The 216,912-nt window shown below is 46.3% G+C and overlaps 3 protein-coding genes and 5 pseudogenes across 3 annotated transcripts; 5 read left to right on the top strand and 3 right to left on the bottom strand.

Moving 5' to 3' along the window:
• Positions 1–13,317: 13,317 nt before the first annotated feature.
• On the bottom strand, positions 13,318–14,372 carry LOC116860925 (annotated as a pseudogene).
• An 11,266-nt stretch (positions 14,373–25,638) lies between these two features.
• Positions 25,639–30,880, top strand: LOC116860927 (annotated as a pseudogene).
• Positions 30,881–37,615: 6,735 nt separating this feature from the next.
• Positions 37,616–44,385, bottom strand: LOC116860928 (patr class I histocompatibility antigen, alpha chain E-like). Its single transcript, XM_032847264.1, has 6 exons — positions 44,297–44,385; positions 42,547–42,584; positions 40,840–41,112; positions 40,602–40,715; positions 40,151–40,183; positions 37,616–37,851 (listed from the first exon to the last, which is right to left on the bottom strand). The coding sequence occupies exons 1-6, from the start codon at positions 44,383–44,385 to the stop codon at positions 37,616–37,618; spliced, it is 783 nt and encodes a 260-aa protein (XP_032703155.1).
• Positions 44,386–78,357: 33,972 nt separating this feature from the next.
• LOC116860929 lies at positions 78,358–206,457 on the bottom strand (annotated as a pseudogene).
• Positions 89,661–93,080, top strand: LOC116860957 (DLA class I histocompatibility antigen, A9/A9 alpha chain-like). Its single transcript, XM_032847332.1, has 8 exons — positions 89,661–89,756; positions 90,019–90,288; positions 90,502–90,777; positions 91,375–91,650; positions 91,767–91,871; positions 92,314–92,346; positions 92,483–92,530; positions 92,659–93,080. The coding sequence occupies exons 1-8, from the start codon at positions 89,684–89,686 to the stop codon at positions 92,661–92,663; spliced, it is 1,086 nt and encodes a 361-aa protein (XP_032703223.1). The 5' UTR covers positions 89,661–89,683; the 3' UTR covers positions 92,664–93,080.
• Positions 102,271–103,751, top strand: LOC116860959 (annotated as a pseudogene).
• Positions 121,587–125,159, top strand: LOC116860916 (annotated as a pseudogene).
• Positions 168,319–171,316, top strand: LOC116860955 (HLA class I histocompatibility antigen, alpha chain G-like). Its single transcript, XM_032847321.1, has 5 exons — positions 168,319–168,408; positions 168,662–169,402; positions 170,013–170,288; positions 170,405–170,509; positions 171,301–171,316. Exons 1-5 carry the CDS (start codon positions 168,336–168,338, stop codon positions 171,303–171,305), a joined length of 1,200 nt encoding a protein of 399 aa, XP_032703212.1. The 5' UTR covers positions 168,319–168,335; the 3' UTR covers positions 171,306–171,316.
• Positions 206,458–216,912: the final 10,455 nt, after the last annotated feature.

Raw genomic sequence — 216,912 nt, forward strand, 5'->3', positions numbered from 1 at the left:
TAGGCACAAGGCAAGATTTATTAAAGGCATCTCCAGCAAAGTTTCAGGGCTCAGGAGAAGGGGAGCCAGGAAAGTCACGCCGGGAGGAGGTGGGCACCCTTGGGCGAGGTTCCGTGACTCAGGAAACCAGAGTCGGGGAAGTCGCACTGGGAGGGAGCCAGCAGGGGTCTTTTATCCGGCCAAGGCAGGGCATGGGCTCACATGTACATGGTAGTATTTGGTGATCGGAGGGTATGGGGTGAGGGGGGTCCTGATACTCCTGTTTCAGTCATAGGTATTGGGTTACCTATGGAGACATGACCTGGGCATACATCCTTTTGGCGGGAGAGTCAAGGGTTGAGGAGGGGGTGAGGGGGCTGGAAGATGGCAGCCCGGCGGTCATTTCTATTGTTCTTCCTGCATTCCCAGAGCCGCCAACCCAACAATAAATAAATAAATAAAGCCATTATACCAACTCAGCTGGCCTTCTAAATTTTTTTTTTTTTAAAGATTGTATTTATTTGTTTGACAGACAGATCACAAGTAGACAGAGAGGCAGGCAGAGGGAAAGGGAGAAGCAGGCTCCCCACTGAGCGGAGAGCCCGATGCGGGGCTGGATCCCAGGACCCTGGGATCATGACCTGAGCCGAAGGCAGAGGCTTTAACCCACTGAGCCACCCAGGCGCCTCTGGCCTTCTAAATTTAATTAAAAGAACGGTGGACACGTTTTGTGTTACATTGTTATAATCACCTAGCTTCCATCTTTGTTCCCTCTTTAAGACTAGAGAATGTTGTTTGGTATGTAGAAGCTCTTACTAAGTGCATGATCAGCCCTAAATGACCCTCTCTACTCAATGCTATGGTAATACAAACGTGTAAAGCAGCTTTACAAAATCAAAGATATAGATGTTTTAACTGCTACATAAGCTGAAAGTTGTGTTATGACAAAAGCAAAACAGTACGCGTGTGTCCCAGATTATCACAAAATGTCTGGGTTTCTAACTGACACAAATACTCAAAATGGCTCTTTAAAAGATCTCTTTCCTTTAGTGATCACTTTAAATTCCTGGACTGGAAAAAAATATCAAAGGTTGACTATCGAAGCTCTTTTACTCAAACTTCTCTTTCTCGTTGCAATATTAACATTTTTTTTTGTCATTTCTGGTGTCTCCCTGCCTGATGCCAAGACTCCTTCACTGCCATGACTTCCAGTGAACAGATGATCCTTTCTCCTCAGGGAGGTTCACAAGTTGACAGCATTGGATTCCACTGCTCTGTCTTTCGTAACTCCCCTAAACTCCGCTACACATTCCCCAGCTGCCCAATATTGACCCGAGTAGGTAGGGACAACTCTACACCGCTATTCAGCAGGAAGAAGTTACAGAAAATGAGACCGTCCACCTTCAACAACCTTCAAGATTTAAGGGTCAAGAATTATTCAGTGGGGAATGATGAGGGAATGTTGTGGAACCTGAACTGGATCCTGGTGGAAGAACCAAGCGGCACTCAGAGACTTTGGAGGATCGCAGGTTTATTTAGCACTGTGGGCTCAGACAAGGTTGTTCTCCAAAGGTCTGGGCCTTGAGCACAAGCAGGGAGGGGGATTTATACCCTTCTACTTCCACATACTTGGTACTTTTGGTGAGAGTGGGAAACGGGGTAGGAAAGAAGAACCCGGAAGGGCTTTGAGACAGGGACTGGAATTCCCTTGCTGGTTTGGTCAGCCATCTAGGAGTACAGTTTTTCCCTATCAGGAACAGAGATAAGCTAAGGACAAAGCAGAAGCCGACACCCTGCAGCCTTCCCCTACCCCCTACTCCTGGGTGGGACATGGGGGACATTTTTGCAGGAATCACCCATCTTATGTTAATACCTTGCTCCTGAGTTCAGAACATTGGCTTATGTACATGTTACTATTGATGCTTACTCTAGTTTCCCTGTAGCTACTGCTTGTACTGGTGAAACAAGAAAAGATGTCACAGCTCATTGTCTTTCTTGTTTCCGGATCTCAGGCATTTGAAAAAGCTGATAAAGTACTTGCATATACTAATAAAGCCTTTCCTCACTTTTTGTGTTGCCTGTGGTATTTCTCACAGCACAGGTTTTTCCGTGTAATCTGCAGGGCCAAGGCACTGTGAAACACACAAATCAAACTTTAAAAACTCAATTACAAAAAACAAAAAGGGAGTTCCTAACCTCCCCACATTGTTGTCTTAATCAAGCTTTACATACTTTAAAATTTTTTACATCTTTCTGCTGATGGTACCTCCCCAGCTGATCGTTTGTGGTCTTCATCCGGGAAAGCATTATGCTGCAGTGCGATGCTAGGACCCTTTTACAAATCAGTGGTCTGGTCCTGGTCCTTTTTTAATTTGGGGACTAGGGTATGTGTGTTTTTCCTAGGAACGCTGATGGGCCCATCTGGCTCCCTGAGTGCGTCCCATGTACCTGCAGTGGATCACACTCCAGAGGAATTTCTGGATCTGTCCCAATGCCACTCTGGAGGCTGAGGATTACACCCCTGATGCCTGCCCCTCCACGATGGCCACCTCGTGGGAAAACAACCCGCCAAAAAAACGATTCCAACTTGCAGGCAACTGAAGACCCTCACAATGCAGGCACAGGAAAGGTTGGAGGGTCAGAAAGTTAAAAGTGAACCTGAAATGCTTTTTCTAGCCATGATAGCACTTGTTGCCTGAAAGGTGTCCACCGCATATGCTGATAGACTTACCGGACCCTTACTCAAGCCCTGTGAACTTGCCAAACAAGTGTTTGATAATACACAAAATTTATTGAACTCAAATGGTCTTACTTCCTTGCTTTATTCAACTGCTGTCACCCTAACTTTTGTTTGCATGTCTTTCACCAGTCTGCATCCGAGCGGGATTCCTATCCCTCCTGCAGCTCCAATCCAGCCTCCATGAACTTCATTTTAAAAATTAAAAAGGGGGAACTGTGGTGACCAGACAGTAAGCTGACAGGGTCCTTGGGGTCCTAGGGCCAGATCAGAGACCAGCTCCACCCTCCATGGTTCAACCCTGAAGAGCTGTCAGAACAGCAGCTTGCAGAAGCAGGGAAGCTACTCAGCTGGGAGCAGGTGCAGAAAAGCAGATTTGCCCTTAAGCTAGTTGATCTGATACAATGTAGTGTAACAGCACTGAATGAAAACTTACTGACTGTTATGCTGGTTGTTCTATTGAATTGTAAATGCAATAATCAAAGTGCCTCCCACATGACTGTATTGTGCTTGAATCCTATGAAACTGCTCTAAACAAACAAAGGTCCTCTTAGCAGCATTGGCTGTGACCCTCTGGATCCCATTCTTTCTGTCTCTTTCTTTCTCATTCCCACCCCCAACTCAGGCTTCTCCATTCAGTCAAGGCTGGTCCCTTGGCAAGCCCTACAAGGGCTCAGGTCATAGTGGGGTCCCTGTGGGTTAAACACTTCTTAGAAAAGAACAATCTTCAAAAAAAATAAAATGGATTCCGATTCGCTAAAACATAAAATGCACAATCCACTTTTAAAGGACACATTAGCAGGCATTCAAAGAAACAAATGTGTGACTCTAATGACAAAGTCAACAGAACCGTATTCCCAGAGCACCCAGATGTGGGGTCAGCACCGCAGGCTCCCAGGCAGCTTCAGGATCTATGTTCAAAGAACTGAATAAATACGTGTTGAAGGAATGTGAGAAAATCTTGTTATTAAATAGCGAGCAGAAAGGAAACCTGAAGAAAGAAGCAGAATGTACTAATAAATATATATATTATATTATATTATATTATATTATATTATATTATATTATAAACTTACTTTATATATATCTATATATAGTGAAGTTCAACAGATAAATGACATTGAATGCCTGGGAAGGCAGAATGAAGACTCAATGAGATTGAATAGAAATAGTAATTAATTAAAAAAAAAACAACTACCCAATCCAAAAGACACGGAAGAAAGATTAAAGAGAAACTAAGAAAACCTCAGAAAGCCACAGGAGAATAAAAAAAGACAAATAGAATCCAAAAATGAGAAGGAGAAAAAAAGAGCAGCTAAATCATGAAATCTTGTGTCAAAATTCCTCCAATTTGGTGTAAAACCCTTGAGCATACAGATCCTAGTCACTCACCCCAGAAGAGCAGCAAGAGCCCACACAGCAAGGCTCATCCGTGTCACCACGAGGAAAATCAAGGAGACAATCTTCCAGGAGAGTTCACGACACCTTCCGCACAGGGCGAGGTGGTTCGAAAATGTTCACGGATTCTCTGACTCTCCTCCCATGAAGCCATAGAACCAATTCTCCTCCTCTTGTGTGTGGACTGGGCTCAGGGACTCCCTTCTCATGCACAGAATAAGGGGGACGTGAGGTTGTGTGACATCAGAGATTAGGTCGCAAAGGGACGGTGGTGCTCGGCTCTCTCCTCCTCTCTTCCTCCCTCAGATCATGGGTTTGGGAGAAGCCAGGGCCCATGTAAGAAATGTGGAGGCCGAGAAAATTAAAGCCATCCCACCTCGAGTTTAGCATTAGCACAAGTACAGCCATCTTAGCTTCGGCAGTCATCTCAGGCCCCTATGACCAAGGGCTGAACTTTCCCCTACTTTACTTTAGTTCCAGAGACCCCCACCCTGCTTTAGTTCCAAGAAAGTACCCCACCCTGCAACACCCCAGCAACAGCTAATCAGCTTACTGAAGAAAAGTCTGAAACTTCTCCTCCCACCCACCCACCACCCCGCGCCTAAGCCCCTTGTAATGACCCATAAAAATCCCTGCCTTGGGGTCCAAGTCCCTACTCTGCTGCATCAGGTATACTTGAGCCCAAGCTTAAGCATGTCACCTCAGGGTCCAAGGCCCTACTCCGCTGTGTCGGGTATACTTGGGCCCAAGCTTAAGCTTGTCAGATAAACCCTCCTGTGATTATACCAGTGTTGGCTCCTTCATGGTCTCTCAGACTCGAAATCTCAGGCATAACTGTTGGGCCCATGGTCAAAGGAGCGAGACTGATACAAAGCAAAGGTCAAGCAAAGCTTTATTTCGCGCCAAGCATCGAGAATCAAACTGACCGGCCAGGGCCATCTCTTGCAAAGAGGCAACCCCTCCCAGCCTCACAGACTAACTTTTATAGAGCAAAGGCCATGTGGTCGAGCCTGGCCACACACAGGTGGCCAATTGAATTACAATTTACCCTATAGTAGTTATTTGAATTAGCCTATCACTCTGGTCAGAATTGGTGCCCAAAAGGCAGGGCCCACAATCTTGGGTGGTTAGGGAAGTGCTTTCCTGATTGGATGTCTCCACCTGGCTTGGCTCATCCTTGTATTCTGGGCTCTGTTACCTCCCCCTCACCTGACACATCCTGGTATATGGGCTCTGTTATCAGGGGCTGGTCAGTCATATTTTACTGGCTTCCCAGACTTGTTTCTAAGTAAGTTCCTCTGGGGGGGCAGGGTCAATCTAAGTTTACTGCGTAAACAACAAAATGGCTTTCTCTGGCTAAGTAGGCCCTTACAATAACAAGAAAGACCCTCACTGTGGAGAGCTCCACACAGGGAGGAGCTGAGGCTTCCCCCTGAGAGCCAACGAGGTACTGATGTTCCTGCCAACAGCCACATGTGGGAGCGGGAGTGCAGACCCTCCAGCCCGTGTCATGTTTCCACATCAGCAGGAGTCTAGTCCCATCCTGATGGCAACATAATGAGCAGCCTCGGCCGGAGCTGACCAGCAACCCTGTCCTCACACATCGGACCCTTGGGAATTTATTGCCATGATGATGTTACTTGGAGCTGCTGAATCGTGTTACACGTGGTTACTCCCCAACAGAAACTCTCACAGACACGGGAGCCCGGACCTGGGGTGCTGGCAGCACACGCACTGTGCACAAGGCAGGTGCTCTGGAGTGGGGCAGGGGTGCAGTCGGAAGGACTTTGAGGTCAGAGTTTAGGAGAAACAGATCAGCAGTATTGCTGGACTTTTTCCAGGAAAGAGGCAGAGACAGTAGGAAAGGAAAAGAGGACTCCAGAGCCCTACAATTCTCCTGGGGAGAAGCAGCTGAAGACTTAGTCACTGCAAACACAGCTCTGTGTCCTGGAAAGATGCGTCAGCGCCTGCGCAGAGAGGCTAAGAAATACGCTGACCAGGTGCTCTGTAGACCACGTTCGCTTTTAGTATGGAGACACAGGTGGATTGTGACCTGACAGAACAGTGGTGCCAGGCAAACTGTCACATGATGAGGCTGAGTGGCTCTATTAACACCAGAAGTAAAAGATTTGAGAATAGGATGCATTGTTGGAGATGAAGAGATCCCCTTTGTGATCAGTCTAACAGAATGAGCATGTCACAAGTACAGACGGGAAGGAGACCAGAGGTGGCCCAAGGCTGGGGACGGGGGAGAGGAGCCAATGCAATGGGTCAGCAGGAAACTCTAGGACCAGTGACCTATTCTGCATACTCATCGTCGGACTAGTTCCATGAGTCTTAACAATGGTTAACATTCATCTAACGGTACAACTAGGGTTGGGAAACTTTTCTCATATGAAAACCATAGGAATAAGACAGAAGTAGGGAGGAAAATGCAAAGTAAAGAGAAATACAAGCTAGGTAAATAGAAATTAGATCAATTTTAGATAAATATAATATTGATAAATATAAGCTAGGAGAATTCATTGTGAGCTCTCCTGCCCCGAACTAATTTTAAGGGAAATCCTGTGGACAAAGGGAAATGACACTGGATGGTCTCATGTACAGAATAATTAACAACAGAAATGGTACCTTGCTGTTTTTGTACACTTTCTTCTTAATTTCTTTTAAAGACATATGACTTCAAAACACTAAATAGTTCATGATTTTGTCTGGCTTATACTGTGTGTTGGTGACATGTGTGCCCATAGTAGCAGAGGGGGCTAAATGGAACTCTGTTTCAACATGTTTCTTCTCTTACTGGATGGAGTTCATTGTTTCCGTAAGTAGACTGTGAAAAGTTAAAGATGCAGGTTTCTTTCTTTTCTTCTTTTTTTCTTCTTTTCTTCTTTGCTTTGAGAGAGAACGCACACAGTGGGAGGGAGGGGCAGAGGGAGAGAGAGAATCTTAAGCAAGCTTCTTACTCAGCGTGGAACCCAAAGCAGGACTCACTCCCATGACCCCGAGATCATCTGAGCCAAAATCAACAATCTGCTTAATCAGCTGAGCCACCCAGGCACCCCAAAGATTCATATTTCAATTCCTACAACTTAAATAAAAATGAATGGAAATAAATATAGCTAAAGAGCCACTAGAAGAATCAGACCATAAACAAACAAACAAAAAATTGCTTGAAACCAACAAGGGTACAAAAAGAGGCAAGAGAATGGAAGATAGGAGGGAAAATTCAGAAACAAATAAAATGATAGATGCAGGGGCGCCTGAGTAGCTCAGTGGGTTAATCCTCTGCCTTCGTCTCAGGTCATGATCTCAGGGTCCTGGTATGAAACCTCACATTGGGCTCTCTGCTCAGCGGGGAGCCTGCTTACCCCTCTCTGCCTGCCTCTCTGCCTACCTGTGATTGTTAGGGTCCATGATCAAAGGAATGAGACTGACACAAAGCGAAAATCAAACAAAGCTTTATTTTGTGCAAAGCATCGAAAATCAAACTGACCGGTTGGGGCCATCTCTTACGAAGAGGCAACGACGACGAGGACGCCACTCCTGACGACGAAGAGACGATGACGATAACGCCACTCCAGCGAGGCCGCTCCCCTGCGAGGCTGCTCCCCTGCGAGGCCGCTCCCCGAATGAGGTTGCTCCTGATGACAAAGAGGCGACGAGGACGACAACCCCGACGACACAGACTCTGCTCCCCACGACACCACTCTGACAAGGCCGCTCCCTGGACGATGCCGCTCCGGAGGAGGCCGCTCGCCAACGAGGCTGCTTCCCGAGGAGGCCGCTCACAGCAGGACCGCAGTTCCAGTCGGTGAGGCCACTCACGGGGGTGCTGCTCCCAACGACTATATCCCCAGGACCACCCTAATGGCTCCCGATGACTACTCTAACTCCTCCTCCTACTCCCCCCACGCCAGCCTCACAGACTAACCTTTATAGAGGTGGTTGTGCCCCGCCCACACACAAGTGGTCAATGAGATTTCAACTCACCACAGTAAATATATGTGCGCCCCACTGATTGGATGTCTCCATCCAGCCTGGCCTGCCCCTATATACAGGGTTTGCAAGTAAGTTCCTCTGGGAGGGGTGGGGTCAATCTAAGTTCACAAGCAAACAGCTCCCTCTGGCTAACCAGGCCCCTACAGTGATCTCTCTCTGTGTCAAATAAATAAAATAAAATAAAATAAAAGATAGATAGATGCAAATCCAACCATGACAGGAAATCATATTAAATAAAAACCAACTAAAATTCCAAGAAAAAAGTTTGGATTATCAGGTTGGTAAAGGTAGACCAACGCAATGCAGAGCAGAAAACTTGAAATGAGAAACCAAAATAAGTCAGAAGTTAAAGGGTTAAAGAATATCCCATGGGAATAAAAAGCATAAGAAATCTAGAATGTTTCATTATTCTGAAGCAAAATAGGCTTTCACGCCAGGAGCATCACTAGAGACAAAGAAGGACTTTCTGTGAAGATAACAGGTCAGCATCACAGCAAGACCAAGGTAATGAATGGAGAAGAACCTAATTACAAATTTCTAGCAAATGTGACAAAATAGACAAATTATCATATTTAGACATCCATGCTCCTCTCTCATTAATGGAACAAGTAAGGATGAGAGGAATTAAAACCAAACCATGAGCCAAGATAGACCACAGACTGACCATAAAATAACTCTCCATAAATGGAAAGGCAGCGAAATTATAGACTATACTCTGTGACTATAAATAAAAATCCATAACATGAAGATCTCTGGAAAATCCCTAAATATGTGGAGATTCGTTGCACACTTCAAAAGTACGTGTCATCATGGCTTAGAGAAGCCATCACAAGGGATGTCAGAATTCTCTTCACCTGAGTAACCACGTACAGAAATGAGAATGTGGGATCTGCAGAAGCAACAAGAGCAGAGGTTGTCATTTCGCAGCTTGCAGGGGCAGGGAGCCAGGCCTGAGGGAGGCAGACAGCAGGTCCCTGTGTCCAAGGGCCAGCAAGGAGTAGAAGAGGCCACACACTGGGTCCTGGGCTCTCCAGGCTGGGGAATGGGGCCACCTACCAGGTTCCAAAAGGTGGGGTCTAACCCTGCACAGGAGCTTCCCCTCTTGGCCATTTTGGGCATGGTGTTCAGACGCCTGGGTCCTGCAGGCCTGGGGAGAAAGAAGGGGACACACCTGTACACTGGAGGAAATGTGAGACAGAAGCTTGGGCCCTGAGTCCTGGCTGATCTTCTTGTACCATGGCTGTGACCAGCCTCCATCCCATGTGCTGCCCCCAAGCTCCAAAATTGCATCTCCACGGCTCCAGCTGCTGACCCCTCCCAGTTGGAGGCCCTGGGGCTGCTCTTCCTGGAGCAGGGTTTCCACTGTCTTCACAAGCAGAGAATGTTCCCAGGTGGCAGAGACTGAGAAACAGGTGTGGATGGTAGGCATCTGTAAAACTGTAGTCTGGGGAGTGGGAATCTGGAAACTCCAGAATCTGAAACCAAGACTGGCCCTTCAGGGTGCACGGGCCTTGCTCTCTCCTCCTATCAGGGCCCTGATGTCCCCAGAGCCCCAGCCAGAAACTCCTGTGCCTCCTCTAGACAGAAGTCATCCTCCTCCCAAAACAGTCCCCTAAGATGAACTCTTCCCCTGACCCTCTCGTCCCTGGTTCCTCCTCCTGCAGTCTTATTGGCCTCCACCCTCTAATGTCACTACTTCCTCCCTCTGCTCAGTCCTCCAGAAGCATCCCCAGGATCCAGGCCATCACCCAGGGAGCTCATCCCCTCCTCCTCCCCTCCTTCTCCTGCTCTTAGTGACTGAGACTCCAGAGCTGTTCCCTTGGAGGACGACCCATTTTTGATGAAGCAGCAGCAGGAATAATTGACAGAGACTCTGGGGTCAAGGTCCCTGGAGGAGACTGAGGCACCCAGTATGTGTGTGGGCTCCTCTGCGGACCTGGGAGCCAGCTGTTACGGCCTGAAGATTGTTCCTCTCTGAGGCCAGAGTCCATGGTCATTCAATGAAGACAAAGTACCTATGCCAGCGTGTATTTTGGGAGACAATTCAGACTGAGGAATTGGCACTGTGTGGGCTATTCCCCTTGTGGGCACAGCCCTGTGCCCTGCTGGGAGCCCAAGGAGACCCTGGGGGGGGGGGGTCCCTGGAGAGATACCCAAAGGGTCCTCATGTCTTCTGCCCTCAGCCCTGTGGCCACACTGGGGTGCTGCCGTGCTCCCATCCTGTACCACCAAGGGGCCCACGATGCTGAGCTGAGTCAGGTCCAGAGAGAGGACAGGCAGGCTAGGTGTCAAGAAGGGAGGAGGTGCCTTCTGAGTAGCCCTGGGGCCGGGTACAGGGGTGGGGCGGGGTTCCGAGGAGAGGAGCGCTGGAAGTCCTGTCCCATGTCTGAGTTGACATCTGTCCTCCCCACAACCCTCTCTCCAGCCCCTGGATGACAAGCTCAGGAAAAATGAAAAGTGGATCCTTGTTCCTCCTGGACCAATTCCCTCTCTTACAGCTATTTTACAAAAGGCACTCTTTTATCTTAGAATAGTTGGGGATTTACAGAGAAGTGACAATGTTAGTGCAGAGTCCCTGTGGACTCCACAATCAGTTTTTCTGTCGTTAACCCCAATCTCACTGTCATGCATTTGTCACAGCTGATAATCACACATTACTACTGATCTCCACACGGGATTTGCTTTCATGGTTTTTTTTCTCTCCCAAGATCCCATCCAAGTTACCTCTTGAGTCCCATCATCGCTCCATCGGGCTCCTCTGGCTGTGACCATGTCTCAGACTGTCCATGATTTTCAAGACCGTGACATGTTTGAGGAGATGGTTTGGGTACTTTGTAGACTGTCTCTCATTGTGAATCAGGCTGACTGAGGCTGTGGGGTTTGGGAAGACCACACCTGGGCAGGCTGTTCTCCACACAACATAGCAAGAACATACAGTGATCACTCGCTCATCACGGATGAAATGCAACTTCACCCCCTGGCTAAGCTCGTCTAACCCAGATGCTCCCTGTGAAGTTCCTTCTTTGGCTTTGTCCCCTTCCATAAAGTAGTCTTTGGAAGGAAGTCAGGAGTGCAGCCCACAGGTGAGGGCTCTTCCGCTGGGACAATTTGCATGCAGGTTGTTGTGCAAACAGTAGTTCTCAAATGACTTGGGTAAGTACCTTACAGGGGGATCAGCAGCTTGTGTGCTTAGTCTGTGTCTGACTTTATAAGAACCTGCTGACCGTCTCCCACAGCAGCTGTCCTGTTCTGTCTTCCCGCCATTAGTGACTGAAGCTTTCTGTTGCTCCATGTCCTGGTCAGCAGGTGACACTATCAGTGTCTGGATTCCCACCATCTAACAGGTGTGCGATGGCAGATCACTGTTGTCATTTGCATTTCCCTGATGACACCTGCTGCTGATCATCTTTTCATGTGCTTATTACCATGAGTGTATCTTCATGAGTTGTCCAGATTTTGGCCCATTTTTAAATAATCATTCCTAATATTTTTATGGTGAAACCCACCAGTCTTTCAAATGAATTTGAAACTTTTTCAGTATTATTTAGTGAAAATTCTCATATTCTGATATATCAACACTTACTACTCATCTTTCATAAGTCATGAGAAACACCATTATTATGTGCTTGGAAAATCCTCAGACCTATTCTCTAATGAGTGTCCATCATAATTGAAAGGGTATTTTCTCCACTCAAATAAAAAAAAAAAATCTATGGTTGTAAGGCTCCCGTCATTATGTAGCAAAGCTATTCCTACATGTGTGCTTTACATAGTCCGGTAAGAAAATAACTCATTGTTCCTAATCCCTGAGACAAGGCACCCCAAGCACCCGCATCAAACACCCATGAACAGCGGTATGGCACGTGAGTGAGATAACATGGGCTGAATAACTTCGACGCAGCTTGACCAGGACTAAGGGAAACATAAAATCCATCAACGCCACAGCTAAATAATATGTTAAGATTCACAAGAATGTGTTTTTCATATTATATAGAAAAGAAGAGGCCATAAAATCTCTTAGAAAAAGAAAACCTCATCAATATTTTCATACTGAAAAACAGCATGTTCCCTGGGTATGTATGACGTCAGGATATTCAGAAGGGACCAGGAGTAGGTGTCGATGGCATTTCTGAACACACAGCCTTACTATCCCCCAGGCCTAGCAGTCTGGACACTTTGCAGCACCATGGAAAAGGCATTACACAATCACAAAGGTACGTTACTGCAAACTCACCTGTCACGAGGCTCACTTAGTCTATGGTAAGAGACAGCAATGACACAGACAAGATCTTGTCGATTACTGATTAGATGCACCCAGCAAGAAAAATTGTTACATTAATACATCTCATGTACATGAAGCACCAGTTTCCAGAAGACTATCAGACACCTCCTGCCTCTTGTTGCTCAGCCTGAGAGTTCATTCCTCACCACTTTCCACATTACACCCTGAAAGCCAAGGAAGATAAAAATAGAAGGGTGAGAGATCTGGTAAGAATAATCCAGTTCCTTCCCTATCAAATGTATGTCTCTCAAGTTAAATACAGAGGAAGTAACAAACTTCAGAAGGTCTACTCTATTCTCTGGAGCTTCCCATCCCAGCAGGACAACTTTTGCCTCTACTAGAGGATTAATGCCAGGGTGAGGGGCCAGAGCCAGGCCTCGGGGCCCCATCAGAGAAGGCCAGGCCAGCCTCGCTGCAGGGAGGCCACACTTCACATTTCTACCGTGCCTCTCCTCACACTCCCCATGGATGATGCAAAAAGTGTGAGTGTGAACACGACTCAGGGAGCCCATCCAACCCCGCTAAAAACCACTGAAAGAGACTCCACTGTGGGGTAACTTCATGTACAGAAAGGAACATGTTTGCCTCTTTACCGGTGACAATTATGATTAGCATGCCCTTCTTAGGCACAAAAGGAATAATGGTGTATCAGTGTTTATGCACAGTTCAAGATCAATTATAAATATTTGACCATTTCATTTTAAATTACAGATTAACCGTGACTCCCCAAAGAAGATCAATTTCTTCATAAAGGAAGTATAGTTTATAAAGCTGGAATGACAGTTAATTCAACTACAAAAGCTCATACATAAAAAGTCCTACTTTTTCCTTCCCAACTTGCTTGGTTCATACAAGTATGAACTCCACCACACAAGTATCCTATCATCCTAGCACAGAGTAAAATACTGACAAAATGCCTCGGTTAGCAAACCGAGGGCCGCTTCTTGACCGAGGGCCGCTTCTTGACGACTGCATTGACTACGGCATTTAGGTAGTGCTGAGAAGCACCCCTCTGAGACATGGTTTCCTTCTTCCTGTTTTTCGTCCCACAGTGATTATTAAAGGAAGGAATCTGGTCTGTAAACGACTGCGTCATCCATTCCCCTTTTGGAATGTCCCAGAAAGTTGATTCTCTGCTGTCAGTTAGCCCTGCGGAAGGGAAGCTGCCAGAGTCGTTGTCGCATGGATTTTCTGCAAAAGCACCACCATAGACTGCTTCATGACCTGGGTCATATTTTTCTTCCTTAACAGCCATCCTCTCTGCATCCTCTTGGGCTAGATTCACTGCCTGAACGTCAGTGTTTCATTCAGTGCCTTCCAACTGATCTCTCAAGTCTTCCAGCGTCATGTGCTTTGTGCTGGGCTCGAGGAAACTGAGCCCATCTCACACTGGATGATGGCATGACACAGCACGGACTTTCCTGTCTGTGATCTTCTGCAGCTGAAGTCCTAATTCTAAGTTTTTAACCTTAACTCCAAAAACTTCTTTACTAAAAATTTCATAAATACATTTTCCATTAACCACTGCTATTCGTGGCTGATATCACTGGGATTTCTGCACTAGAATACATCCTTCTTCATAAAATTCGTTACTGGAAACAGCCCTGCTGCCTGGTGGTGTCCTCCCCACCACAGGGGAAATCCAGTACCATTTTGCCTGGTAAAGCGGGATCATCAAGGCTTCAGCTGCTCCAGCCATCACTCGTGGACACCGGAATGTATAACAGCTTGAGCGGCTGAAGGGAAGAGCTGTGCGCGTTCTCCGCTTCCATTCCCCGCGGCCACTCCAGGGAGGGCTGCTCCTGCCCGGCCCGCGAGCGCTGGTCTCCGGGGTGGTGCAGGGAACCGCCGGCTGGACGACAATAACCAGAGCCCAGAGCTGGACATGGATGTTGGCAGAACCCAGCTAGGGACTGACGCTCAAGCTCCTCCCACAAGGTTCTAGGGCCCCTCCCACCTGCCAGCCCCGATCCCCATTTTTGCTCACTTTCTTAACAAGTGCTTTTTTTATTGGTCCCCTTTGTAAGGGTTTTATGAGTGGTCTACTGCAAGTCCTTCATCAGATATGTGATTTGCAAATATTTTCTCCCGGGCCGTGACTTGAGCTTGTTTCCTGATATATCAGTCCACATCAGGACACAGGTGTATTTTTCTGATAAGAGACATGACAAATGGCTGACTGTGCTGGGTTTGAGGCAAAGAACTTGGGTGAGAGGTAGACGAGGGGTTACTATGTGACTTCTTTACTTTTGTGTATCTGTGAGTATCTCTGGATTTCTCTTGTACGCGCGTGAATAAAGTTTTCAAAAATACACTTCTTTAAAATCCCTAACACCTGACAGATCATTCTCAGACCATGACTGAAGATCAGGTTCTGATCTTCTACTTTGGGACCAATCATCTTTTCACTGACTCTTTTGCCTTTGAACTTCTATTTGTGAAACAGGTGGGTTACATTGTATGGGCAAATCCTTCCACTGAAATAGCTTGAAATGCCATGTAAAGTAGAAAACCCATCAGCTTGAAAGCATTAAAACTGGCATGCTACTATTAAATAAAACAATGAGCAGACTCTAAAAAGAAGGGAAAGGTCCTGCCTGGCCCCCCACAGAGCAGGGTCCTGAGACTTGGAGTAAAGGCTCTGTGAGTCCCCTGCCCAGAGCACAGAGAGGCAGGCCCAGGCCTTCCAGCTCTGTGCCCTGAGAGGCTGACTTTCCTACTATCTCCTTCCCCTTTAAAGTGGAAATAAAGCCCTTACATTCTGGTTTTGATGTGGATGTATGATGTATGATATATATGATGTCATCTATATTCACTGCAAAAAACTATAAAATGGGAAAAGTGTTAAAAGTCAAAGTAAACATGATTTGATTCTCACTCCTGAGCTGTTTTGTTGCATTTGCTTCTGTTCTCTTACCTGCCCTCCTGCTGCTGGAAGTCTCTCTCTTTCTCTTTAAGGTGAAGAGCACAGAGCTCAGGGGCCCCAGCCCTGCTCTCTCCAGATGCCATTTCCCCACTCAGCTCCCTGTCACCCTCCTGAGGGGGCTGCCTCTCACTTCCTCCTGCACTCCCTTCCTGCTCCCCTCTCTGAGGTGATGAGCTCATTTTTCCCTTACTCATAAAAGAAGGACTCACAGAATACTGCACACTCCCTCCTACTCCCCATCCCAGGTCTGCACCTGTGTCCTCAGCTTCTAAGCAGTGATGGGGGAGGGGCCCTCCTGTCTCAGGCTGTCCCTCCATGTGGCCACACCTGGCCCCTCACTCGCTTGCATCATGCACTTCCCCCTCCCTCCTGGCTCAGCCATTCCTCCTATAAACATGCTGGGATGACTCCCATGCCACCACATAAAGCAAAACTAAATAAACCAAAGTAAAATCATCCCATAAAAACAACACTTGATCCCATGACTCCTCCCACTCCTGCCCCATCTCTATGGCCTCCGTGCAGAACTCGTCCTGACCCATCATCTCACCCCCGATGTTGTCTTTGTAACAAATGGATAGACACAGAGGTTTGTTTTTTTTTTTTTAAGATTTTATTTATTTATTTGACAGACAGAGATCACAAGTAGGCAGAGAGGTAGGCAGAGAGGCAGGCAGAGAGAGAGAGGAGGAAGCAGGCTCCCTGTAGAGCAGAGAGCCTGATGTGGGGCTCGATCCCAGGACACTGGGATCATGACCTGAGCCGAAGGCAGAGGCTTTAACCCACTGAGCCACCCAGGCACCCCTAGACACAGAGGTTTTTTTTTATATAATATTTTTTTTAATTTTTTAAATTTATTTTTAGTGTAACAGTATTCATTGTTTTTGCACCACACCCAGTGCTCCATGCAATCCGTGCCCTCTCCAATACCTACCACCTGGTTCTGCCAACCTCCCACCCCCCGCCCCTCCAAAACCCTCAGATTGTTTTTCAGAGTCCATAGTCTGTCATGGTTCACCTCCCCTTCCAATTTCCCTCAACTCCCTTCTCCTCTCCATCTCCCCTTGTCCTCCATGCTATTTGTTATGCTCCACAAATAAGTGAAACCATATGATAATTGACTCTCTCTGCTTGACTTATTTCACTCAGCATAATCTCTTCCAGTCCCGTCCACATTGCTACAAAAGTTGGGTATTCATCCTTTCTGATGGAGGCATAATACTCTATAGTGTATATGGACCACATCTTCCTTATCCATTCGTCCGTTGAAGGGCATCTTGGTTCTTTCCACAGTTTGGCAACCGTGGCCATTGCTGCTATAAACATTGGGGTACAGATGGCCCTTCTTTTCACTACATCTGTATCTTTGGGGTAAATACCCAGTAGTGCAATTGCAGGTAGACACAGAGTTTTAAAAGTCAAATCCTTCTGCAATAATTGATATCAAGGGAGATGTCCCCAAGCTTCCATGTCCCCATTTCTGTATCTCAGAGACCACCTGCCTTTAGTTCTTCTGGCTGATTCTCTGATTATTACTTTTGTGCCTCTAGGTTCCCTGCTTCTCAGACTCCTTCTCTGGTCTTCCAGTTTATGCAGCAACTTTACTGAACTGGCTCCTCTTTCAACTCTCCCATCTGCCGAATATAATTGATGATTTTGATGAGCTCAGTGTGCAGTGCTTGCATTATTAGGACACATCAGTCACAACTGAATATTTTGTAGACCATGATTGTGCCCTTTCCTGAATCAACTTTATTTTCCCTGGAGTAAATAAATGTCTTATCCCTTCATTTATTTTTTTCTGTTGCGTTCCTTTAAATCCTCCCCCAGACCCCCCAGGGTAAACCTTCATGAACATATTCAAGCCCACCCAATCTTCTCTCGTCTTCATATCTGTGCAGCCACCTTGCCTGCAGCCCTCAGTTGTGCCCCATGGGGACGGGATGCCTGTGCCCCTGGGGCAAGGCTGACATCCGGAACCCCTGCAGCTCTTCCTGGGGGCCCTTGGCCTCTCTCCTTTACCCTCCCTGTGGCCAGGAATCCCATGTGCTTGTTGGTTCTCTCCATCATTTGTCTCCCCCCGCCCCCGCCCCACTCTCCTGGTGTCCTGTGGAAGGTGTCATGGAAAGTAGAATAGAAACTCTCACATCTGAGGAGATTTTAGGCTGCCCTTGCCCTGAGGCATACAGTGACGTGACAGAGATTCTGTGCCAGACAGAGTTGTCCTTGGGATTTCGGGGCCTTGTATCATGTCTTCCAGTCTCCAGGCCTGTGTTATTGCCTCTTGGAGTCTTCACCGTATCTGCCCCCCCACCCTCTTTCTGACATTTCACGGTGATGTGTCCTGGTGTGGGTCTCCTCTCCTCTGCTCTAGGTGAGAATTTGGGTGGGTCTCTCAACATCTGTGCTTATCCCTATGAACTCAGAGAAATCTTCCTGAAATTTTTTCCATCTTTTCCTATTCACCCTCCTTTTTAAAACAATTATTATTAACTTTTGGGAATCACTTGATTAAGAAACAAACAGGTCTTCTCTCCTGCTGCCGTCACCCTCCTGAGTGTATGACTTTGGGGAAGGACAACTATAATCATCCAGTGTATCCACTCAATTATTCATTTCTGTTGTCATATTGTTAGTTTCCCAGAGCTCTATCCTGTTCTATGATTGTATAGCATTGTGTGGAGTTGTGTTTTTGTTTCACATCCATATGCCTGTTGCAACCTGTAGATATGACTGATCTTAGTGGTAGGGGCCCTGCTAGGTCTCCTGGTTTCTGCTTTTGTGATATCATGACATTTCTTTTTTTTTTTTTTCTAAAGATTTTATTCATTTATTTGACAGATAGAAATCACATGTAGGCAGAGAGGCAGGCAGAGAGAGAGGAGGAAGCAGGCTTCCTGCTGAGCAGAGAGCACGATGCGGGGCTTGATCCCAGGACCCTGGGATCATGACCCGAGCGGAAGGCAGAGGCCTTAATTAACCCACTGAGCCACCCAAGTGCCCCTATCATGACATTTTTCCACACAACACTCATCTCCGGAGTGACTTACGTTTTCCTCTGTCATTTCTGCTTCATGTTCATCTTCCAAATGACACTGCCTGTGTCCTGTCACTGGAGTGTCACCCTTGCTGTGTGCTGTAGCTCCAGAAGCCAGCTGATTCTGAGTCCCTGGAGGCTCCAATTGTCCACTGCATGATGGACTTTAGTGTGATTTGAGCAGGTGAGTTATACTGATCCTTAATGTTCTCCTGGGCTCTGAGCCCAGCAACATCCCATCACAGAACAGTCTGGAATATTGCAACAGCTCACTTGCATGGAGTGGACATCATACCCACCTGATGGACAGGAGACAATGAACAAGTCAACAAGGTCTCTGGGAGCAAACCTTCTGGGCTGAACCCTGAATCCACCACCTCCTTGTCTCTGAGTCTCCCTTTCCCTGTCTGTACAAAGGGATTCCCTGGGCAGTGCCTCCTGGGTTTGCTTTCATGGTGAACTTGACCCTCTGTGCAAATCACATGGTGAAAATCCCTGAAATGTTAATTGTTCCATTCTTTATACTTACCTTCATCATATTGATTATAGTGCTTAGATAAGTTCCCTTCTTTGTTTTTATAAACCACAAGTCAAGAAACATCCTTGAGAACATGCGTGATTTTCTACAAAGGACAAACTCCTCAAAGAATATATCAGTGTCACAATATAAGCACATAGCATTTATGGAGACATTTTTCTAAAGCACCTATAAAAAATTGTACCCCAGTGTTCACTCTCATCAACCTTTATGATGGTGTTTGTCCGACCTTCTGATGGACGCTCTCATCCCTTACTTTCATCTTTGCCAAATTCATCGATTTTAAGTTTTATTCACATTACTTATTCCACATTCTCATGTTTGTTTTTTATTTATTACAAATACATTTTGTTTTTATAAATTTGTTTACAAATTTGTACAAATTTGTTTGATATTTCACTTCCTCCTTTCCAAATTCTTTTCTAACACTTTCTATTTCTCTTTTTCCTTCTTTTTCTTTTTTTAATATTTGAGCACACTTGATACACAGTGTTCCATTCCTTTCATGTGTACAACATAGTGATTCACCATATAATCCAACAATTCCACTCTTGGGTGTATACCCAAAGAAAATGAAAACACTAATTCTATGATTATGTTTTGAATGGGGTGCAGCTATTTTAAAATATGGAATTTAACAGAGAAGAGCCAGTAGCCCCCAACATCGGGAGCTGGTCTGACACTGATAGTTGGGTTCAGTGTGGTCAGAAGCTGGCGAATGTCCACCATTTGGCCATATTCATCTCCTGTGAGACATGAGCCTCACAGAACATCAGCATCAGACAAGGACATTCAAACACGGAGAATTGTCTGAATTTGGGCAAAAGTATGGGGAGGAGCAGGAGGTAAAGGATGATAAGGTGGTGGAATCTAAAATGTCCATCTTCTGCTTTATGACGTTTACAAGTACGTTCAGAGCCTATGAGGTACATGTTGTAGTCACCTCTCACCTGGGCTCAGTGAAGACTTAATGAGCCTCCTTATGTTTACCAGGTGAACACAACCAAAACAAAGACATCCAAAGTAATAGAGATAACAATGAGCTCCAGGGATGGGCATCTTGAACACTTATGACCTAGAGGTGATACATCATGTTTTGGTTCATGTCTGTACACTTCAGCTGTCTCAATGCATGGTAATTACACTTTTATGTTGTATTTTAAGCATATGGTTCAGATCCACATAGACAAATCTACAACTTCCATTTAAAAGTAAATTTAATACACATACACCTATGAGTCACACAGTCTCTTCTTTGAGGAGGATCCTGACAACAAAGAGCGTTCTAGATATGTACTGTCTGAATAATAGTTATAAGCCACCTGTGGCTACTTAAATTCCTATTCATTTAAAACAATTAAAAATGCAACTGCTCAGCACACCAGCCCTATTTCAAGTGTCACCTGCATCTCAAGAGCCACATGCATCTCGTGGCCACCATACTGGACAGTGCAGTTATAGAACAATTCCTTCCACACAGACTGTTGTATTGGAAGGTGCTGTGCTTCATGCTTTGTGGGTCTCGAGTCGGATGCATGAGACACATGTAAAGTGAAAAGACCAACATGATTTCTCTTACGGACGACATCAGATTTCTGTCTGGGATGTGAATACATATGAAGCCGATGTGTCACAAAATCAAAGTCAGTTATGCATGGATCTTGTGCCTTCAGGGGCAAACTGTCCCCAATTACAAAAGGGAAATCCCTGTCCCTCCACCTCCTTTCCCAGACTGGGGACACTCTCTGCCACCCCATTTTCAGGAGGTGAGGTCTCTTCTAGATGGACTCAGGGGCTAGAGTCAGAGCTGAGTTTTCAGAGGCAGGAAGTGCAGCTCAGGGAAAGGGATTCTGCTGAGTGAGGAGGAGGCCAGGACAGGACCAGTGGGAGACTCTCCCAGGGTTATTCAGAGCAGCCGTTCTCAAAGTGTGGTCTGAGGAGCACCTGATGTCACTGAGCCCCTTGCACAGAATCCATGAAGTTAACACTATTTTCATAACATTACTTACACATTATTTGCCTTTTCACATCGTTGACATTAGCACTGAGGTAAAACTTAGCAAGAATGGAGGTGATGCATCCACAGGGCAATTGTTTTTCTTTACCACTGCTTAATTCCATAAAAAAACAAAAACACTCTTTCCACCATTTTTCCAAGCCACCATAATGGTCCCATGAATGTCCCAGCAGATGCTCTCAAGAGTATTAATGCCTTAATGCCTAGAAGAGAAGCAAAGGCAGATCTTATTAGGCCATGCTCCAAAGTCATCATCCCGTTTCTAACCGTGATGACAAAGCACGGTTACATTGGTAATTTGAAATCACTGCTAATCACAGAGCTGGGAATACTGCTGTGAACCTTATGCACAAGTTAAACCTGAGTGAAGTGAGCAGCCGCAGATTTGATGTACAACTCAAAGATCTAGAAAAATGGCAGAAGAATCCACACCCATCCCTCCAGGTTGGTTTCATTGTCCTGAGAACCTCAGCTGGCACCATGAAGAAGCAAGATGAAAACCCACACAAGGGGAAATCCTGGGATTCTTTCTCTAGGGAGGTAATGCCTATGAGCAAGGAAAATACCTCAAAACAAAAGTAAGACAAAACAAAACTAGAATCACATTAAAACACTCTCATTGAAGGATTAAAAATTATTATCTTTATTAATCATTCTCAAATCCACATTCAAACATGTCATATACGATGATGTGGGGTCTACAGCCCTTCTGCATGCATAAACCCCAAGGAAAATAATTTGTGTAAAATTAACTGGCTGCACCCCCCTTTTTTTTTTTTTTAACAGAATTCCTTTTTTACCTGAAGGAATGAGTGACACAGAAACTTGGATTATTTGGACTAGGACATTTGGCAAGACAGTTTCTGGAAGTTGCCATAGGTGGCTCATAGTTACTATTCAGACAGTACATATCCAGTTTCTGGAAAATGAACATGAACATAAGCTTTCATGAAAATCAACTCACATAGGACAGTTAAGAGTACTTGTTGCCTTGATCAAATGTAAGCTCTCAAGAGAAAATCAGAAACTTGTTATGTACCAATAAACTTGACATCCTCCCATTACTGACAAACTTTTCTTTTTTTTTTTTTTTTTAATAATTTTATTTTTTATAAACATATATATATATATATATATATTTTTCCCCCAGGGGTACAGGTCTGTGAATCTCCACGTTTACAAACTTCACAGCACTCACCATAGCACATACCCTACCCAATGTCCATAACCACCCCCCCAACCCCCCTCTGCCCAGCAACCCTCAGTTTGTTTTGTGAGATTAAGAGTCACTTATGGTTACTGACAAACTTTTCTATTGGGATCTGTGGTAATATTAAAACACATATGGGGTTGCTTGGGCGGCTCAGTCAGTTAAGCAACTTCCTTAGGCTCAGGTCATGATCCTAGTGTCCTGGGGTAGAGCCCCACATCAGGCTCCCTTCTCAACGGAGAGCCTGCTTCTCCCTCTCCCTCTGCCTGCTGCTATGCCTACTTGTGCTATCTCTCTGCCAAACACATAAATAAAATCTTTTAAAAATATGACTTTTTAAAAAGATTTTATTTATTTATTTGACAGGGAGAGAAGGATCTCAAGTAGGCAAATATGCAGGCAGAGTAGGGACAGGGGAAGCAGGATCCCTGCTGAGCAGAGAGCCTGATACAGGGCTTCATCCCAAGATCCTGAGATCATGAACTGAGCCTAAGGCAGAAGTTTGACCCACTAAGTCACCAGGAGCCCCACAAGTATGACTTTTTGATAATTCAATTTCAATCTCATCAACACTGGTACACGTATATAACTTAGTTAAACAACACATTACTTTTTAAAAACCTTTTTATTTATTTTTTAAATTTCTTTTCAGTGTTCCAGAATTCATTGTTTATGCACCACACCCAGTGCTCCACGCAGTACGTGTACTCCATAATACACACCTCCAGGCTCATCCAACCTCCCACCTCTCTCCCCTCCAAAACTCTGTTTCTCAGAGTCCACAGTCTCTCCCTCCAGTTTCCCGCAACTCACTTCTCCTCTACATCTCCCCGTGTCCTCCGTGTTTGTTACTCCTTATGCTCCACAAATAAGCGAAACCATATGATAATTGACTCTCTCTGCTTGATTTATTTCACTCAGGATAATCTTCCAGTCCCATCCATGTCGATACAAAACTTGGGTATTCATCTTTTCTGATGGAGGCATAATACCCCATTGTATATATGGATCACATCTTCTTTATCCATTCGTCCGTTGAAGGGCACTTTGGTTCTTTCCACAGCTTGGCGACTGTGGCCATTGCTGCTATGAACATTAGGGTACAGATGGCCCTTCTTTTCACGACATCTGTATCTTTGGGGTAAATACCCAGTAGTGCAATTGCAGGGTCATAGAGAAGCTCTATTTTTAATTTCTTAAGGAATCTCCACACTGTTTTCCAAAGTGGCTGCACCAACTTGCATTCCCACCAACAGTGTCAGAGGGTTCCCCTTTTTCCATATCCTCTCCAACACATGTTGTTTAGTGTCTTGTTAATTTTGGCCATTCAGCACATTATTTTTTTTTTAAATCATGCATTAGTACAAGATCTGTTTCCTGTGCCAGATGGGCCTGTGGTTTTTAATGCAACAGAGAAGGACATAGTCAATGATACTGTTTCAAGTTTCACTTTGCAAATAACCCTAGAGAAAGTACAACTTGTGTCCTTTGAATATAGTATCTAAGATGAATAGCCGTAATTATCTAAGAAGGTTATAAAACATACTAGTCTCCCATATCTGTGCAGGGTTGTAAATTTTCGTACACTTCAACCAAAACAACACAATAAAGGCAGAAGCAAATCTGAACATCCAGGGGTCTTCTAAGGAGACAGACAAGAAAGGGTCTTGCAAATATGTAAAAAGCAAGAACATCACTCTTCTCACTATGATTTTATTTGTAGAAATAGTTACTTTGCATAAAAACAACATTTTTATTTTCATGCCATAGATTATTAATATTATTCTAAATGAATTAATGAATTTTTAAACCTGTTTTATTCCTACTATGGTAAATACTGATAGAGAGAACCCACAGACACAAAATGATCCTTGGGATCCTCAGTCATCTGTGAGACTTTGTAGATACCCTGTGAACAGAATGTTTGAGAATCACTGACTCATGGAGCTCCGGGGCCAGGACTCAGGGGGACAGGGTGACAAAGAGCGCTCTGTGCAGGCGAGGGGTCCAGGCAAAGTCCCAGGTCCCTGGGTCGCCTCTCATGCCCCAGGGCGGTGTCTGCGGTGGGGAAGCCCAGTGTTGGGGAGTCTGGATCTCTCCAGGGTTCAGTTCTCCCTCTCCCAACCTGTGTGAGGTTCTCCTGCCTGGATACTCCAGACCAGATCCAGGTTCCCACTCCCCTTGGGGTCAGGTTTCTGGAGAAACCAATCACGGCACCCGGTTCCGGATTATAAAGTCTTCTCACCGTCCCTGAGTTTAGCTGCAGCTCACCGACTCAGCAGACACTGAACAATCAGGTTGTGATGACCCGAACCCTCCTCCTGCTGTTGTCGGGGGCCCTGGCCGTGACCAAGATCTGAGCGGGTGAGTGCGGGGCTGGAGGGAAACATGACTTTTTGTTTTTTAAAATATATATGGGAATTCAGTACATGAACAAAGAAACTTCAAAAAAGTTTTTTAATTTAAAACTTTTATTAATTTATTTAAATTAAAGTATAATTAACATAGAATGTTAAATTAATACCAGGTAAACAACATTCACCAATGCTATATATTTTAATTAATGCCTTGTCTCCTGAGCCATGGGAGAGGCAGTATCTCTATAACAAGTGTCCTTTTAATCCCCTTCATACCTTTCATCCCTCCCCCCAGCCACCTCCCCTCAACCACCAGTTTCTTCTCTGTATTTAAGAGTCTGTTTTCAGGGGCACCTGGGTGGTTCAATGGGTTAAGTCTCTGCCTTTGGCTCAGGTCATGGGATCGAGCCCCACTCAGGCTCTCTGCTCAGTGGGGAGCCTGCTTCCCCCTCTCTCTCTGCCTGCCTACTTGTGATCTCTCTCTCTGGCAAATAAATAAATAAATAATCTTTAAAAAAAAGAGTCTGTTTTTTTGGATGCTTCTTTTTCTTTTGTTCATCTGTTTTTTTTTTTTTTCTTAAATTTCAGATATGAGTGAAATCATATGGTATTTGTCTTTCTCTGACTTATTTTAGCATAACACCATCCAGCTCCATCCATGTTATTGCAAATGGCCAAATTTTATTCTTTTTGATGGCTAAATAATTATGCCACATCTTCTTTATGCATTCAGCTATCGGTGGACACTTGGGCTGGTTCCATATCCTGGCTATTGTAAATAATACTGCAGTAAACATAGGGGTGCATGTATCTTTTCAAATTAGTGTTTTCATTTTCTTTGGGTAAATACCAATAATAGGATTACTAGATCAGATGATAATTCTATTTTTAACTCTGTGAGAACCTCCACACTGTTTTCCGCAGCAGCTGCACCAATTTACATTCCCACCAACTGTGCATGAGAATTCCATTTTCTCCACATCCTCTCCACACTTGTTATTTCTTGCATTGTTGGTTTTGCCCATTGTGACAGGTGTAAGTGGTATCTCATTGTGGTTTTTATTTGTATTTCCCTGATGATGAGTGATATTGAGCATCTTTTCATGTGTCTGTTGGCCGTCTGTTTGTATTCTTTCGAAAAATGTCTTCTGTTGAAAGATGGCTGTTTTAATTGGGGGGCTCACTGTGGTCATCCCTGAAAAGGTGAGTTTTGAGAAAAGATTTGATGGAGTTATCCATGAGATTCTCTGGGACAAGATTTTCCAGACAGGGGAAATTCCAGTGTGAATTCATGAGGGCGGGTGTGTCTGTGTGTTCTGGGAGGAGAAAGGAGGCCAGTATGGCTAGAGTAGAGAGTAACCAAGATGAGATACAGGTACGGCCAAACCCTGTAAGTTTGGAGGATGTCAGGCTTTGCTTGAGTGTGCTTTGCTCTGAGTGTGATGGGAATTACCCTTTGCTCTGAGTGTCATGGGAATTACAACACAGTTTGAGCAAAAGAGGGACATGATACAACTCATCCTTTAAAAGGATCACATTGTCTGCGGTGCTGAGAACAGAATGGGAGGCAGGAGGCAGGTGAGGCACCAGGGAGAGCAGTAGGAAATAGGTTTAGTGTTCCAGGCTGGAGATGTCTGTTCCTTCTACTGGGATGTGAGCAGTGGAAAAAGTGGGAGGTGATGGGATTCTGGATGCAATCTATAGACGGACTTTTCAGCACAATCTTGGGTTTGAAAAATAGGAATAATGGAGGACCCCCCCCCCCAAATTCTGGACTATGCAAGTGGAAAGATGGAGCTGTTGTCAGCTGAGATGAGGAAGACTCTGGAGGGAGCATATTTGGGAGGGCATCACAAGCATTCCATGAAGATATGATGAGCTGAGATATCTATTAGAAATGTAAGTGAAGGAGTTGGCTTGGCCATCAGAGAAATGTGGATGAGGGTGGGATTTAGGAGAAAGGTCGGAGCTGGAGAAATAGATTTTAGAGTAACACCATGTAAATGATACTTAGTCTTTAGCATAGATGAAGTCACCAAGGGGGAAACGGCCATAGAAGAGAAAGGGACAAGGACCAAACTTTGGACTTCCCAGGGCTAAAAGATCTGATCAGACCACACACTCACAGCAGTCTGCACAGTCCTGGCCTCACATTTAAAGGCACATAGACCAGGGAGTCCCAAACTTCCCTATTCAGAGAACTCCCAGACATCTTATTAAGGCTCACAAAGTGTGGAGTAGAGTATGAGATTCCGTATTTTCGACAAGGTGTGGCTGCTGCTGGTCTTCCCATCACACTTTTAAATAGCAGGAATGTAGATTGGGATTCCCCCGTGGCTGTGCCTCAGCCTTCCCTATAGGGGTTGTTAAATAGGTGATTCCTTGACCTTGTGCCCAATACTCAGAGTTTGTGGGTGTGGGGAGAGACCTGTGCATTCTGTGAGAAGCTCCGTGAGCGAGCCTCATGTTCATCTGAATCTGGAGCTGCTGAGGTCGGAGAGGACAGAAGGCAGGGTGAGGTTGTTTTTTTTTTTGCTTTGTTTTGTTTTTTAGATTTTATTTATTTATTTATTTATTTGACGGATAGATCACAAGTAGGCAGAGAGGCAGGCAGAGAGAGAGAAGGGAGGAAGCAGGCTCCCTGCTAAGCAGAGAGCCCGATGCGGGGCTCGATCCCAGGACCCTGGGATCATGACCTGAGCAGAAGGCAGAGGCTTTAACCCACTGAGCCACCCAGGCGCCCCAGGGTGAGGTTTTAAATCACATGTAAGTGTGGGTTTTTTTTCCCCTTTGGAGAGAAAGGGGGATGCTTGTTGTCAATATGACATGTGATGTTGTGAGATACATGTCATTTTCTTACATTGAGGTGTATATAGTCAGGTGGGAGGAGTGGAAGTGGTTCACAGTTTAGCGTAAGGAACATCTCTGAATGCTTACTCCCTGGAACTATTCCCCTAATCAACTTTTTGGAGCAAACAATGGAATCTAACTTTCTTCTAATATGGTATTATGTTGGAAGGCCACAGAACAGGCTTGAGGCTACAGAGGCAGGAATGGGATATACCGTCCCACCCTAGGTTGAAACCACACAGGAACCACTACAACCAGAGCAAGGCCAATCCAGTGAGGCTGGGCAGACTGCAGGTCACACATCTCTCAGGGCTCTGATTTGGAGCTTCATCCGGAGGCCTCAGAACCCATCAGAAGTCTCTACCCAGGGGGACCCCACGGGAATTCGCTCCATTGTGCAACTGGAAACTGGCTGTGACCAGTCACCACCCACCAGTGTGGAGCGGAAGGGAGTGGGGAGGCTGTGTGGTTGGGGCTGCCTCCGGTGCAAGGCCAGGGTCTCACCTTCCAGTTGACCTACAGTTGCACTGTGGGGTCACAAGGGCCTCTCCTTGGTGGACACTGGCTGTTGGTTGACGACAGCAAAGATTATCTCACCCTGAAGAAGACCTGCGATCCTGGACCGCAGCAGACATGGCAGCACAGATCACCGGGCAGGTGCAGCAGAGCATGAGAGGAACTATGTGGAGGGCAGGCGCCTGGAGAACCGGAAGGAGACACTGCAGTGCGAAGTTAGGAGACACCTGAGCACTTCCCAGATCTCTGCACAGGCTGGGACTGCGCTCCCATAAGATGCAGAGGAAAATGGAATAGATTCCCGAATACCTGCTGACTCTTCCATGGCTCAGGAGACAGGGGATTAATTAAATCTTGGCTCTTCAGATCCTCTACAGGAAGAGTGACTGGTCTAGGGGACCAGCCCTTCTCTCAGAAACTATTAAGGGACCCATTCCACTAGGGATGGAAGGGGAGGCCATCTGTGCAATAACCAACTAACAATGCCTTTTGATTCTTGGTCAGTGGCTTTGAGAACTCTGAGGGACTTTCTCACTCAGTCCTTGAAAGGAAGGAGCATATGTGAGAAGGGGCACCACAGACTTTCAGTTTAAGAGATGTTTAAGCTGAGGGGTGCCTGGGTGACTTATTAAGCATGGAACTCTTGATTTCAACTCAGGTCATGATCTCAGGTTTGTGAGATTGAGCCCCTCATCCAACACCTCACTGAGCATGGAGTGTGCTTAAGATTCTCTGTCCCTTGGGTCTCCTGGGACAGAGACCATTTGGTCTGGTCCATTCAGGTCTGCCTGGCTCAGGTCATGATCCTGGGGCCCTGGATCCAGCCCTATTTCAGGCTCCTTGCTCAGTGGCGAGCCTGCTTGTGCTCTCTCTCCCTCTGTCAAATAAATAAATAAGATCTTAAAAAAAAAAAAAAGATACTCTCTCCCTCTCCGCTCCTCCCCCGCTGCTTGCACACACACATGGTGTCTATCTCAGAGAGAGAGAGAGAGAGGCTTAATCTGAGATGTCTATTAGAAATGCGGTTGAGGGGTGCCAGGGTGGCTGAGATGGTTAAGCATCTGCTTTTGGCTCAGGTCATGACCCTGGGGTCCTGGGATCAAATCCCACATCAGACCCCCTACCCACATCAGACTCCCTGCTTCTCCATCTGCCTCTGCCTCTCTCTCTCTGTCTCTCATGAATAAATAAAAATCTTAAAAAAAAAAAAAAGAAACACAATTGAGGTTGTCAGGTTGACAGTCGTGTTACCCACAACTGGGTTCACCTCTTGGTGGGTTCAAAGCAAAAGACTTAATCAAGCCAAAGAATAGGAAAAGGAAGGGTTTTACTGAAAAGTAAAGGAAAACACCAGGGAAATTTCCCCAAGCAGTGTCTCCCTGAACAGGAAACAGGGGAAGTTTTCAGCTGAGGGTGCCGATGTCATGACTCCTCTGACGCAGGACACCTGACCCTCGGCAGGAACTGCTGTCTCTGCTGCTCCTGGTACCTGGATGACACTCGTGCCACTCGGGCCAAAATGTCTCTGCACAGACTTAGCACCAGAGCTGGGAGCCAGTGGCTGCCACGTCTCATCAGACCTGCCTCCAAGCAAGTGAAGATGTTAAAGATACCTTTGTCAGAGGAGAAATGAAAAATATCGAGTTCTAAAAATATCGAAAATGAGACACTTGTGATTGGATCCTGTAGTCAGCCTTCCATTCCTGGGGTAAGGATTAGGATTCTTTGTTTACCCCTCCTGGAGGACAGAGAGCCGTGCTACATAGTGTTCCATTAGACTCTCAGAATGCCCAGGGATATGAGTGGATATTCACTGCCTGGTATCCAGATCATTCTCGTGATCATCAAAACATGTTGTATGTGGGAACAAGTGCAACTCTGAAAAGGGAGCTTAGAGGGGGCCACATTACAGATGAAATGTTTGGAGCAGTAAAGAAAGATTCCTCATTACATGGATATAAAAAACACTTGCTGTCACAATCTTCTCCTGCCCCACTGACCACAGCTGAGGAAGAATCACGGCGGATTAAAATTAATCAGATGTGCCTGCGGACATGAAGCCTCAAACACTACAAGGAGTAGCATTTCCTATTTCTTTTTTTTTTATTTTTTTTATTTATTTATTTTTTTTTTAAGATTTTATTTATTTATTTGACAGACAGAGATTACAAGTAGGCAGAGAGGCAGGCAGAGAGAGAGAGGAGGAAGCAGGCTCCCTGCTGAGCAGAGAGCTCGATGTGGGGCTCGATGTGGGGCTCGATCCCAGGACCCTGGGATCATGACCTGAGCCGAAGGCAGAGGCTTTAACCCACTGAGCCACCCAGGCGCCCCGCATTTCCTATTTCTTGAGAAACTTTTCAAGCTTTGGAAACATTAAGTAACAGCTCAACTATGTGCAGTTGGAAATAGATATAAGAGATGAAATTATAGTTTTGGCCAACACAACAAAGAACTGAAAGACTTGCCAAGGAGGATTCCCAAGGATTCAGCACACTACCGTTTCTTCCCGTGGAAACATTCCCATGGAGACGGTTTGAAGTTCATAGTTTTTATTTATTCAATGCCAGGATACACATGCAGTAAAGAGAACGGATGCTGTATTCTAACTGCAAGAGCCCTCTGCTAGAAATTGTTGAAAGACAACTACAAATGAATGTCATTAGAAAGATTGAGACAGGGTGTTTGGGTGGCTCAGTTAAGTTTCTGCCTCCAGCTCAGGTCATGATCTCAGGGTCCTGGGATCGAGCCCCACATCTTGCTCCCTGCTTGACAGGGAGCCTGCCTCTCCCTCACTCTCTGCCCTCCCCTCTGCTTGTGCATGGTCTCTCTCAAATAAATAAAATCATTAGAAAAAAAAAGGAAAGATCAAGAGAGAAAAGGGGGATGAGTTGACAGTGGACTTCCTTTTTGAAGAAGGACACCCAAAGCGGCAGACACATAGCAAAATTTTGCAAAACCGAGAGGTCCTGCAGCAAAAAGAAGAATTCAAAAACTTACTAGGGGCCCAGCTGAAAGTGAAGCCACTGACGATTAAAATCATTGTATTAAGGATTCCAATACTAGTTTTTTAAAAACATCTTTTAGTACAGAAGAACTGTTAGATCACTGCCCGCAGGTCAGCTCACTGAGCTTTCCCCTTCTGTGTTGTTAAAGTCAAGGTTATAGAAGACTTGTCGCGGCCGGCACGACAAATCGACCAGGAACGTGAGGGTAAGAGGATGGTGAAAAGAAATTAAGAGACAAAGAAAGAGATGGGGGCAGGAGGAGCACTGAGGAGGATGCCCAACAGTGCCAAGTTTATTCAAAGCATTAAGGCCATATATATATATATAGTGATATTACATCTGTGTCTAGTTAAACAACCATGAGTTCCTCGTGACGCCAAATGGCTGATGCAGTACAAATACAGCAAACCTGAAAGTAATTTGTGGGCTGTACTAGGGCAGCAAGGACCAGCAACAAACTTTTGACCCCAACCGAATTGTTCTCATTTGTTTAGCAAGCGTGTGGGAAGTCACGTAGGCGAGCGCACAGCACATAGCACAGACCCTTTCTCAGTGCTACTCAACTTTTCCCGTCCTAACCCTTTTGTTAGGTTATTCGGACTTTAAAGGAGGCACAAGTCAGGGCCCAGTTTTGTCCTCGTCTCAAGCCTTATTGCGGCCTCCCACATCTCCCCCTTCCTTTTTAAATAAGTCAAGCATATGAATTTGTGCTTGCACATGTAATCGTTGCTGTCCTAGTACGAATCTGTACAATGTACCATATTAAAACAAAAGCAGGTAATATAATGAGGAGTCCAGTAAACAACCAGAATGAGTGTTACTAGTGCTGCTATTCCTGCTATCAATAGACCCAGAAAACGTTTGACTCATTTGAGCTGCAACTGCATTTTAAGGGCAAACTGATAATCATAATTAGCATACCAATCATAATTAGCATACTTCCACAGGTAATAACATATATGGAGGTTGCATAGTTACAAACACTATCATGAGACCTGTGCCTGACGCAGGCAGGGACACAGGTAGACAATTTGTTAACACACAATGATCACAATGGATATTATACAATAGATGTCCCCCTTGGAAAGAGGTGAGAACTATTGATCCCGAGCCCACTACCAGTAAAAAAGGTCTAGGAACACAAGCCCGCAAAATCAGATTGAAGTCTTTTGTGGCAGTATAACCATTTCTGGCTATTTGCACTCCAGCTGGTCCCAGGGCAGCAACCAGTTTCCAGAGTTCTGCATGAAACATCCCTCCGGCTGTAAGGGGGGAGACATCTTCTTCTCCGTCTGTTCTGGCCTTTCAACGTGAGGTGAGCCATCCTCTGTTAGAGACGCAAGGATTCGGCACCATCTCTCTGGCATCCAGCATGGGGTGTCCTCATCCTGCGGAAAAACACAAACAAAACCTCGTCCTCTGCGGAGGACAGGGTCAGGACCCTTCCAAGTGCCCGTCAGGGGGGTTTTTCCACCTCGCATAAGTGTAAGGGCCTACTTAGCCAGAGCGAGCCATTTTGTTGTTTATGCAGCAAACTTAGATTGACTCTGCCCCCCACCCCCAGAGAAGCTTACTTGGAAACAAGTCTGGGAAACCAGAAAAATATGACTGACCAGCCCCTGATAATGGAGCCCAGATACAAGGACGTGTCCGGCCAGGTGGAAATGTCCATTCAGTGAAAGCGCACGTATTACCTCCCTACCCGCCAAGGATGAGCCAAGCCAGGTGGAGACATCCAATCAGGAAAGCACCTCTCTAACCACTCTAGAATGTGGGTCCTGCCTTTTGGGCGCCAATTCTGACCAGAGTAATAGGCTAGTTCAAATAACTACTATAGGACGAATTGTAATTCAATTGGCCACCTGTGTGTGGCCAGGCTCAACCACATGGCCTTTACTCTATAAAAGTTAGTCTGTGAGGCTGGGAGGGGGTCACCTCTTTGCAAGAGACGGCCCTGGCCGGTCAGTTTGATTCTCGATGCTTGGCGCGAAATAAAACCCTGCTTAACTTTCGCTTTGTATCAGTCTCGTCCTTTTGCCACGGACCCTTTCATAAGGAAGAGGAGGAAAGCCTGGATGCCAAAAGCATTCAGCTGCTGTGCGACCTATATCATCGACATTAAAAAAATTTAGAACATAAAGAGTTAAAATTAAATGCATATGAGAAGAGTATATCACCGTTCCCTGTAGTATCTCTTCCTCTTAATTTCTTGAGATATTTAAGGGTACCATTAGCTCTTTCGGCAATGGCTTGTCCTTGCGAATTATAGGGGATGTCCATTGAATGTTCTGATTTGTTTGCAAATAAGTATTTTTACATTTTTGTAAGTCAGAGATCTTAAGAAAAAAAATATCCCTAGTCTGGAAGAGCAAACAGAGAACCAGCAATGTTTAAAATAAGACAAAACACTAAGAGACACAACATTACAACTTCCTTCAGTTCATCTAGTCCCATGTTACTAATTCTGGTTTGCTCTGAATGCAGCTTTTACTTCTGGAAATTTTTACCCATTTCAGTTCCCAGGATTTAACTTATCATATACCTGTATTGTTCTGAAAGTTCTTTATATGAATCTCCTTTAAGACAAAACTTATTTTATATGAGAATAAAAACATAGAAACTGGGTTTTCTCCGGGCAGGCAAAGAGAAAACCATTTACATTTTCTTTTTAAGAGCAGATTAATTAATCCAGGAAAGCTTTGTACTTGAGTGGATCATCAATATAAATTTGCCATGACAAGGGCTTTAGTCTTTCTTAAATATTATGCCTCATTTGAACAGAAACATTTTACAGGAAAAGTTTCATTAGTCTTTTTTCTCTTCTTGTGAATAAATCCACCAAAATTGATCTAATTTTCTGGGTTTCCCTCCCATCGTGAATGATGTCACAGACAAAGGGAGGGGGATCTTTCAGATGCTGTCCTGCTCATGTCCCTCACGGGAACTTAGGAGCGTCTTAGCTAAGGTCTGTCCGTATAAACCCCGGACCAGGCTACTCCGTGGAGTAGATGACCGTTATGCCATATGACGCCCCGCGAGACTCAGGGTGCAGCCCACTCAGACTCCGTAGCCGAAGCGGTGGAGCCACACAGACACATTCACACAGTCAGGCACTCTTCAGATTCAAACATGTTGGATACCCTCCCCTTTGGGTATCCCTGGCTAATGGGAGGTGATCAGTCTCCCCTTCCATTCTTTACGAATGGGTCTAGCTCAGACAGTGGCCCCGGGGCTATTACAACAGAATTCAGTTAAGCACAAAAGATGTTTACCAACAGATTTCAAAAGCACAAACCTAGTTCCAGCAACCAGTGCTCCAGCATTTTATCCCATCTGTTTTAAAGTTTCAGGTTAGCAAAGACTTTGAAAGCTACTTTAACAATTACCCATTAAAACTTTGAAACAGACAATTAACCATCAGTTCAGTCATCTCTTTGCTAACAGATTTTAACCCAACAGATTTTAACATAGATTTTAACAGATTTTAACAAATAACACGAGCTTATTTGACTTTAAGTAAAAACTCCGAAGTTTCACATTTACTACTGTTAACTCAAAAGACATGTTTACCCTAATTAACCCAACAAACTTAACTTAGTTCAAATACTGATTTACGTTCCACCTAGCTCCACTCCATTTCGAATGTTTACCTGAGACCTGGGTGGGAAGATCTGGAGTGGGGGGTGTTGGGTCCAGGGGGCGCTCTTCTTGTTAGAATCATGAGAAGCTAGAATGTTGCGGATCTAAAGCCTCTCGAATATCTTCCCAAACTTTCATGGTTCCTTCAGGGCAAGCACATGGTCCTCTAATTCTCAATTCATTTTTAATTTCTTGCCTTACTTTCTGCCAAATTTGTAAATTTACCGTTCCTTCCTTACAGCATATTATTTTACTCCAGCTGTCGCCTGTCAACCTGGGCTCCTCTTACCTGACTGCCAGCAACTACTTGCCTGTATATGCGCGCTCCCTTGAAATGTGCTCACGGTCCCTGTTTGGGCGCCACTTGTCATGGCCGGCATGACAAATCGACCAGGAACGTGAGGGTAAGAGGATGGTGAAAAGAAATTAAGAGACAGAGAGATGGGGGCAGGAGGAACACTGAGGAGGATGTCCAACAGTACCAAGTTTATTCAAAGCATTAAGGCCATATATATAGTGATATTACATCTGTGTCTAGTTAAACAACCACGAGTTCCTCGTGACACCAAATGGCTGATGCCAGTACAAATACAGCAAACCTGAAAATAATTTATGGGCTGTACTAGGGCAGCACTAGGGCAGCAAGGACCAGCAACGAACTTTTGACCCCAACCAAATTGTTCTCATTTGTTTAGCAAGCGTGTGGGAAGTCACGTAGGTGAGCGCACAACACATAGCACAGACCCATTCTCAGTGCTACTCAACTTTTCCTGTCCTAAACCTTTTGTTAGGTTATTTGGACTTCAAAGGAGTCACAAGTCAGGACCCAGTTTGGTCCTCGTCTCAAGCCTTATTGTGGCCTCCCACAAAGACTATATAGGATGTGCTATTAATTATATCATACTGTTTCTTTAAATTAATTAATTTATTTAAAAGATAGAGATCACAAGTTGGCAGAGAGGCAGAGGGAGAGAGGAGGAAGTAGGCTCCCTGCTGAGCAGAGAGACTCATGCACGGCTCAATGCTAGGACCCTGAGATCATGACCTGAGCCAAAGGCAGAAGCTTAACCCACTGAGCCACCCAGGCACCATAATGTCATACTATTTTTTAAGAAGTGTGTATTTTTTAACTGCTAGCACTTTTTAATGGAATTCTTGCAGGCACTGTCCTCTCCATTAGAGTGTTTTTCCAACATTATCCAAAACCCCATGGCTGTATCAGACTCAGGATTATTTTGTCTTTTGGTCATAGGTAGTTTTAATGTTTATGTTGATGCATAGCAGCGAAAAAAATGGAACAATGAGAAAAGCCCCTGTGTTTGGACAGCTGACCACATGGTCAGGCAGAAGGACAATGGAAACATGGTCTTTTAAAGGAATAGCCACATGGAGTTGGGCCCTTGCTCATTATGGGAATCTGGGGCTTGCATCAAAGGAGGACATGTTGATGCCCATCACAAGAACCACCTTCTGAGTTTGGAAGTGGATTGGAACGCATGAGTGTGTTTCCTGGTGTCCTCTCTTGGGGGTAGCCACCTAGGTCAAGGAAATAAGGGGACAGAGGGGGCTGTGGCAATGCAGGGAAAGGCTGAAATTCTATAGTCCACTTGCATCCTCTGTAGCCCAAACAGAACTGTCCTGGTTGCCAACCAAACACCACAGACAGCTAGGAGGCCAACCACCCAGTAGGAAAGCCTTGAATGTAGCTGACAAGTCAGAACCATAATGGTAACACCAAAGGGTGACAAAAGGGCCTTGACAGGAATGCATATTCTGGATTGGACTTTGCTCATTCAGCAGTAGATGCAAATGGTCAGAGTGCTATTAAAACAAACAAGCAGAAAACAGAGCATAGCTACGCTTCAAGTAAAAGTTTAAAAACATAAAATGCACAGGGAGGACTGGTCCTGCGAGGACAGCTCAGGAGATTTTACACGTGCACACCTCCACACATACCCCCAGAGCAAGATGCAGAACACGCTGAGCTTCCTAGAGATTCCCAGTCAATACGTTACCACAAAAGGAAACCACTCTCCGACTTCTGACATTATAAATTAGTCCCGGTCTTCAACTTCACATACAAAGGGTCATACTCCTGTGTGGGGCTTCTTTCACTCGGCGCCATGTCCGTGAGATTCCCCCACGCTGTAGGGTGTAGCCACGGTCCAGTCTTCCTCGGGGCTGCACAGTATTCCGGTGTATGGATAAGCTACAACGTATGTATGCATTTTTCCTGTCATACACATCTATCCTGTTTCGCATTGGGGCCATCATACACAGTACTGCTGAGACATTCTCATACATGGCTCTTGGTGCACATATGGAAACAAAGCACTGAACCAACGAAGAATGCTCGGTCACATTTCCTCACACAACAAATCATAACATCCCACAATGGGCACACAGACATGCTGACAGAGTAACAGCTTCATGGAGAATGGGAACAGGCAACAGAAACATTGTGGAAAAGGGGTGTTGGGGCCATGGAGGCATGAAGTGCTGGTTTACAACCCTTCACAAGTGTGCACTCCCACCCACCATGAGTGGGGCTACAGGACAATCCCCACCACACACTTTTTCCTGGGGGATCTGAGGAGGAGGGAGAGGGGACAGGTGCCAACGTGACTCTACAGTCCTTCCCAAGGGAGAGCACCTCAGTATGACTGTGGTTCACCTCAACATTCTCTCACCCTACCCGATGCAGAGTCTCAGGACAGGGATGCAAGTGTGAGTGCCAGAAATGAGAAGGATCCTAAGACACTGTAAGTACTTTGTGAAACCCTGATGTGGGCATTCCAGAGGGCCTGAAGGGGAGGCTGTGCCTTCACCCCATCTGGCAAAGTTGTGGCTGACGTCGAGCACAGCTACATCCCCTGGTTGTCCCCTACCCACCAGTTCTGTCCCTGTGTTTCCCTCCCCTCTATGACCAAGAGTGGACAGGGGTGGGGAGGCTTGTCAGACTTGTGTTGCTGCCCGCAGTCTAGACCAGCATAGCAGCCACACATAATGTCCCTTCCAATGGCAGAAAGTGAGGTATAAATGCAGAGAAGTAGAAATAGTAACTGAGGGTAAAGGAGGGGATACATTCACTATGTCATGAGGGAAATCCATAGTACATTAGTGCCTCAGAAGAAGTGTGAGCAAGAGATGACACCGTCTCTTAGCTCCGTCATCCCACACTCTGAGAGAGAAAGCCGCGTGCTGTGAGAACATTCCTGCTTCTGGAACTTGGCAACACTGAATGGACCCAGCAGACCTGAGTGGCCCTGGGAGACACCATCCTCCAGCAGGATGATGACTGGATGGGACACAAGTACTGGGCCTGCATCTCCGCAGTTCCGGTGCCACTGCTGCAAGGGATCTGTGCTCAAAGACCACAGCATGGCTGCGGGATAAGTAAAATATGTGGTCTTTGTCCCTGGTTCCTCGCACCCAGCTCCCCAGCCCTTGGGATCTCCTGCGTGATAAGACTGTCACTGGTACTCTAATGAGATGACTTGCCTGAGGGTCATAGACAGTTCAGGTTGGGGCTGGTGACCAGGAGGACCAAGCCATGACTAAATAGTTGGAGCCATCAGCCTCCCTCCCCGACCTCTATGGAGAAGTTCTGGGAGCTGACCTCAGTCCCCAACAGCCAGTGACTGAGTCAAGCGTGCCTATGTCATGAAGCTTCCAGAGAGAGTGCTCCACAGTGGGGTTCACAGAGCTTCTGAAGTGGTGAACATGTCCACGTGCTCTGAGGGGAGCACATTCGGAGTCCACGGGGACAGAGGCTTCCGCACTGGGACCTGCACCCTTCCTCACTCCCGAGCCTCTTCATCTGACTGCTCGTGCATATCCTTATAATAAACCATAATAGTCAGCATGGAGTTCTCCTGAGACCCAGGAGTCCTTCTAGCAAACTACTGAATGTCCAGAGTACCCCCAACTTTGTAGCCAACTTGAACAACAGTGCCAGGCACGTGGGAACCCGAGAGTTGAGACTTGCCCCTGAGCTGAGGGCAACTTGAAGGATGAGTCCTCCCACCTGTGCTCACCCCAGGTCAACAGGGTCAGATGTGAAATGAACAAATCAGAGGACACCCAGGTGGTGACAGGGAATCAGAGAGCTGGTCAGTTGGGGGAAGAAACCCTCCCTGTCCCACAAAGAGAAATTGAGAGTTAAAGCAAGCAAGTAACCTGCGTCTCATCTCGTCCAGGAGCAAAGGATAAGCAGAACGGAAGCGTGTCTATCATGTCCGTCCGTCTGCGACCAGCTGTTCAGGTTCCTGTTGAGAAAGAAGACAGAGGGACCAGCATGGAGTCACAGATGCCACACACCACCGAGAACCTCATACTTAACCTACCGCAGCATCAGTTCTCAGGTTCCCATGTTCCTGGCACTGTTCAAGTTGGGCAGCGGTCCCGTGAACACTGACAGATGCTAGAGAGTCTCTCCCCAGAACATCGCCACTCTCGGGGAAATAGACACAGTCACATGACACATTGGTGCACACAGAGAACTCACGTCTTGCAGACCCAGGGCTTGTCATTCTTGCAAGAACAAAGGAGGGCAAATCTGCCCTGAGCCATCAGGCCACCAGCCCACCTCACCACTGCCCGTGTTTGTGAGTGAGAACTGCAGTGGACGACAGCTGGGACTGATCACGTAGTGTCAGAGGAACAAGAGGACAGCTGTCATTTATTACCCACTTGTTCCCTCGGCTAAACCTGAGCACCTAATAAGGACCAGGTCGAGCTGCAGCCTCAGATCTGTGCCCGGAGAATGACAGTTAGTTGCTCTCTCTCCATCCCTCGCCGCCAGCACCCCTGCGGCCTTCTGACCTGAGAATTCCGCAGTCAGGGCTTCCGAAGAGACTGCCTTCCTGCACAGCAGAGGAAGACCTGTTTCCCCCACATCCTTCCAGTGGGAACCGGCCTGAGGCTCCATCAGACAGGGGAACACATGCTGGACCTGACTCATGACCCGGGGATAGAGAGAGGCTGACACTGTGCATGATGCATGTGAGGGGGGCGGGAGTGGCAATGTGTCCCCCAGGCCCATGAGTGGCTGCAGTGGCCAGTGTCTCGACCCAACCGAGTCAGCGGTGCAAGCAGTGATCTCTGTGCCTGCAGCAGAGGCCGGGGTTCCCGTGTGAGACGCAGCCAGACCGGCCACTGCAGGTGTGCTCCTGGCTGCACAGCCTAGCCTGTTCCATGACCGTGCCCCAGGAACACGTTACGTCCACAGAAGATGCACGTGCGTACATGTGTGTGTGCACTACCTTCTGTCCAAGTTCGAGCAGGGCTAGGTTCCAGGCTTTGCTCAGAGGAACAGCTGCAGAGAGCAAGTGTTCAGAGATGCTCGTCATCCCAGCTGTGAAGCGCTCCCTAATCCTCCCCCTGATGACACCCTGTGATGAAACAATGCCATAAATCTCACACATCACACTTCATGACAACAAACGTCCTCCCTCTCTTTGCGAGGGAAAAAAACATAGTAAATGTGATTTTAATGCCCCTCCCCACTGTCCTGCTCTCCTCTCTGACCCTACCGACTCCAGATCCGACTGAGCACCAGGCTCGCTTGTGGGGCTTCTCAGAACACATGGGCCTCTCCCCAGACCCACAGACTCTGACTATTTGGCACAGGGCCAATGAATCACCCCCACCATACGTACTTTCAGCCTGAGCATTACTCCTTCCTTTTCCACCTGGTGAAAGAAAATATCCCATGAGATGACATGTAGGAGGCAGGGCCCAAGATTCTAGATGAAATAGATAGCCTGGACCACAGGGAAGTTTCCAGAACGGTCACTACAGACTTACGGCAGGATCGGGGACATGAATGAAAAAGATGGCAGGGTGAGACTAACCATCTTCCTGCAGTCTGTCTTCCTGCAGCCTTGCCTCTATGTGTTGGGAATTTGGTCCGTCACCACGTTCATCAGGGTGAAGAATATGTCTCTTCCTCTCACCTCTGCTTTACTACAGTGAATGTAGCAATGAGCACGCGGTGGATGGGCACATGTGTGCAGAAGGCACTGCCCACAAACAAAGCAGGACAGACTTCCACCTGAGCTTAAGACACTGCAGAAGGACAAGAAAACTCAGAACACCTTCCTTTCCTACCTGAGCTCTCCTTCCTCCCCATGACAGCTCCAACCAGCACAGTACCAGTGACCACAAAAACAGTCAGACCAGCCACGATGCCCACAATGGGAAAGGGGGCCTGAGGAGGGGACCCTGGGAAGAGAGGATAAGGTGAGGGCCTTGACCCCCAGGTCTCAGCCCAGACCCTACTGAAGATCTCCAAAATAGCTCCTAATGTCCCTGACAGGAGGCTCTGTGCCCAGGTTTCCCTCCTTACCCCATCTCAAGGTAATGTGCTCGGGCAGCCCCTCATGCTGCACATGGCATGTGTATCTCTGCTCCTGTGCAGAATGAACCACAGCTACCCACTTCTGGAAGATTCCATCTCCTGCAGGCTTGGTCTCCACAAGCTCTGTGTCCTGGGTCAGGTCCTCCTCATCACTGTGCCAGGTCAGGGTGATCTCACCAGGGTAGAAGCCCAGGGTCCAGCACCTCAATGTGACCTCATGGTCAGAGATGGGATGGTAGGTGACATGTGTCTTCTGGGCATCTGAAGAGAAGAGTCAGAAAATTCAGGAATATAGGGAGGAGTTAAGATGATGGAGGAGTAGGAGACCCGAATTTCATCTGGTCCCTGGAAACAGCTAGATAGTTATCAAACCATTCTGAACACATAGGAATCAATGGGAGCTGTGAAGAAAGAAATGTCGCAAGTCTACAAGTAGGAAAGCGACCACTGCTTGGGAGGCAGGAGGTGCGGAGACACAAATCCAGGGTGAAATATCAAAGGATATGGCAGAGCGGAGACAGCTTGCTTCAGGAGGCAGCTGCCAAGTATGATAAACAGCAGAGCACAAAATCAAGACTTTTATGACTCACATTCCTTCTTCTTTACCTACAAGACCTTGACTAATGTATAACTTTCTTCTTCTCCTTTGGTGGCTATTATCTTGTATCTAATAGATACAGGACTGAGGAGTTGTTCTGGGCCACAGTCCTTTCAGCTGTCATCCCCTGCTCCCTTTCTCTTACAACTGACGTGTTTGTGTCTCATTCTCCTCCCATGCATCATTAGGAAGCGGCACATATGTTTTCACATCATTAATTGGTATATTTTCATTTCCATTTGAAGAACTCCATTTAGCATTTTTTATAAGGCAGGTCTAGTGGAGACCAGCTACCTCAGATTTTGTTGGGAGTCTTTATCTCTTCTTCATTTCTTAAGGACAGCTTTGCTGGGTAAATATTCTTGGTTAGCAGGTTTTTCTCTGAACACTTCAAATATATCAACCCCATTCTTATGGCCTCTAAAGTATCTGTGTTAATCTCTTCAATCATGCTGAGCCTCATTAAAATAATCATTTTGAATTCCTTTTCAGGAAACACAGATCTCCATTTCCTTGTGGTCATTGCCAGAAAATGATTGTGTTCCTTTGGGAGTGTCATACCTGCTTGGTGCTTAGTGTTTCCTGTATTCGTGTTGATGTCTATGCATTGCAGGGTTAGTCACCTCTCCCAGACTATTCAGACTCCCCTCTGAAAGGAATGTGAGGAAAGACTTTTAGTGAAGGTGGTACAAGAACATTGTCTGGGTGGGTGCCGCATTTCCTTTTCGGGGAAAGGAGCAATGGTTTTGTCTCTGTGCACCTCCTCAGCTGAGGTCAAGATCTGCAAAGACCCTGAGGTCGCCTTTGTTGCCAGGTTGTCACCTGTCTATGATGGCAGTGGAGGCTGGGGCTGCTGGGAGTCCTCAGTAGCAAAGGCTGCTGGGGTCCTCTTCTTCTTGCTTGTGGGGAGAATTTATGGTCAAGAGGATTCCTCTTAGTAGCAGGTCTGGTGTGCTGGAACTCACGTTGGCAGTGGAGCTGGGGTCTAAGTCTTAGAGGTGCATAGACCTAACTGAGCACTTGGGGCCTGGACACAGGAGCAATTTCTGTGGCAACAGCACCAGTGCCTGAGGTCTGGGCCTGTGCAGATCACTCACAGAACCGGATTCTCTGTGGCTTACAGTAGTGACTCAAGCTGTGGAAGGGGCCCCGGGGATGACAGGGGACAGCAGTGGCTGGGACCCAGGGGCACTGCACAGAAGCAGCATGCCTCAGTGATGGTGGAGCAAAGCCCCAGCATAGGTCCCTTAGGTGGGGCACAGGGCATTAGCAGTCTGGCGCTGTTGATGATGGGTAAAAGCTGTGACTCAAGCCCCAGAGGGCAGGACACAGAGCAGCAGCAACATGGCCCCAGGATGACAGGCCAAGGCCCCAGTTGAGTACACATGACGTGTGCACAGAGCAACAGGACTGCCTCTATGATGTTGGGTCAAAGCCCCCATCAGGACTCAGGGAGAGGGGAGTAGAACCACAATTGCATGGCCCTGGTATTGTTTGCTCAAACCTCCAAATGTGGAACAAGGGGTGGAGCACAGTGCAGCTGCATCTCCAGCCCTTGTAGATGGTGAGGTTCTGTGGGATCCTAATCTTGGAGAGTGGAGCACAGCAGGGACTTGGACCCCTGGGGGCAGGTCTCACCACAGTGAGAGCTCCGGTGCTGGGAAGGAGATGAAGCGGCAGGACTCTGGGGACTCATCAGGGGGTTCAGCATTAGTGGAGACTGTGGGGGTCCTTGGTTGCACAGATGCAGACTCCACAGGTGAGCAGGATGGCTGGAGTCCTCCTGTTCTCTTTTCCCTGCAGGTGAAATCCCTCTGAGGGCATGTTCCTTGCTCAGAGCTGCTCCAGACTGAAGGATGGATGACACAGGAAAAACGCTTCCTGTGCTTTTCTGTGCAGCCATCCTCAGTTTTCCTGCTCCAGATGGTTCTGCTGTTTCCTCAGGATAGTCCAGAGCTTTCCCAGAACTACTGTCACCAACTTGTGTTGTTTATTTATTGTTTTTGTTGATGGTTTTACAGAAGCAAGGGTGGCACCCTTTCCTTTTATCTATCATTTATCTCCCTACTTATCATCTATCTGTCTGTCATCATCTATCCTAACCATTTGATTATTTGCATTTCTTGTTCATCAAGAGACACCAGATAGGGAGATCCTAATCACCTGAATTCTGCAGGAACATCTGTAAGACTGTTACCTTAATGTCTTTCTCTAGCAGGTTTGCCTTCTCTTCTTTCTAAGATGGTTCTACCATTGATTTTTTTTTCCCCCTTCAATAGTTATACTTTCCTGATTCTTTGTAGGCTTGTGAATTTTTCTGAAAACTGGACATTTCAATCTTGGTAATAGTTGGTAATAATACTTGGTAATAATTGATAATCCTGGAAGTTAGGTCCTCCCCTCCCCTGGAGTCTGCAGAGATTTGTTGGTTGTTATTTTATGCTCTTGGTTTTTGGTCATTTTTTTTGTGTACAGAGTCTCTGTCCCAGGAATCCAGCTAAGGTGCCAACTTAAGAACCTCTCAGGTCATTTATGAGTCTGCACCTTTCCCTGGGCAAGGGTAGCTTTCTAAATGTCCCCGTATCTGCAGTTGCTTTTGCATGTTCCACTGCTTATATGCTTGCCTCCCAAAATGGAAAAAAGGGGGAAACGAAGGGGAGTGAATCCCCCAGGTGTTTTAAATACACTTGAAGTGCTTCAGCCATAGGAGTAAGGGCTTGTCCTATTGGCGGTGGGCTTGCAAGCGCGCTGGCCTGCATTTTCACTGCATCCTCTTGACCAAAAGCTGCAAGCAGCAGTCAGAACACTCATTCCTGATGTTTGGAAGACAGCATCCTAATTGCTCACCTTCGCTTCCACAAGCTGTGTTCAAAGGGCTGTAGGGACTTCCGCTGGCTCTCCACAACAGACTGGGGGTAGGGAGGTGGTAGCCTCATGTCTGGGGCCAGGCTGAAAATGACTGAAATGAATAGCAGTTTATCCTCCAAGCCTTCCCCCTGCAAGCTGCAAGGCTTCAGTAGACTCCAGGTATCCACGACAGTCACATCAGACAGATCCCCAGCGCACCTGCTGTCCAGGAGGAGACGGATCACACATGCTTCCTGCTTCTCCATCTGCCCTGACAGCTCTTCTCAGTCAGCGCAACTTAGAGCTTCCAGTGGATGCAGCGCACTATCTCATTACAGGTTTTTTATTACAGCTTTACTGAGATCTTATTCACATATCATTCACTGATTTAAGGATACAGTTCAGTTGTTTCCAGTATATTCACAGAGTTGTGCAACTATCACTATAACAAACTTCAGAACATTTTCATCAGCCCTAAAAGAAACCTTGCATCACTCTGCCTTTTCTCCCAACACCTCTCCCCAGCCCTAGGTAACCACTCATCTACCTTCTGTCTCCTGTAGATTTGCCTTTTTCGGACAATTGTTAAAACTGGAATCATATTTAAAAAAATAAAACTGGAATCATGCAACATATGGTTCTTTGTGACGGGCTCTTATACAAGGTATGTTGTCAGGCGCATTCATGCTGTCCTTAGGGTGTTAATTTGCATTTCCCTCAGTGAAGGAGAGAAAGCACATTTCCATATGATTGTTTATCTTTTAGATTTCTTCTTTGTTGCTTTCCCATTTATCCCTTTTCTGAGGGTTTCCAGTGCTCTCTCCCATGGGAAACCAATCTCCATGGACCACTTACAGACTAAGCTCTCCAAATGCTCCCGTGCCTTCTGGCTGCCACTCGAGTTTGGCAAACAGGAAGCTTTAGGGCATTTACTCTATACGTATGCTGATGCTCACTGACCAGAGCAGTAGTTACATATCCTGGGGACTGGTGTTTGGTTCTAACGTGTGGCAAAGAATTTCTCCTCATTTGTGCCTTGTCTTATCACTTTCTTAATGATGTCATTTGTGGTCAGCAGTTTTCAGTTTTAAGCTAATAACATACACAAATTTTTTCTCTATTGCAAATATCTTCTATGTTCTACATAACAAGTTCTTTCTTAAATGAGACTCAAAGTTTTTTTTGTAAACTTTTCTGAAATTTTATGGATTTTAATTGATTTGTTTTTGCATGTGTATGGTGTAAAGAAAAGGTTCAAATCTAGGATTTTTCTTCATGAATAGCTAGTAGTCAATTCACTTTTTATTGAAAACTCCATCCTTTCTCCTCTCTCCTAGAGTCCTACTTGTGTCAACAATCCAGGATCCACATATAGTTGGGATTATTTCTAAACTCCTCATTTTGTACACTGGTCTCCTTTTTCATCTCTTTGACAATTTTCTTCTGATTATCCTAGCTTTATACTTTGTGTTGCAGTAGATAAAGTAAGACCGTAAAAACACCAGAGTGTCTTTGCAACTTTTTAAGTTCGAGAAGCACATTTCCAAGTTCTACAAAAATGTTTCACCTCAGCTGGGAACAAGCATGTCAGGTGACTAAATGTGTTTGTTGCTCTGTGCGTGTCCCCGAATGAGAGTGAGAGGTCCATGAGTATTGATTGTGGGGTTAAAACAATTCTTAGCAACTAAGAGTATTTGCAAATACAGAATCTGGGAATGATGAGGATTGACTAAAAATGTTTGGCCAAACTGGTGATGTGTTTGATGGATGCAAGGGGCTGAGCAGAAGCGAGGTGGGGGTTGCTCTTCCATTCCATGGCTTTCACGGTCAGATAGTCAGTAAATGTAAATCCCAAAAAACAAAGCCACCTAAAATATAAAAACCATGAAGGGCTTTTAATTTTTGAAAATCCCAATCTACATTGGCCCTGTTAGGGTTCTTGAATATATTTCTTCTTGTATCACTCCCTGAGGAGAAGAATTCTGTCAGCTTATCAACTGTGCAAACTATGGATCAAGTAAAACTACTTCCCAGAATTAGGGTAGGTCTTAGATTTGCTTCATAGGCAGGTATATTGGTTGTGGACTTTCAGACCCTACTACCAATATTTGGTGCTTTTTCATGGAGTACCTCATTTCTGCCTCCTAATGTGCCAGCCAAATTTCGGTACTGTATCTTCTCAGAGGCCAATCTGCTCAAGAAAATCAGAACCAAAAGAAAGGATGAAAGAGAAAGTTATATGGAGAACAGAAAAGGAAGCATGTATCAGGGAATAAGAGAGGCTTAAAGGGATTCAGGGAGAGGAGTGTACTTACTGAACCCTCCCACTCTAGTGCATATTCTCTCTCCCCTACACACATGGACCCACATCCCCCTTCTCGCCACACACAGGCAGAGACCTCTGTGAAGTCTGGGCTGCTGCTTTGCATTGTGGTGGCCCAGCTCCTGGTGGAGAACTCCCCAGCCCTTATCCACTGAGGGAAGCCCCAGGAGGAGTGATGAGTCAGAGATGAAGGATGTTTTCTGTCCTTGGGAGGAAACCAGACTGTTGAGAGAAGGTACTGTCAACATTTTTCTAATTTCCTTTCTCATAAGGACTTTCTTGGTATCAGCCATTTAAAGATCTTCAACAAGGAATTCTTGCACCTACCAACCTATTTCGCCGAGGCATGGACACTGAGCAGGTGAACATTGTCGCCAACTACCACGTGCCCGAGGCTTCCCACACCTACATGCATGGGTTCAGCTCCACACCCATGGAGCATCCTAGGGCCCCTCCCACCCCGATTTTCTATGTCTTCTCACCTTACATCCTCATCCCTCCTTTTGGGTGTCTTCCTACCATGGGCTCTTCCCAGGGCTAACCTCTGCCTCCTTCTAGGTGCCCCGAAAAGGCCAGCTCAGCCCCAAGGACATACCCATCACATTTGTGCCAGATGAAAATGATGCCAAGGTCCTCACTGATGTGCAGGGTCACTTTGAGGTCAGTAGCAGTGAGCTGCCCAATGAGATGCACATCTCCTACAGCGAGTCTGGATCTCAGGAAACGGCTTCTCCAACCCTTCAGTCTCCTTGTTCCTTAGTGTATGTGTCCTGAACCATATAGTGCATGAAGTGTGTGCCCAGTGCATGATGGCTGCATGACAACTTTATGCCCCCGACCTTGATTCCATGTTGGGATATTTGTTTATTTCTGTGTGGGGTCCCTCTCCTCTCTCTTCCAATTATTTGTCTTTATGCATCCCCAGTCTACCCTCTGACCCCAAACCCACACAAACACTCGCATGTATAGGTGTCTGAGTTTCTGCCGACCCCACATGGCCTCTCCATGACTTATTATACCTGCCATCTTTTCTCAGCAGGTGCACGGCCACAGGAGAGGGCTTGTCACATCCCTTCTGGAATGTGACACTGTTCAGGAGATGACAGCAGCATGAGGGTGGGGTACACTACTCCCACCTGCACCCGCACACTACCCCATGACTTCCCCCCTCTGCGTCACCACCCCTCCTAAAACCCCATTCCCTCATTTGTTAGAATTTTTCAAACAGCATTAAAATGAAATGTACACTCATCTGTGGTATCTGTTAAGTATCAGAGTCTGGGGTGAGGGTCATTAAGGGCAGGATTCATGATGGATGTCTGTAAGGGCTTGGGACTCATGTACCATGCTGTGGAGCCCAGGTGACAGGCCAGTCAGGTGCTTTCCTTTCCTTGTAGTGCCTCTGCCTGCTTTAGGATGTTGGACCTGCTGGCACCATGGATGAGTCAGGAAGAGTTCTCTCCTTTTCATTGTTGGAAGACTTTGAGAAGGACTGGTGTTGAGTCTTCCTCCAATGTTTGGTAGAATTCACCAGTGAAGCCACCTGATCCAGTACATCTCTGTGATTTGATTACTGATTCGATCTTCTTACTACTTATGGGTCTTGTCAGGTTGGCTGTTTCTTCATGATTAGTCTTCATTGGTTGTCTGTTTCTATGAATTTGTCCATTTCATCTAGAGTTTCCAATCTTTTCATGTATTCTTGTTATTTCACTATGGCTTTTCCCTGTTCATTAACTGCTGGTTTTTAATTGTTAAGCTCTTTTACTTCACAAAATATAGAGTACTTAGAAGTTGTGAAATTAGGAGAAGTTTTTCAAAGAATGTAGGATAACTCAAACATGCATGACCCATACATAAAAATTGATATGTTTTATAGTTCATTCTTTCTAATTAATTTTTTTAAATTTATTATTTGAATATAGTGAACACAAGGTTATGCTAGCTTCAAGTATAAAACACACTGATCACTTCTGTGTACATCATGCTATACTCAGCACAGTGTAGCTGCCATCTGTCACCACACATGATGTGACAGTGATTCCCTGTGCTGTGCCTTTCATTCCTATCACTCTTCATTCCAGAACTGGAGTTGTGTCTCCTGTTCCCCTTCTCCCATTGTGCCCATCCCCCACCGCCTTGCCTCTGGCAACCATCAGTGGGTTCCCTATATTTACAGATATGGTTCTGCTTTTTGTGTGTTTCTTTATCCATTTGTTTTGTTGTTTAAATTCCACATATGAGTGAAATTGTATGGTATTTGTCTTTCTCAGTCTGGGTTCCTTCATTTAGCAGACATACCACCCTGTAGTTCCACCCATTGTCAAAATAACAAGACCTCATCCTCAATTATGGCTGCATAATATTCTATGGTCTGCGTCGGGGTATGTGGGTGTGTGTGCGTGTGTGTACCACATCCTCCTTGTCTGTGTGTCTCTGGCTGGACACAGGGTGCATCAGTGTGGTTTTTGAAAAGACTTCACATTCTGAACCTCATTGGGATGAGGGCGCCTCTTAGTGTCTGGGGCCCTTCCCAGGTACCCGGAGCTGAGGAAGACCTGGGGAGGGCCTGGCTGAAGAGGAGAGAGGACCCCTGGGTCTCCTCTCCTTGGTCCTGAGGCCCCAAACAGGGAGAAGGGTAAGGGAGTCCCCACCACGGCTCTGCTCTCAAATGGATTCTGACAGAGAAGCCTGAATGGGGTCTGCACTGAATGTCAGGTAGAGATGTCTGAGCAGAGGCCTGGGCATCAGCGGGACAATAAAGAAAATTCCGGACAGCCCTTGAGTCCACAGAGGTCAGGCTCAAAACTGTGGCAGGGGTGGCAGGAGAGGAGAGTTCAGGAGCCCTGGTACCCTTTCTGAGGATTGTGTATCCCTGCGCAACTCCTCTCTCCAGCTCATAGTTGGTAGTCCGAGGGAAAACCACAAAGTAGAAACTCTATTTTTGACTCCTTTTTTCTAAATTTTTCAAAACTCAGTTTTAAAAAAATCATTTCTTATTTGGGAACAGCATCTCAATATGTACATCCTACTCCACAGTGTGGATGTGTGCACTGGGATTATAGGACTAACATCCCAGCTCCCCTAGACCTCCTGCTCCCTGGGGAAGATATAAGAGAGTTCCCTGTGCTGGGCTCACAGCCGGTGTCACAGAAGTCTCTCTCCCAAAGCAGCTGTTAGGCAGAGCTGACATCCTGTGTGAGTGCACTCCTGCCCCACAGGGGTCAAAAATTGAACCCACAGACTTACTTAACACATCTTTTACCCCAGGGATTATCTCCCATAATTGGGGGTTGAGAAAAGGTCCATACATACATAGAACCCAATCACCCCAAACCTTGTCCCAATGACAGAGCCCAAATGAAAGCCCCAACCCCTGCTCCTCCCCATCACCCTTCACACACTCTCCCACCATCTTCTGCCTGCAGTCCACCAGGACTAATGTCATTATGTCGCTTTCTTCATCTCTGTTGGTCACCCCCCAATCCCCAGATATCCTGTGCTCTCACTCCATGAGGCTCTGCACACACCTATCCTGCCTCCCTCCATGACCCCTCCCTTCTCCTGAACCTTCCACTGTGCCCCCTGGAATGCTCAGCCCATGATCGGTAAATGTCCACATCCTTTCAGGATGTTCCCTTCACCTCACAGCTCCGACAGACACCAGATTGCCTTGAGGACCCGGATCCCTGCGCAGTCCTCTCCCACGGGGTGTCTCCTCTCCCATGGACCTGGCACCCCTGCCCTGGAGGTGTGTGGACTCAGTTAATCCAACCTCCCTTCCCTGTTTCATTTCTTCATTTCTTTTTTTTTTTTAAGATTTTATTTATTTATTTGACAGAGAGAGACCAAGCAGGCAGAAAGGCAGAGAGAGAGATTGAGGAGGAAGCAGGCTCCCTGTCAAGCAGAGAGCCCGATGCAGGACTCGATCCCAGGACCCTGAGATCATGACCTGAGCCAAAGGCAGAGGCTTTAACCCACTGAGCCACCCAGGCACCCCTTCATTTCTTAAAGATTTTTTTTATTTATTTGACAGAGAGATACGGAGAATAAACAAACAGGCAGAGCAGCAGGCAGGCAGAGAGGGAGAAGCAATCTCTCAGCTGAGCAGGGAAACCCATGCGGAACTCGATCCCAGGACTCTGGGATCATGACTTGAGTTGAAGGCAGCTCCTTAACCAACTGAGCCACCCAGGCACACCCTTCCCTGTTCTTCTTTCTGCTAATGATCTTGTTTCTACGTCACGGAGCACACTGAATACATTAGAGGACAAATGTACAGATTTCTCCCACCATCTACTCAGGTCCTAGCATCTGTCCCCATGTGATGTGCCTTAAGTCCTTTAGCACAGGTGACCCATCCGTGCTGGTGCCAATAAGAGACACTCCCTCTGCTGCTGCCCTAGACCACATCCCTTCTTATCTACCTACAGTTATTGGTCGGGCAATTCGTCCCCTGTTCTCTTTTTCAACATCAGTGTTTGTTCTCCAGTGGATTATGGTGCTGGCTGTGAGAAGACCTATCCCTGACCCTCAGCTTGAAGGAGTGTAACCGATTCTCAGCCTCAGCTGTGTGCTCTCAAATCTGATGCCATGTGCGCTCTGAGATGACACTTGCTATGGAATTCCTCCAGCCAGTGCTTGAGAACAGCAAGGAAAGAGGCAGGACTCTTCCTCTTCTGCAGGCTGACTGAAGCGCCAGGGCTCCCCGAAACCCTGATGAACTTGCCTGACTCTGCACTGGGTCTAGGACGCTTCCAGCCAACCTTCCTTCGCTGTCACCTTCCCTCGGATTCAGACTCGCATCAAGATTTGCTGTTCTCCCAGCCTTTCTGGCTCCTTTCCCGTGTCTTCTCACAAGGCTTTCTCCTAACAAATTCCTGGCATTATCATGCTGTACTGGGTCTGCTCCCCACAAACAATGAAACACAAGTGTCACGGCCAGTGCAACAAATCGACCAGGAAAACGTGAGGGCTAAGAGGATGGTGGAAAGAAATTAAGAGACAAAGAGATGGGGGCAGGAGGGACACTGAAGATGATGTGCAACAGTGCCAATTTTATTCCACATCTTACAATCATTTATAAGGCAGACCAGAATAGGAGGAGTAATACAGCAGTACCTAGTCAGAAGACCCAAGTTTCTGTAACAAGTTTACATTAACTACAAGCAAACCTCGTGATGTCAGGTAGTTTCGGCTAAAGCCATTAGCAAGACAATCAGCCAGGGAGTGGGTTATGGGAGGTACAGAACAACAAAGACCAACTAAGAATTCATGATCCTGACCACATTGTTCCCTTCTGTAGGGGGAGTGTGTGGGAAGTCACGTAGGCCAAACGCACAACACATAGCACAGACCCTTTCTCAGTGTACTCAACTTTCCCGTCCTTAACCTTGTCAAGGTGTCCGGACTTTGAAGGAGACACAAGTCAGGTCCTGGTTTGATCCTCGACTCCAACCATGCCGTGGCCTCCAACACACAAGTAGCATCAGGAATGGCCCAAGAATTCAGGCAAAAAGATGAGGATTGGGGACGAGCTCACGCACTGCCTGGCGGACCAGGAGTCCACAAACCACGCTGGAAGGTGAGACACAAAGGGCGGCTGAACTACTGCAGGGTTTATTGGAGGTGAGCTGGGAAACTATCCTGGTCTGGGGGAAAACAATGGCAGGTGGGACGACCTAGGCAATGGAAAATAATTGGGGGGGGGTGGCAGTTGCAGCATCAGTGGAGGTCCAGGTTACTGGTGATCTCTACTGATGCATCATAGAAAGATCATGGGAGTCTGAGGGCTATTGACAAGCAGTGAGTGGCTAGACAAGAGAGCCTCTGCAGTATCTTACAGAGGCAGCCGTGTCCTGTAGAGGAAGGTGCATAGAGCTGAATGTCAGCTGAATCATAATGGGAGAGTGGAAGAACTCCAGAGAGGTTTGGACACTCAGCCACGGCAGACCTGTGATGTGACAGTCAGTGCCCCTGTGGGGAAAACCTAAGATCCTACGAACTTGATCAAGTTCCTTCCAGTGGATGGCCCCAGGAATCTTTGGACACACAGAGGAGGCTCGCCCTTATCTAGTAATGGTTAACACTTCCTGTGCTGGAAGATGGTGCAAAAGTCCCATCCCTGAGTGGACCTGGTGTCCATTCAGGAGTTTTGCAAGAACTACCCAGCGTGCATGTGTAAGAGCATGAGCAGCAGCTCTGGGACTGGATTCTGAGGGTGCTTGATCAAGGGACCGGAATGTCAGGCTGGCGAAGGAAAAATGCATTGACTGGGGGCACTTTTCAGGATGTGGGTTTATCCAGAACCCAGGACATGGGGCAATCTCACTGTTGGGATGGCTCTATGTAGACTGGAAAAAGTGTCCAACTCTCCACAAGGTAGACCTGTAGTTGCCTTTACTGACAGACAGTAAAGGATTGGATAAAGAAGCTGAAGGAAGTAGACATGAGGAATGCAGGCATTATATGAGGCCAGAACACCCACCAGAGGATTATGTTCCTCAAGAAGATCCAGAAGACTCACCTTTCCCCAAAGCCAAGGTGCTGGCAAGAGGAAACTGCATCACTAAGAAATTTGAGGGTGTTTTCCTCTACAGGGCAGGGACTCACGTCAGCAGGATTGCAGACCCGTGTGAGGACAAGGGCCCTGGGTGGCAGGTGATGGGAAGGCACCAGGGCCCCAGTTCAGGAGTGAGAGATGGTGGAGATTAAGGGGAGAGGAAGGCCTGAGGGATGAGAGAGACAGAGAGAAGGGCTGCAGACACAGGCTGAGGGAGAGAAGCAGAGGTAACAAATTCTAAAACAGAGGAATTCTCAGACTTAAATATGTTGGTATATAGATTTTTAATTCATATATCTCTAAAGGGCTTAGAAAGATATTCTGTGCATCTGGTATTAACTACACTCTGTGGGGCTGCCTGAAAACCAGTTGCCTCCTTAGGATAATCCAATAATACCTAGAAGCCCAATAACCATGCCTTAGGTCTGCACTCACACACAGGCACTGCACGGACACGGGGGAAGGGAAGTTCCACTGCACTGAACACTTGCCACTTCCAGTGATCCAACCTTGGACAGGCTTCCAGCTGAAATACACAGTAACAATTATGTGTCCCTGCACTGAGGGTAAATCCAGGACTCGCACAGACAATCTTGGGGCTAGGGAATGAAGATTATTTCAGAACACAGCAGTCACTGATCTATTGTTTGGGGAAACTGAAGAGCTTTGTGAGTCTGACTGCTGTGCTGTATGGTCCCATTTCTGTGGGAAGGGGCCAAAATCACTTTCCCAGACTAGACTGCTGATGTTCAGGGGTTAGCAAGACTGTGCTACTACTACTGTGGATCCACAAAAAGGACACTGGGCTCAGTGAGAATCTGAAGCTGGTGCACCAGACCCAGCTTCTCCAGGTGTAAAGAGAAAAGCCCTGTCCCTCCATCTCTGTTCCCAGGGCTGCTCTCTCTCTGGTAGCAAATGCCCTGGGGGTGAGTTTTCTTTTAGAATAGTCCAGAGAGAGAGACAGAGATGAGGGCGGAGAGGTAAGAAAGTCCAGTTCAGCAAATATTCCGGAAAGGACTGCGGAGAAAAGGGTCTGAGTCCAGCCTGAGGGTCCCTGCCTGGTTTCCTCAGAGCCCCTGGACTCTTCTCAGAAGACAGGGTGACAAAGTGATTACCTGATCACCGTGCAGGAGGAGAGGGGTCAGGGCAAAGTGTCAGATCCCCAGGAGGGACTGGTCTTCAGAGTCTCAGGAGCAAGGGCCGCGGTGGTGTAGGGAAGCCCAGTTCCAGGAAGTCCCCATCTCCCTGGGTTTCATTTCTCCCTGGGTTTCATTTCTCCCTTTCACAGCCTGTGTCTGGTCCTCCTGCCTGGATACCCATGACGCGCAAGCACTTCGCACTCCCATTGGGTGTCACGTTTCTGGAGAAGCCAATCAGCGGCACCGGGGTTCCACGTTCTAAAGTCCTCACCAGGCCCGCAGGGATGCAGCTGCTTCTTGGACGCTGAGGGTCTGGGTCTTGGGGTCTTGAAACATAGTCCTGCTGCTGGCTTGTGCCCTGGTCGTGACCGTGAACTGGGCGGGTGAGTGCGGGGCGGTAGGAAAAGGCAGCTGCGGGGCGGGAGCATGCGGACCTCCCGGCGGGGACGCCGGACCCCCGGGAAAGACGCCTCACTGCCGCCCCCGCCCCAGACCCCAATCCCCCTGGCCCGTGTCGTGCCTGCGCTCCCCCCGTTCCTCCCCGTCTCCACCCTGCTCTCCCTAATTCGGTGCCCGCTCCCGCTGCCCTCCAGGCTCCCTCCACCTGAGCCCGGGCCCCGCGGATGGAGGGTCCAGCAGGGTCTCAGCCTCTCCGCGCCCGCAGGCTCCCGCTCCGTGAGGTATTTCCACACCGCGGTGTCCCGCCTGGCCCGGGGAGCCCCGCTCTGTCCCACACTGCCCTCCTGCCTCCCGCCCTCCACTGCCCTGAATTATCGACCCTCATCTGCTCCCCTGATCCCGCAGAGGGGCCCTCTCCATTCCTGCCTGTGCTTCTCTTCCCAGGGAGCTGCCGCTCTTAATCTCTGGTTGAAATTAATACTCTGGACGCAGTGCGTTTTCTTCAGTGCTTGCTAGGATAGGTTGATGGGTTACTTACAAAACGGAGGATTCCTAATGTTCCAGAGAGGAAATAGAAGCACTGATGGCCTTCCAGGTTCTGCAAATTTGCTGGGCTAGGAAGCAAACCTCTCCTGGGGACCGGAGAGGCTGTGGGGAGCCAGCATGGAGGGACTGTGTCCAGCCTGTGCTAGGTGCATCCTGGGTTTTGACATGGTCACTCTTCTGGTGGGTCATCATCGCTGCTCCCTTGACCCTGTCCCTTCAGTGGAACTTTGTCCCACCAGGCCCTGGGATCACAGGGACTCAGGTATCTCCTGTCTCCAGGACCTTGTGCAGCCAAGAGCTTCCTGTGAGCAGGACAGCCTAGACTCAGAACTGGGTCAGGACTCAGACCCCAAGTTTTGCCTCTCTTTTCTCCTCCTCCTCCCCCTTTCTCCACCCCTTCCCCTCCTCCTCCTAGTTTCCCTCCTTTTTTTGGTTTTTGGTTTTTGGGTTTTTTTTTTTGTTTTTTTTTTTTCTTATTCTTTGGAGACTTAGGCCAGTTCTTCTCCTGTACCAGTTCTGGTGTCATGTTCCTCTGGTGTCCCTAAGTCTTTGATGGCCCCGGGGGTACTTTGGCCTCTCATTGTCCCCACAAGGCCCAGTGAGCTCCTGTACACAGGCGTCTCTGTGAAATTGAAAGGTGAGTTTTCAGACCCATCCCATCTCTTCTCATTCTAGGACTGTCCTAGATCATTATTTCCATCTTTCCCCCCCATATCTTCTAGAAAGCAGATTCTGAAGTTAGAGACAGGATCTGGTAGTTTCTCATCCTTACTTAAACACTGCTTAGTTTCTATCTCTTCTGCTCACCTACCTGCCCCCTGCCCTTGCCTCTAGTGATCCTTTTTCTGGTTCTGCTCCTGATTCATAGAGTGACGAAGCAGTGTCTAATCTGAATCCACATTTGTCTGGAATATATGACCCATAAGACTATGCACAACTTTTCTGAAGGAAGAACTGTCATTGTTTCCTGTGCTGTGCAGGATGGATGGTGTGGGAAGGAGGACATGGGGACATGGATGAGACTGCCACTGGTGAGAAAAGTGGCAGCTGCCACAAACAGCTATGGCCTGAGGCTCATCTAGAAGAGAGAAGTGCTCTTTGCAGATCATTTCTCCAAGTGATAATTGAGTGTCAGCACAGGAACACTACTGTAGCATCTAGGACACCTCAGTGAAGTAGAAACACACCAAATGGGCCCACCTGGTGGGGTGGGGTATGTGATGGTAATGAGGGGCAGACTGTGCTAGTAACTAAGGGAAGTGTGTGTGTTAGAGGTTGGGAAGTGCAGTGAGGAAGGGGACCCAGAGGACACCCGTGTGGGGACAAGGAAGATGGCTACATTTCATAAGCATGAGCCCCACTGAGAACGTGACCTCTGAGAGAATTGAAGGATACGAAGGAATTGTGTAAGAGGATGTCTGCGGGGAGTTCTTTCCAGGCAGGGAACCTCCGGTGCACACTCACTAGGGCAGGGGTGTGTCCTGTGTTCAAGAAAGGGTGAGGAGGCCACTGTGCCTGCAGCAGAGAGCAGGTGACGAGAGGGCAGATGTCCAGGATTAGATGGGTTCTGAGTTTTCTCTGAGTGAGATGGAATTAAAGATGCTTTTGAACAGATGATCCACCTGGAGGACTTGTTTTAGAAGCACCTGTTTGCTGCTGTGTAGAATCAAGAGGTACAGGGCAAGCAACCAGTACAGAAACTGTAGGAAACCAGTGCAGTATCAGGGGTCTTGGTGGTTCAGTTTGTTAAGCATTTCCCACAGCTCAGGTCATGATCTCAAGGTCCTGGGATCTAGCCCTGCATCTGGCTCCCTGCTCAGAGGGGAGCCTGCTTCTCCTTCTCCCTCTGCCCCTCCCCACCCCTGCTCATGCTCTCTTGCTCTGCTCTTTCTCTCACTCAATAAATAAAATCTTTGAAAAAAAAATGTGGGAGATGTGAGGTGTGGTATAAGGAGGGAAAGTAATAGTAAGTGACTGGATGCTAGAGATATTTAAAGATGCACTTTGCAGGATTTCCTAATAGATTCATTCTGGGTGGTGAGGAGGAGGAATCAGGGGGGGCATCCAGTATTTCAGACTGCAGATAGAAATGTGGAGTGCCTTCCTTGGATATGAGGATGATTCTGGAAGCAGGACATTTGGGGAAACAGCAACACAAGCATCCAATTTAGGAATATTAAATCTGAGATGTCTACTAGAAATACAAGTGACGGGGCTCATGGGTGGCTCCGTACACAGAGCATGTGAGTCTTGGTTTCGGCTCAGGTCATGATGTCACGGTCCTGAAATCGAGCCTTGCTTCAGACTACCCACCCAGCTTGGAGTGTGCTAGAGAATCTGTCTTTCCCTCTTCCTCTGTCCTTTCCCTGCTCATGTTCTCTATTTAAGTAAATAAATAAATAAATAAATAATTTTTTTTAAAAGAAAGAAAGAAATGCAAACAAGGTGGCAGTTGGATAGTGCAGGGGAGGAGAAATATCCAGGTTGGAGAAATAGATTTCGGAGATGACGCATATACATGATGACTAGAGCTTTCAGCAGAGATGAGGTCACCAAGGGGGTGAGAACCATAGAAGAGAAAGGAACAGGACCAAATCCTGGATTCCTCGGGGCTAAGCAGGCAGATCAGAGCACACACCCAGAGTGCACTGCACAGTCTGGTTCTGCATCTAGAAGGCACAGAGACCAGGGAGGCCCAGCCTTCAATGTGCACAGGAATTTCCTGGACTATAAAGTTCTAGACAGTCTGGGGTAGAGCATGGATGCTGGGTTGGTAACAAGGTTTTTGCTGCTGCTGCTGCTGGTCATCAGATCCCACACGGAGTAGCGAGCACAAGAAGCAGGATCCCCACATGGCCGTGCATCAGCCTCTCCTGTAGGGCTGCTTAAGTAAGTGATTCCCGGGCCCTCGCCTACATTCTAAGATGGTGGGTCTGGGGAGAGGCCTGAGTATTTGGTACCAAAGCCACAAGCAATCCTGGGGTTCTGCCAGAGATGGAAGAAGCACTGAAGTCCTTGAGGAGAGCGCCCAGTGTGGGGAAGGGTCTTACATACACATGTACTGTTTTTTTTTTCCGTAGGAAGAAAAATGCAAGGCATGCTGGGAGATACATATTTTTCTCTCATGGGGCACAGCCAGATGGCAGACTGAGAATGTGGTTATCAGCTCAACATAAAGAAAAGGTCTGATTGCTGAAAGAGCATGTCTTAAATGTTCCCACCACACGCACACACCAGTAACTGTGACAGGATGCAGGTTTTAGCTAGTGCTACAGTGGTAATCGGTTTGCAGTATGTAAATGACTCAGATCCAAAGGTTGTGCCCTTAAATTTATAAACTATTATGTCAATTATATCTCAATACTACTGGAAAAGATTTCTGAATTCATGCTCTCTGAAAGAATTCCTTCACACATTCCTTACTCCTTGTTTTCAAAAGAGTCCAAGTTGTTTTAATTGAAACTATATATGTTTATAAAGAACTATATTTGTATATATGTATTATGGAGAATCATATATATATATATAATTTAACATAATATAAAATATAAATTATATGTAATAAAATAAACACATTTTAAAATATATTTTAAGAAAAAAGGAATATGAGATATTAAATATAAATCAAATTCACATATTATAAATAACATATATTTGTAGGGAAACATATGTATTAGGTGTATATAATGTTAGAGTACTGAGCCTCATTTTATTTCAGGGAAAGCCACAGAACAGGCCCAAGGCTGCACAGCCAGGAACAGAATCCACCATCATACCCCAGGTCAAGGTCCAAAGAGGAATCACTGCCCCCGGTGCTGGGCACAGGTCCCACCGTTCACACCACTGCACCCTGAGGTCAGGACTGCTGTCACTCCTGCTCCTGGCAGCTGGATGACACGACAGTCACTAATGCCACCTTATCAAATGCACGCAGCACTGTCCCAGCTTCTCTGTCACACACATCCTGAGTCAGAGTCTGGCATGTGGTCACCTGATTGGTGGAGCCTCAGGCCCTGTCCCCCTGCAGCTATGTGTGACATCCCGATTCTGATCTGAATTCCTGGGGAGTGATCACCAACATCCTCGGACTTGACCTCTTCATTTGGTCTGGTCTCTGCATTCCTAGCTACAGGCCTGTGAGAGGCCACACATTCAGGTGGTTCCAAAGTCACCCCTGCTGTAGGCAGATCCCACGATGGCTCCAGTGTTCCCGTCCTCCGGTATCATGCCCTTGTGTAATAATACCCACTTTGGGAACAGAAGCTGGACATAGTGACTTGCTGGTGACACACAGAATAGAGAGAAGTCATGCAGTGAGTATCTGGAATCACCAGAACACAAGATATGAGGGGCCTGGGGTCCACAGTCTCAAGGTGGGCCGTCCAAGCCAGCCTGGATAAGTGCGGATTTCTGTTAGAATCCAATGACAAATCACCCTGCGTTCCTTTTCCCTCCGAGGCATTTCTTCTCCAGATCTCAGCCCCAACAACCACTGCCCTCAGACAGGTGGAGGAGGAGGAAAGGTCACCCACAGGGATTTTCATCCTGGCTGCAGTCCAGAGGGGAATTCTGCAAAATGTACAGGAAGAAGAGAAGAAACACAGGCCCCAAAATGTAACAGCTGGTGAGTCCATGCACATCCCCAGGACAGCCCCGTGGCTACAAAGGTGAGAGGAGAACAGTCTCCAGTCTCCCTGTGCTGCCCCTGGGGCCCAGCTCTCCCTTCCTCCAACCGGACAGTGTCCCCGTGAGCCCCCCGTGTATCTGTCTCTGGTCATCTCTAGAACGGACCATGAAGGCCACCCCCTCCAGGAACCCGTCCCCTCTCCATAAATATTAGTTCAGTTGTGTGCAACAGAAACCCAGCTAACAATGGTTGTCCTTAATGAGTTTTGTACGTAAAAACTTGGATCTTCTCAGAACATTGTTAATTGAGAACAAAGTTAGAGGTAGATTATTTGGTAAAATGCCACCCTCTAAAATGGAAATTTCTCCTATAATAATACTGTGGAAACTGGTAACAGCTCTTATGTCCCAGGAGAGAGTTTGGAAGAATTGTGAAGGGAATAGAGGAGGAAATTGACTTTTCACTCTCTACTCTTTTCTGTTATATAAATGTTTTCAACCTTGTGCATGTATCAGTCTGTTGAATTACATTCTGAATTGCCCAAGAAAGCCCCAACTCCATTTAGCAGACACATAATAGGCAGTAGCAGATGTCAGGCTCTCTGCCAGGCTCAGTGAGAGAAACATGAAGGAACTCAGAGTGGGGTGAATAACATGGTAAATGTAACTATCCTGATGAGGTTTGGGGAAACAGCCTCCATGCAGAAGCTACCTGAGAGCCTACTGTCTGCCAGGAGTTGTACTCCATGCTTGGGACAGGAAGAAATTACAGGCACACACCTTTGTGACCTACCTGTCTCATGTTCACGAGGTTCTATACAAATGCCTGACTCTCCGGGAACCCTACTACTGCCTTGTCACTGTATGGAAAGGAGCTGAGACTTGGGAAGAGAACCTTTGTCCATCTGGTCCAAACGTTATCAGGAAGATTTAATTAGAGAAAGTGACTTCGTAATGTAACTGACTCATCCATACAAGAGAAAACCACTAAGAAATAATCTGGATGAAGGGAAAGAAACTGACAGAGTGGAATCACAAGAAATGTCTTGGTGGAATCCCATCTGAGGCAGACTGGCAAAAATAGTGGGAGACCAGGATTAGCCAGGCTGCACGATGCAGGAAAGAAACACAATGGTTGATTGTGGTGATGGTGCTTTCCTAGAGATTTAGAAGGTCTGACAAATAAAGGCGGAAATATTCAGAGAGGATGACCTCTCAGGTTATACAAAGTTGAGACAGACATTTCCAAATGACAGCCTGATTCTTGTAACTAAGACCCTGCTTGGATAACATAACTCAGCCTACAGGTCATCTCCAGCATGGGACCCAGAGTGCTAATTATATTGCTCAGTGCCTGTGCAGGGTAACAGCCTGGTAAGTACAGATTTGTGAACACATCCAGTGTGTGAACACATCCAGTGCAGAGACCTTGCTACCCTCCATTCCTTCCATCTGTCACCTGGAACATCCCTGTGCAGACTCTATAATAAGGCCCAATGGTCCCCACCTCCTGGTCCACTGAGTATGGGGGGGGGGAGCAGAAACCTACAATATCTTCTAACGAATAAAATGTGACGGTGGTAACCTTGGAATATATACGATCAAGACTTCCTTTTTGCCTGCTGAGTTTGTACCATCTTCTCCTCTTGCAAGCCTTGCTGAAGCAAGCAGCTGTGTTGGAAAGACCAGAAACTGAGGTCAGCCTGCTGCCTACATCCAGCAAGACGCTGAGGCCCCCAGTCCACCAGCCCACAAGGAACTACTCAGTCCTCCCCAGAGGGCAGCCCTCCCCTTTCTTGAAGACAGACATCCCATTTTCTATTTACAACATGAATGTCAACTTCTTACCAACCTACTTGCTTTCCCCTCACTCTATCTGGAAAGGCCCATGAGGGAGCTACTGTCAGGGTATCAGGAAGTGCCATCTTCATGTCATTTCTCACCTTGGAAAGCAGGCATCACCAGGAAGTCAGTTCAAAGACAAGTCAGAGATAGCAGGATTGGTAGGTATGAGTGCTCACCCCCGTGTCTCTCAGGCTCACTCAGGCTGTGCTTTCAGACTGTGAACAAAACATTAAGTGAACTCTGCCCACCCACAGCTGGTCTCCCCACTTCTGCTTGTGGGAAAGCCCACCTCACACCCCAGATACAGACCCCACTGATTCCCTACAGCCCAGATGTGATCTCCCTCCCCTCCACCTCCAGTAAACACATTCCATCTGCCAACATAAAACCAGCTCTCCTGTCCCCTCAAACCCCATGGACTCACCTATAGGGACAGTGAAAAATGCATACACCTGACAAGACTCAGTGCTGGAGAAGGGGAAGCTGTCAGAGCCACAGAAGGTGGTGACCCTTACTGAGGCCAGTGAACAGTGTCCAGGGGTCAAAAAAAAAAAATGGTGGGCACTTGGACTCAGCACCTGACCATTTTGTTAGGGTCATGGCTCAGCCAATTGACTCAGTTAACTTCATAGTGACCTTCGTTTCCTTGCCTATAAATTGGAGTTGGTACCTTTCCCTGTCTCACAGGGTTATTAGGTTTTAAATGATTTAATTCACATACATCCCTTAAAATTATGTCTGATGCTTTTCTCAAGCAGAACCTTGGGGAGGAAGCGAGTCCCACCAATGTAACTCCTGTTTTCTTCTTCCTACCATGACATGTACCAGTTCGCCCCCTCACGCATCACCCAGAGCCCCTCTGACTTTCTCACTTGCTGCAGATGGAATTTGTAACCCATATGGTGGGGGTGGGGCAACCATGAGGAATTCTCAGAACAAGGTGCACGCACACACATACAGGCTTGCGTTTACACACGAACACTCATACATGCTTGCCTATGCTTACTCACACACATATATACAAACCTCCACACAAATTCCCGTACACATTTCTACAGGATTGTGAACCTGTCTCCCCCCCCCAGACAGACATATGTACATGACACTTGCATCACATTTCCTACTTTATTTGGGGTCTGGCTTACTCTTACTTCCTCTTTCTAAGAAATCTAGGATCTTGGTGGCAGTTGTGCAACAACTGATGAATTGATAAAGAAGAGGTGGTGGACAGATAGATAGATGGACAGACACAATGGAATATTACTCAGCCATCAAAAAGAAAGAAACCCTGCCATTTGCAATGACCTAGATGGAACCAGAAGGTATTATGCAAAGTGAAGTAAGTCAGTCAGAGAAAGATAAATACCATTTGATTTCATTCATATGTGGAACTTAAGAAATAAAACAGATGAACATAGAGGAAGGGAAGAAAAAATAAAATAAAAACAGGGAGGTAAACTATAACAGAATCTTAATGAGAGTTCCTTAAAGGGAGGTGAGTTTGTGGAAGGGATAATTGGGTGATGGGCAGGAGGGTATATGATGTTAGGAGCACTGGGTGTTATATGCAACTGATTAATCACTAAATTCTACCCCCGAACCTAATAATAAAGTATATATTAACTAAATTGATTTAAATACAAAACATTTTTTAAAATTTAGGATCTTGAGGGAGAAGGTCCTGAGAATTTTTTTACCACCAAAAAGTGACCCCTTTTTGAAGAAATCTGGTACACCCTGGATCTCCTGAATGTCTGCTCCTGGAGCCCTCCAACAGGAGCAGGAGATGTGACCTTAGATCGAGATCCTGGAATTCAGAGGCAGCCTGTGCATTGCCCAGGTGGTGGTGGGGCTTTGGGGTCCAGCAGGTCTCAAACCTCCCACCTTCTACTAGCCTGCCCTCCCACAAGCCAAGGAAACTCCTTCCCACCCCCCACCCCCAGGCTTCCTGCCCAGCAAGTAGCGTCCATATATCTTTCAAAATAAATAGGAACAGGAGTTTCAGTTGAACCCTTGGGATAAGACAGGCAGATTAGAATGAGGAAACTAGATCTCCTCACTCCCTGAGTTCTTACTGTTCTAGAACACAACTCTAGCAGCTATAGTTCCAACAATCTAAACCTCTGCTAAAACAATCCCAGTGATGAGAGCATCAGGAGGAACCTGGTCAGCAGATGCCCCCTTGAGAATGGTGGGCTGGGCAAATGGATCAGAGGTGAAAACGAAAACTGAGTGGTGCCCCTGTGCCCTGACTCTGTTGAGAGTCTCTTGAAGGCTCCTGGACCCTGATATCCGGCTCCACTCCTCATCCCACACCCCGCCGGTCTCATGATGATGGGCTCAGGCAGGGCCTCATGTTGCACACGAAACGTGTATCTCTCCGCATCTCCAGAAGGCAGCACGATGGCCGCCCACATCTGTATGGTTCCATCCCCTTCTGCCTGGTCTTCCCAAACTCCTTGTACTAGATCTGGTGCTCCCTGGCCCACTGACAGGTCACGGTCATCTCTGCAGGGCAGGAGCCCAGGGCACACAACCCCTCAGGGTGACCCCACAGTCAGGGGGTTGGGGATGGGTCACGTGTGTTCTGCGAGGCTCTGTGGAGAGCAAACAGGGAGCGCTAAGGCAAAGCCTTCTGGAAAAGTATCGACTCCCACAGACCAAGATGCGATACCTGCTGAGGGTCTGGCTGCCTGCCAGGGTGAGGCAGGGAGTGTTCTCATTCAGGGGGCAGAAGGAACCAGCACTAGTCCGGCCCACGCCCAAGACAAGAGGGTGGGAACCACCTCTGACATTTTCCTCCAAGGGAAGAACCTTTTCTGAGACTCTCCACCTGCTTTTGAAGCCTGTAACTCAATATCTCCAGCTCAGTATTGACAGGTCTTCACAGCTACTGTGTCTCTGGTGAGAAAGAGCCTGAGGAATGAGAAACCTCCATGAGCCTCAGAGCTACTGCCGTGCTCTCCTGAGAGAACGTTCCCCAGCGTGAGCCTAAGAAGTGTGTGCCATGGCACTGCCCAGGGGACACAGGATGGGCTGCCATCCTGAGCGCATGGCCCCCCATCCCACACTAGATGTCCTCCATCCCCTTGTGTGATTAGCTCTGTAGAGAGGGTGGCACCAGGCTGGGCTGGGAAGAGCTGCAGGGCTGGGCTGTGGGGAGTCTTTACCAGTGTGACTGATGTTCTTGTCCCAAACCCGAAGTGTCTCTGCAGTGACAGGAAATGTGGGTTCTCGAGTCCATCTTGTCCCTTCATGAAGTGCCCACTGGCCTCCCATCTCTGCTGGGGTAGCATCAGCGATGAGGCTACCATGGATGGCAGAGGCTCCATGTCGAAACTCAGTCACTGTCATTGTCCTAGTCATCCTGTCACCACCCCAGTGTCCCGTTATCCTCTGGAGTTCCCAGCCACGGTGACCTGAAGGGTGGCAGGCCTGTCCACCTCCTCCCCAGGACTAAGCACTGTCAGTCAGGGCAGAGCACGTCTCCAGAGCCCCCCAGCATTTGTCTCTGTGCCCCACCCCCACCAGCTTCTCTGTAGGGAACATGCACTGTGTAGACTGTGCTAGTGTGACACAATAAGAAGGACGTACTTGGTCTTTCTTCTCCTGCACATCTCTTAACACCTCTGTAACAGCCTGAGTGATGGGAGTCATAGGAGCACATCTTCTAGATTTTGCTCCCAGATCCTGAAAAAGTTCTGGAAAGATCCTGGTCCCATCCTTACACACTGTACCAAACCTCACTGCATACTGTCTCTCTCCTTTGATGCTGTGAGCCCTGAGAAGTCAGGACTCTGTCAGGGCCTGAAACAGAACCATCTGGCAAACTGTGGAATTCCCACTCCTGTACGGATCAGCTGGGAAAGTCTGAGCCCTAATCGTGCCTCTCACTGGTTTATGCCTGGATCCCACATTCAAGGCCCTCCACTAACTGTTTCATATGCTAAAACCTCCAGACATTAACTAGAAATGACCTCCCTGTGTCCAATGTCACTCACACCTTGCCCAGCCTGACTGCTGACTGCTTGGAATCTCAACCCCCAATAACCCAGATCATATACGCACATCAGGGTCTACACAGCATTCCAGCTCATTCATGAACCTTCCCCCAACCACTGGTGGTCTGGCCTATCAACCCTGTAAACTGTGTCTCTGCTTCTCGTGTGACATCTAAGGAGGCGTCTGTCTTCAGTAGCTCTCAGTCTGCCTCACACGCTCAGTCACGTGCTCTCAGAAGTATGTGTGCCTCCCCATCTTCACTGTAGGCTCTGTGAGGACAAACACTAGCTTATACCTTCTGGTTCCTCCCCTACAGGGACCTAAACTGTGCCCATGACCCTGAGTCTGGTTAGTTAACCACTTAATGACACAAAGACCTGCCCCCTGAGCAAACTGTCCCCCTTCACTCTCATGTGACAGCTTGTGACATGGGCACGGCACCTGACAAGAGGGTCTCATGCCCCTGGGGTGAGGTGTGTACTAGGCCCCTCTGCTTTCTCCCAGGCCCAAGCTGCTGGCTGTCATGGGGTTTGGTGGTAGGATCACTGCACATTCCTCAGGTTTTGGGGGTTACTCTTCATCTGGCTCGTGCAGATCTTGGTCTCGTCATCTTAAGAACTTGGCTCCTGCATGCACCACTGGACTCCAGATTTTGTCTCTATCTCCTCAGTATCATGGCAGAGGAAGGTGGCCAGTCTATGGAGTCCAAGGCAGGACATGCAGGGCCTCCTGGTGCAGCTCCAACTCCACTGAGGGGGAATACTGCAGAGAGCGCTGTCCTGAGGGAGGAAGCAGGGGGGTTCAGAGGAGGCTCCACCTTTCACTGAGTGAGGACCTAGTGATGCACGTGTGGGAATGCGTGTATGTCTGTGTGCATGAGTGTGTGTATATCTGTGTGTGTGTGTTTACACACGTGTGTTGTGTTACAGTTGAGACAAGGCCCACAACATAACACAATGGGAGAAAACGACACAACATCCTTCCCTGTCCCCCGCCCCCTGTGACAGTCATATTCCAATCCCTCACCCATGGTGCCCCCATAGAATGCAGATTGTGTGTGATTTCCTGCAAAGCAAACACTATTTGGCATATCCAGATTTAAAAAAAAAATAGTGTTACTTCTGTTGAAACTCACTGGTGTCTTGCTCTTGCAGCCGTGTAAGCATGACTTGCAGATCACGCCCCAAAGCTGTGTGAGAGCTGAACATGTGAGCACATGCTGTCCGCGCTCAGGATGCAACAGAAATCATTGGCCATCGTCAAAAAGAACCGTTTGAAGAACATTTTAAATGAGCTGCACGCAGGAACGTCCTGGGAGCAATAGAACTTTCTATAATAGTACTGACGGGTGATAAGAGCAGCACACATGGGAGTGGTGTCATCAGAAGCTCATGCTATCTTCTGAGCCGTGACACCGAGTGTCAGATATTTACTTCAGTGCACTTTCTGTTCACAGGATTCTCTCGGTCACAGGCATTACTCTTCCAGTAAATGATCATCTGAGATGTTTGTCAGAGAGGAGGGGCAGTGGGGACACAGGCTTCCAGTTCAAGAATGAAGAATAGACGGAGATAAAAGGCACAGCATGAGGAAGACAGTGAATGACCCTGTAATAGGGCTGCGTCGGGCAGATGGGAGCTACACCTGTGAGGATTAGAGCATGATGTGCGAACTTCTCACATCATTACTTTGTACACCTGAGACTAATGGAACATTATGTGTCAACTATACCCCAAATTTAAATACTTTTTAAAGTTATTTTCTTACGATTTCAGCTGTTTTAACATTTTACATTAAATGAATATACGTGGCAAATTCTAATATTGGATACGAGAATTGATAAAATGTATAAATATATATTTAACTTGCACAAAGTAAGCTGCAAACAAATTAAAAACATAAATAACTAAACATCTGAGAAGATTCGATACTGTATGTGACTCTTTGTTTGGAAAGCATGACACTGGGCAGGCCAGGTCCTCCCACAGCACTAAGATGGCAAAAGCCACTGACCATGGTGTCAAACCTGTTAGAGTCACTTAATAAGAAAGCGTGCAATGGAGAAAAATGTTTGGGAGATAAACTTTTGCTCAGAGAGTTGGCTTTAATGACTTGTCTATGAACAGTGATGTCAATACTGTCTTTAGCTTTAGCAGAGAGATGTGTTACTCATTATGGAATCTGGATTAATTTGAGAAAAGGAGAATTAATTAGCATAAAAAAGTCATAAGGAAATCAAAGAGGAAAAGCAGTCCATACTATTTTTCAAGTTTAACTGACAGGATGTCTGACATGACAGATGCATGGAGAGGACCGGGGGACTCCCTGGATGGATCAGAGTCAATTGTTCACAGAGCTTCAGAGCGTGCAGGGCGGACGGTGTGTCAGCGGAGCCGTCTGGAACTAGAAGGAACATGCAGGTGCAGGAACACAATCACAGCCTTGCTGGGGCTTCTCCTGCCCCTCCCCCCGCGTGGGAACCTGTGGACTCAGGCACCAGGGCATCTCCACGTGACCACAGGAGCTGGAGCACAGCAGAGCTGGGCTTCTCCATCTGTTCATTTGTGAAGCTCAGGCCTTGTTCGTGGGCTCAGTGGCCACTGCTCGCTCTGCTGCAGGGCTGCACCCCTGTGGGCAGAGGTCATGAACAACTCAGTCCCCAGCAGCTCCCAGTGGAGGGAGGTTTCTCCCATCGTTCTCAAGCTAAGCCCTCCTGTTGTAGCAGGGGGAAGATCATAGGCAAAACCCAGGCTTGTCTTCCCTGCTCCTTCCTTCCATCCTCTCTGTGTCCTGTGTTGTGTTCAGGATGAACTCTCCTGCTATTGATATACCAAAGCCCAGCCAGAGGCCCCCTATCTCTCCCTCCCTATACCTTAAACCTTTTCTTACTCATTCCTCCCCTGGAACAGTAACCCTAACTACTCTTAGGGAATGGGAAGATGACTGCTCTGGCTGCTTCCTGCTGAAATGGAGTGGTGGGCTGTAAGGCAGTTAAAATCCATCCAGGGTCTGTCTAGGGGGCCCATGGTATGGCTCAGGGGGTCATGATGGCCAGCAGACAACACATGCATCAGCACGTGCAAAAGAATAAGCATAACACAAATACCAAGCTCAAATTTGTGATAACATCTCTTAGATAAGATCCCCAATTACCACTTCCATCAAATAGACCAGTCATTAATTTTATCTTTTTAAACTGATCATGAATGTCCACTATGAAATGGGACACTTTGAGAGTTAACTGTAATGTTAAAACAATGCATATGAGGAAAATCCTTGCATCCTAAATGGTGTAGCTATAGTAGATAATCCACAGTGGCCCATTCCTGAGAAGTCCCTCTCTGACTTCGCTGAATTCTTGGCTGAGTGTATCTAGTGCCTGGGACGGATATTTAGAGTTCTGCTGAGCAAGCATACTGTTTTGTTTATTTCATGTTGTAGTTTCTGTGGTAAGTCCTGGAAGTCCCATAGTGAGCTTGGAGGCCCTTTCTACCAGGGGGGCTATTGTATGCTTGGCTAAAACCTTTGTAATTGGACCCCAGGGGAGGTGGCTTCTAGGACAAATATGACTAAGGGATAAAACCATCAAGAAGCTCTCTTTGTTTGAGGCCTAACCTTCACAATAGCCCAACCACAAGGAATTAGTGGTGAATGGGAGAAAACTTGTCTCAAGAGATAACGGCATCCTCAAATGTATCATCCAATCCAGTCATAAAGAAAGTGGGGTCACCCATGATCTCCATAAGCCTATAGTTAACCCCATGCAGTGGGGCATGCTCTGACTTTGAAGGAGTGATTCTGCCATTCTAGCCACATAGAACTGGTCAAGTTGCTAGCTGAGTTATACAATTGTTTGGGAATTAATCCCATTTTTCTGATTTAAGTGATCATATGTCCAAGGGGTCCTGTTATTATCCCCACAGAGTAGCAAGCATAAGGATTGCCTATACATGAGCTGTTGCGGCAATTTCTCTGAAGTTTACTTCAGGTTGTCTAGCTTAGGCAAACAACAAATGCTTAAAGATGATCAGAGCTAGAATTTAACATCCATAAAGATGTTACTAAAACATAATTTCTATTATAATAACCCTCATTTTCAAAGATGACCAAATCAAGGCTAATTGGTTTGGAAAACAAGTCCAATTTTAATGAACTTATTTTAATTATTTATGTAAGCTCAGCAAGAATAGCAATTAGCTGTATAGATCTTTTAAAGTTTGCTTTGTCAGAACTTTTTGCAAGGAACCTCTAGGTGGAACTTGCAGTGGCCTCTCCAGGCCAGAAGCCAAGCCAAGAACGTGCCATCAGACACGCTGTGATACCTGTGGATGTGGGCAGCTGAATTCCTCCTCATGAGCTCCCAGAGTGTCTGCAGTCCTGCGCCTGCCAGGAAGTGGCATTATTTGCTCACTGGTGAGGCTGCTGGGAACTCTGTAAGCCAGGTATCAGGCCAACAGTTCCAAGGGGTTTTAGGGTGCCACGTTTCATAAAGTCAACTTCAGTTCCCTAAAGCTGTTTGGTCATATCTGAGTCCATGCATGTCTCTCAAATATGACATTCCACTCAAAGCCTTGGTAAAATAACCCATGTTTCTAATGGTGTCCCATCACAAGGAGAACAGATTCTTATTGAGCTTATGGAAATGAGTATAGTTGCCATGGAAGAAAGAATATTTATGTTATCATAAGAGAAAGTTTTCTTAACCCAGAAGACCAAACATTGGAGAACCAGCAATGTTTTAAACAGGAGTCACAAAACTATAATCATTTTCTTAGTTTATTTAGTCTCATGTTACTAATTCTTGTTTAGTTTAAATGCAGCTTTTATTTAGTTCAAGAAACTCTTACCCATTTTAGTTTAGGATTTTGAAGATATCAAAAACCTGTATTTTTTCTAAAGTACCTTTTTAAAAAAATCTATTTGACACAGAGAGAGAGAGTACAAGCAGCGGGAGCAGCAGGCAGAGAGAGAGGGAAAAATAGGCTCCCTGGGGAGCAGAGGGTCTGATGGGGGCTCCATGCAGGACTCTGGGATCATGACCTGAGCTGAAGGCAGACACTCAACCAACTGAGCCAACCAGGTGCCCCCTAAAAGTCCTTTTTATTAGTCTTGAAGATGAAACTCATTTTATAAATGACAAAAGACTGAAATGCAATTGACAAGGAAATTCAATTATTTCTGTGACATACAACATTTTAATAATTTGAATGTTGTGATGACCCTATTACCAAAGCATATTAAAACTTTAGGAATTGCATATCATCTTTAGAAGAGTTATAGCATTTTCCCAGATAATATAACCTATGGTTTATCATTATTTGTTTGACGGTGCTTTCCTGGTAACTTAGCATACCAGGTAAACAAGACCAATTGGTCAAAAAGACTTCATTTACAATGTAAATCTTGTGGAAGTTTATGAAAAACTTCAGTTACAAAGCATATGCCTAAGTAGGACTACTAATTATTGTAAAACCCAAAACTTAATTATTTATTTGACCAAAGTGACAGCAAGATTCCAAATGCAAATAAGCAGGGTCATATAGTTGTTAACAAAACTTACCTCCCTTAAAACTGAGAAGTTTTGGGCACCTGGGTGACTCAGTTGGTTAAGCCACTGCTTTTGGTTCAGGTTGTGATCCCAGAGTCCAAGGATCCAGTCCTGCATCAGGCTCTCAACTCTGTGGGGAGTCTGCTTCTCCCTGTGACCCTATCCCCTCTCATACTCTCTCTCACTCTCTTTCAAATAAATAAATAAAAATCTTAAAAAAAAAAAAAAACCTGAGAAGTTTTAACTAAAGAGACAAAATACAGAAACTGGTTTCCCTGGGCCAATAAAGAAAAGAGAAAACAACTTTTTTCATTTTCTAACCAAGAGGAGACCATTAATTTAAGAAAACTTTGTCTTGTTTAAGTGAAAGAAAGTGGAATTTCAACCTTTCTACTAGTGCACCTTTAAGATCCACTTATTTCAGGGATAAATGGGTGACTCAAGTGGTTAAGCCTTTCAGCTCAGGTCATTGTCCCGGGGTGGGGTCCCGGGGTCCCAGGGTCCTGGGGTTAAGCCCTGCTTGCAGCTTCTTGCTCAGTGGAGAGCCTGCTTCCCCCTCTGCCTGCTTCTCTCTCTCTGTCTGTACCTCTCTTCCTCTCTGACAAATAAATAAATAAAATCTTTTTTAAAAAACACATTATTTCAATCTTAGTCCATTCTGACCACATATGACAATTCTTTTCCAAAGATTTCCCTTAACAAACCCTCTAAAACTTCTTTTTGCATTTAGATGTTGTCCTGGGCCATTTCTTCTGAAATAATCAATCTTATATAGCACAAAATTATCTTTTTTTACCTTTAACAAAAATGTATTCCCATTTCTTATATTTTTCTTACATATCTCCTACTTTTCTACATACAGAATTGTTTCCCTTATTTTCATCAGTATTAATTATACTTAGCAGAATTCTGCACTCTTAGAAACCTTAGTCTTTAGTGAAAATTAAGCAGTAACCAATTGTAAACTGTTATACCAGAACAGACAGCAAATTTATGAATCAGTTAAGCACAAAGCATGTTTAACAACAAACTCAAATATTCTTAGTTTCTTTGTAATAAGAAGTCAAAAGCACAAGTCTATGCCCAGTAATCAACGCTTTAGTACTTTATCCTGCTTGAAAAAGACCTACATGTCCAATGTATTTAATCACAATTTATTATCCAATCAAAACTTTAAAGTTTCAGGTTAGCATAGGCTTTTAAAGCTATGTTAACCAATTATCCATGAAAACTCTAAGGCAGAAAATTAACCATCATTTTAAGTTATCTTTCTGTTAAAAAATTATAACAGAGATCACAAAAGCTTATTTGACTTTCAGTAAATCTTGGTAGAATAAATAAAATAAATAAATAAAATTAAATTAAAAGTTAATGCTGACAACTTTAAGGACATGTTTATCGTAATTAAACCAACAAATTTAAATTAGTTTAAATACCCATTATATTCCACTTGGATGCTCCTTTAGAAATCAATCAGTTTGTTCCCCATTGTCAATTTTTACCTGAGACCCTGGTAGGGAAATCTGAAATGAGCAGCGTATTCAGGCCACACCCCAGGTGGTGCAAAAGCAGGAGGAGGGGGAGGCAGAAGAGGCAGAGTGCCCCCCAGAAGGCAGAGAATGTTCTTACTCTGAAGCCTGTCAGCTGGGACAGATGAGCAGATGCAGATTTCTGTTTGTTTTTCCACCAGAGTGGAAGTAGGCAGTCCATGTCAGGCCAGAGAAGACAGGGAACTTCCCTGAAAGAAAGGAAGTTTCAGCAGCTGCCTGGGAATATTTCCTAAAGTCCCTCTCCTGCCATAGACTAACCAGAAACAGTGGGTTCCAATGATATCCATTAACCTGGGAAATGAGGGAGAAGCCCCATATCCATTAGGAGGAATGGAGAGAGAGAGAGAGTGAGTCAGTGTTCCCTTTGCCAGGGAGGGCCTGTGATTTTTTCTAGGAACCTGGGTTTATTCTGAGGAGGTCTGCTTAGATAATTATCATCCAATATGTCAGGAGGGAGTTGACTAGCCAGACACTTTGAGGCAAACATGTTGGGCAAGGGGCTCTTAGGTCAGGGTCTTGATGCAGAGCCCTGCTTTCTGCAGAAGAGATTTAACTGATAGATCCCACGGAGGCCATGCAGTGTTACAGGAGGTCAGTCCTTTCCTAAAATTTATGATCCAAATTGTTCCAGTGGGTTAGGGGACAACAGAGTGGCTCAATCAGTTAAGGGACTGTCTTTGGCTCAGGTCAAGATTCCCAGGTCCTGGGATCAAGCCCCTCAACCTTGGGTTCTCTGCTCAGTGAGGAGCCTACTTCTCCACCCTCTGACTGCCTCTCTGCCTACTTGTGCTCTCTCTCTGTCAAATAAATAAAAAATCTTAAAAAAAAAAAAAAAAAGGGGGGGGTACTCCAAGGGAGAGACTTTGGGAACCTAAGAAGAGATCTTGCCTTGCTGAGAAGATCACACCTTATTTTATCTTGCCTTGAAGAACCCGCTGTGTTTGACCCAGGGGAAATACTAGAAAAGGCTTACAAAGGGAAATTACCCAAATTTGCATTACAAAGCCCAGAGAAGTCCCTGTAATGGATGAAGTGTGATGATTATCCCTCCCAGTAGGCCGTATATGTTACAGGATTACAGGGTTCTTGTCTCAAGGAGTCGAAGAATGAATCTCACAAAAGGGTGAAGGGAGGGATGCCTGGGTGTCTCAGTGGGCTAAGCCTCTGCCTTAGGCATAGGTCATGATCTCAGGGTCCTGGGAATGAGCCCCACATCTGGCTCTCTGCTCAGCAGGAGTCTGTGTTATGCCTGAGTTTTTGCGTCTGAGAGACCACCAAGGAGTCAACATGGATGCAATCACATGAGGGTTTATTTAACAAACTTAAGCTTGGGCCCAAGTATACCCAACACAGCAGAGTAGGGACTTGGACCCTGAACTTTGTTAAGGCAGGGGTATTTATGGGTTCCTGTTATTAAAGCAGGGTGGGGGTTTCTGGAACCAAAGTGTAAGGCCCTATTTAGAAACTGTCCCTGCTCCTCTTCCCCCAGGGGATTTACTTGGAGACAAGTCCCGGAAACCAGCTTCAAGTAACAAAACCCAGATACAAAGGTAGGTCAGGCCAGTTGGAGACATCCTATCAGTGGGGGGATGCATACTGTCTCCCTAGTTACCAAGGAGTATGGGCCCCACCCCTTGGGTGCCAATCCCAATCAAGGTGTAATAGGCTGGGTCAAATGTCTACTAGGGTAAATTGTAACTCAATTGGTCACCTAGCATCACTGTGGAGTTTCCTGTGTGTGTTGGAATCTCATTGGCCACCTGTGCGTGGCCAGGCCCAACCACATGGCCTTTGCCCTTAAAAGCTAGTCTGTGAAACAGAGAAGGGTCACCCTCTCTTGCAAGAGGTGCATCCCCGAACGTTCAGTTAGATTCTTGATGCTTGGCATGAAATAAACTTTGTTTGACCTTCACTTTATATCAGTCTCACTCCTTTAATCACGGAGCCATTATTGGGGCATAACACAAAGCAGGGTGGGGAAAGTTCAGCCCTTGGGCACAGGGGTCTGAGATGGCTGCTGGAGCTAAGATGGCTATACTTATGCTAAGGCTAAACCTGAGGTAGGATGGCCTTAATTTTTCTCGGCCTCCACATTTCCCCCTCTCAGAGGAACCTAAGGAAGGACCCAACCATGGGTCCAGGCTGGTCTCAGCAACAAGGTCTGGTGGTTGGTATTGCTGAGTACCATGAGTACTCAGCAATCTGAGTACTGTCTGAGTACCATGAGCTGAACTGTACTGTCTCTGTCTTTGACAAAAGTAAGCAACATTAGTGGGGTAATTGAGAACCGCACAGTCTTAGCTTTAGGGGATTGTCCTTGTCGGGCTGACTCTTTCATTATGGAACAAAGTCCTTGAGAAGAGCGTGTGGGTCAGCTGGCCAGACGTGGGTGTAGTGGACCCAGGGAGTAATCCCATTGACCTTGAGAGTGGTGGGAGTGGTCAGGATCACGATGTAGGGTCCCTTCCAGTGAGGCTCCAAGTTTTCCACTTGGCGGCAGCGCATCTAAACCAGTGGTTCCAGCTCCGTCTCTGTCTCAGTGTGGGCATTTAGGATCTCTGCATGGGCTAGACAGACTGTAATGCCTGTAGTGACTGGAGTACAGACTGATCAGTCATTGTTAAGGAGGAGGGCCTGATACCCCGTCACTCTGGCGTTTGTCATCCACCAGTCTAGTGGAGTCCGGAGAAGGCCCTCGATAGCGTGAGTGGTGGTTAAGATGAGATTTTGACCCAAAGTCAATTTACAATCCTTGACCAGGAGGGCCGTGGCAGCAATTATGCGGAGGCAAGGGGGAACCCAGCCGCTACTGGATCTAGTTTCTTGCTAAGATAGGCTACTGGCCTTTGCCAAGGCCCTAGAGTCTGAGTCACAGCTCCTTTGGCCACCCCTGCCTCTTTATCCACATACAAGTGGGAGGGCTTGGTAACATCTGGGATGGCCAATGCTGGGGCACTCAGTAAGCCGTTTGTAATTCCCAAAATGCTCCTTTTATCTGGGGCTGACTGACTGGCAAAAGCAAGATCGTCTAAATGAGCTATCATGCAACTTCTCTGAAGATTACCTCAAGTCGTCTAGCTTAGGTAAACATTTAAAAACAATCAAATTTAGAATTTAACACCATAAAGGTAGTGTTATTAAAACATAATTTTTCTCTCTAAGATAACCCTCATTTCCAGAGATAGCCAAATCAGGACTAATTTATTTGAGAAACAAGTCCAGTTTTAACAAACTTGGCCTAATCATTTACATAAACTCATCAAGAACAGTGAGTGTGATCATATAGATCTTCTAGAATCTGCTTTGCTGGATCTTCTTATAAGGAATCTCTAGGTTGAACTTTTAGTAGCCTCTCCGGGCCAGAAGCCAAGCCACGTACTTGCCATCAGACATGCCTGCAATATCTGTCGATTCCTGAGGTTCCCAAAGTATCCTGCCAGGAAGTGACATTCTTTACTCACCTGGTAAGGCTGCTGGGAACTCTGTAAGCAAGGTATCAGGCCAACAGTTCCAAAGGGCTTTACGGCTCCAGGTTTTATAAAGTCAACCTTAGTTCCTTTAAGCTGTCTGGTCATATCTGAGTCTTTTGAAATATGACATTCCAATCAAAGCCTTGGTAAAATAACCAGTGTTTCCAATGGTGTCCTGTTATAAGGAGAACAGATTCTTATTGAACTTATGCAAATGACCAATTGCCATGGAAGAAAGAGACCTTTTGGTTTCAGAGGGTTCAGATAGAGAGAAAAGTTGAATGCCTTGATTTGTTTACAAATGAACACTTTTACAGCTCTGTAAGTTACAGATAACTTAAGAAAAAGTTTCCCTAATCTAGAAGAGCAAGCATTACAGAACCAGTAATGTTTTAAAATAAGACAAAACATTAAGAGACACAACATTACAATTTTTTTAGTTCATTTAGTCCCATGTTGCTAATTCTGGTTTAGTCCGAATGCAGCTTTTACTTCTGGAAATTCTTGCCCACTTCAGTTCCAGGATTTTAACATATCAAAGACCTATATTTGTCCTGAAAGTCTCCCATATGAATTTCCTTTAGGGAAGAATTCATCTTACAAGAAAACAATTACAAGAAAGCAATTACAAATGTCAAAAACTCAGAATAGATATGGTTAAATATCAAGTGATGACCCTTATCGAAACATTAAACTCTAGGAAATGTATAGAACCTCTAGAGTAGTTACAGCATTTACCCAAATGTAACCCAAGGTTTATCATTGGTTTAGCAGTACTCCTTGAGTAACTTAGCATATCAAGGAAAAGCCTTATGAGTCAAAGAGATCTCCTTTACAATTTTGGGTGGGCAAAGAGAAAACCATTTACATTTTCTTAACAGCAGATCAGTTAATCTAAGAAAACTTTGTCCTTTTAAACAGAGAATTTCAGTCTTATACCAATGTACATTTAAAACCCATTCATTTCAATCTTAGTCCGTCCTGACCATCCTAAATTCCATTCCAAAGATTTCCCTTCACAAACCTTCTACAACTTTCCTTTATATTCAGGTTTTGTCCCAAGTCATTTCCTTCCAAACAACCATCTCATTTAGGACAAAATTACCTTCTTTTACTTTCAACAAAATGTACTCCCACTCCTTAAATCTTTCTTACATATCTCCTACTTTCCTACATACAGAGTTGCTTCCTTTATTTCCATCAGTCTTAGTTACACTTAGCATTTTGTACTCTTAGAAACACCTTTAGTTATTAACCAATTATCACCTATTAACCAATTGTGAACTGTTACAACAGAATTCTTCAGATGGCAAATTTATGAATCAGTTAAGTGCAAAACATGTTTATGAACAGATTTAAATACTCTTAGTTTCTTTGCAGTAAGAAGTCAAAAGCAGAAACCTACATCCAGTACTCAATGCTTTAGCACTTTATCTTATCTGGAAAAAGACCTAGATGTCCAACAAATTTAAGTTTATTTGTTATCCAAGCAAAACTTTAAACTTTCAGGTTACCAAAGACTTTGAAAGGTATCTCAGCAATTACCCATTAAAACTTTGAGACAGATAATTAACCTTCAGTTTAGTCATCTTTTTGCTAACAAATTTTAATAAATAACATGAACATATTTGACCTTCAGTAAACTTTGAAGTTTCACGTTTACTGCTAATAGCTTAAAAGACATGTATATCTTAATTAAACCAACAAACTTAACTTAGTTTAAATACTGATTTGCATCCCACCTGGGCCACTCCACTTTGAATGTTTACCTGAGACACGGGTGGGAGGATCTGGAGTGGGGGGTGTTAGGTCCAGGGGGTGCTTTTTTTGCTCCTTCACAGTGAAGAGGGAAGGAGCTGTGGTGCAGGAAGCACCGAGGATGGTCTAGAGGCCAGTTACGCAGGCCACACGCATGTTGATGTAGAAACAGAAGGAGTAGACAGAAGAACAATGTGCTCCTAGAAGGCAGAGAAAGGATTCCTGACTTTAGAGCTCATCAATTCCAACAGAGGAGCAGACTCCTTGCTTTCCCATCCCCAAGGGGGATGGGGTTAGGCAGTCCATGTCGGGCCAGAGAAAACAGGGAATCTTCCCGAAACAAAGGGAGTTTCAGCAGCTGCTTGGGAATATTCCTTAAAGTCTCTGTCTCGAGTTAGACTAACCCCAGTTGGCTCCAGTTATAGCCATTAACACGGGAAATGAGTAAAGGAGAAGCCCCCACATCTATTAGGAGGAACAGAGATGAAAGTCCGAGTCCTCTCACTCTCTGCTTGCCCCATTTCTTCAAACACAACAACAACGCAACAGACAACAAAAAGACAGGACAAAGACACCCGCAGACCCAGTGGTCCTCCCAGGGCCATCCAACATTAAAGGATGGTTATTCAGATATGCAGAAAGTCCAAAACTTTCCCTTTCGTACGTCCATGCTCAGGTTATGAGCTCTTTCCCTAACGTCAGAGAAGTGGTCAATCATCAGAGACAGAGGAGTTGTCTGCATCTGTCCCATCACGTCCTCGGTCCACAACAAGACAAATATACTTACGACAATTAACAAAAACACACTCACAAAGACAAACGTTCCCGCCCGGCCACGAAGACAAAACCGAAAGGAAGTTAAGGGAGAATCTGACCGAAATGGCAGCCGGCTCTCTTCACAGATGAGGACCTTGTCCTCTGGGCCCGACCACAACAGCAGCCGAGCCTCCAGACGGGGGCAAAGGGACGTCTCCCAAGACCCCCCAGTCAACGGCCCACCACGCGTCTGCTTGAGCCAATGTCGACTCCAGGTGCTCAGATTGGAATTCCTACAGGTAAAAAAATGCAGAATGGAGATCCCAAAGTATGCGCACAAATAGATCAAAAAAATGAGTGCACTCACCAGCCAGCGCAGGACCTCCGGGTCGGAGTCCTGGGGTCTCTCGGATCTCGGTAGAACCTCCAAATGTTATGCCCAAGTTTTTGCATCCAAGAGACCACCAAAGAGCCAACACTGATGAATCACATGAGGGTTTATTTAACAAGCTTAAGCTTGTGCCCAAGTATACCTGGCACAGCGGAGTCAGGACTTGGACCCTGAGCTTAGTTAAGGTAGGGGTATTTATGGGTTCCTGTTACTAAAGCAGGGTGGAGGTTTCTGGAACCAAAGCAAGGTGGGGAAAGTTCAGCCCTTCGGCACAGGAGTCTGAGATGGCTGCCGGAACTAAAATGGCTGTACTTATGCTAAGGCTAAACCTGAGGTAGGATGGCCTTAATTTTTCTCGGCCTCCACAGTCTGCTTCCCCCCCGTCTCTGCCTGCCTCTCTGCCTACTTGTAATCTCTCTCTCTCTCTCTGTCAAATAAATAAAATCTTTTAAAAAGGGGGGGGGTAGTGAAGGGAAGTGAAAGTTTATTAGTGAAGGTGAGAACAGAAACGAAAGAGAAAGCTCTCTAGAGTGAGAAGGTCCCAAATGGGTTGCTACTGAGTCTTTCAAGTTGCAGTCTCTTCTTGAGAACTGACTGGGAAGCTTGTGGCCTTGAGATTCCTGTGCTGTCTTGGCTTGAGCAAGGACCATTGAGAAACCGTTAATGGTCTTTGGGATTTGGTCATTTTCTGTGATCCAATGAAAAATACTCCCGACCATTCGACCCCACTGGAGGCCAGGGGTCTGTTTCCTTATCTCTTGTTGACTCTGGCTTAGAGCATCTGCCTGCCAGGAATAGTGTTCCAGCCAGAGGCCCCCTGCCTTTCCCTGCCTACACCTTAACCCTTTCATATTCAATACCCAATGAATGCATCAAACCTCAGACTTTGTGGTTGGCAGGGCACTTGGAAGTTTCGGGGAAATCTCAGGAACAAAGTAACCACAGAGAAGGTGAGTGTCATAATCTGAGTAGAAACTGCACATCCTGAGTGGCCACTAAGCGCACGGACAGAGAGCAGCTCACTCAGGACCCAGGGCAAAAATGCAGCCACTGGACGCAGGAAAACAGGGCACAGGCAACAGCTATCAGCACTGCAGGGGCTCAGGCCACAGTGGGGTCCATACAAGTTAAACAATTCTAGGAAAAGAACAGTCTTCAAAAAAATAAAATAGATTCCAGATTTGCTTAAACATAAAATGCATAATCCACTTTTAAAGAACATATTACCAGACATACAAAGAAATGTATGACTTATTCAAACAGAAATGTGTGACGCTAATGAGAAAGTCAACAGAAACGTATTCCCAGTGCGCCCAGATGTGGGAATCAGCACCAAAGGCTCCCACACAGCTTCAGGAAATATGTTCAGAGAACTGAATAAATATGTGTTGAAGGAATGTAAGAAAATCTTGTTATTAATGGTGAACAGAGAGGAAACCAGAACAATGAAGCAGAATGAACTAAGAAGGCCAAACAGGAATTCCAGAACAAAAAGAAAGATATATAGTAAAATTCCATAGGTAAACAGCCTTGAAAGCCTGGAGAGGCAGAATGAAGAATCAATTTGTTTGAATATAAATAGATAATTCAGACTGGAGCCTGACACTGGATGGGGCCTTCTCCTGTGTGTACAGCCCTGTGTCCCTGCTGGGGAGCCCAAGGAGACCCCGGGAAGGTCCCTGGGGAGAAACTCAAAGGCCTCTCAAGGTCTTCTGCCCTAGGCCCTGTGGCCACACGGGGGCGCTGTTGCGCTCCCGTCCTGCACCGCCAGGGGGCGCGCGGGGCTGAGCTGAGTCAGGTCCAGAGGGAGGACCTGCAGACTCCTTGTCCTGGGGGAGAGTAAGGGGCCTTCTGAGAAGCCCTGGGGCCAGGTGCAGCGGTGGGACAGGGATCCGGGGAGAGGAGCGCTCTGGAGCCCTGCCCGGTGTCTGAGTTTCCATCTGTCCTCTCCACAACCCTTCTCTCCAGCCCCTGGATTGCAAGTCCAGGAAAAGTCCAGGAAAAATGAAAAGTAAAACCTCAATCCTCCTGGACCGATTCCCTCTCTGAGGGCTATTTTACAAAAGACACTCTTTTATTTTAGAATACTTGGGGATTTACAGAGACATGACAAAGTTAGTTCAGAGTCCCTGTGGCCTCCACACTCAGTTGTCCTGTCATTAACCCCAATCTCACTGTCATGCATTTGTTACAGCTAATGACACAATATTCACACATTACTACTGATCTCCACACCGGATTTGCTGTCATGGTTTTCTTTTCTCTCCCCAGATCCCATCCAAGTTGCCTCATTAAGTCCCATCATGTCTCTTTCTGGCTGTGACCATGTCTCAGACTGTCCTTATTTTTCATGACCCTGACATGTTTGAGGAGATGGTTCGGTACTTTGTAGACTGTCTCTCATTGTGAATCAGGCTGATTGAGGCTGTGGGGTTTGGGAAGACCACACCTGGGCGGGCCGTTCTCTACACAACATAGCAAGAACATACAGTGATCACTTGCTCATCACGGATGAAATTCACCTTCACCCCCTGGCTAAGCTCGTCTAACCCAGATGCTCCCTGTGAAGTTCCTTCTTTGGCTTTGTCCCCTTCCATAATGTAGTCTTTGGAAGGAAGTCAGGATGTGTAGCCCACAGGTGAGGACTGTTCTACTGGGACAATTTGCATGCAGGTTGTTGTGCAAACATGAGTTCTCAAATGACTTGGTAAGTACCTTACAGGGGGATCAGCAGCTTGTGTGCTTAGTCTGCGTCTGACTTTATAAGAACCTGCTGACCGTCTCCCACAGTGGCTGTGCTGTTCTGTCTTCCCGCCGTTAGTGACTGAGGCTTTCTGTGGCTCCCTGTCCTGGTCGGCAGGTGACACTATCAGTGTTTGGATTCCAACCATATAACAGTGTGTGATGACAGATCACTGTTGTTGTCACCTGCATTTCCCTCATGTCACCTGCTGCTAAATATCTCTTCATGTGTTTATTACACATGAGTACATCTTCTTCAGCTCTCCATACTTTTGCTTATTTTTTAATGAGTTGTTTTCTTGTTGGTCCTTTTTAAGGGTTTTATGAGTATTCTAAAACAAGTCCTTTATCACACTGTGTGATTTACAAATATTTTCTCCCAGTCTGTGGCCTGAGCTTGTTTCCTGATATAACAATAAACAGTAAGGCACAGGTGTATTTTTCAAATAGGAGACATGACAAATGGCTGACTGTGCTGGATTTTGGGTAGAGGACGTGGGTGACTGGAGGATGAGGGGTTACCATATGGCTTCTTTATTTTTGAATATTTGTATCTATCAAATTCTCTTGTAAGTGAATGAATAATGTTTAAAAAAGAAACTACTCTAAAATCCCTAAAACCTGACAGATCATCCTCAGACCATGATTGAAGACTCAGGTTCTGATCTTCTACTTTATAACCAATCATCTTTTCACTGAACTATTTCACTTTTGAATTTCTTTTTCTGAACCAGATGGGCTAGATTGTATGGATAAATTCTCCCAGTAAAATAGCTTAAAAGGCCATGCAATGTAGAAAAACCATCATCTTGAAAACATGAAAAGACAGGATAATAATAAGTAAAACAATGGGCACACCCCAAAAAGAAGGGAAAGACCCTGGTTGCCCCCCCCCCCCGAGGGCAGGGTCCTACAACATCAAGCAAAGGCTCTGTGAGTCCCCTGCTCAGATCACAGATAGGCAGGCCCAGTCCTTCCAGCTCTGTGCCCTGAAATGCTGATTTTCCCAGCATCTCCTTCTCTTTTAAAGCATTTACATTCTGAATGTGATGTGTATGTATGATGCATAATAATATGATATCATCTATATTCACCATAGAGAAAGTATAAGATGGGAAAAGTGATCAATGACAAAGTAAAAATGATGTAATTCTCACATTTGAGCTGTTTTGTTGCATTTGCTTCTAGTCTCTTATCTATTTTCCTGCTGCTGGAAGTCTCTCTCTCTCTCTGCGGTGAAGAGCACAGAGCTCAGGGATCCAGCCCTGCTCTCTCCAGCTGTCATTTCCCCAGTCAGCTCCTGTCACCCTCCTGCTCCCCTCTCTGAGGGATGAGTTCATTTGTACCTTACTCAGAAAAGAAGGACTCAGGTGAGAACTGCACAGACCCCCACTGAACTCCCCACCTCTGCACCTGTGTCCTCATCTTCTAAGCAGTGATGGGGGAGGGGCCCTCCTGTCTCAGGCTGCCCATCCACGTGGTCACACGGCCCCTCACTCACCTGCATTAATGCACTTTCCCCGCTCTCTGGCCTCAGGCATTTCTCCTACAAACATGCTGGGATGACTCCCATTCAGATCATGAAATAAAACTGAACAAATCAAAACAAAATCATTCCATAAACCCAACACTTGCTCCCACGACTCCTCCAACTCCTGCCCCATCTCTATGGCCTCTGTGCAGAACTCATCCTGACCCATCATCTCACCCACCATGTTGTCTTTGTAGCCAATGGCTGGAGGCACAGAGTTTTACAAGTCAAATCCTTCTGCAGTCCTTGATATCAAGACAGATGACCCCAAGCTTCGATGACCCCATTTCCTGAATCTCAGAGACCACCTGCATTAGTTCTTCTGGCTGATTCTCTGATTATTGCTTCTGTGCCTCTCAGCAGCCTGCTTCTCAGACTCCTTCTCTGGTCTTCAGGTTTATGTGTCATCTTTCCTGAACTGGCTCCTCTCTCACACTCTCCTATCTGCCCCATATAATTATCTGATAATTTTGATAAACTCAATGTTCAGTGTTTCCTTTATTATGACCATGAAATACTAGTCACAACTGAGTTTTCTGTAGACTTATGATTGCAATCCCTTTCCTGAATCAACTTTTTATTTTCCCCAGAGTAAATAAATATCTTATTCCTTCATTTACTTTTTTTCTCTTGGGCTCCTTTTAAATCCTTCCTCCGCTCCCCCTGAGTAAATCTTCATGAACATTCAGGAGCCCATCCACTCCTCTCCCTGCTTCATGTCTGTGCAGCCGCATGGTCGGCAGCCCTCAGTCCTGCCCCATGGGGAGAGGATGCCAGCACACCTGGGGCAGGGCTAACACTCAGACCCCCTGCAGCTCCTCCTGGGGGAACTAGGCCTCTCTCCTGCTGGCTCCCTGTGGCCGGGGTCCCATGTGCTCTCCCTGTTTGTTTTTCTCCATCATTTGTCCCACTCTGCGTACTGCTGTCCTGCGGAAGGAAATGTGGAAAAGAGAACAGAAACTCTCACATCTGAGGACACAGTCACATGGTAACGTGACAGAGACTCTGTGCTGGACAGAGATGTCCTCGGGATTTGGGGGCCTTGCCTCATGCCTTCCAGCACCCAGGCCTGTGTTGTTGCCTCTTGGAGTTTTCAAGGCATCTGCCCTTCCACCCCCTTTCTGATATTTCACTATGATGTGTCCTGGTGTGGGTCTCCTCTCATCGGCTCTAGGTAAGAATTTCGGTGGGTCTCTCAACAAGTGTGTTTGGCCCTATAAACTTGGAGGAATATTCTTGAAATTTTTTTCATCATTTCCTATTCACCTCATTTTCTTTAAAGATTTTATTTATTTGAAAGAGAGAAGCACAGTGACAGAGGGAACACAAGCAGGGGAAGTGAGAGAGGGAGAAGCAGGCTTCCTACTGAGCAGGTAGCCTGATGTGGGGCTCAATCCCAGGACCCTGGGATTAGGACCTGAGCTGAAGGCAGATTCTTAATGACTGAGCCACCCAGGCACTCCTCACCATCGTTTTAAAAACTGTTGTTATTAACTTGTTGGAAACATTTGTTTGAGAAACAAACAGGTCTTCTCTCCTGCTACCATCACACTCCTGATTGTATGACTTCAGGAGAGGAAAACAGTAATCATCCAGTGTATCCACTCAATTATTCATTTCTATGGTGATATTGTTAGTTTCCCAGAGCTCTTTCCTGTTCTGTGATTGTACAGCACTGTGTGTAGTTGTGCTTTTGTTTCACATCCATATGCCTCATGCATCCTGTAGATGTGACTGATCCTAGTGGTCAGAAACCAGGTCTCCTGGTTTCTGCTTTCGTGATATCATGACCTTTCTCCACACAGCACTCATCTCAGGAGCAACCTGCATTCCCTCTGCCATTTGTGCTCCATGCCCATCTCCCACATGACCCTGCCAGTGTCCGGTCACTAGGGTGTCACCCTTGTTCTGCACTGTAGCTCCAGAGGCCAGCTGATCCTGAGTCCCTAGAGGCTTCAAGATGTCCACTGGATGATGGACTTTAGTGTGATTTGAGCAGCCGAGTCACACTGCTCCTTAATGTCCTCCGAGGCTCTGAGCCTCGAAGCCTCCCACACAGAACATTCTGGAACATCATGACAGCTCACTTACCTAGAGTACACAGACAACAACCCCCTGATAGACAGGATCACAAGTCAACAAGGTCTCTGGGAGCAAACTCTTTGGGCTGAACACTGGCTCCACCACATCCTTCTCTCCAAGTCTCCCTTTCCCTGTCTGAACAAATGGATGCCCTACAGGGTGCCTCCTGGGTTGGCTTTCATGATTAAGTTTGACCCTCTGTGTAAATCACATGGTTAATTCCTGCCACATGCTAACGTTCCACTATTTGTACTTACCTTCATCATACTGATTACAGCGATTACATAACTTCTGTTCTTTGTTTTTATAAACCACAAGTGAACGCACATCCTTGTGAACATGTGTGATTATCTCCTTAGGATAAACTCCTCAAAGAAAATGTCTGTTTCACAATATAAACACATAGCATTTGTGGAAACATTCTTCTAAAGCACCTATTAAAAATTGTGTCCCAGTGATCACTTCCATCAACCTTTACGACAGTGTTTTCCTGACCTTCTGATGGACGCTCTCATCCCTTACTTTCATCTTTGCCAAGTACATACATTTATTTTATAGCTTTATTCCTATTACTTATTCCACATTCTCATACTTGTTTATGTTTTCTTATTACAAATACATTGGTTTGATTTTCATTTCCACCTTCCCAGATTGTTTTCTAACATTTTTTATTCTCTTTTCTTTCTTTTTCTTTTTTTATTATTGGATTGCATTTTACACACAATGTTACACTCATTTCAGGTGGTGTACAACATAGTGAATGGCCATATACCAATTCCACTCTTGGGTATTTACCCAAGGAAAAGAGAAATACCAATTCTATAATTATGTTTTGAATCAATTGTAGCTATTTTAAAATATGGAATTTAACAGAGAAGAGCCAGCAGCCCCGAACACTGGGAGCTGGTCTGACACTGACACTTGGGCTCAGTGTGGTCAGAAGCTGGTGAATGTCCACCACTTGACCATATTCTTCTCCTGTGGGGTATGATTCAGTCACCTCACAGAACATCAGCATGAGACAAGGACACTCAGAAACCACAACATCACTCTGTGTCATTACAGACAAAACAAGGCACTGCACAACCCACCGAATAACACACATCTCCCCGTGTCAGCCAATGTGAGCAATCGCTGCTTCTCCACCATGACTGCTCTCTCCTCGCTTAGGTCTGGCCCGCTGGAGAATGGACTCACTGAGATGCTCAACCATGGGATTGCCACATGTCCTGACAACACGCAGTCGGGAGTGGGCCCCACTTCCATGGATCCTCTCCAAAACGCCCATCCAAAGCCCATGTCCCATAGGTTCCAAAACCTTCATATTAAGATGCCCTGTGGCCCCCAAAGGGGTGTGTTCTCTTTCACTGCAACAGGTAATAGATCTAACTTGAGGGCCTGCAGGCGCTCCTGGTGGTCTTGGTTGAAGAACAATAATGAATGTTACCCTTTTGATTGTCAAAATTGTGTTTGTGTCTTTTAGTTCGATCATGACAGGTGTTTGTATCTTTGTGAGTGTGTGGTTGACATGCAAGTATTTCAAGTTTTTCTTGATGGGTTTTCATCACTGGGCCATGCTTAGAGAATTTCTTCATCTCAAAATTGTAAACATTTCATGTATATTTCTACCTCAGCAGAAATGAAGAGCACAGGGTCTTAAGGGTGAAGGGAAACACAGAATTGTTTGAATTTGAGCAGAAGTATGGGGAGGAGAAAGAGGTAAAAGATAAAAACATAATGGAATCTAAGAAGTCCATCTTCTGCTTTATGACGTTCACAAGTATGTACAGAGCCTACGAAGTATCTGATATATGTATGTTCAATAAATCCTCTCACCTGGGCTTGGTGAAGACTTATATGTCTCCTTCTGTTTATCAGATGAACACAGACAGTACCCAAGACACCCAAGTAACAGAGACGACAAGGGGCTCCAGGGATGGGCATTTTTGAGCACATAATGACCTAGATGTGATACAGCATGTTTTGGTTCATGTCTGTACACTTCAGCTACTACAATGCATGGTAATTACACTTAGGAGCTGTATCTTAAGCATATGATACGTTTCAGAGCCACATAGACAATCCATGTCTTCAATTTGAAGATAAATTTAATACGTATATACTTATGAATCACACAGTCTTTTCTTTGAGGAAGATCCTGACAACTAAGAGTGTTCTAGATATGTACTGACAGAATAGTAGCTATGAGCCACCTGTGGCTATTTAAATTCATATTCTTTCAAAACAATTAAGAATGCAACTGCTCACCAGCCCCATTTCAAGTGCCACCTGCATCTCAAGAGCCACATGCATCTCGTGGCCACCATACTGGACAGCGCAGATACAGAACAATTCCTTCCGCACAGACTGTTGCATTGGAAGGTGCTGTGCTTCATGCTTTGTGGGTCTCGAGTCAGACGCATGAGACACATGTAAAGTGAAAAGACCAACTTGATTTCTCTTACAGACGACATCAGATTTCTGTCTGGGATGTGAATATATAAGAAGCTGATGTGTCACAAAATCAAAGTCGGTTATGCATGGGTCTGGTGCCTTCAGGGGCAAACTGTTCCCAGTTACAAAATGGAAATCCCTGTCCCTCCACCTCCCTTCCCAGACTGGGGACCCTCTCTGCCATCACATTTCCAGGAGGTGAGGTCTCTTCTAGATGCACTCGGGGAATAAAGTCAGAGCTGAGTTTTCAGAGGCAGGAAGTGCAGCTCAGGGAAAGGAATTCTGCTGAGTGAGGACGATACCAGGGCAGGACCAATGGGAGACTGGCCTCTTTTTTTTTTTTTTTTTTTTTTTCCTTTTTAACAGAATGCCATTTTTACCTGAAAGAATGAACGACACAGAACTTAGATTATTTAGACTAGGACAACTGACCGACATTTTCTGGAAAATGAACATGAAGTTAAACTTTCATAAAAATCAACTCATACACGACAGCTGAGAGTACTTGCTGCCTTGATCAAATGTAAGCTCTCAAGAGAAAAATCAGAATTTTGGGAAACTTGTGATGTACCAATAAACTTGACAGCTTCCCACTACTGATCTATTGGGATCTGTGGTAATATTAAAACAAATATGACTTTTGATAATTCAGTTTTAACCTCATCAACACTGGAACACATACATAACTTAGTTAAATAACACATTACTTTTTTAAAAATCATGCATTAGTACAAGATCCATTCTGTGTACAAGATGGGCCTGTGGATTTTAATGCACCAGAGGACAGTGTCAATGATACTCTTTCAAGTTCCACTTTGCAAAGAACTTAGAGAAAGTACAACTTGTGTCATTTGGATATAGTACCTAAGATGAATAGCCATAATGATCTGAGAAGGTTATGGAACATACTAGTCTCCCATCTTTGTGTAAGGTTGTAAATATTTTCATACACTTCAACCAAAACAACACAATAAAGGTAGAAGCAAATCTGAACATCCAGGGGTCTTCTCAGGAGACAGACAGGAAAGGGACTTGCAAAAATGTAAAAAGCAAGAACATCACTCTTCTCACTCTGATTTTTATTTGTCGAAATAGTTATTTTGCATAAAAACAATATTTCTGTTTTCATGCCATGGATTATTAATATGATTCTAAATGAATTAATGAATTTTTAAACCTGTTTTATTCCTACTACGGTAAATACTGATGGAGATAACCCACAGACACAAAATGATCCTTGGGATCCTCAGCCATCTGTGAGACTGTGTAGATACCCTGTGAACAGAATGTTTGAGAATCACTGACTCACGCAGCTCCTGGGCCACGGCTCAGGGGGACAGTGCGACAAAGAGCGCTCTATGCAGTAAGTGAGGGATCAGGGCAAAGTCCCAAGTCCCTGGGTCGCCTCTCAGGCCCCAGGGCGGGGTCTGGGGTGGGGAAGCCCAGTGTTGGGGAATTCCCACTCTCTGGGTTTCACTTCTCTCTCTCCCAACCTGTGCCATCTCCTCCTGCCTGGATACTCGTGACACACACCCAGCTGGCGCTCCCATTGGGTGCCGGGTTTCTGGCGAAGCCAATCAGCAGCACCGCGGTTTCGAGTTATAAAGTCCCCTCACCCGCCTCCGAGACCAGCAGCTACCCACCGTCTCCTCAGACTCTGAAGATGGAGGTCGTGATGCCCCGAACCCTCCTCCTGCTGCTGTCGGGGGCGCTGGCCGTGACCGAGACCTGGGCGGGTGAGTGCGGGGCGGGAGGAAAGGGCCTCTGCGGGGAGGGAGCGAGGGGACCCCCGGGGAAGGCGCCTCTCCGCCGCCCCCGCCCCAGACCCCAGACGCCCGGGTCCCGCCCGGGCCTGTGCTCCCCGGTCCCTCCCCGCCTGCGCCCTGCTCTCCCCCACTCCGTACCCCACCCCCCGCCCTCCCGGCCGCCTCCCCCTGGTCCCCTGGCCCCGCGTCGGGAGGAGGGTCGGGCGGGGTCTCAGCCCCTCCGCGCCCGCAGGCTCCCACTCCCTGAGGTATTTCTACACCGGCGTGTCCCGGCCCGGCCGCGGGGAGCCCCGCTTCATCGTCGTCGGCTACGTGGACGACACGCAGTTCGTGCGGTTCGACAGCGACTCTGCCAGTCGGAGGCTGGAGCCGCGGGCGCGGTGGGTGGAGCAGGAGGGGCCGGAGTATTGGGACGGGCAGACGCGGATCTGCAAGGACACCGCACAGACTTTCCAAGTGGACCTGAACACCATGCTCCGCTACTACAACCAGAGCGCGGCCGGTGAGCGACAGGGCCCGGGTCCAGGTCACGACCCCCATCCCCACCGCACCGACGGGCGGGGGTCGCCCCGAGTGTCCGGGTCTGAGCGTCACCCGAGTGTGAGGGACCCTCCCGCAACCCCACCCCGTCCCCCATCCTTAAGCCCAAAGAACCACGGGAACTTTTAGGCGGTCTTACTTTCTTTTTAACCCCCTCGCTGTCGGCCTGGGCCAGGGTCTCACAACATCCAGAGCATGTACGGCTGTGACGTGGGGCCCGACGGGCGCCTCCTCCGCGGGTACTATCAGGGCTCCTACGACGGCGCGGATTACATCGCCCTGAACGAGGACCTGCGCTCCTGGACCGCGGCGGACACGGCAGCGCAGATCACCCGCCGCAAGTGGGAGGACGCGGGTGATGCAGAGCGCTGGAGGAACTACCTGGAGGGCACGTGCGTGAAGTGGCTCCGCAGGTACCTGGAGAACGGGAAGGAGACGCTGCTACGCGCAGGTACCAGGGGCCCGCGGGTCCTCCCCAATCTCCCCTGCCCTGGGGCTGGCTTCATGGACTCAGTGGCCCAACACCGCCTCCCACGGGTGGGGAGAGGGAGGTCCGCCTGGGTGTTCAGGTTCCTACTGGAGAGTGACTCAGCCAGAGGGCCGCTTTTCTCTAAAGGACAATGGAGGAATCCAGTCTCTCCCGGGAGACAGGTGGAGACCATCCCTGCAGTAACCCATCAGCGGTTCTCTTTGACCCTGGCAGCCACCCTGGGAAACATGGCTTAACCTCTCAAGGCTTTTTTCTCCAGTGAGAACATCGTTGGAGGTCTGACTGGGTGTTTTGAGTCATTCACACGCGCACGCACACACACGCACATACACCCGCCACAGGACCATTAGTGCACTCTCCCTCTTAAACCTACAGCTTCCTATGCTGTACTCTCTCCCTGATTCTAGAACTTTCCAGGATGAGAAGATCCCAGGGCTGGATTTTGTGCTTCTTCCATCCAAACCAATACCCAGTCCATCTCAAGATGGTCACATGAATGCCATTTCAGTGGCCTATAAAGGTAAACTCAGGTGTGCATTTTCTGATTCTCTTTCTCAGAACCCCCCAATACACACGTGACCCGCCACCCCACCTCTGACCATGATGTCACCCTGAGGTGCTGGGCCCTGGACTTCTACCCTGCGGAGATCACCCTGACCTGGCAGCGAGATGGTGAGGACCTGACCCAGGACACAGAGCTTGTGGAGACCAGGCCTGCAGGAGATGGAACCTTCCAGAAGTGGGCGGCTGTGGTGGTGCCTTCTGGAGAGGAGCAGACATACACATGCCATGTGCAGCATGAGGGGCTGCCCAAGCCTGTCACCTTGAGATGGGGTAAGGAGGATTTTGGGTAGAGCCTCTTCTCAGGGAAATCAGGCCTTCTAGAGAACTTCAGCAGGGCCAGGACACTTACCAGAGCTCTGTACCCCTGACCTTGCCTCCATTTCCAGAGCCATCTTCTCCCACCATCCCCATCACGTGGATCATTGCTGGCCTGGTTCTCCTGGTGGTCACTGCAGTGATTGGAGCTGTGATCTGGAGGAAGAAGTGCTCAGGTAAGGAATGGAGTGGGCAGTGGGGGGATCTCAGGTTTCTTGTCCCACTGGGGGATTTCCTCGGTAGCAGACTGTCCTGCCTTGTTACTGAGAAGTACCATCCTCACAAATGGACTTGCCTGCTCTGGAGCTGATCACTACACTCACTCTGTAGCAAACACTTGTGAAAATGAAGGACACATTTTCATCTTGTTAAATCTGGTGATGGAGACCTCATGCCCAGCAGTCACAGGACAGAGCGGAAAGTCCCTGCTGAGGACAGAACTCCAGCCTGCTGGGTGACCCAGTGACTCCTCACCTCGTTTTTCATGTTTCCTATCATGTCCTGGGAGTTCAGTTACAATTCTGGAAACTTCATTTAGAACCAGGACTGGGAGCTTCCTTTAGGATCTCATGGCCCAACCCTGTCCCAGGCCTCTGATATGCTATTTTTTTCCCACAGGAGAAAAAGGACCAGGTTACTCTCATGCTGCACGTAAGTATGGAGGGGTGATCCCTGAGACCCTGAGATAGTGTAGACAAGACCCCATCGGGAACTCACACACCCCATAGCTCCTCCTTTAGTCTCCTCTCCTGTGGGCTCTGACCACATCCTGTTTGTTCTCCCCTAGGCGATGACAGTGCCCAGGGCTCTGATGTATCTCTCACGGTTCCTAAAGGTGAGACCCTGAAGACCCTGATGTGGAGAAGGATTGAGGCATTAAGGACACTTTGAGCATGAGGGGAGCTTCTGAGATGTCCCCACTTATGGGACTGACCTCAATTTGTACATTATTTTTTTTCACAGTGTGAGACCAGCTGCCTTGTGGGGACTAAGAGATGGAAGATTTCTTCACACCCCCACTTGGTGACATCAGCAACCCCTAACTTCTCTTTGTGCAGATGTCAGAATGTGTCTGTGTTCCTTTGAGCATAATGTGAGGACATGAGATTTGCCCACCCTGCCCATCAGACCCCTCCCTATTCTGATTTTATTCTCTTTTCTGATGTGCTTTCCTGTTCCAGCAGAGGCAGGACTGGACCATCTCCATCCCTTTCCTTATTTCATGTTGGGCTGAGTATGAATGACTTACTTCTGTATTGAAAATGAGAATCCAGACAGGAGTTGTGTTTCCTAATTCTTGCCATATGGGGTTGATGAGGTAATAAAAGAGGAGATTTGTAAAATTGAGACAGCAAATAAATGGAAGCACTGAGAACCTTCCAGAATCCGTGTGTTTACTGTGCTGAGTCTTGCGGGTGGGGGCAGAAGGTTGTGAGGAGACAAGTGGGGATGGGGCCTGTGCCCAGTGTGTGCTCAGTGCATCATGGGGGTGACATGCTCACCCCTCAGCTGGGTCAATCTCTCTGCTCCGTGTCCTTGACCCTTGTGTGGAAGCTTGTCTCACTAGGAGCTGTGATCACAGGGACTTGGATATCACCTCTCACCAGGACATTGTGTAGCAAGAGATTCCTGTGACTGGGTCAGCCTCACCTCAGGCCTGGGTTGGGTCATAGCCTCCATTTGGGGGTGGGCTTTTTTCATTGTTTCTCTAGAGCATCAGGCCGGCTCTTGCTCTTGTGTACCAGTTCTTATCCCATTCTCCCTTGGTGACCCTATCGGTTATAGCAGCAGGTGTCCTTTGGCTGTGTTCCTACAGGCCTAGGTTGTCCCCTGCACACAGGAGTCTCTGCGGTATGGAGAGATGAACTTTCAGATTCATCCATCTCCTCCCTTCACTCTAGACCTGTTTTCTAGATTATTCTTGGGATTCTGGAGATAGAGGAGGAATCTGAAAGTTTCTCAGCCTTAATAAACATCAGTTAGTTTCTCTCTCGAGCTGCTCTACCCTCTCTCCCCTACCCCTAGTTCAATGAGCCTAGTGCTGGCGTGGAGCCAAGTTCATGGATTTATAAAGCAGAGCCTAATGTAGATCTCTGTGGTTGGAGAAAACGACCCAAAAAGCCTGAGTACAGTGTTTCTAGAGAGGGAACTATGTGTGCTGTGCTGTGCAGGAGAGATGGTGTGCAGGGAGGGGCTGAGCAGAGAGAGGGAGGGGAGGGCAGCTCTGTGAGGGGAGAGAGCACTGATGGGGAAGTGGATGCACGTGGGGTGGGAGCTGCCTTGGAACAGCTGTTCCTGAGACTCATCTAGAAGGAGTCCTCTAGCTGCTCATTCATTCACCTGATAACTGTCATGTGCCACATACAGAACATGCTGTGTTTACATCTGGGCACCTGACTGAGACTAAGAAGAGGGAAAATGTGCTGGTCTCATGGAGAGTATGTTCTAGTGTAAGGGGCAGACTACACTTGACCCTCAGACAACGTGGGGATGAGACAGTGACCCCCTCGTGCAGTCAGAAATCCAAGTATAAATTTTGACTCCTTCCAAACATAAGAACTAATAGCCTACTGTTGCTGGAAGCCTCCCTGATAACATGAAGAGTCACTTAACACATGTTTGTGTTACATGTAGAAAACAGTCTTCTAACAATGAAGCTGCAAAAATTAGAAATCACAAAGAAGAGGAAATGCATGGACAGGACTTACTGAAAAAGTCCACACACAGGTGCACATGTATGGTGCAAACCAGTGTCATTAGGAAGTGAACTGTGTGTTGTGTAAGCGCAGTAGTAAGGGAAGTATTTAAGTTGGAAGTTGGCAGGAGCTGTGAGGAAGGAGACCCAGAGATCACCTGTCCTGAGACAGGGATGATGGCTTCTTTACTCCAGGGATCAGGGGAGCCTCACTGAGAAGGTGACCTCATCATGGAGGTCTGAGAATATTAGAAGGCTTTGGAGTTTTCTCTGAGTGAGGAGTGGAGTTACAAGAATGAACAGATCAATGGGTTTGACTTTCTAAGCAGCACCTGATTGCTGCTGTGAGAATCGAGAGGTGCAGGGCGAGTGACCAGTGGGGACAATGTAGGAAACCAGTGCTGTGTCCCAGGAGGGGGATGTGGGCTGTACATCTGGGGTGTGAGGAGGGAAGATATAGGAAATGGTTGGGTGCTGGATATTTACAGATGGACTTTGCAGCATTTCCTAACCACCAAATCTGGGTGGTGAGGAGGAGGAATCAAGGAGGGCATCCAGTATTTCAGACTGCAAGTAGAAATGGGGAGTGCTTTCCTTGGATATGGGGAAGATTCTGGAAGCAGGACATTGGGGGAAGCAGCATCACAGCAACCAGTTTGGGCATGTGGAATCTGAGATGTCCACTAGAAATGCAGTGAGGTTAGCAGTTGGATACAGAGTGCAGGGGAGGAGAAATATCCGGATTGGAGAAATAAATTTGGGAGGTGACAGCATATACATGATGATTAGAGCCTTCAGCAGAGATGAGGTCCCCAAGGGTCAAGGGCCATAGAAGAGAAAGGAACAGGACCAAACCCTGGACTCCTCAGGGCTAAGCAGGCTGATCAGAGCGCATACCCAGACCACATTGCACAGTCTGGTTCTGCATCTAGAAGTCACAGAGATCAGGGAGGCCCAGCCTTCAGTGTGCATGGGAATTTCCTGGACTATGAAGATCTAGACAGTCTGGGGTAGAGCGTGAGATGCTGGGTTGATAACAAGGTTGGTGCTGCTGCTCCTGGTCTTCAGATCCCACAATGAGTAACAAGCACAGGAAGCAGGATCCCCACATGGCCGTGCATCAGCCTCTCCTATTGGGCTTATCATGTCAGTGATTCCTGGGCCCACGCCCAACATTCTAAGATGGGGGGTCTGGGGAGAGGCCTGGGTATTTGGTAACAAAGCCACAGGCAATCCTGTGACTCCACCAGATAGAGGAGCACTGAAGTCATCGACAAGAGCCCTCATTGTGGGAAGGGGTTTTACAGACACATTTAAATGCTTTTTTTGCGGGCCTGTGGGTGTCCCACACTTGCTTTCAGCTCAGGTCATGACCTCGGGGTCATGAGAACTAGCCCATGTTGGGCACTGCACCCAGTACAGAGTCTGCTTGAAACCTCTTCCCTCTCCCTCTACCCCTCCCTGTCTCTCTCACGCATGCTCTCTCTCTCTCCTTCTGTCTCAAATAAATAAAATCTTCAGATGTCTTTTTGTAGGAAGAAAAATGCAAGACATGCTGGGAGATGCATTTTTTTCTCTCCTGTGGGGCACAGACTGAGGAAGTTTTCATCTCAATATAAAAAGTCTGAGTTACCGAGAGTGTAGATCTTAAATGTCTGCATCACACAAAAGGAAATGGTAACTATGTGACATGATGCACATGTTAGCTAATGTTATGGTTGTAATCACTGTGCAATATAAAAATGTATCACTCAGCAGGTTGTACCCCTAAACTCACACAATGGTGTATGTCAATCATATCTCTATAAAGTTGGTAAAAGATGTCTGAAATCTTGCTCTTGGAAACTCTTCCCTACGTGGGTTTCTGACTCCTTGTGATACATACATACAGTTACAGAGAGACTCAGGGAAGAGAGAGAATATATGGGACCTTGTTTTACTTCCAGGAAAGCCACAATACAGGTTTGAGGCTACACAGCCAGAAGCTGAATCCACACTGGACCCTGGACGGCGATCCACAGACAGCCAGCACATGCTAATGGGTATCGATACCACTGACTCCCCTGAGGGAGGCCACTGGACCCTGCAGCTGGGACTGCTATGACTGCTGCCCCTGACAGCTGCATGATACGACTGTGACACTGCTCAGACGCCCTGTGCCTAATGCATGGATCCTGTCCCAGTGTGCCTGTCAGGTGTCCAGAGTCAGAGTCTGGCAGGTGGTCACGTGACTGTTGAAACTTCATGTCATGTCCAAGTGCTAGACTGTTTGGCAAAGTGGGTTCCCCTCTCTGTGGATGGAGGTGTCTGTGCTCCCAACAAGATTGTCGACATGTGGCATTCCTGCACATGGCAAGAAAGGTACAGTTTTGGGAATAGACATTGGGAGCCAGGAATGGAAAAGAATGACAAATTTCCACATTTGGAGCCATGATATGAGATGAGAACTTGATCTGGACACTGTAGGCACTCAAGTCTGCTTGGAGGAGGAGTGACTCATAAGTGGCATCTTTCAACTTATTTCCTTGATGGTTGTTTTCGCCCAGGTTTGTCCACTCCAGTCCCTACTCACAATGAGTGGAGTAGCATTGTTGGGTCATGAAGTGATGGTTCACCACATCTTCTCTCAGCCTTTGTCTCTTCCAGGGATTAAAAACCCAGATCTGTGTCACTTCAGGCGATCCTCATATACACGCTGATATTTGATGTTTCTTTCTATACATACATATTTCTGGGAGAGAGTATCCATAATTTCATCAGGTTGATGTGGCCTCCACAAAAGTCTGAAAACCATTCCCGTGTAGACACTGCCTATTTCATCTCTGGTCCATGAACAGCTAATGATCACAGTGTTTCAGGAGATCCAATGACGTGACATTTATGCTCAGTTTTGTTTGGAAATAACCAGTCTCAGACAGGAGAAGGTAGAGTTTTCTGGCTTAAACTCACTTTCAACTTCTGTATTTACTTTCTGTAGCCTGAGGAACAGTTCCCAGACCAGGCCTGGCTCACAGGAGACACAGATCAGCACTGGTTTAGGTAACTTACACTTTAGCACCGACTTGGGTGCCTAAAAGAGCAAAAATGAAAAACATTTACTGAGGATTCCATTTCCACCTACACAGTAGACCAAGGTTTAAGGCTGCCCCTCTCCACATGAGGTGATGAGCTCTGGTGTTATATGCAACTGATTAATTATTGAACTCCACATATGAAACTAATGATGTACTCTGTTGGCTAATTGAATTTAAATTAAAAAAAATTTTAATAAAAAAGGCTGCCTCTTCTCCCAAAAATGAAAATGGTAGAAAAAACATAAAATCACCCAAAAGTGCAGAACAATCAAGAGAAAAATCAATTAGCCCAAAATTTAAATATAGGCCATAAGCCCCAGAGAATAGTTGCTCTGATCCGTAGAGTATTTTTCAAATCTAGAAAATCTTAGCTTGGCTTCTCAGGCTCAGGAGCTTCATAGAGAGGAGACAATGCCCAGAGCTGCTTCCTGTGAGGAGCAGGAGAAACATCCCCTCCCTGAAAATCTGGGAACCTAAGAGTCATATCCTCAGAACAAGGTGACACAAACCAAATCTGTTCTATCTTCAAGTGCAAGAACATTCTAAGGAAATTTGCCTTTGGGTCGGGGAAAAGTGAGCAAACAGCTATTTCAAAAATTTGCAGACACCGACTAAGCTGTCTGTGATTTGTAGTCCAAATTTGCTTTCCCAATGGCCATTGGGCCAAAATAGCTTCAGGTCATTAGCTTAGTTTATAATTATCCTGGACTGGTGATGCCCCAAAATTTTAAGAAACAAATTTCTCTAGAGAAATCTCTATTTAACCTATGTGTCAAAAAACTTACACAGAATATGGCACAGAGAAAAAAGGCAACTCATAGAAAGAAATTCAAGTTAAAATAAAAAAAAAAAACCATGATTAAGTAACCTTACTAAAAATGAGTAGTAAAAAGCTCATGAAACTTCAATATTGGAGCCATAAGATGCAATATAACGGGACCAGGATATGATACAAATATATAAATATACGTTATTTGAATATATATTATGGGTATGATATAAAGAAAAAAATCACAAATTTTAAAATGTAGAAAACGTGGCAAAAGCAAAAGCACCTCTTAAGAAAATAACTACAAAATAAAGTGATTGATTAAAAAATGAAAATATTACAGTTTATTCACTGAATAAGAAGTTATCAGTAAAAGAAGAATGAGTGGAGGGACACCTGGGTGGCTCAGCTGGTTAAGCGTCAGCCTTCTGCTCAGGTCATGACCCCAGTGTCCTGGGTCAAGCCCAGCTTCTGGCTCCCTGTTCAACGGGAAGCCTTCTCTTCCCCCATCCCTCTGCTGCTCCCCTGCTCCTGCGCTCTCTCGCTCTCTCTCTCTCTCTCTCTCTCTCCCCTCTCTCTTAAAGAAATAAAATCTTTTAAAAAGAGAGAGAAAAATGAGTGAGTCATGGAAAACAAAAAGCAAAAAGTAAGACAGCGACATAAATCAACAGTGTCAATATTAACATTGCAAGTGAGTGGCTTAAATAAGTCAATCAAAGCGCAGATTGTTCGCCTGAACACAAAACAAGGTCCACCTATGCTGGCTACAGTAGACGCACTTGATCTCAGTTACAAACCGAGTAAACTCAAAGGGATGGAAAAAGTTACCTCAGTCAAACAACCATAAGAAAGCTGGAGTGGATACACTCATGTGCCAAAAGGGACTTCATAGTAAGGGGGCGCCTGGGTGACTCAGTTGTTAAGAGTCTGCCTTTGGCTCAGGTCATGGTCCACTGATCCCCTGCATCAAGCTCCCTGCTCAGCGGGAAGCCTGCTTTTCCCTCTTCCCCTCCCCCTGCTTGTGTTCCTTCTCTCACTGTGTCTCTCTCTGTCTAACAAATAAATAAAATCTTTTTAAGAAAGATAAAAAACAAAGATGCTAGTAAGATAAACAGGATCATTTTGTAATGATAAAATGGTCAAGTCATCAGAAAGATGAAACAACTCTAGACATATATTCACCTAATAACTCAACACCCAACTGCTTGTAGCAAAACTGACAGAAACTGAGAAACAGACAATATGACAATAATACTTAAACTCAATATATCACTTTCAATAATGGATTGGACAACTATGCAGAGATCAGTGAAGATAAAGAAGACTTGAACCATACTATACAACAACAGTGTAAGTCTGACATGTGAAGCACATTCCAGCCATGAACAGAATATACATTCATTTCAAATGCACACGGAGCTTTCTAGAAGATAAGCTATATGTGAGGTCATAAAAAACTCAACGAATTTAAAGGGGTAAAAATAATGCAAATATCACAGTGACATGACACCAGAAATAAATAACTGGAATGAATTTGGGAAACTCGCAATGTGCAGAATTAACACACTTCTACATAATCAAAGGGTCAAAGATATCAAAATGGAAATCAGAAAATACTTCGAGATTAATAGAAATGAAGACAGAGCATACCAACCCTGAGGGGGTCCGACTAAAGCAGTGCTAAGGAAATATACAGTTGGAACTGCCTGTATGAAAAGAAACATCTCCAATCAATTACTTGAACTTCCACATTAAGTCAAAAGAGGAAGAGGAGCAAACTAAACCAAAAGCAGGCAAAGGGAAGGAAAAAATAAAGATTAGACAGAAGTTAATGAAATAGAGAAAAGAGAATAAAATAACAGCATAGGAAACTAACTGAATCAACTGTGATCCTTTGAAAGATCAACCAAACTGACAAATCTTTAACTAGACTCAGTAAAAAAGAGAGAAATGACCCACATTACTGGGATCAGCAATGAAAGAGGTGATATTAGGACTGACCACACAGAATAAAGAGAATTAGGAGATTATGATGCACAATTATATGCTAAAATATTAACTTGCCTGTATAAAATAGACAAAAACATAGAAAGACACAAATGACTAAAGCTGACCGAAGAAGAAATAGACCATCTGAAGGTACCTATAATGAGGTAGAACATAGAGTCAATTGTCAAAAACTATTCCACATAAAAGCCCAGTTCCAAGTGGCTTCACTTGCAAATTATACTGTTGGGTCTGTTATTAAATGAAACGAGACCGAGACAAAGTAAAAGTTATTTAAAGCTTTATTCTATGCCAAGCATTAGAATTTCAGACTGACCGGCCAGGGCCATCTCCGAAGAGAGCGACCACCCCCAGCTTACAGGCTCAAGAATTGACTACTGACCGGTCAGGGCCACCTCTGAAGAGGGCGACCCCTCCCAGTCTTACAGGCTGCCTTTTATTGGTGAAACTGCAACCCGTATCTTGGTATCTCAACCCACCGGGTTTGTGTATCTCTTGCTGATTGGCTTGTTCCATCCGGTCTGGTGACGTGTTATTCAAGATTACTCCATACTAGGACAGTTACAAACAGTACTTTCTGGGGAGGCTTAGTCAGTTAACATATTCAGTGTGAATAATAAGATGGTCGTCCTTCCCAAGATGGAGTCATTTAGGTTTGGGCAAGACCTTCTCACTGTTACAAACAGTACTTCATACTGATTAGATGTCTCCATCTGGCCTAACTCGTCCTTGTATTCTGTGCTCTGTTATCAGGAACTAGCCGACTACATTTTACTGGTTTCCCAGACTTGTTTCTAAGTAAGTTTCTCTCGGGGGGAGAGTCAATTTAAGTTTACTGCACAAACAACAAAATGGCTATTTACCCAAGATGGAGTCTCTCTGGCTAAATAGGTCCTTACAATACCATATGCTGAAAGAATTAATAATAATTCTTTACAAACCCTGCCCCCCAAAAAGAGGAGGGAACTCAACTCGTTCTATGAGGCTAGGATTATTCAGACACCAAAACAGACAAAGATATCACAAGACAAGAAAACTACAGACCACTATCTCATGAATGTACACACACATACGCACACACAAAGATCTCAACAAAATGTAGCAGATAAAATCTAGCAACATATAGAGTTAAACAAACCTAATGAAATTTATTCCGGGAATGCAAGATTGTTTAAACATCCATATCAATCAAGGTAAAACATATATATATGGTATATATTGTATATTAATATACTGGAAATATACTAGGAGAAAACCTTGCTTATCTCAACAGATGGACAAGAAGGATTTGACAAAATCGGACATCTTCTCATGATAAAAACTCAACTACTAATAGAGGGAATTTCTTCAATCTGATGAAAGGCATTTATGAAAACCCTTAAGCTAACATCTCACCTAATGGTGAAAGACTGGTTGTTTTTTCCTAAGATCAGCAACACAAAAATAATGTTCGCTCGTGGCTTCTATTACACATTGTGCTGGAGGGGCACCTGGGCGGTTCAGTCAGTTAATAATCAGCCTTTGGCTCAGGTCATGACCCCAGGATCATGGTCCCAGGGTCCTGGGATCGAGCCTGCACAGGCTCCCTGCTCCACAGGGACCTGCTTCTCCCTCTCCTTCTGCCTGCGCTCCCCCTGCTCGTGCTCTCTTGCTCTCAAATAAATAAATAAATAAAGTTAAATTAAATTTAAAAAGGGAAATGCCAAGTGAGGCTGTCAGGTTGGCAGTTGTGTTTCCGAAAACTGGGCACGCTTCTTGATGGGCTCAAGGCAAAAGACTCAATAAAGCCAAAGAATAGGGAAAGGAAAGGTTTTACTGACATGTAAAGGAGAACACCGGGGATGTTTCCCAAAGCAGCGTCTCCCTGCACAACACACTGGAGAAGTTTCAAGATGAAGATACAGATGTCATGACTCCTCTGACGCAGGACACCTGACCCTCGGCAGGAACTGCTGTCTCTGCTGCTCCTGGCACCTGGGTGACACTCGTGCCACTCAGGCCGAAATGTCTCTGCACAGACTTGGCGCCAGAGCCGAGAGCTGGCGGCTGCCATGTCCCATCAGACCAGCCTCCAAGCAAGTGAAGATGTTAAAGATACCTTTGCCAGAGGAGAAATGAAAAAATATTGAGTTCTAAAAATATTGAAAATGAGAAACTTGTAATTGGATCCTATAGTCAGCATTCTGATTCCTGGGGTAAGGATTATGATTCCCTTGTTTACCTCTCCTGGAGGACAAATAGCCGTGCTACATACTGTTCCGGGTTAGACTCTCAGAATGCCCAGGGATATGAATGGATATCTGCCTGGTCTCCAGAACATTCTCGTGATCATCAAAATTTGTTGTATGCAGGAACAAGTGCAACTCTGAAAAATGAGTTTGGAGGGTGCCACATTACAGATGAAGTGTTTGGAACAGTAAAGGAAGATGCATCATTACACGGATATAAAAAACACAATCTTCTGTTACAATCTTCTCCTGCGCCATTGACCACAGCTGAGGAAGAATCACGACAGATTAAAACTAATGAGGCACAAACTGACATGGGTGTGGATACAAAGCATCAAACACTACAAGGAGTAGCATTTCCTTTTTCTCGAGAAGCTTTTCAAGCTTTGGAAACATGAAGTAACAGACAGCTCAACTATGTGCAATTGGAAATAGATATGAAAGATGAAATTATAATTTTGGCCAACACAACAAAGACAGAACAGAAACACTTGCCAAGGAGGATTCCCAAGGATTCAGCACGCTACAATTTCTTCCTGTATAAACATTCCCATGAAGAAGACAGTTTGAAGTCTGAAGTTTTTAATTTATTCAATGACGGGATACACATGCAGTAAAGAGAACAGATGCTGTGTTCTAGCTGCGAGAGCCCTCTGCTAGAAACTGTTGAAAGACAACTACAAATGGACGTCATTAGAAAGATCGAGATAGGGTGCTTGGGTGCCTCAGTCAGGTAAGTGTCTGCCTTCAGCTCCAGGGTCCTGGGATCAAGCCCCACGTCTTGCTCCCTGTTTGGTAGGGAGCCTGCTTCTCCCTCTCCCTCTGCCCTCCCCTCTGGTTGTGCATGGCCTCTCTCTCTCTCAAATAAATAAATTTTTTAAAAATATTTTATTTATTTATTTGGCAGACAGAGATCACATGTAGACAGAGAGGCAAGCGGTGGGCCGGGGGAGGGGAGGGGAGCAAGCTCCCTGCTGAGCAGAGAGCCTGATGCAGGGCTCAATCCCAAGACCCTGAGATCATCACCTGAGCCGAAGGCAGAGGCTTAACCCACTGAGCAACCCAGGAGCCTCTCAAATAAATAAAATCTTAAAAAAAAAGAAAGAAAGAAAGATCAAGAGAGAAAATGGGGATGAGTTGACAGTGGACTTCCTTTATGAAGAAGGACACCCAAAACATTAGGCACGTACCAAAGTTTTGCAAAACCGAAAGGTCCTGCAGCAAAACGAGGAATTCAAAAACTTACTAGGGGTCCAGCTGAAAGTGAAGCCACTGATGATTAAAATCATTGTATTGAGGTTTCCAATCCTAGCTTTTTAAATGTCCAGCTTTACTACAAGAGAACTGTTAGATCACTGCCCACAGGTCAGCTCACTGAGCTCTTCATTTCTGTGTTCTTAAATCAAGGTTACAGAAGATTATATAGGATGTGCTATTAATTTTGTCATACTGTTTTCTAAATTGTGTGTAAAAGTATTTTTTAAATGTTACCACTTTTTAATAGAATTCTTCTGGGCACTGTCCTCTCCATTAGAGTGTTTTTCCAACATTACCCAAGACCCCATGGCTGTATCAGGCTCAGGATTATTTTGTCTTTTGGTCATAGAGTAGTTCTAATGTTTATGGTGAGGCATAGCAGTGAAAAAAATGGAACAATGGGAAAGCCCCCATGTTTTGGAATTACCAATTCATGGCCAGTGACCAACAGCCAGGCCACATGGTCAGGCAGAAGGACAATGGAAACATGGTCTACTAAAGGAATAGTCACAGGGGGGCGGGGCCCTTGCTCATTATGGGAATTTGTGGCATATCAAAAGAGGACATGTTAATGCCCATCACAATCACCACCTTCTGAGTTTGGAAGTGGATTGGAACACATGAGTGTGTTTCCTGGTGTCCTCTCTTGGGGTAGCCACCTAGGTCAGGGAAATAAGGGGACAGAGGGGGTTATGGCAATGCAGGGAAAGGCTGAAATTCTGCAGTCCACTTGCATCCTCTGTGGCACAAAATACCAAACAGAACTATTCTGGCTGCCAACCAAACACCACAGAGAGCTAAAGGGCCGACCCTCCAGTAGGAAAGCCTTGAACATAGCTGGCAAGTCAGAGCCATAATGGTAACCCTGAGGGATGACAAAAGGGCCTTGACAGGAATGCGTATTCTGGATTGGACTTTGCTCATTCAGTGGTAGATGCAAATGGTCAGATTCCTATTAAAACAAACAAGCAAAAAACAGAGCATAGCTATGCTTCAATTAAAAATCTAAAAAAATAAAATGCACAGAGAGGACTGGTCCTGTAAGGATAGCTCAGGAAATTTTTTTTTAAAGATTTTATTTATTTATTTGACAGAGATCACAAGTAGGCAGAGAGGCAGGCAGAGAGAGAGAAGGGGAAGCAGGCTCCCTGCCGCAGCTCAGGAGATTTTACACGTGCACATCTCCACTCACTACCCCCAGAGCAAGATGCAGAACACGCTGAGCTTCCCAGAGATTCCCAGTCAATACGTCACCAGAAAAGGTAACCACTCTCCAACTTCTGACATTATAAATTGGTCCTGGTCTTCAATTTCACATACAAAGGGTCATACTCCTGTGTGTGGCTTCTTTCATTCGGCGCCGTGTCCGTGAGATTCCCCCACACTGCAGGGTGTAGCCAAGGTCCAGTCTTCCTTGGGGCTGCATGGTATCCTGCAGTACAGATAAGCTACAACTTATGTATGTATTTTCCTCTCATACACATCTATGTTGTATCACACTGGGACCATCATACACAGTACTGCTGAGACATTCTTGTACACGGCTCTTGGTGCACATGTGGAAAAAAAGTACTGAACCAGCAAAGAATGCTCGATCACAGTTCCTCATACCACAAACACACGACAAACCACAACATCCCACAAACACACGACAAACCACAACATCCCACAACGGGAATACACACATGCTGACAGAGTAACAGCTTCATGGAGAATGGGAACAAGCAACGGAAATATTGTGGAAAAGGGGTGTCGGGACCATGGAGGCATGAAGTGTTGGTTTACACCCCTTCACAAGTGTGTGCTCCCACCCAGCATGAGTGGGGCTACAGGAAGGTCCCCACTACACACTTTTCCCTGGGGGATCTGAGTAGGAGGGGTGGGGACAGGTGCCAGTGTGACTCTACACTACTTCCCAAGGGAAAAGACCTCAGTATGACTGTGGTTCACCTCAACATTCTCTCATCCTACCCAATGCAGAGTCTCAGGACAGGGATGCAAGTGTGAGTGCCAGAAACGGGAAGGATCCTAAGAAACTGTACGTACTTCGTTAAACCCTGATGTGGGAATTCCTAAGGGCCTGAAGGGGAAGGCTGTGCCTTCACCCCATCCGGCAAAGTTGGGGCTGACAGTGAGCACAGCTACATTCCCTGGGTCCCCTACCCACCAGTTCTGTCCCTGTGTTTCCCTCCCCTCTATGACCGAGAGCGGACTGGGGGTAAGGGGCTTGTCAGACTTGTGTTGCTGCCCACAGTCTAGACCAGCACAGCAGCCACACATAATGTCCCTTCCAATGGCAGAAAAGTGCGGTATAAATGCAGAGAAGTAGAAATAGTAACTGAGGGTAAAGGAGGGGATAAATTTGCTGTCATGAGGGAAATCCATAGTACATTAGCGCCTCGGAAGAAGTGTGAGCAAGAGATGACACTGTCTCTTAGCTCCATCATCCCAGACGCTGAGAGAGAAAGCCGTGTGCTCTGAGAACATTCCTGCTTCTGGAACCTGGCAGCACTGAATGGACCCAGCAGACCTAGGAGGCCCTGGGAGACACCGTCCTCCAGCAAGCAGAAAGATGGGCTGTTAAAGACCTGATGGGATGCGAGTACTGGGCCAGCATCTCCTCAGTTCCAGTCCCACTGCTATAAGGGATCTGTGCTCAAAGACCACAGCATGGCTGCGGGATAAGAAAAATATTGGGTCTTTGTCTCCAGTTCCTGGCATCCAGTTCCCCAGCCCTAGGGGGATCTCCTGAGTAATAAGACTGTCACTGGTACTGGCCGAGGGTCTTAGACAAGTCAGGTTGGGGCTGGTGACCAGGAGGACCAAGACATGACTAGAGTTGGAGCCATCAGCCTTACTTCCCGACCTCTGGGGAGAGGCTCTGGAGGCTGACCTCCATCCCCAACAGCCAGTGACTGAATTAAGCGTGCCTATGTCATGAAGCTTCCACAAAGACTGCTCTACAGTGGGCTTCACAGAGCTTCTGAAATGGTGAACATGTTCACGTGCTCCGAGGGGGGCACATTCCAAGTCCATGCGGACAGAGGCTCCTGCACCGGGACCTGCACGCTCCCACACTCCCGAGCCTCTTCGTCTGTCTGCTCGTGCGTGTCCTTGTAATAAACCATACAGTCAGCATGGATTTCTCCTGAGACCTAGGAGTCCTTCTAGCAAAATACTGAACGTCCAGGGTACACTCAACTTTGTAGCCAACAATAGTGCCAGGCACGTGGGAACCTGAGAGTTGAGACTTTCCCGTGAGCTGAGGGCAACTTACAGGATGAGTCCTCCCACCTGTGCTCACCCCAGGTCGACAGGGTCATATGTGAAATGAACAAATTGGAGGACACCCAGGTGGTGACAGGGAATCAGAGAGCTGGTCAGTTGGGGGAAGAAACTTTCTCCGCTCCACAAAGAGAAATTGAGAGTTAGAGCAAGCAAGTAACCTGCCCCTCATCTCGTCTGGGAGCAAAGGATAAGCAGAACGGAAGCGTGTCTATCATGTCCGTCCGCCTACGACCAGCTGTTCAGGGTCCTGTTGAGAAAGGAGACAGCGGGCCCAGCATGGAGTCACAGATGCCACACACCACGGAGAACGTCAAACTTAGCCTATCGCCACTTCAGCTCTCAGGTTCCCATGTCCCTGGCACTGTTGTTCAAGTTGGGCAGTGGTCCCGTGAACCGGTCCCAGATGCTAGAGAGTCTCTCCCCAGAACATCGCCACACACGGGGAAATAGACACAGTTACACAACATGTCGGTGCACACAGAGAACTCATGTCTTGCAGACCCGGGGCTTGTGGTCCTTACAAGAACAAAGGAGGGCAAATCTGTCCCAAGCCATCAAGCCACCTGTCCACCTCGCCACTGCCCGTGTTTGTGAGTGGGAACTGCTGTAGACAACAGCTGGGTCTGATCATGTAGTGTCAGGGGAACGAGAGGACAGCTGTCACTTATTACCCACTTGTCTCTTTGGCCAAACCTGAGAGCCTACAGAGCACCAGGTCGAGATGCAGCCTCAGATCTGTGCTCTGAGAATGACAGTTAGTTGTTCTCTCTCCAACCCCCACCCCCACCACCCCTGCGGCCTTCCCACATGAGGAGAATTCCATGGTCAGGGCTTTGGAAGGGACCGCCTCCCTCCACAGATGAGGAAGACCTGTTTCCCACACATCCTTCTAGTGGGACCCGGCTCCAGGGGAGCACACGCTGGACCCGACTCACAGCCCGGGGATAGAGAGAGGCTGCCACTGTGCACGTTGCATGTGACAGGGGGTATGAGTGGCAGTGTGTATCCTAGGCCCACGAGCGGCTGCAGTGGCCCATGTCCCGACCCAACCGAGTCAGTGGTACAGGTGGTGACCACTGTACCCGCCACAGAAGCCAGGGTTCCTGTGAGACTCAACCAGGTGGGCCATGCGGTTGTGTTCCTGGCTTCGCAGCCTAACCTGTTCCCTGACCGGGCCCCCAGAACATGTTATACCCACAGAAGATGCACGTGCATACATGTGTGTGTGCACTACCTTCTGTCCAAGTTCGAGCAGGGCTGGGTTCCACGGTTTGCTCAGAGGAACAGCTGCAGAGAGCAAGTGTTCAGAGATGCTCGTCATCCCGCTGTGAACCGCTCCCTAACCCTCCCCCTGACGACACCCCATGACGACGAAACAATGCCATAAATCTCACACATCACACCTCGTGACAACAAACATCCTCCCTCTAACTTTACGAGGGAAAAAAACACAGTAAATGTGATTTTAATGCCTCCCCGCCCTGGCCTGCTCTCCTCTCTGACCTCAGCGGCTCCAGATCCAGCTGAGCACCAGGCTCGCTTATGGGGCTCCTCAGAACACATGGGCCTCTCCCCAGACCCACAGACTCTGACTATTTGGCACATGGCCAATGGATCACCCCCACCATACGTACTTTCAGCCTGAGCTTAACTCCTTCCTTTTCCACCTGGTGAAAGAAAACATCCCATGAGATGACATGCAAGAGGCAGGGCCCGAGATCCTAAATTAAATAAATTGCCTGGACCACAGGGAAGTTTCCAGAACGGTCACTACAGACCTAGGGCAGGATCGGGGACATGAAGGAAAGAGATGGAAGGTGAGACTAACCCTCTTCCTGCAGTCTGTCCTCAGCAAGGACCTTGCTCTCTAACTTCTGACTTCTGGGAATTGGGTCCGTCACCACATTCATCAGGGTGATTAATATGTCCCTTCCTCTCACCTGTGCTTTACTACAGTGCATGTAGCAGTGAGCACACGGTGGATGGGCACATGTGTGCAGAAGGCACTGCCCATACATAAGGCAGGACAGACTTACACCTGAGCTTGAGACACTGCAGAAGGACAAGAAAACTCAAAGCACCTCCCTTCCCTACCTGAGCTCTCCTTCCTCCACATGACAGCTCCAACCACCACAGTACCCGTGACCACAACAACAGTCAGACCAGCCCCGATGCCCACGATGGGAATGGGGTGCTGAGGAGGGGACACTGGGAAGAGAGGATAAGGTGAGGGCCTTGACCCCTGGGTCTCAACCCAGACCCTACTGAAGATCTCCACAACAGCTCCTGATGTCCCTGCCAAAAGGCTCTGTGCCCAGGTGTCCCTCCTTAACGCATCTGAAGGTAATGTGCTCGGGCAGCCCCTAATGCTGCACATAGCATGTGCATCTCTGCTCCTGTCCAGAAGGCACCACCACAGCTGCCCACTTCTGGAAGTTTCCATCTCCTGCAGGCTTGGTCTCCACAAGCTCTGTGTCCTGCTTCAGGTCCTCCTCATCACGCTGCCAGGTCAGGGTGATCTCCACAGGGTAGAAGCCCAGGGTCCAGCACCTCAATATGACCTCATGATCAGAGAAGGGATGGTAGGTGACATGTGTCTTCAGGGCATCTGAAGAGAAGGGTCAGAAAATTCAGGAATTTAGGGAGGATTTAGGATGATGGAGGAGTAGGGGACTTGAATTTCATCTGGTCCCTGGAATCAGCTAGATAGTTATCAAACCATTCTGAACACATAGGAATCAATGGGAGCTGTGAAGAAAGAAATGCCGCAAGTCTACAAGTAGGGAAGCCACCACTGTTTGGGAGGTAGGACGTGTGGAGACACAAATCCAGGGTGAAATATTGGAGGATAAGGCAGAGCGGAGACAGTTGCTTCAGGAGGCAGCTGCCAAGTATTATAAACAGCAGAGCAGTAAATCAGGACTTTAGGAAATCTGCTCCAGTGCAGGAGGTCCCTGGCTTAAAGGTACTCGGGTGTCGGAGTGGGGCGGAATCCAAGGTGGGACAGCATGATCTCAGGATCCCCAGGGTCACAGAAAGAACAGGGGTGCCTGAGTGCGCAAAGTTCCCAGGCATCTGAGCCAAGAAGCCGGCTGCATGCTGCGAGTCTGGGTGCTGGCTTTCTGCTCCGTGTTGCCATAAACAGGGAGCTGCTGCACAATTCAGTGAACCGCTCTCTGAGCAGGGGCCCCGTAAGCAGCAGAAGCCCAGCCAGACCCCCACCTCCCCTGGGTGGAACTGCCCTGGTCCCTGCTGCAGGAGTCCATCACGTTTGGAGTTTTGAGACTCAGTCATGTTCCTGATATAAAAAAGTTTGGTCACAGGCTGGGTGTACACAGAGTTCATAGGGAAATGGGGGAGACCAGATTGATTGATTGCCTCTCTGTGCAGACTCACTAAAGAGTGGGGAGTGTGAATTTTCAGATCCAGGGCTAGAGAGCAAGGTGCAGCCTTATTCACCCCACTGATCAGAGCTGAAAACCTCAGGGATCAAAAGAGCGTCACCTAGTGGAATCCAGAGATTGAAGCCGTGATCAAAGCCTCCCAAAAAACAAGAGTCTGGGGCCTGATGGATTCTCTGGGGAATTCTACCAAACATTCAAAGAAGAAATAATACCTATTTTTCTAAAACTGTTTCAAAAATAGAAACAGAAGGAAAACTTTCATACTTTTTCTATGAGGCCAGCATTTCCTTGAGCCCCAAACCCCATCGAAAAGGAGAATTTCAGGCCAATATCCCGGATGAATTGGATGTCAAAATTCTCAACAAGATCCTGACTAATACAATCCAACAGTACATTAATCCTAATCAATCAATTCGATAGAACACATAAATAAGAGAAGAGACAAGAACCACATGGTCCTCTCAATTGATGCACAAAAAACATTTGACAAAATACCTCCTTTCCTGATTAAAACTCTTCGGAGTATAGGGATAGAGGGAACATTCCTCAAGTTCATAAAATCCATCTATGAAGAACCCACATTGAATATCATTCTCATAGGGAAAAGCTGACAGCCTTCCCATTGAGTTCAGGAACATGACAAGGATGACCACTCTTGCCACTATTGTTCAACATAGTACCAGAAGGCCCAGCAAAAGCAATCAGACCACAAAAGGAATGAACAGATATTTAAATTGGCAAAGAAGAACTCAAACTCTCTCTCTTTGCAGATGACATGTACACTATGTAGAAAACCCGAAAGTCTCTACCTTCAAATTACTAGAACTCACACAGCAATTCAGTAATGTGGCCAGGTTCAAAATCAGTGCACAGACACCAGTTGCTTTCTTATACACTAACAATGAAACTGTAGAAAGAGAAATTAGAGAATCAATTCCATTTACAATAGTACCAAAAAACATAAGATACCTTGGAATAAATCTAACCAAGGAAGAAAAGGATCTATACTCTAGGAACTACAAAACACCCATGAAAGAAATTGAAGACACAAAAGGATGGAAAAACATTCCATGCTCATGGATCAAAAGAATAAACATTGTTAAAATGACTATGCTGCCCAGAGCAATCCATACTTTCAACGCCATCCCAATCAAAATACCAATGGCATTTTTCAAAGTGCCAGAGCAGACAATCCTAAAATTTGTATGGAACCAGAAAAGACCGCAAGTCACAAAAAAAAAAAAAAAAAAAAAAAAAAAAAAAAAGTTGAAAAGAAAAACAAAGCTGCGAGGGCATCATGTTGCCTGATTTCAAGCTATGTTACAAAGCTGTGATCACCAAGACAGCATGGTACTGGCACAAAAACAGACACATAGACCAATGGGACAGAATAGAGAGCCCAGAAATGGACTCTCAGCTTTATGGTCAACTAATCTTCAACAAATCAGGAAAAAATATCCAATGGAAGAAAGAGTCTCTTCAATAAATAGTGCTGGGAAAATTGGACCGGTGTATACAGAAGAATGAAACTGGACCCTTCTCTTACACCATACACAAAGATAAACTCAAAATGGATGAAAGACTTCGATTTGAGACCAGAATCCATCATAATCCTAGAGGATAACATAGGCAGTAACCTCTTCAACATCAGCCACAGCAACTTTTAAGACAGTCTCCAAAGGCAAGGGAAATAAAAGTGAAAATGAACTTTTGGGACTTCATCAAGATAAAAAGCTTCTGCACAGCAAAGGAAACACCCAACAAAACAATGGGAGAAGATATTCGCCAATAGCACTACAGACAAAGGGTTGATATCAAAGATCTATAAAGAACTTCTCAAACTCAACACCCAAAAAACAGATAATCAAGTCAAAAAAGGGCAGAGGACATGAGCAGACACTTCTCTGAGGAAGACATACAAATATCTAACAGACACATGAAAAATGTTCATCATCACTAGCCACCAGGGAAATTAAAATCAAAATCACATTGAGATACCACCTCTCAGCAGTCAGAATGGCTAAAATTAATAAGTCGGGAAACACCAAATTTTGGCAAGGATGTGGAGAAAGGAGAACCTTCCTATGCTGTTGGTGGGAATGCAAGCTGGTGCAGCTACTCTGGAAAATACTGTGAAGGTTCCTCAAAAAGTTGAAAATAGAGCTACCCTACAACCCAGCAATTGCACCACTGGGTATTTACCCTAAAAATACCAATGTAGTTATCTAAAGGGGCATGTGCATCCCAATGTTTATAGCAACAGTGTCCACAATAGTAAAACTATGGTAAAAGCCTGTATTTCCATTGATGATGAATGGATAAAGATATTACACACACACACACACACACACACACACACACACACACACACACAGGAATATTACTCAGCCATCAAAAATACGAAACTTTGCTATTTGCAATGACATAAATGGAAGTAGAAGGTATTATGCTAAGCAAATTAAGTCAACCAGAGAAAGACAATTATGATATGATCTCACTTATATGTGGAATTTGAGAAATGAAACAGAGAATCACAGGGGAAGAGAGGAAAAAATAAAATAAGATGAAACCAGCGAGAAAGACAAACCATAAGAGACTCTTAATTATACAAAACAAACTGAGAGTTGCTGGAGGAGACACGGGTGGAGGGATGGCGCCGCTGGGTGATGGACATCAAGGAGGGCACATTTTGTAATGAGCACTGGGTGTTATATAAGACTGATGAACCACAGTCCTGTACTCTGAAACCAATGAAACTTTGAATGTTAATTAATTGAATTTAAATTTTAAAGTGTTGGAAAAAATTAAAAGATAAAAATAAAAAGATAAAAAGAGGATTCCTAAAGTTTGAGAGAGGAAATAAACAGAAGCACTGAGGGCCTTCCAGGTTCCACAAGTTGGCTGGGCTTCTTCTGGGGGTGGGGATAGGAGAGGCTGTGAGGAGCCAGCATGGAGGGACTGTGCCCAGCCTATGCTAGGTGCATCTTGGGCTTTGACATGGTCACTGCTCTGCTGGTCATATTTGTTGCTCCTTTGTCCCTTGTCCCATCAGTGGAAACTTGTCCCACCAGGCCCAGGGATCATAAGGACTCCAATCTCTCTTCTCTCTAGGACTTTATGCAGCAAGATCTTCCTGTGATGGGGTCGCCAAGGCTTAGGCCTGGGTCAGGACTCAGCCGCCAAATTTTTGCCTGTCTTTTTTTCTCTTTCTCCTCCTCCTCCTCCTCTTCCTCCCCTCCCCCTCCTCCCCCCTTCTTCCTCCTCCTCCTCCTCCAATTCTATGGAGAATTAGGCCTGTTGTTGTTCTTGGGTACAAGTTCTGGTCTCATGTTCCCCTGGTGTTCCAGTCTGGGACAGCCCCAGGGGTCCTCTGTCTCTCATTGTCTCCACAAGGCCCAGGGAGCCCCTGCACACAGGAGTATCTGTGGGGTTGAAAGGTGACTTTTCAGACCCATCCATCTCTTCTCCTTCTAGGGCTGTTCTGGATCATTCTTTCCATCTTTCCTTCAGCTTTTTTAAAAAAGCAGATTATGGAGTTAGAGACAGCAACTGATTATTTCTCATCCTTATTATATTTCAGTTAGTTTCTATTTTCTTGGCTCACCCACATGACCCCTTATTCTTGACACTAGTAATTCCAGTTCTGGTTCCACTCCTGATTCATAGAGTGATGAAACAGTGTCTAATTTGAATTCACATTTCTCTGGAATACATGACCCATAAGCCTAGATACACCTTTCCTAAAGGGAGAACTGTCATTGTTTCCTGTGCATGCAGGAGAGATGATGCAGGGAAGAGGACATGAGAATGTGGAGGAGACCACCACTGGTGAGAAAAGTGATAGGTTCCAGGAACAGCTGTGGCCTAAGGCTCATCTAGAAGAGAAAGGTTCTCTGTGCAGATCATTTCTCCAAGTGATAACTGTCAGACACAGAAACTCCTTTGTAGCATCTAGGACACCTCCGTGAAGTAGAAACAGACCAAATGGGCCCACCTGGTGGGGTGTATGTGCTGGTAGTGAGGGGCAGACTGTGCTAGTAACTAAGGGAAGTGTGTGGGTTAGAGGTTGGAAGTGCAGTGAGGAAGGGGATGCAAAGGAGACCTGTGTGGGGACAGTGAAGACGGCTACTTTACAACAGTGGTAAGTGTGAGCCTCAAAAGAAGGTGACCTCTGAGAGATTGGAAGGACATGAAAAAATATCATAAGAAGAGGTCTGGGGAGAGTTCTTTTCAGGCAGGGAGCCTCCAGTGCACACGCACTAGAACAGGACCCTGTCTGTGTTCAAGGAAGGGTGAGGAGGTCACTGTGGCTGCAGCAGAGAGCAGGTGACATGAGGTCGGATACTGACCACATCATGCACGTGAGAAGTGGTTTGAGTTTTCTCTGTGTGAAATGTGGAGTTACAAGAATGAACAGATCAGGGTAGAGGCAAGATGGCAGAGGCTAGGGGACCTTGTTTCAACCAGTCCCCCGAATTGAGCTGGATAGCCATCAGAGCACTCTGAACACCCATGACATCAGCCTGAAATGTAAGATTATGCATCTGGATCTCTACGGGGGCAGAGGGTCAACAGTCAAGAGGTACAAAACATGGAGTTGGGATTGTGCAGGCAGATATTGGAGGAGAAACAGAAGGGGGGAGGGAGCCACCATTAGAAGGGGGAGGGTAGCCATATACATTACTCACTGCTTGTCAAAGTAAGTGTACTCTTACTCCCCTCCACCTGTTTCACCCAAACCCCATGCCCCTACCCACCACCTCTCTGGTAACCATCTGTTTGTTCTCTATAGTTATGCTTATTACTATATATCTATATATCTATGTATAGATATAGATACAGATATTTATTATATTCCATTTTTTATTTCTCTCTTTTTCTCTTGTTTTATTTCTCAAATTCCACATATGAGTAAAATCATATGGTCTTTGTGTTTCTCTGACTATTCTGCCTGCATGATACTCTCTTGATCCATCCGTGGCTGCAAACGGCAAGATTTCATTCTTTTTTTATGGCTGAGTAACATTTCATTGTATAAATATACCACATCTTCTTAATATATTCATCTATCGATGGATATGTGGGCCATTTTCATAATGAGACTATTGTAAATAGTGTTGCAATGAACTAGGGATGCACATAGATTTTTAAATTAATGTCTTCATATTCTTAGGGTAAATACCCAGTAGTGAAATTCTGAATCATATGGTAATTCAATTTTTAATTTTCTGCGGAAACTCCATACTGTTTTCCACAGTGGCTATACCAGTTTACATGCCCATTAATAGTGCCAGAGGGTTCCTTTTTCTCCACATCCTCACCAACACCTGCTGTTTCTTGTGTTTTTTATTTTAGCCATGTTGACAGGTGAGAGTTGATGTATCAGTGTGGTTTTGATACAGGGACCATTACTCAGCCAGCACAGGGAAGACATGGAGGAGAACAGGGAGGGGCTCCTCTGGCTGGAGTTGTCATTGGGGCAAGGAAAGCAGAGGGACACAAGATGAGGAAGTCACTGCAGGATAGTGGCCATTTTGCTTTCTGTCTAGGAGATCTGGGACTGGAAAAGCTGAGAAGACAACAGCACCAAGGTCTTCAGGCATTTCCACTTCATCTTCTGATAATTTAACTCTTTTATCATTATAAAATGATCCTGTCTATCTTTATTAACATTTTACTCTCTCTCCCCAGTGAACACTGGTAGGTCCATCCTATTCCCCACCAGGGGCATCATTAGGCCACTCTTCCAGTCCGGGCCTAGGCCCATACCTTCCCCTCCCCCAGAAGTACTGGCCTACTGTAAACACCCTTGTGGTCACTATCCCCTCCACAGCCCTCCTGCCTTGATAATCCTCCCTCACTTGGCCCTACCTAGTCCCTGATGAAACTTCACCACAGGCAGCACGGTCCCTGGTTCTCCACTCCACCATAACCCTCCTGGGCACCAAGTCAGCTCTTGTCATAGATCATTCAAACTTAGCCAACCCCCCCCCACTGCCCCTCACTCCTTGCTGATAAGACCTCTCCTTCACCATGGCCTTCGTGCTCCTCTCTTGGTCCCTGAAGGTCAGCCTCTCCCCTTTACCTCCAACCCACACTTACCTACAGGATTCAGTGTATCCTTCTCCTGGCTCCTGTCCTGAATGTCGACCATCTCCACCCCCCCTTGGCCATTCCTTCTTACGTCTCCTTCCTGCCCCCTTTCCTCTCTACCTGCATTGGAAAGCCTCCTTTCTGTCCCTTCTACAGGTGCATTTCCGGTATCCTTAAGACTTCAAGCAGCTCAGGACAGCAGAACTTTTCTGAGAAACATTTGACAGGCAGTTACTTGCAGGAAGCAGTTTCATTCATGTTCTCTTTCCTGCCCAGAGTCCCATGGTCTTCATTATAACCTCATGGTGGTGTCCCAGAATGGATCTGTGTATCAGAGAATTTTCAGGAGAGACACTTGGAATGTCAGGCCTTCTTGCACCATGACAGTGAGAGAGACATGTCAAAGCCACAGGGACTGTGGGAAGAAGAATTCCTGGGACCTGAGACGTGGCACATAGAGTCCAAGGACTTGGAAGGTAACAGAGGAGCCTCAGAATGACTCTGGCAGACATCTAGCCCTGCAGGCACAGAAAGGAGGTGAGAGGGGGTTGGAGTAGGGGGGAATGGGAGATCTTTCCCAGGGAAGTTCAGGGCAGAGAGCAGAGACCTGTCTCTTTCCTGGATTTGCCTGGGAGTGGGGATGAGGATTGACTATCTATGGATTTTAGCCTACAGGGACCATTACTCAGCCAGCACAGGGAAGACATGGAGGAGAACAGGGAGGGGCTCCTCTGGCTGGAGTTGTCACTGGGGCAAGGAAGGCAGAGAGACACAGGATGAGAGAAGTCACTGCAGGATAGTGGCCAGTTCACATTCTGTCTAGGAGATCTGGGACTGGAAAAGCTGAGAAGACAACAGCACCAAGGTCTTCAGGCATTTCCACTATAAGGGGGAGCTCTTCCTCTCTTATGATCTGAAGATCCATGGATGGACACTTCCCTGGTCCTCTGCTCAAACCTTGGTTATGGAAATTAAGAAGTCCTTGGATGCAGATGGCTGTCAAAGCTAGGATTTCTTCAGTCCATATACAGGGTGAGCTTTGTAGAAGCATGTTGGAAGCCATGGCACGGTTGGAGTCATGGATCAAACCGGGCCCTGACTTGTGTCTCCTTTAAAGTCCAGACGCTTGATAAGGGGTTAAGGACAGGAAAGTTGAGTAACACTGAGAAAGGAAGGGTCTGTGCTATGTGTCGTGCGCTCGCCTGCGTGACTTCCCACCCATTCTCCCTACAGAAGGGAACAAGGTGATCAGGGTCATCTTAGTTGGTCCTTGTTGTTCCTGTGCTTCCCATAATCCACTCCCTGGTTGATTGTAACTTCTTGTATCAATAGTAGCTAATGGCATTAGCCGTGACTACCTGGCATCACGAAATTTGTTTGTAGTTAATGTAAACTTGTTATAGGAACTTGTGGTCATCTGACTAGATACTGGTGTATTACTCCTTCTATTGTGGTCTGCCTTATAAATGCTTGTAAGATGTGGAATAAAATAAGCACTGTTGGATATCCTCCTCAGTGCTCCTCCTGCCCCCATCTCTTTGTCTCTTAATTTCTTTTCACCATCCTCTTACCCTCATGTTCCTGGTCGATTTGTCGCACCGCCCGCGACAGAAGCAGCAGAAATATCTGGAGTCCTAGATTAGTTTCTTTGACAGAAATGGTTCAGCCCTGGGGCAGAGACTTTCTTCTCTGCTGGACCCATTGAGCCTAACCCCAATAACCCTGTCCAAGGAAGCCCTCTTTGTCTGATAGAATGAACATAAGTTCTGCTGGTGCATTGTACTGTGATCTACCTGTCCTTTTAAAGCCTCTCAGTAGGGGCACCTGGGTGGCTCAGAGGGTTAAGCCTCTGCCTTCGGCTCAGGTCATGGTTTCAGGGTCCTGAGATCCAGCCCCGAATTGGGCTATCTACTCAGCAGGGAGCCTGCTTCCCTCCTCTCTCTGTCTGCCTCTCTGCCTACTTGTGATCTCTGTCTGTCAAATAAATAAATAAAATCTTTTTAAAAAAACCATATTAAAGTCTCTCAATAAAGGTAGAGACACCAATCATGTAGAGTTAGAAGTGAATCCTCCCAGGGGTGTCTGGGAGGTTCAGCTGGTTGAACCCAACTCTTGATTTCAGTTCAGCCCATGATCTCAAGGTTGTGAGATCGAACCCAGTGTGGGGCTCCATGTTCAGTGCAGAGTCTGTGGGATTCTCTTTCTCCCTCTCTCTCTGCCCCTCTGCCTGCTCATGCAATCTCTTGTTCTATAAATCAACCAATCAATCAATCAATGAATAAGTAAATATAAATAAAATAAAAAAGAAGAGGAAGAAGGGGGAGAGTGAGAAGGAAGAGGAGGAGGAGGAGGAAGAGAATAAAGTGGAGGACGGGAAGAAGTAGTGATTCCTCCTAGTGTCAATAGTCCAGGGAGGCAGTGGTCCTCCTCCAGAAAACTGAACCAGGGAAGATGGGCGTCAGGCAGGAGAGGAAGCCCTAGCCTCGTTGTCACAAAGAGTTGTTCCCTTATAGTGCCCTCAGCCCAAGAACCCACCCTTCATGCCCCACCCCCGAGCATCAATACATGGCTCCAACAGAGTGAGGCCTGGATCCCAGGTCCAACAACATGCCTGTCCAAAGAAACTGGGTCCTATGAAGCAGAAGACACTTGGAGAATGAGAGATTCAGCCAGAGGTGGAAAGGTGAGAGAAACAGCCCTGATATCTTCTCTCCCTTAGAGGGGAGCAGGGCTAATCCTATACCTCACTGACTCTGTGCTTTCTTCTCCAGTGCCCCCAACACTGAACATGACCTGCAACCAGACCTTGGAGGACAAGGCCAGCCTGACAGGCTGGGTGTTCTGTTTCTCTCCCAGGAATATCTCTCTGACCAGTATGCCCAGCAGTTTATGGGAGTCCAGCCTAGTGGGAATGGGACCTTCTGGATGTGTGTCGCCTCTTAGAGAGAGGATCAGAGGTTCACTTGCTACATGGAAGCCACAGGGAATTGCAGTGCACACCCTGTGCCCTCACATTCTGGGCCTGGTCAGGACAGGAGGCAGGGTGAGGAGCAGACAACAGTCCTGTGGTCCTGGGGTGGCCAGGTCAATTTTCCAGGAAACGCCCTGGTGCATCAGAATGGAGGGACAACCGTCTGCTTTTCTTATTGCTACTGGTTTCCTTATTGTCATTCTTGCATGAGTCCTCTCTCTAAGAACAAGAAGTCAGCAAGAGCTGCGGGAGCCCAAGTAAGAAATCTGGGCAGTGGGTGGGATGGGCGGGGCTCTCCTGGGATAAGGTAGGTCCCTCATATCTCCCTCTACACAATATGGAGGGAAAAACAAGCCTCTGTAACAGGAGCTGAAGTCAGAGTGCTGAGAGAGTGGGATCCACATGTGCATATCCACCCTTATCCCTATTCAAAGCCAAGTTCCCTGGGGCCCTTGAGTGGTGACCACAACCTCTCCTTGCTCTGGGTGAGGACTGAGTAGTGGGAGCTGAGGCTCCCTTCTCTGAGCTGGTCCATAATTCTCTCTACCCTCAGGCTCAGCAAGGTTGGTCCAGGGGCATTTCTAAGTGAGAGATGGAGGAGAGGGGGTAACAGTGGCAATTTCAGGATCCAGAGGGCAGATAGATAGCCTCAGAGATGGGGGCCTCAAGAATCTCCTACACCTCATTTACAAGAAGGTTGTAAGAGGCACTGCCTGAATTGCCTTGGGAGTCCCTGCTAGGAAAGGGGCAGGAAGGCTCTGGCAGCCTCAGTCAAGGAGCATTAGGGTAGGACCTGTGATTCCAGGTGTGAGTGGAGCAAGAAGGAGCAAGGAAGGCCTAGTGCACCTGAAAGCTGGGCCAGGGATGAGGGTGGAGGGCTGTGAGCATGGGGTTTTCCGGAGTCATTTCATGTACAGACCCCACTGCAGCCTCTTTTTCTAGACTGCCTGCCAGTCATCTGAGCTTTCTGATGTGCCTTCCAGTTAGGAGCTGTTGGCTCAGTGGAGGGGAGGGAGGAGGCTGAGCTGCAGGTGGGGTTTCTGGCTGTAGCTGAGCATGGCCAACAGGCAGACAACAGCCCTGGTGCTCAAGTGGTTATGCAAGTGGGGATCAAGACACGTAGGGAGACAAGGTGCTAGGTTTGTGACCACTGCCTGGCCTTGAGGAAGAGGTAATAGGACCTGTCCTTCAGGGATGCCCTGTGCTCCTTGGGTGGATGGGTTGGGGCTTGAGAGGAGGGAAGGCTTCGAGTTGCTGCTCTAGAGTGTTGTTCTTGGTCCCAGGGCCCTTTCCTGCTTTTGTCCTGTGGTTGGTGGAAGCAGGCCCAGATGACGGTACTGAGGGATCTTGTGGGACAGCGGAAGACCAGCAGAGGCTGAGAAAAGAAGTGTGAGAGAGAAAATAGTGAAGGTGTTATCCTCCTTCAGAAAAAGGCAAAGCTGAGTTTGGACAACTGAAGAAGTCCTGAGAGCACACAAAGCAATATTTGGCACCAGATGGGCTTCTATTGGTTTCTCTTTCCTCCCTGAGCTTGTTAGCCTTCAAGACCTGGATTAACACCAGATGGCACCAACGGGCCATAATGGCAGCAAGCAACATTTAATAGCCTCAATACACTCCCCACTGAGAGGCAACATATTCTAGAATGTTCTAAACCATTCAGATCTCCATATGACTGTAGCCCAGCCCATGTCACACAGAGCAGAAGAGCTGCTGCTGGGCCTAGCTGATTCACACAATGAGAGAGAATAAAAGGTGGTTGTATTATTTGGAGATTTTTTGTTATCTAGCACTAGGTAACAGCAATGTATAATGTACAACTATTATTACGTTTTATTTATTGTCTGTCTTTCCTGTGAGATGGGAAGCATTAGGACAATATGTGCTGTGTATCTGGCATTAAATGATTACCAGGCCTAACACCGAGATTGGCCCAGAGGCATTCATGGAATATACCTAGAGGAATGAATGAATGGATGAATGCTGTGATCAGAATTCCTTCAAGTTTGGCTTGAACCTGGTAAGAGGAAAATTTATAGGTGTTTCACATGGACAGTTCTTTATGAAGTGTGTGTGTGTGTGTGTGTGTGTGTGTGTGCATGTGCATGCACCTGCACGAGTTCCTATGTGAGTTTAGTATGTACGTATTGGCCTTGGTTGCCTGAAGAAGGAACCAGGAATATGAAGAGTACCTCCTACACTCATATTCCAAACACATGGGCAGTATAGACAGGTAGCACCTAACCACCAGAGGCCTCTGAGATGTCTTGGGCTCGGGAAGGGGCTTTAGTTATGTTGTAGGTTATTGACTCAGCTGCAGGGCTTGAGGCCCTTTGGAGCACGTGGTGAGCCACCTTCAAATCCCCGGATCAGCCATTAGGCTAGAAATGAGATTTGAGGTTGAGTAGCAGAACTCCTGTCTTGCTGTTTAGGGTAGCAGACAGTAGGACCAGAGGTGGTCAGGACTGAAGTTTCTGGCATTCACATCACTTGACATGACTGTGGAAAGAGCCAGTGTCCCAGCCTTTAACATCAGAGAAAGCAGTAGGAATGAGTGACAGAAACGCATGTCCAAAGTCATCTCCAATGAAAGTGTCAGTGTGTTTATTAGAGGATCTGGCATATTTATGGGGCTGGCTGCAGATCTGGGAATCAGCAGTTCTGGCTTGGAGACCACTCTGTTCCCTAAAGCCAGAGTCCCTGGGCACTCAGTGGGGAAGAAACCTCAATATCAATGTAGATTTTTGGGAACACTTTACAAGCCAAACCTGACCAGACCTGCATTGCCCCTTTATGTAGGGTCCTGTGCTAGTGTCATAGGTCAGGGACATACTGGGGAGGTAATGAGTGAGCAGGAATAAAGGAGCTCAAGTCTTCTGTCCTCAGCCCTATGACCACAAAGAGGTATTTCCACTCTGCTCTCAGATTCTCACTGAACAGCACTGAGGTGGGGGCAAGGGGCTGGGGCTGGAAGTAACGGGGATGTAGACAGCACACACATGCTCAGGAAAAAGTGTAGGCTCAAAAATGAAATGGGGAGAGCTGATGTGTATACCTAAGGCTGATTTCTGGCACACAGCCTAGAACAATAAGGAAATTAACACAAACAACAAACATGTTGATGGGAGAATCTGATTTTCAGAGTTACCACATCATAAGATTGAGATGACCCATTTTCAAAAATAACAAAACACAAAATGTACAAAGAAACAGGACAACATGACCCATTCCAAGTTAAAAAAAGAAAAAAAGCAGAAAGTGTTTCTGTGGAAGATGAGATGGTGGACTTACCAGACAAGGACTTTAAATCAACTGTCAGTATGATGCTCTGAGAATTAAAGAAGTCGAGAACATGAGATATGGGTAAAATAAAGTATTTACAAAGAGATACAAAACACAAAAAGAAACTAAAAGGGAATTCCAGTGCTGATATGCACAATAACTCAAATGAAAGTTTTACTAGAGGTGTTCAAGAGCAGATTTCAGCAAGTAGAAGAAAGAATCACTGAACTTGAAGGTAGGACCATTGAAATGATCAAGTCTGAGGAACAAAGTGAAGAGAACTGAAGAAAAGGGAAGAGAGCCTACTGGAGCACGGACATAACATAGCAGGAACCAACATAAGCATTTTGGGAGTTACAGACAGAAAAGAAAGAAAAAGGTAAGAGAGATTGTTTGAAGAAATAATGGCTGAAAACTCACCCAAATTCAAGAAAGACATGAACATAAACATACTCCAATCGAAGCATAGAGCTTGGCAGAATAGTGACAGAGATATGGTCCAACTATATGTTAGTTAAAAGAGACTCACTTTATCAAAAAACACAAATAGTTTGACAGTGAAAGGATAGGAAAAGGTATTCTGTGCACAAAATAACCAAAAGAAAACTGGAGAATTTCTACTAATATCAGGCAAAATAGACTTAAAAATCAAAAAATTTGGAAGAGACAAAAAGAACAGTATATGTGAATGAAAGTTTCAATAGAACATGAAGATGTAACAATTATAAAGGAGTAGCATTTAATAACAAATCAATAAAATCTATGAAGCTGAGCTTCATAGAATGAAATGCAGAAGTAGAGAGACCCACAATAATAGTTGGAGAATTCAATATCCTATTCTCAAAATTGGATAGAGCAACAAGCAGAAGAAAATTAAGGTAACAGAGGGCTTGAGTAACATAAAAAACCAACTAGATCTGACTCCCATATACAGAACACTCTACCCCCAAATAACAGAATACACGTTCTTCTCCAGGGTACATGGGACCATTCCCAGGATGCACCACATTTCAGACCACAAATTAAGACTCAACAGAATCAATAAGAAAGGTACCCCACAAAGTATTCAACCACAATGGGATGCAGTTAGAAATCAACAACAAAAGGAAAACTGGAAAATTCACAAATTAGTAGAAATTAAACACTCTTAACAAATGGGTCAAAGGAAATCACAAGTAAAATACTTACAAAATATTTAAGTCAGTAACCATATCCTCCATGAGGGTTCTGCTTGTCCCCTTCATACCCTGACTGCCTTCCTCCCAGAAGAGCCGGCTGTGTGGTGACAGGTTAAGGAGGAAGAGAGAAAGGAGGACCAAGAGAAGGAAGACCTGGCCACATCTGGGTGGCGTCTGCAGTAACAGCAGGGGAGGTAGTGGCAGTGGTGGCAGTGTGGGTTGCACCCTGTTGAGGACGGTGGGGGGGGGGCTCTCTCCCCACACTTTCCTCCAGACACCTGGGCTGGGCCCCTCAGGTGCAGAAGATGAATAATCTTTCCTTTAGTGACCCATGTGTCCTCTTTTTTTTTTTTAAGATTTTATTTATTTATCTGACAGACAGAGATCATAAGTAGGCAGAGAGGCAGGCAGAGAGAGGGGGAAGCAGGCTCCCTGCTGAGCAGAGAGCCCCATGCGGGGCTTGATCCCAGGACCCTGGGATCATGACCTGAGCCGAAGGCAGAGGCTTTAACCCACTGAGCCACCCAGGCGCCCCTGCATGTACCCTCTTCTTCTGTCCACCTTGCCCTGGAAAACTGGTTCTGAAATTACCCTTTTTAACACCTGATCCAACTTACATGCCAACGTGTGATGAATTTGATAACCGCTGGACTTCACAACAGTCAGAAGGAGCAGACTGACAGTACTCTTCTAGAGAAAAAGATGCTATTGAGAGTGTTTCCATGACTAGAACCAGTCAAGGCAACAGAATTGCCTGTATTTTGTGTGTTGTTCACCCAATGCCTTGTATGCTTTACTCTTCTCACATAGAAATCCTGTTGATTTTGACCAGAAAATCAGCTTTTCCATACCACTGGGATCATGGATTAATTTTAGTATATTTTCATGTGCTTATTCTGGGTATGGTTCAAGTTCTGGGAAACCAACAGAGAAGAATCTCTATGCAGGTATATGAGCTGCTTAGCTTGCTCTTAGGACAAGATGTGGCATTCACCCTGAAAATGTAATCATATACAGCCAAAGTAGATGTACAGCTCCGTTTGTAGATCTTGCTGCTCGGTTTGAGAATGCTGATGTTACTCTTCATTCTCCTTTGACCTTGGGAATGCCAGTCACTCTTCCTGATACCGGAAGACCTATTCTTTTGGTGCATTCCTAAACATGGACGAAATCTCTAAGAGAATTTCACCACTGTTAGTAACACATGAGACTGAATAAAGGACAGGCAAGGCTAAGGAGGGAGATGGGTAGGGGGTGATGTGACTAAGCTCACATGAGGGCTATGTAATCAGGCTCACAGAAAACCCACATGTGGAGAGAACAATATGGCAGAAGGTGAGGAGCCAGAGAAGAAAAGGAGACTAGAGGAGCTGCTGGCTGAGAAAATGGCTGTTGATGGTGGGTGTGGGGACACTGGAAATTGGGAAGGTCGCTGGAACCATGTAAAGAAGTTCCTCGAGCGATCTGGACCCTTCACACACCCTGATTTCAAACAAAGCACTGAATCTCTCCAGTTTTTGTTAGATACATGTAAAGTTCTAGTCATTGGAGCTGGTGGCTTAGGATGTGAGCTCCTGAAAAATCTGGCATTGTCTGGTTTTAGACAGATTCATGTTATAGACATGGGCACTACAGATGTTTCCAATCTCTTTTGTTTCTTAAATTCCACATATGAATGAGATCATATGATAATTGTCTTACTCTGACTGAATTATTTCACTCAGCATAATACTCTCTAGTTACATTCATGGCATATATATATATATATATATAACATATTCTTTATCCATTCATCTGCTGATAGACATCTTGGCTCTTTCCAGTGTTTGACTATTGTGGACATTGCTGCTATAAACAATGGGCTGCACATGCCCCTTCAGATCACTGTATTTGTATCTTTAGAGTAAATACCTAGTAGTGCAATTGCTGGATTGTAGGGCAGCTCTATTTTCAACTTTTTCAGGAACCTCCATACTGTTTTCCAGAATGACTGCACCTCCTTGCATTCCCACCAACAGTGTAGGAGGGTTCCACCTTCTCTGCATCCTAGCCAACATCGCTTATTTCCAGACTTCTTCATTTTAGCCATTCTGACTGGTGTGGTATCTCATTGTGGTTTTGATTTGTATTTCCCTGATGTCAAGTGAAGTTGAGCTTCTTTTTTTTAATTTAATTTTATTTTTTCAGTGTTCCAAGATTCATTTTATAGGAATCACCACCCAGTGTTCCATGCACTACTTATCCACAGCCAGGCTTTCCCAACCCCCCCCACCCTCTCCCCTCCAAAACCCTCAGTTTGTTTCTCAGAATCCACTGGCTCTCATGGTTCACCTCCCCCTCTGATTTCCCCCAACTCCTTTCTCCCCTCCTTCTCTCATGTCCTCCGTGTTTTTCCTAATGCTCCACAAGTAAGTGAAACCATATAATTGACTCTCTCTGCTTCACCTATTTCACTCAGCATAATCTCCTCCTGACCCAGCCAGGGGGATACAAAAGTTGGGTATTCATGCTCTCTGATGGAGGCATAATATTCCATTGGGTATATATGGACCATATCTTCTTTATCCACTCGTCTGTTAAAGGGCATCTTAGCTCTTTCCAGTTTGACGACTGTGGATATTACTGCTATGAAGATTGGTGTATGGATAGCCCTTCTTTTCACTACATCTGTATCTTTGGGATAAATACCCAGTAGTGCAATTGCAGGGTCATAGGGTAGCTCTGTTGTTAATTTCTTAAGGAATCTCTATGCTGTTTTCCAAAGTGGCTGCACCAACTTGCATTCCCACCAAGACTGTAAGAAGGTTCCCCTTTCTCCACATCCTCTCCAACTTCTTGTTTCCTGTCTTGTTGATTTTGGCCATTCTAACTGGTGTAAGGTGATATCTCACTGTGGTTTCGATTTGAATCTCCCTGATGGATAATGATGATGAACATTTTTTCATGTGTCTGTTGGCCATTTGTATGTCTTCTCTGAAGAAGTGTCTGTTCATGTCTTCTGCCCATTTTTTGACATGATTATCTGTTTTTTGAGTGTTGAGTTTGAGGAGTTCTTTATAGATCTTGGATATCAGCCCTTTGTCTGTAGTGTCATTTGTGAATATCTTCTCCCATTCTGTGGGTTGCCTTTTAGTTTTATTGTCTATTTCTTTAGCCTTTGGAGATGTGTCTTGAAGGAACTCCTCAAACTCAACACCAAAAAACAGATAATCATGTCAAAAAATGGGCAGAAGACATGAACAGACACTCACTGTGTCTCTCTCTCTCTGTCAAATAAATAAATAAATAAACTTAAAAAGAAAGATATGGCTCATATATACAATGGAATATTATGCCTCCATCAGAAAGGATGAATACCCACCTTTTGTATCAACAAGGGCGGGACTGGAGGAGATTATGCTGAGTGAAATAAGTCAAGCAGAGAAAGTGAGTTATCATATGGTTTCACTTACTTGTGAAGCATAAGGAATAACACAGAGAACATTAGAAGAAGTAAAGGAGAAGTAATTGGGGTAAAATGGAGTGGGAGATGAACCATGAGGGACTGTGGACTCTGAGAAACAAACTGTGCATTTTGGAAGGGGGGTGGAGGGATGGGTGAGCCTGGTGTTGCGTATCCAAGAGGGAAAATATTTCATGGAGCACTGGGTGTGGTGCATAAACAATGAATCTTGGAACACTGAATAAAATAAAATAACTCAAAAAATATGTGGTCTATATATACAATGGACTATTACTCGGCCATCAGAAAGGATGAATACCTATCATTTGCATCAACATGGATGGAACTGGAGGAGATTATGCTAAGTGAAATAAATCAACAGAGAAAGACAGTTATCATATGGTTTCACTCATATTTGGAACATAAAGAATAGCATGGAGAACATTAGGAGAAGGAAGGGAAAAATGAAGGGGGGCAGGAATCAGAGTGGGAGATGAACCATGTGAGACTATGGACTCCAGAAATCAAACTGAGGGTTTTAGAGGGGTGGGGTTGGGGGCATGTGTTAGCCCAGTGATGGGTATTAAGGAGGACATGGATATGTGTATAACTACACAAACAGTGAATCATGGAACACTACCTCAAAAACTAATCATGTATTGTATGGTGACTAACATAACAAAAATTATTTAAAAAATCATTTAAAAAAAGAGAAAACAATCTCCTCTTGGGATGGGAACCCCAGCTCTTACCTCAAAATTCCCCTTGAGCATTCCTGCTACCACCTTATTGGCTTCAAGTATTGACCACCATTAATAACCAAAAGCACAGAAAGAAAAAGAAAAAAAAAAAACCTGAAAATTTGCCAAGGCTTTATTAAAGACTAGAATAACAAGGAAGTAAACAGTATCACATGAGGTGCCTGTATGGGTCAGATTGTTGAGTGTCCAACTGCTGATTTTGTCTCAAGTCATGATCTCATGGGTTATGAGATGGAGCACCTCCTTGGGCTCTGCACTCAGCAGGGAGTCTGCTTGGAGATTCTCTCCCTCTGCCCCTCCCCCTCCTCTCTCTCTCTCTCTCTCTCTCAAATAAATAAATCTGTTTTAAAAACACAGAATATCACATAAAACCAACTAAATAACAACTCATCAGGACACTGAGGCACTGTGCCATTCCCATTTACTTCTGGGTAGATGATGGAACTAGTGGTCATATGTTTACTTCCTTCAGCTCTCTGTCATACCTGGTTTTTCTTTTTCCTCCAAACTTCTGAGATGCATTCATTTCACCATGAGAGAATTTCCTCACTATTGTGTCTAGGATGGATACAAATCAATGATTTTTAATTAAAATACAATTTGAAGAGTTATTGTAATACGCTATATAGCAGTATTTGCCACTATTGCTAGGCTGTGATCATGGCAAAGGCATTATTAAGCCAGCTCAAAAAGGAAGTTGTAATCTCAGAAACAAAATAATAATTAGTTGTTCTGTGCTTGTCAATGAATTACCACTGAATCAATCACATTCATCACCAACTGGATGTAAGTAAGGGGTAATGTTGGTACAAAGTGTTCCCTGCCCCATTTTCTTTCTCTATTGCCTGACTGACCCTCTCAGGCCAGCCTTTTTTCCCTTAATGTTTATTAATGCAATTAATAGTGCATTTAATGCAATTCCAGCACTTGGCTTTGAAACTGTAGGTCATTTGAATTCCCACTAAGAAAATTTTTCAAATGATAATGAGAAGAAAATATTTTCTCTTCCTCTACAGTTGCAGAAAAGCAGATTAAGTTTTGTGACACGAAATTGAACTTACAAATGTAATTTCTGACAAATACATCTCCTAAAACACCTGGCCTTCAAAGATTATTGCTATGCCCTATAAAAGTAACCCCTATCATCCAAAAAATCTGTAACTTTACTTCATTATCTAAGAATTGCTATCTAGATATTAATATTAAAACAAACTCTTCCCATTTGCCCAGGAATTTTCCAGTTTTAGCACTGAAAGTCCCACATCCCAGGAAAACTCTCAGTTCCAGGCAAACCCAGGTGGTTGGCCAATGTAATCAACATCTCTGTGCTCTAGAAGGTACAAATGCAAGCCAGTATTTTTTGTAGAGTAAGAAGAATATTATTGGCATGTAGTTTTTCCTCAAGCAAGAAGATTTGAAACCTCTGGTTGCAATATTTCTTGCTTAAATGAAGAGGCTAAGAACATGCATTTCACTCAATGCAAGCAACTGTAAACAATAAACTTCTGTGATAATTCTAAAAAAGTCATCATGCTCTGACACCCCAAATGGGCATTTATTTTTATGCTCAAATACTCACAAGTGCTCATAACAAAGGAAACACGTTAATAAGTCTACAGTGTAATAAAATAGATTTATGATTAGTTTTAAACTGCTAATTAGTAATAATTTTGGTGTTTACTTAGAATTTAGAGGAACTTTGAATAGAATGGATTAATGGACTCATTAAATTTCAAAATTTTAAAAATTGTAATTTTTAAAATAGGAGTGCCTGGGTGGCTCATTTGGTTAAGTATCTGACTCTTGATTTTATCTCAGGTCATCGTCTCAGGTTCATGAGATCAAGCTTCATAATCAGCTCTAAGCCCAACATTGAGTCACCCCGAGTTTCTCTCTCCCTCTCCCGCTGCTCCTCTCCACTTCGTGTTCTCTGTCTCTCTTTAAAATAAATAAATAAATCTTTAAAAAATAAAATAAAATAAAATAAAATATTAAAAATGCCTCACCTTGAATGAACCAGTAGTACTAGATTAGAATCAGGAACATCAGTATGAACTCAAGTTTAACTTCATATAAATACAAATAGATACAAAAACAAGTGTAGACATGTGTGTCTACATGGGTTTTTATGTGACATGCATTACCTAGCTCAGTCTGAGAGAGGGCCTAGAAACAATGATACCCCAGTAGCAGTCAGCACATTCAGTTCCTGGTCTTGGACCCACAAAGAAACATAAAAGAGCTTTCTGTAACCAGAGCTGAAACAATTTGAGCAACAAAATAAATAACATAGTATGGGATCATACCTTAGAATATAATATAAATATGAGATTAAACTACATTTTTAGTAAAGGAACAAAAGAATTGGCTGAAAAGGAGAGTGGACATAAGCAGCAAATATCCCTCCCTCTCCCCCCGCCAACAAAAGTCCAGTAAAAGGAAGGCAGTTGGAAGATTCTGGCAGTTGATTAATGAAGATGGAAACAAACATAGATCCCATCACTCATAGAAGGAATACAAAAAAGAAGAGTGACAATTTCCTCCATCAAATCCTGAAGATGCTCAATCCTGAAGATATCAGATGCAGAATAGGGTAGAGTTGAAAGACAGGCCTGACACAAGGCTTTGGTTTAAAGTTTGTATGTGAAGTACTTATGTCCTCCATTGCCTTCCACACCCTAGATGTAAAATCCTAGAAACATACATGCCCATTCTCCAGAGGGTCTCTTCTCTAGGAAAACTGAGGGGTTTCAGAGAAGAGATGATCTCTGAGACCACAGATAAAATCCTCAGAGATAGTTGAGAAGTTTAGAATCTGTAAAACAAGAATTAGACACTTGTTTTCCCTGCTAATAGGAGTTTCAGAAGTGAAAAAGAAGAAATGGAAGATGAAAATTATCAGAGAAATAATATTAGAGAATTTTCCAGAAATTGAAACACAAGTTTACTTATTTATTTGTTTGTTTGTTTGTTTGTTTGTCAGAGAGAGAGACCACGCTCATAAGCAGGGGGAGGGGCAAAGGGAGAGGGAGAAGTAGTCTTGCTGCTAAGCAAGGAGCTCCATATGGGACTCCATCCCAGGACCCTGTGATAACAACCTGACCTGAAGGCAGATGCTTAACCAACTGAGCTACCCAGGCATCCCAAAACACAAATTTTTATATTGAAAATCCCCACTGAATGTCCAACATACAGAAAGAAATACAAAACAAAACAAAAAGATGTAGGGAACATTATTAGAAATTCTGTAACACCAAATTTGAATAACACAAATGAGAAAATGCTGGTTATCAATCAAAGAATAAGAATAACATCAAGTTTCTCTTGGTAACCCTGTACGTTAGAGGACAGTAGACCAACACCTTCAAAAATATGAGAGAAAATGATGGTCAGCAATTAATTCTCCACTCTGCAAGATTACCTGGCAAGTATGAGGTAAAATACAGATATTTTGTAAATGCATGAATTCAAATAAATTCTCCTCAGATCCATCTTTTCTAAGCTAAGCTTTCTAAGCTAAGAATTATGCCTGACAATATGCTCCAACAAAATAATAAGCTAACCATGAAAAAGAAAGTTAAGGTAACCTTATTTGGTAGTTTCAACCTAAAAAAAAAATGCAGCTAAATAACAGGTCTGGGGAAGAGTAAGGTCAGCAGTCAAGAGCAAAAGAATACAGGACCTCAAGTCAATTCCAAGGCCCTCAAGGAATAAAGGGGAGGAAGACAACTAGAACACAAAATATGGTAGAACATTTAGAGGAACTAACATTATATGGATGGAATTTGGGCAAAAAAAAAAAAAAAAGAGCACCTAGCAAAATTTTAGAGTATACAATAATGAGTGTATTCATAGAATTTTGGTTTCTGATCACTTAACTTAGCAATATATCTATAGTGGGAAGAGTGGAGGAGAGGAGGTGAGTGTTCCAAAATTGATAAATCCCCACCAGTCAAAAGAGGAAGTTGATAAAGATTCTCTCAACTTGATTAATAAGAATACAATAGTATAAGCATATCATTGTAAGTAAGGACATAACCACTGAAAATAAAGCAAATAAAAGAATTAAAAATGATTGCTCCTTTAAATTTCCTGTTACAGTTCCTGCTGCTATAGTAAATGGAATTGATTCTCTAATTTCCCTTTCTATATTTTCATTGCTAGTATATAATAAAGCAACTGATTTCTGTACTTTGATTTTGTATCCTGCCACATTACTGAATTGCTGTATGAGTTCTAGCAGTTTGGGGTAGAGTATTTTGGGTTTTCCACATAAAGGATCATGTCATCTGCAAAGAGAGAGAGAGTTTGACTTCTTCTTTGCTAATTTGAATACATTTTATTTCTTTTTATTGTCTGATTGCTGTTGCTAGGACTTCTAGTACTATGTTGAACAACATAAGATACTTGGGAATAAACCTAACCAAAGAGATAAAGGATCTGTACTCGAGGAACTACAGAACATTCATGAAAGAAATTGAAGAAGGCACAAAAAGATGGAAAAGCATTCCATGCTCATGGATCAGAAAAATAAACATTGTTAAAAGGTCTATACTGCCTAGAGCAATCTACACTTTCATGCCATCCCAATAAAAATTCCACCGGCATTCTTCAAAGAGCTGTAACACACAATCCTAAAATTTGTATGGATCCAGAAGAGAGATCGAATTGCTAAGAAAACGTTGAAAAAGAAAAAAGCTGGGGGCATCACGTTGCCTGATTTCAAGTTTTACTACAAAGCTGTGATCACAAAGACAGCGTGGTACTGGCACAAAACAGACACATAGACCAGTGGAATAGAATACAGAGCCCACATATGGACCTGCAACTCTTTGGTCAACTAATCTTCAACAAAGCAGGAAAAAATATCCAGTGGGAAAAAAGTCTCTTCAATAAATGGTGCTGGGAAAATTGGACAGCTATGTATAGAAGAATGAAACTGAACCATTCTCTTACACCATTCTCTTACACAAAGATAAACTTGAAATGGATAAAAGACCTCAACATGAGGCAGGAATCTACCAAAATCCCAGAGGAGAACATAGGCAGTAACCTCTTCGACATTGGCCACAACAACTACTTTCAAGACATGTCTCCAAAGGCAAAGGAAACAAAAGTGAAAATGACCTATGCGGACTTCATCAAGATCAAAAGCTTCTGCACAGCAAAGGAAGTAGTCAACAAAACAAAGAGGCAACCCAGGGAATGGGAGAAGATACTCTTAAGTGACACTACAGACAAAGGGCTGATATCCAAGATCTAGAAAGAACTCCTCAAACTCAACACCCAAAAACCAGATAATCACGTCAAAAAATGGGCAGAAGACATGTACAGACACTTCTCCAATGAAGACATACAAATGGCTAACAGACACGTGAAAAAGTGTTCATCATCACAATCTGTCCGGGAGATTCAAAACAAAACCATGGTGAGATACCACCTTACACCAGTTAGAATGGCCAAAATCAACAAGACAGGAAACAAGAAGTGTTGGAGAGGATGTGGAAAAAGGGGAAACCTCTTACACTGTTGATGGGAATGCAAGTTGGTGCAGCCACTTTGGAAAACAGCCTGAAGATTCCATAGGAAATTAAAAATAGAGCTACCCAATGACCTGCAATTGCACTACTGGATATTTACCCCAAAGATACAGATGTAGTGAAAAGAAGGGCCATCCATACACCAATCTTCATAACAGCAATGGCCACAGTTGTCAAACTGTGGAAAGAGCCAAGATGTCCTTCAACAGATGAAGGGTTTGGTACTTAAACAATGAATACTGTTGCACTGAAAAGAAATTTTAAAAAATTAATTAATTAAAATTAAAAAAAGAAGATATGGTCTATATATACTGTAGAGTATTATGGCTCTATCAGAAAGGATGAATACCCAACTTTTGTATCAACATGGACAGAACTAGAGGAGATTTTGTTGAGTGAAATAAGTCAATCAGAGAAAATCAGTTATCATATGGTTTCACTTACTTGTGGAGCATAAGGAATAACACAAAGGACATGGGAGATGGAGAGAAGTGAGTTGGGAGAAATCAGAGGGGGAGAAGAGCCATGAGAGACTGCAGACTCTGAGAAACTGAGGGTTTTAGAGGGGAGGGGCATGGAGGGTTGGCTGAGCCTGGCAGTGGGTATTAAGAAGGGCATGTATTGCGTGGAGCACTCAGTGTAATGCATAAACAATGAATCTTGGAACCCTGAAAAAATAAAGTTTAAATTAAAAAAAAAAAGACTTATCAACGTTTGACTCACATTCCTTCTTGTTTACCTACCAGACCTTGACTAATGTATAACTTTCTTCTCCTTTGGTGGCTGTTATCTTGTATCTAATAAATACAGGACTGAGGAGTTGTTCAGGGCGATAGTCCTTTCAGCTGTCATCCCCTGCTCCCTTTCTCTTACAACTGACTTGTTTGTGCCTCATTCTTCTCCCATGCACCATTAGGAAGCAGCACATATGTTTTCACATCATTAATTGGTGTGTTTCCATTTCCATTTGAAGAACTCCATTTAGCATTTTTTTATAAGGCAGGTCTAGTGGAAATCAACTCCCTCAGATTTTGTTGGGAGAATCTTTATCTCTTTCATTTCTTAAAGACAGCTTTGCTGGGTAAATATTCTTGGTTAGCAGGTTTTTCTATGAAAACTTCAAATGTATCAACCCCACTCTGGTGGCCTCTATGTGTTAACCTCCATGTGTTAATCTCTTCAATCTTGCTAGCCTCATTAAAATAATCATTTTGAATTCCTTTTCAGGAAACACAGATCTCCATTTCCTTATGGTCAGTGCCAGAAAATGATTGTGTTCCTTTGGGAGTGTCATACCTGCTTGGTGCTTAGTGTTTCCTGTATTCGTGTTGATGTCTATGCATTGCAGGGTTAGTAACCTCTCCCAGACTATTCAGACTGCCCTCTGAAAGGAATGTGAGGAAAGACTTTCATGTGAAGGTGGTACAAGAACATTGTCTGGGTGGGTGCAGCATGTCCAGTTCTGGGAAAGGAGCAATGGTTTTGTCTCTGTGCACCTCCATCAGCTGAGGTCAAGATCTGCAAAGTCCCTGGGGGGTCCTTTGTTGCCAAGTTGTCACCTGTCTATGATGGCAGTGGAGGCTGAGGCTGTTGGGAGTCCTCAGTAGCAAAGGCTGCTAGGGTCCTCCTCTTGTTTGTGGGGAGAATTTGTAGTCAAGGGGATTCCTTTTAGTAGCAGGGCTGGTGTGCTGGACCTCACATTGGCAGTGGAGCTGGGGTCTCAGTCTTAGAGGTGCACAGACCTAACTGAGCACTTGGGGCTTGGACACAGGAGCAATTTCTGTGGCAATGGCACCAGGGCCTGAGGTCTGGGCCTGTGCAGATCACTCATAGAACCAGATTCCTTGTGGCTTACAGTAGTGACTCCAGCTGTGGCAGGGGCCCATGGATGACAGGGGACAGCAGTGGCTGGGACCCAGGGGCATGGCACAGAAGCAGCATGCCTCAGTGATGGTGGAGCAAAGCCCCAACTTAGGTGCCTTCGGTGGGGCACAGGGCATTAATAGTCTGGCCCTGTTGATGATGGGTCAAAGCTGTGACTCAAGACCCAGTGGGCAGGACAAGAACAGCAGCAACATGGCCCCAGGATGATGGGTCAAAGCCCCAGTTGAGTACACATGAGATGTGCTCAGAGCATCAGGACTGCCTGTATGATGTTGGGTCAAAGCCCCCATCAGGACTCAGGGAGAGGGGTGTAGAACCACAGTTGCATCGCCCTAGTATCATTTGCTCAAATCTCCAAATGTGGAACAAGGGGCGGAGCACAGTGCAGCTGCATCTCCAGCCCTTGTAGATAGTGAGGTTCTGTGGGATCCTAATCCTGGAGAGTGGAGCACAGCAGGGACTTGGACCGCTGGGTGCAGGTCTCACCACAGGGAGAGCTCCAGCGCTGGGAAGGAGATGAAGCAGCAGGATCTGGGGGCTCCAGCTCCCCCAGCTCCATCAGGGGGTTCAGCATTAGTGGAGACTGTGAGGGTCCTTGGTTGCACAGATGCAGATTGCACAGATGAGCAGGATGGCTGGAGTCCTCCTATTCTCTTTTCCCTGTGGGTGAAATCCCTCTGAGGGCATCTTCCTTGCTCTGAGCTGCTCCAGACTGATGGATGACCTAGGTAAAAGGCTTCCTGTGCTTTTCTGTGCAACCATCCTTGGTTTTCCTCCTCCAGATGGTTCTGCTGTTTCCTCAGGATAATGCACGACTTTCCCAGAGCCACTGTCATCAACTTGTGTTGTTTATTTATTGTTTTTGTTGATGTTTTTACAGAAGCAAGGGTCGTACCCTCTTATTTTATCTATCATCCATCTATCTATCTATCTATCTATCTATCTATATCTATCTATCATCATCTATCCTTCCCTTTTGATTATTTGCATTTGTTGTTTATCGGGAGAGAGCAGATAGGGAGATCCTAATCACCTGACTTCATCTGGAACATCTGTAAGACTGTTGCCTTAATGTCTTTTTCTAGCAGGTTTGCCTTCTCTTCTTTCTCAGACGGTTCTACCATTGATTTTTATTTTTCCTTTCAATAGTCATATTTTACTGATTCTTTGTAGGCTTGTGAATTTTTCTGAAAACTGGACATTTCAATCTTGGTAATAGCTGGTAATAATACTTGGTAATAATTGATAATCCTGGAAGTTAGGTCCTCCCCTCCCCTGGAGTCTGCAGAGCTTTGTTGGTTGCTACTTTTCGCTCTTGGTTTTTGGTCATTCTGTTGTGTACAGAGTCTCTGTCCCAGGAATCCACTTAAGGTGCGAACTTAAGAACCTCTCAGGTCATTTATGAGTCTGCACCTTTCCCTGGGCAAGGGTAGCTTTCTAAATGTCCCCGTACCTGCAGTTGCTTTTCCATGTTCTACTGCTTATAAGCTTGCATCCCAAAATGGAAAAAGGGGAAAATGAAGGGGAGTGAAGCCCCCAGATGTTTTAGATACTCTTGAAGTGCTTCAGCCATAGGAGTAAGGGCTTGTCCTCTAGGCTGTGGGCTAGCAAGTGCACTTGCCTGCATCTTTGCTGCATCCCCTTGACCAAAACCTGCAAGTATCAGTCAGAACACTCATTTCTGATGTTTGGAAGACAGCGTCCTAATAGCTCACCTTCGCTTCCACAAGCTGTGTTCAAACTGCAGTAGGGACTTCCGCTGGCTCTCCGCAACAGACTGGGGACAGGGAGATGGTAGCCTCATGTCTGGGGCCAGGCTGAAAATGACTGAAATGAAAGGCAGTTTACCCTCCAAGCCTTCCCCCTGCAAGCTGCAAGGCTTCAGTAGACTCCAGCTTTCCAGGACAGTCACATCGGACAGATCCCCAGTGCACCTGCTGTCCAGGAGGAGACGGATCACACATGCTTCCTGCTTCTCCATCTGCCCTGACAGCTCTTCTTCTCAGTCAGGGCAACTTAGAGCTTCCAGTGGATTCAGCACACTCTCTCATTAAGGGTTTTTTATTACAGTTTTACCGAGATCTTATTCACATATCATTCACTGATTTAAGGGTACATTCAGTTGTTTTCAGTACATTCACAGAGTTGTGCAACCATCACTATAACAAATTCAGAACATTTTCATCAGCCCTAAAAGAAACCTTGTGTCACTCCCCCTTTTCTCCCATAACCTCTCCCCAGCCCTGGGCAACCACTCATCTGCCTTCTGTCTCTGTAGATTTGCCTTTTATGGACATTTGTTAAAACTGGAATCATGCAGCACATGGTCCTTTGTGACGGGCTCTTACACATAGTGTTGTCAGACGCATACATGATGGCATTAGGGTGTTAATTTGCATTTCCCTCAGTGAAGGAGAGAAAGCACATTTCCATGTGCGTGTTTATCTTTTAGATTTCTTCTTTGTTCCTTTCCCATTTATCCCCTTTCCCAGAGCTCCCCATGCTCTGTCCCCTGGGAGACCATCCTCCATCGACTACTTATGGACGGGACTCCTGTATCTCCAAATGTTCCCGTGCCTTCTCGCTGCCACTCGAGTTTGGCAAATGGGAAGCTTTAGGGCATTTACTCTGTAAGTAGTCTGTCTGATGCTCACTGACCCAAGCAGAGTTTATATATCCTGTGAACTGGTGTTTGGTTGCTAACATGTGTGGCAAAGAATTTCTCCTCATATGTGCCTTGTCTTTTCACTTTCTTTTTTTTTGAATTAATTTTTTTTAATTAACACATAATGTATTATTATCCCCAGAGGTACAGGTCTGTCAATCGTCTGGTTTACACTTCACATCACTCACCATAGCACATACCTTCCGTCTTTTCACTTTCTTAAAGATGTCGTTTGTGGACAGCAGTTTTCAGCTTTAAGCTAATAACATACATAATTTTTTTTCTCTTTTGCAAATGTCATCTATGTTCTTCATAACAAGTTCTTTCTTAAATCAGAATCATAAAGTTTTTTTGTAAACTTTTCTGAAATTTTATGGATTCTAATTGGTTTGTTTTTGCATGTGTATGGTGTGAAGAAAAGGTTCTTTTCTAGGGTTTTCCTTCATGAATAGCTAGTAGTCGATTCACTTTTTATTGAAAACTCCATCCTTTCTCCTCTCTCCTGGAGTCCTACTTCTACCAACAATCCAGGATTCACATATAGTTGGTATTATTTCTAAACTCCTCATTTTGTACACTGGTCTCCTTTTTCATCTCTTTGACAAGTTTCTTCTGATTATCCTAGCATTATACTTTCTGTTGCATTAGATACAGTAAGACCATAAAGACACCACAGTGTCTTTGCAACTTTTTAAGTTCGAGAAGCACATTTCCAAGTTCTACAAAAATGTTTCACCTCAGCTGGGAACATGCATGTCAGGTGACTAAATGTGTTTGTTGCTCTGTGCGTGTCCCTGATTGACAGTGAAAGACCCATGAGTATTGATTGTGGGGTTAAAACAATTTTTAGCAAATAGGAGAATGTGCAAATACAGAATCTGGGAATGATGAGAATTGACTAAAAATGTAATTTTTGGCCAAACTGGTGATGTGTCTGATGGATGTCAAGGGGCTGAGCATGAGCGAGGTGGGGGCTGCTCTTCCATTCCACGGCTCTCACAGTCAGAGAGTAAACGTAAATCCCAATAAACAAAACAAACCTAAAATTTAAAAACCATGAAGGGTTTTTAATTCTTGAAAATCCCAATCTACATTGGTCCTGTTAGGGTTCTTGAATTTATTTCTTCTTGTATCACTCCCTGAGGAGAAGCCTTCTGTCAGCTTACCGATTGTGCAAACTATCGATCAAGTAAAACTACTTCCCAGAATTAGGGTAGGTCTTAGGTTTGTTTCATAAGCAGGAATATTGGTAGTGGACTTTCCAGACCCTATATCCAATATTTAGCACTTTTTCATGGAGTACCTCATTCTTGCCTCCTAATAAGCCTGCCAAATTTCGCTACTGTTTTATATATCTTCTCAGAGGTCAATCTGCTCAAGATAATCAGAACCAAAGGAAAGGAGGAAAGAGTGAGTTATATGGAGAGCAGAAAAGGAAGCATGTATCAGGGAGTAAGAGAGGCTCAGAGGGAATCATGGAGAGGCGTGTACTTACTGAACCCTCCCTCTCTAGTGCATATTCTCTCTCCCCTACACACATGGACCCACATCCCCCTTCTCTCCACAAACAGGCAGAGAACTCTGTAAAGTCTGTGCAGCATTGCATGATGGTGGCCCAGCTCCTGGTGGAGAACTCCCCAGCCCTTCCCCACCAAGGGAAGCCCCAGGAGGAGTGATGAGTCAGAGATGAAGGATGTTTTCTGTCCTTGGGAGGAAATCAGACTGTTGAGAGAAGGGACTGTCAACATTTTTCTAACTTCCTTTCTCATAGGACTTTCTTGGTATCAGCCATTTAAAGATCTTCAACAAGGAATTCTTGCACCTACCAACCTATTTCGCCCAAGCATGGACACTGGGCCGGTGAACATTGTCACCAACTACCACGTGCCTGAGGCTTCCCACATCTACATGCATGGGGTCAGCTCCACACCCACAGAGCAAGCAAGTGCCCCTCCCACCCCCTGATTTTCTATGTCTTCTCACCTTACATCCTCATCCCTCCTTTTGGGTGTCTTCCTACAATGTGCTCTTCCCAGGGCTAACCTCTGCCTCCTTCCAGGTGGACTGAGCAGGCCAACTTGGCCTCAAGGGCATGGCCATCACGTTTGTGCCAGATGAAAATGATGCCAAGATCCTCGCTGATGTGCAGGGTCACTTTGAGGTCAGTAGCAGTGAGCTGCCCATTGAGATGCACATCTCCTACAGCAAGTCTGGATCTCAGGAAATGGCTCCTCCAACTCTTAAGTCTCCTTGTTCCTTAGTGTATGTGTCCTGAACCATAGAGTGCATGAAGTGGGTGCCCAGTGCATGATGGCTGCATGACACTTTTATGCCCTCCGACCTTGTTTCCGTGTTGGGATATTTGTTTATTTCTGTGTGGGGTCCCTCTCCTGTCTCATCCAATTATTTCTCTTTGTGCACCCCCAGTCTACCGTCTGACCTCACACCCCACACAAACACTCGCATGTATAGGCGTCTGAGTTTCTGCCAACCCCACATGGCCTCTCCACACTTATCGTAACTGCCATCTTTTCCCAGCAGGTGTATGGCCGCAGGCAAGGGCTTGTGGCCATACATTCCCTTCTGGAATGTGACACTCTGTTCAGCAGACGACAGCAGGCATGAGGGTTGGGGGACACTACTCCCACCCGCACCCCCACTCTACCCCATGACTTCCTCCTTCTGCATCACCACCCCTCCTGAACCCCCATTCCTTCATTTGTCAGAATTTTTCAAACAACATTAAAATGAAATGTACACACATCTGTGGTATCAGTAAGTATCAGAGTCTGGGGTGAGGGTCTTTTACGGTAGGATTCATGATGGATGTCTGTAAGGGCTTGGGACTCGTGTACCATGCTGCAGAGCCCAGTTGACAGGCCAGTCAGGTGCTTTCCTTTTCTTGCAGTGCCTCTGTCTGCTTTGGGATGTTGGACCCACTGGCACCATGGATAAGTCAGGAAGAGTTCTCTCCTTTTCATTGTTGGAAGACTTTGAGAAGGACTGGTGTTGATTCCTCCTCCAATGTTTGGTAGAATTCACCAGTGAAGCCACCTGATCCAGGACGTCTCTGTGATTTGATTACTGATTCGATCTCCTTACTAGTTATGGGTCTTGTCAGGTTAGCTGTTTCTTCATGATTAGTTCATCAGTTGTCTGTTTCTATGAATTTGTCCATTTCATCTAGAGTTTCCAATGTTTTCATGTATTCTTGTTATTTCAGTATGGCTTTTCCCTGTTCATTAACTGCTGTTTTTAATTGTTAAACTCTTTTACTTCACAAAATATAGAGTATCTAGAAGTTGTGAAATTAGGAGTTTTTCAAAGAATGTAGAATTACTCAAACATCCATGACCCATAAATAAAAGCTGATACATTTTATAGTTTATTCTTTCTAATTAATATCTTTAAATTTTTTTATTTGAACATAGTGGACACACGACGTTGCATTAGCTTCAAGTATAAAACACAATGATCACTTTGGTTACATCACACTATGCTCATCACAGTGTAGCTGCCGTCTGTCACCACACATGATGTGACAGTGATTCCCTGTGCTGTGCCTTTCATTCCTATCACTCTTCATTCCAGAACTGGAGTGTGTCTCCTGTTCCCCCTTCTCCCATTGTGCTCATCCCCCACCCCCTTCCCTCTTGCAGCCATTAGTTGGTTCCCTATATTTACAGGTGTGATTTTGCTTTTTGTGTATTTCTTTATCCATTTATTTTGTTGTTTAGATTCCACGTATGAGTGAAATTGTATGGTATTGTCTTTCTCAGTCTGGGTTCCTTCGTTTAGCAGACATGCCACCCTGTAGTTCCTTCTATTGTCAAAATAACAAGACCTCATCCTCAATTATGGCTGCATAATATTCTATGGTTTGTGTGGGGGTATGTGAGTGAGTGAGTGTGTGTGTGTGTGTGTGTGTGTGTGTGTGTGTATCACATTCTCCTTGTCCATGTGACTCTGGGTGGACACAGGGTGCATCAGTGTAAAATGTGAAATGTGAAAAAGACTTCACATTCTGAACATCATCTGGGATGAGGGTGCCCCCTGATGTCTGGGGCCCTGTTCAGGTTCAGGGAGCTGAGGGAGACCCTGGGGAGGGCCTGACTAAAGAGGAGAGAGGACCCCTGGGTCTTCTCTCCTTGGTCCTGAGGCCCCACACAGGGAGAAGGGTAAGGCTGTCCCCACCACTGCTCTGCTCTCAAATGGATTCTGAAGGAGAAGCCTGAATGGGGTTTGCACTGATTGTCAGGTAGAGATGTCTGAGCAGAGGCCTGGGCATCAGCGGGACAATGAACAACCTTCCAGACAGCCCTGGACTCCATAGGGATCAGGCTCAGGTGTGTGGCATGGGTTGCAGTAGAGGAAAGCTCAGGAGCCCTGGTGCCCCTTCTGTGGATTCTGTATCCCTCTGCAACTCCTCTCTCCAGCCCATAGATGATAGTCCAAAGGAAAACCACAAAGTAGAAACTCTATTTTTGACTCCTTCTTTCTGAATTTTTCAAAACTCAATTAAACAAAAATTATTTCTTATTTGGGAAAAGCATCTCAATACCTACATCCTACTCCACAGTGTGGACGTGTGCACTGGGGTTAGAGGACTAAGATCCCAGCTCCCTAGGCCTCCTGCTCCCTGGGGAAGATATAAGAGGGGTCCCCGTGCTGGATTCACAGCCGGTGTCACAGAAGTCTCTCTCCCAATGCAGCTGTCAGGCAGAGCTGACATCCTGTGTGAGTGCACTCCCGCCCCACAGGGGTCAAGATTGAACCCACGGACTTATTTAACACCTCTCTTGCCCCAGGGATTGTCTCCCATAATTGGGGGTTGAGAAAAGGCCCATAGGTAGAACTAAGACCCAGTCACCCCAAACCTCCTTGTCCAATGACAGAACCCAAAGGAGACCCCCAACCCTTGTTCCTTCCCATCACCTCTCAAACACTCAGCACCACCATCTGCCTGGAGCCCACCAGGACTAATGTCATTATGTCCCTTTCTTCATCTCTGTTGGTCACCCCCGGTCCCCCAGATATCCTGCACTCTCACTCCATGAGGCTCTGCACAGCCCTATCCTGCCTCCTTCCATGCCCCCTCCCTGCTGCTGAACCTTCCACTGTGCCCCTTGGAATGCTCAGCCCATGACTGGCAAATGTCCACATCCTTTCAGGATGTACTCTTCACCAGGCAGCTCCAACAGAAATCAGGTCCCCCTGAGGACCTGGCTCCCTATGAAGTCCTCTCCCATGGGGTGTCTCATGTGCCATGGACCTGGCACCCCTGCCCTGGAGGTATGTGGACTCTCAGTTCACCCAAAGTCTCCTCACTGTTCTTCATTTCCTCATTTTTTAAAGATTTATTTATTTATTTATTTATTTGGCAGAGAGATACAGAGAGAAAACAAGCAGGCGGAGCAGCAGGCAGAGGGAGTGGGAGAAGCAAGCTCTCCGCTGAGCAGGGAGACCCATTTGGGATTCGATCCCAGGACCCTGAGATCATGACCTGAGTTGAAGGCAGCTCCTTAACCGACTGAGCCACCCAGGCATCCCCTTTCCTGTTCTTCTTTCTGCTAATGATCTTGTTTCTATGTCAAGGAGCACACCGAACACATTAGAGGACAAATGTACAGATTTCTCCCACCATCTATTCATGTCCTACCATCAGTCCCCATGTGATAGTTCTTTAGCACAGGTGACCCATCCATGCTGGTGCCAGCAAAGCCGCTCCCTCTGCTGCTGCCCTAGACAGCATCCCTTCTTGTCTACTTACAGGTACTGGTCTGGCAATTCTTCCCTGTTCTCTTTTTCATCATCAGTGTTTGTTCTCAACTAGATTATGGTGCTGGCTGTGAGAAGACACATCCCTGACCAACAGCTTGAAGGAGTGCAACTGATCCCCAGCTGTGTGCTCTCAAATGTGATGCCATGTGCGCTCTGAGATAACACTTCCTATGGAATTCCTCCAGCCAGTGCTTGAGAACAGCAAGGAAACTGAGGCAGGACTCTTCCTCTTCTGCAGGCTGACTGAGGCGCCAGGGCTCTCCGACACCCTGATGAACTTGCCTGACTCTGCACTGGGTCTAGGACACTTCCAGCCAACCTTCCTTCTCTGTCTCCTTCCCTCGGATTCAGACTTGCATCAAGATTTGCTGTTCTCCCAGCCTTTCTGGCTCCTTCCCCATGTCTTCTCACAAGGCTTTCTCCTAACAAATTCCTGGCATTATCATCCTGTACTGGGGTCTGCTCCCCACAAACACTGAAACACAAGTGGCATCAGGAATGGCCCAAGAATTCAGGCAGGAAGATGGGGATTGGGGACGAGCTGCCTGGAAGATCAGGAGTCCACAGACCACGCTGGAAGGTGGGATACAAAGGGCAGCTGAACCACCTCAGGTGTTACTGGAGGTGAGCTGAGAAGCTGTCCTGGTCTGGGGGAAAGCTATGGCAGGTGGGATGACAGAAGCTGGTGGAAAGTAATGCGGGGTGAGGGGTGCTGCAGGATCAGTGGACATCCAGGTTACTGGTGATCTCTGTTGATGCATCATAGAAAGATCATGGGAATCTGAGGGCTATTAACAAGCAGTGAGTGGCTAGACAAGAGAGCCTCTGCAGTATCTTACAGAGGCAGCCGTGTCCTGTAGAGGAAGGTGCATAGAGCTGAATGGCAGTGAATCATAATGGGAGAGTGGAAGAACTCCAGAGAGGTTTGGACACTCAGCCACAGCAGACCTGTGATGTAACAGTCAGTGCCCCTGTGAGGAAAACCTAAGTTCCTGCAGACTTGATCAATTTCCTCCCAGTGGATGTCCTTCAGCACTCTCTGGACACATGAAGGAGGTGCGCCCTTCTCTAGTAATGGTTAACACTTCCTGTGCTGGAAGATGGTGCAGAAGTCTCACTCCTAGGTGCATGTGGTATCCACCAAGGAGTTTTGCAAGAACTACCCAGCATGCATGTGTAGGAGCATGAGCAGCAGCTCTGGGACTGGATTCTGTGAGTGCTTGATCAAGGGACCGGAATGTCAGGCTGGCGAAGGAAAAATGCATTGACTGGGGGCACTTTTCAGGATGTGGGTATATCCAGGACCCCAGGACATGAGACAATCTCACTGTTGGGGTCGCTCTATGTAGACTGGAAAAAGTGTCCAACTCTCCACAAGGTAGACTTGGTAGTTGCCCCAGTAAACAGCAAAGGATGGGATAAAGAAGCTGAAGGAAGTGGACATACGGAATGCAGGCATTATATACAGCCAGAACACCCACTGGAGGATTATGTTCCTCAAGAAGATCCAGAAGACTCACCTTCCCCAAAGCCAAGGTGCTGGCAAGAGGAAACTGCATCACTAAGAAATTTGAGGCTATTTTCCTCTACAGGGCAGGGATCATGTCAGATATCCTAGAGTTAGCTCATTAATATCAGTGGGGATGAAAGGGCCCTGAAGAGACCAGTGGGAACTCCATGACCAGCAGATTGGATGAAGGACATCCAGTAAGTACCCCTGGTTATTCCCCTTCAATCAAAAACTCAAGTAGGTGCTGCTGGACAGGGACCTTGTTGATATAAGTAAGGTCTCAAAGCAGCTGACTTTAAGACAGGGAGATTCCCATAGGTTAGACTGTCCTGATCAGGTGAGTCTTTAAAGGGCTGGGCTCTTCCTGAGCAAAAAAAAGATCAAGTGTGAAAAGGATTCAATGTGACCGGGTTTCTCTATTGTTGGCTTTGAAAAGGGAGGGCAAAATGGCAAAGATGCTTGTGGGGATGGGGACCATTCCAGCTGCCAAGGTAATGGGGACCTCAGCCTTACAACTGTAGGAAACAGAATTCTGCCAACAGTTCTGTATGAACTTGAAGGAGCAGCCCACCTCAAGATGAGAATACAGCTTTGTGAAATCCTGAACAGAGAACCCATCTACACCATGCCTGAATTTCTTTTTCTTTTTCTTTTTCTTTTTTTTAAGTAGGGTCCACAGCCAACTTGGGGCTCAAACTCATGACCCTGGGACCAAGAGTCACACACTCTACCAACGGAGCCAGCCAGGAGCCCCCCATGCCTGGATTTCTGACTAAAAAACAATAAGGGAAAAAACTGGTGTTGTTTTGAGCCATGAAGCCTTGGTAATTAGCCATGCAGTAATTGAAAATGAATCCCCAGGCTCACTCTGCAACAAATAAACACATAGCACTTCTTCCCCTGAAGTGAATTTATGAACTATTGTGCACACTAATTGCATGCAACAAAGCCTTTTTCGATTTTTTACTATATTCCCCTTTGTGATTTTTATGGAATGAATTAAGTTCTAATACAGTCATATTTCATTCATTCATTCATTCAACAACAACTAATTTAGTGCCTACTATGTACCAGGAATAGCTTTCTATGCTGTAGATACAGTTTCCACCAAAATAGTCCAAAGCACCTGTGCAAATGTCCTCTACATGCTAGAGGCTTCCCAGGAGTGAGATGGAGCCATTGGAGCATTTTCAATGAAGACATGACATGAGCTGACTCATGTCAGCTGGACGTCCCCTTGGACATCCCCTGTGGGGACAAGGGCCCTGGGTGGCAGGTGATAGGGAGGCACCAGGGCCCCAGCTCAGGAGTGGTGGAGACTAAGGGGAGGAGAGGGCCTGAGGGATGAGAGAGAGAGAAAAGGGCTGCAGACACAGACTGAGACAGAGAAGCAGGGGGGAACAAATTCTAAAACGGCAGAATGCTCAGACTTAAATATGTTGGCATGCAGATTTTTAATTCATATATATGTAAAGGGCTTAGCAAGATATTCTGTGCATCTGGTATTAACTGCACTCTGTGGGGCTGCCTGAAAAACAGTTACCTCCTTATGATAATCAAATACCTAGAGCCCCAATAACCATGCCCATGCCTTAGGTCTGCACTCAAACACAGGCAATGCCTGGACACCCGGGAAGGGCATTTCTACTGCACTGAACACTTGCCACTTCCAGGTGATCCAAGCTTGGACAGGCTTCCAGCTGAAATACACAGAAACAATTGTGCGTCCCTGCACTGAGGGTATGTCCAGGATTCTCACAGACAATCTCAAGGCTAGGGAATGGAGATAATTTCAGAACACAGCAGTCACTGATCTATTGTTTGGGGAAACTGAAGAGCTTTGTGAGTCTGACTGCTGTGGTGTGTGGTCACTTTTCTGTGGGAAGGGACCAAAATCACTTTCCCAGACTAGACTGCTGATGTTCAGGGGGTATCAAGACTGTGCTACCACTACAGTGGATCCACAAAAAGAAAGTGGGCTCAGTGAGAATCTGCAGCTGGTGCACCAGACCCAGCTTCTTCAGGTGTAAAGACAAAGCCCTGTCCCTCCAGCTCCGTTCCCAGGGCTGCTGTCTTTCTGGTAGCAAATGCCCTGGGGGTGAGTTTCCTCTAGAAGAGTCCAGAGAGAGATACAGAGGTGGGGGGTGAGAGGTAAGAAAGTCCAGTTCAGCAGATATTCCGGAAAGGACTGTGGAGAAAAGGGGCGGAGTCCAGCCTGAGGGGCTCTGCCTGGTTTCCTTAGAGCCCCTGGGCTCTTCTCAGAAGACAGGGTGACAAAGTGATGATCTGATCACCCTGCAGGAGGAGAGGGGTCAGGGAAAAGTCTCAGATCTCCAGGAGGGTCTGGTCTTCAGAGTCTCAGGAGCAAGGGCAGCGGCGATATAGGGAAGCCCAGCGCCAGGGAGTCCCCATGTCCCCGGGTTTCACTTCTCCCTTTCACAGCCTGTGTCTGGTCCTCCTGCCTGGATACCTATGACGCGCAAACACTTCGCACTCCCATTGGGTGTCACGTTTCTGGAGAAGCCAATCAGCGGCACCGCGGTTCCGCGTTCTAAAGTCCTTACCCTGAAGCAGGGGCGCAGCTACTTCTCGGACCCTGAAGGTCTGGGTCATGGGGTCCCGAAACGTGGTCCTGCTTCTGGCTTGTGCCCCGGCGGTGACCGAGACAGGGGCGGGTGAGTGCGGGGGCGGTAGGAAAAGGCAGCTGCGGGGCGGGAACGGGGGACCTCCCGGCGAGGACGAGGGACCCCCGGGGAAGACGTCGCACCGCCGCCCCCGCTCCAGACCCCCAGCCGCCCCCAGCCCCGCTCGGGCCTGTGCTCCCCCGTCCCTCCCCGTCTCCGCCCTGCTCTCCCGCCCTCGGTGCCGGCTCCCTCTGCCCTCCAGGCTCCCTCCACCCGGGGCCCCGCGCCACAGCCCCTCCCCGCCCGCAGGCTACGGCTCCGTAAGGTATTTCCACCACGGTGTCCCGCCAGACCCGGGGAGTCCCTCTCTGTCCCCCACTGCCCTTCTGTCCCCCACTGCCCTCCTGCCTCCCGCCCCCCACTGCCCTGCATTCTCCTCCCTCATCTACTCCCCTGTTCCAGCAGAGGGGCCCTCTCCATCCCTGTCTGTCCTTCTCTTCCCAGGGAGCTGCGCTCTTAATCTCTGGTTGAAATTAGAACTCCGGATGCAGTTTGTTTTCTTCAGTGCTTGCCTGGAGGGGTTGATGGGTTACTTAAAAAACAGAGGATTCCTGGGGCGCCTGGGTGGCTCAGTGGGTTAAGCCGCTGCCTTCGGCTCAGGTCATGATCTCAGGGTCCTGGGATGGAGTCCCGCATCAGGCTCTCTGCTCAGCGGGGAGCCTGCTTCCCCCTCTCTCTCTCTGCCTGCCTCTCTGTCTACTTGTGATCTCTCTCTGTCAAATAAATAAATAAAGTCTTAAAAAAAAAAACAAAACACAGAGGATTCCTGATGTTTGAGAGAGGAAATAAAAGCACTGAGAGCCTTCCAGTTTCCCCAAGTTTGCTGGGCTTCCTCTGGGGGTGGGGACAGGAGAGGCTGTGAGGAGCCAGCATGGAGGGACTGTGCCCAGCCTGTGCTAGGTGCATCCTGGGCTTTGACATGGTCACTCCTCTGCTGGGTCATCATCGCTGCTCCCTTGACCTTGTCCCTTCAGTGGAACTTTGTCCCACCTGGCCCTGGGGTCACAGGGATTTGGATCTTTCCTGTCTCCAGGACCTTGTGAAGCAAGAGCTTCCTGTGAGCAGGACAGCCTAGACTCAGAACTGGGTCAGGACTCAGACCCCAAGTTTTGTGTGTCTTTTATCCTCCCCCTCCCCATCTTCCTCCTAGTCCCCCTCTGGGTTTTTTTTCTTTTTCTTTGGTGACTTAGGCCAGTTCTTCTCCTGTAAGAGTTCTGGTCTCATGTTCCTCTGGTGTCCCTAAGTCTGTGACAGCCCCAGGGCTCCTTTGGCCTCTCATTGTCCCCACAAGGCCCAGTGAGCTCCTGTATACAGGAGTCTCTGTGAAATTGAAAAATGAGTTTTCAGACCCATCCCATCCCTTCTCATTCTAGAACTGTCCTGGATCATTATTTCCATCTTTCCCCCATAGCTTCTAGAAAGCAGATTCTGAAGTTAGAGACAGGATCTGGTAGTTTCTCATCCTTACTAAACTTTGCTTAGTTTCTATCTTCTCTGCTCACCTACCTGCCCCCCTGCCCTTGGCTCTGGTGATCCTTTCTCTGGTTCTGCTCCTGATTCATAGAGTGACGAAGCAGTGTCTAATCTGAATCCACATCTGTCTGGAATATATGACTTGTAAGACTATGTACAACTTTTCTGAAGGAAGAACTGTCATTGTTTCCTGTGCTGTGCAGAAGGAATGGTGTGGGAAGGAGGACATGGGGACATGGAGGAGACCGCCACTGGTGAGAAAAGTGGCAGCTGACACAAACAGCTGTGGCCTGAGACTCATCTAGAAGAGAGAAGTGCTCTTTGTGGATCATTTCTCCAAGTGATAATGGAGCGTCAGACACAGGAACACTATTGTAGCATCTAGGATGCCTCAGTGAAGTAGAAACAGACAAAATGGGCCCACCTGGTGGGGCGTATGTGCTGGTAGTGAGGGGCAGACTGTGCTAGAAACTAAGGGAAGTGTGTGTGTTAAAGGTTGGGAAGTGCAGTGAGGAAGGGGACCCAGGGGAGACCTGTGTGGGGACAGGGAAGATGGCTACTTTACTGGGGTGGTAAGTGTAAGCCTCACTGAGAACGTGAGCTCTAGGAGAATTGAAGTACATGGAGGAATTGTGTAAGAGGAGACCTGGGGGGAGTTCTTTCCAGGCAGGGAACCTCCAGTGCACACTCACTAGGGCAGGGAATGTCCTGTGTTCCAGACAGGTGAGGAGCGGAAACACAAGAAATGTCTTGGTGGAATCCAGTCTGAGGCAGACTGGCAGAAATAGTGGGAGACCAGGATTAGCCAGGCAGCACGATACAAGAAAGAAACAAAATGGTTGAGTGTAGTGATGGTGCTTTCCTAGAGATTTAAAAGGTCTGACAAGTGAGGGGGGAATATTCAGAGAGGACGACCTCTCAAGTTCCACAAAGTTGAGACAGAGCTTTCCAAATGAGTGTGATTCTTATAGCTAAGACCCTGCTTGGATAACACAACTCAGCCTGCAGGTCATCTCCAGCATGGGACCCAGAGTGAAAATTATGTTGCTCAGTGACTATGCAGGGTAACAGCCTGGTAAGTACAGATTTGTGAACACATCCAGTGTGTGAACACATCCAGTGCGGAGACCTTGCTACCCTCCATTCCTTCCATCTGTCACCTGGAACATCCCTGCGCAGATTCTATAATAAGGCCCAATGGTCCCCACCTCCTGGTCCACATGGTCTTGTGGAATCTCCTCCTGCTGAGTATGGGGGCGGGGGGGACCTAGAATATCTTCTAATGAATAAAATGTGGCAGTGGTGACCTTGGAATATAATCATGAATTCCATTTTGCCTGCTGACTTTCTACCATCTTCTCCTCTTGCAAGCTTTGCTGAAGCAAGCAGCTGTGTTGGAAAGACCAGAAACTGAGGTCAGCCTGCTGCCTACATCCAGCAAGATGCTGAGGCCCCCAGTCCACCAGCCCACAAGGAACTACTCAGTCCTCCCCAGAGGGCAGTCCTCCCCTTTCTTGAAGACAGACATCCCATTTTCTCTTTCCAACATAAATGTCAAGTACTTGCTTTCCTCTCACTCTATCTGGAAAGGCCCATGAGGGTATCAGGAAGGGCTACTTTCAAGTCACTTCTCACCTTGGAGAGCAGGCATCACCAGGAAGTCAGCTGGAAGAAAACAAGTCAGAGACAGCAGGATTGGAAGGTCATGAGCGCTCACCCCCATGTCTCTCAGGCTCAGTCAGGCTGTGCTTTCAGGCTGTGAACAAAACAGTAAGTGAACTCTGCCCACCCACTGCTGGTCTCCCCACTTCTGCATGCTGGACAGCCTACCTCACACCCCAGATGCAGACTCCACTGGTTCACTAGAGCCCAGATGTGCCCTCCCTCCCTTCCACCTCCAGCAAACACACTCCATCCGCTAACGTACAACCAACTCTCCTGTCCCCTCAAACCCCATGGACTGCCCTACAGGGATAGTGAAAAATGCATACGCCTGACAAGACTCAGTGCTGGAGAAGGAGAAGCTGCCAGAGCCACCGAAGGTGGTGACCCTTACTGAGGCAGGTGAATAGTGTCCAGGAGTCCAAAAAAAAATGGTGGGCACTTGGGTTCAGCACCTGACCATTTTGTTAGAATCATGGCTCAGCCAATTGACTCAGTTAACCTCATAGTGACCTTGGTTTCCTTCCCTATAAATTGTAGTTGGTACCTTTCCCTATCTCACAGGGTTATTAGGAGGTTTTAAATGATTTAATTCATGTAAATCCCTTAAAACTATGTCTGATGCTTTTCTTAAGCAGACCCTAGGGAGGAAGTGAGTCCCACCAATGTAGCTCCTGTTCGCTTCTTCCTACCATGACATGTACCAGTTCACCCCCTCACTCATCACCCAGAACCCCTCTGACTTTCTCACTTGCTGCAGATGGAATTTGTCATCCATGTGGTGGGGGTTGGGGTGGGGCAACCATGAACTGGCCAGGGTGGACACAAGGATGAGGAATTCTCAGAGCAGGGTGCACACACACACACACAGGCATGCGTATACACACGAAGACCCATACATGCTTGCACGTGCTCACTCACACACATATATACAAACCCCCACACAAATACCTGCACACATTTCTACAGGATTATGAACCTGCCCCCAGACAGACATATGTACATGACACACTAGCATCACATTTCCTACTTTACTTGGTGTCTGGCTTACTCTTACTTCCTCTTTCTAAGAAATCTAAGATCTTGATGGCAGTTGTGCATCGACTGATGAATTGGTAAAGAAGAGGCGGTGGATAGATAGATAGATAGACAGACAGATACAATGGAATATTACTCAACCATCAAAAAGAAAGAAACCCTGCCATTTGCAATGACCTAGATGGAACCAGAAGGTATTAGGCAAAGTGAAATAAGTCAGTCAGAGAAGGATAGATACCATTTGATTTCATTCATACGTGGAGTTTAAGAAACAAAACAGATGAACATAGGGGAAGGGAAGAAAAAATAAAATAAAAACAGAGATGGAGGTAAACCGTAAGAGAATCTTAATGAGGGTTGCTGGAAGGGAGGTGAGTGGGGGGAAGGGATAATTGGGTGATAGGCAGGAGGGTACATGATGTTAGGAGAACTGGGTGTTACATGCAACTGATTAATCACTAAATTCTACCCCCAAACCTAATAATAAGGTATATATTAGCTTAATTGATTTAAATACAAAACAATTTTTAAAATTTAGGATCTTGAGGGAGAAGGACCCGAGAATTATTTTACCACCAAAAAGTGACCCCCTCCCCAGAACTCAGGTACACTCTGGATCTCGTGCATGCCTATTCCTGGAACCCTCCTACAGGAGTGGGACATGCGACCTTAGATTGAGATCCTGGAATCCAGAGGCAACCCTGTGCATTGCCCCAGGTGGTGTTGGGGCTCTGGGGTCCAGCAGGTCTCGAGCCTCCCACCTTCTCCTACCCTGCCCTCCCACCAGCTAGGGAAACCCCCATGCCCCCCCCCACCGCCCCAGGCTTGTTGCACAGCAAGATGCCTCCATATCTCTTTCAGAATAAACAGGAATAAGAGTTTCAGTTGAACCCCTGGGGTGAGACAGGCAGGTCAGAATGAGGAAACTAGATCTCCTCGCCCCCTGAGTTCTTGTTGTTCTAGAACACAACTCTAGCAACTACAGTTCCAACCATCTAAACCTCTGCCAAAATAACCCCAATGATGAGAGCGTCAGGAGGAACCTGGGCAGCAGATGCCCCCTTGGTGAGCATGGTGGGCTGGGCAAAAGGATCAGAGGTGAAAACGAAAACTGAGGGGTACCCCTGTGCCCTGACTCTGCTGGAAGTCTCTAGAAGGCTCCTGGATCCCTGATATGGGGCTCGACTCCTCATCCCCCACCCCCCGTCTCAGGGTGATGGGCTCAGGCAGCCCCTCATCCTACACACAGCTCATGTATCTATCTCTCTTCATCTCCAGAAGGCAGCACAATGGCTGCCCACATCTGGATAGTTCCATTCCCTTCTGCCTGGTCTCCATAAGCTCCTTGCACTAGACCTGGTCCTCCCTGGCCCACCGCCAGGTCACGGTCATCTCTGCAGGGCAGGAGCCCAGGGCACACAGCCCCTCAGGGTGACCCCATAGTCAGGGGGTTGGGGGTGGGTCACGTGTGCTCTAGGAGGCTCTGTGGTAGAGCGAACAGAGAGCACTAAGGCAAGGCCTTCTTTTTTTTTTTTTTTTTTTGAAAGATTTTATTTATTTATTTGACAGACAAGTTCACAAGTAGGCAGAAAGGCAGGCAGAGAGAGAGGAAGGCAAGGCCTTCTAGAAAAGCGTCGGCTCCACAGACCAAGATGTGAACCTGCTAAGGGTCTGGCTGCCTGCCAGGGCAAGGCAGGAAGTGTTCCCTTTCAGGGGGCAGAAGGTACCAGCACTAGCCAGGCCTGGGCCCAAGGTAAAAAGATGGGAACCGCCTCTGACATTTTCCTCCAAGGAAGAGCCTTTTCAGAGACTCTCCACCTGCTTTTGAAGCCTCTAACTCAGTATCTCTAGCTCAGTATTGATAGGTCCTCACAGCTACCATGTCTCTGGTGAGAAAGAGACTGAAGAATGAGAAACCTCCATGAGCCTCAGAGCTACTGCTGTGCTCTCCAGAGAGAATGTTCCCCAGCGTGAGCCTAGGAAATGTGTGCCATGCCACTGCCCAGGGGACTCAGGATGGGCTGCTGTCCTCAGCGCATGACCCCCCATCCCACACTAGATGTCCTCCATCGCTGTGTGTGAGTAGCTCTGGAGAGAGGGTAGCCCCAGGCTGGGCCGGGAAGAGCTGCAGGGCTGGGCTGTGGGGAGTCCTTACCCGTGTGGCTGATGTTCTTGCCCCAAACCCCAAGCATCTCTGCACGACAGGAAACGCGGCTTCTCGAGTCTCGTCCCTCCATGGCCCCCTGCCCACTGGCATCCTGTCTCTGCTGGGATAGCAGCAATGATGAGACTACCATGGATGGCAGAGGCTCCATGTTGAAACTCAGTCACTGTCATTGTCCTAGTCATCCTGTCACCACCCCACCGTCCCAGTGTCCTCCTGGAGCTCCCAGCCATGGTGACCTGCAGGGTGGGGGGCCTGCCCACCTCCTCCCCAGGACCAGGCAGTGTCAGTCAGGGCACAGCACGCCTCCAGAGCCCCCCAGCATCTGTCCTTGCGCCCCCCCCACCAGCTTCTCCGTAGGGAACATTCACTGTGTAGACTGTGCTAGTGTGACACAGTAAGAAGGATGTATTTGGTCTTCCTCCGCCTGCACAGCTCTTAACACCTCTGTAACGGCCTGAGTGATGGGAGTCATAGGAGTACCTCTTCCTAGATTTTGTTCCCAGATCCTTAAAAAGTTCTGGAAAGATCCTGGCCCCATCCTTATACACTGTACCAAACCTCACTGCATACCGTGTCTCTCCTCTGATGCTGTGAGCCCTGAGAAGGCAGGACTGAAACAGAAGTCAGGGCCTGAAACAGAACCATCTGGTAAACTGTGGAATTCACGCTCCCGTATAGGAAAGTCTGAGCCCTAATTGTCCCTCTCACTGGTTTATGCCTGGATCCCACATACAAGGGCCTCTACTAACTGTTTCATATGCTAAAACCTCCAGACATTAACTAGAAATGATTAACTACACCTATGTCCTGACCTACCTGTGTCCAATGTCACCCACACCTTGCCAGCCTAACTGCTGACTGCTTGGGACCTCACCTCCCATCAACCCAGATCGTATACACACATCAAGGTATACACAGAGTTCCAGCTCATTCATGAACCTTCCCCCGACCACAGGGGGTCTGGCCTATGAACCCTGTAAACCGTGTCTCTGCTTCTCGTGTGACATCTAAGGAGGCGTCTGTCTTCAGTAGCTCTCAGTCTGCCTCACACGCTCAGTCACGTGCTCTCAGAAGGGTGGGCGCCTCCCCATCTTCACTGTAGGCTCTGTGAGGACAAACACTAGCTTATACCTTCTGGTTTCCCACCTACAGGAACCTAAACTGTGCCCATGACCCACTGAGTTCAGTTAGTTAACTACTTAATGACACAAAGACCCACCCCCTGAGCAGACTATCCCCTCTTCACTCTCATGTGACAGCTTGTGCGCACCTGCCTGCCCCAGCCTGACATGGGGTGGGAGAACACCTGACAAGAGGGTCGCATGTCCCTGGGGTGAGAGGTGTGCTCGACTCTCTCTGCTTTCTCCCAGGCCCCAAGCTGCTGGCTGTCAATGGGGTTTGGCGGTAGGATCACTGCACATTCCTCAGGTTTCAGGGGCTACTCTTCATCTGGCTCGTGCAGATCTTGGTCTTGTCGTCTAAAGAACTTGGCTCCTGTGTGCACCCCTGGACTCCAGAGTCTTCTCCCTCCCCTCAGGGTCCTGGTAGAGGAAGGTGGCCGGTCCATGGAGCCCAAGGCAGGACATGCAGGGCCTCCTGGAGCAGCTCTGACCCCGCTGAGAGAGAATAATGCAGAGAGCATTGTCCTGAGGGAGGAAACAGGGGATTCAGAGGAGGCTCCAGGATTTACTGAGTGAGGGCCTAGAGATGCACGTGTGGGGAATGCGTGTGTATCTGTGTGCATGTGTGTGTATGTCTCTGTGTGTGTTTGTGTACACACGTGTGTTGTGTGACAGGAGAGACAAGGCACACAACATAACACAATGGGAGACAACGACACAACATCCCTCCCTGTCTCCCACCCCCTGGGACAGTCATATTCCAATCCCACACCCATGGTCCCCCCATAGAATGCACAGATTGTGTGTGATTTCCTGCAAAGCAAACACTATTTGGCATATCCAGATTTTTTTTTAAAAAAATGTGCTACTTTTGTTGAAACTCACTGGTGTCTTGCTCTTGCCAGCCGTGTAAAGATGACATGCAGATCACGCCCCAAAGCTGTGTGAGAGCTGAACGTGTGAGCACATGCTGTCCGCGCTCAGGATGCAACGGAAATCATCGGCCATCGTCGAAAAGAACCATTTGAAGAACATTATAAATAAGCTGCATGCAGGAACGTCCTGGGAACAGTAGAACTTTCTATAATAGTACTGACGGGTGATAAGAGCAGCACACATGGAAACAGTGTCATCAGAAGCTCGCGCTGCCCTTTGAGCCATGAAGATGAGCATCAAATATTACACAGTGCACTTTCTGTTCACAGGATTCTCTTGTTCACAGGCATTACTCCTCCAGTAAATGATCATCTGAGATGGTTGCCAGAGGGGAGGAGGTGGAGGCTGGGGACATGCAGGAGAGGCAGGGGGGACACAGGCTTCCAGTTCCAGAATGAATAAGTGACAGGAATAAAAGGCACCACATGAGGAAGACAGTGGATGACACTGTCAAAGGGCTGCATTGGGCAGATGGGAGCTACACCTGTGAGGAATAGAGCATGATGTGCGAACTTGTCACATCATTACTTTGTACACCTGAGACTACTGGAACATTATGTGTCAACTCTACCCCAAATTTAAATACTTTTTAAAATTATTTTCTTACGATTTCAGCTGTTTTAACATTTTACATTACTGAATATACACGGCAAATTCTAATATTGGATAGGAGAATTGATAAAATGTATAAATGTATATTTAAGTTACACAAAGCAAGCTGCAAACAAATTAAAAATATAAATACCTGGGGCACCTGGTTGGCTCAGTGGGTTAAGCCTCTGCCTTCGGCTCAGGTCATGATCTCAGGGTCCTGGGATCAAGTCCTGAATCAGGCACTCTGCTCAGCAGGGAGCCTGCTTCCCCCTCTCTCTCTGCCTGCCTCTCTGCCTACTTGTGATCTCTCTCTCTGTTTCAAATAAGTAAAGTCTTTTTTAACAAGGGGGTAGTGAAGGGAAGAGGAAGTTTATTAGCGAAGGTGAGAACAGAAAGGAAAGAGAAAGCTCTCTAGAGTGAGAGGGGTCCCAAATGGGTTGCCACTGAGGGCTTTTAGTGCAGTCTCTTCTTGAGAACTGACTGGGAAGCTTGAGATTCTTGTGCCATCTTGGCTTGAGCAAAGACCACTGAGAAACTGTTAATGACTTACTTCTTTGGGGTTTGGTCATTTTCTGTGATACCCTGTAGCTGCCAAAAAAACATACTCCCGACCATTCGACCCACTGGAGGCCAGGGGTCTGTTTCCTTATCTCTAGTTGACTCTGGTTTAGAGCTTCTGCCTGCCAGGAATAGTGTCCCAGCCACGGGCCCCCTGCCTCTCCCTGCCCTTATTCAGTACTGGATGAATGCATCAAATGTCAGACTTCATGGTTGGCAGGGCACTTGGAAGTCTCAGGGAAATCTCAGGAACAACGTAACCACAGAGAAGGTGAGTGTCATAATCTGAGTAGAAACTGCACATCCTTGATTCACCACTAATCACACAGACGGAGGACAGCTTACTCAGGACCCAGGGTGAAAATGCAGCCACTGGACGCAGAAAAACAGGGCGCAGGCAACAGCTGTCAGCACTGAAGGGGCTCAGGGGTCCGTGAAGGTTAAACAATTTTAGGAAAAGAACAGTCTTCAAAATAATAAAATAGATTCCAGATTTGCTTAAACATAAAATGCATAATCCACTTTTAAAGAACATATTACCAGACATACAAAGAAATGTATGACTTATGCAAACAGAAATGTGTGACTCTAATGAGAAAGTCAACAGAAACGTATTCCTGGTGCACCCAGATATGGGAGTCAGCACCAAAGGCTCCCACGCAGCTTCAGGAAATATGTTCAAAGAACTGAATAAATATGTGTTGAAGGAATGTAAGAAAATCTTGTCATTAAATGGCGAACAGAAAGGAAACCGGAACAAAGAAGCAGAATGAATTAAGAAGACCAAATAGAAATTCTAGAACAAAAAGAAAGATATATAGTAAAATTCCGTAGGTAAACAGCATTGAAAGCCTGGAGAGGCAGAATGAAGAATCAATTTGTTTGAATATAGATAATTCAGACTGGAGCCTGACACTGGATGGGGTCTTCTCCTGTGTGCACAGCCCTGTGTCCCTGCTGGGGAGCCCAAAGAGACCCTGGGGAGGTCCCTGGGGAGAAACTCAAAGGCCCCTCAGGTCTTCTGCCCTCAGCCCTCTGGCCACACGGGGTCACACTGGGCTGAACTGAGTGAGGTCCAGAGGGAGGACCAGCAGACTAGGTGTCTTGGGGCCTTCTGAGTAAGGGGCCTTCTGAGCAGCCCTGGGGCCAGGTGCAGCGGGGGGACAGGGATCCCGGGAAAGGAGCGCTCTGGAGCCCTGCCCGGTGTCTGAGTTGCCATCTGTCCTCCCCACAACCCCTCTCTCCAGCCCCTGGATCACAAGTCCAGGAAAACTGAAAAGAAAAACCTCAATCCTCCTGGACCGATTCCCTCTCTGAGGGCTATTTTACAAAAGACACTCTTTCATCTTAGAATAGTTGGGGATTTACAGAGAAGTGACAAGGTTAGTGCAGAGTCCCTGAGCACCTCACACTCTCTTGTCCTGTCGTTAACCCCAATCTCACCGTCGTGCATTTGTCACAGCTAATTACACAATATTCACATATTACTACTGATCTCCACACCAGATTTGCTGTCATGGTTTTGTTTTCTCTCCCAAGATCCATCCAAGTTACCTCATTGAGTCCCATCATGGCTCCTTCAGGCTCCTCTGGCTGTGACCATGTCTCAGACTGTTCTTGTTTTTCATGACTCTGACATGTTTGAGGAGATGGTTTGGGTATTTTGTAGACTGTCTCTCATTGTGAATCAGGCTGACTGAGGCTGTGGGGTTTGAGAACACCACACCTGGGCGGGCCATTCTCCACACAACATAGCAAGAACATACAGTGATCACTCGTTCACCTTCACCTACTGGCTAAGGTCGTCTAACCCAGATGCTCCCTGGGAAGTTCCTTCTTTGGCTTTGTCCCTGTCCATAGTCTTTGTAGGAAGTCACAAAGTGTAGCCCACAGGTGAGGGCTGTTCCGCTGGGACAATTTGCATGCAGGTTGTTGTGCAGACATGAGCTCTCAAATGACTAGGGTAAGTACCTTACAGGGGGATCAGCAGCTTCTGTGCTTAGTCTGTGTCTGACTTTATAAGAACCCGCTGACCGTTCCCAACAGCTGTGCTGTTCTGTCTTCCCGCCGTTAGTGACTGAGGCTTTCTGTGGCTCCCTGTCCAGGTCAGCAGGTGACACTATCAGTGTCTGGATTCCCACCATCTAACAGTGTGTGATGGCAGATCACTGTTGTTGTCACCTGCATTTCCCTGATGACACCTGCTGCTGATCATCTTTTCATGCGCTTATTACGCATGAGTGTATCTTCTTCAGCTCTCCATACTTTTGCTCAATGTTTAATGAGTTGTTTTCTATTTGGTCCTTTTTAAGGTTTTATGAGTATTCTAAAATAAGTCCTTTATCACACTGTGTGATTTGCAAATATTTTCTCCCAGTCTGTGGTCTGAGCGAGCTTGTTTCCTGATATAACAATAAACAGTAAGGCACAGGTGTATTTTTCAAATAGGAGACATGACTAGTGGCTGACCATGCTGGATTTTGGGTAGAGAACTTGGGTGACTGGAGGATGAAGGGTTACCACATGACTTCTTTATTTTTGAATATTTGTATCTATCGAATGCTCTTGTAAGTGAATGAATAGTGTTTTAAAAAGAAACTACTAAAATCCCTAAAACCTGACAGATCCACCTCAGACCATGATTGAAGACTCAGGTTCTGATCTTCTACTTTAAAATCAATCATCTTTTCACAGAACTATTTCACTTTTGAATTTCTTTTTCTGAACCAGGTGGGCTAGACTGTATGGATAAATTCTTCCAGTAAAATAGCTTGAAATATCATGCAATGTAGAAAAACCATCGTCTTAAAAACATGAAAAGATAGGATAATAATAATAAAACAATGAGCATACCCCAAAAAGAAGGGAAAGACTCTGCTTGGCCCCCCAGAGAGCAGGGTCCTACAACATCAAGCAAAGGCTCTGTGAGTCCTCTGCTCAGAGAACAGATAGGCAGGCCCAGCCCTTCCAGCTCTGGGCCCTGAGATGCTGATTTTCCTACCATCTCCTTCTCTTTTAAAGCATTTACATTCTGATTATGATGTGTATGTATGATGTATAATAATATGGTATCATCTATATTCACCATAGAAAAATTATAGGATGGGAAAAGTGATAAATGACAAAGTAAAAACGATGTAATTCTCACATTTGAGCTGTTTTGTTGCATTTGCTTCTGTTCTCTTATCTATCTTCCTGCTGCTGCAAGTCTTTCTCTCTCTAAGGTGATGAGCACAGAGATCAGGGCCCCCAGCCCTGCTCCCTCCAGATGCCATTTCCCCACTCAGCTCCCTGTCACTCTCCTGAGAGGGCTGCCTCTCACTTCTTCCTCCCTCCTCAGCCTCCTTGACTCCCTCCCTGCTCCCCTCTGAGGGGATGAGCTCATTTGTTCCTCACTCAGAAAAGAAGGACTCAGGTGAGAACTGCACGGGCCCCCCACCGCACTCCCCACCTCTACACCTGTGTCCTCATCTTCTAAGCACTGATGGGGGAGAGGCCCTCCTGTCTCAGGCTGCCCATCCACATGGTCACATGGCCCCTCACTCACCTGCATTAATGCACTTTCCCCTCTCTCTTGCCTCGGGCATTTCTCCTACAAACATGCTGGGATGACTCCCATTCAAATCATGAAATAAAACTGAACATATCAAAACAAAATCATTCCATAAACCCAACACTTGCTCCCACGACTCCTCCAACTCCTGCCCCATCTCTATGGCCTCTGTGCAGAACTCATCCTGACCCATCATCTCACCCCCCATGTTGTCTTTGTAGCCAATGGCTGGAGGCACAGAGTTTTACAAGTCAAATCCTTCTGCAGTCCTTGATATCAAGACAGATGACCCCAAGCTTCGATCACCCCATTTCCTGAATCTCAGAGACCACCTGCATTAGTTCTTCTGGCTGATTCTCTGATTATTGCTTCTGTGCCTCTCAGCAGCCTGCTTCTCAGACTCCTTCTCTGGTCTTCAGGTTTATGTGTCATCTTTCCTGAACTGGCTCCTCTCTCACACTCTCCCATCTGCCCCATATAATTATTTGATAACTTCGATGAACTCAATGTTCAGTGTTTCCTTTACTATGACCATGAAATACTAGTCACAGCTGAGTCTTCTGTAGACTTATGATTGCGATCCCTTTCCTGAATCAACTTTTATTTTCCCCAGAGTAAATAAATATCTTATCCCTTCATTTACTTTTTTTCTCTTGTGCTCCTTTTAAATCCTTCCTCCGCTCTCCCTGAGTAAAACTTCATGAACATACTGGAGCCCATCCTCTCCTCTCCCATGTTCATATCCGTGCAGCCGCCTGGCCTACAGCCCTCAGTCCTGCCCCATGGGGAGGGGATGCCAACACCCCTGGGGCAGGGCTGACACCCAGACCCCCTGCAGCTCCTTCTGGGGGAACTAGGCCTCTCTCCTGCTGGCTCCCTGTGGCCGGGATCCCATGTGTTCCCCCTCTTCGGTTTTCTCCATCATTTGTCCCACTCTGCCTACTGCTGTCCTGCAGAAGGAAACACGGAAAGGAGAACAGAAACTCTCACATCTGAGGAGACTGTCACCTGGTAATGTGACAGAGACTCTGTGCTGGGTAGAGATGTCCTCAGGATTTGGGGGCCTTGTCTCATGCCTTCCAGCCCCCAGGCCTGTGTTGTTGCCTCTTGGAGTTTTCAAGGCATCTGCCCTTCCACCTTCTTTCTGACATTTTACTATGATATGTCCTCGTGTGGGTCTCCTCTCATCTGCTCTAGTTAAGAATTTGGGTGGGTCTCTCAACAAGTGTGTTTATCCCTATAAAGTGGGAGAAATATTCTTGAAATTTATTTCATCATTTCCTATTCACTTCATTTTCTTAAAAGATTTTATTTGACAGAGAGAAACATAATGACAGAGGGAACACAAGCAGGGGAAGTGAGAGAGGGAGAAGCAGGCTTCCCGCTCGATTCCAGGACCCTGGGATTATGACCTGAGCCAAAGGCAGATGCTTAATGATTGATCCACCCAGGCACTCCTCACTATCGTTTTTAAAACTGTTGTTATTAACTTGTTGGAAGCATTTGATTGAGAAACAAACAGGTCTTCTCTCCCGTTACCATCACATTCCTGATTGTATGACTTCAGGGAAGGAAAACAGTTATCATCCAGTGTATCCACTCAATTATTCATTTCTGTGGTCATATTGTTAGATTCCCAGAGCTCTTTCCTGTTCTATGATCGTACAGCACTGTGTGTAGTTGTGTTTTTGTTTCACATCCATATGCCTGGTGCATCCTGTAGATGTGACTGATCCTAGTGGTAGGGGCCCTGCTAGGTCTCCTGGTTCCTGCTTTCGTGATATCATGACCTTTCTCCACACAGGACTCATCTCAGGAGCAACCTGCATTCCCTCTGTCATTTCTGCTCCATGCCCATCTCCCACATGACCCTGCCATTGTCCTGTCACCAGGGTGTCACCCTTGCTCTGCACTGTAGCTCCAGAGGCCAACTGATCCTGAGTCCCTGGAGGCTTCAAGATATCCACTGGATGATGGACTTTAGTGTGATTTGAGCAGCTGAGTCACATTGCTCCTTAATGTCCTCCTAGGCTCTGAGCCTCGAAGCCTCCCATCACAGAACATTCTGGAACATTGCAACAGCTCACTTGCATGGAATGCACAGACATACCCACCCCCTGATAGACAGGAAACAACTAACAAGTCAACAAGGTCTCTGGGAGCAAACATTTTATGCTGAGCACAGCCTCCACAGCATCCTTCTCTCTGAGTCTCCCTTTCCCTGTCTGAACAAAGGGATGCCCTACAGGGTGCCTCCTGGGTTTGCTTTCATGATGAACTGTGACCCTCTGTGCAAATCACATGGTGATAATCCCTGACACATGCTAATGTTCCACTATTTGTACTTACCTTCATCATATTGATTATAGCGATTACATAACTTCTGTTCTTTGTTTTTATAAACCACAAGTGAACGCACATCCTTGTAAACATATGTAATTATCTCCTTAGGATAAACCCCTCAAAGAAAATGTCTGTTTCCCAATATAAGCACATAGCATTTGTGGAGACATTTTTCTAAAGCACCATTGAAAATTGTGTCCCAGTGATCACTTCCATCAACATTTACGACACTGTTTTCCTGAACCTCTGATGAACACTCTCATCCCTTACTTTCAACTTTGTCAAGTACATAGATTTATTTTATAGCTTTATTCCTATTACTTATTCCACATTCTCATATTTGTTTATGTTTTCTTATCACAAATACATTGGTTTGATGTTTCATTTACACCTTCCCAAATTATTTTCTAACATTTTTATTTCTCTTTTCTTTCTTTTTCTTTTGTTGTTTGATTGCATTTGACACAAAATATTACCCTCATTTCAGGTGTACAACATAGTGATTTGCCATGTAATCCAACAATTCCGCTCCTGGGTATTTACCCAAGGAAAAGAGAAATACCAATTCTATAATTATATTTTGAATCAGTTGTAGCTATTTTAAAATATGGAATTTAACAGAGAAGAGCCAGAAGCCCCCAACACTGGGAGCTGGTCTGACAGTGATAGTCAGGCTCAGTGTGGTCAGAAGCTGGTGAATGTCCACCACCTGGCCATATTCCTCTCCTGTGGGACATGAGCCTCACAGAACATCAGCATCAGCCAAGGACACTCTGAAACCATGACATCACTTTGTGTCATTACAGACAAAACAAGGCACTACACAACCCACAGAATAATACACATCTCCCTGTGTCAGCCAATGTGAGCAATCACTGCTTCTTCACCATGACTGCTCTCCCTTCACTCTGGTCTGCCCTGCTGGAGAGCAGACTCACTGGGATGCTCAGCCATGGGATTGCCTACACGTCCCGACAACACGCAGTCAGGAGTGGCCCCCAACTTCCATGGGTCCTCTCCAAAACTCCCATCCAAAGCCCATGTCCCATAGGTTCTAACACCTTCATATTAAGATGCCCCGTGGCATCTCACTGCAACAGGTAATAGATCCAACTTGAATGCCCACAGGTGCTCCTAGTGGTCTTGGGCTGAAGAGCATTGAACCATGTTACCCTTTTGTCTGTCACAATTGTTTTTGTGTCTTTTAATTTGTTCATGGACATGAGTTTGTATCTTTGTGAGAGTGTGGTTGGCATGCAGATATTTAATAAATTTCCTATAGGTTTTCGACACTAGACTGTGCTTAGAGAATTTCTTCATCCTACAGTTGTAAACATTTCATGTATATTTTCACCTCAGTAGAAATGAGGAGCAGAGGGTTTCACAAGGTTGAAGGGAAACACGGAGAATTGTCTGAATTTGGGCAAAAGTGTGGGGAGGAGCAAGAGGTAAAGGATGATAAGGTGGTGGAATCTAACATGTCTGTCTTCTGCTTTATGACATTTACAAGTACGTACAGAGCCTACGAGATACAAGTTGTAGCCAATATACCCTCTCACCTGGGCTCAGTGAAGACTTATGAGCCTCCTAATGTTTACCAGGTGAACACAACCAACACCAAGACATCCAAAGTAAGAGATAACAATGAGCTCCAGGGATGGGCATCTTGAACACTTACGACCTAGATGTGATAATCACGTTTTGGCTAATGTCTGTACACTTCAGCTGTCTCAATGCATGGTACTTACACTTTCATGCTGTATTTTAAGCATATGTTTCAGATCCACATAGACAAATCTACAAATTCCATTTAAAGGTAAATTTAATACACATACACCTATGAGTCACAGAGTCTCTTCTTTGAGGAGGATCCTGACAACTAAGAGCGTTCTAGATATGTACTGTCTGAATAATAGTTATAAGCCACCTGTGGCTACTTAAATTCCTATTCATTTAAAACAATTAAAAATTCAACTGCTTAGCACACCAGCCACATTTCAATGCCACCTGCATCTCAAGAGCCACATGCATCTCGTGGCCACCATACTGGACAGCGCGGATACAGAACAATTCCTTCCACACAGACTGTTTTATTGGAAGGTACTATACTTCATGCTTTGTGGGTCTCAAGTCAAATACACTAGATACATGTAAAGTGAAAAACCAACATGATTTCTCTTACAGACGACGTCAGATTCCTGGCTGGGATGAGAATACATAAGAAGCTGATGTGTCACAAAATCAAAGTTGTTTATGCCTAGGTCTGGTGCCTTCAGGGGAAAACTGTCCCCAGTTACAAAAAGGAAATCCCTGTCCCTCCACCTCCCTTCCCAGACTGGGGACCCTCTCTGCCATCACATTTCCAGGAGGTGAGGTCTCCTCTAGATGCACTCAGGGCCTGAAGTCAGAGCTGAGTTTTCAGAGAGCAAGTACAGCTCAGGGAAAGGGATTCTGCTGAGTGAGGAGGAGGCCAGGACAGGACCAGTGGGAGACTCTCCCAGGGTTTTCAGAGCAGCCGTTCTCAAAGTGTGGTCTGAGGAGCAGCTGATGTCACTGAGGCCCTTGCACAGAATCCATGAGGTTAACACTATTTTCATAACATTACTTAGACATTATTTGCCTTTTCACATCATTGACATTCACACTGAGGTAAAACTTAGCAAGAATGGAGGTAATAGGTCCACAGGGCAATTGTTTTTCTTCACCACTACTCACTTCCATAAAAAAACAAAACCACTCTTTCCACCACTTTCCAAGCCACCATAATGGTCCCATGCATGTCCCAGCAGATGCTCTCAAGAGTATTAATGCCTAGAAGAGAGGCAAAGTCAGGTCTTATTAGGCCATGCTCCAAAGTCATCATCCCATTTCTAACTGTGATGACAAAGCATGGTTATATTGGGAATTTGAAATCACTGCTGATCACAGAGCTGGGAATATTGCTGTGAACCTTATGGGCAGGTTAAACCTGAGTGAAGTGAGCAGCGCAGATTTGATGTGCAACTCAAAGATCTACCATGATAGCAGAAGAATCTGCCCCCCATCCCTCCAGTTTGGTTTCATTGTCCTGACAACCTCTGCTGGCATCATGGACCATGAAGAAGCAAAATGAAAACTCACATGAGGGAAAATCCTGAGACCTAGGGAGATAATACCTACATGCAAATAAAATACCTCAAAAACAAAAGTAGGACAAAAAACTAGTATCACATTCAAACATACTGATCAAAGCACTAGAAATTATTATCTTTATTAATTATTCTCAAATCCACATTTAAACATGTCGTATGTGATGACATGGGATGTACAGCACTTCTACATACATAAACCCCAAGGAAAATAATTTGTGTAAAATTAACTGGCCTCTTTTTTCTTTTTTTTTAACAGAATGCCATTTTTACCCGAAGGAATGAATGACACAGAACTTGGATTATTTAGACTAGCACAATTGACCGACAGTGTCTGGAAAATGAACATGAAGTTACCCTTTCAGGAAAATCAACTCATATATGACAGCTGAGAGTACTTGTTGCCTTGATCAAATGTAAGGTCTCAAGAGAAAAATCAGAATTTTGGGAAACTTGTGATGTACCAATAAACTTGACAGCTTCCCACTACTGATCTATTGGGATCTGTGGTAATATTAAAACAAATATGACTTTTGATAAATCAATTTTAACCTCATCAACACTAGAACACATGCATAATTTAGTTAAACAACACATTACTTTTTTAAAAAATCATGCGTTAGTACAAGATCCATTCAGTATGCAAGATGGGCCTGTGGATTTTAAGATATCAGATGACAGAGTCAATGATACTCTCTCAAGTTCCACTTTGCAAATAACCTTAGAGAAAGTACAACTTGTGTCATTTGAATACAGTACCTAAGATGAATAGCCGTAATTATCTGAGAAGGTTATGAAACATACTAGTCTCCCATATTTGTGTAAGGTTGTACATTTTTTCATACACATCAACCAGAACAACACAATAAAGGCAGAAGCAAATCTGAACATCCAGGGGACTTCTAAGGAGACAGACAAGAAAGGGACTTGCAAAAAAGTAAAATGCAAGAACATCACTCTTCTCTGATTTTTATTTGTAGAAATAGTTATTGTGCATAAAAACAATATTTCTGTTTTCATGCCATGGATTATTAATATGATTCTAAATGAATTAATGAATTTTTAAACCTGTTTTATTCCTACTACGGTAAATACTGATAGAGATAACCCACAGATACAAAATGACCCTTGGGATCCTCAGTCATCCCTGAGACTGTACAGATACATTGTGAACAGAATGTTTGAGAATCACTGACTCACGGAGCTCCTGGGCCATGACTCAGGGGGACAGTGTGACAAAGAGCGCTCTGTGCAGTAGGTGAAGGGTCAGGGCAAAGTCCCAGGTCCCTGGGTCGCCTCTCAGGACCCAGGGCGGTGTCTGGGTTGGGGAAGCCCAGTGTGGGGAGTCTCCATCTCTCTGGGTTTCACTTTTCTCTCTCCCAACCTGTGTCGCCTCCTCCTGCCTGGATACTCGTGACACACACCCAGCTGGCGCTCCCATTGGGTGCCGGGTTTCCGGCGAAGCCAATCAGCGGCACCGCGGTTTCGGGTTATAAAGTCTCCTCACCCGCCTGCGAGCCCAGCGGCGACTCACCGTCTCCTCAGACTCTGGAGATGCAGGTCGTGATGCCCCGAACCCTCCTACTGCTGCTGTGGGGGGCGCTGGCCGTGACCGAGACCTGGGCGGGTGAGTGCGGGGCTGGAGGAAAGGGCCTCTGCGGGGAGGGAGCGAGGGGACCACCCGGCGGGGACGCGGGACACCCAGGGTAGGTGCCTCTCCGCAGCCCCCATCCCCGCCCCGGCCTGTGCTTACCCCGTCCCTTCCCGCCTGCACCCTGCTCTCCCCGACTCGGTGCCCTCTCTCCCTGCCCTCCACCTGGGCCCCGGGCCCCGCGCCGGGAGGAGGGTCGGGCGGGGTCTCAGCCCCTCCGCGCCCGCAGGCTCCCACTCCCTGAGGTATTTCGACACCGCGGTGTCCCGGCCCGGCCGCGGGGAGCCCCGGTACTGGGAAGTCGGCTACGTGGACGACTCGCAGTTCGTGCGCTTCGACAGCGACTCTGCCAGTCGGAGGATGGAGCCGCGGGCGCGGTGGGTGGAGCAGGAGGGGCCGGAGTATTGGGACCGGAACACGCGGAACTGCAAGGACGCCGCACAGACTGACCGACTGAGCCTGAACAACCTGCGGGGCTACTACAACCAGAGCGAGGCCGGTGAGCGACAGGGCCCGGGTCCAGGTCACGACCCTCATTCTCCGATATCCGGGTCTGAGCGTCACCCGAGTCTGAGGGACCCTCCCGCTGCCCCTCCGCCGTCCCGCATCCTTAAGGCCAAAGAACCCGCGGGAACTTTTAGGCGGTTTTACTTTCTGTTTGGACTTAACCCCCTGCCTGTCGGGGCGGGGCCAGGGTCTCACACCATCCAGCGCATGTACGGCTGTGACGTGGGGCCCGACGGGCGCCTCCTCCGCGGGTACAGTCAGTTCGCCTACGACGGCGCGGATTACCTCGCCCTGAACGAGGACCTGCGCTCCTGGACCGCGGCAGACACGGCGGCGCAGATCTCCCGGCGCAAGTTAGAGGCGGCGGGTGATGCAGAGCGCTGGAGGAGCTACCTGGAGGGCACGTGCGTGGAGTGGCTCCAAAGGTACCTGGAGAACGGGAAGGAGACGCTGCTGCGCTCAGGTACTAGGGGCCGCGGGGCCTCCCTGATCTCTCCTCCCCTGGGGCTGGCTTCCCACCAGGAAGGGAAAATGGACTCAGTGGCCGAACACCGCCCTCCCACGGGTGGGGAGAGGGAGGTCCGCCTGGGTGTTCAGGTTCCTACTAGAGAGTGACTCACCCAAAGGGCAGCTTTTCTCTAAGGACAATGGAGGAATCCAGTCTCTCCCAGGAGACAGGTGGAGACCATCCCTGCAATAACCCATCCGCGGTTCTCTTTGACCCTGGCAGCCACCCTGGGAACCATGGCTTAACCTCTCAAGGCCTTTTTCTCCAGTGAGAACATCTTTGGAGGTCTGACTGGGTGTTTTGAGTCATTCACTCCCCTCCCCCCGCCAGAGTCAGAACCATTAGTGCGCTCTCCCCCTTAAACCTACAGCCTCCTATCCTGGACTCTCTCCCTGATTCTAGAACTTCCCAGGATTAGAAGATCCCAAGGTCTAGGTGGTGACTGGGTTTTGTGCTTCTTCCATCCGAACCAATACCCAGTCCATCTCAAGATGGTCACATGAATGCCATTTCAGTGGCCTATAAAGGTAAACTCAGGTGTGCATTTTCTGATTCTCTTCCTCAGAACCCCCCAATACACACGTGACCCGCCACTCCTACTCTGACCATGATGTCACCCTGAGGTGCTGGGCTCTGGACTTCTACCCTGCGGAGATCACCCTGACCTGGCAACGAGATGGAGAGGACCTGACCCAGGACACAGAGCTTGTGGAGACCAGGCCTGCAGGAGATGGAACCTTCCAGAAGTGGGTGGCTGTGGTGGTGCCTTCTGGAGAGGAGCAGACATACACATGCCATGTGCAGCATGAGGGGCTACCCAAGCCTGTCACCTTGAGATGGGGTAAGGAGGGTTTTGGGTAGAGCCTCTTCTCAGGGAAATCAGGCCTTCTAGAGAACTTCAGCAGGGCCAGGACACTTACCAGAGCTCTGTACCCCTGACCTTGCCTCCATTTCCAGAGCCACCTTCTCCCACCATCCCCATCACGTGGATCATTGCTGGTCTGGTTCTCCTCGTGGTCATTGCAGTGATTGGAGCTGTGATCTGGAGGAAGAAGCGCTCAGGTAAGGAATGGAGTGGGGTGAGGGATCTCAGGTTTCTTGTCCCACTGGGGGATTTCCTCTGTAGCAGACTGCCCTGCCTTGTTACTGGGAAGTACCATCCTCCCAAATGGACTTGCCTGCTCCGGAGCTGATCATGAACACTCACTCTATAGCAAAAACTTGTGAAAATGAAGGACACATTTTCATCTTGCTAATTCTGGTGATGGGGACCTCATGCCCAGCAGTCACAGGACAGAGAGGAAAGTCCCTGCTGAGGACAGAACTCCAGCCTGCTGGGTGACCCAGCGACTCCTCACCTCGTTTCTCATGTTTCCTATCGTGTCCTGGGTGTTCAGTTAGAATTCTGGAAACTTCATTTAGAACCAGGACTGGGAGCTTCCTTTAGGATCTCATGGCCCAGCCTTGTCTCAGGCCTCTGATATGATATTTTTTTCCCACAGGTGGAAAAGGACCAGGCTACTCCCATGCTGCACGTAAGTATGGAGGGGTGATCCCTGAGACCCTGGGATAGTGTAGACAGGACCCCATGGGGAGCTCACACACCCCATAGCTACTCCTTTAGTCTCCTCTCCTGTGGGCTCTGACCACATCCTGTTTGTTCTCCCCTAGGTGATGACAGTGCCCAGGGCTCTGATGTGTCTCTCACACATCACCTTCCTAAAGGTGAGACCCTGGAGACCCTGATGTGGAGAAGGATTGGGGCACTAGGGACACTTTGCACATGAGGGGGGCTTCTGAGATGTCCCCACTTATGGGACTGACCTCAATTTGTACATTATTTTTTTTCACAGTGTGAGACCAGCTGCCTTGTGGGGACTAAGAGATGGAAGATTTCTTCACACCCCCACTTGGTGACATTAGCAACCCCTAATTTCTCTTTGTGCAGATGTCAGAATGTGTCTGTGTTCCTTTGAACATAATGTGAGGACATGAGATTTGCCCACCAGACACCTCCATATTCTGATTTTATTCTCTTTTCTGATGTGCTTTCCTGTTCCAGCAGAGGCAGGACTGGACCATCTCCATCCCTTTCTTTATTTCATGTTGGGCTGAGTACAAATGACTTACTTCTGTATTAAAAATGAGAATCCAGACATGAGTTGTATTTCCTAATTCTTGCCATATGGGGTTGATGAGGTAATAAAAGAGGAGATTTGTAAAACTGAGACAGCAAATAAATGGAAGCACTGAGAACCTTCCAGAATCCGTGTGTTTACTGTGCTGAGTCTTGCGAGTGGGGGCAGAAGGCTGTGAGGAGATGAGTGGGGATGGGGCCTGTGCCCAGTGTGTGCTCAGTGCATCATGGGGGTGACGTGCTCACCCCTCAGCTGGGTCATCTCTCTGCTCTGTGTCCTTCACCCTTGTGTGGAAGCTAGGCGCTGTGATCACAGGGACTTAGATATCACTTGTCACCAGGACCTTGTGCAGCAAGAGCTTCCTGGGACTGGGTCAGCCTCACGTCAAGCCTGGGTTGGGTCATAGCCTCCATTCTGGGGTGGGCTTTTTTCATTGTTTCTCTAGAGCATCAGGGTGGCTCTTGCTCTTGTGTGCAAGTTCTTGACCCATTCTCCCTGGGTGACCCTATCGGTTATAGCAGCAGGTGTCCTTTGGGCTGTGTTCCCACAGGCCTAGGTTGTCCCCAGCACACAGGAGTCTCTGTGGTACAGAGGGATGAACTTTCAGACTCATCCATCTCTTCCCCTCACTCGAGACCTGTTTTCTAGATTATTCTTAGAATTCTGGAGATAGAGGAGGAATCTGAAAGTTTTTCAGCCTTAATAAACATCAGTTTGTTTCTCTCTCCAGCTGCTCTGCCCTCTCTTCCCTACCCCTAGTTTAATGATCCTAGTGCTGGCTTGGATCCAAGTTCATGGATCTATAAAGCAGAGTCTAATGTAGATCTCTTTGTGGTTGGAGAAAAGGACCCAAAAAGCCTGAGTACAGTGTTTCTGGAGAGAGAGATCTGTGTGCTGTGCTGTGCTGTGCTGTGCAGGAGAGATGGTGTGGAGGGAGGGGCTGAGCAGAGGGAGGGAGGGGAGGGCAGCCCTGTGAGGGGAGAGAGACAGCACTGATGGGGAGGTCGGTGCACGTGGGGCAGCAGCTGCCTCAGAACAGCTGTGCCTGAGACTCATCTAGAAGAAGGAGTCCTCTATCTGCTCATTCATTCAACTGACAACAGTCATGTGCCACATACAGGACATGCTATGTTTCCATCTGGAACGCCTCAGTGAGACTAAGAAGAGGGAAAATGTGCTGGTCTTGTGGAGAATATGTTCTAGTGTGAGGGGCAGACTATACTTGACCCTCCGACAATGTGGGGACTGAGGTAGTGGCCCCCTCGTGCAGTCAGAAATCCAAGTATAGCTTTTGACTCCCTCAAAACGTTAGAACTAATAGCCTACTGTTGCTGGAAGCCTCACTGATAACATGAAGAGTCACTTAACACACGTTTATGTCACAGGTAGAAAACAGTCTTCTATCAATGAATGAAACTGCAAAAATTAGTCAGAATCACAAAGAAGAAGAAATGTATGCACGGGACTTACTGCAAAAAGTCCACACACAGGTGCACATATATGGTGTAAACCAGTGTCATTCGGAGGTGAACTGTGTATTGTGTAAGCGCAGTAGTAAGGGAAGTGTTTAAGTTGGAAGTTGGCAGGAGCTGTGAGGAAGGAGACCCAGAGATCACCTGTGCTGAGACAGGGACGATGGCTCCTTTACTCCAGGGATCAGTGGAGCCTCACTGAGAAGGTGACCTCATCATGGAGGTCTGAGGGTATTAGAAGGCTTTTGAGTTTTCTCTGAGTGAGGAGTGGAGTTACAGGAATGAACAGATCGACGGGATTGACTTTCTAAGCAGCACCTGTTTGCTGCTGTGAGAATCGAGAGGTGCAGGGTGAGCCACCAGTAGAGAAAATGTAGGAAACCAGTGCTGTGTCCCAGGAGGGGGATGTGGGCTGTACGTCTAGGGTGTGAGGAGGGAAGATAATAGAAGTGGTTGGATGCTGGATATTCACAGATGGACTTTGCAGCATTACCTAATGGTTCCATTCTGGGTGGTGAGGAGGAGGAATCAAGGAGGGCACCCAGTATTTCAGACTGCACGTAGAAATGTGCAGTGCCTTCCTTGGATATGGGGAAGATTCTGGAAGCAGGACACTGGGTGAAGCAGCATCACAGGCATCCAGGTTAGGCATGTGGAATCTGAGACAACTATTAGAAATGCAGTGAGGTTGGCAGTTGCATACAGAGTGCAGGGGAGGAAAAATATCTGGATTGGAGAAATAGATTTAGGAGGTATATGAAATCATCATATACATGATGATTAGAGCCTTCAGCAGAGATGAGGAAACCAAGGGGGTAAGAACCATAGAAGAGAAAGGAACAGGACCAAACTCTGGACTCCTCCGGGCTAAGCAGGCTGACCAGAGCACACACTCAGAGAGCACTGCACAGTCTGGTTCTGCATCTAGAAGGCACATAGACCAGGGAGGCCCAGCCTTCAGTGTGCACAGGAATTTCCTGGACTATGAGATCTAAACAGTCTGGGGTAGAGCGTGAGATGCTGGGTTGATAACAAGGTTGGTGCTGCTGCTGCTGCTGGTCGTCAGATCCCACACTGAGTAACGAGCACAGGAAGCAGGATCCTCACATGGCCACGCATCAGCCTCTCCTATAGTGATTCCTGGGCCCACGCCCAACATTTTAAGCTGGTGGGTCTGGGGAGAGGCCTGAGTATTTGGTAACAAAGCCATAGGGAATCCTGTGACTCCACAAGATAGAGAACACTGAAGTGATCGATGAGAGCCCTCATTGTGGGAAGGGGTCTTACAGACACATTTAAATGGTTTTTCGGGGGCATCTGGGTGTCCCACTCTTGGTTTCAGCTCAGGTCACGATCTCAGGGTCATGAGAACTAGCCCATGTGATGAGTCTGCTTGAAATGTCCTCCCTCTCCATCTACCCCTCCCTGCTCCTCTCACACATGCTTGCTCTTTCCCTCTCTCATTCTCTCTGTCTCAAATAAATAAATAAAATCTTCAAATGGTTTTTTGTAGGAAGAAAAATGCAAGATATACTGGGAGACGCTTTTTTTCTCTTCCGTGGGGCACAGCCGGGTGACTGACTGAGGAAGTTAACAGCTCAACATAAAATGTCTGAGTTAAATGTCTGCATCACACAAAAGAAAATGGTGACTGTGTGACATGATGCACGTGTTAGTCAATGTTACGGTTGTTATCATTGTGAAATACAGAAATGTATCGATCAGCAGGTTGTACCCTAAACTCACACAATGCTGTATGTCAATCATATCTCTATAAAGTTGGTTTAAAAATGCCTGAATTCTTGTTCTTGGAAAGTCTTTACATGGGTTTCTGACTCCTTGTGATACATACATACAGTTACAGTGAGACTCGGGGAAGAGAGAGACTATATGGGACCTTGTTTTACTTCCAGGAAAGCCACAATACAGGCTTGAGACTACACAGCCGGGAGCAGAATCCACACTGAACCCTAGACAGAGGCCCACAGACAGCCAGTGCCCACTACTGGGTATCAACACCACTGTCCACACCACTGACTCCCCTGAGGGAGGCCACTGGACCCTGCAGCTGGGACTGCTATCGCTGCTGCCCTGACAGCTGCATGACACAACTGTGACACGGTTCAGACCCCCTGTGCCCAATACATGAACACTGTCCCAGTGAGTCTATTATGCGTCCTGAGTCTGAGTCTGGCAGGTGGTCACATGACTGTTGAAGCTTCATGTCATGTCCACCTGCAGGACTGGCAAAGTGGGTTCCCCTCTCTGTGGATGGAGGTGTCTCTGCCGCCAACAAGATTGTTGACAGGTGGCATTCCTGTACATGGGAAGAGAGGTATAAGTTCGGGGAATGGACATTGGGGTTCAGGAATGGAAAAGAATGACAAATTTCCACATTTGGAGCCATGATCTGAGACTAGAACTTGATCTGCACGCTGTAGGCACTCAAGTCTGCTTGGAGGAGGAGTGACTCATTAAGTGGCATCTTTCAACTTATTTCCTTGATGGTTGTTATGGGCCCAGGTTTGTCCACTTCAGTCCCTACTCACTGGTAAGTGGAGCAGCATTGTTGGGTCATGAAGTGATTGCTCAACACGTCTTCTTCCGGCCTTTGTCTCTTCCAGGGATCAAAAACCCAGATCTGTGTCACTTCAGATGATCCTCATATACACACTGACATTTGATGTTTCTTTCTATATGTACATATTTCTGGGGAGAGTATCCATAATTTCACCCAGTCTCCTGTGGCCTCCACAAAAGTCTGAAAACACTTTACAGTACAGACACTGTCCTACATCATCTCTGGTCCACGAACAGCTATAATCGCAGTGTTTCAGCAGATCCAATGACATGATATTCATGCTCAGTTTTGCTTGGCAATGACCAGTCTCAGACAGGAGAAGGTAGAGATTTCTGGCTTATACTCACTTCCAACTTCTGCGTGTACTTTCTGTGGCCTGAGTAACAGTTCCCAGACCAGGGCTGGCTCACAGAAGACACTGATCAGCACTGGTTTAGGTGACTTACACTCTAACACTGACTCAGGTGCCAGATAAAGAGCAGAAATGAAAAGTACTTACTGAGGATTCTATTTCTACCTACACAGCAGACTAAGGTTTAAGGCTGCCCCTCTCCATGTGAGGTGATGAGCACTGGTGTTATATGCAACTGATGAATTATTGAACTCTACATATGAAACTAATGATGTACTCTGTGTTGGCTAATTGAATTTAAATAAAAACAATATTTTTAAATAAGGCTGCTTCTTCTCCCAAAAATGAAAATGATAGAAAAAACATAAAATCACCCTAAAGTGCAGAAAAATCAAGAGAAAAATCATTTAGCTGAAAATTTATAAATGGACCATAAGCCAGAGAGAATAGTTGTTCTGATCCGTAGAGTATTTTTCAAATCTAGAAAATCTTAGCTTGGCTTCTCACGCTCATGAGCTTCATAGAGAGGAGACAATGCCCAGAGCTGCTTCATGTTAGCAGCAGGAGAAACATCCCCTCCCTGAAAATCTGGGAACCTAAGATTCACATCCTCAGAACAGGGTGACACAAATCAAATCTGTTCTATCTTCAAGTGCAAGAACATTCTAAGGAAATTTGCTTTTAAGTTGGAAAAAAGTAAGGAAACAACTATTTCAAAAATTTGCAGACACAGACTAAGCCATCTGTGATTTAGTAGTCCAAATTTGCTTCACCATCAGCCATTGGGCCAAAATAGTTTCATGTCATTAACTTAGTTTATAATTGTCCTGGATTGGTGATGATCCAAAACTTTTAAGAAAGAAATTTCTCATTAAAAATAGAGCTTCCCTATGACCCTGCAATTGCACTACTGGGTTATTTACCCCAAAGATACAGATGTAGTGAAAAGAAGGGCCATCTGTACCCCAATGTTTATAACAGCAATGGCCACGGTTGCCAAACTGTGGAAAGAACCAAGATGCCCTTCAACGGACGAATGGATAAGGAAGATGTGGTCCATATACACTATGGAGTATTATGCCTCCATCAGAAAGGATGAATACCCAACTTTTGTAGCAACATGGACGGGACTGGAAGAGATTATGCTGAGTGAAATAAGTCAAGCAGAGAGAGTCAATTATCATATGGTTTCACTTATTTGTGGAGCATAACAAATAGCATGGAGGACAAGGGGAGTTAGGAGAAGAGAGTTGAGGGAAATTGGAAGGGGAGGTGAACCATGAGAGACTATGGACTCTGAAAAACAATCTGAGGGTTTTGAAGGGGTTGGGGGTGGGAGGTTGGGGGAACCAGGTGGTGGGTATTGGAGAGGGCACGGATTGCATGGAGCACTGGGTGTGGTGCAAAAACAATGAATACTGTTATGCTGAAAATAAATTTAAAAAATTAAAAAAAAAGAAAGAAATTTATCCAGGGAAATCTCTATTTAACCTATGTGTCAAAAAACTTACACAGAAAATTAGACAGAGAAAAAAAGCAATTCGTAGAAAGAAATGTAAAGTTCAAATGGGAAAAAGACTGTGATTAAGTAACCTTAGAAAGAGTGAGTAGTAAAAAGCTCATGAAACTTCAATACTGGAACCATAAGGTACAATATAACAGGACCAGGATATGATACAAATATATAAACATATGTTATTTGAATATATATTATGGGTACGATATAAAGAAAAAAATCACAAAACTTAAAATATAGAAAATTTGGCAAAAGCAAAAACACCTCTTAAGAAAATAACTACAAAATAAAGTGATTAATAATTAAATAATGAAAATATTACAGTTTATTCACTGAATAAGAAGTTATCAGTAAAAGAAGAATGAGTAGAGGGGCACCTGGGTGGCTCAGCTGGTTAAGCACCTGCCTTCTGCTCATGTCATGAACCCAGGGTCTTGGGATCAAGCCCAGCTTCTGGCTCCCTGTTCAGCAGGAAGCCTTGCTTCTCTTTCCCCATCCCTCTGCTGCTCCCCTGCTCCTGCGTTCTCTCTCTCTCTCTCTCCTCTCTCCTAAACAAATAAAATCTTTTAAAAAAGAGAGAGAGAGAAATGAGTGAGACATGGAAAACAAAAAGCAAAAAGTAAGACAACGGCATAAATCAACAGTGTCAATATTAACAATCCAAGTGAATGGCTTAAATAAGTCAATCAACGTGCAGATTGTTAGCCTGAACACAAAACAAGATCCACCTATGCTGTCTACAGTAGATGCACTTTTTTTATATATATTTTAATCATTTTTTTAATTTATTTTCAGCATAACAGTATTCATTGTTTTTGCACCACACCCAGTGCTCCATGCAGTCTGTGCCCTCCACAATACCCACCACACGGTTCCCCCAACCTCCCACCCCCCCACCTCTTCAAACCCTTCAGATTGTTTCTCAGAGTCCATAGTCTCTCATTGTTCACCTCCCCTTCCAATGTCCCCCAGCTGCCTTCTCCTAACTCCCCATGTTCTCCATGCTATTTGTTATGCTCCACAAATAAGTGAAACCATATGATAATTGACTCTCTCTGCTTGACTTATTTCACTCAGCATAATCTCTTCCAGTCCCGTCCATGTTGCTACAAAAGTTGAGTATTCATCCTTTCTGATGGAGGCATAATACTCCATAGTGTATATGGACCACATCTTCCTTATCCATTCGTCCGTTGAAGGGCATCTTGGTTCTTTCCACAGTTTGGCAACCGTGGCCATTGCTGTTATAAACATTGGGGTACAGATGGCCCTTCTTTTCACTACATCTGTATCTTTGGGGTAAATAACCCAGTAGTGCAATTGCAGGGTCATAGGGAAGTTCTATTTTTAATTTCTTGAGGAATCTCCACACTGTTCTCCAAAGAGGCAGTAGACGCACTTGATCTCAGTTACAAACAGATTAAACTCAAAGAGATGGAAAAAGTTATCTCAGGCAAACAACCATAAGAAAGCTGGAGTGGATACACTCATTAGCCAAAAGGGACTTTATAGTTGGGGGCACCTGGGTGACTCAGTTGTTAAGAGTCTGCCTTTGGCTCAGATCATGGTCCACTGAACCCCTGCATCAAGCTCCCTGCTCAGTGGGAAGCCTGATTCTCCCTCCCCCCACTGCCTCTGCTTGTGATCCCTCTGTCACTGTGTCTCTCTCTGTCTAATAAATAAATAATTTTTAAAAAAAAATAAAATAAATGGGATCATTTTATAATGATAAAATGGTCAAGTCATCAGAAAGATGAAACCACTCTAAATATATATTCACCTAATAACTCAACACCCAACTGCTTGTAGCAAAACTGACAGAAACTGAGAAACAGACAATATGACAATAATACTTAAACTTTAATATATCACTTTCAATAATGGATAGGACAGCTATGCAGAGACCAATGAAGATAAAGAAGACTTGAACCATACTATAAAACAACAGTGTAAGTCTGACATGTAAAGCACATTCCAGCCATGAACAGAATATACATTCATTTCAAATGCACATGGAGCTTTCTAGAAGATAAGCCCTATGCTAGGCCATTAAAAAAAAAAAACTCAATGAATTTAAAAGGATAAAAATAATGAAAATATCACAGCGGCATGACACTAGAAATAAATAACTGGAATGACTTTGGGAAACTCACAATATGCAGAATTAACACACTTCTACATAATCAAAGGGTCAAAGATATCAAAATGGAAATCAGAAAATACTTCGAGATTAATAGAAATGAAGACAGAACATACCAACCCCGAGGGGTTCTGACTGAAGTAGTGCTGAGAGGAAATATATAGTAGGAACTGCCTGTATGAAAAAGAAACATCTCCAATCAATTACTTAAACTTCCACATTAGGTTAAAGGAGAAAGAGGTAAAAGCAGGTAAAAAGAGACACCTCGGTGGCTCAGTCAGTTAGGCTACTGCCTTCAGCTCGGGTCATGATCCCAGGGTTCTGGGACTGAGTCCTGCATCGGGCTCCTTGCTTGGTGGGGAGCCGGCTTCTCTCTTGGCCTCTGCCTGCCACTCTGCGTGCTTGTGTGCTCTCTCTCTCTCTCTCTCTCTCTGACAAATAAATAAATAAAGTCTTTAAAAAAATCAGGTAAACGGAAGGAAAAAATAAAGATGAGAGCAGAAGTTAATGAAATAGAGAAAAGAGAATAAAATAACAATTTAGGAAACTAACTGAATCAAATGTCATCCTTTAAAAGATCAATCAAACTGACAAATCTTCAACTAGACTCACTAAAAAAGAGAGACAGACAGAGAGAGAGAGAGAGAGAAATGACCCACATACTGGGATCAGCATTAAAGAGGTGATATTAGCACTGATCACACAAAAATAAAGAGAATTAGGAGATTATGATGCACAATTACATGCCAAAATATCAACTTGCTTCTATAAAATAGACAAAAACACAGAAAGACACAAATGACTAAAGCTGACTGAAAAAGAAATAGACCATCTGAAGGTACCTATAATGAGGTAGAAGATAGAGTCAATTGTCAAAAATTATTCCACATAAAAGCCCAGTTCCAAATGGCTTCACTTGTGAATTATACCATATGCTGAAAGAATTAATAACAATTCTTTACAACCCTCCCCACCCCCAAAAAGGAGGAGGGAACCCAACTCATTCTATGAGGCTAGGATTATTCAGATACTAAAACAGAGAAAGATATCACAAGACAAGAAAACTATAAACCGGGATGCCCGGGTGGCTCAGTTGGTTGGGCAGCTGCCTTCGGCTCAGGTCATGATCCCAGCATTCTGGAATCGAGTCTCACATCGGGCTCCTTGCTCAGCGGGGATCCTGCTTCTCCCTCTGCCACTCTGTCTGCCTGTGCTCACTCTCTCTCTCTCTGACAAATAAATAAATAAATAATCTTAAAATAAAAAAAAAAGAAAACTACAAACCGTTATCTCTTATGAATGTAGACTCACACACACACACACACACACAGATCTCAACAAAATGTAGCAAATCAAATTTAGCAACATATAGAGTTAAACAAACATAATGAAATTTATTTCAGGAATGCAAGGTTGGTTAAACATCCATACCAATCAAGGTAGAAAAAAAAATATATATATATGGTATATAGTATATATTAAATACTAGGAATATACTAGATTAAAAAGCCACATGCTTATCTCAACAGATGGACAAGAAGCATTTGACAAAATGGGACACCTTCTCATGATAAAAACTCAACTACTAATAGAGGGACTTTCCTCAATTTGATTAAAGGCATTTATCAAAACCCTTAAGCTAACATCTTACCTAATGGTGAAAGACTGGTTGTTTTCCTCCTAAGATCCACAACACGAAAATAATGTTCACTCACGGCTTCTATTACACATTGTGCTGGAGGGGCGCCTGGGCGGTTCAGTCAGTTAATAGTCAGCCTTTGGCTCAGGCCATGACCCCAGGATCATGGTCCCAGGGTCCTGGGATGGAGCCTGCACAGGCTCCCTGCTCCTCGGGGACCTGCTTCTGCCTCTCCTACTACCTGCGCTCCCCCTGCTTGTGCTCTCTCGCTCTCAAATAAATAAATAAAGTTAAATTAAATTTAAAAAGGGAAATGCCAAGTGAGGTTGTCAGGTTGGCAGTTGTGTTTCTGAAAACTGGTCACGGCTCCTGATGGGTTCAAGGCAAAAGACTCAATGAAACCAAAGAATAGGGAAAGGAAGGGTTTTACTGACACGTAAAGGAGAACACCGGGGATGTTTCCCAAAGCAGTGTCTCCCTGAAAAACACACTGGGAAAGTTTCAAGCTAAAGGTAGAGATGTCATGACTCCTCTGATGCAGGACACCTGACCCTCGGTAGGAACTGCTGTCTCTGCTGCTCCTGGCACCTGGGTGACACTCGTGCCACTCAAGCCGAAATGTCTCTGCACAGACTTGGCACCAGACCTGGGAGCCCGCGGCTGCCACGTCCCATGAGACCTGCCTCGTCCAAGCAAGTGAAGATGTTAAAGATACCTTTGCCAGAGGAGAAATGGAAAATACCGAGTTCTATAAGTATCGAAAATGAGACACTTGTGATTGGATCCTGTAGTCAGCCTTCCATTCCTGGGGTAAGGATTATGATTCCTTTGTTTTACCCCTCCTGGAGGACAAACAGCCCTGCTACACAGTGTCCAGGTTAGACTCTCAGAATGCCCAGGGATATGACTGGATATTCACTGCCTGGTCTCCAGAACATTCTTGTGATCATCAAAATTTGTTGTATGCAGGAACAAGTGCGACTCTGAAAAGGGAGTTTGGAGGGGGCCACATTATAGATGAAGTGTTTGGAGCAGTAAAGGAAGATGCATCATTGCATGGATATAAAAAACACTTGCCGTCACAATCTTCTCCTGCCCCATTGACCGCAGATGAGGAAGAATCACAACAGATTAAAATTAATGAGGTACGAACTGACATTGGTGTGGACACAAAGCATCAAAGCTACAAGGAGTAGCATTTCCTATTTCTTGAAAAGCTTTTCAAGCTTTGGAAACACTAAGCAACAGACAGCTCAACTATGTGCAATTGGAAATAGATATGAAAGAAGAAATTATAATTTTGGCCAACACAACAAAGACAGAACTGAAAGACTTGCCAAGGAGGATTCCCAAGGATTTGGCATGCTACCATGAAGGAGACGATTTGAAGTCCATAGTTTTTCTTTATTCAATGCCCAGATACACATGCAGTAAAGAGAACGGATGCTGTATTCTAGCTGTGAGAGCCCTCTGCTAGAAACTGTTGAAAGACAACTACAAATGGATGTCATTAGAAAGATCGAAATACGGTGCTTGGGTGGCTCAATCAGTTCAGTGTCTGCCTTCAGCTCAGGTCATGACCTAAGAGTCCTGGGATCGAGCCCCTCATCTTGCTCCCTGCTTGGCAGGTAGCCTGCCTCTCCCTCTGCCCCTCCCCTCTGCTTGTGCAGGCTTGCTCTCTCTCTCTATCAAATAGAGAGCAGGCGGGGGGTGGGGGGAAAAGCAGGCTCCCCGCTGAGCAGAGATCCTGATGCGGTGCTCGATCCCTGGACCCTAAGATCATGACCCGAGCCAAAGGCAGAGGCTTAACCCACTGAGCAACCCAAGTGCCCATCAACTAAATAAAATCTTTTAAAAAGGGGGGGGGGGGCGCCTGAGTGGCTCAGTGTGTTAAGCCTCTGCCGTAGGCTCGGATCATGATCCCAGGGTCCTGGGATCGAGTCCCTCATCCAGCTCTCTGCTCAGCAGGGAGTCTGCTTCCTCCCTCTCTCTCTGCCTGCCTCTCTGCCTAATTGTGATCTCTGTCTGTCAAATAAATAAAATCTGAAAGAAAGAAAGAAAGAAAGAAAGAAAGAAAGAAAGAAAGAAAGACCAAGAGAGATAATGGGGATGAGTTGACAGTGGACTTCCTTTATGAAGAAGGACACACAAAGCAGCAGGCACGTAGCAAAGTTTTGCAAAACCGAAATGTCCTACAGCAAAATGAGGAATTCAAAAACTCACTAGGGGTCCAGCTGAAAGTGAAGCCACTGATGATTAAAATCATTGTATTTAGGATTCCAATCCTAGTTTTTTAAAAGTCCCACTTTTACAACAGGAAAACTGTTAGATCACTGCCCACAGGTCAGCTGACCAAGCTGTTCACTTCTGTTCTTAAAGTCAAGGTTACAGAAGACTATATAGGATGTGCTATTAATTTTGTCATACTGTTTTTATAAAAGTGTGTAAAAGTATTTTTTAACTGTTCTCGCTTTTTAATGGAATTCTTCCTGCCACTGTCCTCTCCATTAGAGTGTTTTTTCAACATTATCTGAGACCCCATGGCTGTATCAGGCTCCAGATTATTTTGTCTTTTTGTCATAGGGCAGTTCTAATGTTTATGTTGAGGCTTAGCAGTGAAAAAATGGAACAGTGGGAAAAGCCCCCATGTTTTGGAATTACCAACTCATGGCCAGTGGCCAACAGCCAGGCCACATGGTCAGGCAGAAGGACAATGGAAACATGGGGGCTGGGCCCTTGCTCATTATGGGAATTTGGGGCGTGCATCAGAGGACATATTGATGCCCAGCACAAGAACCACCTTCTGAGTTTGAAAGTGGATTGGAATGGATGAGTGTGTTTCCTGGTGTCCTCTCTTGGAGTGGCCACCTAGGTCAGGGAAATAAGGGGATAGAGGGGGCTGTGGCAATGCAGGGAAAGGCTGAAATTCTACAGTCCATTTGCATCTTCTGTGGCTCAAAATACCAAAAAGAACTGTTCTGGTTGCCAACCAAACACCACAGAGAGCTAGGATGCCGAAACCCCAGTAGGAAAGCCTTGAACATAGCTGGCAAGTCAGAGCCATAACGGTAATCCTGAGGGGCAATGAAAGGGCCTTGACAGGAATGCATATTCTGGTTTGGGCTTTGCTCACCCAGTGGTAGATGCCAATGGTCAGAGTCCTATTAAACAAACAAACAAACAAACACCACAGAGCATAGCTATGCTTCAAGTAAAATCTAAAAACATAAACTGCACAGAGAGGATTGGTCCTGTGAGGACAGCTCAGGAGATTTTACACATGCACACCTCCATGCACTACCCCAGAGCAAGATGCAGAACACGCTGAGCTTCGCAGAGATTCCCAGTCAACACGTCACCACAAAAGGTAACCATTCCCCGACTTCTGACATTATAAGTTAGTCCTGGTCTTCAACTTCACATACAAAGGGTCATACTCCTGTGTGGGGCTTCTTTCACTCGGCGCCATGTTCATGAGATTCCCCCACGCTGTAGGGTGTAGCCATGGTCCAGTCTTCCTCGGGGCTGCACGGTATCCCGCTGTATGGATAAGCTACAACTTATGTATGTATTTTCCTGTCATACGTGTCTATGTTGTCTCCCATTGGGGCGATCATACACAGTACTGCTGAGACATTCTCATACACGGCTTTTGGTGCACATGTGGAAAAAAGTACTGAGCCAGAAAAGAATGCTCGGTCACATTTCCTCACACCACAAACACACGACAAAACATAACATCCCACAATAGCATACAGACATGCTGACAGAGTAACAGCTTCATGGAGAATGGGAACAGGCAACAGAAACATTGTGGAAAAGGGGTGTCGGGGCCATGGAGGCGTGACGTGTTGGTTTACACCCCTTCACAGTGTGTGCTCCCACCCAGCGTGAGTGGGGCTACACGATGGTCCCCACCACACAATTTTTCCTGGAGGATCTGAGGAGGGGGAGGGGACAGGTGCCAGTGTGACTCTACAATCCTTCCCAAGGGAGAGGACTTTGGTATGACAATGGTTCACCTCAACATTCTCTCATCCTACCTGATGCAGAGTCTCAAGACACAAGTGTGAGTGCCAGAAATGGGAAGGATTCCTAAGACACTGTAAGTACTTTGTTAAACCCTGATGTGGGAATTCCAGAGGGCCTGAAGGGGAAGGCTGTGCCTTCACCCCATCCAGCAAAGTTGGAGCACAGCTACATCGCCTGGTGGTCCCTTACCTGCCAGTTCTGTCCCTGTGTTTCCCTCCCCTCTATGACTGAGAGTGGACTTGGGGGGGGGGGGTCTTGTCAGATTCGTGCTGCTGCCCACAGTCTAGACCAGCACAGCAGCCACACATAATGTCCCTTTCAATCGCAGAAAGTGAAGTATAAATGCAGAGAAGTTGAAATAGTAACTGAGGGTAAAGGAGAGGATAAATTCACTATGTAATGAGGGAAATCCATAGTCCATTAGCACCTCAGAAGAAGTGTGAGCAAGAGATGACACTGTCTCTTAGCCCCATCATCCCAGATGCCTGAGAGAGAAAGCCGTGTGCTGTGAGAACATTCCTGCTTCTGGAACCTGGCTACACTGAATGGACCCAGCAGACCTGAGTGGCCCTGGGAGACACTGTCCTCCAGCAGGAAGATGGGCTGACTGTTAGTGACTGGAAGGGATGTGAGTACTGGACCAGCATCTCCGTAGTTCTGGTCCTACTGCTACAAGGGATCTGTGGTCAAGACCAGGATGTGGCCTGCGGGATAATAAAAATATGTGGTCTTTGTCCCCAGTTCCTGGCACCCAGCTCCCCAGTCCTTGGGATGTCCTGAGTGATAAGAGGGTCACTGGTACACTAATGAGGTGACTTAGCTGAGGTTCCTACACAGTTCAGGTTGGGAGGGAGGGGCTGGAGACCAGGAGGACCAAGCCATGACTAGAGTTGGAGCCATCATCCTCGCTCCCCGACCTCTGCGGAGAGGCTGACCTCCATCCCCAACAGCCAGTGACTGAATCAAGCGTGCCTATGTCATGAAGTTTCCATGAAGACTGCTCCACGGTGGGGTTCACAGAGCTTCTGAAATGGCAAACACATCCACGTGCTCTGAGGGGGGCACATTCCAAGTCCACGGGGACAGAGGCTCCTGCACCAGGACCTGCACGCTCCCATACTCCCGAGCCTCTTCATCTGGCTGCTCGTGTGTATCCTTATAATAAACCATAATAGTTAGCATGGAGTTCTCCTGAGACCTAGGAGTCCTTCTAGCAAACTACTGAATGTCCAGGGTATCCCCAACTTTGTAGCCAACTTGAACAACAGTGCCAGGCATAAGGGAACCTGAGAATTGAGACTTGCCCGTGAGCTGAGGGAAATTTGCAGGATGAGTGCTCCCACCTGTGCCTCCCATGCTCATCCCAGGTTGACAGGGTCAGGTGGGAAATTGTAAGGGCCTGATTGGCCAGAGGGAGTCATTTTTTGTTTATGTAGTGAACTTAGATTGATCCCGCTCCTCCCAGAGTATCTTACTTGCCAAGCCTAGATACAAGGGCAGGTCAGGCCAGGTGAAGACATCTAATCAGTGGGGCATGCATATATCTACTAGGGTAAATTGAAATTCAACTGGCCACCTATGTGTTACCTAGCAGTTTTTTTCTGTGTGTGGCAGACCGAGCATGACTGTGCAGTTTTCCCTGTGCATTGCAATCTCATTGGCCACCTATGTATAGCCTGGCTAAACTACCTCTATAAAAGTAAGTCTGTGAGGCTGGGAGGGGTCGCCTCTTTGCAAGAGATGGCCCTGACCCGTCAGTTTGATTCTCAATGCTTGGCATGAAATAAAGCTTTGCTTGACCTTCGCTTTGTATCAGTCTCGATCCTTTGATTATGGACCCTAACACTGGGGGCTCATCCACGATCAAACAACGAGAACTGAGCCAGCATCAGAATTTCTGGGAAAAGCCTCTGGAGGTAATATCATGGGATCCTGTCTGTCTGGTTGTGGAGCTCCAGGGTATGGCCCACCGAGGAGAAGCTAGACACAGCCATGCTCCCCAGGGCTGGAGTGGATGCAGGGGATGCCCCATCCCTCTTCTGGGACCAGGGGACTGAGAAAACCCCCACCAGCGGGTGGTTGCAGGAGTCCGAGAAAATCTCCGCCGACCCCTGGGTCTGGTTGTCTTTGTCTTGTCTTTTGTTGCCTGTTGTGTTGCTCATCCCTAGGGGACCAAGAAAATCCCCATGGGCGAGCGTCTCTAGGGGGCTGATAAAACTCCCACCAGCAGCAGCCTCTGGGTGAGGGCCGCTGGGTCTGCGGTTGTTTTGTCCTGTCTTTTTGTTGTCTGTTGCATTGTTTGTTATGTTTGAAGGAATGGGGCAAGCAGAGAGTAAGGGGACTCTGACTTTCGTCTCTCTGTTCCTCATAATAGATGTGGGGCTTCTCCCTCACTCATTTCGTGTGTTAAGGGCTATGATTGGAGTCAACCGGGGTTAGTCAGTAACTAACTGGGGTTAGTTACTCTGTCTTGAGACAGAGACTTTAAGGAATATTCTCAAGCAGCTGCTGAAACTCCCTTTGTTTCGGGGAATTCCTTGCCTTCTCTGGCCCGACTTGGACTGCCTAGCCCCTCCCCCTTGCTGGCGGGAGAGCATGGCATCTGAAGTGGAGATGGTTATTTGTCTGTCTCAAGGTTTTAATGGGTAATTGTTAAAGTGGCTTTTGAAGTCTTTGGTAACCTGAAACTGTGAAGGGTTGCTTGAATGACAAATGGAATTAAATTTGTTGGACATCTAGGTCTTAACCAAATGGGATAAAATGCTAGAGCGTTGGTTGCTGGAACTGGGTTTGTGCTTTTGAAATCTGTTGGTAAACATGTTTTGTGCTTAACTGATTCATAAATTTGCCTTCTAAGAATTTTCTTGTAAAATGACTTCCGCCTTAAAGGAAATTCATATGGAAAGACTTTCAGGACAAATACAGGTCTTTGATATGTTGAAATCCTGGAACTGAAATGAGTTAGAATTTACAGAAGTAAAAGCTGCATTCGGACTAAGCCAGAATTAGTAACATGGGACTAGGTGAACTGAAAGATTGTAATGTTTTATCTCTTGATGTTTTGTCTTAAACATTAATTGTTCTGTAATGTTTGTTCTTCCAGACTAGGGAAACTTTTTAAGTTATCTGTAACTTACAGAGATGTAAAAGTAGTCATTTGTAAACAAATCAAGGTATTCAACTCTTTCTCTCTATCTGAACACTCTGAAACCAAAAGGTCTCAGCAAGTATTCTTTCTTCCATGGCAATCAGTCATTTGCATAAGTTCAATAAGAATCTGTTCTCCTTGTAACAGGACACCATTGGAAACACTGGTTATTTTACCAAGGCTTTGACTGGAATGTCATATTTGAAAAGACTCAGATATGACTAGACAGCTTAAAGGAACTAAGGTTGACTTTATAAAACCTAGAACCATAAAGCCCTTTGGAACTGTTGGCCTGATACCTTGCTTACAGAGTTCCCAGCAGCCTCACCAGGTGAGTAAAGGATGTTACTTCCTGGCAGATGCAGGAACCTCAGGATACTTTGGGGACCTCAGGAAGAGGAATTTGCCCAAATCGACAGGTATTGCAGGCACGTCTGATGGCAAGTACGTAGCTTGGCTTCTGGCCTGGAGAGGCTACTATAAGTTCAACCTAGAGATTCCTTATGAGAAGTTCCAGCAAAGCAGATTCTAAAAGATTTATATGATCACTCACTGTTCTTGCTGAGCTTATGTAAATAATTAGGCTAAGTTTGTTAAAACTGGACTTGTTTTTCAAATAAATTAGTCCTGATTTGGCTATCTCTGGAAATGAGGGTTATTTTAGAGAGAAAAATTATGTTTTAATAACACACCTTTATGGATGTTAAATTCTAGATTTGATTGTCTTTAAATGTTTGTTTACCTAAGCTAAACAACTTGAGGTAAACTTCAGGGAAGTTGCATGATAGCTCATTTAGACAATCTTGCTTTGCCAGTCAGTCAGCCCCAGATATAGGAAACTTCAGAAAATTGAAGGATTTGAAGGTTAGAATCTAAGTTAGTGGGAATAGCAGAAAAGGTGTTTAACAACAAGGATGCACAGGAGAAAGGTTTTGGCATTACATGAGGCAGGTATGGGATGGTAAAAGGAAGGAAAAGCCTAAGCACAGAGAAGGCAGGTAGGAAGATTTAGATTCAGATCAGTGCACTTACTCTAAGGAAAAAAGACATTGGGCCAGGGAGTGCCCCAAAAGGAAGATGGCCATGCTGGCCTCCAGAGACTGAAGGGGCCATGGTTCGGAACCCCTCCCCGAACCTCGGGTAAAAATTGAAGTGGAGGGGAAATCACTTGAAAGCTATGGGAAAACTATCTGGAGAGGAAGTCTGGGTACAAGGGGCAAATGGCATAGAAAGACATAAATGGACAACTGTGCAGATGTTTGTGGCAGCAGTAGATGAATACCTTCTTTATGAGCCAGTCTCAGAACCAGAGGAGACAAGAGAAGGGAGCCTCCTCCAAACCCTACAAGTCAAGTTTCCCGAAGTCTGGGCAGAAGGGAAGCCCCCTGGCTTGGCCAAGGGACAACCTCCAGTGGTGGTACAATTAAAAGTGACAGCTACGGCTGTTCGCATCTGGCAGTACTCCCTCCCTCCAGAAGCAAAGGAAGGGATCAGAAAGCACATTAACCACCTCTGAGGAGACGGGATCCTAGTTCCTTGCAAATCTCCATGGAACACACTTTTGCTGCCCATCAAAAAGGCCGAGACTTGGGAGTACCGACCCGTTCAGGACTTGCGGAAGTTAATAAAGGGGTTGAAGATATCCACCCAATGGGGCCTAACCCCTATACCCTTCTCTCCCTCCTGGGCCCCAAAAGAACTGTGTATACTGTCTTAGATCTCAAGGATGCATTTTTCTGCATATCTTTAGCAAGGGAGTCTCAGCCCCTTTTTGCTTTTGAGTGGTCTGACCCACAAGAAGGATTCCAAGGCCAGCTCACCTGGACAAGACTTCCCCAAGGGTTCAAGAATTCACCCACTATCTTTGACGAGGCCCTACACGAGGATTTGCGTGAGTACAGAACCTCCAACCCGGGAGTCACTCTGTTACAGTACGTTGATGACTTGCTAGTAGCCACTGAGGACTATGAGTCATGTTTGTGGGGATGAGCGCTCTCTTACAGACTCTGCAGGAAAAAGGGTATCGGGTGTCAGCGAAGAAAGCACAGCTCTGTCAGAGCCATGCCACACATCTAGGCTTTGATCTCCCCGAGGGAGTGTGTTCACTGTCTGAGTCCAGGAAACAGGTGATCACCCAATACCCCCGCCCCGCCATGTCATGCCATGAGGGAGTTTCTTGGGACAGTGGGCTACTATAGGCTGTGGATACTGAGGTTTATGGAGATTTATGGAGGTTTATGGAGATTGCCCGACCTCTCTACGAACTGGCAAAAGGGGGGCTCACGATGATAGAGTGGATAGCTGAGGCAGAAGGAGCATTTCAGGAATTACAAACAGCTTTACTGAGTACCCCAGCATTGGCCATCCCAGATGTTACCAAGCCCTTCCACTTGTATGTGGATGAAAAAGCAGGGGTGGCCAAAGGAGTTTTTACTCAGACTCTGGGGCCTTGGCAAAGGCCAGTAGCCTATCTTAGCAAGAAACTAGATCCAGTAGCAGCTGGGTTCCCCCTGTGCCTTTGCATAATTGCTGCCACGGCCCTCCTGGTCAAGGATGCAAGTAAATTGACTTTGGGTCAAAATCTTATCGTAACTACCACACACGCTATTGAGGGCCTCCTCTGGACTCCACCAAACTGATGGATGATGAATGCCCAAGTGACAGGGTATCAGGCCCTCCTCCTCAACGAGCCAAGAGTGACCTTCCGGCCCCCAGCAGTGCCAAATCCAGCCATGCTGCTGCCAGAGGAGCTAGCTGACCTACACCCACACAACTGCAGGGAGGTCCTGACCCAAGTCACAGGAGTAAGGCCAGACCTCAGAGACATTCCCCTTCTGGATGCGGAGATGGCTCTGTTCACAGATGGGAGTAGCTACATGGTCAATGGAAAGAGGTATGCAGGGGCTGCGGTGGTTTCCCCTGAGCAGGAACTCTGGATGGCAGCCCTGCCACACGGAACATCAGCACAAAAAGTGGAGCTGATTGAACTCACCAAGGTACTGCAGATGGCCAAAGGTAAAACCACCAACATCTATACGGACAGCAGGTACACCTTTGCTACTCTCCTTATACATGGGGCTATTTATAAAGAAGGGGGCCTATTAACAGCAGAAGGAAAAGGAATTAAAAACAAAGGAGAAATGTTTGCTCTCCTCCAGGCTATTTGGGACCCAAAAGAGGTGGCCATTATGCATTGCCCAGGACACCAAAAGGGGACTGATCTCATTTCAAAAGGAAACCAATTAGCAGATCGCCGCAAAGCAAGCAGCCCGAGAAACAGTGCAAGAGCTGGTTACACTCCTGGCTCCAGCCCTACCAGAAAAAACAAACTATTCAGAAGAAGATTTAAAGTATTTACAAAAATGGGTTAAATTGGACTATGAAGGGGACTGGGCTAAGACTAGAACAGGAAAGTTAATTCTTCCTCGAAGACTAGGTAAGAAGTTAGAAGACCAGATACATCAGGGTACTCATTTGGGGACACGCAAACTCAAAGAACTTATAGGCAAGCAGTTCCAGGTTTCTAAATTAGGGCGTATGGTTCAGGATATAGTTGATAGATGTGCTCAATGCCAGGCAGTTAATGTGGGAGGAACTAGAATGGAAAGTGGGAAAAGAGAAAGAGGTAAGGAACCAGGAATTTATTGGGAAATAGATTTTACAGAAATGAAACCCGGAAAATATGGGCACAAGTATATGTTACTTTTTGTAGATACCTTTTCAGGCTGGGTAGAGGCTTTTTCCACCAAACATGAGATGGCAGGAGTGGTAGCCAAAAAGCTATTAGAAGAAATAATTCCTAGGTTTGGGCTGCCTCTCGCGATTAGGTCAGACAACAGCCCTGCATTTATGAATTCAGTTTCACAGGCACTGGCCAAGGCTGTGGGCACTAATTGGAAACTACATTGTGCCTACCGGCCCCAGAGTTCCGGACAAGTAGAGAGAATGAACCAGACTCTTAAAGAGACCTTGACAAAGCTAATTCTGGAGACTGGCAGTGGATGGGTGGGTCTCCTTCCTTTTGCCCTCCTCAGGGCGTGATGTACAACCTACTTAAACAAGGTGACCCCATTTGAAATAATGTTTGGGAGACACCCCCCCCCCCCCGCTCTGCCCTCAGCTACAAGAGGTTGCCTTAGCAGAAATGACTGATCAGCCTGTACTCCAGTCACTGCAGGCATTACAGTCTGTCTTAAAAAGAACCCACGCAGGGATCCGAACTGCCCACACTGAGACAGAGATGGAGGTGGGACCACATCCTTACCAACCCGGGGACTTGGATTGGATACAGCGCCACCAAGTGGGAAACTTGGAGCCTCACTGGAAGGGACTGTTTACTGTCATCCTGACCAATAAAAGTAGAAGGCATCAGAGCCTGAATTCACATGGGTCGCATCAAACGAGCTGAGGACGAAGACGCCCCCCAGAGGTGGAAGCCACAGCGAATGGACCCCACTGACCATGGACTAAAGCTAAGACTCAAAAGACTATGAGTTTATTGTTGCTCCTATCATTACCTGTTTATGTAAAATATAGGTAGGAAATTAGAGGAACAAAATTAGGAAAAATGGAAAAGGTTATACAAAGCTGTAAATGGCTAACTCATTAGCCGACTGTGCACTAGTGTCATTTGTACAAAAGAAAACTAGAGCGATAAAAATGTTAGACTTACATGCTCAATATAACCCCTTACAACCAGAGAACATAGAACTGGCTGAAAAGTCAAGGATTTAACTAATCTCCAAAGAAAGGGGGAGAATGTAAGGGCCTGGTTGGCCAGAGGGAGTCATTTTGTGTTTATGTAGTAAACTTAGATTGACCCCCGCCCCTCCAAGAGGTACTTACTTGCAAAGCCTAGATACAAAGGTGGGTCAGGCCAGGTGAAGACATCCAATCAGTGGGGTGCGCATATATCTACTAGGGTAAATTGAAATTCAATTGGCCACCTATGTGTTACCTAGCAGTTTTTTTCTGTGTGTGGCAGACCTAGCATGACTGTGCAGTTTTCTCTGTGTATTGCAATCTCATTGGCCACCTGTGTATAGCCCAGCTAAACTACCTCTATAAAAATTAGTCTGTGAGGCTGGGAGGGGTCGCCTCTTTGCAAGAGATGGCCCTGACCAGTCAGTTTGATTCTCGACGCTTGGCATGAAATAAAGCTTTGCTTGACCTTTGCTTTGTATCAGTCTCACTCCTTTGATTATGGACCTTAACATAAATGAACAAAGCAGAGGACACCCAGGTGGTGACAGGGAATCAGAGAGCTGGTCAGTTGGGGGAAGAAACCCTCTCCGCTCCACAAAGAGAAATTGAGAGTTAGAGCAAACAAGTAACCCTATGCTTCATCTTGTCCAGGAGCAAAGGGTAAGCAGAACAGAAGCCTGTCTGTCATGTCCATCTGCGACCAGCTGTCCAGGGTCTGGCTGAGAAAGGAGACAGCAGGCCCACATAGAGTCACAGATGCCACACACCACCGAGAATGTCAAACTTAACCTATCGCGACTTCAGCTCTCAGGTTCCCATTCCCTGGCACTGTTATTCAAGTTGGGCAGTGGTCATGTAAATGCTGACAGATGCTAGAGAGTCTCTCCCCAAAACATCGTCACACACGGGGAAACAGACACAGTCATACGACACGTCGGTGCACACAGACCACTCACGTCTTGCAGACCCGAGGCTTCTTGTCCTTGCAAGAACAAAGGAGGGCAAATCTGCCCCGAGCCATCGGGCCACCAGCCCACCTCGCCACTGCCCATGTTTGTGAGCAAGAACTGCAGTGGACAACAGCTGGGACTGATCATGTAGTGTCAGGGGAACGAGAGGACAGCTGTCATTTATTAGCCACTTGTTCCCTCGGCCAAACCTGAGCACCTACAGAGCACCAGGTCGAGCTGCAGCCTCAGATCTGTGCTCTGAGAATGACAGTTGTTCTCTCTCCATCCCTCACCCCCAGCACCCCAGCGGCCTTCCGACATGAGGAGAATTCCGCGGTCAGGGCTTCAGAAGAGACTGCCTCCCTCCACAGAAGAGGAAGACCTGTTTCCCCCACATCCTTCCAGTGGGACCCGGCCTGAGGCTCCACCAGACAGGGGAGCACATGCTGGAGAGTACCCAACTCACAACCTGGGGACAGAGAGAGGCTGCCACTGTGCACGATGCATGTGACAGGGGGCATGAGTGGCATGTGTCCCCCAGGCCCACGAGTGGTCGCAGTGGCCTGTGTCCCGACCCAATGGAGTCAGCAGTGCGAGCAGTGATCTCTGTGCCCAAGGTAGAGACCGGGGTTCCCATGTGAGACGCAGCCGGACCAGCCACTGCAGGTGTGCTCCTGGCTGCATAGCCTAGCCTGTTCCATGACTGCCCCCCAGGAACACGTTACACGCACAGAAGATGCACATGCGTACGTGAGTGTGTGCACTACCTCCTGTCCACGTTCAAGCAGGGCTGGGTTCCAGGGTTTGCTCAGAGGAATAGCTGCAGAGAGCAAGCATTCAGAGATGCTCATCACCCCAGCTGTGAACCGCTCCCTAATCCTCCCCCTGACGACACCCCATGACAAAACAATACCATAAATCTCACACATCACACCTCGTGACAACAAATGTCCTCCCTTAATTAACAAGGGGAAAAAACATAGTAAATGTGATTTTTTTTTAGATTCATTTTTTTATGTATTTGACAGACAGAGATCACAAGTAGGCAGAGAGGCAGGCAGAGAGAGAGAGGAGGAAGCAGGCTCCCTGCTGAGCAGAGAGCCCAACGCGGGGCTTGATCCCAGAACCCTGGGATCATGACCTGAGCCAAAGGCAGAGGTTTTAACCCACTGATCCACCCAGGCACCCCAGTAAATGCCATTTTAATGCCCCTCCTGCCCTGGCCTGCTCTCCTCTCTGACCTCAGTGGCTCCAGATCCGGCTGAGCACCAGGCTTGCTCTCGTGGCTTCTCATAGAACACAGGCCTCTCCCCAGACCCATAGACTCCAAGTATTTGGCACAAGGTCAAGGAATCACCTGTTTATCAAGCCCTACGAGCAAGGCTGAGGCGCAGCCATGGAGAATCATAATCTACATTCCTGATGCTAAAAGTGCAATGGGAAGATCAGCAGCAGCCACACCTTGTCGAAAATACAGAAACTTCAACTGCATTTCCCAGATGTGAACCACAGCGTGTCTCGTATCTGGCGCATGACCTATGCCAATCAAGGGCTGGCCAGTATGGAGCACCTCCCTGGTCCAGAGGCAGTATCTTCACTAATGCAGCCTCAGACCCCAGCTGCTCTGCAGCCCACCCAGCACAGACACCCCTCCTGCTGCCTCCATGCCCTGAACTTCCTCACCACGCTGCACCCCTGCCTCCCTTCCTCCCCACTCTCACAGCACCTCCCCTGCACACCAAGTACTTTCCCATTTTCAACAAACCACCATCCTTGAACTCACAGGTGCTATTTCCCAACCAAACAGAATCACAGGACACTCTGCTTCCTAACTCCTTGACCCTGGACTGGACCCAGCACAGGATCACTAGAGTAGAGGTGGGCAAGCAGAGGATGGAAACATAACAGGGACTAATTCAAAATGAGAAATTCAGGGAGGCCTCCTGTCTGCTAATCCAGCTAATCCAGAATTTGTTCCTCAGAGAAGACTGGGGAAAAGATGGAAAGAACAACTGAGCCCCAGAAGGAGGGCAAGACCTGAATGAGTCTGAGAGTAACCCCTGGATACCACAGATGCCTGGGCATGGGGGCCGCCCTGGGCCAACCACCTCCTGCTGCTGTCAGGCAGGAGACACCTGAAGCTGACGGAGACCAAACTCCTACTCGAACATGAAAACAGGCCTAATCCTCTCCAGAAACAAAGAAACAACAAATAAACACCCAAAGATAGGCTGAAGGCCCAACCCAGGCCTGAGCCAAGGCTGTCCCAGCCACACAACGGTTGCTGCCCACAGTCGGTCCCAGACGCAGGTCAAGGTCTGGGTGATGTGCAAGTCTCTATGATCACAGAGACTTTCCTGGAAGGACAGGCCCCACTGGAGGAATGAGGACAAGAACAGAGAGATGCCCCTGTGAGCAGTGACCGTGTCACACCCATACTGAACTGAGCACCAACTGGGCTCCACATGGCTCTTCACAGCCTTCTCCAGTCCCCACCTACAGGAGACCTAGCACACCAAACCTGCAGATTCTGGAAGGTTCTCAGTGCTTCCAATTATTTCCTCTCTCAGACTTCAGGAATCCTCTCCTTTAAATAACTGATCCACTCCTTATGACAAGAACTGGAAAAAACAAGTGACATCCAGGGTCCTATTTTCAACAAGGAAGTAAGAAGTTGTAGCTCAGTGTTACACAAAGTAAAGACAGGGATGGAGATGGCCCACTCTTCCTTGGCTAGAATAGGCAAGCAGATGAGGGAAGAGAACACAGGTCGGTCTTGGTGGGGTGGGCCAGGGGGGTGGGTTGGGGGGATAGTCATGTGGGAGGGGGACCTGTCTCCACACCTCCTCACCATATGTTAATAGGAACACGAACACATTCAAATGTCCTTTGCAGAAAGAGAAATCAGGGGTGTTAATGTCACAAGATGAGAAAGTGAACACATCTTGCACCACTAGGTCCCCCACAAGGCAGCTGGCTCACTCTGTGAAAGGAAACAATCATGAACAGATTCAGGTCAGTCATATATGTGTGGACTTTCTCAACAGCCCACCACATGCTCAAAATATCCACTCAAAGAATCCCCACAACCCAGTCATGGCCCCTTTCTCTCTCCCCTCCCCGTGTCAGGCACTCCAGGGTCCTACCTTTAGAAGCAGAGGGAGCGCTGGGAACTGTCACTGCCTGGGGAAGAACAGACAGAATGTGGTCAGAGCCCACAGGAGATGAAACTGAAGGATGAGCTGTGGGGTGGGTGAGCTCCCCATGGGGTCCCCTCTACACTCTCAGGGTCTCAGGGATCACCCCTCCATACTCACTCGCAGCCTGAGCATAACTCCTTCCTCTTCCACCTGGGGAAAGAAAAAATCCAATGAGATGCCATGGGGGAGGCTGGACCCGAGATCCTAGATGAAAAGGATATCGTGGACCACAAGGAAGTTTCCAGAACTGTCACTACAGACCTAGGGCAGGATCAGGGACATGAAGAAAAGAGATGGCAGGGTGAGACCAACCATCCTCCTGCAGTCTGTCCTCAGCAAGGACCTTGCTCTCTGACCTGTGACTGCTGGGAGTCAGGTCCGTCACCACATTCATCAGGATGATTAATCTATCTTTCACTCTCACCTGTGCTTTACTACACAGTGATGTGGCAATGAGCCCCACGGTGAACAGGCACATGTGTGCGGACAGTGCTGCCCATAAACAAGGCAGGACAGACTTTCACCTGGGACAAGAAAACTCAGAGTGCTCCCCTTCCCTACCTGAGCTCTCCATCCTCCACATGACAGCTCCAACCACCACAGCACCAGTGACACACAACGACAACCAGACCAGCCATGATGCCCATAAGAGGAATGGGGGGCCAAAGAGGGGATTCTGGGAAGAGAGGATAAGGGGAGGGCCTTGACCCCCAGGTCTCAGCCTAGACCCTACTGAAGATCTCCACAACAGCTCCTGATGTCCCTGACAGCAGACTCTGTGCCTAGGTTTCCCTCCTTATCCCATCTCAAGGTGATGGGCTCAGGCAGCCCCTCATGCAGCACATGGCATGTGTATCTCTGCTCCTCTCCAGAGGGTACCACCACAGCTGCCCACTTCTGGAAGGTTCCATCTCCTGCAGGCCTGGTCTCCACAAGCTCTGTGTCCTGGGTCAGGTCCTCTTCATCACGCTGCCAGGTCAGGGTGATCTCCGCAGGGTAGAAGCCCAGGGTCCAGCACCTCAACGTGACCTCATGGTCAGAGACGGGATGGTAGGTGACATGGGTCTTTGGGGCATCTGAAGAGAAGGGTCAGAAAATTCAGGAATTTAGGGAGGAGTTAAGATGATGGAGGAGTAGGAGACCTAAAGTTCATCTGGTCCCTGGAATCAGCTAGATAAATAAATCAAACCATTCTGCACACATAGGAATCAGCGGGATATGTGAAGAAAGAAATGCCACAAGTCTACAAGTAGGAAAGCGACCACTGTTTGGGAGGTAGGAGATGCGGAGACATGAATCCAGGGTGAAATATCGGAGGAAACAGCAGAGCGGAGACAGCTTGCTTCAGGAGGCAGCTGCCAAGTATTATAAACAGCAGAGCACAAAATCGGGACTTTCAGAAATCTGCTCCAGTGCAGGAGGTCCCTGGCTAAAAGGTACTCAGGTGTCGGAGTGGGGCGGAATCTGAGGTGGGACAGCACGGTCTCAGGATCCCCAGTGTCACAGAAAGAACAGGGGTGCCTGAGTGCACAAAGTTCCCAGGCATCGGTTTGGGGAAGCCCGCTGCAATCAGTGAGGGTAGAGTTGCCATAAACAGGGAACCACTGCACAGTCAGGGGAACTATTCTCCCAGTAGGGGCCCAGCAAGTGGAGAAGCACAGGGAGACACACCCCTCCTCCTCTGGGTGGAACTGCCCTGGTCCCCCTGCAGGAGTCCGTGAGGTTGGAGTTTTGAAACTTGGTCACGTGCCTGACATAAAAAACACTTGGTCATAGTCTGGGTGAACACAGTTTGTAGGGAAACCGGGGAGACCAGAGTGACTGATTGCTTTTCTGTGCAGCTCACTAAAGAGTGGGCAGTGTGAATTTACAGCCCCAGGGCTAGAGAGCAAGGTGTAGCCATATTCCCCGGGCTGATCAAGCTGAAAGCCTCCGCGCAAAACAGCGCCACCTAGTGCAACCCAGAACTGCTTTCACTGAGCCCAGCCTCTGCGCAAGGGAAGTGCAATCCCACCAGGGCAAAGTCCACCTGAGAATCAGCTCAAGAGGCCCCTCCCGCAGAAGACCAGCAAGGACAATTGGCCGACACCAAGTTGACAGATCATAGGGGCTCCAAAGCTTTGACTCTTGGAGAAAACGGTATATAACATTCATGGTCTTTTTTTTATTCTCTAGTCTTTCAGTATTATTTTTTCAGCTATTTTTTTTCAATTCTTTTTTTTTTAATTTTTATATATACATTATTTTTTAATTTTTTGTTTCCTTCTGTTGAATTTTATTTTATTTTGTTTTTGTCTATATATATGTTTTTCTTTCTTATTTTGGCATCTAGTTTCTTTTAATAAGCAGACCAAAACACACCAAGGTCTAGTATTTGTTTTGTTTTTTTTTAATTTATTTCTTGTTTTGTTTTGTTTTTTCTGGTTTGTTTTGTGGGGTTTTTTGATGTTATTGTTGTTTTTTTCTCTCATTCTTCTATTTTTTTCTGGACAAAATGATGAGATGGAGAAATTCACCCCAAAAGAAGGAACAGAAGGCAGCACTTACTGCCAGAGATTTAATCAATATGGATATAAGATGTTTGAACTAGAATTTAAAATGACTATAAAGATTCTAGCTGGGCTTGAAAAAAGCATAGAAGACACTACAGGATCTCTTACTGTAGAAATAAAAGAACTAAAAAAAAAAAAAAAGAAAGAAAGAAAAGAACTAAAATCTAGTCAGGGATTTAAAATGCTATTACATTAAATGGGTGCCTGGGTGGCTCAGTCAGTTAAGCATCTGTCCTCGGCTCAGGTCATGATCCCAGGATCCTGGGATTGAGCCCCACATCAGGCTCTCTGCTCAGTGGGGAGCCTGCCCCCCCCGCTTGTGCTCTTTCTCTCTCTATATATATATATATCTCTCTCTATCTCTCTCTCACTCTCTCTCTCAAATAAATAAAATCTTTAAAAATAAAATTAAATTAAAATAAAAATGATATTACTGACATGTAGTCCCAAATGGAAGTAATAAAAATGAAGGTGAACAAGGTAGAAGAGCGAGTCGGTGATACAGAAGATAATATTTTGAAAAAAAGGAAACTGAAGAGAGAAAAGAAACGATTAGATCACGAAGGGAGACATAGAGGACACAATGATCCCATAAAGTGAAATAATATCCATATTATAAGAGTCCCAGAATATGAGGAGTAGAAGAAAAGGGTGGAAGTTTTATTTGAACAAATTATAACTGAGAACATCCCTAATCTGGGGAAGGAAACAGCATTCAGGTCCAAAGTCCAGAAGGCACAGAGAACTCCCCTCAAAATCAATAAAAACAGGTCAACAGCTTGACATATAATAGGGAAGCTTGCAAATTTCAAAGATAAAAAGAAAATGCTGAAAGCACCTCAGGACTAGAGGTCCTTAACCTACAAGGGTTAAGGCTGGCAGCAGATGTGTGCACAGAGACCTGGCAGGCCAGAAAGGACTGTATGATATATTCAAGGTGCTAAATGGGAAAAGTATGCAACCAATATCCAGCAATGCTGTCACTCAGAATAGAAGGAGAGATAAAGATTGTCCAGGAAAAACAAAAACTACATGAAGTTGTGAACACTAAATCACCCATTGCAAGAGATATTAAAGGGGGATCCTTTGAGCAGAGAGAAAGCCAAAAAGTAACATAGACCAGAGAGGAACACAGACAATCTACAGGAACAGCTACTTTACAGTTAATACAGTGGCACTAAATCCCTATCTTTCACTAATTACTCTGAATGTAAATGGACTAAATGCTCTAATCAAAAGACATAGGGTATCAGAATGGATAAAATAACAAGACCTATTGATATACTGCTTACAAGAGACTCCTTTTAGACCTAAATACACCTCCAGACTGAAAGTGAAGGGGTAGAGAACCATTTATCATGACAATGGACATCAAAAGAAAGCTGGAGTAGCCATCCTTACATCAAACAAACCCCGTTTTAAACCAAAAATTAATGAGAGATGAAGAAGGACACTATATCATAATAAAAGTATCTATCCAACAAGAAGATATACCAATTGTAAATATTTATACCCCTAAATTGGGAGAAGCCAAATGTATAAACCAATTAATAATAAAATGAAGGAAACTCATCGATAATAATACAATAATACTTGGGGACTTTAACACCCCACTCACAGCAATGGACAGATCATCTAGGTAGAAACAACAAGGAAACAAGGGCTTTGAATGACACACTAGACCAGACAGACTTCACAGATATATTCTATATATATTCACAGATATATATATCTGTTACCCCATTTTATTTTTTTAAGATTTTATTTATTTCACAGAGAGAGACACAGTGAGAAAGGGAACACAAGCAGGGGAAGTGGGGAAGGAAGACGTAGGCTTCCTGCTGCACAGGGAGCTGGATGCAGGGCTCAATCCATCCTGGGATCCTGACCTGAGCTGAAGGCAGATCCCCAGTGACTGAGCCATCCAGGCACCCTGAAGACCCCATTTTAAAGTAGAATTACAGACCAATATCCCTGACAAAAATTCTCACCAAGATATTAGCTGATAGGATTCAACTGTACATTAAAAGGATTTATTCCTGGACTACAGGGTGGTTCAACATCTGCAAATCAATCAGTGTGAGATGCTACATCAATAAAAGAAAAGAACTATATGATCCTCTCAATAGATGCAGAAAAAGCATTTGACAAAATACAGTGTCCTTTCTTCTTTTTTTTTTTTTCAGTGTCCTTTCTTGATAAAAACTCTCCACCATGTAGGGATCAAGGAAATATCATACGTCAATATCATAAAAGTCACATATGAAAGACCCAGAGTGAATATCATCCTCAATGGGGAAAAACTGAGCATGTTTCCTCTAAGGTCGGGAACACAGCAGGGATGTCCACTCTCACCACTGTTGTTCAGCATAGTACAGGAAATCCTAGGCTCAGCAATCAGACAACAAAAAGAAATAAAAGGCATCCAAATTAGCAACAAAGTCAAACTCTCACTCCTCGCAGATGACATGATACTCTACGTAGAAAACCCAAAGACTCCACCAAAAAATTGCCAGATCTGATACAGGAATTCAGCAAAGTGACAGGATATAAAATCAATGCACAGAAGTCAGTTGTTTTTTTATACACCAACAATGAAGGAGAAGAAAAAGAAATCAAGAATCGATCCCATTTACAATTGCACCAAAACCCTGCAATACCTAGGAATAAACCTAACCAAAGAGGTAAAGGATCTGTACTCAGAAAACTATAGATCACTCATGAAAGAAACTGAGGAAGACACAAAGAAATGGAAAAACATTCCATGCTCATGGATTGGAAGAACAAATATTGTGAAAATGTCTATGCTACCTAGGGCAATCTACACATTCAATGCAATCCCTATCAAAATACCTCTACTTTTTTCACAGAAATGTAATAAATAATCCTAAAATTTGTATGGAACCAGAAAAGACTCCAAATAGCCAAAAAAAATGTTGAAAAAGAAAACCAAAGCTGGAGGCATCACAGTTCCAGACTTCAAGCTCTATGTCAAAGCTGTAATCACCAAGACAGTATGGTACTGGCATAAAAACAGACACACAGATCAATGCAACAGAATAAAGAACCCAGAAATGGACCCTCAACAATATGGTCAACTAATATTCAACAAGCAGTAAAAAATAGCCATCATGGAAAAAGGACAGTCTCTTCAAAAAATGATGTTGGGAAAACTGGACAGTCACATGCCGAAAAATGAAACTGAACTACTTTCTTACACCATACACAAAGATAATCTCAAAATGGATGAAAGACCAACATGGAGACAGGAATCCATCACAATACTAGAGGATAACACAAGTAGCAACCTCTTCAACCTCGGTTACAGCAATTTCTTGCTAGTCTCCAAAGGCAAGGGAAACAAAAGCAAAAATGATCTACTGGAACTTCATCAAGATAAAAAGCTTTTGCAGAGCAAAGGAAATAATCGACAAATTAAAAGGCAACCTACAGAATGGGAGAAGATATTTGCAAATGTCTTATAAGATAAAGGGCTAGTATCCAAAACCTATAAAGAACAACCCCAACACCCAAAAAACAAAAATGCCAGTCAAGAAATGGGCAGAAGACATGAATAGACATTTTTCCAAAGAGATCCAGATGGCTAAAGACACATGAAAAAAATGCTCAACGTCACTTGGCATCAGGGAAATACAAATCAAAACCACAATGAGATACCACCTCACACCTGTCAGAATGGCCAAAATTAACTATTCAGGAAACAAGAGATGTTGGTGAGAATGCAAAGAAAAGGAAATCCTCGGGACGCCTGGGTGACTCAGTCGGTTAAGTGGATGCCTTCAGCTCAGGTCACGATCCTAGAGTCCTGGGATCGAGTCCCGTATCGGGCTCCTTGCTCAGCAGATAGCCTGCTTCTCTCTCTCCCTCTGCCTACTTGCGTTCTCTCTCTCTCTCCCTCTCTCTCTGTCAAAAAAATAAATAAATAAAATCTTAAAAAAAAAGAAAAAAGAAAGAAAAAAGGAAATCCTCTTCTATTGTTGATGGAAATGCAGACTGGTACAGCCACTCTGGAAAACAGTATGGAGGTTCCTCAAAAAGGTAGAAATAGAGCTACCCTGCAACCCAGGGTGCACAACCTAGTAGTGCAATTGCACTACTAGGTATCTCCCAAAGGATATCAACATAGTGATCTGAAGGGGCACATGCACCCCAATGTTTACAGCAGCAACGTCCACAACAGCCAAACTATGGAAAGAGCCCAGAGTCCATCCACAGATGAATGGATAAAGATGTGGTACATATATACAATGAAATATTACTCAGCCATCAAAGAGAATGAAATCTTGCCATTTGCAACAATGTGTTTGTAACTACAGGGTTACATACATAACTAGAAGGTTATGCTAAGGGAAATAAGTCAGTCAGTGAAAGATAAATACCACGTGATTTCACTCACATGTGGGTTTTAAGAAAAAAACAGATAAACATAGGGGAAGGAAAGGAAAAATAAAGTAGGATGAAATCAGAGAGGGAGACACACCATAAGAGACTCTTAAGTCTAGAAAACAGGGTTACTGGAGGGGAGGTGGGGGGGAGGGATAACTGGGTGATGGCATTAAGGAGGGCAGGACAGGGTGCCTGGGTGGCTCAGTGGGTTAAAGCCTCTGTCTTCAGGGTCCTGGGATAGAGCTCCGCATCAGGATCTCTGCTCAGCAGGGAGCGTGCTTCCCTCTCTCTCTCTGCCTGCCTCTCTGCCTACTGGTGATTTCTCTCTCTGTGTCAAATAAATAAATAAAATCTTCAAAAAACAAAAAAAAAGGAGGGCAGGTCAGGTAATGAGCACTGAGTGTTACATGCAATTGATGAATCACCAAGTTCTATCTCTGAAACTAATCATACAATATATATTAGATAAACTTACTTAATTTAAGTTTAAATTTAAACTTAAATTTAAATTTTAATTTAAAAAAATTGTTAAAAGGAAAAAAATTCAAGAACTTTACATCTATCTTGGCCCACTGAAGCAGCTCTCATGTGACCATCTTGAGAATGAACAGGACAACTGGGGTGGGGAAAAACAGCAATAACCCAGACACCAGCCTGAACACATAATCTCTTCTTGTTTGGAAAGTTCTAGAATTAGGGTGAGATGGCCCAGTGTAGAAGGCAGGTTTCTGTGAGAAAAAAAGGAATTTCTGGTACTGGACTGGCTAGAGGCCAAGAGACTCAGGATAGGTAAAGTCAGACCCCAAACACATGGCGTATGGGGCAGAGAACAAAGCCTAAGACAATCCCCCAAGGTTCCCAAAGGCACTGTGAGTCAAAGGGAAAGGCTCATCAGTTGTTTCAGAAATGGTCTCCTCCTCCATACCTGGAGAGACTGTAACCCTCAATAGTCCCTAGGAGAAAGGCAGACCCTTAGAGCCACTCTGGTACCGGGTCTGAAAACCCAGGCAGAGTTAGTCTCCAGACCCGAAACACGGGAGGGCCATATAGTGGTGTGGATCCCATGTCTTCCTATCCTCTTAGGAGGCCTGGGCCTGAAGGGAAATCATGTTAAGTCCCGCGGCCCCCGGTACCTGTGCGCTGCAGAGTCTTATTCCCCATCTCCAGGTACCTCCGGAGCCACTCCACGCATGTGACCGAGCCGCCACACCTGCCGGCTCCCACTTGCGGCGGGTGATCTGCGCGGCCGTGTCCGCGGCGGTCCAGGAGCGCAGGTCCTCGTTCAGGGTGAGGTAATCCGCGCCGTCGTAGGTGAACTGCCTGTATCTACGGAGGAAGCGCCCTTAGGACCCCACGTCGCAGGCCGAAGTCCACTGGATGTTGTGAGACCCTGCCCCGCCCCCGCGGCCAGCTCCTCCCCAGAGGCCCCGCCCCCCAGCCAGCTCGGCCCTGAAGCCCCGAACCCCGCCTGCGAACCCCAGGGCTTAAAGCCAAAACTGAAAGGCAGGTAAAGTGCCCGCGGGCTCTTCCCGGGTGGGGAGACGGACGGGTCCCGCAGCCCCGTCAGTAGGGATCCGGGCTGCGACCTGGACCCGGGCCCTGTCGCTCACCGGCCTCGCTCTGGTTGTACTAGCCCCGCAGGGTGTGCAGGCTCACTCGGAAAGTCTGTGGGGTGTCCTTGGAGCCCCACGTCTCCTGGTCCCAAAACTCCAGCCCCTCCTGCTTCACCCACGGCGCTCGCAGCTCCATCCTCGGATTATTCGCAACGCTGTCAAACCGCGCTAACTGCGTGTCGTCCACGTAGCCGACTTCCCAGTACCGGGGCTCCCCGCGGCCGGGCCGGGACACCGCGGGGCCGAAATACCTCAGAGAGTGGGATCCCGCCCGACCCTCCTCCCGGCGCCGGGCCGGGGCCCAGGTGGAGGGGGCCGGGAGGGCAGAGGGAGGAGGCACCGAGTCAGGGAGAGCAGGCGGAGACCCGGAGGGACGGGGGAGCACAGTCCCGGGTGGGGCCGGGGACAGCCGAGAGGCGCTTCCCCGGGTATCCCGCGTCCCCGCCGGGCGGTCCCCTAGCTCCCACCGCAGAGGCTCTTTCCTCCCACCCCGCACTCACCCGCCCAGGTCTCGGTCACGGGACCGACAGCAGCAGGAGGAATATTCGGGGTATTACGACTCGCATTCCTAGGGTCTGGAGAATCAGATGCTGGTCTGATTCAGCGGTGACGCTGATTGGCTTCTCTAGAAATCGGGCGCGCAATGGGAGTGAGAGCTGAGACTCTGTCATGAGTATCCAGGCAGGAGGACACGACACAGGTTGTGAGAGGGAGAAGAGAAACCTGGGGAATACGGGCCTCGGCTTCCCTGCCCCAGACACCGATCTCAGGCCTGGGACTTTCAGAGCCAGGCCTTCCGGGAAACCCCTGCTTCCTCTCCACCTGCACACCAGGCTTGGCCCAGGGTCTTTCTGGAAGAGACACCAGGGAGAGACACCAGGCAGGGATCAGTCCCTTTTGTCCCTTTCCGTTTCTGGAATTTCTCAACTTGAGCTCCTTACCTCTCCTCCGGACTCTTCTAAAGGAAAAATCACCCCCAAGAAACTGGATGCCAGAGAGTGAGCAATGGAGATGAAGGGACAGGGGTTTTCTCTTTAAGTCTGAAGTCACCATGGAAAGCACCAGCTGGAGATTCCTATAGATATCAGTTTCCTTTCTGTCAATTAACTACAGTGGTAGCACAACCTTGATAACCCCTGAACATCAGAACCTAATCCATAAAGTGATTTTGCCCCTTCCTACAGAAATGTGTAAACAACACCGCAATAAAGGCTCACAAAACTCCTAAGTTGTACTTTGTCAGACAGTGTAACTGTGACGCCAAACTGTTGTCTGGTTTGGTTTGATGTTTGAAATGAGAAGAAACTCACCTCACATTTAATGACACAGGCAGGTTGAAAATAAATGGATGTTTTTATATACTAACACAGGTTACATGGAAACCAAAATTTAAAACACAATGCTATCTAAAGTTGTTACAAAGAAAATGAAATACTATGTATACACTTAACAAAACACATAAAAGATCTGAATGCTGAAAATTACAAAATGCTAATAAAAGAACTCAAGTAGAGCCATAATATGTTCACGAATAAGAAGATTCAATTTAGTAAAAAAGTCCGTTCCCTCCAAATTGATGTATAGGTTTAATGCACTTCTTGCCAAAATCGCAGTAAGGTTTTTTTATAGACATAGACAAGGTTATCTAAAATTTATATGGAAAGCCATAGAACCTAGGATAGCTAACACATTAGAAAAAGAAAGATAAAGTAAGGAGAATCACTCTAGTTGATATTAAGCCTTATGATTTGGCTACAGTAATTAAAACAGTGTAATGCTGGCAGAGAAATAGACATATAAGTCAATAGAACAGAGTAGAGAACCCAGGAATAGGTCCACACACATGCTCAGCTGAGTTTTGACAAAGGTACAAAGGCAATTCAACGCAAAAGGATAGTATTTACAGTAAATGGTGCTAGAGCAATTGGGCATCCACAGACAAAAACACATAAGCAAACAAAACCCAAGGCTAGCTCTATCACTTTATAAAATTAAATTAAAATGTATAATGGAACTTATACATATGTAACATTTAAAAGTATAAAATTGTTAAGCGTCTGCCTTCTGCTCAGGTCAGGATCTCACAACAGGCTTCCTGCTCAGCAGGGAGTCTGCTTCTCTCTCTCTCTCTCTCTCTCTCTCCCTCTGCCCCTCCGCACAGCTCGCTCGCTCTCGCTCTCTCTCTCTCTCTCTCAAATAAATAAATAAAATCTTTTTAACAATTGTTAGATGGGCGCCTGGGTGGCTCAGTGGTTTAAGCCTCTGCTTTTGGCTCAGGTCATGATCTCAGGGTCCTGGGATAGAGAGCCTCATTGGACTCTCTGCTCAGCGGGGAGCCTGCTCCCCAGCCCCCTGCCTGCCTCTCTGTCTACTTGTCTCTCTCTCTGTCTACTTGTCTCTCTCTCTGTCTACTTGTCTCTCTCTCTGTCAAATAAATAAATAAAATCTTTTAAAAATTATTAGAAAAAAAGAAAATCTTTGGGATATATCTTGACTGTGGTTATAGATATACAAACCTCCATATATGATTAGGTTCCATAGAATTAAACACATACCCAGATAAGCACAAGTAACACTGGCAAAACCTGCCTAAGAGCAGTGGATTGTATCAGTGTTAATATTCTGGTTGTAATACTGACTACAGTTTTGCAAAGTGTTACCACTGAGTAAAAGTTTCACAGGATCTCTATTATTTCTTATAATTGCATGTGAGTCTTCAGTTAGCTCAAAGTAAAAAACATTAATTTTTAAAAACACTTGCCCCCCCAAAAAACAGAAACAACAAAACTCTTGTGTTTCTAATTAAAGCCCAAACAAACAGACCCCAAATTCCCTTTCAAATCTCACCTTCCACAAGCTGTCTGCACACACTGGCTTAATAACTGGATATTTTTGGGAGTTCCATATGTCTGCCTCTCCACTCAGCTCATCCCCCAGCCCAGTCCCCTCATCCACACTCCCCTGTTCTACTCTTCTTCAAGGTTTACCACTAGATGGTACGTCCAGCTGGAAGGAATCCCTCCGAGTTCCCAGGCACCTTCTCACCTTGTATTAAAGCTTTGCAGGTGCTTGTTTTCTATTTTCCACAGAGCTCTGAGCTTTTGCCTCACAGAGCTGAGATCCTTTAGCTCTGATTCCCCATAGGCGCTAGTAAGCACCAGGAGGTCAAGCTATTGTATTTTCTTTTCTTCTTTTTTTACTTATTATTGTTTTACTTAAATTCAATTAATTAACATATATTATTAGTTTCAGAAAGTAGAGTTCAGTGATTCTTCAGTTGCATATAACACCCACTGCTCATTATATCACGTGCCCTCCTTAAAGCCCATCACCCAGTTAACCCATCCCACCACCCACCTCCCCTCCAGTAACCCTCAGTTTGTTTCCTAGAGTTAAGAGTCTCTTATGGTTTGTCTCCCTCTCTGATTTCATCTTATTTTTTTCCCCTCTCTTCCCTGTGATCCTCTGTTTTGTTTCTTGAAACAATCTTCATTCCATAGCCCTAATGTTTGTCTATGTGAGTTCCCCTCATATCCTCAATACATGGAAGCAGGAGGAAGCAGTTTGATACTATGTAATTCACCAGGAGCGTAAACAAACTTGAAGCACCTCAAAGTTGCCAAGTTCCATGAAGTCAAAATGCCCTTCACCAGTGCTCCGGCATCACCTGTTTGTATGCACTGTTCACACCTAAGTAGTGTGCATATTTTATCTAAACACATATTTTATTTAGACACATTTTGTATTTTATCTAGACACACGTTAAACTCACTAACATAAGGAAGTAATTGGTTTTCAGGCAGCCCCACAGAATATGGTCAATACTAGATGCAGTGAATATCTTGCTAAGACCTGTAGATATAGATTTAATTTTTTAAAATCTATATAACAACATTTTTTTTAAGATTTTATTTATTTGACAGAGAGAGATCACAAATAGGCAGAGAGGCAAGCAGAGAGAGAGAGAGAGGAGGAAGCAGGCTCCCTGCTGAGCAGAGAGCCCGATTCGGGCTCTGAGATCATGACCTGAGCTGAAGGCAGAGGCTTAACCCACTGAGCCACCCAGGTGCTTCTATATAACAACATATTTAAATCTGAGAACTATACTTCTTTCGAATTCGTTCCCTCTGCTTCTCCTCCTCAGCCTGCATCTGCAGCCCTTCTCTCTGTCTCTCCCATCCCTCAGTCCTTCTCCTCCCCTTAGTCTCCACCACCTCTCACTCCTGAACTGGGGCCCTGGTGCCCCCCATTGCCTTCCACCCAGAGCCCTTGCCCCACAGGGGTCAGCGATCCTACTCATGTGAGTCACAAAGTGTCATTTCCTCACAATGCTCCAGTGGCTGTCTCACTCCTGGAAGCCTCTAGAATGTAAGGCACTTGGGCACAGGGGCTTTGGGCTGTTTTTGTCAGTTGTATTCCTAAGAAATAAACCTGTTCCTGGTACATAATAGGGAGTCCTCAAGCACAGCTTGTCATCAGAGCAGCCCCTTGTGTCCCAGAAGTAAGCCTGACTTAGTGTCCCTCTGGGACCAGTCATTGGCTGGGAATAGCCCATGGGATGCAGGGCTTCTGCACAAATGTTTTAGAGATTTCAGAGCACAGGAGTGGGTGTCCTTGTGGCTGACTTGGGGAATATGACCTAAACATTACACCTACGGTATCTGGGCCACTAGAAATCAAACTCTTCTCTGTTTGGTTGGTCTGCATGTCTATTCACAGCTGCAGCAGAGAAAGGGGAAACCAGAAGACACCCAAATCTTTCAGAATTCCCCACATATTCCTCCTGCTCCCATGGTTGCGTGGGTGACTCAGTTGGTTAAGTATCTGCCTTCGGCTCAGGTCATGATCCCAGAGCCCTGGGGATCAATGGAGCCCTTCTCCCTCTCCTGCTCCCCCAGCTAATGCGCTCTCTCTCTCTCTGTCAAATAAATAAATAAAATCTTAAAAAATTATATTCCTGGGCACCTGGGTGGCTCAGTTGTTTGGGCGACTGCCTTCAGCTCAGGTCATGATCCTAGAATCCCAGGATCAAGTTCTACATCAGTCTCCCTGCTTGGCAGGGAGTCTGCCTCTCCCGCTGACCTCTCTCCTCTCATGCTCTCTCCCTCTTATTCTCTCTCTCTCAAATAAATAAATAAAATCTTTTGAAAAATATTCCTCCTGCCCCCATTGTGGGGACTCCCACATCATGCAGATGAGGGTCAATTACTCTTACCTCAAGAAGAGGTGTCTCCTCAATTATCATATGGTTTCACTTACTTGTGGAACATAAGGAATAACACGGAGGACATTAGAAGAAGGAAGGGAAAAGTGAATTGGGGGAAATTGGAGGCGGTGACGAACATGAGAAACTGTGGACTCTGAGAAACAAACTGAGGGTTCTGGAGGGGAGGGGGATGGGGGGTGGGTGAGACTGGTGGTGGGTATTAAGGAGGGCATATATTGGATGGGGCACTGGGTGTGGTGCATAAACAACGAATCTTGGAACACCAAAAAAATAAAATAAAATTTTAAATAAATAAATAAATAAATGAAAAAGAAGAGGGGACTCCTCTCATCTGCTGGTCTGGGTGTATGGAGTTCAAAGTACCCTGGAGACGGCTGTACTATATGGGACTGTGGAACTCTTGTCGCCACCCTCATAAGAACGTCTCCCTTATGGGAACCAGGACCTCCCACTTTACAGACTCCAGAATGGTGGTGACAGAAGGCGCAAAGCCCTCCAGTGGATGATCCCCCAGTGATGGAAATTTAGGAGCCACACCCCCTTGGTTCTGGACCCACTTACTCTTCCTATTAGGAACACAGAACCAGATAAAGGTCTCTGCTCCTTTGGAGTTATTATAGTCATTATGGCCTCTGCCTTTCCCAGGTTAACTGTCACCACTTGGCCTCTGACTCTTCAGGGCCACACCCTCCCCATGGACACTAGTGAGTCAACCTACTGTCGTCCCAGCCTGCAGGAGACACAGCACCCCCAAACTCCTTAGTGCTGCAAGCCCGTGCACAATCAATCAGCTTCCTGATGGCTTCTGTGACAGGTGCGCCTTCTGGGTCCTTTTGTGGGACGTAAGCCTGTGCTGGGTCTTTTGGCTTCACAAGATTCCTCTACTCCTTCATCCTCTTTATCCCCCACTCCACCATCTGCCAGGGCAACCAAATCATGTCTACCTCACTGAGAGTTGTACATGATTCTTTCTGGGCTATGAAGAGCATCCCCAGCTGTAAGTTTGCTCCATACCCTAGGGTCCTTGATAAACCCATGTCTTGAGAAAGTACCTCCAAGCCAATGAATTTTTGTTTATCCAGCCTGACATTCTCGCCTTGGTTCAACACCTCAAAATCCAGTCCAAGAAGTACTCCTTAGGCTCTCACAAGTACCAGCTGGCTAGTTCTTGCAAAGACACACATTGCCTCATAGAGGTAACACTTCTGCACCACCTTCCAGCATAGTGAAAAAGCTGGCCATTACTAGAGAAGGGGGAGCCCCTATGGATGCCTGGAAGGCCCAGAATAACTTTGTTCCAGTTTGCAGAATTTTGGGTGTTCCCTACCAGGGCCCTGACTTTCACACAGTAGGTTTGCCTTAGCTGGGTTTCTAAATATCTCTAGAGTTCTGGTCCTCACATCCTGTCCTTAGCTCCCACCCAGCTCTATCTGACCTTCCTCCACAGGAGAAAAGGCCTCTCTGGCAACTGTCCCTTGAGCCAGCCTGCTCTCACAGCTCCGGAGCGTACTTGCACTTTAATAAACTTTCCTACTTGCACTGCTGAAAACAAAAACAACAACAACTACAACAACAACAAAAAACCCACTTCTATAAGCCACTGCAGAGGTGGTCAAACTAGCAGTAAAGCTTTGTTAACAGCCCTCAGATTCCCAATATCTTTCTATGAGGCATCAGCACACTCAGCAGTAAGCTGCCACCTCCACTGATTCTGTGGGTAATCCTCCCCCATTATTTTCCACCTGCCTCTGTCATCCCACCTGCCCTCGCTTTCCCCCAGACCAGGACAGTTTCTCAGCTCACCTCCAGCAACACCTGCAGTAGTTCAGCCGCCCTTTGTGTCCCACCTTCCAGCCTGGTCGGTGGAGTCCTGGTCTGCAAGGCAGTGCATGAGCTTGTCCCCAACCCCCATCTTTCTGCCTGAATTCTTGGGCCATTCCTGATGCCACTTGTGTTTCAGTGTTTGTGCGGAGCAGACCCCAGTGCAGCATGATAATGCCTGGAATGTGTTAGGAGAAACCCTTGTGAGAACACATGGGGAAGGAGCCAGAAAGGCTGGGAGAACAGCAAATCTTGATGCGAGTCTGAATCCGAGGGAAGGAGAGAGAAGGAAGGTTGGCTGGAAGTGTCCTAGACCCAGTGCAGAGTCAGGCAAGTTCATCAGGGTGTCGGGGAGCCTGGAACCTCAGTCAGCCTGCAGAAGAGGAAGAGTCCTGCCTCAGTTTCCTTGCTGTTCTCAAGCACTGGCTGGAGGAATTCTACAGGAAGTGTCATCTCAGAGCGCACATGGCATCAGATTTGAGAGCACACAGCTGGGGCCGAGAATCAGTTAAATACCCTCAAGCTGAAGGTCAGGGATGTGTGTTCTCACAGCCAGCACCATAATCTAGTTGAGAGCAAACACTGATGATGAAAAAGAGAACAGGGAAGAATTGCCGGACCAGTTCCTGTAAGCAGACAAGAAGGGATGTGGTCTAGGGCAATAGCAGGGGGACTGGCTCTGGCTGGTACCAGCAAGCATGGGTCACCTGTGCTAAAGGCCTGGAAGGCACATCACACAGGGACAGATGCTAGGACATGAATAGATGGTAGGAGAAATCTGTACATTTGTCCTCTAATGTGTTCAATGTGCTTGGTGACGTAGAATCAAGATGATTAGCAGAAAGAAGAATAGGGAAGGAGGTTGGATGAACTGAGGGCCCGTCCACCTCCCAGCCTAGGGGTGCCAGGTCCGTAGGAGAAGAGACACCCCGTGGAACAGGACAGCACAGGGAGCTGGATCCTAGGGGGACCTGGTTTCTGTCAGAGGTGCGAGGTGAGAGGACCATCCCGAGAGGACTGTGGACATTTGCCGATCATGGGCTGAGCATTCCAGGGGGCACAGTGGAAGGTTCAGGAGTGGGGAGGGGGCATGAGAGGAGGCAGGATAGGGGTGTACAGAGCCTCATGGAGTGAGAGCACAGGATACCTGGGGGACCGGGAGTGACCAACAGAGATGAAGAAAGGGACATAATGACATTAGTCCTGGTGGACTGCAGGCAGATGGTGGTGGTGAGTGTGAGAGGTGATGGGGAGGAGCAGGGGTTGGGGCTCTCACTTAGGCTCTGTCATTTGGGGTGACTGGGTCTTAGTTCTACGTATGGACCTTTTCTCAACCCCCAATTATGGGAGACAAACCCTGGGGTAAGAGAGGTGTTAAACAAAGTCTGTGGGTTCACTCTTGACCCATGTGAGGCGGGAGTGCACTCACACAGGATGTCAGCTCTGTCTGTCACCTGCATTGAGAGAGAGACTTCTGTGACCCCAGCACAGGGACCCCTCTTATGCCTTCCCAGGGAGCATGAGGCCTAGGGGAGCTGGGATCTTAGTCCTATAACCCCAGTGTGTACGTCCACACTGTGGAATAGGATGTAGACCGTGAGGATCTGTTCCCGAAAAGAAATGATTTTGTTTTTCAAAAAACTGAATTTCAAAAAACTGAGAAGTAGGGAATAGAAGAAAATGCTTCTACTTTCCAGTTTTCCTCCTGTTACCATCAAGCGCCTAGAGAGAGGGGCTGCGGGGAGGCAACAGAAACCTCAGCGTAGGCCCGCACGTCCCTGAGCTCCCCTCTCCTTCAAATAGAAGACTTTTGGTGGATAAGTAAGAGAATTTTATCTTATTTTGACATTTTATATCAGGGAATTACACTTACTCCCTTCAGTATAACAATATGGTGTGGAAAAAAATGTTCTAAGAGGTGAGAACTAAAGTATTTAGGAATAAGGGTCATGAGGTCAGCAAGTCATTTTCAAAAATTTCTGCAAAAATTATAGAAATATAATTTATTACATATATAAGGAAAATATTAAATTGACTAAATTGAGGGTGCTAGGTACTATTCTTTCAAACTTTGGGTATTGTCGAAATTTTTCACAATAATTTGGAGAAACTTTAAAATAATGCATAACATGGGACATGTTCATAGCATCATGTTGAATGAAAATTGGGCTTCACGTGCCTATGTGTAAGAATGCACTGTCGGTATGTTTTATGTGTATGTATGTTACCAAACCCAAGTTCAGCTGCTCCTAGCCCGGAATTTGAGCTTTATTCAGGAGGCCGGCCACCTGAGGAGAAGGACTCTTGTCCAAAAGCCAACTCTGAGGATTCTGCCTGGCCCAGGGGTTTTCAAAGGGGGTTAGAGTGATTAATCAGCAAAGGGAGTGCAGTGGCCTGCAACATTTCTTGATCACGTGCGGACTCGATGGTGTCTTGGCTACAAAAGGTCTCAGTGCAAGGAGGTCATGGGGGGTGGGGGCTGGTTCTTGTCTCATGATGTACCCAGGGACTCTGTTCTCTCTGCAAGGGAGGTCAATAAAATCATCTGGGTGACCTAAGGAAAGGAAAACATTTGGCTAAAAGAACTGCTAGGCTAATCAGAAAGCCGAGGCAGCTTCTAACACACTTGCTGGCCTCTGTGGCCTGGGAAAGTTCTGGTCCTTCACTCCTCAAGCCCAGTGGTCTGCAAATCTCAAAGAAAGTAAATTAGTTCTTAAGAGATCTAGGACCTTAGGTCAGCACATAAGGTGTGTGTTAACCCTTGAGACTGGCTGGAGTTCCGTGTTGGGTGTGTGAAGGTGTGTTGGTATGTGACAGTGTGTGTCTGTGAGTGTGTCAGTCTGAACGTGCATTCACTAGTTCATTCACTCAACAAATGTTTTTAAATCAACAACCGGGCACGTTCAAGACAAGGGAAATACATCTGTGAACAATCAAAATCTCTATCCTTGTCTTCATAAAGCTTATATTCTCAAGAAGAGACAGACAATAAGCAGTTAAATATGCTTTAAAATGTGTGTCAGTCGGTTAAGCATCTGCCTTTGGCTCAGGTCATGAGATCAGGATCCTGGGATGGAGCCCTGTGTCCAGCTCCCCATTCAGTGAGGAGTCTGCTTGTCCCTCTCTCTCTGCCCCCACTCATGCTCACTCTCCCTCTCTCTCTCTATCTCTCAAATAAATAATATTTTTTTTTAAATGTGTGTCAGTGACCAAAGGCAGGGCAAGGCAGGGGTGAGAGGAGGTGGGAGGTTCCACAAGCGGTAGGTGGTACAGGGAGGGCCTCTCAAAGAGGACGGTGGAAGAGAAGGCCAGGGAAGGACGTGCTGCCTGGGAGACATGTTTCCTGGCCTGGAACAGCTCTGAAAGCTCTGAGGTGTGGACACACTGGGCATGCTGGAGGAACAAGGCAGCGGAGAGCCTGGATCTGGGCGCATCCCATAGACACAGCTGTGTAAACTGGGCATTAACCGGCAGAGGTCATGCAGATGAGAGGGATTTTTTTAATGTAAAATATCTTAAAGAGATACCATTCAATACATTCCAAAGGGCTTGCAGTAGGAAATTTTCCTCCCTCCCAAGATCCCAGGAACCAGGTTCCCTGCCAGAGCTGCACATTACCAACTCCTCATGTATCCTTCCTGAGAAAAATTTATACAAATGTTATTGTTGACATCAAGGAGGGGTACTGCAGGGGCGCCTGGGTGGCTCAGTCAGTTGAGCATCCAGCTCTTGACCTGGGCTTAGGTCTTAATCTCAGGATCGTGAGTTCAAACCCTGTGCTGGGCTCCACGTTGGGCATGGATCCTACTTAAAAAAAAAAGAAGAAGAAGGGGCATCCAGCTGGCTCATTTGATAGAGCATATGACTCTTGATCTTGGGTTTGTGAGTTTGAGCCCCATGGTAGGTGTAGAGATTACTTAAAAATAAAAGAAGAAGAAGAAGAAGAGGAGGAGGAGGAGGAGGAGGAGGAGGA

The sequence above is a fragment of the Lontra canadensis genome, unplaced genomic scaffold (genome assembly GCF_010015895.1).
Source record: "Lontra canadensis isolate GAN:19392208 unplaced genomic scaffold, GSC_riverotter_1.0 scaffold186, whole genome shotgun sequence".
NCBI classification, from domain to species: Eukaryota; Metazoa; Chordata; class Mammalia; order Carnivora; family Mustelidae; genus Lontra; species Lontra canadensis.

Excerpts from the sequence above, each read along its gene's own strand:
- LOC116860928 (XM_032847264.1), bottom strand. The coding sequence starts at position 44,385 with ATGAGGCTACCACCTCCCTACCCCCAGTCTGTTGTGGAGAGCCAGCGG. Across the intron at positions 42,585-44,296 it reads CACAGCTTGTGGAAGCGAAG|CTTGAGTCACTACTGTAAGC; the intron begins GTGAGCAATTAG and ends CCCCTTCCACAG. Across the intron at positions 40,716-40,839 it reads GCACATTACCTTGAGATGGG|GGTCCCCTCCTCAGGCCCCC; the intron begins GTAAGGAGGGAA and ends CTCTCTTCCCAG.
- LOC116860957 (XM_032847332.1), top strand. The coding sequence starts at position 89,684 with ATGGAGGTCGTGATGCCCCGAACCCTCCTCCTGCTGCTGTCGGGGGCG. Across the intron at positions 89,757-90,018 it reads CGTGACCGAGACCTGGGCGG|GCTCCCACTCCCTGAGGTAT; the intron begins GTGAGTGCGGGG and ends CCGCGCCCGCAG. Across the intron at positions 90,778-91,374 it reads GGAGACGCTGCTACGCGCAG|AACCCCCCAATACACACGTG; the intron begins GTACCAGGGGCC and ends TCTCTTTCTCAG.
- LOC116860955 (XM_032847321.1), top strand. The coding sequence starts at position 168,336 with ATGCAGGTCGTGATGCCCCGAACCCTCCTACTGCTGCTGTGGGGGGCG. Across the intron at positions 169,403-170,012 it reads GGAGACGCTGCTGCGCTCAG|AACCCCCCAATACACACGTG; the intron begins GTACTAGGGGCC and ends TCTCTTCCTCAG. Across the intron at positions 170,289-170,404 it reads GCCTGTCACCTTGAGATGGG|AGCCACCTTCTCCCACCATC; the intron begins GTAAGGAGGGTT and ends CTCCATTTCCAG.